Here is a 288,358-nt window from a genome sequence, read left to right on the forward strand (position 1 = left end):
TGACTGAGATGACATACACCGGGAACTGGTGGCCGCAAGTAGTTTAAATTCTGTATAGCTTTAAGCACAAAAACAAAGCTTGCTAGGATTTTGACCAAGTTCAACAAGTGGAAGGAGGAAAAAAAAACTCCACTTTAGGCAAAAGCGTAGCACATTAGCATTGCAGATCTGAAACATGGAAAATCAATCAGAAAACCTAAAAGGTTTAAATTAAACTTGATGTCATGGAAATGTAATGATTAAGCAAACATTATGTAAAATGATTCAATTTATTTTCAGACATGAACAGTAGCAAATTAGAGGACAGTGTCTCAAATACAATGAAATTGTCTTTTCTGTGGACAGCAGCTTGACACTTAGTTGGAAAGTAATTAATGTATGTAACACATGGAATTATTGCTTGAAGCAAAAGACTAAAACGGTTTTAAATAGTCTAGGCCGGGCACAACTATAAAAACAAAATCTTATGTACACTCCTGAAGTCACACCTCACACAAACCCACACTCATGCTAATGACTTTCATTCAAACCGCCACAAAGGGAATTTGTCATAATGGGGTTTTTAAAAAAATACCTTTGTCTTCATAATTGACAGTAAAAATGTCCACCACCAAATTGTTACCAAAAGCATCATTTAGCTGACCTGAGTCAAACATGGTTGTGCCACAATAATACACCACGAGTAATACTCAACCACCGCCCACGTTTTAGGCGCAGCAAACACAGGCGAAGCATCATGACACGCCCTGAAGCTTTATCAGCTTTCCTGTTTGTCTTTGACCAAAAGAACCGTGTGCTGCCCTCCGCTGGACACATTTAGTACTGTGCGGTTTTCCAGTTGCCTGCCAGTCATTTTCACGGGGCTCCATTCGTCGTCCTCTTCGCCCGTGCCCAGTTGCAGGTTGGTGCCCATTCCCCAAGCGTATGCAGATCCTGGATTCGGCAGACAATGTTTAAGTAAATACAAGAACGACTGAAACAGATTGATGGTAGGATGCAGTGGGCTGGATTGGGTTTAAAAATGAGCATAGGGGCCAGATAAAAAAATGGCTGATTGATTGAATTACTTGTATATACACCGAAAATTTTAAATCCCATACCTAGGCAACACACCTGAGGAAAAAAGTTAACATAAGACAACCAATTTTTTCTAGTTTGTATTTAATTTAATTTTCTCTATTGTGATTAGTATTAATGTTGTGAAACGTTGTATGCAAGGGGATTGTACATGGCACTCCAGAGTAAACCTGCAAAAAAATCTTCAAAGAGAAATAAAAATCTATAAAAAATAAATACAATTTTAAAAAGCAAGCAATGTTCTCACTAAGCTCTGGGCATGCTTAATTGCGCACTGCCCAGACTTTCTTAGCACACAAGAAAAATCGATCCAGTGCATAAAAATCAGGGCTCAAAATTGCAAAGATAATTCCCTAGCAAATTCGGCAATAAATAGGGTGCATGCGGGCAATCAACACACGGTTTCCCTGTGTTTTCCTTACGGTGCTGTGACTTCAACGAGATTGAGCAAACAAATTAAGCGCGCATGTGAGCTGGAGAAAGAATGGTGGGAATGGAGGGACTGCAGAGGAGATCGCTTCCGCTGTTGTACTGGAGGATGCAACTTGTACATAACTTTCAGTGAGTTTCTGACTGTGTCGTGTGTTGACCATGTTTCTTTCTGCTTGACTATGGTTATAAAATAATTTAATTTTCTTCTTTTGTCTCGTCAAACTTCACAGGAGTCTGACTGTTCACATTTACATGAAAAATATTATCTTACGATTGCTGAAAAATCTGGTGTTGCATTCAAATATTTTAAAATAGATTAAGTAAATCTTTCTGCCAACAAAGTCTGATTAAATACCGTTCTGGTATTGTACAACTAAATAAATGAATCCATGAAATGTTACTTGTATGTAACAAAAGATACTATTTTAAAAAACAGACGTTTGTGGGCCATGCAACCTTTTCACGGGTACATCAGCCAATTCAATAATTTATTATTGGCAGAAACTCAGTCAAGTTTTCGGCATTTTGATAATGCTTTGTATTTTCATGTTGCTCACCGTTGTTCCAAGCAATGCTCAGAATTTGTGTAAACGCTCAGACTCGTGGAAGATTAGAAGGAACATTGGTCACAAGCTATAGATTTTCAAAGTTTTGTGTTATAACTACTATTGATGTCGCAATCTGTTTTAACCATCTTGTGCGCCTGTTGGGGTGGTAGTGGCCCTAGGGAAGGAGCATTCTTTGAGCCTATTTGTCCTTGTTTTGAGGGACATGTTTTAGTTGTGCAACAAGTTATGTTTAATTGTCTGTTTATGAGGTGACCATTTCATCCAATTGGTTTTAAAACACTCAAAAATACAAATATTTTCATTTCCAAAAACATTAGTTAATAAGAACAAAGTCATAGATCATTGGCATTGAAAAACTCAATGGAATAAAGCGGTCTGAATGTACTTTATATTTTCATGAATAATAAAAAAGTATATACAAAAAAATGTTGTAGCCAGCTATTTGAATCTTGGCAGGGAGCGCAATAAAAATATAGTTTTGATGGGAATAAATGAACGCAGATAGGCCAAGAAATCCAGGTGAGTGCAATCGCAATGCCTTAAACAGCGAGTTACATTTTAAATAAAATTACATTGGGATTGCAGTTTCCACCAATGTTCTCTGGTTGATAGATGGTAGTCAGCATCAACAGCTACAGTAGGTGATTTGGAGTGGTGCGTGGCTTTGGCAACGAAATTAAAACTGCAGGTCATTGTTTAACGAAAACCAGCTCCTTTTTACACTTCTCTCAGTATATCTTGTGAGACGAATTAAATATGTCAGCGGGCCTGATCAGAAGTGCGGGCTGTTATTTGCCGACCCATGGTCTAACACCCCGGAAACATTTTCTACATTTTAAATCCGAAAGTATTGGTCTGGTGCCATTTCCTTCGATTTGTAAATTTAATTAAATAATACTCATATCGGTGATTTGGTAAATTTCAGTATTAAATATCAGTACCGCTGCTTTTGCGATTGCCGCTATAAAGGGACGACGATTCTTCCATGGTTTACTGAGGTTATTTTAAGGGCAACTTATGAGCTACAGTTGGGGCACGTATTCAACAAAGCACTTTCCTGCTCCAAGCAATTTTTTCTAACTGCTTGCAACAGCGGTGCCACTCTTTTTACACCGTTAAAAATGACAGCAGTGCGATGGGGCGCTGGATAGATTCTCTGCGAATTAAAGCAACAACCATTCGTGCAATTGTGAGAAAATTTAAGAAGTAGAACATGACCATCAAAAGACCTCGGTCTGGTGCTCCAAAGAATATTACTACACGTGGGGTGGCAATGATAATGAGCACTGTGAGAAATCGTCCTGCAACCAATCAACAGCAACTGGTGAATGACCTCACGGCAGCTGGGACCAGCCACCAGTAAGACTATTGCCAACACTGCATCACATTAGATTAAAATCCTGCAGTGCCCGAAACTTACCCCATCTTAAAAAGGCACACGTGGCAGCCCGCCATATAGTATGCCAATCATAACTACAAAGATGTGCAAAGTGATTGGGAGAAAGTTCTGTGGTCAGATGAGACCAAAAGTGAACCATATTGTCTAAACTATATCTGTCAAGTGCGGAGGAAGAAAAATGCTGCCTAGGTCCCCAACAACACTGTGCGCACCATCACGCATAGGAGGTGGAAACCTCAGTGTTTAGGAATGTTTATCTGCCAAAGCCAAATGGCTTCACCAATTTAGTGGGAAGATGGATGGAGCCATGTACCTTGCAGTTGTGAGGGACAACCTCCTTCCCTCTGGTGTACCGCTGTTCTTTCATAGAAAGAATTTGTCGCTAAGTATTAAGTGCTTTTGGCTAGTGGGATCAAACCCCTTTTTCCCTCAATGTTAAAAATCTTTAAAAATATATTATTTAAAGCCATTTTTGGGATTTTCTATGTGTCTCTCCATGCTAGAATGCCTCTATTAATAAATTAGTAGAATTATTATGTCTTTAATAGTGGGCAAACCAACAAAATTCGCAAGGAATCAAATACTTTTAACTCACTATATATACCGTACATTTTGGACTACAAGCCGCAACCTTTTCCCCAAACTTTCAACCCAGCGGCTTATGCAATGATGCGGCTAATTTATGCATTTTTTTTCTAACGGCGGCAAAATATTTTAAAAGGTTGGATTTTATGGATTCTCCTAGATGTAACAAAGCAATTTTTTGTGACATTCAAAGAAGTTGAAGACAGCCAGGGGACAAAATGTTGAGTTACGGCGGCTGTATAGCATTAGCGTATCTTTTTTCCGACTGATTGGGATTTGACGTGATGAGTATATTTTGAAATGGTCATCATACAGTATTTTGAATCCAAGAGTAAGTTTAAAAATATTTATAATACAAACTTCATGAGACTCTGGCACAACCAATTGAACACTGGCAACCAGAATCTTCCTATTACCTTCTTTGGTTACGGCAAAGCTGACGGATGCCCCACAGTTCACTCTGCTGGCCGGTGAAACTCCGCTGACAGCTGTGGGCTCACTCTTCTCTTGAACATCTTCGCCCAGGCCGAGGCGTCCATATTCCGCTCTGCCCAGGCTGTATACCTGTCCTGGTTAATAGGAAAAAAAATGAACAGGGGACTTCAGAAAACCACCCCAAAAAAATCAAAACGTCGGGAATAGTCTTCAAGTTACCTTGAGAGTCAAGGCAGACCGTGTGATGCTGGCCTCCAGAAATGTCGACCCAAGTCAAGGTGGAATTTTTGAAAGAGGTCAGTTTTACAGGAACAAAATGCATTTTTGTGCTTTTGGTGCCTGGATGTGGGAATAAAAAAGTGTAGTAGTCAAGTTGCAAATTTTCAGTTAAACAACAGGTGGAGATAGAGCTGGATGATGTGTCCAAAATAAAAATCATGATTGTATGAGGATATAGTAGGCAATATCATCCATATTTAAGCAAGACAAAAAAAATCAATACTCCAAAAAGCATTCAGCCAAGAATTCAAACAACAATGACTTTTTTGAACGGTATTTTAATTTGTAAAATTTAGTGGCAATCCATTTCAAAATTGTCTTGTCAACACCTCAAGCCGCATTCACTACATTTAATAATCAGCTGTCGATTTTGATTACTGTGTTTTCTGCACTATAAGACGTCCTACATTATAACCCACTCCTCCCCAAAAATAGTTTTTGTCATATATTGTCCATACATTAGGCGCTACAGTAGGAACGTTAACATAAAAGTCAGATCGGGGGTTAATTATATTTTACTGACCTAACGTTGACACGAGCAGACAAGGTGTCAGTACGATATGTCACCAGCCAATGAAATATGCCCTGTCACATATCATTGAAAAGCTTAAACTCTTAGGATTTAAGATACGCTGATCATTTAAAAATATACTCATCACAGGAACATCACAATCAGTCTAGAACAAGACACCAAAAAATTTAAAGTTGGTGTAGCTCACCAAACACGTTGTCCTGCAGCCATCACATTCGATGATAATACGCAACCATAGCCCCCTTACCTTCATGTGCATGGTGAACCCAACGTGTACATTTACGTACGCCAAAAAAAGCAATAATGACAATCGTAATGAAAATCGTAGACATTGGTTGTTGCTAGCTGTCTATTTAGCCCCATAAAATTATCTTCTCTAGAGAGTAGACCAACCTTAACATTTGATTCACATATTTTTCGGCCAATTGCAGGCTTTTTTTTGCCCCACTTAAGCCTATACGAACCTGTAAATGCTACAACGGACCCACCTCTTGCAACTATATATTGATCCATGTATAAAGCGCACCGTATCATAAGACACATGGTAAGCTTTTGGAAAAAAAATTAGGTCTTTTAGGAGCGCCTTATACTGCAGAAAGTACGGTATTAAAATGAAACTAACTTCCTAAAAGTCCATCCCTCGATTTCAGAATTAAGCCTATGTATGAATCGCAGTCTTTTTAGATGACGCAAATGTTTTATAGCCTAACCCTATTTGTGACTAGTTTACGTCAAATCCATCAATTAAATGGTTTCTAAAAAAAAAAAAAACTACAACAAAAATCCCGCCAGCAATGAGTAAATATAACTAATTTTTATCTTCGATTTCACAATTCAGAAAATATTTAAACTGATGATTTTTTAAAAAATTACTCAATAAAAGTAGTTCGAATAATTGGCCAGCCCTAGACGCTAACGTTAATCGTTTAATTTGTGTGTAGAATAGTGCACTACAAGAGTAGCACAAACCAAGTTTAAAAGCACCATATTCTTAACATGAGCTCAGAAACATCAGCCCTATGTAGTGATTTATTGTTTTCAGCAATTAAAAAAAAGAAAAAAAACCGTACCATCGTTTTTAAACTAACTTTAAAATATATGGTAGAGTTGTAAGGGTGTAACAAAAAGGGGTTGCAATAGAAAATATATATATATTGTAATATACAAGATGTAGGTGCACGGAATTGAATGAATGAATGAATCATACCGGGATTTACAACTTCAAATATATGAAGCATTCATACAATAAAGTACTGTTTCAAACCCTGAGACAGGATTAATACACCTTGTTTGAAATGTCATTTTTTTGGATTTGCAGACCGAAATATGTCTGTTGATAGTAATCCCAATTTTTGATAAAGCCTTTTTAATTGATAATTTGCATCTCGGAAGAATCGTACCCAGCTGGTGATAGTTGGAGAGGCCGAATCCGTACACGGGTCCGTCTTTGGACACGGCAAAGGTGAAGTACGCCCCGCAGAAGGCATCCACAAAATGAAGTTTGGCTTTGACTTTGACCATTTGGGGAATCAAAAGACGATCTACACATCACAGAAACAGGAAGTGGATCACTACACAAGATGAATGTGACTAACATGAGAAGGAACGTGGAGTTTTAATCCTTACCGAGTCCTTTCCTGCCTCCTCGATTTGAGAATTGCTCAGGGACGCGTCCTAGTTGGCCCTGTTCGGCTGTACCTGAAGTATAAAGATTACCCTCCAAGGTCACCATTACAAGATGGTCGTTACCTGTTATAAAATACGTAAACACACAACCATATAAGACAAGCCTCTCCATGCCACTTACAGTTGAAATGAGGTGATCCATTACTACCTGACACAATTTTGACGACAGTTTCTGTCAGGGGGACTTTCGTCGGGAAATCGGTTGTTTTGAAATGATCCAGGAGACCTATAATGCCATTACTATCCTGTGGGTAAAGTACCAATATTAGTAATGAGCTGAAATAAACTGCACACATTTTACAAGAAGCCAACAAGACACTATTAAGCTGACAAAATCCTCCTTTATAGTATTACAATTGGCCAGGTTTCTGCAAGAAAATATATATTAAGGCCAAACATGGATTCAGTCCACAATTTATTTCCATACATTTACGACATTTGTATCCACCAATTCAAAATAAATGCCGGTTAAACAGCTGTTATGCTGTGTACCACAAGCAGTGAGCTTTCTTTAGGGAAATCTGCGGCAGTCTTAATAGCGCTGAAGGTAGGCCGAGATAATAGAGATGTAATTACCAGCGTGCCACTGAGTACAGTATTAATGAAACTGCAATGACTGCGGGAGCAAAATCAGTGCGAAACAAATGTAAAGTGGGACAAAAACAACCCAGTAAGATTAAGCTCGGGCACATACTAGACTAATTGGATTAACACTCGTATGCTTGGTTTCCGGTGCTTTGCTAGTGATGTGATGAAGACCAAGAGATGATTATTAATTGTGGCAATTGTGTGGGGGGATGGGGAAACGTTTTCATCTAGCAGAAAAAAAGATACAGTCAACGCGGTGATTGCTAAACATGACACCAGTAAATTCAAGAGGACCAAGATTTCTTTTTAAAAAAAGCAGTAAAAAATGAGTTGGGTGTAAGCTCTTGACTTGGAAACTGCTCGCGAGTCGGCCAATATCAGAATTTTTTATTGATGTGATCGACATGGGGGACATGCCACCTGTAAAAAGTTTTTGCGGGACGTCAATGCAGAGGTCTGGTTCATCTTTATGGAGCAGCAGGACGCTTTACACCAAAAGCTACAACACAGAGATAATGAAGGTACTCTATCTGAGTCAGACCAGGGTGCTTCTCCTGGAAATCATATCCATGGAAGCCAGTACTATACATTTAATGAAGGGGGAAAACCCCAACCCAAAAGAACTGGCCTGTAGAGGAATGAGTGCCGCCAGGCTGTACCTGCCCAAGACACAACACAGGAAGTGGTGCCCTGACGAACCAGGCAGTTAAGGGATCCGTGCAATTCATTTTTCCATCGCACGTAATGACAAATCCTTTTCCAAAATGGTGCGCGGATCAAATATTACAAAATTTACCACCGCCAGACAGTAACCCTTAAACCAGAACGCCAAGAGTGCCCTGTACCTGCAAACATAACGCAGTTTTTCAAATTTTTCTAAGTTGTTTGATGTCACGGTTTCAGATCATGGGACCATTCAAGAAAGCGATTACGAGGACGAGCACATATTTACTACTGTGGCGAAAGACAACAAAAAATGGGGGCTGTATCATATTTCTGGCACCAGGGAAACCATAGTACATTTACCATTTACTGTGGAGAATAGTCCCAGATTGCAACACAGACATTAGAAGTGTTTTTCTGTGTTATTGTCATTTGGGGTTGCTGTGGTAACAGATAGATGATATAGAACTTTCGCAGTTTTGATCGATAACTTCCATTGCTGTTCATTTCGGATTTGTAATTGAGGACTGGATTTGTGTGTAAAAAAGTGTAAATATTGTATGTTGAAAATATTGAATCAAGTACTGTCTGCTAATATCTCATCTAGAAGGGCGTCATAAATGTTTACAGACGTCACCAGTGTTTTGTATACACTCGAGAGCTTGCCGTTTTCCCGGGTGCTGCGCACACCTGGGAAATTTGGCAACCCAGTGCCAAAATTATAAAACGTGTATGATACTCGATGTCAAAAGCAAAATGCCCATCGCCAGTGTCGCATATGGTAGGCGCCAGATGTGCCTGGGCTTTACCGCAAGACTCCAAGACAATCACTATTGTGATTCTTGTGCATTCAGGGATCAGAATGGAGATTTTCATTTTCAGCTGAAATAGCCAGGGCTGAAGTCAACAGCATTTATCTTATTTGCTATGTGAAAATTGCACTAGAATGAATTAAATCCAACAAAACAGAAACCATGTATTATATATATATATATATATATATATATATATATATATATATATATATATAAATTAAAAAAATAATAATATATTGACATTAAAAGCATTTGTAATATTGAACATGATCATGATGATACAAAATAATTTATTTTGATCATGTTTATAACAAATTTTAAATTTTGTTTATCCTGTTCTAAATATTGTATAAACACAAAAGATAAAATCATTTCATAAATAAATAGATTTATAAATACCTCAGATTGGGATTTTCTGTCACACAGGGGAACCAGTGGTTGACTGCTGCTAGTATTTGAAGTGGAAGGATTTGAAACGGCCAATAATATTGAACCGGTGGTGTTACTGTTAGTTTCACTGCCGATTTTAAATGCGGATCCGAGTGCATAATTTGATCGCCGGCAAGCTATTTTTGCTTTGTGCTTGTTCATTTTAGCATGATCGATCAGTGCCACACAACCTCGCGTACCATAATTGATCAGATCGACACAGTATAGACACTTTGCTTTCCCTGGAACATCACACTTTGCGATGAACTGGCTCAAAGTTTCTGTAACTTCCTCGATCTTTGCGCCGATTTTAACGTTTACTGTGACAGTCTTCTCTAGCCATGACCACTTAAATTTATTCTCGATTCCTTTATCAATCTCGGAGACAAAAGCCTCGTCTTCTTTTTTTAGTATTTTCATATTTACTTTTTCAAACACTCATTTCACCGTTTGAAAAGACCGGAAGGAGCGCCATGTTTGAGAAAGCCAATGCTCTGAACAAAAGCTCCGCTGATTGGTTATCAGCGAACCTATCGACCAATGGTCTAAATGCTAACTTGGGGTGATGAAACAGTCACGTATCATACCTCACCCCCCCAAAATATTTTCTCATCGAATTTAGACAATTTACGGGAATGACCTTTGGGGTTCAAAAACAGCGGAAATCCGCGGAAAATTCTGATCCCTGTGCATTTAAGTTTTCAAGAAAATATTTTTTTATAAACAAACAACTAATATCTGCCATCATCATATATGAACTGTAACATAATTTCTAAATCATATGTGAGAAGGAAATACCAGCATGACAGATTTGGTCACATGATAAAAGCCACTGATGTTGAACTAAAATCATTAAGTTGGTATCAATAATGGCATCTATTGGCAACATAAAGGGGAAAAAAGGAAGACAACAACTGACCCTGAAGGTTCCCCACACATAGACGCTTCCTTCCTCCGTGAGCGCAGCCGTGTGGCTATCCCCCGCCGACACCTGGACCACCTTATCCTCGATCACGACCTTCCCCGGAGTCATCTCTGAGCCGCATTCTTTTGTGTCTCGACCAAGGGCCCTTTCATCATTGCAGCCAAAAGTGTAAACCTGAGGAATAATATTTTAAAGAATGAAAGTGTTATTTTAGATCAAATCTCTAGTTATATCCTGTCACCCATGTAGTCATTTGTTGTTGCTTGAAAGAATGGGTCACAAACATGGTGCCTGCAGGAAGATATCCCCTGAAAGAACTGCTTAACACATGGAAATGTTTGAAAATAGCTCACCAGTCCTCGGTCATTTTCACTTTCAATTAAATTTGAAAATGTAAGCAATACAAAAAGATTTAGGAAAAAAAAAAGTGTTTTACCATAAATTCAGGACTACAAGCCACTATTTTCTTTTACTGTCAACACTTCAGCTTTAAATATGGCGAGACTTATTCGTGTTTTTTTTGAGGGAGCACTGAGGAAAAGCGCAAGCTGCTTTTTTTCCCCACAATGCTTGCGCTCTAGATACAAAACACTGCAGTGACGCCTTGAAACATTTATGACACCTTCAGGAGAAATGAGTCCATGTTTTTACATTCATTATTCATATCAATACATCACACTAGCCAACCGCGAGGTTTAACAGTACTTTAATCAATATTCACACACACAAATCAAGTCCTCAATTCATACACCCAAATTGAAGTGCAGTGGAAGTTATAAAAAAAAGCTAAACTACTCTTTCTGTATGTTTGCGTCAATGTCAGATCACTGAAGTTTATTTTAAGTCAAGTCAAACCATGTTTATTTGTATAGCCCTTAATCCTCAAGGAACGATTGTAAGCAAATGCAGTTTGGTCTGGTACTGCACCAACCACCAATGGCGACAAAAACAAAACTTCCTCATCTGTATTACAATCTGGCACTATTCTTAGTATGGAAGCCCTGAAACTGTCATCTAGGAATATAACACTCACATTTTACGCGATGCAGCCCTAATTCGCGCTCTCTTTCAACACTGTACATAAGTATGTGCTTGTTTTTGTAATCACCAACTTGAATGCTCAAATGATACGAAAACATGTGAAGTAAACAACTCTGAACACAACTGAAAACAACGCCGCTAGAAAACGGCATCGGCACCGTTGCGGATTTCCAACCAAAGGTGTCAACGCAAAATCCCCCCAACGGTTGGCACCAAGTGTGTGCAGAGGTTATAATGTAAGAAATTAACGGAATTTAGTCTTGTACAAAGATAAAATTGAGTTTTGGTCTTAAATGTAAGCATGCAGGTTTTAAAAAAGCTGCTTCCTCTAGTCAGGAACTTTTGGTTTATTGGTAGTATCAATTGTTCAATGAGGCATGAGATTTCTTTAACAACATGTACTGGCTGCCAAATATTTTTGTTACGTGGTGGGAAATAAACTCCAGAAATCTCAGCAGTAATTACTAACAAAGTACTTTTCGGCTTCACAAAGATTGGTGACCCTTGCTCTTAGAACACACCATACAAAGCAGTACATACCACGCCAGTGTCGCTGAGGCACACAGTATGCATGCCTCCAGCAACCACCTGCACTATTTTCTCAGGTAAGGACAAAAGAGCTGGCTTCTTCCTCTGCAAGATGTCCTCTCCCAAACCCAGCTGTCCAACATCACCCTGGCCCAATACAAGAACATTGCCCGCCTCCTTGCCGTGACTTCTGTGGTAAACTGGTGAAGATACATTACATCAATTAGTTCACAGATACATAAAGTAAAGGTAAAAAATCAAATGTGCTATTAAAAAAAAATAACCCGAGTATTATATACAGTACATACAGTACACATTTTCCCCCAAATGAAACCAATTAACTACACTATGTTAGAATGTTGAGTCATTTTTGGAGTTAAATCTCAATGAACCCAACAATAACACAAACAAATTCCTACTCAAGTAGAAACTTTATGGAGTCTGCAACTAATGCAGTCAAACTAAAGAATGCAAAAAAAAAAAACAAAGTAAAAGGTAAAATTTCAAAATGATCAAATCTTTCAAAATAAAACAGACAATAAGATGCAAACAGAGTGTGCTTTCTAATATGTTGTTTAAAGACATAAAACAACCACTGATCCATGTTTTTCCTGTTGATCATATTAAAATGAATTGTACTAAAGTTTTGAGTAAAATTTGTTAAGCCTCGAGATGAATACAAAGTCTTATTCATTTAAAAAAAAAAAAAACAGGGAAAAGACCATTACCTCTGACTTTCTTAGAGTCCTTTGCCGGTAATACGGAATCTGACTTCCTCTTAGGACCCATCTTATTGATGACCATTAATGCAAGACTTGAACCCTGTGGGTAAGAACGAGAAACAAAAACTGACACATTAGACTGCTAAGAATTTAATGCCTCATCAGTTTTGTGTAGTGATTTGAACAAAAATCATTTTAATGATTAAAACATTTTACAAATCACACAGAGTAACGTGTTAGGAAATGGAGTATATTATATATTATTCCTTTCTTAGCATATAATTTGTTATTTTGTCTTTACGCAATTTTTTTTCTCTGTATTTTGCTACAAATGAAAATAATTTAAATGACATTGTTTTAAAAAAAAGTTAAGATGTGAACCAGCAATAAGAAAAATAGGATGAGAATACTCTTAGTTTTCATTGATAACATAGTGAGCATTGTTTACAAGATTAGACGCGACACTCCGGGATAAACATGTGATAAAGACTGAAAAGGAAAGATGAAATGAAAAGGTAAAAATAATTGCAAAATTATGCCTGGACACTGCCGCAAGTTGCAGGCGCATCAGAAATAAAGATTAAAACGAAAATTTTGTTCTACTAAAATATGAGGTTATAATACGGTAAAATTGGATAAATTGAAGTTAAAATCACATATAATCAAATCTTAAATAAATACTTTTTTAAATAAAAAAAAAAGTCAAAACAATAGGCATAGTTACGTGCGAATGTGAAAAGAGTTATGTGTTGCAGTCTAGGTTGAAGGGAAGTGCTGTAAATATTACTTCTTTTTAGGAATACCATTTTATAATCTCATTTACTCCTACAAAAGGAAATTTTGCATTATTTATTGTGCCTCCTAGACGTTTAGAAAAACTATGGCTTTATGGCTCTACTGAAGTGAGAACACCCAATCTCGGGAAGCCAAGCACGGTCTGGCCTGGTTAATACTCAGGTGGGAGACCACTGTGGAATACCAGGTGCTGTAAATAGGTCCTTTTGTGCACGCTCTGCTAAACAGCGCTGACTGTACCCCCTGGTATATTCTGTAAAAATGAATTTTCCTAAAAAGGTATCAAATTAATGTAATTGATTCATTATAGTAATTAGTAACAATAGTCAAATGAAGTCATGTTTATTTGTATAGCCCTTTATCATAAGACGTCTCAAAAGGCTGCACCACAGACTATTACAGATGACATACCATTAACTTAACTAGGTTGACAGGTAAGCAATATGGAAGTCTCGGAAACGAGTGCTAAAAGGCACAAGGAGGAATACAAACTACCGGGACTCAAAGCAGCCAAAATGCACATTTTCACAACCTTTTGATGTTATTGGTATGCGTAAAAGCAAGATGGCCGACAAATAATTCAGCTCCATTCAGGTGAGGCTGAGGTCACTTACAAAATTTTTTCAACCTATGGGCATTTTCAAAAGTGCAGGTTTGTTTCATAATTCATGTAATTATGCTTATTTCTTAATCAATATTGTGTTATTTTAGAAATTATATTTTTACGACTACTCTGCGCTAAACAATACACTGTCCCTTTATATTTATATATGGAAAACTTTAATATATATATGTAACCGCGGTGTACGTGTCCCACCAAAGATCCACATTTACGCTGGACTGGATGATGAGGTTTTTATTACAGTTACTGCAAATGGATGAGTCACAACATTAGCTTTTCTGTTGGCTTTGATCTCTTTGATCTCATTGCAGTTCTCTCTGGTAAGACTGCCAACAAAGCATATCAAAGAGCTTTCTTTTCACTTTACAGAAAATACATTTTAGAATATCACAATACATTTTTACATCTTTACATTTTAACAAGAGATCGTATAGTGGATTTTTAACGTTTACAATGGATTCAACATATTTTTCTTTCGTCTGAATTTTAACCAACATCATCCTTTTTTAATGTATATGAAAAATAGAAATAAAAACAATGATGAGTATAAAAACGGGTACAAGTTACCTGCAAATGGATGAGTCACAACATTAGCTTTTCTGTTGGCTTTGATCTCTTTGATCTCTACAAGGGGAATTCATAATTTAGTAAAACAGAAACAAAACGAAAATAAACCTAAACAGCTTGACAATATCAATCACATTACTGTGCATGTTGAGAGATTTGTCAGCTGGGGTTATAATGTTTAAAATTAACTTCTTTTGTGGAGCACCAAAAGATGTGTCTTATCATTGCAGTTCTCTCTGATAAGACTGCCAACAAACCCCGCCTCCCGGTCACATGTCAGAAGCCAAAACCAAACCCCACCCCATACCAGCAGATAGCACTGTTGGACTCATCATTGCAGGACATATACCAAAAACTATACACATATTTCAGCAGGAATTTCAATAAAACAAAAGTTATTATTACACCCGTTACATATATATATAACCACTTTTTAGTAAATGATCGTTTTATTTTAAGTATCATGACAATTTTTTTTGATTGAATAAAACTATTTTAGATTTATATATAGTTAACTTAAAATAACAAATTATGTCCGATTTAAAATAAAACATAATTTTATTAAGTAATGTTCATGTTTTAATTTTAGAATACGCTTAATTCATTTGGCACGTCTCTAATACCACGAAATTTTAAGTATTCAGCATCTAACATTAGCCAAAAGGGGGGGTATATCTGAGTTCGGCTCAATAACCCTGCTTAAGTGGGCATGATAACATTGAAGTAAACAGTCAACACAATCAGTCTTTAAAAGGACGCCATAAATTAATTGACGCATCCTAGTGGTAAAAAAATAAAATAATAACAATCATGGTTTGTTAGGAATTGGCACCACCAACTATTAGCAGGACGATTTTAACTCAGGGTCTAACAGTCCTGGACACCATAAGAAAGGAGTATCGCTCAATATAGTTAATACAACATCCTAACAAACATCATAAGCATCATTAATCACATATTCCCATGGTAATTTGATTTCATGGCCCCCGAGACACATCAATTCTTAGTTATACCTTGAAACGGTTCAATGGAGACCCAACATGACGATGTTGATTTGATTAAGGAAAAAAAATAAATGAAAATACACCAACAATCATACACATCAATCCATCATCTGCACTGCTTATCCTGAGTAGGGTCGCGGGGGAGCCGGAGCTCATCCCAGCTGTCCTCGGGCAGTGGGAAGGGGACACCCAGAACTGGTTACCAGCCAGTCGCAGGGCACACAGACAACTCACTCGCACACAGACTACTCACTTGCTCATACACACTTAGCGACAATTTGGACCGGCCAGTTAACCTGAAATGCACGTTTTTGGAATGTGGGAGGAAACTGGAGTGCCCAGAGAAAATAATCGTATACATCTACATTTATTTTACAAAGACTAACCCCCCCACACAAAAATATACATATATTTTGATTTTTTTTTGAGAGCCACACTACATATTTTGAGACAAAATTCAACAAAACAGCCAGAACCTGCTGCCCAGTCAAATGTGTAATCTTCACATTTAGTTACACTGAGTGAAGTTTAATGATTGCTGGCAACCAGTTCAGGGTGTCCCCTGCCCACTTTCCGGAGATGGCTGGGATGGGCTCCAGCACCCCCCGCGACCCTACTGAGGATAAGCGGTGCAGATAATGGATGGACTTATAATACCAGATCCTGTTTCCCTTATCAATAGCGCCCTGTGTATAGCTCCACCCAGTCCTACCACTCACCCAATAAAATTCTTCCAAGAGCTTCGCTAGCCCTTCTGAGTATTTAAAGTATGTTATGTGGATTTTCATCATAGTGTCTTAACAATAAACACATTGTTTCATGAGCTTTTAGATAGATAATTATTTAGCAATTTAAAGTCAACACAGGGTCTGTTAGAGTGATTGTAAAGTAGTGAAATTATCTGCATTTCTATAGCGCTTTTCAAGTCAATGACTTCCCAAAGCGCTTTACAATTTGCTCCACATTTCTCAATAGCGGCCTTGCAGCCATGTAAGTCGCTAACCTGCTTTTTGGGGGTATTAGGGGTTCAGTGTCTTACCCAAGGACACTCCGACATGTAACACGGACGAGCCGGGATTCGAACTGGGATTGATCCCAAGACGAGCGCTCTACCTCCTGAGCTACTGCTGAGAACTGTGTTCTACAAATGCTGGACTGAACATTTTTGTTCAGTCAATAGTCTCGGCTCCGCACGTGCATTATTTCAGCTCCGAGACACTTATACGGCTTTCGAGCTTTAAGTTTCCGACGCTTGCAATACAGCGACATCCAGTGGTCAGGCATTGCACACTGTCCCTTTAAGCAAAACCCGGGCCTCGTCACCAACTAAGCTTCTTTTGTACTCGTCGACAAGTGAATGAAAAGTCGTGTTCGAAATTCGGGCGCAATTTTAGGCAAAACTTAAACTAGTTTAAAACTTGTGGCACGGACAGCGCGGTTGCACAACTTTAATAGATTACACGTTGCCAAAGTGAAGAGCATGAAGTGCCTTTGGCAACTTCCGCGTGTCTGTGGAAGCTAAAGCAGACCAGAATTGGCGCCATTCAATGACTAATCATGTCCTAAAAATCGGTTTAAAAATTGGTGAGTGATTCTTCGTCCTGTAATTCGCATTAAAATTGGCGTACAAGCATAACAATGAAAGGATTTCGGTAAAATGTATTTCGACTTCGATACATTAGGTTACACAAGCATTGCTAGCATGAATGAACCGGCTTTTATGCGACATCGAGTAAAAGCTGAGACTGGAATAGACCTTAGTCATGTTAACAATTCTAATAGTTATTGAAAAAGTTAAGAGTTATATGTGTTAAGTTTACTTACCTGATGATTGGGAAAAGTTTGGGTAATGTGTAGCTGAAAACTAGCATGTGCCACACGTAGACTCCGTTAGCTGTTCTCGCGATACCTTTGGTCGTGATTTGGATGTTGTGTTTCTTTAAAGAGACAGTTACACGTCACTGGTCTGAGATGCCTTTTTGATAATGAGATTGATTATATTTTGTTAAATCTTAATTTTAAGTACTGTGCTATATTATTTTTAAAAACTTAGGTTGAGTATTAATATGTTCTTGAACTGTTTTTTTTAACCCCTCCCCCTTTTAAGTCTAATTACATGTTTACCCTATCGTCACACGTCTAATCTTGTAAACATCGTTCACTACGATAGCAAATAGCATTGACTATTCTAATTTTATTTTTCAAAAACCTGGTTAATGTAGTAAAAATGTTTAAAGAAGTCATTCAAATCAGTTTTATTCATAGAAAAACATGTGAAAATAATATGGAGACAAACCTTTATTTACTGCATGTTCACTACGTCATTAATTACAATTCTAATCTTTTTTTTAATCTACCCTTAAAGGGACAGTGTGTATTAGCGGCCCCTAGCGATGAAAACTTAATTCGCCCAAAACAAAATTCATTTCAATAATAAGCAAACTTACTATCATTATCATATGGACATGGAATTTTTAAAAATACTTGTAAGTCGGGAAATTTGTATTTTTTAAATAAGAGCGGGGTGCAGACAAACACTAAATGCAAATTTAATCTGACATTCCTAGTTTAGTTACGGTGTTCTATACCAAAAAAAAGACACCAGGTGTCACTAAATCCCCCACACGCGACACAGTTGCCCTTTGCACACAACCTGAAACAGGAAATTGAATTCCCAAGCAATATATTGAATAAATCCACAAACGTTTTAAGCTGTAAGATTTTTAATTAGATCAAGATGTAATTATATACAATTTAAACAAAAACTACCGTCAGTCCGTACATCTTCACATTCAATTAAAAATGAACTTGCTTTACAGAGAGGGTCCATGTTCACTCCCATTCTTGTAGCATTTAATTATAACCTAAGATTCTGTGCTTAAAAATAGCAACCTATAATACTTTATTTAAAATGTCTTTTCAAATGAAAGGAAGACAAGATACACACAAGCGTCAGTGAAACCTACAATCCATCTGTACACAGAATAGAGAACCCTGTATGCTACTGGCCAGACAATACTAAAAAAAAAAACGTTGCGGAATAAAAATCTCCAGCCAAAATGATCCCCTGTTGACCGTTCATACATTTTATGATTTTTTTTTTAATAATCCCCTGATCTATCACAGCAATGTACACTGTATTCTTGGTCGACAACATCAGCATCACCTTATACGAAATAGCTACAGAAACGCATTGCATGTGTGATTTAAGGGCAGTACAAAACTCATAGAAAAGTATGAATGAGAAATTTTCCAGATCCAATGACACTGAGATCCTTGTTGGCTCATGCAGTAGATTTCAGAAGTCGTTGATTTGAATACCAGTGTCCTATGTTTTATCTAGGCATTGGGTACATTGGCACACAAATTCCACTACAGCAACGGGACCTGCACCTTCTCTTCTATTTCTTAAGAGTCACACTTAGTAAATGGCCATCTCACAACACAACTTTAAATACAGACAAGCCAAATATATATCTGAAACAAAAGGTCACTACTCGTGTTCAAAATTATGATATAAAATATCTTGTGCATTACGCATTTAGCAATTGGATCTTTCAGAGTTTCATTCTAAGATATGGGTATATCAATCTGTACAGACAATATAAAAACACACAATATCCCAGAGATGTTCAATCATAAAACATTATCCCAGTCTTTATACTCCTGTACATGCACACATTTAGCATGTGTTTCCATTATTATCGTGTCGAGCACTAAAAACTACCTTTTTTTCTTAACTATTATTACTTTAGGTTCTCACATTAAAAAGATGAATGACTTAGCGTTTCCATAGACAGGAAAGAAAAAGGCAACACAGAATGAGGCCGCATTAAAGGTATGAACTAGATCCATGTCCCGAAGGACACCACATTTTAGAGGACGGGGTACAGGCCCTGCAACTGTTAATCTGTTGTTAATGTCCCCATTTGGTTGGCACGTGGTTCCCCCCTGTGGTCTGGGACAAATACTGCATCTTCTCCCACCACCTGTTTGCTGAAAACAATTTCATGAGGGTGATGGAGGGGGAGCGTGCATTCTCATCTCTAGTCGGTTCCAGGCTGTCCCTGATAAAATTGTACAGTACATTCAGTAAATGAGAAAGGGCCGATCTGTCTGCATAGTCAGCAGCAGCTTGCCACAGAACTTGTAAGTGCTTCTTTCACCAACTGAAGTCGGTGGAGGTCAAGGCCGGTGATACCTAAAAAGAATGACATCATGAGAGCAAACAGACACAGAGTGCTAACTTTTGGTGCTAGTACGTTTTATTTGATTGCACCGCACTTCATTTGGTTGCAACTAGGGGTGCAAAAATTAATGCAGTGGAACCTCGGTTTTCGAACGCCTCTCAGTTCGAACAAATCGGAGTCCGACCAAAAATTTCGAGAAATTCTTGCTTCGCTGTTTGGTCAAAAAATCGGAGTTCGAACGCCGGTAATGCGTGAGTGCGTACACTAAGGGTGCGATGCTGAGCGGCGTACGGGTGTAGATCGCTCTTTTCGTGACCAATTGTTATCGCGTGCGGACGTGCTTCGTTTTGCTTTCGCTTTTAATATAGGTGTACGAAGTGTTTTAGCCCCTAATTATGCTTCCGAAGAAAGTCAGTGCAAGCAGCAAAGTTGCTACAGGCGAAAAAAGAAAAGTAGTGCGTACAACTATTGCTGATCTTGCCTGCGCCTTCTGCTGACCACCACAAAGGTAAGAAATCCTATTCATAATTCTTTTCTTTATCCTTTTTTTTTATTTTTACACGTTCATGTTAGCGTAATCTTTCGTACGGAAGATTACGATAACGCGGACGTACGATTAGCCTGGGTTAGCTTTAAGTTTACGTTAAACATTCAAGGTAAACATTCAGGGTGTTGGAACGGATTAAAACGATTTACATTATTTTTAATGGGAAAAATGATTTCGGTGATCGAACAAATCGGTTTTAGAACAGGGTTCTGGAACGGATTATGGTGCTAGAAATAATCGAAAATTAATTCAATTGTGTCTATACGTTTTTGAAACAGGTGAGCAATCTCTACGTGACTATAATCTCTGATGAGAGCTGCTCATGCGCAACAGTGTCTCTGTTTAAGCAGTGCCAGCTTCTAGTATGCGAGTCAAATTTCTAAAGTTTAGCAACATTTTAGCCTGGATACGGTGAATAAAAAGAATACTTGCACTGTCATGCAAGAAGGTCATGCGTATTATCGCAGTAGCTCATTGACGCACAAACATTTGAAGAATATTTCCAACAGTGGAACAAAACAAAGTGTGACTCGCAATGGTAAGATGTACGTCACGTTCAAACCAATACGGATTTGATGACATGCACTTTACATGTTATACGCATATATTTTTGCTATCAAAGAGAGCTTGAGCCTTATGTCAAACTGTGCCTGACAAAGGTATTTAAAATTTATGGCATGCAGTCCAAAGAACAAACATCTGTTGTTAAAACGTTAAAAACGTCAAACGTCGGTTGTTAAGACCATTTGATTTTTAACTATTGAGAAGCGTCACCAAATTTGTTCCAGATTTTGAAGTTGCCGACTGAATGTATTCAACAAAATGCACAAAACATTGGTTTTATTTACCCTTCTACTGCAGATAATGAGCCTGTTTTTGATTTACTGGAATAAAAAAAGTTCACTTGCCTTTAATTTATTAGTTATTTGTCCGTCCCCAAAACATGAAAAGAGGTCTATTGATGGATTTGTGTCAGTACTGCCAGAGCACTGCGTGGAATTGTTGTTGGTTTTTTCTTAAATTTTATCTAATTCTTTTTGCTAAGTATTTTCAAATTTGTATTTTTTATTGTACCCATTTTCTTGAGTTTATTTTATTTTTAAACATTATTATGTCAACTTCATGCTAAATTTAAGGACAATTAATGAACGATACCTTTTTTGACCTTTTGTTTTAATTGTCTGTGACAAGGGCAGCGGCACAGTTCTGAGGTCGTGAGATCGAACCTCCTGTGTGGAGTTTGCATGTTCTCCCCGTGCTTGCGTGGGTTTCCTCCGGGCACTCCGGTTTCTTCCCTCATTCCAAAAACATGCATGTCAGGTTAATTGGCCGGTCCAAATTGTCCCTAGATGTGAATGAGCGAGCGAATTGTCTGTCTGTGTGCCCTGCGATTGGCTGGCAACCAGTTCAGGGTGTCCCCTGCCCACTGCCCGAATTTAGCTGGGATGGGCTCCAGGACCCCCGCGACCCTACTGAGGATAAGCGGTGCAGATAATGGATGGATGGATGTCTGTGACGAGGTGACTGTTAAAATAGTCATCTGTGGCAGCACTAGTCGCATCTGCAATACGGTAAACCAGGAGGGGGCAGCCATCTACCAGACTTTCAAGTATCACGCCCAATAGAAATTCAGTGGCAACTTAATGCACTTTTGTTGTGCAATGTGTCTTTCGATATATATTTTTAGAACTGAAAATGTTGACTCACTTGCAGCTAAATTTGTTGTTGGTTCAAGCGCAAATAGTGATTTTCCTGTACTTTTTACGTTTTTCATTTACAGCAAGTTAAAAAAAACATACCTTGTGTAGATTCTACTCTCTTCGTGAACTTCCATTTCAGTACTCTTATAATCATTTAGCTCTTTCCGGATGGCTGCCTAGAAACATTAAAACAGACATCACGCAAGTTATAGTTGCATAGTACAACAATCTAAAATAGTTGATCTGATCCAACAACTCCATACTTTATCAGCAGGTGTCAGCTTGGTCCATGGTTTTTCTGCCCTGCGGTCATAATCTTGGGCATCTGTGACTTCCACATACTCGTGGAATCTCAAGATTTTTCTGGCCTGGAGTTCTGCAACTGTGGGTCTTTGACTGAGCTACAAGGCACAGGATTTGGGAGAGTTTACTTCAACATACAGCCAAAGTTTTGGCACTGATTATGTCTGTAAAATGAAGAGCACTCACCTTTCTGGTCAGTCTTCGCTTAATCTCTCTCACCTCCGCTTGTCTGTCAGCTTGATTTTTAGCTTCAGCAAAACGGGGAATGGAACAAAAGAGCTTTATTTAGACACTGAATTCAACAAGCTTGATGTGGAGACAAAAGACATGACAAGCGTCTCACAAAATTAGGTCGGCTTCAGTTATTGAGGTTTCACACATCCTATCTTATTGATACTCTCCATGAAATAGTCTGGTTGTTAGTAGTGTTCAAAGGTTTGCCATTGTCTTCAATCCACACAGTTTAGACATCAGATATCATCCAATAAACTTAAAGGTTTTACTTAGAAGCACTATTGAAATGGTAACTAGCATCTATGTTGAACAGGCAAATAGGAATTAATACTTACGTTGAAGGATGTTTCTTTGCTCAAGTTCCTCAGCGGTGGGTCTCTGGCTAAGACGCCTGACAGCAAGAAAAGCAGACGCTTATTTTTAAGCAAATTCAATGCTTTGTAAGACAGAAATAGTACAAAAGGTTTTTGGAATGCCAAAATGCACTTGTCATCTAGAAAGGCTTAAAAGCAGTCAAGTCTCGGTGGTAGCTTTTGTTTTCTACCTTGTTAGCGCAGTACCGATCTGTGTGCGAATGGCTTCCCACTGTTCCCTGCTCTGCCAGGTGAGGCCAGCTTGTCCTGGCGGCAGATCATCTCTGGTGCTCATCTCCTGTGCAAACCTGTCCCGGTCAGGTGCAGAGGGACGGCTGCTCAGCTTTAGAGCCAAAGTGTCTTTCCTCTTCACTTTGCTGGCCAGGGCACCTGGATAAAATAGGCGAGTATGAAGTTGATTACATAAGACAGTTGCCGGCCGCTGTGTAAAATTTGTTTTGCTGTTGCAAAGAGCTGGAAAAAGGCACTTTTAATTGTTTTCAAGTTTTCACACAAGTCCTAAAACCTTCGATATGAAGTTAAATGTACAATCATCTACAAAAGTGATTGCTATAAAGTGTAAACTGTGTGCCAGAAGGAAAAAAACAACAAATTAAACACACTAATGAGTTATAATCTAATTTCACTTGATTTGTCCTAAAAGCATATTAATCGACAACAAATAATCACGCAAACATTTTCGTACACATGACAGAAACGAAAATGACACTTTTTCTTATGTTAGTGGAATAGGAAAAATCTAAGAGACACCACAAAGTGATATTGACTCAGATATTGTGCATTTGAGGTCAAATCGGGCCTAAAGAATATCCAGCCCAACCGATGACCGCAGGTATTAACGCCCGATACAGCCCGAGTCCAACCAATTAACTTGATTTGCAGGATTGAGCCCAAGGCAAACCCGAAATTTCACATTTTATTTGTGAGGATTTGGGAGGAAGAGAGGTGATTTATGATAACAAATTAAAACTCGTCTTTTGTAACTAAATCTAAGTCAAGCAAGACTGTACACAAGTTGACATCTTTTATATTTTTTTCTGCAGACGATACATTAACCAACAATTTTCTTTTATGGTTTACTATCCACACATCGTTTTAGTATAGATTTTTATAAACATGTATTTATTCTTAAAAAAGTAAACAAGAGAGAAACCTGACCCGAACGCAATAATTGACATTTTAAGACTCGCTCGGGCCTAAAATGTCAATCTTTATGATCGTACCTCTGTTGTGCATCCACTTGTTGTCAATCATGATGAAGAAATAGCTTTGTGTTTAAATAAATGTGTCAAGATGTATAGCTGTTTTAATTTTTGTTTTGCGGTTTTCTGTGAGGTATTTGTAATATGTAATAAGGGTGTTGGCCTGTCAAAAATAAATGAAAAAGCTTCTTTTGTCTTCTATTATCTTGAGATGTTATGTTACCATGTCAGCACTTTTAATTTCAATGTGTATATTGTGTTATCGATGGGTATTGGGTTTTTATCTATATTTATTCTGGATTTTTGATGACTGGATGCTCCAAACGAAGTTTCCTTGTTCTTTGACAATGGAAATAAATTTTCCGGAACTTCTGAACTACATCTGCATGCTGGTAACAAACATAAATACAAACAAAATATTATTTTAGTTATTATGAAACAATGCTTACTCAGTGGCTCGTCCTCTTCATCTGATTCTTCCTCTTTAAAAGGCACAGGACCATCTGAGTCACTATCTTCTCGGTGAAGGCCACGCTCTTCTTCCTCATCATAGTCAGACTCCTCCTCGTCCTCCTCCCCATTTTCTCCGCCTGGGAGGCAAACTCCAGCATCAACAACCAAGCCACGGCGACTTCGCGGCTCGAGCTTGGGTTGGGGGATCTCCCCGTCGTATTCCTCCTCTTCCTCGTCATCGTCGTCCTCTTCCTCTTCGGAGTAGTCATCTTCAGATCTAAAGTGGAAAAGTTTCAAAACAACAGTTTTTTTTATCATTTGTTGCCATCAATGACTTCATATTTCATTACTGTTTTTTTTTATTTAAAATGTTTTACTTTAACTCAGGGGGTTGAGAACCTTTTTGATTCAAAAAGCCTATTTAGATTTTTTTTGAGAGCTCCACAATAAACTTTAAGACAAAATTCAACAAAACCACCAAACATTCTCTCCAGACAAAAAAAAATATATATTCTTCACTAGATTTAAATTTACTGTGTGAAATCTATGAAAATAAAAATAATCCCAGAGCATGATTCCCATATCAACAAATCCTGTATACCTGTTTGCCTCTCTCCTGCAGTTAAGAAAGTTGAGACTCATTTTACTGTAATTTCTGTTAAAAATAACTGTTTATATATATATATATATATATATATATATATATATATATATATATATATATTTTATTGATCCCAGGGCAGCACGGCGCTTGTGCGGCACAGTTCATGTCATGGGAACCTGTCGTGAGTTCAAATCCAGCTCCAGACTTCCTGTGCAGAGTTTGTATGTTCTCCCCGTAATCACCAACCTCACTTTGCTTGGGTTGATAAAGAGCCAAATCTGACTGGCAAGCCCTACATTCCTGACCACAGTTTTAACCAGTTGTCGTACAATAAAGACCATTGCACTTAAGAAGGGCTTCTGTAACAAGATACTACTCACAGTTTGAGTGGCTGGATGCTGACAGGAAGGGGGCGACCTCGATCCGCCTGGTAGTCTGGAGGCGTTTCAAAGAGCAATGTGTGAGCACGCTGTGACCCGTCAGGGTTGGGTTGAATGGGGCCAGGACTGGTCAGAGCTCGCTGGATCATGATGTGAAGTGGGATGGGAGTTGGGCGCTGGGGGGACTCACAGACTGGACTCGGGGGGTCAAACAAGATCGGTACAGGCTGGGGCAGTGGGTGCGGATAAGAGTGCTGATGATGGAGGTGGTGGGGGTGCGTTTGTTGTCGCGGCGGAGATGGAGGGATGTGCGACGGAAGCGGCGGGGACGGGGGAGGAGGAGGCAGCTGAAAGCTCACGGAGCTGTGGTCGTCCAGAGAAAGTGGCGAGGGCGTGATGGAATGGCTCGGCGCGGAGGAGTCTTCACTGTTGCGTTTAGTGACGGGCGTGGTCCTCTTTGGAGGCATGGGCGGGGATGGCTTTGCCGGGACAAGACTGGAACCTCCGGAAGCTTGGCTGATGTCTCCTGAGGACCAGAGCACATTTAAAAGTGACTTCAACAGTTAACTCCTATACTAAATACAGTGGTACCTCTTTAAACAAGCTTAGTTTGATCCAAGATCGTGCTTGTAGCTCAAATTTTCCCAATATGAAATCATTATAAAGAAATTGGTCAACTTTGGTCCTTCCAAATGCAACCGTGAACCCTAAAATAGATATAAAACAAACCTTTTTGATCACAAAAAACACATTTAAACAAAAAAATTACTGCAATAAGGTAAATGAGTGGTGAGTTTATTGGGAGCGCCGTCACGAATGTGTGACTGTGGTGTGAACGAAGGGGAGACTGTTGCTAAGAGGCATTGCAAACCTGTCAACTTATACGTTTTTCCCGTTCTAATTGTGTACGCCACAAGCAAATTTTATATGAATATTTTCTTTTTAAAAGGACCATTTTCTTCTTGCCTATCTCGGCTCTAATCCGGATCAACTCAGTCACTGGTTGCAGATGACATCTCACACATGTCATCGTAAATTGCTAATATTATCGCAGTATTCTACATAGTCTGTCTTGCTGTAACTAAAAAGGAGGTGCGTTGTGTATTTAAAGTTTATTATCATCTAATAAGGAGGATTTGCAATCATTAATACCTGGAGCAATTGGCGGAGATCGACAGGTATGAGATTGAGAGAATGTGATAAGTAAGCACTTACTGTACACGTAAAGTTACTGAAACTTCAAATGAACGTAGACACAAAAACATTTACAGCAAAATTTGTAATTTTTTATGCCTTGAGTAGTTTGCACATGCAAACTATACGAGCTGATGCTTGCAGCAAGCAATCAGGATCTGTGAGCGATCTCGAGCGGTCTTTAGTAGTAGCCTCTGGGACTGCTCGTGAACTGGATTTTCCTCCGTACAGCGAAGCAGACTTTTTTTCTTTTTTTTTTTTTTAAAGCTTGTGCATCGAAATTCTTGTATGTAAATGTACTTGTAGAAAAGAGGTACCACAGTATGATAACACCTTTTACGCCAGGAAGTGGGCAACCTGACCTTTATTTTACACTTCTGCTAATGTGGAATGAAAGCGCATGCTCCTTCAGCTGTAAATGTGGGTGACATCCAGTTTGTCGGGATACAAATTAGCAACTGGAATTACATGTCTGACTGAGCATGAATGCATACAGAGAATGACATCACATAACTCTGTCAACATGGATGCACACATTGAGCAAACACGCTAGTGTGCAACATGAGACAGGAGAGACAAAAACAGCCTGCATGCTCAACATTGGCCAATCTTAGTGTATTGCTAGTGAGAGAAACCTTGTGAAAAATCTGCTCAGAAGTGACATGCACAGTTCCGAAAGGTCTTGAATGTTATTCTTAAGAGCCACGGTGAGTATGGGTAGACCAAAAGCATGCGAGAGCTGGATATGATCTCGAGTCAACCATTTTCTACAGTCTTTATTGTCCATTCATATCCATCAGTTGCGAGTTGAGCGGATTACATCCTTAAAATTCCATTGATGCATTGCAGGCAAGCTGCAGTCGTGCTTAAGACTCACTCTCATTCACATGCCAAAGGAGAGTACCAAACTAAATACGCCAAACTGCTACAGCATTTGCCTCTTATATACATGAAGCAAACAGCGCACGGATTGTCTGCTTATTATGGGCATGCAGCTTGTGTAGCCTAAATGACATTAAAGGTGACGCAAAACAAGGTTCATAGGGAAATAAGACATTAGGGAAGAGAATATGTGGACAACTTGAAAAAGATGTCATTTGATATATGATGAAGAGTGCAGAATCTGAAGGGGGAGGGAGATCAAACACGGGCACCCTACTTAAATATACCCGGCCGCATCCTTTTACCTGAGCGCAGGCCTCCGGCCCGCCGGCAAAGGTAGACCGGCAGGGAAAGATAGACATCATACTCGCACTCTCGCTTCCAGCAGGACCAGTACAGTGGAAGCTGTGCATGCTCTCCACCCTGTAGGGCGGAGACTAACAAGGAGGAGATGGGGGGCCTTCAGCTCGACCGTTTCAAAGACGCGAAGGTTGATGTACAAAATGCCAAACACTGTTTAAACACTGACATCGAAGCTAATTTTAAAAAACGGAAAATTTACAATAATACTCAAAAGAGCTAGAAAATATATTCTAAATATGTGGCTTGTTTATTTTAGTTTCTCGTTGCCCTCATATAGGTTTTAGATCAGGGGATGGTGTAATAATAGTCTCTTTTTTGCAATAATCAGTGGCCTGTGCAGCCCTTTGAGACTCCTTGTGATTAATGGCTATATACAAATAAACATGATTTGACTTGACTAATATTAGCAGCCTCACTCCAATGTGAGTTTGATAGCAATCTTACAAGAAAAGTTGTAGAAAAACAACCTCCACTTCACTGCAGCCTTGAACTGAAATTCCAACTAACAAGATTGGTTATCTCGAGAGTCAAGCAACAATAGTCCCGGTGAAGTTAGGCATTGGCTGATGTGAAATTGTGCAAAAGTTTTTATTCATTCAGAGAATCTAGTGTTTCCCAGCTCGTCATAGACAAGAAGTGAGAAAGAATAGATTTCTATTTGCGATTCCCAGTAACATTTTTGACCATCGTCAATTTTTACAGTACAGACATTATTTTAGATTCTATCCAATGCTAGTTTACCATTGTTTTATCCATCCATCCATCTATCATCTCCATCGCTTATCCTCAATAAGGTTGCGGGGGTGCTGGAGCCCATCCCTGCTATCTTTGGGCATTAGGCAGGGGACACCCTGAACCGGTTGCTTGGAGACAGACAACTCACTCGCTCATTCACACCTAGGGTCAATTCGGATCGGCCAATTAACCTGAAATGCATGTTTTTGGAATGTGGGAGGAAACCGGAGTGCCCAGAGGAAACCCGCACAAGCACGAGGAGAACATGAAAACTCCACACAGGAAGGCTAGTAGCTGGATTTGAACCCATGACTTCAGAACTGTGCTGCAGACGTGCTAACCACTCATCTTCCGTGCCGCCTACCATGTTTCTTTTTTTTATTCAATAATTTATTGGCATTTAATGGAATCAACTAAGTGGGAAAAAAGGACTAGAAATGTTATGCATCAACAAGCCAAGTACATTCTGAAATATTTTGAAAGAAAAAAGGCCCCTTAAATATTTTTTTCATTAATAGGCTACAAACTAAAAAGCTATGTTATTTGGGGCGGCAGTAGCTCAGGAGGTAGAACGCTCGTCTTGGGATCAAGGGATCCCAGTTCGGATCCCGGCTCGTCCGTGTTACATGTTGAAGTGTCCTTGGGTAAGACACTGAACCCCTAATACCCCCAATAAGCAGGTTAGCATCTTACATGGCTGCAATACAAGGCCGCTATTGGGAAATGTGGAGCACATTGTAAAGCGCTTTGGGAAGTCATTGACTTGAAAAGCGCTATATAAATGCAGATCATTTCATTTCATTTCATTTGTCTAAATAATATTAGAAAAAATGTATTTATAATTTTTTTTTTGTGTCAGACTTGTCCCTCACCCCTGACATAATCTATTAAAGGAAGCAGGAATCAGGGTTAGCGTCAATAAATTAGCCTTCAACCACAATTCGGCAAGATTTCACCACATATGCATGAATATGACTTGTCTTGCGCACACAAGGTGACCATAGCAAGTTGCCGTCCCACGCAGAAGAGATGCAATTTCCAGAGATGCTTCAAGTTGTGTTTACAATGCAATCATTCAAAATGGCAACATTGAATACATTAATAAAGGTTTTATGCAAACACATCACTTAAAATCCAGGAAAGACTGACGTACTTGAGAAGCTTAAAGAAGACAGTATAATAATGCGAAAGATGCTATGTAAAAGTATTGTCGCAATTGCAACACCGGCACTCTTACTGTTGTCGGTTACCACAGCAACGGACAGACACTCTACTTAAAGAGCAAGACTTTTGTCAATGACGAAGGAATTCCAGCCTTCAGACATTAATGTAAAGGACATGTTTGGAGCGTGACCTGTCTAGTTTTTATAGCTTTTGCTAAATCTGTCAGGCTCTGATAGTACCAATTGAGAACTGTAGGGTATTAGTCTTCCGTCCCATTTTTGCTTGCCATTCTGGTTTGCTGACAAGCTGACATATATTGGCAGATATAATTTAGGCAAATATTGACAAACTTATTCTCCAAAGTGTGTCTGGAACATGCATTGTATTTAGAACGCATGCGTTGTGTAAAAGAGTAGTGTGTTATTGGCTCCAGTGGCCCACACACAAGCAGCTTTTGGCGATTGAGCGCCAAAATTCTCAAACATGTTTGATACTTGATGCCTCTGGCTGACGCCACGCTCTTTAGCTCCAAAAAGTGCACCTGAAACAAGCTGCCAAAAGCCAAATGCACTGATGTGTGTGCGCGGCTTAATTTGAGTGTTTTGAAAACACAATAATAAAGCATTTTTGCACATTATAAAATTTTGCGATTAAAATGACAAAAAAATTTAGTTTTTATTTACTTAGTGACAATAAATCTAAAAATAATTCTAACAATAAAAATATTTTGACAATAATAATGATAATAATAAATGGAATAATAATAATTGCTAGAAGAGTTATATGCATATTTTAAGGCAAAGGATTTTTTCCCCACTTAAAAACATTTTTAAATAACTGAACCATTCAGTGTGATTATTGAAATATGACATATCTTTTATTAGTACTTTTGAAACAGAACATAAGTTGCAGAAGATGCCGTGGTTTATTTTTGTATAATATACTTTTTTTATCCCCCCAAAAACTCAAAGAATGGATGCTCGTGATACAGGTTTTACTGTAGTATTTTACTGTATTTGGCAATGATCAATCAGTTGAAAAATATTGCTGATCACGATTGCAAAACATTGGATGCAACGGGAATAAAACCTGGGTCGTGGGGTGAGGAGTGCGGAATCCCAACCACTAGATCACCAGTGATATAGATGACAATTTATCTCATAATCACACCATTTGTATTCACAGTACTAGAGAGAAATGTTAGAGAATAAGAAAACGGAAAGTCGTCCTGAAAGATATAAATGCAAAAAAGCAGAATGAAGGAAAACAACCCCCTGGTGTATTTGATGATTGAATTTGAGGGGCATGAATAAATACATTGTAAAATTTATGTTGGTATTATATTAATAGTTTATGTTGTCAATAAATTATTTTATTCAACAACGTTTGACACAATTCTTAGTTTGAGCAGAGAAAAACAGAAAATCTGATATTGATTTTTTTATAAAAAATTAGGACTGCGCATTATATACACAAGTGCGCGTTATACAGAAATACATAGAGTACACCATTTTAAAATGATATTTCACCAGGCATCAGATAACAGGAGGAAAAAAATGCAAAGTAAAGATCTTACCTAACATGCCAGGATTTCCCCTATTCAACGGCTTGGGCGGCGGCAGAGGTGGCTGTTTTGTGCTCTGAGCGGTAGAAGAGGATGCTGCAGACGAAGACTGTTGTGTCGTCGCACTGGCAGAGGAAACGTTCCTTGTAGGCTTCGGTGCAACAGTCACAGAAGGAGGGAGGGATTGGTACTGGGCCGGGTTGTGGTTTGATGGCGGGCGAGATGGCACCTCGCTGCCTGGTTCAGGCGTGGAGCTAATCAACCATTTCGGAGGCATGACGGACTGTTTAGGTGGCAGAGGTTCACGAAGGGTGTCCTTTAGTGCTTCAGAGTCAGGAACAAAATGGCTCCCTGAATCTATGGCAACAAGAAAAAATTGAAATTATTCATCATATCAGAAGCTTAATATGAGTAGAGGGAAGCTAGACATGAGCAAAAATGTTGAAGAAAAATGTTTGCTTCAAGTTTAACACTGCAAGCATAAATAGTAAAGAGACTAAAATGAAAAGAATTATATTATCTTAGCCGCAACAATAAACAGTAAAGATGCACCAAAATGGAGAGATTGTTCAATGTAACAGCTACAAGCCATCATTTTTTTTATCATAACCAGCCACATTTAGTCAAAGTAGAATGAACTTGCTTGGTTTTTTTTTAATATTAGATCTCTCAGCAGTTTTACTTTTTCTGCATCACGTGACTGTCAGACAGGATTTTTGAAGAATGTAAATACCTTATTTGTCATGTTATTATCATTTAATTCATGAAACATTGCAGTCACTTTTGTGCATTTATCATTTTTTACTGAATCAAATCAAATTCAACTCAAATTGATTTGTAAAGCACTTCTCAGGCAATAAATTGCCATCCAAGGTTCTGTATAAAAACATTCAGGGCACAATAAAACGATAAAGTAATTAAAAACCCTCCTTATCATCAGCTAACAACCCAAAACACTTAATACACAGACGCACACAAAGGTTAAAATACAATCAAAACAAAATAAATACTAAGAGAAATAAGATAAGATTATGGCAAGATACAGACTAACCAAGTTTTCAATCAAGCATTTTACCTTTTTTAGTTTCGGGCCCAAATTTTCACTTTGTTATCCCTAATTAACAGCATACGTGGCGACAATTACCACCCACTAACACCACTCTCAGCCAGCCCTAGATCATGGTCCTCGTGCAATCTTTTAAAACTCCCATGCCATACTTCAAAGCTGAAACTATAAACTCTTCCACATCAAGCAGCCTCTGCATCTCTCACTGTTTTTCATTTCAGAGTGAGTGTCAACAAGCATTTTCCTTTAAGGGTGTAATTCGCTCAACTGTTATGTCTATATTTGAATGCTACACACAACTAAATGGTAAATGGTCTGCATTTATATAGCGCTTTTCAAGTCAATGAAGACCTCCCAAAGCGCTTTAAAATGTGCTTTGCACTTGCCAATTCACACACACACTCACACACCAATAGTATGTCTTCAAGGCAAGGCGCCGACCTGCTTATTGGGGGCATTAGGGATTCAGTGTCTTGCCCAAGGACACTTCGACATATAACACGGAGGAGCCGGGAATCGAACCTGGAGGAGCGCTTTAGCTCCTGAGCTAATTTATTGCTCATTTATCAAACACGGAAGAATAAGAATACTAATTTAAAGGGCCCCTTTTGGCGACAAATTCTCTCTAGTAAGAGCCCTTACACTGATTACCAGTGTAATGTTGCTTAAACCCAATTAATTGTGTGTCTTTGCCACTTATCACAGTGTTAAACAGCTTTACGTTGTTAGAATTAAAGGGCAACGAACAGTAGACCAATCGTGCCACATTAATTAGGAGAGGAGATGAGAGAACTGGCTATTCCCCAACTGAATAGGAAGATAGAGCAAGACTCTAGAGAGCTGTTAGGAGCCAGTGTCTAACTGAGAAGACAGTACCAGCAAAGCAACTACCTTCAAAACATTTGCATGATGTCATCGTGTGAAACTTCCACATTCCTTTCCAAGATTAACTTGATGACTGGGATTGCACAAGCGACTCACCTCTACGGGCCCTTCCCTCCTCAGCAGATGCGTGTCTGGGAAGCGTAGGCTTCCAGTCGACATCAGTTTGGCGACTCCTCCTACCGTCCTCTGATGGCGCTTTCTGCAGACCAGGCCTCCTCTGTCCATCATCAGCGGGAAACTGACCTCCACTTCTACTTTCATCCATTTGATTGTGAATCTGTCCATGCCATGTCGAATTAGATTTCCACTCTGTCTCGCCATGTCCTCGGGGCCCTGCTATACCACTCCCTCTCTGCCCTTCTTCTGGAGCGCCAGAACCCCTGGAGCTTGAAACTCTTCGCCGCTCTCCATTCGGGGGGGATCGGCCCCTGTGGTCGTCTGATTGAGCCAGCCAAGTAGGGTTTATCCTAAAGTCTGAATCAGAGTGCAATCGGCCTTGGTTGCTCCTTCCAGCAACGCCCCCTCCACTCATTGGCAAAGTGTGGCCATTTTTCACAAAGGGCTGCTTCAGGCTTTGAGCTGCTCCATCTGCATCTGAAAGAGGACAACATTTCAATCGTCCCTTAATGTAATTTACTTGATACTGTTGGAATGACTGATGACATTCATTGATGCTTTGCCTATTAAATTTCATTAACATTTCAGTAATTTACCGGAAAGCTTTCAGGATATCGAAAATTATAGATGGATAAGTTGCTTCTTCAGGAGCAAAAATCAATGATTCCATTTATTTTTCTCATCATAAAAGCTTAACCATGTAGCAGTGTGTGATAGTGAAGGAGCAGCTCTAGGTTTGATAAAATGGGCTTCTGCAGAACAGCAGGGCTGTGCATTGCATGTGGCCCTTTCAAAACCAATTTGCTGCAGGGCACCATTTGTTCCACTTTCTTGGCCCTGTATAGTTGTAACTAAACAGATATTAAACTACATTTAAAAAAAAACAAGGCGGCAAGCAAGGTGAAAGGACTTTTGACATTTTCTAAATATGTCTCAGACACCTGCAGGATGGGAGTACAGCGTTCCTGTTATTATATAACCCTGACTTCACTTTGCCGACTGTGTGGGTGTGATAGCCCCAGCAGTGCTACACTATAGATACAGCTAATACAGACAGTGCTGTGCAAAGATCAGATGAATCAGAGAACTTGTACCGTTGTCTGGAAGTTCTTTCAGCAGTCCTTGATCTATAAGCTCCTGCCGGGTACGCCGTGTCGACATCCTCCTCTCCAATTCTGTCACAGCCGCAAAGATATAAAAGCTCATTACAAACACAACTATGGTATCAATCAGTTGAATGTTCAACAAGGCAAGTTTGGACAAACACAAAAATACATAAGCGTAATCATTATTCAACCTGGTTCTCAGTTTTGCCGAGTGGGACCATACATACGGTGCGGGATTAAAAACGCCAAACAAATTAGGTTTGGGGAAGCAGTGGTAACCTCAGCCAAAAAAAATAAAAAATAAAAAGATTCAAATAATTAACCTTCGGATGCCTCCTTGAATTTCTCGCTGCTTTTCTTCTTGCGCCACTTCCATGGCTTGAAGATCTTCCCAAGACTAGAGAACTTGCCCTTGCGCTTTGGGGGAGGGGTGCCGTCTCCCGTGCTGCTCGACTCTCCCACCGTGCTTTGGTGCTGCTCACTTTCATCATCTGAAACAGAAGCAAGAACATCAACCAAAGAAGTTAATTTTGCCTTTCTGGAAATCCTAAATTTCCTTTGTGTATCAGATGTTGCTATAAATACACCCTAAATTTGTTTTGTCCGCCTTTCAAAAAAAGCTTCATCAACATTTGAATTAAGCTTCTAAGATCAACAGTCTTTTAAGCTGCCCAAGATTCAACATTACCTGTATTTATCCTATATCAACATTGAAAGATATTTCCAATTATATTCTGTATCCATTTGCATCCAAGCATTGGAGAAATTTAATCCAAAAATAAAACCAATTATGAGAAAAGTTGATCATCACACTGGAACTCACACAATGTTTTTGCATTAGTAACAGCAGAATAAAGCAGCATGTATAGATTGAACATGCATAGTAAGAGCTACAGCAAATAAACACAACTGAGAATCCAAAACACCTTGCTTTGATTTCATCTAACAAAAGTAAAGTAAATCTAAAATGTAAAAGTATACAATTCTGCATTTCGGAGATGACTGACTCCAAAGTAAAGTGTATTCAGATAATCCATCTGTTATTGTTTCAAGATGCTGTTGACAAAGGAGATTTTGACTTGGCCACATCCCGAAGATAGGAAAAATAGTAGATTTAAAAATGATTCACTTTTTTAAAATGAAGACTGTAGAATTTTAAATAAGACGCCGGGGTCCCCAACCTGGTGCATGTGGGCACCTGGTAGCCCCCTAAAAGCACCCGAGTAGCCCGTGGACTTTATGTTAGAGTAAATTTGATTTCCAATTGACATGTTTTAGTTGATCACTTAAGTTCTAATAGAAACAACCTGGTAACGATATCGTAAAAACAGTCATAAGATATTTAAGAAATGCGTATTAAATTGAAAGCCTTACTGGCCAATCAGTAACAAAAAGTAGATCTCCGCTTAAAAGGTTGTTGACGCCGGGGTCTATAGGTTGGCGTGTACAAGGCTACCAGAACCAAAGAAACATCAATTTTGTTTTGTTGTTATTACATTTCAAGAAATCCATTGAGGCCTTGAAATTAGAACCATAATCCACATAGCAGTGAAAGAAAATACCATTAAGTGGATATATGTTAAAATAAAGTAGGACTCAGCACTGTGAAAGATACTGAACTCAAGATACTTTATACCCTGCCACAAAAAAAGTTCAAATTAGTTACTGCACAGCACAGCCTTTGTTTTAGTCTTTGATCAAAACTTTCCAAACTGGTATCAAACGTATTAGGAACTAATAACAATCAAACTGTTAGAATACACAAAATCGAAAACAGGGGAACGATAGATTTCCAGAAGAGGCTGCAATAATCAGGAAATTTTACCCAAGGTCAACTGCTGCATTTACAAAGAGAACAAAATGTATTCTTACTAAATACCATTTTTATCTTGAGCTTAGTGGTCTTGAGGACTGAGTGTGCTTTGGCAGGGTGATGCACAGAGCTCATGGACACTCCACATATCCACACTTAATAAGAGAGGTCTGACTCTGACGCTCTGCAAAAGTTCAATAACATTCCTTGGTGTGGCTAGTACCTTATCAGTTTTCCAGCTCTAAGAGCCTCAATAGAGTAAGTACACACATGGATTATGTCAGGGCGAATGACTGTTAATATGGTACAATACAGTATGTTGCATGATTTAGGGATAGTAACTTGCCAACAATAATTACATTTGATGCATATTTGATTGGCAACAAAAACAAACAAAAATAAAAAGACACACTGTAAACGAGTTACTGCTGAATTCGTAAGGCGTGTGTTTAGTGCACTGCTGCCTGTTTCAACATTAAGGCCCATACATATACACAGGACGCTAATGCCTTGCACTCTCGTTCTAATATCTTAAATCTTAAAACGCTGGGGATTTGGATTACAGAACTCTGTAAAATGGACGTTTTGTACAGCCTGCTACATGCTCAGCTCTCTGGCTTTGCTTTAGTTTTCCATATCAAAATACGTATGCTCAACATTGTGAAAAACAATCTACAGAGTAGGAACAAAACGTGCTACCCAACAAAAGCAATGGAGGGGTTTGAGTGTTTCCTGCAGTTACTTCTCAGCAGGTCTGCAACAGTCAGTTTGACGATAAGCGAATACATTGTTATAATATTTCAGCATGGAGGCCAGGACTGAGTCAACATGATCTCATTATCAAATGTTTCATCATATTTGCTCATTCCTACTGAAATACTAAAATTTGGTCTTCTGATATGAACAAGATATGCTCAAAGATATTTTAATTTGTTGACAGATTCTGGCTCTCCGTGGTTGATGATGATGTTTGTGGCGATACCTTGGGGATCGTTGTGGTCATTATTTTTGTTTTTTTCTAGGCATAAGCTACTTAGCCCATGTGACAAACAAAACAGTGCGCAACACCGGCACATTGGACCCATAAGGTTAAGGGATCCGTGAACCACAACCCGAAGTGTTAGCCTGTAAACATTAGCCAGGTCTGCTAGTACCTAGGCTAGTATGAACTTCAGAGAAATTGTCCTGTAGGTAAAGGCTTGGTAGATTCAGTCTCGACAATGGTTTCTTTCTACTTTATTATGTGCAAAATGAAAATTAAGCAACCGCGTTGTGTACAAACTTTCCAACCAGTAAAAGTCAGCTTTGCGAACCTCGCCTTACTTTTGACGCAAGCGCGATGACATCTTCCTTTTTTGCATTATTTGTTTTGTTTTTCTTTCACCTGAAACCAAAAATGCTCTTTTGGTCATTTTCGTTTGAAAAGGTTCCAGTGCCTAAAATTCAATCCACCTGTAGTTTTAAGTAAACTTATCCAAATAGGAAGTAGAGCTGTGGGTTGTCAATAAGGTACCGTACAATAAAAAAAGGTTAGAAAACAAAAAGACAAAAATAGCAGTCTACTATTTCTTTTCACAAAACCAAAAATAGCCCTCCTCTTTTAATTTAAAACACAAAGATATTCTGGTCTTGAGAAGCAGATACTTCTACCTGGAGAGTGGATGTTAAGTGTCCAACTTCCATAGTGGCGCGTTTTACAACAGCATGCCATTGGAAAGTGCTGATCCTGAATTCAAACGACTGGTTGGATCCCAAAAGTTAAATCACTACAAAAAAGGTGGGATAGACGTAGGTAATTTAATCAAATCAGAAGTACTCCAGGTCCTAGGAATGTCTCCAAGCCGAGGAACTCCACTTGAAATTGGCATTGTACAGTCTTGATGATTTAAACCAGCGGGCAATAGATCCGAATAAGTCGCTGCGGTCCGAATATTTGTCACACGGCCGACTGCAGTCACAATGGCTCAGCTGAAGCAAGCCAAGCAGGATAAAAGCGGGCTGTGCCCAGCCAGCACACACTACGCCACTGCAGAGGTGACGATTACACAGCTCCTGTAGAAGGCACTCTAAATTACAGAACGATGACTAAATCCTTTCAAGACAGGCACTCTAGCGCGATTGTTACATCTTTCTAAAATATCCCAAAAACACAAAACCAGGCGCAACTCATCGAAATTTGATTTCCGATTCAAGAACATGGAAAAAGCTTTTAGTTGTAGATAGATGAAAAAAATACATATTTTGCAGCCCTAGTTTGATCAAACAAGGGACTGAAATGAGAGCAATGGGTAAAGTGAACACTGAAGTGGAAGAGTGAAGGGAAACACTGGGAGGAAACGCCACTCCGCCCTGATTCTGTGACAGAACAAAGACAATCTCTTCCCCTGGAAAACCACAGCACAAGCTCCTGCAAAGCTCAGTCACATCAAGTTTAGTGACGCTAACTCACTGACATTGATTACTACTCCATGGTAGCATATTAACGTAAGATGCACACAATTTCTGCACCAAAATTGAATTATCAGGTGTAGGAAATAACAATAAAAAAAGGCTTCTCAAAGAACGAGGTTGTGATGAAGCCGTGTAAAGCTGGCCTTCACTTGGGGGGAGTTTGTGCACAGAGCGGCTGTTTATTTTTCAAAAAGAATATGCAAATTACTCACAAAACAGCACAGCCAAGCTTTTTACCGACAAGATATTTTCTCTAAAGTTCGTGTGTGGCTCAACTTCCATTTTTCTGAAACGGCTAGCAAGACTTTGGCTAATGTTTGCATGATAACACTATAAAGTTATCTGTCTCCAGTTAAGCAGTTTGACATCAATATTGTCAACTATCAATCAACGTTGTATTTGACATTTAATCCGATCATTTCCAAAATCAACTGGCTGGCGCTAAGCTTAATATTTGCCGATGGCGAATACATGAGTGTGACCAAATGCCAAGAAAAAAATCTACATTTGAAAGATAGAAGACTGTTCAGTGCAGCAGCTTCAAGTTAATCTTCATTATAACCACTTTACTCAAAGTACTTCAGACCAATGAAACTTTTCATGTTATTTACATTTTAGCTCTCTCCGCAGTTTTACACCATCTGTTGCAATTCTTCTCATCAAAGATTTTTTTCAAAGACTTTTTAAAACCTTTTTGATTTAATGAGAATTTAATAAAAGTATTTGAAATTAGCATCTTGTAATATGCCAGTCGTTAAATTATTATTACGTATATTCCGGACTATAAGACACACCTAAAACCTCAAATTGGGCAGAAAAATGAATGTGTGCCTTTATCCGGTGCGCTTTACATACGGCTAAAACTGAAAATGCATACTGATAAATGATCATATTTGAGCAATTAATAATCGGTCGAAAAATATCGCTGACCACAATTGCATAACAATGGTGGCAATGGGGACCGAACCCGGATGGCGACAGTGAGACCACTGAATCCTTACCACTGGCCCGTTAGTGACATAGATGGCATATGAAAATGCATTATCACAATATTTTTTGTCACAGTATCAGAAATGAGTGATGGAGAATGGAGAAAAGTAAGTGATTAAAACTCAGCATAAAATATTGTTTCACTTTTTTCAGCTCAAACAAAGCATTGTAAGTGACAGAATGCCTTTTGGTGTGTCATCTGTGTCCCAAAAGGTCTAGTGGGTAGGATACGGCGCCCTCCTTGACCCGATCCGGGTTTAATTCCCACTGCAATAGATATTTTGCAACTGTGATCAGCAATATATTTTCACCAAAAATATCAATGCACAAATACGGTATTTAATTATTTTTGTGCAACCCTGGCCCCTGCTGTAGTTTTATTTTTGTGCTCCTTATAGTCTGGTGTGCTCTTTGCATAATGTATAAAAAAAAAAGACTTTTTTTTTTTGCTTATAATCCGGCACACCTTATAGTGCAGTGAATTGATTTGTTTTGTTTAGCAAGTCAGAGCAAAATAAATGTGTTTTTCTTTTTGTTAGTATTTCTGTGCTGCTGTCTTGGCCAAGTGCATCACAATTCACAATTGGACCCAGATTTTCATTTTGGTGTGTCCCTAACTAACATAACCTGCCAGTGTATAACGTGTCACTCTTAAACTAGACAGCAGTTCTGGTTGTTGTGCTGTGTAATCAGAAGCTGAAGAGATAAGGCGCTGGAAGCAGGAAACACAGAGGCGTGTGAATATCGGAGGCCACACCCAATGGACACATAAACACATGGGAGGAAGGTGGGTTTCCTTCTGACCTCATGGTTTTATGAGTCATGAAAGCTTTAATCAGGTGAGCAAGTGTTTGCTACGGATTCATGCATGGGAACAAAAAAAATAAAAAAACACGCTGGCTTTGAAACAATGTGCTAAGCAATCCTTCAGGATCCCTTGCATAACAACTAAACTGCATAAAGACCAAGCCATTGTGAAAGAAGATTATGATCCTTAAATTAACCTCATTCACTTAACCAATACGATCCCGGAGCACAAAAACATAACTACCGTAGGTTGTGATAAAAATCAAGTAATTCCAATATTAAACAAATTTAAAAAAAAATTAAAAAAAAAAAACCAAATCTTCCGGACGATGAGACGTACCTGGTTATAAAGAGCACCATCAAAAAAATCCCCATGTGAGATATTTAAAATTTTAAAAACGTATTTCATAGAACATACATTTTTAGATAATCTGATTTCACAACTAAATTGACTTAATTCGTTCGTAAACGGCTAACAACTGTAGAAGCATTTTCAAGCATTGCTGATTTTATTTACTGTATTTTCAGTTCACAAGGCAAACTTTCTAACTTCTGGAAATGTTTTGTTTTGTGGGTGCACCTCATAGTCCGAAAAGTAAGGTACAGTACTGTCAAAAGTAACAGTAATGTTGAATTTGAACCTGAGATAAAGCAACGATGTAGTCGGGGCAGAAAATATTATATTAGGACAAGAGTAAGCCCAAAAAAGGTTCTGGTGAAAATATTCATTTTCAGTAAAAGGAAGGTCATCAACATTTTTTCCAATACAAATTCTAACTGGAAACTTTTTGAACAGTCTCAATGTGGATTTTTCTTAAACAACTGGAGCTACACCATATATTTTAAGACAAAACTTAAGACACCGCCAAAACCGCTCTCCAGACAAAAGCTCAAATTTCAGCACATTTCATTTCATGTGAGAGGTTTGATGATTTAATCAAATCTATGAAATGATAATAATGCCAGAGCCTGTGTCCCATATAAATATTTTTTTACACGGCATCAAATTAGTCTCTCTCCCGCAGTTACTTAGGAGTGTTGAAGCTCATTTTGAATGTCATTTTTGTCCTTAATAGTTCTTTCAAAACAAGGTGCAAACAAAGTTTTTTTGTAAAAATGTGACAAAAAACAGCCAAAGAGGATACCAAAATATTTATCTTCAGTGTGCAGAGTGTGCAAGCCCTGTGTATAGCTCCGTCCATTCCTACCGCTACCCTATCAAATTGCTCTAGGTGCTTTATTAGAGCTTCTGGGTATTTAAAGTTTGTTATGTGGCTTTTTATTATAACGTGTCTAACCAATCCACATACATTTCTTAATGAGCCTCCATATAAAGGATTATTTAGCGATTTACAGCTGTTGTTGTGACACCTTGACTGTAAACTGTAGTTAAATTTATGTCCTATATATACTGGACCGAACCTTGAAATCAATTAGTAATGTCTCGTCTTCACACGTGTGATAATCAGCTCTGTTATAAACAAATGATTAAGTAATCATGCAAGTTTAATAATATCATTGAGCCATATCTACTAATGAAAAGAACCATAGGTTCCCGACTCCTGCTATATAGGATCAGTGGGTAAGCTGCACCATCTGTAGATTGAACTTCTGTAAAGAAAAACATTCTTTTCAGCATTCACATTTATAGTAAACATTATGTTAAACATCCAGTCGAAATGAATGTTAAGTGTCCAACACACGCGCAACTACTTGAAAACACAGCTGACATTCCTCCACGTGATCCCAGTGATTTAACATTCCTTGAAGTGGTAACTTGAAGGGGAAACAGAAGAGAGGGAGGGAGGCAACCATGCAGTTCTTGTTGAAAAACGAATAACTAACCAGGACTTCACTCTCTGTAGAAACTTCACAAAAAAACACTTTTTTGTGTCCAAAAATAGCGACGACAAGATGAGTGCAGAAACTCACCGCCTTTGTTACGTTGTATTGGTTCTTGAGCTGGGGTCTCTACACTGGGACCCTGTCCCATGATACCCCCCCTACGGGGCCTCCACCTGTCCTAAGTTCAAATGTGCACAACCTGGCCCGACATAAGGCTGCACCGTGGTCTTGCCTTTTCATAAATGTCCAAGTATCCCGAAGCTCACGTTCTTTCTTTCTCCTTCTCACCGTTCCTCTTGTCTAGCCTTACTCAATTCCTTTCAGTACTTCCCTCCCTCCCTCTTTCAATCTCCTCAAGTCCTTCCCTCCCTGCAGGAGCTGGACTCCCTCTCCACAACTGACCCTCCCTCATTGGCTCATAGCGCAGGTCAGTATTTAGTGAGAGATGCCAACCATTCTTGGGAGAGCTCAGTTATGTTTTAAACAAGGCGAGTGAGCCAGTGTGTAGGGCGATTGAACATATCCAAGATGAAAACACAGATGATGCGGCTTCCTACATAAACAGCACTTTATTCACTTTATTGTTCAGCCTGGAAAAATTGGCCAGGACAAGGGTTTAAAACTAATTGTCGAGGAGTTTCTGGGGGAAGAGTTCTCATTATCAAGCCTGTGAATTTGTAATCTAATTTACAGGGACAGATAGTGTAACTGAGCTCTGTCAATTGAGGTAAATAATATAATCTCACCCGATTCAAAGCGTCAGAGATACTATATGAAACATGATTAGATAAATTACCTAATAATGTTTACAACAAGTCTAGTGTTTACAGTAGAGGTTAACAACATTTTTTAAGCTGAAAAAATACATCTTTGTTACGGATTAGAGTGAAGGGCGACCATTTTGATAAGCAATTCTGAATTAGTTTGGTTATTGTGTCAGTACTATTAATTCCATCATGTTAGTACCATTTGTTACTATGTTATCATGTTATAACTAGGCTTTTTAATTCAGAACAGGGATAAAAAAAGAAGACGTGTGAAACAACCACAGGAGCAACTGACAGCCTAATTCTGAGAGGGTGTGTTCAAAGTTATTTAAAATTGATCATGTTAGTTTCAAACAAGGCGAGTGGTCCAGTATGTAGGGCAATGGATGCATGGAAACCCCGGAAGATGCGCTCTCACGTAAACATTACTTTATTTGTTGCTTGTTCAGTCTAGCAAAACTGGCCAGGATAAGTGTGTGAAACAAAATGTCGAGATGTCACAGGGGGAAAAGTACTCATTAACAAGTCTGTAAATTTGTAATCTCATTTGCATGGACAGATAATGTAACTGAGAACTGTCAATGCACATCAATTATATAATCACACCAGTTTCAGTGTGTCAGATGCACCTAAAAAAAACATATTGGCCAAAATATGAAAGAGTGCCTTGTATACTGGAAAATACCAGTTGAAAATTTATATTTACAATTAAATGAGGGTGCATATGGTAACTATATTGCCTTTGAGAAACATACAGAGTGGTCTTTGAGTGCCCTCTAGTGGTTAACATGTTAATTGTTTGTTGCTGAAAGGAACAAAAGAGAAGAAGAACAGAACTACAATGGCAGCTCAATCGCCAACTTTCGAATGCTCATTGCAAATCTTCTTTTGTTATTGATTTAGGCAATAATTTTACTTAAGTATGAAACATTGTGATTACTTGAATGACGATTTTTTTTCATCGTCATTTTTTGGTACAAAATTACGTACTCCTTTTTGATTTGTTAAATTATTTTGCATACAGTAACTGTTCTGCGTTTGGGGAAAATAAATTGGTCTTTGAGTGCCATCTTGTGGTTAACTTGTTAATTGTTGCTAAAATTAATTTTAGGGGTGAAACAAGATAATCTTAACTTATGGACAAAATATTTTATTTTAAATGCATTAATTTTTTTATGCAACCTTAGCTCTTACTGTAGTTTTTATTCCGTGCATCTTAATATATATAAAAAAAATTAGATCCCAAAATAATATATTTGGGGGTACGCCTAATAATCCTGTGCGCCTTATAATGCAGGAAATGTGGTGCATATGAAATAATGTGGTTTGTTGACATGGCATCCAACCTATTTGCAATTCTAGTGTTTATACTTAAAAAGACGTTTGAAACTGGGAAATACTTTGTATTGATTCGCATTTCTGAAAATATTTTGTTATCATATTAGTACATTTTGTTACCATTTACCATTATCGGATGTATAATTCAGAACAGGGCTAAAATACTCTAAAATAATCACAGACATATATGATAGGCTAATTCTATGAAGATGTATCCAGAGTTAAGAATTGATCATGTATTTAAAGACACTGATTATGTAAATAATATGTTCTGTTCAGTAAGAGAAGACACTACCAATATAAAACACTTTTCTTTCTGTTTTTTCATAGTTTCTAATTTCACATTCCCTGCAAAATCACATTGACCCATCATTGGTGAGCTAATTTTGGAACCGGTCTACGCAAGGACTACCAAAATGTTACTTGGGGGATACCAGCCTGCAGACATTGCACTGTTGTCCGCTGATTTATCAAATGTAGCTCAGCCTACTCATTACAGCCCAACACAGTTTATCGTACGTGTTCAACTGTCACATAATCATTCTTAAGACTTAGCTTAAAGTACTAGTTAAAATACTCTCCCCCAAAACTGCATTAGGATTATTATAGTGCACAGAGGGTAAGAAAACTGGGTGCAGCAGGGGGATATGCACCCCAATAATGCAATTTTATTCCTTGTGTCTTCAAAAAAAAAAAACGTCCAAATTGTCCTCAAAGGACTTTTAAGCACTGAGCTGTGTCATTATGCCTAGATTGGGTTTTCTTAAGAGTTTGGCTGCATCTCATCTGCTTCTAAATGATGGCGAGCTAGTGTGTGCGTGAGTGTGTATGTGCATGTGTAGTCAACAGAGTTCCTCTTTTCTTTTTGTGCCCCACATACAGCCTCCACACTGGGCCAGATTCCAGAAAGAGCTGAGCCAATCCGCATGAGCCCAGAACCTGTTGGCCTGACCTGGATACCAGGCTGGGCCAAACTTCACCGAATGGGCACACTGAAGCAAGTTTTTGCTATAAAGGACGTGCATTTTGCATGCACACCCAGACATTGTCTTGCATTCTTTAAAGCTGAGTCATTTGTTTAAACCATGGTTGCACATAAAAGAATTGTATATCTTTTACAAGAGGTCCATCTTTGTCGCAGGGGTAAGCTTAACTATAGTTGAAAAAACATAAATTATTTTGATAAAGAAATTTGAACAAAAATAGTGTTAAAGGAAAATAAATAAGGTATATTTTAAAAGGAAATGTGTTATTTTCTAAAACACCGGTTGATGACATATGTGAATAATGGTCTAATTTTATGTTTTGATATTAGGCTTCTTCTGCTTAAATCATATGACACAGCATCTATTAGTAGCATTAAGAAAAAAAAATACACGAAAGGTTTCAAATAATAATACAATTTAAAGTAGGACAATTACAAATATCAGCTTTTAATTTATTGAGATGTGATAATTGGCTATAATATAACAACTCATGGCAAGTTTTAATCTAACAAACAATTATAGAAAAGCATATATTAGTAAAGTCATACCTTATTTGTTCTCACAGAAATATCCGACTTTCAAATTTCCTATCCGTGATTTGCAAATTATATGGAATGAAAATTGCTTTACAGAATTTCATTTTCTAAAACCAGCAAACTTTTTTCAAAGAATCACAGATTGTCATACACACCTCAGAGGAGGGAAATTTGTTTTCATGTGACCAAGAATTAAATTTAAGATCTCCCAGTCTCGGAGTAAACAACTTACCACTATGGCACTGAAGAAGCTAAAAAGTATAAGAGAGGCATGTCAAACTCAGTTTGGCTCAGCGGCCGGATCCTGACTATACGTTATCAGGTGGGCCGGATCAGTAAAAAAATGTAAAGTCCAAAAACTTAACTTTGTTTTTCATTTCCATGATTTATCTTTCAGCCTAACATTTGTAGCCTACCTTAGAACCGATAATCACAGATTATGAGGGATCTTTTCTAAGCACAACATATTTATTCATAAATCATGGAAATAAAATGAGTTTCATGTTTGGCATTGAACGTGTAACAATTTGGATGTCAGCTCTTTTACACCTTTACTGCCCTCTAGAGTAGTGGGGGACCATCTGTTTTTTTTTTGTGTTTTTTTTAATCTTAACTATTGATAGAAATGAGCTCACACTTAGAAATTTACGGTGGGCCAAATTAAATCATCCAACGGAACAGATCCGGCATGCAGGCCGTATTTTTGACATACCTGGTATAACAGTAAAGCTTTTCAGAAACAATCGGTTTGAATTAGTATTCACAATATAAGTGTAGTTTTCTGGCATGGATAATGCAAAATCTGTTCTTGCTTTAAAAAAAAAGTTATTCTAGACTTATCGTATGATTTTAATATCTTCATAAAAACTTAATGGTTTCGGTAATCAACCCGGAACAAACTTTCTTTCACACTATAAAACCAAATTCAGCATATATAAATTATGTGGTGTTTTACATGTTTTTACGCTCATAGAAATTCATAGAGCAACAGTTTATGAAAGCCAACCCTTTAAGCAGACAAATCCAAATTCTATCCAAAGACAACAAACTAACAAACTGATGAACTCCACATGACACAGCCTTGCAGCAATGCACTTGACACTTAGGCTAATGTACAGCAAAAGAACAAATGGATCCACACACTGAGGCCCTGAAGATGGGTGGCTCTTTCCCTCACTGGCTCATAAAGAATCCACAAGCTAGACAGACCTTATAAACACTGTGGATATACACCACGAATGGTTCTTCAGCTTTTTCTGCAGCATTAACTATGCACTTAACAAAGCCTCAACATCCATCTTGGTACTCAGTACTCACCGCGATTTTCCATCACAGATTTTGAGGCACAGCAATCAAATGTTCCTGAAGGAAAAGGCAGAAATACTATCAGGTAAACCAGTCGAAACAGAGGAATGCTATATATCCTGCCTTAACACAAATAACAATTTATCAACTTTAGAAATGAAGAAAAAGGTTTATAAGTACACAGAAGAAGGTCATGAGTGTGGGTGGCAGATTTTCTCAGCAGCAATACAGAATTGTTTTCCCTCAGGTTGCCAGCATAGGGAAAATCGCAGCTCCACCCATTTCATCCACCTAGAAAAAGAGAAACAAAAGTAATCAAAAGTATGTCGGCTAGTGAAGCTTAAAAAATAAACTATGCTAGACAGTGAAGAAAATACGAAAATGAAAATATTTTTAAGTTCATATCCCACTACCCAAAAAAGGTAGAAACAAAAGTAGGCTTTTTCATATTCACGATGAGGAACATACTGACGAGGCAAACCATGTGAATTGGTAGGAAACCGAGATTTCTAAACAAATTATCAATTAATCTACAACACTAATGGAAATTGAAAGGACTAATTTTGATTATGTTTTTATAGCGAAAGTGCCAAGAAAACACACATATAGCGTTCTTAATCACCTTAATATTTGTCCGTAAAGGACTTTCTTTAATAGATTTAAAGTCTTGTTTCCATTTGTACACTTCAAATGTTAATGTTCAAATTAAATCAAATTTATTTGTAAAGCACTTTACAGGCAATAAATTGCCACTCAAAGTGCTCTATAAAACATTTAGTGTACAAAAAGACAATAAAATCCGCTCCTTTGTCCCCACTTTAATGATAAAGATGATTCTACATCTTTAATGTTCTAGTGCCAAAAGGAGTTCAAAGACTCCTGAATTTTTCATTGCGCCTTAGTCTTCCCTTTAGAGCATTTTGGGGCAAACGCTCCAGTGTTTTGCAGAGGGAGTGGTAGTATCACAGCTTGACACAATTGCTACATTCAGTTGTATTTTAAACTTCAAACTTCAAACAAGTAGCAGTTATACGATTTAGAAAATTACACCCTCACTGTACAAATGAATATTTCCCGGGCATTGAGTACAATTTCCCCAAAGTTAATATTCAATTTTGATCCGAGTTTTGTCATTACACACGTCAACAGCCAAGTAACGTGAATGAATGTTGAGAGGGCTGGTTTTCAAGAACAAAGCATCCCTTTGAGAATTTTAGTGATTAAATAAATGTGACTTGACTACATCCTGGTGGGAACCACACCCACCCAATTAATCTAGATTAATAATAAATAAAATCGTCATTGCAAAACAATATTTTACTTCCCATTTGTTTATGCTGAAAGAGCTTAAAATCACAGGATATTTTGCCCTCAACAATAAACAATTGGCTGTCAAGGACAAAGTGCAACTTCCCCCTAAGCCTATTACACTGACAGACCATAAAACAAAAATCTTGTTGGTTTATAAAAGAGCAGATCTGAGGGAGTTGGGGCGTTTGAAAGGAATGAGCAAAAACTAGTTATTTCCGCCACTTTAGACGCATGTTGTGTTTGCATGACATGTCGGGGCTAGTGGTGAGCGTGTAGGTTGTGTAAATATGTTACACGTGCAAACAGAAGTCTGCATCACTCCCTGTTCCTGTAACACACACAGATGGCTTTAAAGTGTGTCCGTGAAAATGGGATGTTTGTGGCCTACTTCCCTTGTCAATATCAGTTTAAAAATGGTAAATGGTAATATGATGCAAAGTAAAGTCTCTTCCATGCATGTGGACAGAGCAGTAAGTAACAGATTGGCAACGAGTTTTAGGGTGTAGGACGCGTTTTCATCATGAGGGATAGAGCCTGGCTCTCTGCTACCCCGCTTGGTTTGCAACTAAAGACTATTTTAATAGTCGACTTAGTCACTGACTATTGAAACTATTAGTCGAATAATCGGATGATTATTAATTTCTTTCTTAAATTTAACATGAAGTTATTTCACACATATTTCTGTGTGGTTGTTTTGCATATTTATCACTCACAAAGGTTTGAAATTTATGTGAAAAATAAAAATATAAACCAAAAGATAATTAAAATGAAAAATATTTTACTAAATGCACTGCAATTTGTATACCAATTAAATAAATTATAATAGGTGAAGCGCTCAGTCAGGAGAGACATAAACCCATAAATAAATCTAGGGACAGGCAAATAAATAATTTTAATCAAGAAAACATTCTTTATCCCTGTAAACCAAAAATAGACTTATTAGCAGCAGTAGAACAGTAAATAAAACATAATTTGTGAAGTGCATTTAGTGGTCAAGTGCTCAGTCTGTAACAAAAGAACTTAACGATTCTCAACAGTTTGAAATCGAACGGTTTTGACAACTGGAGTTTGTGGTTTTTAATGTTTTAACACGTGACGTTTGTTTTCCAGACTTGCATGCATTTATTGTCAAATACTTTTCCCAAGCACAATTTGGCATAATGCTCAAACTCTATTTTCTAGCAAAATATATACGCGTATAAAGCCACATTAACTAGAATGTTTGTTAAATTTTACAGAGGCGAGTCAGAATCTGTTTTGTTCAAATGTCCGACGTGTTCTTTAAAAGGTCTGCTTTGAAAGATGTGCAAACAGTCTTTTTATTGATTGTATCTGGGCTAAAATGCTCCCAAGCTTCAGAGGTTTTTGTACACGTACTTGATGTTGCTGCCGCCATTTCTGTGGGTTTGAATTACCGCTCGAGACAGGTACGCTATTGCACACGAGCGTCTCTCAGCGATTATATTCATGTCATACTCTATTGGAAAAACGTTTCAGGATACAATAATTGACAATGGAATTCATTGTCAACTATTTCTATTTTCAGTTTTTGGCAACAACATGAAATAGTAGTTAGACCCGCACAATTAATCACAGAAGAAAAAAGATGGATACAATTTTATTAAAGCACCCAGGTGTATAGCAGAACAAAATGGCCAAAGCCAGGCTGTACTTTCCCAAGACACACACACTACAGGAATTTCTCTCCCCATAACCGGATTGGTTAAGGGAAACCCACCCATAACATGAGGCAAGGAAATGTGAACAAGTAAGTGACTTGGGAAGGATATATTTGCCATAAAACACCCTTAAACAATGAATAACAAATAATTTTGGGGGACATAGATAATCAAATGTAAACATTTCGAGGTAACATCACTTCTTTGCCATTCAGTTCATGAACAATTTTGCCATTCCTACGATTTGTAGTCTGCTACAAGGAAAAGCGCTCGACAGGATTTGATCGAGATTCTTTTTTAAGCTTTTGGACTGGTTTGCTCATTTCTGACCACATTCCTTTCAAGTTAAAGTTCCCCAAAAAAACTGACATTTTAAGTCGACTATGCCTAGAGGACAGGTTTCTATTTAAATAAAATAAACATGCAAAATGGTATCAAATGTGCCTGGAGTTATTAAAAACAAACAAACTAAATGCATGAAAACCCACTATCTTTACTCATGACTAGTATTCTTTTTGTTTGCTCTTACTCAAGTTGCTTCAACAAAGATAGATAGATAGATAGATAGATAGATAGATAGATAGATAGATAGATAGATAGATACTTTATTCATCCCCGAAGGGAAATTCACATTTCCAGCAGCATCCCTGAGCTGAGGCATTTTCATAATTTTATGTTCTCATTATATATTATAAACTATTGTTGTAGAGGACCAAACCACAAATTCGATTGTCCTCTAACACACAAGAAGTCTTTTAGCAATCCCTTCCCTGGGCCGATTTCTGGATTTCCAGATATTGGGAGCAGACAAGAGCTTTGAAAGCGAGTGTGAGTTCACATGCGCGACTTACAAGCAGCTCTGTAAAGCAAAATAACACAAAAAGTACAATGAAACCCCGTATAAGTAAATAATTCATTCAAACTTGCAGTCAATCTACTCTAAAGTTAAAAGGTTGAATATTCATTCACACCAACATTATGGATGACATCAGATAACATTTTCTCTTTGGTTCAGTGCCTGCTGCACAAAGACACACAACAGGCAGATAAAAGCCAATCGAGCATGCATAACTATACATGACAAACCAATCCCTATGGTGGGGACTGTATAACCAGCCATCTGTGGAGTGCAAAAACCCTCACCACTACATGTTACTTGCACTAATTCAATTACGACGGGAGAGGAAACAGCAGCAGCTGGCTAGGCTATGCCATCCTTAAATAGTCAAGTCAAGTGTATTTATATAGCCCTTAATCACAAAAAGTCTCAAAGGGCTGTACAAACGACCAATACAACATCAGCAGTTAGCCTCACACTCCCAAGCTCAGGATTTGGGAACACAGGCCACTAATTTCAGTGAAGGAAAATAATTACAGTGCCGTAAAAAAGTATTTGCCCCTTTCCAGATTTCTGTGTTGTTGTTTTGCATATTTATCACTCACAAAAGTTTGAAATTTGAATATCACACAGACAATCCAGCGAAATACACAATTCGGTTTTGAAATATTAATTCCTTTTATTGAGGCACAAAAAACATCAAAATCTTTCAGGCCCTATGTGAAAAGGATTTGCCCTCTAAACCTATAGCGAGTTGGGCCACTTTGACAGCAATAACAGAAATCAAATGTTCACAATAAATGGTAAGTCTTTCACAACGCTGTGGAGGAATGTTGGCCAACGCTTATTTCCAAAATTGTTTCAAATATGCCATTTTGTAGGGTTTTCTATCATGAACTATCCGTTAAAAGTCACACCACAACATCTTAATGGGATTTAAATCCTGACTTTGACTTGGCGCTCTAAGACAGTCTATTTTTTTGAGCCATTCAGAGGTGAATAAGCTGATGTGTTAAGAATCGTTGGCCTGCTGCATGATCAAAGAACACTTGACTCTGAGGGGAAAAACTCATGGTTCTTGTACAGAATCTCCTGGTAAACACCAGAATCCATTATTCTGTCACCACAGCAAGTTGTCCTGGTCCCAAGGTAGGTAAGCAACTCCAGACCATCACACTGATACCAACATTATGGTTGCCATTACGTTGTTTTTTTTGTCAAACGCTGTGCCATTTTTACACCAGGTGTAACAAGCTGCACACATTCCAAAAAAATTCAAAATTTGACTTACCAGTCCATAGACTGTTTCTATGAAAGTCTTGAGGATAATCAAGATCCTTTTTTGGCAAATGTGAGACGACAGTGTACTTTTGTGACAGCAGGGGTTTTCGCCTGGGAACTCTCCCTTTGATGCCAGTTTTTGCCAGTGCCTTTCTAATAGTGGAGTAATGAACACTGACCATCACTGGGGCCAGACAGGCCTGCAATCATATGACTGTTTTTTGAGGTTTTTGTGTGATCAACCAACTCCTAGGAAAGTTTGCTACTGTCCTCAGTTTTCTCCAATTGAGGATAATGGTTCTGACAGTGGTTTGTCGGAGCACTGCAACCAGCTCAGTAGCCTAGATGGTAGTGTGCCGGCTTTGAGACTGGGAGGTCGCTGGTTCGCGCCTCGACCGAGACATACCTAATTGGTATAATGGCGGCGCCCTCTGGCTGCGGCTGCACCGACTCGCTACAACGGGTCAGGTGTATCGACATTTCGTTCTGTGTACATTGTTACAAAGAATGACAATACAAAGGAAATTATTATTATTATTATTATATTATTAGAAATTGCTTTTTTGGTCTCATTTCTTCTACAATTTCTTTGGATCGCGTTATGTCAATTGTTTTTTGAGATTTTGTAGCCTACTTCACTTTGTCTAACAGATTCAATTTAAGTGATGTCTTGATTTACCACAGTTGGGGGGCAATCAATTCTGGGTCTGGGCGTGGAATTGACCTCAGCTTTCCCAAAACTGCACAAAGACACTTTGTGATTTAACCCAGGAAGGGTGGGGCTTTTTACATAGTTTTTGATTTTTTGTGCCTTAATAAATAGAGTCAACATTTCAAAACTGCATTTTGTATTTCCTTGGGTTGTCCCTGTGTGATATTTAAATGGGTTTAATGATCTGAAACCTTTGTGAATGAAGAAATATGCATAAAAAAAAAAAAATCAGGAAGAGGGCAAATACTTTTTCATGGCACTGTATGTGTACTTTCTGAATTCATGCAAAATGCTGTTTGATCTCCAAACAAATAACTGATTCTGATTGAGAAAGTAAAGGTAATCAGAGAGTCTCATCAGCCGCCCACACAGAAAAGAATGAAGGATGTTTTCTATCAGGGTCAGGTAAAACGTCTTCGCCAAGTCCGTCCCAAAAAAGAAAAGAGCACAGCAGGGACCAGCGGCCCACTTTCATCAAGAGCCCTAAAATTACTCCTCTGTGCTTTGTTCAACTTTCTATTAATGTTTCTACACCTGTAATATATCGTCACACCATCTTCCTATCCCATCCATGACAATAAGTGTGAACTGTTGGCATTTGTAGGCATTTCTACACAAGGCTCAAGAGTTTGAATATAAAAGCTTCTCTTGTCTCTATATTACAAACTTAGGGGGTTAGAAATGTGTTCCCATTTCAAGTTTGATTCATTGAGGTTGTCTTTTCTGATTGATTCTGTTTCGAATTTTAAATGGAATTTCTAAGCACATCTAATAGGGTGTCTGGTTTGACGGCTTCTATATTGGCCCTTTGCCTTTTGCAAATGACATGGTACAATTGGCCTCTTCAAGCTGTGATCTCCATTAGTGTGAGAAAGCATGTGAGATCAATATCGCGCCACCATATCTAAAACCAAGGCCCTAAGTGTGAAAAGGGTGCTGTGCCCTATATAGTGCTCTGCCAAAAGTGGATTTAATCAAGCATCTTGATGTACTATTTACAAGCAGGGGTTATATACAAAGTGCAATCAAAAGGCTTAACATTGCAGTTTAAAAAAAACTACACTAAAAGTTCTCAATTCATTGAACAATTGATGGACCCCTCAAGCTATAAATTGTGACTGAGAGAAACCCAGACGCAATCAAAAATAAAAGGAGTGCTCTGCAATGGTGTGTCAGAATTGGCTCCTACGCTTTAGGAGGTGCCCAGTTGAAGTGGCCAAGGCACCTGATTAGAATGTCCCAAGTGAAGAACTATCCCTGATGGGAGGACTTTAGGATTACACTAAAGACACTATTTCTCGAAAATGGTTTAGGAATGTCTTGCGTGCTTTTGCGGATAACTCGACAAAGTGGCTGGGGAAAGGGACGGGTGGGTTTCCCATATAAAACTGCTGGCATCACAGTTTAACTGCAGAGGATACATTTGCATGCAGGCAAAAGTCAAGGTTATGTAAACATAACAGAACACACAAAGAAATCAGATTATGGCCTTAGTCTGACTTAAAATATTCTGATTGAAAGTGTTCCTTAATTTTTTGAGTACTCCTGAATGTATACCCATTTGACTAACCGGACTACTTGTGTGTATTACTGATCATACACAATTTATTTATCCAAGTTTTTGTTTTTTTCTTCAATGGTATTGCAAACAACTGTGGACTTGTAGAAGAGAGATGAATGATATACGCAAACTCCGGGTCACTCGCTAAACAAGCCCGAGGTGTATGTGGTTTGCAATAATCTGTGGTCTGTGCAGCCCTTTGAGAATCTTTGTGATCAAGGGCTATATAAATAAACATGACTTGACTTGACTTGGTTGATTTCTCAGGGACATTTCCATTATATTGTCTGCCCCCAAGGCGAAAATGCCAAAGTTGTATCTAGACCTGAACGAGCACAATTTGTAAACACACAAGACGCAACAATGAGGCACACTTTTGAAACAAGGAGGAAACATGCTCGGTACTTTGTTGACTGTTTAAGTGACATTAATAAAAATAAAAATAATTTAATGTCTTAAGTTAAATGCAGAACCCTTTTCTATTTGCGTACTTAGATTGCTAATGCTTCGCCTCTTCCAATCGGACTATTAGCAAACACCATGTACAGATCTACAGGGTTGTTTATTTAGACCGAGTCTAGACTTCTAGAATTCTCTAAATAGGCTAGACTTATTCAAAAATCCTGATATGTGTGTGTGTGTGTATACGTATGTAACTCATAAGCCTCCCAAACGGCTGAACCGATTTCGTGAACATCTACAAAGTTGTACTTTAGGCACCAATAAACCTCCAACAAATACCAACAAAATCAATGAACATCTGCTTTTGTGCATATGTGTTTCTAAAGCTGCATGCACCTCTTTAGCACTCACTTGTGCCTCTCAAGCACTTTTTGAACAAACCGTAGCCCCAACAACTTCGCCCAAGTAAAATGCCCGGCACCGCCGAGCCCGGCAACGCCTGGCCATTATGCTAGTTCGTCACTATTTATGAAAATGATTCATCGGATCAATAAAAAAAATCCGAACTCTTGTGCCAGTCTGACTCTTCACTTAAACTAAACGTACCTGGAGAGACATATTGAAATTGGAACAATGAAAATAAAGAACTCAGTTGGAAAAGAAGAATGGGTGCCCTCCTGACCCATTCATGAGGATCGGGCTGGGTCATGTGATAGGACCTGGTGTACTATTTTTTCAGAGGTAAGGTAGGACAACATCTGTAAACAAGCAGATTCTCATACAAACACCAGTGGGCTAAATTGTTGACACAACCAGGGTAATTTGTCAATTGAAACAGATTCAAATAGAATGAGTGTTACAAGTAAGCACATTATGTCAATCGCGATCTACCAGGCGATCGCAGAGGCGGTGCTGGTCGATCACAACATTGTTTATTCACTGTTTCGTTCGGACACGCTGACACCTACAGTAGCGGTAAAATACCTATAAGGCTACCTAGAGGAATTGTCATTGGGATATTTTTCAGTATCTCTTAGCCAACGAGAGGCATCAGAAAACACATGTGAGTGTGACGTCCGTCTTCTACAATTTCTCGGATATTTTTTCAAGCATTTAGTTTTCGCAAGTTATGAGAAAAAGGACAAATGATCAATGATGCGCACGAGGACTTTTAAACGAATAGTTTTCAAATATGTTGAAGATTCGCATCTATAAAACAAAATAGAGGATGATTAAAGACCACTCGATTCACAAGGTAAAAACTCATGACAACGTCACCTAGTGTTTTATGACTTTTTACGAACTCTGCTCGCACCTTGTTTTGAAGTTATTCATTACAAAAATTCGAGTGAAAATGAACTCCAACGATATTAGCGGTTTAAGGCAGACACAGTTTAAGTGGGATATTTTTTTATATGGGACATACACTTTGGCATTTTTATGTTGAATGAATGAATGAAAACTTTATTTCGAACATTCAAATAAAAACAGGACAAAAACAATGACTCAACAACAAAATAATGTTATCATAACATGTTCGAAAAGGGGTAGTCAGAAGCAGACGCTTATTTCCTCGACCCCTTCATCTTCCCCATTCATTACATTCTATAGATAGCTCCTCTTTTGTGTCTAAATACAACACAATCTCAAGGATACACACATTACATAGGTCAGATATCAATAATTATAATAATAACAATAGTAACATATTTCATACACTAATCATCGTAGTACCCTTCTCTCAACGTCATAATGCCACTAGTCACCAAACATCACTGCGACACCAATGATAATAACCACAATAGCAATAATAATAATAATAACAATTATGATATAACAATAGGAACAATAACAACAAAGTTAACCATAGTTGTAAACTCAGTATTTCCAATCTCCCGTATCACTCATACCCCGTTTTCTTCATCTCTGTATTCCGCCAGTAATATTTTTTTGTATTTAAATTTGAACGTGAATAGTTGGACATTGTTTGATCTTGTCTTGTAAATTGTTCCAAAGTTTGACTCCACACACAGACACAAACATACTTTTCCTGGTATTTCTCACCTTTGGGATTTTGAATTTACTACAGCCCCTTACGCTATATATTTCATCAAATCATTACAGGTCACATACTGAAATAAAATGTGCAGAAAAATTAGCTTTTGTCTGGGTCAATGGCTCTGTTTGATTTTGTCTTAAAATATATGGTTTGGCTTTCACTGGGAAAAAAAATTACAATATTTTGCTTTTATGGCTCTTGGAGTGTAATTGGCTGGTCCAAATTGTCCCTAGGTGTGAATGAGTGAGCGAATTGTCTGTCCCTGTGTGCCCTGCGACTGGCTGGCAACCGGTTCAGGGTGTCCCCTGCCCACTGCCCCTGATAGCTGGGATGGGCTACAGCACCCCCGCGACCCTACTGAGGACAAGCAGCGCAGGCTCTTTGAGTCAAAAGGGTTCCCGACCTCTGCTTTGGGGTTTACGATAAAACAAACAACAACAAAACAGTTAGGGGACAGGTTGAAATTTTCAGTCACAGCTTCATGTCCTACCAATCCACACCAGCATTGTCTTTGTGACTTGTATTTATACAATTGGGAATCACTATTCAACCTTGTGCAAATAAATCAAGCCCGGCAGATCGCTTCACCCATCATAGCTGCCTTTTAACGACCCATTACAGGAAAACGTCCAATTGGAGCTGCATAGAAGAAGCTTCAGTCCAATAGACATTTTCTCTAAGGGGAAATTGACTTCGGGAGCCATTAGGCCAGAGCCACAATAAACCAGAGCTGTTGCTATAACACTGGGTGATTAAAAAAAAAGGCTTCGACAACAAGCGTAGCAACACATTCACACCCAATTTATAACGCATGGTACTTACACACCGAAATTCAAATTATATGAAAAGCAACAGTCGACATGATAAAGACGGGAAAATCGATATCTGACGGACAGGGCACTTTTGAAAGACAGGCCCCGACACCTGCTTAGCTCCTAATGGCGTGTGACTTTCCAAAACACAACGACGTGGCCAGTTGACAGACAGTTAAGCGCTTTATTTCCGCGATAAGGTGTAAAATTACCTGGGTTAGATGTTGGGTTTTAAAGCGAGCCGATAACCGAAAGAGCTTTACACTTAGAAATGCCGGCTGTCAAGCGGAGGTGTGCCGATGGGGAACGCTTCCGGTATCGATCAGCGTCTCCCAAGTCGAGAGATCCCCGCGCCGACTGGGCTCAAGATGCCACTACATTATACAGTAGTAAATGGAAGGGACTCGTCAAGTTAGCGGAAGGTGAAAACGACAACATCCGCGTGTCGTTTTCACAATAAAACCTCCGGCGGCGATTCAAAGAACGCGTTTTTGGAACCACAGCGGACTTGACTCAACATGTCTGTCTTTGCAAAGACATTTCGACTCATTTTTATTAGTCTTAACTTTTACTGGGCGAACACACTACTGTAGGAATTTACAACCCTATTCGTTATTTTTGTTTTAGTGGTTAGGTGCATCGTCGACGTGCTCTCGAAACCAACAACCAAAATTAAATAAAAAAATGGCTTAGATCTAACTTTTTGGGGGTTGTTTTGTAGAAATGAACCCCCATACTGAATTATCCTATTATAAGGGGGCGTTATTTCGGATACCCTAACATAATTTGGGGGATTGTTTTAAACAAAAAGCGCCTCCTTTGTTGCTTTTAAAGGGACAGTGTGTTATCTTATTATTTGACCACTAAATCTCATTGTATGGTGTATTAAAACCAAAAACGAGTATTAATGAGCACAAGGAAGAATAGAAACTCAATTTTAACCCCCCAAGCCTTTTTGAGGTTATTGGGTAGCCATAGCAGCAAGATGGCAATTATGTCAAGTTCCCTTCACGAGAGGTTCGAGTTATGTAAAATAAACACTAATTTCCTGACCATCAACTAATTTAAAACGCACGTTTGGATGATAGTTAAGGTATTTTTTGTTCTTATTGTCGAAATCAATCTTGTTTTTCACCACTGGAAGGTGCAAAATAAAAATATACAATGCAAAGTGACGCCCAACTAATAATAAATAAACGATCCCGACTAGGAAACATTAAACCGTTATAAGAAATACAATTATTCGCATTTTCAACTCACAATTAAACAGTTGAATCGCCAAATGATGTCTAAACACCACAGATCAGAGTGCAGCCTTTGTTGCGTGCAGGCGACCTGTGCAGGCAAAAATTGCAACATGCATTTTAAAGTCGAAAAAAAATGCATTTACCTCCGAAAATGCTTTCGTTTTTCATTGAAAAACAAAAGCAAGCGCATACGTAAGGTGTGTTCCTGTGAATGTTTAACCATGACACGGAATCGTCTCGTAACCGATCAGCCAACTTAGATCATTATCCCGCCTCCAAAGCAACCGTGTACACAAAGCACGTAATCGCTATCGACTCACCTTTCTCCGCCCTTTTTCCTTTACTCCAAATTACAGCCGAAGTAAAAACATAATGCAGGAAATTTCACAAAGGGACACTTTCACCCACTTCAAATTGTCCCCAAACCCCAAAGTCCAAACACTTTGCACATACCGGAAGCCATCCCGAGCTGGGCATGGTGGTACCGGTAGTCCTCGACGGAGGTTGCGACTCCTCCTTGGGCGTTGTGAAACACCCTGTCACCGTGGTTGGCAATACTACATTACCCACAATGCATTGCGGAAGTCAGAGCTCCGGGCTGGGAAGAAGGTGGATGAGGGTTAGCCAACTTCCTAGCATGAGATCGTCGAATATCTTACTCGAATTCTCCTTAGACGATAAATAGTATAAGAAATCTCAATTTTAAACAACATACAACGTCACTTTTTAATTTAATTTGGTGGCGTTTTATATATGAAAAATGCAACGAAACGCATTTTAGGTCCATATTATTTTTTTCCAACTGCAGCCATTTTGCTGTATTTTTATACTACGACTATGAAAACTTCTGTTAAATGTCAGCATTTTGATGATTTTCAGAGGAAAACTTGACCGAGATTACGTATTAGACTTCAACGAGACTACTTAATCCTATTTCCCTTTACGTCACAAATCTTCAGGCTCGATGTCGCCATCTTTTGGACAAATATCAGCATATCTCTTTAATTGCCGTTTATTACATTTTATGTGTATGAATACAAGGCACCAAAACATGCTTTAAACAGGGATGTGATTTTTCCGCTAATTCGCGGAATTCCGCTTTTTTTATCTCCAAAAATAAAATTTTAAAATTTCCGGTGTTTTAATTGGTAAAAAAAAACGATTTCGTCTCGACAGCATGCCATTTGAGTGTTTCCGTAACTGAAATGAAACGTACTTGCGATTGGTTGAAGTCTCGTGTTGACCAATAAACGCGCTTGTTATAGGAGTGTGCCATTGTTCATTTCTCACACGTTTTTGCCGGGTGTTTAAAGAAAGATGTCCGTGATCGAACGCAAAGATGCTCCGCGAGCTAAAGAAATTGATAAGATTGTAAAAAACAAGTTTCGATGGGACTGGTTGGAGAAGGAATTATCTACGAATGTTGGAAAGAAGACTGTGACGAATTTGTTCAATGACTTTATTCGGAAGATCGATCGTGCCGGGAAAGCACTTTGCATTTGGTGTCATGATACCATCGACTATGGTGGGAGAGGTTTCAAAGCTCTTGAAAGTCACGCAAAGAGCAAAAAACACGTGAAAGAACTCCAGTCAAGAACGACAAATTATTCCATCGCTGGAAGTTTCGGTGCCCAAACGAAAACTCCAAAACTTTACGGCCTCCATCCCTTATTGACATCACAATCGGAAGCGGTAATAAAGAGACGTGATCCACCCCAACAACCTGTACCAGTTGCTGATAGAGTCGTGAATTTTGAGGTAGGTGGTAAACTTTTCAAATTTATTTGACAGTTTTCCCATTTTTTTCGCAAATATTATAACGTAATAAAAATGGCCATAAATATTTAACCCTACCTGGTTTCCCCCCCCCCAGCTAGCAATCACCCCCCCCCCCCCCGCTAATTTTCAGATAATTTCACTTTGGTCAAATCACATCCCTGTTTAAAGTTTAAACTCTCATGGATCGTTAGCAAAACAAGCAAACCATAATTGAAATGTTCAAGAGGGAATATTTTTATTTAAAATGATTAGATTATATTAAATCTTCTTTATTACATGTATACCCGGAGTGCATTGTCAAATCTCGTCGCATACAATGCTTGCTGTACATTGCTAAGAAATTCTTTATATGGAAGATCATCAAACGATATATGGTCACTTTTGAGACACTTTATGAGCAAAACTCACAGAACAAACTGTAAACACCAGTTGGATATTTGAACAACGTTCAAATCAATGACAATTTAATTCAAACAATCGTCCACACAAATGGGAAATGGAATCCCCCAGATTCACTGTGGACATCCCTTGATAGTAAATTAAGTCATTTTAACCCTCCTCTCGTGGGCTCTCCACCAACCCGTTTTGGATTTTAAATGCATACAAAAAAATACATACATTTGTTTATAGCATCAAGGCTTCTTAAATTTGTCAGGAATGTCCATTTCAACTAAACAAAGTGAGGAAAAAAAAATACTTCATTATAAAATACTCAAATTGAAATTGCCAGATTTGAATTGTGAGGGTTGGTTTGACTCGGCTACAAAAGAAAATATTTTTGTCAGGACCGGAATGGAAACAGGACCCAATTGTGTTACGTTTCTCACAAGTTTTATTGGAGGAAAGAGAAAGGGCTGCGCCCACGATCCGGTGTTCGTTGGACGCGGGCAGCAAGTCGCTCTCATACTGTGCTCCGAACACGGAAGTGGATCTTCCGTAGCGAGCCATGGTGGTGTCAGGGACGGAAATAACGGGTCGGTACCCAGGACTGGGAGAGCAAGGCGTGGACGGATGCGAGTCATAAGCCAGAACGGGAGAGTAGACGTAGTCAGGGACAAAAAGAGGTCGTAAGCCAGGACGGGAGAGCAGACGTCGTCAGGATCAAAACGGGTCGAAGCCGGAGACAGACGGGAGCAAAAAATGGAACAGGGTCGGAAAAGGGCTTGCCTTGTAAATACAGAGGTTGGCAGACGGACTGACAACGGGGGACTGACAGGACAAGGTTCAAATAGTGACAGGGAGCTGATCAGAACCCGCGGCGGTTGGCGCCAAATGAGCGGGCACAAGTGACTCACATCAGTGATGACAATTTTAGACGCTAGCTACAGCAGAATCTGGAATCATACATGGACAGGACGTATTGTGTATAAACTGCAAATAATATCCGCAAAAAATACACAAAAAGTGTAACTTAGTTGTCAAGTCGAATCAAATTTATTTATATAGCCCTTAATCACAAAAATGTCTCAAAGGACTGCACAGGATTACAGTTACAAAATTACACAATTACCTGATCTTACACATGCATCTTAACACGTACTTGATTTTGCTACACATGCAAGTTATTTCACACTGAGACTTTTACTCTAATTGTGTTATTTGTTGTTGAACGAGTCATTATTCTAGGTCCTTCTTGGGTGTTGTTTGTTTGGTCTTGCAAATTCACATTTTCTGTTTCGACCTGTTGTGCTTTTCATTTTATATTTGGAGGCTATTGAAATTCTATTGCTGTATAACACGATTTTAGTCCTGGCCTTGAAGTGTATATGTTAATATATAGATTTAGTTTTACATATTGACATAGTTTTATGTCAGAACCCGAACAGACGGAGGACCCAGACGCGCAATGTTTTCACACAAGCTTTATGTTACGGGAATGGGGCAGTCATGCGCGTGAACACAAACGCCAGAGATGCGGTGATCGCTAGGCGGAATAAGTGAGACAGAGAAGTCAAAGGCAGACGAGATCGAGGACGGACAGAACAGATGGGATCGATACAGGACCCACGGGTAGATACCGGATGGGACAGACAGGATCAATACCGGATACTGGAACAAGATACCAGACAGGACGATACGAACGGGATCGATACCGGATACCGAAGACTGGAGCAAGATACCGGACAGGACAAGACAGGCGGGATCGATATCGGATACTGGAGACTGGAGCAAGATACCTGACAGGCGGGATTCCAAGATGACCAGGCTGGAATGGACGTTGCAGAGACATACAAATAAAACAACACACTGACATAGTCAACATGAAACATGAGTCATCCATAAGCTATATTAGTGAAAAGCAAATTCTAAAAAGATGTATTCATAGTTCTTGCTAAAAATTGCCTGTATATGCAAAGACACTCATTTTGTTATTACTTCTTATGCCAGTTAGTAAAGAACATCCATCCATCTATCCATCCATCCATTATATTCCGCCAATCCTCGGCCCGGTCGCAGGAGCAGCAGCAGCCTTAACAGGGAATTCCAGACCTCCCTATCCCCAGTCACTTCTTCCAGCTCCTCCGACAGGATCCAGAGGCATTCCCAGGCCAGCCTAGGGACATAGTCTCTACAGCATGTCCTGGGTCATCCCCGGGGCCCCCTGCCGGTGGGACATGCCCGTAAAACATCCCGAAGGAGACGTCCAGGAGGTATCCTTGTCAGATGCCCGGCCACCTCAACAGGTTACTTTCGATGCGGAGGAGCAGTGGCTTTACACAGAGTCTCTCTCGGATGACAGAGCTTCTCACCTTATCTCTAAGGGAGAACCCAGACACCCCGTGGAGAACACCCATTTCGGCTACTTGTATCAGGGATCGTGTTCTTTCGGTCATAAACCACAGTTCATGACCATAAGTGTGGGTAGGAACGTAGATCGACCGGTAAATCGAGAGCTTTACCTTCATCTCGACGGACCGGTACAGGGTCCGCATGACGACAGACACTGCACCGACCCGTCTGTCGATCTCCCGTTCCATCTTACCCTCACGCGTGAACAAGACCCCAAGATACTTGAACTCCTCCACTTGGGGCAAGATCTCATCCCGAACCCGGAAGGAGCATGCTACCCTTTTCCGGCTGAGTACCATGGTCTGGGACTTAAAGGTCCTGGTTTTCATCTCGGCCGCTTCACACTCATCTGCGAATCGGTGCTGCGATTCGCCGTTAGTAAACACATACTACTGATATTAAAAATAACTATAAAGGTTTTTCATTGTTGGACATTTTCAAATTTCCTCAAAAATCACAATGACCTATGACGAGAGCTATTTTTGGAAGTAGTGTGCGGGCTACCCAGGTGTTCTTTGTGCCGTTTATTCCCCGAATGCGTGTACGGTATGCACAGTACAAGCAATACCAGGGAAACACAAAGAGACCGGCCGTACGTTGTGTGTCTTCCCGTTCGAGCCCATGAGCAACGCTTCAAAACGCTGCATTCTTTGTTCGGATCCATGCGAAAAAGCTGCCGCCGTGAATGTGAATAGCGTGTGGATTTATTATTGATTTAGTACAGAATTCCGCGATCATTCATCCATCACGGGCCTCCTTTTGAAGTCACAGATGTGTTTGGCAGCTCTTGTATGCAAGCCCAGTGTAAAAATTCCTGAACCTGATTTTTTCTTAACGGAATTAAAATGTACATTAAAATAAACTCCCATTGCTTATAGATGTTATCGATCTTTTTTTTACTAGGCTTAAAGTACACACAACCAAAGTTCCCTCTAATTTTCCACGGGTCTGAGCGTTCACACAAAGTCGGTGAGCAATGCTTGAAACAACAGTGAGCAACCATAATCCCAAGTGTGGCAAGATAATTCATTATCAAACATGTCCAAAACTTGACATTTTGCTGAGTTTCCGGCAATGCGGAATTATTTTTCTCTTTTGAATCTCATGTACAATTGCAAAGGTTGTACGGCCTACAAACGTCGTTTGTTCTTACAATACTTTCACAAGATATCCATTTCTTTTTATTTCCTGACATATTTTGTCGCATAATATTAACATTTTGGGGGGCTTATTTAGTCGGTTGTAAGATACAGAATTGTACTTGATCACATTTTTTAGTGGAAGTACAATATTGGCAACAAGATTCACTTGATATAATTGGAAATTATTTGAATGCAACACAAACTTTTTCTTCTTTTTTCCGTGTTTTTTTTTCTACTTTTTTTTCCTCTAAAAAATGTCATTGTGTTTATTTTTTTCCGAGCTGTTACTTTTTTATTTTGTTCTCTATTTTACTTTTTTTTCCTACATTTCTTGCTTTTCTTTTTTTCTGGCTTTTTTCTAAATGTTTCCTTCTTTTTTTCTCTTCCTTTTGTTTCTTTTTTTCTCAGCTTTTCACTACTTTTACAATTTGGTATTTTTTTCTTTTTTGTTCTATTCTCCCATTCCTTTAAGTCATTTTGTGCATAATTTTACATAATATTTGGTCATGTTGGGATTAAAGAAGCAAAAACAACCTGAAGAGCCGTTTAGGACCCGAAAGAGCCGGTTCCTTTTAGTGAGCCGAGCCGAAGAAGCCGGTTCTCGACAAACTTTACTAATTTTACTCAACTTCGTTCTACTTCGACTCGACTTCAAAATACCGCATTTAGGACACAACGTCAGGTGAACCCGTGTATTTTTACCTTCATGCACTGTAACTTTGACTTAAGTCGCTTCTTAAGTAATTTTGAGCCCTTATTTTTGTGCACTGGCTAGATTTTCATGTGCGCTGAGAATGTGCGAGCAGTGCGCAATTGCGCACGTGCGCAGCTTAGAGGGAACACTGCACACAACCAAAACCTGCATTCTAGAAGGGAGTCATTTTACTGTAGTCGAAAAATAATTCTGCACCAGGGGTCGGGAACCTATGGCTCGCGAGCTTTATAATGGCTCTTTTTATGAGATAAAAGGTTTCCCTGAATTTTTCCAAATGTGAACGGAAAAACGACGACCGTAAACCATGAAAAATCAACACTGATGCGTCATAGGGTTCGGTCCAGTTTATATTCTGTACATAGGGCACGGTTTCAACGACAATTTCCAATCACAGTCTCACACCAAAATACACCTTTTTGGCTGTACATTGCTAAGGAATTCTTTATATGGAATACCATCAAACAATATATGGTCACTTTTGAGACACTTTATGAGCAAAACTCACAGAACAAACTGTAAACACCAGTTGGATATTAGAACTACTGTCACGAGCAGCAGAAAGGGTAGATCCAATCGCGTAACGTTTCTCACAAGTTTATTGAATAGAAAGAGGAAGGGCAGCGCCCGCGTTTAGGTGCTCGCTGGAAGCGGGAGGCAAGTTGCTTTGCAATCGGAAGTGTTCTTCCGTAACGGGAGATGGCGGTGTCAGGGAAAGAAAAAACAGGTCGATAGCCGGGACAGGAGAGCAAAAACGTGGTCGGGATCAAAAACAGGTCGTAGCCGGAGACAAACAGGGAGATCAGGAACGGACACGTGGAAAAACAGGTACATAAACGGGACAGGCGGGAGTCAGGGTCAAAAAGGTTTGGCTTGTAACAACAGAGGTTCGCAAACGGACTGACAGGAGAGTGACAGGACCGAGCTTAAAAAGGAACAGTGAGCCAATTAGATAGCCCGAAGTGGCTCGCGCCAAATGAGCGGGCACAGGTGATTCTAATCGGTTATCATGACAACTACGCCTTCAGCCCCAAACTGAATTAGTGATGTGTGGTTTGTGACATAGGCGCTGCGTCCCAAACGGGGTCCCCTGGGGAGCTCAGACTGAGCGAGAGCGGGAGAGGTTAGGGAAAGTTTGGGGAGTGTTTTCACTCTTAGTGCCCCCTGTACCAGTCTTTTGTTGCAAAAGCTACCAGTAAGTTAAAAAAAGTCTGTGTAAACACAAGAACCATAATGAGTGCGTAGATTAAAAAAGGCGACGAGAAGTTTCATTCTAAATATATCGGAATAGTCTTTTAGTTTTCAGTATTTTGTGACATTTTTACAAAAGAACTTTGCTCGCGCCTTGTTTTGAACCCATAATTAGGAACAAACATGAAGGTCAAATGAGACTTAACACGCTCAAGTTACTGCAGGAGGAAGGGAATTCTTTAGCCTAATAGCAGAGGGCAATAGTGAGACAGAGGACTTTTGTGCACAGCTGAGCCCCTACAATAGAATTAGTGATAGTACTAGCAAATTAACAGCCAGTCATCCAGTAATTTTTTCCCCCAGTTTAATTTACCTATTTATGGATGCTTTTGTGTCATGATTACCGATGAGTATCATCTGTTCCCACTCCTTTGGCGCCAACTGCCTCGGACCCTGATTGCCTCCCTGTCCCTAGTTAAACAAACTCCTATCCGTCCCCTTTTGTCAGTCCGTCTGCGAACCTCAGTTAACACTAGGCAAGCCTTTTCCGACCAAGACTCCCTTTTGCTCCTGTCTGTTCACCGGCTTCGACCGTTTTTGTCCCCGACCATGTCTACTCTTCTTTCCTGGCTTACGACTCGCTTCTGACCCCGACCACCTTTTTGCTCTCCTGCCCCGGCTACTGACCCGTTTTTCCGTTCGCGACACCGCCATCTCTCGCCACCGAAGATCCACTTCCGCGTCCAGAGCGATCTGCTTCCCGCGTCCAGCAATCACCGGATCATAGACGCAACCCTTTCTCTTTCTTCCAATAAAACTTGTGAGAACCGCAACAGAAGTGGGTCCTGTCTCCGTTCCGGTCCTGACATTTTGTTCAAAAGGAGCTTGGCATAGAATTCATTTAAGTTAAGAAAAGGAAGACAAGTTAAAGTAAGACAAACATTTTTTATTCTATACTACATAATATATAGTGCTTTCTTGCTTTGCCAATCAAATGATGCATAAAATGTAGCATCATTTATTTGTAAATCTGACTGCCTCAGCAGACACCAACCTCACAACACATCAGAACATTGTACAATAAATGTATTCAAATGAAATGAACAGCAGGAGTTAATGTAAACGCTTCATTTCCTGTCTTCTTCCACTCTCCATCACTGCTGGTCTTCTCGGACGCTTTGACATTCGGCTGAACCTGACGGTTCTTTATCAAGCGTGGTGTGTTTGCAGACCTCGTTCGTCTCGCACTTTCCAGATGGACATCCTCGGGTGTTTTCATTTCTTCTTGCGGGCTTCACCTGTCAGCTCGTTTCCCACGTTACCGTCTAAGTAGCTTCCTTACTTGAGGGGCTACCTGGAGGAATTTGAACCTCAGAGACCTTTCCATTCCCTTTCAGTCGGATGCAATGTGGACTTTCTTGGACCTTCTCATCATTGAGCTGTGGGAATGTGAAATAGTTCAGTGAAAATAAGTTTTCATCAATACAATAAGAGTGGCAATTTTCAGCCCATTCTCCCATACTTGAAAATAACACATTTGGGTTCAAGAGTGGACTGCTCCTCAACTTTGGTTCATACAACAAAGCTTTATAAGTTTTTGTTTTGTCTGAGAAAAAAAAACGGGCATGCTGTTTAAAACAATACAGTTAATTTGTAATCTCCCTACAAATTGTAAAAAATATAGGGTGTATCAGAAATAAAACAACCACCCTTTAATTGGGTAATATAATTTAAAGACCTTCAAAATTGTGTCATTTGTTTAAGACTATATAAAAATGTGGTATCATATAAGGCAGGGGTGTCAAACTCATTTGAACTCGGGGGCCACACGATAGAACAAACATTCTGTCGGGGGCTGGACGAGTAGATTAAAGAGAAAGAAAAGGAGAGAAAGAAAGAAGAGAAAGAGTGAGGGGAAAGGAGAGAGGGCGGGACAAAGAAAGAAAAAGAGAGAGGGAGAGAGCGTGAGAAACAAAGATAAAAAGTCGTTAGAGAGGGGGAAAAGAAAGGGAGAAGAAGAAAGAAATCCGAAGAGAAATAGAAAGACAGAAGGAGAGAAGAGAGAAAAGAAAGTGCCAAGGGTAGGAAGAGAGAAAGAGAAAAAAGAGAAAAGGAAAAAAGGAAGTTAGAGCAAAAGAAGTTAAAAAGACACAGAGAGAGAAAGAGACAAAGAGGAAAAAGAAGGAGAAAAAGAGAGACATAAAGAGTGAAAGAGACAGAGACAGAAAAAAGGTGTGAAAAAGAAAGAGAGAGAGAGAGAGAGATAAATAAATACAAGTACAGTGTCTTTGTTCGAGGCACCTGGCTTTGGCAACATCATGTTGACATATTTCAACCTGCAGCTTGTTTTTCTCTTGCGCTTCTCTGAGTGTTGTCTTGCGGGCCGAATTCAATCCCTTAGCGGGCCTGATCTGGCCCGCGGGCCACCTGTTTGACACCTGTGATATAAGGGAACCTCCCAAGAACTCGATGATGTTATTTTGAACAATCCTCCATATTGGGTCATTTGGTTTGAAACTGCCACAACATTCCATAGTTTGTTAATAAAATCAAAAAATATTTGCATGGAACTCTATAAAACCAGTTTATGTTTAATTTTTTAATTCCTGCAAAGTCGAGCCATTTTGTTAAAACAACCAAAATATTTGGGTTAAATTACATGAATCCTCCCCAAAAATGGGTTATTTTGTTCCTCCTGAAATTCAATGTCATTTGTTTATAATGTATAATTAATACATTTAGTAGTTATACGAAACATCTCCCAAAATCTAGGTCATTTTGTTTAACGCTGCCTGAAATTGCTCAATTTTTCACAACAGGCAAAAATTGCAAGCATATAGTCTCAAATTGTCATGATTGCCGATGTGAATCACCATTTGGCACCAACCGCTGCGGGTTCTGATTGGCTCCCTGTCCCTATTTAAACCCAGTCCTGTCACTCCCCCTTTGTCAGTCCGTCTGCGAACCTCTGTTGTTACAAGGCAAGCCTTTTTGACCCTGACTCCCGCCTGTCCCATGTTTGAACCCGTTTTTCCACCTGTCCGTTCCTGATCTCCCCGTTTGTCTCCGGCTACGAGCCGTTATGATCCCGACCACGTCTGCTCTCCCGTCCCGGCTATCGACCTGTTTTTCCGTCCCTGACACTGCCATCGGCCGCTACGGAAGATCCACTTCCGTAGTTCCCGTGTCCAGCGAGCATCGGATTGCGGGCGCTGCCCTTCCTCTTCCTATATCTCAATAAAATTGTGAGAAAACTTTACGCGATTGGGTCTACCCTGTGTGCTGGTTGTGACACAAGCAACCATCCAGAACAGTGTAGTAAAGTCTACAACAACCCCACAAATTGGGTCCTTTTATTTTATACATCACAAAATTGAGCAGTTTGTCAATTTAAACATTTGGAGTTGTCGTATTTAACTAAACAGTTTGTTCACAATATCCGATTAATTGGGTACTTTTGTTTCAAAACCACCAAAAATTTGATTTATAATGACCTAGAAATAATTACGTCTTATTGTACAAAGAAAACCCTAAACCTGATCATTTTGTACTAGACAACCCATAAAGTTGGGTAATATTGATCTATATAGTGAACAAGTCCATTTATAGTCAGACTCAATCTGCAGTATGTTACAGAAGAAAAAGGATAATAGATTTTGCTTTATAGAATCCACAATGCTTGTTTTACATTAACTTGGAAGCTTATCTTTACAGGCTCACTAACATGCTTAAAATTAAACCCTGAGAACTCACTACTAAGTTCTTTTGCAGAGAACATGTCATAAGACTTTCCTGTTTCATAACCTCGCTAAATCAAATTTTAAAAACATTGTTTCCAATGAGGACTTTATTTCGACGAGTATAACTTGAAACAAGATGAAACGACAAAAGACTGCATTTCTCAATCACCCCCACAAAGGAAAATACAGTATAACATTTTCAGAACAACTTGGAAATTGGGTAGATGCCTTTAAAGGGGCAGTGTGTATTATTTGACCACTAGACGTCGCTGTATTGTGTAGTGTAACCGAAAAGGAATGCTACAGAGCACAAGGAATATTACAAAATCCGGAAACTCAAAGTGATCAAAATACACCATTTTACTTCACACTGTCAGAACCCACACAGACGGGGGACCCAGTCGCGTAACGTTTTCACACAAGCTTTATTTTATGGGAATGGGGCAGTCATGCGTGTGAACACAAACGCCAGGGATGCGACGATCGCTGGGTGGAAGAAGTGAGACGGAGAAGTCAGAGGCAGACGAGATTGAGGCCGGATGGAACGGATGGAGTCGATACCGGATACTGGGGTAAGATACCGGACAGGATGAGACAAACGGGATCGATACCGGATATTGAAGACTGGAGCAAGATACCGGACAGGACGAGACAGACGGGATCGATACAGGATACTGGAGCAATATACCAGACAGGATGAGACAGGTGGGATCGATACCGAATACTGGAGCAAGGTACCGGACAGGAGGAGACAGACGGGATTAAAACCAAATACTGGAGGCTAGAGCAAGATACCGGACAGGAGACAGACGGGATCGATACCAGATACTGGAACCTGGGGCAAGATACGGGACAGAACGAGACAGGCGGGATCGATATCTCATACTGGAGACTGGAGCAAGATACTGTACAGGACGAGACAGGTAGGATTGATATCGGATACTGGCGCAAGATACTGGACAGTAGGAGACAGACGGGATCAATACCGGATACTGGAGACGGGAGCAAGGTACCGGACAGGAGGAGACAGACGGGATTAAAACCGGACACTGGAGGCTAGAGCAAGATACCGTACAGGAGACAGACGGGATTGATATCAGATACTGGAACCTGGAGCAAGATACGGGACAGGACGAGACAGGCGGGATTGATATCTCATACTGGAGACTGGACAGGACGAGACCGACGGGATCGATACCGGATACTGTAGCAAGATACCGGACAGGACGAGACAGGTGGGATTGATACCGAATACTGGAGCAAGGTACCGGACAGGAGGAGACAGACGCGATTGATACTGGATACTGGCGCAAGATACCGGACGGTAGGAGACAGACGGGATCAATACCACATACTGGAGACGGGAGCAAGTTACCGGACAGGACGAGACAGAAGGGGTCGATACCGGATACTGGAGCAAGATACCGGACAGGACAAGACAGGCAAGATCGATACCGGATACTGGATACACAAGCAGGAAACACAAGACGGACTGGCGAGGAGTGAATGAGAGCACTGAGTTTAAATAGGAAGGAAGCCAATCAGGCAACAAGACGCAGCTGGCGCCAAACGGGCAGGGCCAAGTGAGGGCAATGGGCAACCGTGACACACACATCTTTTTTGAGGTCTTTAGGTTACTGTAGCAGCAAGATGACAATTATCTCAGCTCTCTTTAAAAGAGGCTCGTGTTGTATGAAACAAATTCTAATTAGTCATACGAGTATTTTAAATGGTAGTTTATACATTTTTACTTATTACTTAAATCAATATTGGTTTCATTTAATGAATCCCTTTTTTTCCGATAGTAGGTGTTTAGTGGTACACACTGTCCCTTCAACCCGAACAGGATTCACTCACCTTTGATAACAGAAACGAGTGCAAACGACGTCGTGAAGGTTAGCGCAAGTGCATCTTTGTATTTCGGACCTTCGTTGTCGGCCTTTCCCGCCGCCGAGGCCATAAAGTGTCGTCTTGCTGCACAAACAACGTCAGGATATTACGGAAACAAAGACTTTGCTCTTTAATGATTTGCACGTTCAACCTATTTACTCATATAATGTTGATTTACTTTCAATCACTATGACAGGCATGTCAATCTCACTTTGGCTGTGGGGCCGGATACGGATTTTCTGTTCTCAGGCGGGATGGATCAGTAAAAGATCGTCAACTTCTAATATTTAGCTTTGTTTTTCATTAAAATGACAAGAGTTCTTTTCTAAACCCAACACATTTATTCACAATCAATGACAGATGTTTGGTATTGAATGTGTCAACTCGTTTAATTTAACAGTTGAGTGAATGCAGTTTTCCTGAACCAACTCACCGTGCTATGTAAACTTAAAACTGTCCTTTAGAGGCCATAGAGAGCATTTGGTTTGCATTTTTTGAAAAATCAGAGCTCATGATAGATATGACCGAGAGACTTGCTTCTTTCTATGACATACGCAGAATTTTACAACGGGTGGGACTAAATCACCCAAGGGGCCGTATGTTTAACATTCCTGCACTAGGATCACTTCTTGGTACTCACCTGGGTGTATTGACCCATATTATGTCCAGGTGGCAGAAATAGTAGCACTCGGAGTCGTGCACGCTACTACATGCGCAGCGTTTGCTTCTTGACCTCGCTTCAAACGATTCGTCAGGAAGTGCATTTTGCCCATTCGTTAGTGGTAGACCGGAACCTGGTAGAGAACAAAATAATATATAACGTAACGTAAGGTAATGTAACGTAATGTCATCTAACGTAACGTAACGTACCAGAACGTAATGTAATGTAACGTAACGTACCATAACGTAACACAATGTAACGTAATGTAATATAACGTAGTGTATTGTAACGTAATGTAAAGTAATGTAACATAATGTAACATAACTTGATGTAGTGTAACATAACTTAATGTAGTGTAACGTAATGTATTGTACCGTAACATAACGTAATGTAACGCAACATAATGTAACGCAACATAATGTAATTGTCATGATTGCCAATTGAGCGCAGCTGCGGCGGCTTAATTGGCGCCAACAGCTCGGACAGCTGATTGGCTGTCACTCTCTTTTTAAAGCCGTCAGATCGTTACGCAAACTATTGCCTTCAGCTCAGTAAGCCTTTTCGTCCGACTCCGTCCTGCTTTTTCTGCCTGATCTTTGTTGCCAACCTGTTTACGGACCTGATTACGCCCCGTTCTGCCTGCCTGTTACCTGACCTGTTTTGTCCCGTTACCTGCCTGCCTCCGGCTACCGACCTTGCTTACGAACTCAACATCGCCTTTGATCTCTAGTCCCTGCCAACGACTTGCTATTCCCGCCTGTCTCCGATCCTCCTCGCTCGACACGGAAGTGCCACTTCCGCGTTCCCGCCACCTGCTACCCGTGTTCGTCGATCCGCGGATCGTGGAAGCAAGCCTTTCTCTCCCTCTTTTATCAATAAAAACTGAGAAAACGAGCGCAATTGGGTCCCGTCTCCGTTCCTGGTTTGTGACAGTAATGTAATGTAACGTAATGTACCAGAACGTAACATAATGTAACGTAAAGTACCGTAACATAACGTAACGTAAAGTAATGTAACGTAATATAACGTATCATAATAAGTCTTTTTCCTATAAGGGCCCCATAAGTTTTCCGTTCTATGATAAGGAGCTGGGGTGAGTTGGTAACAGAAAAGGTGTGACGAAAGCAGGATTGCCCGAATGTAAAAATGTATTTTTTACCAAAAATCCAGAATCCAATAACCCCTCTGGTTTCCTCGCAGAATATAAGTCAGGAAATAAATACCATTATTAAGTAAATAAATACTGTAATAATGTCACGGTTGCCATGGCGCCCAATTGGCCCCGCCCGTGTGGCGCCAGCTGCGGCTCGTTAACAGATTAGCTTTCCGTCTATTTTAAGCTCAGCACTGTCACGCTTCCTGTGTCAGCCAATCAACGAACTTCTGCCCCCGCAAGACGTGGGTTTTGACTCCTGTTGGTATTTCCTGTCCGGTATCGTTCCCGTTTATTTTGTCCTGTTTAATTTCTGCTTCCAGTTTTGTTTTCGTCTAATTTGTCCTGTTTATTATTCTCTCCAGTTTCCGTTCCCGTCTAGTTTGTCCTATTTATTTTCGATATCCTGATTCATTATCTATCCTGTCTGTCCTGTCCTGTCCGTTATCGACCCCATCTGTCGGATATCGGCTCAGGCAATTGGTGTCGATCTCGTCATTCTCCGGCCCCATCTGTCCGACATCAACTCGGGCAATTGGAATCGATCTCGTCTGTCTCTGGCTTCCTGTCTTTCCACGTCAGACCGCTGCCTAAGGTGCATGAGTCCCGATCTCCCATAAAATAAAGGGCTTGTGTGAGAACGTCAGGCGTTTGGGTCCTGATCCTGTTCTGGTTTCTGACAAATAACAAAAGAACCTTCTCTGGATTCCTTACAAAACAAAAGTCAGAAAATAAATAATGACACTTCACAGAAAAAAGTCCATGGAACATAAGATGTGATTTTAAGGTTCTGTTGGTATTAGTCAAAATCATGCATGGACTTGCTCCCTCATATCTTTCATTTATAATCTCCCCCTATGTTCCGGTCCGGAGCCTTTGCTCTGAAAACGCTGGTCTACTAGTGATCCCAGGAGCCAAGAAGAGATCCGCAGGTTTGAGAGCATTCTCCATTCGGGCCCCGGTGCTGTGGAATGCTCTTCCCCCTGAGATTTGATCTGAAACCTCAGTGGAACTGTTTAAATCCATCCATCCATCCATTAGCTGCACCGCTTGTCCTCAGTAGGGTCGCGGAATGCTGGAGCCCATCCTAGCTATCTTCGGGCAGTGGGCAGGGGACACCCTGAACTGGTTGCCAGCCAATCGCATGGCACACAGGGACAGACAATTTGCTCGCTGATTCACACCTAGGGACAATTTGGACCGGCCATTTAACCTGACATGTATGTTTTTGGAATGTGGGGGAAAACCGGAGTGCCCGGAGGAAACCCACGCAAGCACGGGGAGAACATACAAACTCCACACAGGAAGGTTCGATCTCATGACCTCAGAACTGTGCAGCACACGGGCTAAGCACTGCGCCGCCGTGCTGCCCCGGAACTGTTTAAATCTAGGCTTAAAACGCACTTCTATGACATAGTTTATGAATGACTTATATTTTATGTCCAAGATATCTGTGTATTGCAACATTCACTGCAGACTGATCACCCTGGAAGGGGGATTACCTTTTTTAACACACAAAAATGCATATATTCGAGAAATCAACTCCTTGCCCTAAAGAATTCTCGTGCGGGCGTGATGAGGGGGCCCTATCGTGGCTGCTGAGCTGGAGCTAAGGTGATGGCTAAGCGGCTAGCGGCAATAGAAGCCTTCGGTACCGTCCGTGATCATGGAAAATGTGAGCTCTCTGCCAAATAAGACCGACCAACTGGCTGTCCTGGTGAAAAACCTTAAAGCGTACAGGGAGTGCAGTTTGCTGTGTTTTACAGAAACGTGGCTCACGTCTAGCATCCCGGACGCTAATGTGGAGCTACCCGGCTTCAGTGCTGTTAGGAGAGACAGAGACACAAAATCCTGCGGGAAGCGGAGAGGAGGCGGACTCGCTATCTACGTGAACACGAGGTGGTGTAACCCTGGGTACAAAGATTTCCATCTGCTGCAAGGACGTCAAACTTTAGGCCTAGCGTGTGACGTCATCCACTCCGCTGTTGCTAAACTACAAACACAGCACCCCGAGGCCATCCTGTTAATCTGTTAATAATCAACACGGGGATACTGCTGGAAGTGTGAATTTCCCTATGGGGATGAATAAAGCATCTATCTATCTATCTATCTATCTATCTATCTATCTATCTATCTATCTATCTATCTATCTATCTATCTATCTATCTATCTATCTATCTATCTATCTATCTATCTATCTATCTATCTATCTATCTATCTATCTATCTATCTATCTATCTATCTATCTATCTATCTATCTATCTATCTATCTATCTATCTATCTATCTATCTACCTCATGTGCGGTCTTCTCAAGGTTTCATCATTTCACTTATGTTGAGGTTTTTGAGTTTTTTCCTTGCCCTCAGTAGGTTTTAGATCAGGGGATGGTGTAATAATCGTCGGTAGTCTGCAATAATCTGTGGTTTTCCAAAGAAAAGTGTTCTTGGGTTCCCTAATATTATTTCTCTACCTCATTTCGGTTTTTCAGTTCATTTTCAGTTCTGAGGTCATTGGATCAAAGCTTCTTGTTTGGAGTTTGCATGTTCTCCCCGTGCTTGCGTGGGTTTTATTCCGTGGTTTGCAATAATCTGTGGTCTGTGCAGCCCTTTGAGACTCCTTGTGATTAAGAGCTATACAAATAAACATGACTTGACTTGGAATTAATTCTAATAATATTTGTGCTGTGAGGTATCTTTGCTATGCTTTTGAATAATAATGGTCCGGCATTAAGAATAAGTATAATAATGTATGCAAAAATTGCAATTTGATAAATGACTTTTGGCTTGTCAAATCTTGCAGGCTGTGCATTTACATGGATTGTGCATACGCTCTAAAACAGGGGTGTCAAACTCATTTTAACTCGGGGGCCACACGATAGAACAAACATTCTGTCGGGGGCCGGACTAGTGGATTAAAGAGAAAGAAAAAAAGGGAAAAATAAATAAGAGAAAGAGGGAGGGAAAAGGAGAGAGGGCAGGACAAAGACAGAGAAAGAGAGAGCGGGAGAGAGCGTGAGAAACAAAAGAGATACAAAGAAAAGTCATGAGAGAGGGGGAAAGAAAGGGAGAGGAAGAAAGAAATCCAAAGAGAAACAGGAAGACAGAAGGAGAGAAAAGAGAAAAGAAAGCGCAAAGGGTAGGAAGATAGAAAGAGAAAAGAGAGAAAAGGAAAAAAAGTTAGAGCAAAAGAAGTTAAAAAGACAGAGAGAGAGAAAGAGACAAAGAACAACAAAGGAAGAGAAAAAGAGAGACACAGAGAGTGAAAGAGACAGAGAGCGGGAGAAAAGGGGTGGAAAAGAGAGAGAGAGAGAGAGAGAGAGAGAGAAATAAATACAAGTACAGTGTCTTTGTGAGAGGCACCTGGTTTTGGCAACATCAAGTTGACATATTTCTACCTGCAGCTCGTTTTTCTCTTGCGCTTCTCTGAGTGTTGTCTCGCGGGCCGGATTCAATCCCATAGCGGGCCTGATCTGGCCCGCGGGCCGCCTGTTTGACACCTGTGCTCTAAAACTAAGTCCTTCTGAAATGAGCGTATCATGCAGTCAATAAGACACTTTCAAAGTTGATACAGTCAACGCTCACCTTAAGAAAAATCGTTATATAATAAAAACGCCGTTAGAAATGGAGGAAATCATATTAAGAATGACAAAAGTGAACTCACCCTGGTGCAGAAAAAAACAAAGAAGGACCAAAATTCGATAGTTGTTGCGAGAAGGCATACTGGTCCAATGTGAGCTCAGCTTTGGAGTCATTTCTGTGTTTTCATTGGGTTGCGGTGACGCTTTTATAATGTACCTCTCCCTCGTTTATGATGTCATAACAACCGTTCCGCCCACTGTTGCCATGGCGCCACAATCAGTTCCACTATACTTCACCCCCATCGAGATTTTGGAAATTTCTACTGAGGAATCACTTTAACATTATGCTTCTCTTGCAAAACCGGTGCTTGTGGCAGTTGGGGTATGTTTTTTGACTAAGGCAGGGGTGTCAAACTCATTTTAACTCGGGGGCCACACGATAGAACAAACATTCTGTCGGGGGCCGGACTAGTGGATTAAAGAGAAAGAAAAAGAGAGATAAAGAAATAAGAGAAAGAGGGAGGGAAAAGGAGAGAGGGCAGGAAAAAGAAAGAAAAAGAGAGAGAGAGGGAGAGAGCGTGAGAAACAAAAGAGATAAAAAGTCTTGAGAGAGGGGAAAAAGAAAGGGAGAGGAAGAAAGAAATCCAAAGAGAAAAAGAAAGACAGAAGAAAGAGAGAAAAGAGAAAAGAAAGTGTGAAGGGTAGGGAGAGAGAAAGAGAAAAGAGAGAAAAGGAAAAAAGGAAGTTAGAGCAAAAGAAGTTAGAAAGACACAGAGAGAGAAAAAAACAAAGAGCAACAAAGCAAGAGAAAAAGAGAGACACAGAGAGTGAAAGAGACAGAGACAGAGAGTGGGAGTAAAGGGGTGGAAAAGAGATAGAGAGACAGAAAGAAAGAAATACAAGTACGGTGTCTTTGTTCGAGGCACCTGGCTTTGGCAACATCAAGTTGACATGTTTCAACCAGCAGCTTGTTTTTCTCTTGTGCCTCTCTGAGTCTTGTCTCGCGGGCCGGATTCAATCCCTGAGCGGGCCTGATCTGGCCCGCGGGCCGCCAGTTTGACACCTGTGGACTAAGGTTTTCGTAGTTGGACAAAATAAGACTGCCGTAATATTAGAAATGTGACATCATGTTGCCTTTCGAGTAATGAGAGCCATGACAGGCGGCAAGAAGCACCCTCGTTATGTCCAAGAAGGATATCCTGACCACGTCTACTCTCCCGTCCCGGCTTTCGACCTCTTTTTGTCCTCCATCACGTCTACTCTCCTTTCCTGGCTTCCGACTCGCTTTCGATCACGTTTTTGCTCTGTCCCGGTTACTGACCTGTTTTTTCCGTTCCCGACACCGCCATCGCTCGCCACGGAAGATCCACTTCCGCGTTCAGAGCGACCTGCTTCCCACGTCCAGCAACCACCAGTGGGCGTAACGCTTTCTCTTTTTTACAATAAAACATGTGCGAAACGCAACGCAAATGGGTCCTGTCTCCGTTCTGGTCCTGACAATTAGTGCATAGTAGTCTTCCTGTCCAATTTCCATAGCGTTTTTTTCTTTTCAGAATGAAAGCAAAAAAAAAAAAAAAATAGGTCCCTGTTTTTAAGCATTAAGTTTGTAGTAAATTTTTAGTATTTTTATGTATCCCTGTAGCAGGGTTGGATAGAGTTGCTTTAACTGGATTACTTTTGGATTACTCCAATACCAAATATGCTAATAAAAGACAAAAGTAACTAAATAAGAATAAAATGATGACTCACAACACGTGGTAAGCTTTCTCTCCTGGCTTTGATCTACGGCAAAACGAACATAAAATGCGACGGAAACAAAATGAAAATAAATCCAAACAGCTTGCCAACATCATTTTTGCCGTTCTATGTATTCCGTTACTCCCCAAGCCTGCACAAAATTGAGTCATTTTATTCATATTTAGTTTCTTTTGTCTTTTATTAGCATATTTGGTATTGGAGTAATCCAAAAGTAATTGAAAGTAATCCAGTTAAAATAACCCTACCCAACCCTGCCCTGTAGTAGTATTTTTGGGGTGAAGGTTGACAACAAAAAACATATTTTTATTAGTTGCACTTTATTTACTATCATACATATTGTTATTATATTTTGATCACTTTTGATAGGTGGGCCGAATGAAATGGCCTGATGGGCTGCATATGGCCCCCAGCCCATAGTTTGCTCACCTCTGACATCCTGCAAGGCATTTGTATGAACATGCACTCAATTGAGAAGTAATGTCAACAGTCTGACACCATGTATGAATCGATTGATGTTGAACTGTCTGTGACACTGTGATTCACCGTTAAATGGTCTCTAGACCAGGGGTGTCAAACTCAATTTACCTCTGGGGCCACAGGATAGAACAAACATTCCCTCGGGGGCCGGACTAGTAGATTAGAGAGAAAGAAAGAGAGAAAGAAATAAGACAAAGCGAAGGAGAGAAAAAGACGGTGGGACAAAGAAAGAGAGAAAGGGAGAGAGAGAGAGAGAGAAAAAAGAGAGAGAGAACGTGAAACGTGAGAATCAAGAGATAAAGACAAATAATGAGAGAGGGGGAAAGAAAGAGAGAGAGAGAAAAATATCCAAAGAGAAATAGAAAGAGAGGAGAGAAAAAAGAAGGAGAGAAAGAGAGAATGGGAGAAGGAGAGAATGGGAAAGCAAGAGAGAGAGAAAGAGAGACAAGAGAGAGAAGGAAAAATGGAAGAGAGAGCAAAATAAGGTAAAAAGACAAAGAGAGAGAGAAAGAGACAAAGAGAAACAAAGAAAGAGACAAAGAGACACACAGAAAGTGAAAGAGAGAGACAGCGAGAGAGAGAAAAAGGGAAGGGAAAAAAAGAGCGAGAGAGAGAGAGAAATACAAGTCCACCGTCTTTGTGAGAGGCACCTGGCTTTGGCAACATCAAGTGGACATATTTCAACCTACAGCTCGTTTTTCTCTTGCGCTTCACTGAGCGTTGTCTCGCGGGCCGGATTCAATCCCTTAGCGGGCCTGATCTGGCCCCCGGGCCGCATTTTTGACACCCCTGCTCTAGACAGACTGGGAAATTTACCTTGAAATGGAGTTTGGTTTTATGGATAGAATAGAATCGATGTTTGCTCACATCAGTATGAAGCTGTGTTGATCATAATGTAAGAAATTACATGTTTCCTTCCGATGCATTCTATTTTTTCCCTCGTAAAATAAGAAAAGCTACAACTAGTAGACTTTCGAATTTTTCTTTTCTCATTCTTTTTTTCCTAGAATAATTCATTTTTTATTTACTTGTCTTTATCATTTTTTTGATCTTGTTCTATTACCTACAAGTAGGCAGCACGGCGGCGCAGTGGTTAGCGCGTGTGCGGCACAGTTCAAAGGTCTTGGGAACCTCCTGTGTGGGTTCAAATGCAGCTACTGGACTTCCTGTGCGGAGTTTGTATGTTCTCCCCGTGCTTGCGTGGGTTTCCTCCCACACTCCAAAAGACATGCATTTCAGGTGGATTGGCCGGTCCAAATTGTCCCTAGGTGTGAATGAGCGAGCGAGTTGTCTGTCCCTGTGTGCCCTGCGATTGGCTGGCAACCAGTTCAGGGTGTTCCCTGCCCACTGCCCGATGATTGCTGGGATGGGCTCCAGCACCCCCGCGACCCTACTGAGGATAAGCGTTGCAGCTAATGAGATGAGATTACCTACAAGTATAATGTCCCAGATGTTGGAAAATCACCAGGGAGCCACTAGGGAGTGTCCAAGAGCTGCATGGCCGCACGCAGCTTTAGAGCCGGTTGTACACCAAAGCAGATGATTATCGATTTTGTTGACATTTATTGGGGGTACCTTGACACTAAACCTAGCTAAAGACACTACCAGAGGTCTAGAGTACTACTGTGTACATTTTCACGAAAATTAGTTTAGTAGTTTTGGAGCCTATAAACCACATACGAACACACACACACAAATCGGGATTTATAAATAAGTTTAAAATTGGATTAGATAGAATTTATTTTATTTTTTCCAGTAAAATAAACTTTTTCTTATATATTTATTAAGCCCTTTTGTAGTAAAATAAAAAAAAATGTAAAATTATCTTAGTTTACCCAAGAATTGATCATGGTAATAAATTATAAAGACCAAAATAATTTAATTAAACAATATCATCAGCCGGCAGCACGGCGGCGCAGTGGTTAGCGCTTGTGCGGCACAGTTCATGTCATAGGAACTTGTCGTGGGTTCAAATCCAGCTCCAGACTTCCTGTGCGGAGTTTGTATGTTCTCCCCGTGCTTGCGTGGGTTTCCTCCGGGTACTCCGGTTTCCTCCCACGTTCCAAAAACATGCATTTCAGGAGAATTGGCCGGTCCAAATTGTCCCTAGGTGTGAATGAGCGAATGAGTTGTCTGTCCCTGTGTGCCCTGCGATTGGCTGGCAACCAGTTCAGGGTGTCCCCTGCCCACTGCCCGGAGATGGCTGGGATGGGCTCCAGCCCCCCCCGTGACCCTAATGAGGATAAGCGGTACGGCTGATGAGATGAATATCATCTGCCATCAAAATAGAACAATTTGACTCAAATGACGATAATTTTATTATTAGTTTATGTTCTAATTTTTTTAAATAAAAACGTTAGTTTAATAAAAAAATACGTATTTTTTCGATTAAGGCAGGCAAAAAAATCGCATGTTATGTGTAAACCGTGTTAAAATCTGAATATTATTATCATATTGAAATATTTTTAATCATTCATATAAAATACGATAAAATCGTATGGGTATGTGTTAAGTTTAAACCAGGGGTGTCAAATAGGTGGCCCGTGGGCCGGATTCAACCCCTTAGCGGGCCTGAGACAGCGCTGAGGGAAGTGCAAGAGAAAAACGAGCTGCAGGTTGCAATATATCCACTTGATGTTGCCAAAACCAGGTGCCTCTCACGAATGCAGCACTTGTATTTCTTTCTCTCTCTCTGTCCCTCTCTCCTTTCCTCCCCTTTTCTCTTACTCTCTCTTTTTCTTTCTTTGTTCCTCTTTGTCTCTTTTGCACTGTGTCATTTTACCTTCTTTTGCTCCCTTTTCCTTTTCTCTCTCTCTATCTTACTTCCCCCTTCTCTCTTTCTATTTATCTTTGGATTTTTCTCTCTCTTTCTCTGTCCCATATTCTCTCTTCTTCTCTCCCTCTCTTATTTCTTTCTCTCTCTTTTTCTTTCTCTCTAATCTACTAGTCCGGCCCCCAAGAGAATGTTTGTTCTATCGTGTGGCCCCAAGTTAAAATGAGTTTGACACCCCTGGTTTAATATGTTCAATCGTCATCTCTGAATGATTAATGACTTAGTCCCCCTAGTGTTCAAACTTCATTTATCAAATAAACCTTAAGAAATGCATTAAGTAAAATAATATGAAAATAATATTGCACCTCACTAAAGATTATACTTCAGATTATTTCAGTTAACTGTGTCAGGGTCTTGTTAACACCCTATCTTTTGCAAAAAATAACCAAAAACGTACTCCATGCTTCCAATAATGGAATCATACTAGATGTATTTTAAGCTCGCAATAAACCCAAATATCTCCATGTGTACCTCAGAAATACGATAAAATAAATTGTCACGACCAGCATACAGGGTAGGCCCAATCGCGTAACGTTTTCTCACAATTTTATTGAAAGAAAGAGGAAGGAAAGAAAGATCCGATGCTCACTGGACGCGGGCAGCAAGTCGTTCTCGCACTCGGATTGTGATCTGAAAACGGAAGTGGATCTTCCGTAGCGAGCGATGGCGGTATCAGGGACGGAAAAACAGGTCGGTAGCCGGGACAGGGAGAACAAAAGCGTGGTCGGGGTCGGAAACGAGCCGTAAGCCAGGACGGGATATCCCGACCACGTATGCTCTCCCGTCCAGGCTTACGACTCGTTTCCGACCCCGACCACGGGATAAAAAATGGGTCGTAAGCCGGACGGGAGAGCAGATGTGGTCGGGATCAAAACAGGTCGTAGCAGGAGACAAACGGGAGCAAAAACGGGACAGACGGGAGTCAGGGTCAAAAAAAAGGCTTGCCTTGTACAAACAGAGGTTTGCAGACGGACTGACAACAGGACTGGGTTCAAATACTGACAGCCAATCAGAACCCGCGGCATTTGGCGCCAAATGAGCAGGCACAGCTGATTCAAATCTCTAACCATGACACAAATAAAACAACTACAGATAAAACACATGCACTGACCAAAAAAGGCAAAACTTGGGAGCGTCTTTGGTGCAATATTTGTATTTTTATTATTTTCCCATGACTGCAAATTTTGTCGCGTGTGAAATCCGCAGGGCACTTATTCCTCCGGTACCAAACTCCGTCCCTCATCTTTGTCCCAAATTGCATGAACATTGTGGAAAAAAGGTAAGAAAAAAAGAAACATTGTTATTTTTTTTTCACATCCCCTTTTAACAGAGTAAAAAACAAAACAACATTGAAACAACGATCATTGTCATCAATAAATAAGGAGCGCTCTTCCCTGTAAAGAGATACGGCATCCAAAGTGTCTTACAATAAAAAATAGAACTTCAGTGCATTTCTTTTGACAGGTTTCTGCTGCTCCTTCGATAGCTCAACGACGTTGATGCTCGCTTACCCTGGAATTAAAGCAACAGTATCGAGAACCAAACGGAACATCCGATAGAAATCTTCCTCTAATGACGCAAAAGTCCCATATAAAATTTCACAGCCTTCTATCTGTACTATACACCTCAAAACACAAACCTGGACAGAAAAGGCACGAGTAACTATAAGTGGAGTAATACTGGAAATTAAATCATTTTGGACTTAAGATTTTGGTCATGAACTCATCTTCGTATTACTCTGACACAGATTCAAACAGACAGTAGCAGGACCGGTATCGATAGCGATACGGGAAGGATATAATAATCATATAGAATTCTTGTATATACATTTACAGAAACGTTATTTTCACAATGGAAAAAAAGTGCATTTTTTTAAATGACGGACCTGAATATTGCCAAAAAATAGACATTTAAGTTAACAATTGTATTGAAAACTATTTCAAAAAAGTACCGTATTTCCCTGACTATAACGTGCACCTAAAAATCCCGATTTGGCCAGAAATTTGAACGTGCGCTTTATAATCCAGTGCGCCTTATATACGGATGAAATTGGAAATGCATACTGGTATATTACCATATTTGGGCAAACAAATATCGCTGCGGTCATGGAAAAGACTGCGGAGTCTCAGAGGCAAAACCAGCAGGCTCAAGGACAGCTGTCAGGACTCTCCCACCCATTTGTGAAACTGCTCCATTTAGGTTCTGGGGTATACTTTTCACATTTTTTTATTCTGAAACTTATATATTTTTGATGCATTCTTTGTTTTTTACCTTTTTATTTGGTATCGGTCTTATTATTTTTATGTTAGCACACGGGAAGGAGGAAGTACCAGTATTCCTTTCTATGCTGTGTGTTGTGCAAAAAGCATATTTGACAATAAATTTAAAAGTGAAATGGTGGCAACTAGAATCAAACCCGGGTAGCGAAGTGAGAGTGCCAAATCCTAACCAACAGGCCACTAGGGACGTACTATAGATGGCATATGAAAAGACAGCAGGTCTTATTTCGTTATCATACTATTTTTCTAGTCATGGTACCAGAGAGAAATGTTGGAAAATTGAGAAAAGTCAAGTCGAGCCTGAAACCTGCATGAAAACAGGAAGTGATTAAAAAAACTCGGTATAAAAGTTTGTTTCACTTTTTCTAAGGTCAAACTAAGCATTGTAAGCTCTGTGTTTTTGTGATTTTTTTTAATTGTCTGCTTCTATCTTCTGTGTTTTTCGTCCCGTTTGACAACTCCACTTTGGATTACTTTCTATCCTATGGACATGGGTTTTAACGCACAAAAATGCGTTTATTCAAGGAATCAACTCCTTGCCCTGAAGATTTCTTGTGCCGGCGTTTTCAGTTCTGAGGTCATTAAATAAAAACTTCCTGTTTGGAGTTTGCATGTTCTCTCCGTGCTTGAATGGGTTTTCTCCGGGCCCTCCAGTTTGCTCCCACATTCCCTAAACATGCATGTCAGGTTGATTGGTCCAAATTGTCCCTAGATGTGAATGAGCAAGTGAATTGTCCCTGTGTGCCCTGCGACTGGCTGGCAACCGGTTCAGGGTGTCCCCTGCCCACTGCCCGAAGATAGCTGGGATGGGCTCCAGCACCCCCGCGACCCTACTGAGGATAAGAGGTGCAGGTAATCGATGAATATTCTACTCTCTCTGCATAGTCTTTTCAGTAGTACATTTTTTTTAAATTATGGAACCACTGGTCTAATGGATAGGATTCAGCGCGCTCCTTACCGTAATCCAGGTTCTATTCCCATTGCATCCAATATAATGCAATTGTGATCAGTGAGATGTTACGACTGATCAATCAATTCACAAATACGCTAACCCATAACCCTAACCCTATTTTTATTCAGGGTTGGGTAGGGTTACTTTAATGTGATTACGTTCAATTACTTTTGGATTACTCCAATACCAAATATGCTAATAAAAGACAAAAGAAACTAAATATGAATAAAATTATGACTCACAACACGTGGTAAGCTTTCTCTCCTGGCTTTGATCTCTTTGATCTCCGGCAAAACTAACATAAAATGCGACAGAAACAAAATGAAAATCAATCCAAACAGCTTGCCAACATCATTTTTGCCGTTCCATCTATTCCGTTACTCCCCAAGCCTGCACAAAATTTAGTCATTTTATTCATATTTACTTTATTTTGTCTTTTATTAGCATATTTGGTATTGGAGTAATCCATAAGTAATTGAAAGTAATCGAGTTAAAGTAACCCTACCCAACCCTGTTTTTATATTACTGTAGTCTTAATTCCATGCGCCTTATATATGAAAGCATTATCTCAAAAGATTTTTCTAGGGAGGTGCGCCTTATAATCCAGTGCACCTTATAGTGCAGGAAATACTGTATTTGAGAAACAAGACAAACGTAAAACTGAAAAAGCAAGTTTAAGAAGCATCGAAATCTCAAATTAGGTGCTCTGGTCCAGCTCAGCAGTCCCCTTCTGGTTTTCGTTCAATCTGACGTTCGCTTGACTCAGTTGTACGGCTGGATGAGTGGGCGGAGCTTTGTGAGCTGCCATATTGCTTTGAGCCCGTGGTCTCCGACTCCAGTTTGTGACTCGTGGCTGACTGGTTGCCTACTGCAGACCGGTCACTCCCAAGAGTCACTTGATTTCCTGGGGTCCCGCCCCAGAATGAGTTAAACCTGGCCGGTGAGAATCCCTCTGCAGTAAGTAAAACCGGGGACAAAGGATTGGACCCTGGCCTGGCTTGTACCATTTGAATCCCTCCGATGGGGATCATCAGATAGGGGACCTTGGCCTGTTGGGAGTGCCTGGGAAGATGGCTGAAGATGTTTTCTGCGGCTCGGTTGCAGGGATTACCCTCGCAAGTGGAAAGACGGAAAGCAGGAGGGAACAAGGAAGCGCTGGCCAAAGGACGCCCATCTGCTGGAGTGCCATTTTGGTCCTGCAGGGGGAGCACAAAAACAAGCACTCAACTTATGTAGTACATGACAGTGGTCAGCAAATAGCAGTAGGCAGAAAGGGCCCATTATCCCTATTAGATCATTTATTTATGCCATGCATGGCAATCCGCAAGATATAATACATAAAATGAACCGGTGCAGCTAACCGTTGCCGTTTTGATAATGAAATACAAGAAACAAGGTAAAGAAATGTACTGATTTAGAGAACTTAACAGTTACCGTAAATTCCGGACAGCGCACCTGATTATAAGCCGCACCCACCACATTTCGGGAGGAAAACCGATTTTGTACATACACAAGCCGCACCTGTATATTAGCCGCATGCGCCCACACTGAAAAAACGCAATTCAAACACAAATTTAACCAACACCCGATAAAGTCTAAAAAACACAGCCGGAAAATTGAACGGAAAATGATACCGGTACTTAAAATTTAATGCAGACCTGCAGAGTCCAGGTGCCCGTTGAAAGTAATCCAAGGAAAAAAGTGTATATTTCCAAAGGTAAGGGTGGGAAAAGTATATATCCACTATTGTCGGCCGCATCCACTAACACGTCTTATCTTTACTCCACTTCCCGTCACCCCGCGTTTGCCCCGCCCCTTCTTTCTCATTTGCTCGTACAAAACATATCAGAATAAGTTTCTAAAATAAATACATTACAAAAATATACAGTTGCAAATACATATTATACATGGTTACACATATTTACAAAGAAAGACGGTACACCGAGAGAGTTTTCAAAGCTTTAACAATAATATTATAACTTTCATCCCAAAACGTGCCTGTGAAGGGTAGCAATACGGTACTAGCAACACGCTCTCAACACAGTAAACAGCTCTGTTAAAAACAGCTCAGGAGGTAGAGTGCTCGTCTTAGGATCAAGGGATCCCAGTTCGAATCCCGGCTCATGTCGAAGTGTCCTTGGGTAAGACACTGAACCCCCAATACCCCCACTAGGCAGGTTAGCGCTTTACATGGCTGCACGGCCGCTATTGGGAAATGTGGAGCACATTGTAAAGCTCTTTGGGAAGTCGTTGACTTGAAAAGCGCTATATTAATGCAGATAATTTCATTTCATTTCATTTTTTTGCGATTAGTCATCTTATTGTGTTTCGAGTTGGAAAAATGGGGTTGGCAACTTTATGGCTGGGCAGGCAACTTTTCGGAGTTGTCTGCCCTGGTGTCCGGTAATCTTTTGTCATGAGTTTCAGACAATGATATATATATCATTTTTTTAATGCAATGGCTAAGAATGAGACAAACATTGTTATATATTGGTGAGGCGGACCAAAGTGCAACACACGAGCTGACTGGCCAAAGTTTTATTTAGGAGTAAATGGAATTTTACAAAAGGGACATGGGAGAAAAAAAAAAAGGCCGGAAAACCCTCACGGCTGGCAAAGTTCAAGAAAGCCAGAATGGATCGATGATAGGCAGATAAGGCACATCAAGGGCCAACGATGATCCCACAGCTTTTGCTGCTGGCACAGTCCTTTAATACTGGGTTTCTGGTTAAAGTCAGGTGCGCGTGATGAGGAACAGGTGTGGGGTCCTCTAGTTCATTTACCTTTTGTCGCCTTCTGAAGGACTGTGGCGTGCTGGATCCAGTTTTTGACACTATTTTGAGTAAATAATATATAATAAATGACTTTTATGTATGATTCTCCCTTTTCTTTTCATTTAACAATAGGTTTATATAAGACAATTTTTTGCAGCTCCAGACATATTTGTTTTATGTTTTCGGATCTGTTATCGTTCTTGAAAAAATGTGGGTTAATGAGCCCTGGATTAAGCCAATAATGTTTCATTTCAAATAAACACGTTGAATAAGTATGGGCATAACATAAATTGTCAGAAACTGTAGGCAAAGTACATTGAACGGACTTACCCCTTTTATATGAGTTTCCTTCGTGCCGTAATATTCCCAAGGAAGGCACCCGGGGGTTATTTGCTGCACTCCGACCGGCAAAGGTGGGGTCCTTGCTCGGGAAGAACTGTAGCAGTCTGGCCAGCCGGGCCGAATGGGGGAGACGGGCCTGACCGGGGACGGTCCCCTTTCAGGAGAGGGGGACACTTGCCGACCGGCTGAGGGTCGCTCTGTTCCCGGGGACAAACCGTGCATGGGCGACGACGGCTCCAGATGTGGGGACAGACTGCGATTGGGGGAGCAGCTCTCACTGCTGTTGGAGAAGGCTCCGGGTGACACCTTCAAGCTCCGTCGGGAGAACAGAGCTCTCCTGCTGCCCGGGGAGACGGCTCGGGGGCTGTGCCAAGCCCCTCTTTGGGAGGTTCCCGGGACTGGACCGGGACTTAGATTTTCCGTCTCGGGAGTACACTGCAGAGGGCGAGCGCTGCGTTTGGAACGAAAATCCATAGACGTCCGGGTGTCCGACAAACAGGAGGCTTGAAGGTCATCGTGAGACTCTTCCTCTTCGTCATCTTCGTCCTCGGATTCCTCCGCATTGGAAAACTGGTGCCCTTCGTGCTCCTCCGAATAATGTTCGTCGCTCTCTGATGAAAAACAGGGAACTACTTTTAATCATTGTATTTTTCTAACTATAAGGCACATCAGATTATATCGCGCACCTTCAAAAAAACAGCCCTTCCAGATATATTTTCAGATAACATATAAAGCGCAGGGGCAGCACGGCGGCGCAGTGGTTAGCACGTATGTGACACAGTTCTGAGGTCATGAGATTGAACCTCCTGTGTGGAGTTTGCATGTTCCCCCCGTGCTTGCGTGGGTTTCCTCGGGGCACTCCAGTTTCCTCCCACGTTCCAAAAACATGCATGTCAGGTTAATTGGCCGGTCCAAATTGTCCCTAGGTATGAATGAGCGTATGAATGGTTGTCTGTCTCTATGCGCCCTGTGACTGGCTGGCAACTAGTTCAGGGTGTCCCCCTGCCCACTGCCCGAGGATAGCTGAGATGGGCTCCAGCAGCCCCGCGACCCTACTGAGGATAAGCGGTGCTGGTAATGGATGGAATGGATGGATATACATCGCAAGAAATTAAAACTACAGTAAGACCTAGGGTTGTATTAAAAAAAGTCCTAAATTAAAAGAAAAAGACATAAAATACTGTTCAAAAGTTTGCGGTTACCCAGACAATTTTGTGTTTTCCAGTGAAAATGTCGCACTTTCATTTATCAACGAGGTGTCCGATGTGCGTGTTCTTCTGCCAGTATTAATTTCTTCCTTCTGTTGACCAGACTCAAACCCACTCTGCCTTAAAGGCCAGCATCCCGAAGTTACCTCTTCACTGTAGGGTACCATTTTAGAAATCTGCGAGTTAAGGACCTGTAAGGAATCTATTTCTCAAACTAGAAAGACGAATGTACTTGTCATCTTGTTCTCTTTGTTCTCTGGTTAAAGGGAGTAGTACACACTGTTGTAGGAGATCTTCAGCTTCTTGGCAAATTTTTGCTTGGATTAGCTTTCATTTCTTACAACAAGAATAGGCTGTCTAGTTTCACATGAAAGTTCGGTTTTTCTGGCCATTCTGAAGGTTTAATCACACCCACCAATGTGACGCTCCAGATATTCGACTACTCAAAGGAAGTTCAGTTTTATAGCTTCTCTAATCAGCTAACATAATTGCACAAGGGTTTTCTAATCAACTATTAGCCGTCTAATGCGATTAGAAAACACAATGTAGTATTGGAATACTGGAGTGCTGGTTTCTGGAAATCGGCCGCCATACACCAGTGTAGATATTGCATGAAAAACAAACATTTGCAGCCAACATATCATCATTTACCACATTGAAATTGTATTACTGATTAGTTTAGAGTACTTTTTCAGTATTTTTAATATTTTTTAGCAGTGACGTACAGTCAGTGGAGGCAGGCTGTGCCTCACCCATCATCATGGAAGTGTAAAATACTGTATAAAAAAGTTTTTGAATAGCTGAATTTTCACATTATAAATATTATCATGACAGTTTTTATGTAATGTATCACTGTGCTAAGCGTCTGCAGATGCAGAGTGAGGCACGCTATTCTCTTGCCTCATTGCAGAAGGCGAAAGTGAGACCAAGGATTCTGATTTGCTGCACAACTCAGCCCCAAACAATAGTTATGAGCGAAAGTGTTAGCAAGCTAACAACAAGTAAAACTATAAGGTATGTAGCGATTGGCATCACTGCGACCACTGTGAGAGACGGGGAAATATTACTGGCTCGCTGCATTTAAAAATTTGGGCAGCAAACAGCGTGAAGCCAAATAAGTTAAGGTTTGTACACCTTTGTCATAGCTAAATTTGAATACTTTTTTTAATGACTATCAAAGCCATTTTTTTAGGTTCTTCAGTAACATTAAACGAAAAAACCTGCTGTGAATCATATTTTTGCAGAGCCTCATACATATCTGCGATGTACATATGTGATTTTTAATCTTTCTTGCGCATCATCAAGACAAATGATTTTTAGATGTTGAGTAATATGCAAATATATTTGTTTTTGAGACTACCGTAAATTCCGGACTATAAGCCGCTACTTTTTCCCCCAAACTTTCAACCCTGCGGCTCATTCAGTGATGCGGCCAATTTATGTAATTTTTCTAACGGCCGCTAGCGGCGCTCGAGTGTTGCTACCATTAACTGCCCTGTCAAAGCTATATTATTATTATTAAAGCTTTGAAAACTCTCTCGGTGTACCGTCTTTCTTTGTAAATATGTGTTACCCATGTATTATATGTATTTGCAACTGAATATTTTTGTAATGTATTTATTTGTATTTATTTTAGACACTTATTCTGATATCGGTGAACGAAGAATGAGGGGCGGAACAAACGCGGGGTGCCGAGTTTAAGTGGGGACCGCTAAAGGCGAGGGACGGACAAGGAAAGAAGAGGGGGTAAAACGTTGGTTAAAGAAAAAGGAGTTGCGTGAGTAAATGTGTTCATCTGATATATTTTTCCCACCCTTACCTTTGGAAATATACACATTTTTCCTTGGATTACTTTCAACGGGACATGGACTCTGCAGGTCTGCATCAAACCTTAAGTACGGTTATCATTTTCCGTTCATTTTGCCGGCTGTGATTTTTAGAGTGTGGACTTTAATGAAGGACATTTAGTTTCAATCGCGGGACTTGAAGTCGGGTTTGGGTTAATTTTGTGTTTGTGTTACATGTTTAAATGTGGGCGCGTGCGGCTTATATACAGGTTCGGCTTGTGTATGTACAAAATCGGTTTTCCTCTTAAAATGTGGTGGGTGCGGCTTATAATCAGGTGCGCTCTATAGTCCGGAATTTACGGTAATATCTCCCCATGGGTAAAATTACAGTAGTATGTAGTTAACATATATTTTCAGTTTTTCCCATTACGAAACGCTACCTTAATTGTTTCCATGGCCCATAAAAAATGTCCATAAAAGATGCGTAGCCTTGCACTAATACACGTTTTATAGTGCCCTGTTTAGGTGGAGCATGCACCTGTCGTCTTGAACTCCACCAAAAGGGGGCGAGGACGCTTCATAGGACAATGCCGTACAAACAAATGCCAGCTGCAGTTAATCATGAGGGAGGAGTAAATAAAATGGCAAAGCAAATCCACCAGAGAGAACCGTGCCTGCATCATTTTTAAGCAGAATTGTTGAGTAATACGACAACAATTTCAAGCATTTACAAGCACTTCAGATTCGGCTCTCGGTTCTTGGAGGGGGCCGCGAGAGGTTTACTACTTCCGAGCGCGCGTGTGTGTCGTTCATGACTGAAAATAATGAAGAAGCACTACAGTACAGTAAGAAACTACCTTACCTACCTTTGCCAACTCCAAGACACATGCAAAGCAACACGCAGCGGGAACAGCGGCAAAGTCACCGCCTTTATCTCCTCGGCCGTGTTATAAATAGACTTTGGGCTGAAAGGCGTCTGGCTTCTATTCACAAACTATGTCGGGAGGGAATGAATGAAATCGTATTCTAAACGCCGCGTCCTTGAAAGTGACGAGTGAGGACTTGACAACTGAAGAGACATGTCGGCAGGAGGCAGAACGCGGGAAGATAATGAGGCATCGCCATTAAGGCAGGCGCGAAAAACAAGAGTGCCTGGGAAAGGGGGAGTCTTTGTTCTTCAACATTTCACTTGTGCTTTTTTCCCCGATATGAGGCCAAAACGTCGGGGGATAACGTACAGTGGAACCTCGGTTCTCGACCATAATCCGTTCCAGAACCCCGTTCGAAAAACGATTTGTTTGATCACCGAAATCATTTTTCCCATTAAAAATAATGTAAATCGTTTTAATCCGTTACAACACCCTGAATGTTTAGCGTAAAGCTAACCCAGGCTAATTGTACGTTATCGTAATCTTCCATAGGAAAGATTACGCTAACATGAACGTGTAAAAATAAAAAATCAGGTCGTTTACAAGTCATTTAGCACCCGTGGTGAGCGGTTCATTCGAAAGGGGGCTCCGTTCCAACACCCTGAATGTTTACCATGAATGTTTAACGTACCGTATTTTCCGCACTATATGGCGCACCGTGTTATAAGGCGCACCTTCAATGAATGATATATTTTAAAACTTTTGCCATACATAAGACGCACCCCATTATAAGGCGCTATAAGTGCATGCTGGTTTAAGATCAGGTAATTGTGCAATTTTGTAATTGTAATCCTGTGCAGTCCTTCGAGACATTTTTGTGATTAAGGGCTATTTACGGTAAATAAATGTGACTTGACTTGACCACAGTAGAGAATGTAGTTGCATTATGAAACCTCTAGATGTTGCCACGCTAAAGGGAATGTCAACAAAACATTCAAAATGGTCAAACTTTATTGTTAACAAACAAGCTTTCCACAACTCCATTCACTCCCAAAATAAATAAACAGCCGTTTTATTATTTTCTCTGAGGTAAAGCATTTTCGTGACACATCTTTAACATCTTTGAACAACATCAAGGCATATCATGTTACTTTTCCTCCATTTAGTCAACACGCAAAAAAAAACCCGTCTGATACTGTTATTTTAAATGAAACGTTAGTGCAATCGCAATAAAGTGACACTCGTAATGTGCAAAAACAACAAGTGCAAAACAATAACAATAAAGCAATAACATAATAACTGTAAAATGTAAAACGTAAACACACAAAAGAAAAACAAAGATCACTCTATAACAGGGGTCGGGAACCTATGGCTCGCGAGCCATATATGGCTCTTTCTATGAGTACCTATGGCTCAGAGACCAATTTGATTGCATGCAAAATTTCTCCATCTTGTCCAAAACCGGGAACGTCTATCCTATTCAGGTACACGTAAAGCCAAACCAAAGCTAAATTCAAAGGAAACACTTCGCAGTATATATAGGGCACGTTTTTCACTACAATTTACAGTCAAGGTGTCACACAAAAAAGGGGGAAAAAAACTCGTTTTGGCTGTACAACGCTAAAGAATCCTTTATTTAAAAGTTCACTATATAATCTGTGTTCAGTGTTCAGATACTTTATGATGAATCCACAGAACTGTAAATACGCCAAAACACCGGAAGAGAACTTAGTCATTTGATTGGGTGAGTGGGAGGGATGGGTGGAGCTATGCAAAAAGTACAAGCATTCCCTCCCATCTCTCGCCAAAGGTAAGCACATAAGGCTCCCTATTCTCAGAATGTTGTGACGTTTTTACAAAATAAATGCTTGCATCTGGTTTTGAAACCAATATGTATGAAAAAAGGGTCAAAAGGAGTTTAACCGATCTTGAGTAATTGCAAGAAAGAGACAAGTTTAAAGTGGTCTGTTTGTTGAATTTGGGACAGGGGCTCTGGCATTATTCTCTTTTCATAATTTTTATCAAATCATCAAAAATAAATGTGCTGAAGACTAAGCTTTTGTCTGGGGCGCGGGTTTAGCAATTTAGTAAATTTGTCTCATAATATATGGTGTGGCTCTTTCCCAAAATAAAATTAATATGTTTTGCTTTTATGGCTCTTTGAGTCAAAAAGGTTCCCGACCCCTGCTCTATAAGCTCCTCATCGACGAATCCCTCGAATTCTTCTTCTGCAGTGTTCGAATTGACCATCTCAGTGAATGGGCCATCCAACACGTCCGGCTCCGTTTCATCAAGGTCGTCATTAATTGAGTCAGTGTCGCTGATGTTGTCTGGCTGTTCGGGGACAATTCCCGTCTTCTTGAAAGCTCGGACCACAGTTGAGACTGATATATCAGCCCATGCATTTACGATCCACTGACAGATGGTGGCGTATGTCGCCCGGCGCTGTCTCCCCGCACGTATGAAAGAAAATCGTTGTTTAATATTTCCCAGTATGCACAGCGCGAAAAATGGAGTCGGCGGCTGTTTCTCGTAGTTGCGAGACCTTGCGAATTTAATATTGAGCCATATATAAGGCGCACTGTGTTATAAGGCGCATGGTCAGCTTTTGAAAAAAATTTAGACTTTTAGGTGCGCCTTATAGTGCGGAAAATACAGTAAACATGAAGCTAACCCAGGCTAATCGTACGTTCGCGTTATCGTAATCTTCCGTACGAAAGATTACGCTAACATGAACGTGTAAAAATAAATAAAAGGATAAAGAAAAGAATTATGAATAGGATTTCTTACCTTTGTGGTGGTCAGCAGAAGGCGCAGGTAGAGAGGGGAGAGTAAAATCATCAAAAGTTTTTCAACCTCTTCCAAAACTTGCGGTCGTTGCTTGCTTATAGCAGTCACTCCCTTAGCCACATCACTAGATTTCACAGCCTCCTTATTCTTTAGTATCGTACTGATCGTAGATTTAGCCATGCTGTATTCCCTAGCAAGATCCGAAACTCGCACACCTCCTTCATATTTTGCTATTATTTCTTTCTTCAATGCAATAGTTGTACGCACTACTTTTCTTTTTTCACCTGTAGCAACTTTGCTCCTTGCACTGACTTTCTTCGGAAGCATAATAAGGGGCTAAAACACCCGTACGCCCCTCAGCATGGCACCCTAGCGTACCCACTCACGCATTACCGGCGTTCGAACTCTGATTTTTTGACCGAACAGCGAAGCAAGAATTTCTCTAAATTTTTGGTCGGACTCCGATTTGTTCGAACCGAGAGGCGTTTGAAAACCGAGGTTCCACTGTATGTCGAAGTGTCCTTGGGCAAGACACTGAATCCCTAATGCCTCCAATAAGCAGGTAGGTGCCTTGCATAGCTGACTCCCTATTGGTGTGTGAGTGTGTGTGTGTGAATGGGTAAGTGTAAAGCGCCTTGGGAGGTCTTCATTGACTTGAAAAGCGCTATATAAATGCGGACCGTTTACCATTTATCATTTAGAACCGGATAGCCCTTCGCACCAACCAGTAACAAAAAGTAACAGCTTTAAAATGGTTGCCGACCCCTGTTTCAGAATGTCACAGGAAAACTCAATCACCGACTGAGAGGCGTTCGAAAACCGATGTTCCACTGTACGACGGTGCCGAGCAGCCTACCTGTTCCCTCGCTCTCCGGCTCCTCGGCTGATGTTTCAAACGCTCCCGTCGCCTGGCACTTTTTCCCGTGAGCTTTTGACTTGGTGTGTTTGGTAAGGTTCCCTGCGAAGGGGACACGGAAAGCACATTAAAAAGAGAGGTGCGCTCCTTTTCCACCGGCGAGGAGAACGGGGGCGTTTATATGATTCCACAACAGGGAAGAAATTGGAGAAGTGGATGGAACAGAGCGGACAGACAGAACAGGACTGACATTTCTGTTTCACCGTCCCCTAACCTTTGGTTTTGAAGGCAAAGTTGCAGTGTTTGCAAATGTACGGACGGACATCAGTGTGTGTTCGGATGTGCTTCTTCAGCATGCTGGGCTTCTTACAGCGGATGCCGCACTCCCCACATATGTACTTTCCTCTGCCACGCCCTCGAACGTAAATATACTCTTCGTTAGACTTATACCTGACAGACAGACGGGATGGGCATGCGTTATTGATACAGAACAAAAAGTCACAGAATGCTAAATTAACCAGTTTGAAGACAAAACGGTTCATCTCTCAGTCTGTGGTGCGAGCAGAATATATGCAGTCAATTTAACAATGCTACTCATCACATTGGCGAAAGTTTTTTTTTAGTCAAATTTGAAGTTGGGTAATTGGACACCAAGCAGACAGAGAGTATCAAAGATGTTCATCGGGGAAGGAAATCAACAAGCAGGAATCAAGGCAAAAATAACAACATAAGGTGTAGACTTTATTAGACCACATGAGGTTCACCTGCACAATGAATTGGGATTTTGGACAGATACTAAGACAAAAACCAGGAGAAAATTCTTGCGTAGATTTATAAAAAAGAAACAACCTCAATTTACGACTATGATTTTTTTTTCTTCGAGATTGGAATTTTTTTTTAAAAAAAGTCAATAATTGACCTGTCCTGGGGCAGCACGGCGGCGCAGTGGGTAGCGCTTGTGCGGCACAGTTCATGTCATGGGCACCTCCTATGTGGGTTCGAATCCAGCTACCGGACTTCCTGTGTGGAGTTTGTATGTTCTCCCCGTGCTTGCGTGGGTTTTTCTCCGGGCACTCCGGTTTCCTCCCACATTCCAAAGACAGGCATTTCAGGTGGATTGGCCGGTCCAAATTGTCCCTAGGTGTGAATGAGCGAGCGAGTTGTCTGTCCCTGTGTGCCCTGCGATTGTCTGGCAACCAGTTTAGGGTGTCCCCTGCCCTCTGCCCGATGATTGCTGGAATGGGCTCCAGCACCCCCGTGACCCTACTGAGGACAAGCTGTGCAGCTAATGAGATAAGATGAGAGAATAAAACCAAAGGTGTTTAATATGTTGTTTTGTCTAGATCTTGGCCTATTTTTGATTCCCTCTATTGAAGGGTCGGCAGGGCCACCCGAGCAGAAAAATATCTCATAATATGTCAGATTGTGTTTGTGTGTCCTTCTTTGTTTGTTTATAGTGGAGAGAGCAAGGGAGATTGAGTGCTGCGAGGTGTTGGGTGGGCATCCCCAATCCGCCTCCTTAAAGACGGGCTGGTTTTTCCCAACAACGCATGTGCGCGGACATGAATAGTGACAGATCGGCTTTCTGTTGTAGCCACAAGCAGGATTTTGCTGCCTCTCATTAGCATGAATTGTTTTCTGGGGGCCACAAATAGCGCCATCATCAGCTGTAACAGCTGTTCCTGCAGCTGTCCCGTAAAGCAGCCTTATTTACTATTTTAACCCTCAAACCGAGGTCTGGTTAATTGCTGTTTGAATGTTGGGTTTTGCGGTTTTTTTCAAGGTATCGTGGAATAAAAACCCACCAGCTACATCATTAAGTACACTTGCACCGTCTGCTATATAAGTTGCTGGGTGCAATACTTTGCCCTGTCGTGTAACTCAAAGAGGTAATCAAAATATTAGGAACACATCAAAGAGTGATTAAATACAGACTTTCCCCTACTTACGAATGGAATACGTTCCGGACAATGTTCCCTGTAATTTTCCACGGGTCTGAGCGTTCACACAAAGTCGGTGAGCAACGCTTGAAACAACAGTGAGCAACCATAATCCCAAGTGTGGCAAGATAATTCATTATCAAACATGTCCAAAACTTGACATCAAGTTAGACTCTGCTGAGTTTCCCGCAATGCAAAATTATTTTTCTCTTATGAATGAATTGACTCATGTACTATTGCAAAGGTTTTACGGCCTACATACGTCGTTTGTTCTTACAATTCTTTCACAAGATATCCATTTCGTTTTATTTCCTGACATATTTTGTCGCATAATATTAACATTTTGGGGGCTTATTTAGTCGGTCGTAAGATACAGAACTGTACTTCATCAAATTTTTTAGTGCAAGTACAATTTTGGCAACAAGATTCACTTGATATAATTGAAAATTATTTGAATGCAACACAAACTTTTTCTTCTTTTTTCCGTGTTTTTTTCTACTTTTTTTTTTAATTCTTTAAAAAAAAAAATCTCATTGTGTTTATTTTTTCCGAGCTGTTACTTTTTTCTTTTTGTTCTCTATTTAATTTTTTCCTACATTTCTTTCTTTTCTTTTTTTCTGGCTTTTTTTTCTAAATTTTTCCTTCTTTTTTCTCTTCCTTTTGTTTCTTTTTTTTCTCAGCTTTTCACTACTTTTTCATTTTGGTATTTTTTTCTTTTTTGTTCTATTCCCCCATTCCTTTAAGTCGTTTTGTGCATAATTTTACATAATATTTGGTCATGTTGGGATTAAAGAAGCAAAAACAACCTGAAGAGCCGTTTAGGACCCGAAAGAGCCGTTTAGGACCCGAAAGAGCCGGTTCCTTTTAGTGAGCCGAGCCGAAGAAGCCGGTTCTCGACAAACTACTAACTTTAATATTCAATTTCGTTTGACATTGACTTCAAAATACCGCATTTAGGACACAACGTGAGGGGAACCCGTGTATTTATACCTTCATGCACTGTAACTTTGACTTAAGTTGCTTCTTAATTAATCATTTTTGTGCGCTGGCTAGATTTTCTTGTGCGCTGAGAATGTGCGAGCAGTGCGCAATTGCGCACGCGCGCAGCATGGAGGGAACACTGGTTCCGGACGATCGTTCTTAAGTTGAATTTGTTTGTAAGTTGCTTCAGTGCTATACTTTGTATGTTTAAGGTCCATATAAGTATGTTTAAGGCTTGTATAAGTAGCCTGTAATATTATGTACTAAAAAATAAACATTTCATAAAACAACGTGCTCTATAAAGATAAATAAAGAGAAGTTTAACTTACTTTTGAAAGATAACCTTCAAGAGTTAGGCGCCTTCCTCCTCCGTGGTAAAAATTGGCCTGAAAAAAAGCATTCTGACCATTTTCTCAACCGCATCAAGCTTTCTTATTCCACTATCTTTTCAAAAGAAACGGCTCGCCTCTTCTTTACACTTTACACCATCCAAATCAAATGGATGCACGAGATATTAAACAATAGAAATGTCAAGGTTCTGAGCGCGCTGGAGATACAGTATAGAATGTTACCACCCGAACTAGGAAGAGGAAGCGGATTTCTTCTTCAGGGTGGTTGCTGGGTGAGCTCTCACAGCGCCACACACCGGTAGTGGCGGAAAGAAGCACTACAGTAGTGTCCTGTACTCCGAAAAAGGTGCACACAATACAAAATCTAACCTACAGCAATGTCCGGATACTTTTTCGACATCCTGAAAAAAATGTTCGTATCTACCTTTTTACGTTAGTCGAATGGTCATAAGTAGGGGAGCGTCTGTACATATACATCTTGAATCTTGCAAGTGCATTAATCAAGATATATTTTTTTCTAGATTTTGAGTGAATCACGAATATTTTTGGGGATATAAACAATACGTCGCGTGTAAGTATTTTTAAGACAAATCTCTCCCCATATAGGTATTGGGTATATAGGTAATAAATACAGGGATCAGAATGGAGATTTTCATTTTCAGCTGAAATAGGCAGGGTCCAGGAATAAAGCAGGGCGGAGCCAACCCCAACAATGCGGCCAATTTTTCTAACGGCCGCCAGGGTGCGCCAGAGCAATAAAGGAAAGAGCGAGACAGTCGGATTTTGAATTTGTTTGCTACGCAAGAGAAAAAGTGAAAAAGTCGGAATGCCTTTGGGCTTCAAAAACAGCGGAAATCCGCGGATCCGCGGAAAATTCTGATCCCTGTAAATAGCATATAATTTCAATTGCATGAAGTTCTTCCCATTACGATTAACCACTGGGAAACACAACCTTAATTTTTTGCATGTCCCATTATATGTATATGTACATAATTGATATGTATTCATTCCATAGTATTCATTCCCGTAGCATGAACCTGTCCTCTTGGCTGCGACCTTTAGGGGGCAATGACGCTTCATACAAACTAATACCAGCTGCCGTTAATCCAGAAGGAAGTATGATGATCTGCATTTATATAGCGCTTTTCAAGTCAATGACTTCCCAAAGCGCTTTACAATGTGCTCCACATTTCCCAATAGCGGCCTTGTATTGCAGCCATGTAAGACGCTAACCTGCTTATTGGGGGTATTAGGGGTTCAGTGTCTTACCCAAGGACACTTCGACATGTAACACGGACGAGCCGGGATTCGAAGTGAGATCCCTTGATCCCAAGACGAGCGCTCTACCTCCTGAGCTACTGCCGCCCCAAGTAGAAAAGCAATGGCAAAGCAAAGTCACCAAGGTGCAGTGTTATCGTCATTTTAAGGAGACTTAAAGAAACATGGCAACGATTTTAAGCATTTACAAGTACTTTTCAATACCTTAAAACAAAACATTCTATATCAAGCATTTCGAGCACCTGTATGAACCATGCTCATAGTCCAGTGCGCCTTATGTATAAGAACATGTGACTATTTTTTGGGGGTTGTACTTTATAGAGCGGAAAATACGGTATATACAGTGGAACCTCGGTTTTCGAACGCCTCTCAGTTCGAACAAATCGGTTCTCGACCAAAAATTTCGAGAAATTCTTGCTTCGCTTTTCGTTCAAGAAATCGGAGTTTGAACGCCGGTACGCTAGGGGCGATGCTGAGCGGCGTACGGGTGTAGATTGCCCCCACCCCTCAAGAAGAACTGTTATGACGTGCGCGCGCACTTCTTTTTGCTTTCGCTTTAGATATCGGTGAACGGAGTGTTTTAGCCCCTAATTATGCCTCGAAAGAAATTCGGTGCAAGCAGCAGAGTTGCTACAGGTGAAAAAAGAAGAGTAGTGCGTACAACTATTGCATTTAAGAAAGAAATAATAGCAAAATATGAAGAAGGTGTGCGAGTTTCCGATCTTGCTATACATACAGCATGGCTTTTGCTGAGCACCACAAAGGTAAGAAATCCTATTCACAATTCTTTTCTTTATCCTTTAACCGCTCACCACTTTTTGTGGAGACCCGGATGCTAAATGACGTGTAAACGGCCTGATTTTTTTAGTTCTACACGTTCATGTTAGCGTAATCTTTCGTACGGAAGATTACGCTAACGCGAACGTACGATTAGCCTGGGTTAGCTTCATGTTTACGTTCATGGTAGGCGTTCAGGGTGTTGGAACGGATTAAAATGATTTTACATTACTTTTAATGGCAAAAACGATTTTCGGTGATCAACCAAATCGGTTTTCGAACAGGGTTCTGGAACGGATTATGGTCGAGAACCGAGGTTCCACTGTACGTGTATACACCATCCAGATGTTTACCAAAAGGTTATCTGCCGTCACGAGAATGAATTGTCGCCTATGAAAATTGCTCAGACACTCAAAAATCCATTCTGATTTGGTAAATAGGGAATGTGTGCTGACTTTGTTTAATGAAAGGGCATGAACCACATTTGCAAGAAGACCGGCTGTCAATGCTTTCTGTTGTGTAGCAAAAGCAGCAAATGATTAAAAAAAGAGGAAAAAGGAGAAAAAAGAAAAGCAGCAGAAGAGTCTCAACGGTGCCATTGTGTTTTAGTGATCCAGGGGCGGGTTACTGTTCACTGGCATGTATTTTCTACCCACAGCTAAAAATATCCACCTGCATCTTCGGGAAAAATCAAGGCAGAAGCTGCAAGTTTTGCGTGAAGGGAATTACGCTCGGAAAAAAAGCAAAGAGGATGGAATTGCGAAATAAACGATACATCCGATTGACACAAAGCGACGCGAAAAATGTCAGCAAAGTCAAAACAATTTGGCTGTGTATACAGCTTACAGCAGGGGGAGTCAAAGTAAAATGGACGGAGGGCCGAATAAAACATGACTACAAGCCGAGGGTCGGAATGATTGGATGTTGAAAACTAAAGAACCTGCTAATGCTAAATCAGCCGTGTCAAACATCCGGCCCGCAGGCGTGATCAGCTCTTCCAAGGGATGTATTCCGGCCCGCGAGACAAAGCTTAGAGAAGCACACGAGAAAAACGAGCTGCAGTTTTAAATATATCCACTTGATGTTGCCACAGCCATTCCAGGCCACTCACCAAACAACTGGAGGTGTATCTGTCTCTTTCTTTCTCCCTCTCTCCTCTTTCTCTCTCCCTCTTTTTTCCTCTCTCCCTGTCATTTTTTCTTCACTCTTTTTCTCTCTTGCTTTCTCTCTTTTTCCTTTCTTTTTTTTATCTCTTTTGCTCTCTCTTTCTCTTTCCTTTTCTTTCTTTTTAGCTCTCTATGTTTCTCTCTTTCTGTCTCTTTTCATGTCTTTCTTTTTAGCTCTCTATGTTTCTCTCTTTCTGTCTCTTTTCATGTCTTTCTTTTTAGCTCTCTCCCTAAGTCTCTCTCTTTCTGTCTCTTTTTCTTTTTATGTCTTCTCTCTCTCTCTCTCTCTCTCTCTCTCTCTCTCTCTCTCTCTCTCTCTCTCTCTCTCTCTCTCTCTCTCTCTCTCTCTCTCTCTCTCTCTCTCTCTCTCTCTCTCTCTCTCTCTCTCTCTCTCTCTCTCTCTCTCTCTCTCTCTCTCTCTCTCTCTCTCTCTCTCTCTCCCCTACCTTCAAAAATTAACCTGCTAACAATATAATAACTAGTACAAAATCAGTTTTTTTAGAAATACATATCATAGTGGTAGCTTGACGCTTGAAAAATGTTAGAGACCCCTGATCTAGAGATGGAGCTGACATGATTGACGCCATCTTGCTGCTAGGGGCACCTCCTCAAAAAAAAAACTTTGTGAGAGGCCAGGCAGATAAAATTGGAAGAAAAATTGTACAGTTTGGTCATTTTTAATCTTCCTCGTGTTTTGTAGCACTAGTTTTTGGTTGCACAACACAATACAGCGAGAAGTAGTGATCAAATATTACAAAGTGTCCCCTTCAAAAAATTAATTTTATCAAAAGCAGGCGAAAAAAATGAGTCACTTAGTTAAATATAATAAACATTCCCAATGTACACATTATATATATGTACATATATATACATAAAAATATATAAGTATACTCAAGGATCTCCCCCTTGTTTTAAATTAATAATAATATAATAATTATAATAATAATAATAATAATTTCCTTTGTATTGTCATTCTGTGTAACAATGTACACAGAACGAAATGTCGATACACCTGACCCGTTGTAGCGAGCCGATGCAGCCGCAGCCAACAGAGGGCGCCGCCATTTTACCAATGTTATAAGTCTTAGGTATGACTCGGCCGAGGCGCGAACCAGCGACCTCCCAGTCTCAAAGCGGGCGCCTTACCATCTAGGCTACTGAGCTGGTATTAAGCAATTAATGATTATTAAAGTTTATTTTTTATTTTTTTTATTCATTTATCTTTTTATTTTTTATGGACTTATTCAGCATTTATTCTTCCCCAGAAAATTGTCACTTTGTTTTGTTGTTTGACTCAATAAAAGTGCAAAAAAAGGGGGAAAAAATGTATTCTTCCCTGTGCTTTGTAGCACTTGTTTTTTTTGTCGCACTACCCAATACAGCGACATCTAGTCATCAAATATTTCACAGTGTCCCTTTAAGTTTAAATGAGTTTAACATTTGCAGGACATGAAATTGCAAAGCTCATAAACTCCCGAGGACCAATAAAAATATCTTAATCCCTGTATTGTCGTTTTCACATGGTTGGTTGGATCCCTTAACCACTAGGGTTGTAGGGGCACCATTTCCTGTGTTGTGTCTTGAGCAAGTACAGCCTGGTGGCACCCATCCCTCTCCAGCTCAACGTGTTTCCAACCAGGTCTCGAACCAGGGACCTTTTGCAGGTTAGGCAAATGTGCTAACCACTGCACTACGGAAGTGATACAAGAATAACACATGGAGAAAAAGTAGTACCAGTAAGACTGGGGGAATTAGTAAGTAATTGTAAAGAAGGGTACTACAAATTGGTTATTTTCTACATGGGGAGGTATGATGAAATACAGAAAAGGGTCAAAAGAATCCAGTGACTTTGTTTATCCAATGACAGGGTACCCAAATGATTAACTTTATGCTATGCAGTAGCAGAGGAAGTTTGAAGTGGCGAGAAGGTATGTGCAAACAGTTGTGGACATGTTTGAAGGTAGCGAAACGGTTGTAAGGTGTGCCTCAGGTGTCACAGAGAGGTTTAAATGGGATTTGGGATCCCTCAGGGATCACTTCCTGGCCTTTTTTGTTAAAACAGTGGTGGATAGTTAGACGGATAAGGTTAGAGGCAGGGTTGGGTAGGGTTACTTTAACTTGATTACTTTCAATTACTTTTGGATTACTCCAATACCAAATATGCTAATAAAAGACAAAAGAAACTAAATATGAATAAAATGACTAAATTTTGTGCAGGCTTGGGGAGTAACGGAATACATGGAACGGCAAAAATGATGTTGGCAAGCTGTTTGGATTTATTTTCATTTTGTTTCTGTCGCATTTTACGTTAGTTTTGCCGAAGATCAAAGAAATCAAAGCCAGGAGAGAAAGCTTACCACGTGTTGTGAGTCATCGTTTTATTCATATTTAGTTTCTTTTGTCTTTTATTAGCATATTTGGTATTGGAGTAATCCAAAAGTAATTGAAAGTACCGTATTTTCCGCACTATAGGGCGCACCGGGTTATAGGGCGCACCCCCAAAAAATAGTTTTTGGTCCTATATCTTCCATAGATAAGGCGCACCGGATTATAAGGCGCTACAATGGGAACGCCGGGAGCTTTTGAAGATCTCGACAAAGACTACAAAGAGTTCAGCTAAGTCAAATGATTCAGCAAAGCTGAAATTTGGTCTGTTAAATATTAGATCGCTTGCTCCAAAAGCTTTACTTGTTGATAACATTATTCGTGATTATAAACTTAACTGTATGGGTCTTTGTGAAACGTGGTTACGCCCGGATGAGCACTTAGCGCTAAATTATGCCTCTCCCCCAGACTACGAGAGTAGTCATATAGCACGCACGCTGAAAAGGGGTGGTGGTGTTGCGCTAATCTCTGAAAAATCGCTCAAATTTAATACACGTACCTCTAATAATTACAAAACGTTTGAGGCTCTTGTGATGCGGTCCCCTCAATTGTCAATTGATGTAATAACTATCTATCGTGCACCTGGGCCATACACAACTTTCTTAGACGAATTTGCTGAACTTTTGTCTGAACTAGTAACCTATGCAGACAAAATTATAATTATGGGAGACTTTAACATTCATATGAACTCCCCACACAGTTCACTTACTATTGCGTTTAGTTCTCTAATTGATGCATTTGGTTTTACTCAACTGGTTGACTTGCCAACCCATAAAAATGGGAACACGCTAGACTTGATTCTGACTCGAGGAGTTTTAACCTCAAACATTATGGTGCTACCGTGTACTACTGTTATCTCTGATCATTATTTAGTGACATTTGAGGTGCTAACTAAATGTAGAGTTAATAAAGATGAGGGATTTAGCGGACGCAATATAAGCACTGGCACAGTTTCTGAGCTCTTTGAACTCCTTCCTGGAGCAGTTGCGTCCTTTCCTAAATACAATGGCTCGATTGACTCACTGATGAATGAGTTCAATACCACCCTGACTAGTGTGCTGGATTCAATAGCGCCCATAAAACTAAAATCACGTCCTAAAAGACGCACACCTTGGTTTACTGATGAAACTAGAACCCTTAAAAAAGAATGCAGGAAATGGGAGAGAAAATGGCGCGCTACCAAGCTTGAGGTTTTCCATCAAACCTGGTGTGACAGCTTGTTAAAGTATAAAGCGGCCCTTGCCTCTGCAAAATCGGCCTACCTTTCGAAGGTGATTGCGTCTCAAAAGAACAACCCCAAAGCCCTTTTTGACACTGTAGCATTGCTTACAAGGCAACAGCCTATCGCAGTCAGTTCGACACACTCTGCTCAGGAGTTAATGGTCTTCTTCACTAAGAAGATTCAATGCATACAGGAAGAAATTGCAAAAGATATTGTTAGTACCACACGTATTAAAGGACTGAAATTTACAGATGCACGACAGGGTGGCTGCCCTGGGAAAATGGCCGGTTTTAGTGAACTGTCACTTGATGATCTCAAACAAGTGGTGAATGCGGCCAAACCGACAACTTGCCAGTTCGACCCGCTCCCAGGTTCACTTATTAAAAGTCTTTTTAGCGTCCTTGGGCCTTCAGTTCTAAATATTATAAATACATCACTCTCCTCAGGTGTAGTTCCAGCAGCTTTTAAGTCCGCCGTTATTAAACCCACACTGAAACGACCCAACCTTGATCCAGAAATGTTAAGTAATTACAGACCTGTGTCAAACCTACCTTTCCTCTCTAAAGTACTCGAAAGAGTAGTGGCACAGCAGCTGAATGCATTCATATCGGAGAATAACCTTTTTGAATCCATGCAATCAGGATTCAGGGCTAACCACTCTACTGAGACAGCTCTGATCAAGGTAACAAATGATCTCCTAATGTCAATGGATTCTGGCGCTTCATCACTTTTGCTGCTGCTGGATCTTAGTGCTGCTTTTGACACAGTGCGCCACAATATCCTACTAGAACGGTTGGAAAAATGGATTGGTCTCTCAGGAGCCGTCCTCTCGTGGTTCAAATCCTACCTCTCAGATAGGACGCACTGTGTTAAATATGGTGAAACGACATCTGAGCCCTTTAATGTTACCTGCGGTGTTCCGCAGGGTTCAGTGCTCGGCCCCCTACTTTTCAACATTTACATGCTTCCATTAGGTGATATTATTCGCAAGTACAATATCAGCTTCCATTGCTACGCAGACGACACTCAACTATATCTTCCGTTGGAGGAATCTTCCACACTAAACTGTGGAAATTTGGAGGCCTGTCTCACTGAGATAAAAGAGTGGATGTCACTCAATTTCTTGCATCTTAACTCTGAAAAGACCGAAATGTTAGTCATTGGTCCTTCTAAATGCCGGGACTTATTCTCAAAAACTGCTGTGAACATTGACAAATGTCACATCACACAGAGTGACTCAGTTAAAAATTTAGGTGTCATATTTGACCCTGATCTATCCTTTGAGATGCATGTAAAGCAAATTACTAGAACTGCCTTCTTCCATCTTCGCAACATTGCTAAAATCCGTTCAATACTGTCTCAGTCTGATGCGGAAACAATAATTCATGCATTTGTTACCTCCCGTCTCGATTACTGCAATGCACTACTCTCCGGTCTCCCGAAGTCCAGAATCAAGTCTCTTCAGCTAGTACAAAATGCCGCAGCGAGGCTTTTAACCAGGACAAAAAAGTACGATCACATAACACCGATTTTGGCTAACCTGCATTGGCTCCCAGTTAGCCAAAGATGTGACTTCAAAGTTCTCTTAGTATTGTACAAAATCATACATGGACTTGCTCCCTCTTATCTTTCAGATCTGATCTGCCACTATGTCCCGGTCCGAAGCCTACGATCTGAGAGTGCTGGTCTTCTGATGATCCCGAGAGCAAAGAAGTCTTCTGCTGGTTCGAGAGCGTTCTCCATCCGGGCACCGGTGCTGTGGAATGCTCTTCCCCCTGAGATTCGATCTGCAACCTCAGTGGAAATGTTTAAATCTAAACTTAAAACTCACTTCTACTCCATTGCATACGAATAACCTACTCCTCTTGTCGGTTGAAAATAGTTTGTGTAATATAGTGTAACAATCTGTGAAGCCCTTTGAGACTCTTCGTGATTTAGGGCTATACAAATAAAAATGACTTGACTTGACTTGACTTGAACGTCGACAAAACAGTCAGATGATTCAGTCCAACTGATTACCCCCTTAACATTCCCAAAGCTTGCAAAGAAGCAAATATGTGTCGTAGACACGTGCGGATGCGGTGTCCGTACGATGTCACTTAAATGCGTCATTTCAAATATCATTCGGAAGGTTAAAGTCTTGGGATTCAAGAAATGCCAACCATTTCTATGTCTCTATTTTCTTTTTCGCTCACAACTTTACTGTGCATATGACAATAAACACTTGGAATTGAGTTTAATTCACTCAACTCATCACAGCAACATCAAGATCGTTCTAAAAAAAGATACCGGGAAAATATAAAGCCGCATAACTCACCTAAGTTCTCACGTTCAATAATGATACGCAATCATGGTCTTCTTACAACCGTGAGTGAAGTAAATCCAGGAGAGTAGAATATTTACAAATACAGACTAATGAAACATGTTTCTTTATGGCGTACTTTAGCAAGCTTGCTACGCCATTGCTAAACTCGGCCGATTGCAGGGATTGTTTTGGCCATCTAGCCAATCCGAGGCTCCGAATAACTTCAGCCAATAGTGATCGATTCAAATGATGATTGACACATTGGTTAGCCAATGAAACGCCGGTATATAAATCCCAGCATACACCGCGGACTTGCTACGCCATTGCTAAACTCGGCCGATTGCAGGGTTTGTTTTGGCCATCTAGCCAATCCGAGGCTCCGAATAACTTCAGCCAATAGTGATCGATTCAAATGATGATTGACACATTGGTTAGCCAATGAAACGCCGGTATTTAAATCCCAGCATACACCGCGGACTACTCCACGTTCGGGGTAAAATCGAGTCGGCGGCTGTTGAGTAAGTTGCGAGACCTTGCGAATTTAATATTGAGCCATATATAAGGCGCACTGTGTTATAAGGCGCATGGTCAGCTTTTGAAAAAAATTAAGACTTTTAGGTGCGCCTTATAGTGCGGAAAATACGGTAATCAAGTTAAAGTAACCCTACTCAAACCTGGTTAGAGGTGACATTTCTACAACATGTTCTCGTCTTTTGGCAGCTAAGTAATCAATCAACAGCGCTCTGTTTATGACAAAAAGGATATGCAAACTACTTATATTTAATTTCATTGAACCACGTTTAAATAAAAATTAAACTTGTGTAGAGTATTCAACGTTTGGTCAGAATCTCGTTTTGCAGAATATGATCAAACAATATCAAAAGATGTGAGGTGAATACTGTGTTTGAAGTCAATCACGTAGAATGTGAGTTTGGTGAGGGGGACGTTATCTTGGATTTGCGCATCAAAGGTGGCCGTGACAACCCCACCACAGGGGGTCCGTCCCTCCCAGGAGACCGGAACTAAGAGCTGGTACACGTCTCACCTCGCAAGGGCAGTCTGAATTTGGCCAGCCACAAGGTAGGAATGCATGTCCTGACAGGAGGAGCTGGACCAAGGCCCTGGTCGGTCCTGGCCAGGTCTCAGCTCAACGGGCGGCAGGAGAGCCTTGCCAGGTCGGCAGCCAAGTTTGATCAAGCTAGCGGCCAAACCGGTGGGACAAAGCCAGCGACCTCAGAGAAGCCTCAAGCCACCATCAGTCAACCTCTCCTTCAACACTCTGCATCCAGTGGTCCTCGTCCCAACCGGCTCTCAAGCCTACCAGGATTCCTCATCGCTCTACAGCCGAGGCCATAAAGACTGGGTCGTCATCTTCATCGAAGCAGAACTTCGCAGAACATGTCGTTGTTGCTAGGTATCGTATTGGTGTGACGTTAAAGGGGGAACTCTATCAAAATACAATAACGTAATAATCAAGCCAACGTTGTCTATCCAAATGGGATACTGTAGTTCTCAACTTCTAGTCGTCTTTGTTTTATTTTCTTATTATTGTTTTGTGTTCTATTCAAGCTTCTTCAGTAGATGCTTGGTAAAAAAAAAAGCCCATAAATCAAAGAGTGTGTGTGTCTTAATTACAGTACCGTATTTTCCGCACTATAAGGCGCACCTAAAAGTCTTATTTTTTTTCAAAAGCTGACCATGCGCCTTATAATACAGTGCGCCTTATATATGGCTCAATATTAAATCGCAAGGTCTCGCAACTTACGCAACAGCCGCCGACTCGATTTTCCCCCGAACGTGGAGTAGTCCGCGGTGTATGCTGGGATTTATATACCGGCGTTTCATTGGCTAACCAATGTGTCAATCATCATTTGAATCGATCGCTATTGGCTGAAGTTATTCGGAGCCTCGGATTGGCTAGAGGGCCAAAACAAACCCTGCAATTGGCCGAAAAAGATGTGTCAGTCATCCGTTAAATCGATCGCTATTGGCTGAAGTTATTCGGAGCCTCGGATAGGCTAGACTTCGCTAGAGGGCCAAAACAAACCCTGCAATTGGCCGAAAAAGATGACTGAATAGCAAGCTTGCTAAAGTACGCCATAAAGAAACATGTTTCATTAGTCTGTATTTGTAAACATTTTACTCTCCTGGATTTACTCCACTCACGGTTGTAAGAAGACCATGATTGCGTATCATTATTGAACGTGAAAACTTAGGTGAGCTATGCGGCTTTATATTTTCTCGGTATCTTGTTTTAGAACGATCTTGATGTTGCTGTGATGAGTTGAGTGAATTAAACTCAATTCCAAGTGTTTATTGTCATATGCACAGTAAAGTTGCGAGCGAAAAAGAAAATAGAAAGTAAGGAATGGTTGGCATTTCTTGAATCCCAAGACTTTAACTTTCCGAATGATATTTAAAATGATGCATTTGAGTGACATCGTACGGACACCGCATCCGCACGTGTCTTTGAGACGAATTTGCTTCTTTGCAAGCTTTGGGAATGTTAAAGGGGTAATAAGTTGGACTGAATCATCTGACTGTTTTGTCGACGTTCTCATTGTAGCGCCTTATAATCCGGTGCGCCTTATCTATGGAAGATATAGGACCAAAAACTATTTTTTGGGGGTGCGCCCTATAACCCAGTGCGCCCTATAGTGCGGAAAATACGGTATATAAAAACGGCAAAAATAATTCAACTTATGTGTATTTGACCACCTTTCAGAATAACTAAACAAGTTTTTTCCTCCGTTTTCCTGACATAATGATCTAAAACCGTATGTGGGGCTCCAAAAAGGAGAAATGAGTTTTGAAAAGAATAAACTCGGCTCTTTAATCCAATTGATCAATAAATTGTTTGTTAGAATAATTGATCTACCACCCATATTCGCTACATTCTTGTTACTGCAGAAAATGTTAGGAAACAGTTCTACTTTTCTCATGACTTGCATGACCATTTCCATCTGTTCTTTCTTTTGAAGCTCGTCTATTTCAGGAACTGCTTTGTTGGAACGAGATCGACACCTTCTGGGCAAACCTCTGAGCCAAAACCAGAGCAAAAAGGTGGTAGAGAAGACAGGCTCAACTGGAAAAAGATCACGAGGGCTTTCATGAAAGTACACAGACTATGTGAACACAGAACAGGGTGTTGAGCAAACATTTGAAGGTTTGAATGAAACACACATAGGCAAACTTGACATGACATTTATGTGTATTATATAAAAAGTGAATTCAGGGAATCATGAGATTGTCAAAGTAAAGGCGACATGCGCGTGCATCGGCATGCTGTTGTCTCAACAAATGAACCTCTCCAAAGCTCAGTGCAGAAGAAAGCAGGTAAAACTTGGCCGCAGCTACAATTACATCTATTTCCATTCCCTACGCTTCATTCTGCACTTTTGAAGCAGACCTAAATATTTGCTTTGCTTGTCACTGTGAATGCGTTTGCTGCAATCGGGGAACGAGAACAATAGCTCTTACCCGCCTTCAAAGATGCGAACTCGAGATGTTTCGCACTGTTTCGAGGTGGAAGGTCCTTCTTCCTCCCTCGTCTCTTTATTTTCTTTTTCAAGCTGGTGATCTGTTACATCAGTGGCGGAACACGCTGTGATCGGATGTATCTGCATTTAAATGACACAAAAGAGAAGTTGGACAATGATAACCAATTTTCAGGGAATTACAGTCCTGGTGTTATACTGTTTCTGTAGTTTAGCCAGTATTCTAATCTGTCGTTTCAGTCACACGTGAAAAATATTACTAGAGTAGATTTCTACCACCTATGTAATATTGCAAAGATTCGCTCGATGCTGTTCCAATCAGATGCAGAGGTTTTAATTCATGTGTTTATTACTTCTCGGCTTGATTACTGTAATGTATTGCTCTCTGGTCTACCGATGTCTAGCATCAAAAGTTTGCAGCTGGTTCAGAATGCGGCAGCTAGACTTTTGACTAAAACCAAAAAGTTTGAGCATATCACTCCTGTATTGGCCGACTTGTACTGGCTCCCAGTCCACTTAAGATGTGACTTTAAGGTTCTCTTATTAACATACAAATGTTTGCATGGACTTGCACCCTCTTATCTCTCCGATTTGATTTCCCCCTATGTTCCTGTACGGAGTCTGCGCTCAGAAAATGCCGGTCTACTTGTGACTCCGAGAGCCAAGAAGTCTGCAGGCTTGAGAGCGTTCTCCATCCGGGCCCAGGTGCTATGGAATGCCCTGTCTCCGGAGATAAGATCTACAACCTCAATGGAAGTTTTTAAATCAAGGCTTAAGACACACTTCTATTCCAAAGCTTATGATTGATGTCCACCTCATATTCTGTATTGTCCTGTCTTTTTCCGACTGCCTGCCTGGTGGTGATACGAAGGAGAAGGACGATTTGAGATGAGTCAACGAACCAGCGTTTGACCTGAAGCATGTCAACGCCTGCATTGACCAGTTGGGTACTACTGGATTGTCCATTCGTTCCTTGCTGAAAATTGACTGTTATTTTGATAATGAATTAAAAAATGGATAACAGAAGTGGGAAATCCTCGCACATTGGATCACTTGTTCAGAGACTTTTCAGTCAGTCACTGACTAATTCATATTTTGTTGATGACATAAAAACTGACAGAATGCTTAAATCTTCCTGTTCTAAAACAGTTCTGAAGATTATAGTTCGATTCGACTTTTGAACAATTACTGACAGTGACAATAGGTTGCCAAAGGTGTGATTAAATCGTCACTATCTGAAAGTTGCTGCTTAGTTTCTATTCCATTACATTCTGAACTGCTACCCAAATGAGAATATGCTTTGGGATAAATTATTACAGGATTTTGCCTGAAGATGTAGCAAGATCAAACAAAGCAGCAACCAAACATAACAGATAACTCTTCTTTCTTGCCATATTTGAAGCATCAAGAAATATGGAAAATGATAAATGTAAAACTTGTATGTATGGTGTATGTAGGCCAGATTCAGACATAAACATTCTCAGGAAGAATAATATACTAATATTCTTGATTATTTATTTAGTTTTACCTCTGACATTCGTGGGGTGCTGCTACTTGCTGGGGTATTCTCAGTCTCTGCTGGATTCGGAGCAGTGGCAGTGGTATAAGTCTCTGAACTATGCTTTTGTTTGGAGCACAGCAGAGACAAAGCCACCTTGGTGCTGACACCTGGCAGATTTGGGTTGTATCTGCTGACACTCCAGGAAGAATAAACGGAGTTGTGAGGATCCTGCTGTGCATTTGGATTAGGTTTGACATAGTTCAGATAGCACCAGTTGACAGAAGTTGATGTGTGGAGGCCCTGGTACAAACGGGTGCCCGTTATATCGGTCCCCATCGCCTTAACTTGATGTTCCTCTTCCTTATGACTTGTCGCAGTTGACCCTTCCTCATGTTTTACCTTTTGGTCAAGTTCTTTTACCCTTGGATTTGTCTCTTTCTCTTGCTTAACAGGTGTTTCCTCGTTCATCTCTTTTTTCTTGTCGACTTCTTGCAGTTGGCCTGCTACAATTTTACTTTCGTCCCTTCTATCTAACTTGTTTTCTACTTCTTCCACCTGTACTTCAGTCTTGCATTGCTCTCCTTTCGCTTCCTCTTTTACTCTTTTCTGGTGACGCTGGGCTTCTGTACTGAGCTCAAGACTGGCTGCAGGTGAGAGCATACGCTTACTCCCTCCTGCTCCAAGTGGACCATATTCTTCTACGTCAGGTGACTGCAGTTCCTCTGGAAGGTGAATTTTAATATCTGGTGTGGGGACTTTCAAATAAGACCTCTGTAATTTGCGCCTTTCCACTCTGTTCATGATTGTCATGGTCGTGCAAAAAATTGGGTCCTGGGGACAAGCAGAGGTGAGGATCTGTGACAGGGTGGTGTACATGGCACGTGTATACGTTGGCATGTGGGTTTGTAGGCGCACTGGCACCACCAGAGAAGCAGATGGTGTAAGTTGTGCCATACAAGTGGCAATAAGGGGGCAAGGAAAGAGATGAGAGGCACTTCGCTCGGTGGTTGGAGGAGATAAAACCCGTGTGGAACGTACAGGTGTGGCTGGCATGTACAGAGACTGACTCACACTGAATGGAAGCTGGACGGGAACTAAAGCAGGAAGTGGGTGAGGGGGTATACCAATTTGTTCCGCAATGCGGAGCTGCATCGGGTGTAGAGGTTGTACAGTTTGTGAATGTAAAAAAGTTCTGTTTATGAACGGGGACGCCGCGGTGATATGGAGTGGCTGGGTTAAGGTCTGTTGGCTATTTTCATGTAGTGTAAGCATATCTTGAGGAAGAATCTGTGGCTGTAACAACTGCAAGACACTCTGTGTGTCCTCCCGGTTGAAGTGGGAGCTGGAATATGAAAGAAGATGGCTTGAATGGGAAGTGCCAGGCTTTGGGCTCTCTGCTCTGGATATCTGACCCATGTTTGGCCCGTCCTCTGGCTCGTGTTCGCCTAAAGTAGCATGCCTCACCAGGAGACACTTTCGCCGTTCTTTCCAGGAGGATGCTGACTGCTGAGAGGACAAGGATCCAAGGTCAAAAGACTTGCTTCTGATTTCTGCAGCAACCTCCGTTTTCTGTGGAGCCTGCTCTGAAGCTGAACGTCTCATCTCCTTGTGGCTTTGGTTGTGTTGTTGGGAAGTAGATGGCACAGTCAACATTTGGGTGCTTTGGCTAGTAGTGCCCCAGATGCCAGTCTCTAATCTTGTTGAATCCTCAAAAGAAGCGGAAAGACTTGACGTGTGGGACATGCTGCTCTCTTGACTTGGGCTGCGAGGCAGGGACACAGACTCAAAGCTTGACTCCCCAGAAGATTGCGCTGCCTCAGCTAAGCGGAGTCTTTTCTTCTTTGGGGGCAGTTTTTCTGCAGGGAGTTGGGATAGAGTCTGGCTACGTTGTGGCCACTGAAACTCCTCCACCCTGTTCGTCTCCTAAAAGAAATGAATAGTCGAAGCAAAGGATTGATTTAAACAAGATACACAACACTTCAATCATGTCACGTGTCCTTTTTATACCTTGGATGAAGATGCAGTCACTGGAGGTGACATAGATGGCATGTCAGCATCAGGCTCCACCGTAACAAGAATTTCTGGCACTTGGATATTGGGTTGGCGAATGAGGCGAGATGAGGAAGGGGGTGGTTTTGGATGAGGTTTTTGTGCTTGGTGAACCTGTTTGACGTCTGAGACTTCACTTTCCATGCAAAGAGGTTCCTGCTTTTCAAACGAGCTTGTGTGCTGGATCACGGAAAAACCCTTCCTATCTTGATGTTGACCGGGCTCCGTCTGTACCGTCACACCTGCACAGTCAAGAAAAATCCGTCTTTAAATGACATGAAGTCGTACAATCCATCCCATTATCCAACTTTTTAATATAGTGTCTTCCATAAACTCGTTATAATGAGAATTCTATTTTTTTCCTCAGTGCCATATAAGCCCAGTGGCCTATCCAACTTTTTCTGCACCCATCCAATCAAAGAAAAGTAAAGGTATCGCACACCGAAACTGCCTTTCCCCATACACATGTTATTTGTTCATTCATCTACAAAGCCCCCATAAACTCCATTTTGTTTCTAGCCTGTCGATGACTACCAGCCCTACTAAGTGTTCCAGAAAAAGCCATTTAATTCATCAAAAGAATGCCACTGTAGGTAATTTTCACTTTTTGTTCAGAGCAGACCTTTCTGGTTTCTACGATATTACAGTTAATGATTTAAGACTGGTCCAACAGAATAACTTTTATACAAAGCAATATGTGGACAAACCTGTAAGTGCTTGCATCTGCCCTGGTGGACCTGCGACTGGGATGATGCCTGTCGAACTCTCTGACATAGTGCCAGACCGAGGACTTGGAAGATCCTCTTCTATGCTTTCCTCTTTCCTCCTCTTTCTTACAGCCATAGCCAGCGCTCTGAACTTGTAGTGAATCATCATCTGAGGGCGATCTTCACTGCAAATTTTGCTTGCATCCACACTGTCTTGTTCCAGTTTTTTCTGCACTGTGCAAGCAACTTTGTGGGTACTGTAGATTTCAGCATTTTGAAAGCATCTTCCACATTCTTTGCATTCAAACATATTCAACACAATTTGCGGTGGTTGTTGTTCTGGTTTGCTGACTGTATCAGTGCCAGTGGCCGAAGAAATGTCCTCCAGCATAAGTTCAGCTCCCAAGGGAACCTCTATGGCAGGTTGTCGCCTCAACATACGGTGGGCATGACCAACATTAGTCTCTGTTGTCATGGCCTTCTGCTCATCAAATGACTGGCAGAGACGGTAGCCTCTTTTGGACCTTGTTCCCGAAGAAGACTCTAATTGGCTGCATGATGATGGCATTGAACGGCTTCTGAGAAGGGGCACTGCTGATATTGACTGAGTGGCAGGCAGTTCAGTCTCCACACTTAAGCCACTGGGACCAGGGGCTTCTCCTTGGGGATCGAAAACATAGGGGTCTTTAGTGGTTGTCAATTTAGGTGACTCCAGGCTGCTCTTCCTTGACAGAGAAGAACGCCTAGGCTTAACACTATCAATCTCACTAGTGTCCACTACCGCTTCATTGATGGTTATCAGCTTTGTAATGTGTTCTATTACTTGTGTTTTGGGAACAGCAAAGGGGATATTCTTTTCCTCTTTTCCAGACAACGATGAAAGGTGAGAATGTGGATGCTGTGAATGTGGACCACGCTGCTGCCCTCCCAACCTTCCGTATTTCCCGAGAATGATTTCAGCGTATGTTTTGGCACTAGCACTGGGAGGGCTGACATGGGACAGGTCAGTGCTGCCTGATCCCGAAAAGTAACCAGACTCTGTGCTTCCTTTACTGCTAGGGCCAAGGGAGGAAGATGAGGTTGAGAGGGAGGAAGGAGGATCATCAGGTGAAAACTTCGGACCACGTTTTCTTTCACTAAGCCTCAGTGCGAGCCTTTGCTTGACAGCCTGAGTGTCTTCAGGCCTCTGACATTCCTCTGTTCCACCTAGGATATCCTTACCACCTTTCATACGTCGGAGTAACATATCTTTTGTAGATTTTTTGTGTTGACCGGTCTCATCTTCAGACTCTGTGCTTTCTCCCTCCGTATGCTCTTCAACATCTTCTCCAACACCGCTACCATCTGGCCCACTAAAACTGGGCTCGTCACGACTGGATGCAACGCCTGCCTTAATGCGGTGGGCGTGGGACTTACGGTGTTTGTATAGGTTACTCTTGGTCTTGAAAGAAAAGCCACATGGAGCACATGGATACGGTCTTTCTCCTGTGTGAGAGCGAATATGTTTCTGAAGAACACTTGGCTTGGCACATGGACGACCGCAGTAAGTGCACACATATTTCCCTGGTTTTTGAGGTTTCTTCTCTCCTTTCCTAGGAGAGCTAACCCCCTCTTTTGTTTCTTGGCTTGACTGATATGAGACCTTATGGCCATGTTCAACCTGGGTGGAGGACGGAGAATGCTGAGATGAAGTCGATGCAGAACCTGGAGGGAAAAAGCTCCCCCCTGATGCACCCGGGTTTTCTGTATGCTGCCATGCTACTGCTTGCTGTTGTAACCGAAGAAGATCAGCACGTTTGGGTTGGCGGTTTTGGAGTCGATCTAATGCTCTGTGTACAGGACGGGGATTGGACTGCTGCTGGAGGTGCGGACCAGACTCCAAAGATGATTCGGGTGCCTCATGTTGCTGCTGCTCTTGTCTTCCAGAGCGATCCCTGTCACCCGGACGGCTGGGCTCAGCCGCCATAGAGTGAGGAGGAAGCCTCACAGAAACACACGCAGTGGCTCTCTGAGCCTCATGGGGATAACCACATGGTAGCAGCAAGGTCAGAGAAAAGAAGTTGTGGACGGTGATTGTAAATCATAGCAAAGCGTCTCTTTCAGCATTGGCCTGAAGTCATTCGAGAGGATCAAGTGAGGCATTGTTAAAATGTGCCCTGGAGTAGCAGCCATGTTGGTAAACATAGATCTTTTCTTGATCTACAGCAACTCTTCTTCTGTCCATTCGAAGCCATTTCAGCCAAATTCAATATCTTCTCTGCATCTTCAGAGTGCTCGCTCTTAATAGTGTAGAAGATCTAGAGCAAAGAAACAGAAAGAAATAAGCATAAAAATAAATCTTTAATAAATCTTTTAAAGTGTACTTCCATGTAGAAAGTGTACATTATTTCATATTAAAACATGTACGTATTGTACTGTATGTACAGAATTTTAAAGAAAATAAATCCAAACATGTTAAACTGGCCAATAAGTGACATAGCCAAAGCAGACAGAGTCTACCAGGGAGACTTCGACAGCAAATAACCAAAGAAAGGTAACCACCGTTTTTAGGGCATATAGTCAAAAACATGTTGGAAAGGCAGATTACACATATTTGAGGAAAATGTCTTGATGTGTAAGACACAGAATGCCTTACACAACAAAAAGGGATAAGGAGCAAAAGAAGAGAAGCACAGCTGTTTTGGGGAAATAGGTGTATCATAATATAAAGGTATAGGTTGTTGATGGAGAAATTTTAACTGGATGATTTCACAGTTTTTAAGGTAAGGGAAGGCATCGTTTTTATCATTCATGAAAGTCTGATCTGCTGGCTCTAAGCAGAGGGAAACACACTAAGGGATTTGCCACAGAGATGAGAGGAAGGAATGCCTGAGTGTAGCCTCCACGTCAAGGCAAAATACCCAATTGCACACACTCTCATGTGGCCTGTCTACATTGAACAGCAAAACCCCCACAACACCAGTTTCTACATCCAGACTGCAGTTCCTGAATGGACTGCGACGGCCAAGCAGCTTCAGTGTCCTGAGGTGACCTTCGGCTGCTGTTTGTAATTTGTCCTCATATTTGGAGAAGAAAAATCACCAATTATCAATGTTGCGTATTGCACTTGGCACTCAATGAAAAGGCTTACATTTCAATTACAAATCTAGCTTGCAGACACCAAAACACATTTCATCCATTCATGCAATACATTTAAACTTAAATTGCCTCCCCCTGAGGCATGCCTGATGTGAATGAATCTACTCATAAGAAAACACTGGCATAAGATTTTTCTCAGACACTGATCACATTGTCTTTGAAACATGTCAGAAGGCAATAGATCAGGCTAATGTTAAATCGGATAACAGTATAATCCCTGGATAAAATATAACTCCCTTTAGCCATTAAGTCAAGATCAGGATTGTAGGTTATCCCTAATCGATTTGCAATAAAACAAAAACTGATTTAATTCAAGGCCTAAAGTACACGACTCTGTTACAAGCAGAAGTAGCAGCTCTGTTGATTAAATGGTCTCAAAGTGGGGCATCGGAAGAAGAACAACTGCAGTGACCTGAGTTGCTCTCCATTCATACTTCCCAACATCACCACTTTACGTTAGGATGCACTATTTTTTTGTTTTTATCATTGTTATATCCTAGTCTGGTCTCTGATTGCTATGTTGTAAATTTTTACCTATTTATCCTGACAGTCTTTTCTCTTTTTTCCCCCACAACCTTACGTCCATGTCTAATCTCGTTGTATACAATGTTCACAACATTAATATCAGTGACATGGAATACAACTATCCATCCATCATCTGCACCGCTTATCCTCAGTAGGGTCACAGGGGTGCTGGAGCCCATCCCAGCTATCTTCAGGGACAGTGGGCAGGGGACACCCTGAACTGGTTGCCAGCCAATCGCAGGGCACACAGAGTCAGACAACACACTCGCTCATTCACACCTAGGGACATTTCTTTTTGGGATGTGGGAGGAAACCGCAGTGCCCGGAGGAAACCCACGCAAGCATGGGGAGAACATGCAAACTCCACACAGGAGGTTTGATCTCATGACCTCAGAACTGTACCGCAGACGCGCTAACCACTGCGCCGCTGTGCTGCCCTGAATACAACTAATTCAATTAAATTTATGCATAAGACTACTGCTTTTCTCCCTTTAAACTCAACACTAAAAATTCAACAAAGGCATACATAACTTCAAGAGGGCAAGCAGAGACCCAGCCCTACTCATCATCAATGGAGAGTAGGGCTGCAACAACTAATCAATAAAACCGATTATCAAAAGCGTTGACAATTAATTATATCATGGATTTACTGTATCACGTGATTTATGAGCCATTAAGTACGTTACATCAATGCAAATAAAGGTACACACAGTTGTGACACAGAGACTTGTAATACCACTTTGGCAGAAGGTACCAAGACCGTTTTTATAAAAAAGTTATCTTACATTTTTTAAAATCTGTTTTTATTAAACATTGCATTATTACAAACAAAATTGGCATTACCATTTCAACTTCGTAATAATTGACTGTAATAAACCTTCAAAGGAGTAGAAAGTGCTGCAGAGGTACAGAAAAAAACGGAAAATAGGTAAACAAAATAAATAAGGTAAAAAGATAAATAATAATAATGGCATGTTTAATACAAGGGGGAGATTCTTAAGCAAATTTTATATAATTTTCTCATTTATAATGTTTAACATTTTCAAAGATTTAACCCCCCCAAAAAAAAACAAATTTATTGACAAAACTTTGAAAGTGGGTTTGTATTTTTTATAAACATACAATTTTGCTTAACATAAAATGAAATGTATTGCTCTTTTTTTCTTTTTTATGATAAGTCAAAAAGTAATATTATCCACGCATAAGGTGGTAGGAAAAGAGTATCTTACATATTTGCAGGTGTATAGCATTTATTTTTATGTATTTTTGTTTATTGTCAAGGTTTTTAATTGTTTTATATCATAGGATATTATATTGATTTGTGCACTATTTTTTGTCTGTCCAAACTTCAATATTTGAATAGAAAGAAGCAATTTAAAAATATATTAAAAAAAATCTGATTTATCGATTAATCGCAAAGAAAATCGTCCGATTCATTAATTATGAAAATATTTGTTAGTTGCAGCCCTTGTGGAGACAGTCCACTCCTTCAAACTCCTGGGCGTGCACATCTCTGACCAGACAATGATAATAGGACTTGGTCATCTTTTTGGATAGAAACAAGCTCTGTTGAGGAGTTAACTGCCTATTTGTTCTAACCACACTGCTTCAGTATGCCTGATCGCCATTTGGGGCCACCTACACACTCATTTGCCGGAAAGAGGAGGCAACACTAGGAAGTGGGTGCTTCTTCGATGTGTGGACAAAGATCTGATCAAAGCCACTCCTGCCATCTAATGGTGATTCATCATCCTCAAATCATTCCCATGGGCTTGATACTAGTTGATGAGCAGTGCCAAACCCTTTCAAATCGTTTTTTTTTTTTAAGAAAACAAGAAAAATGTATTTTTTAGCTTCGGCACTCAGACGCAATTCTTCTGAAAACATATTCATTTGATATGGCATTGAATGAGTTTTCAAAACACCTACCAATTTACAGCATTCAAATACTCACCTTTGGTCATTGGAACAGACAAAAAGAATATCTCCCTTTTTAAAAGCAAATCAACCCCATTTTCGAATTCAAACAGTAGAACAAAAACCTGGCCTTGAGACGAGTATTTTAGTCTCTGACTGCTTTATTTCCATTTTAGTAAAAGTTTGCCAGTTCCGGTTTCAAACAAGCACGTGTTAAAAAAAGATTATAGTAATATATTCTTCTTCTCGATATAACAATGGATTTAGATTACCGTAAATTCCGGACTATAAGCCGCTACTTTTTTCCCAAACGTTCAACCCTGCGGCTTATACAGTGATGCGGCCAATTTATGTAATTTTCCTAACGGCGGTAAGGTAAAATTTAGACTGCAACTTCTTAGCTTGTGCACAAATTAAATTAGCGTAGACATATTCTCATCATGCAAATTGCAAAAAGAAAGCTAAACGCAATCGAGCAGTCCGATATAGAAGGAAGCAGAGCTACCGCACGTAAACTTTACTTAGCGAGCGTGATGCTAGCGTGCTTTTGAAAAAGGGAGCGAGGGACGACGTCTATATGACAAAGTCTCTTTCCCATACTGTAGGAAGAGGACTTTGATGACGTCAGTTATAAGGAGGAGGATGAGGATGGTTTACCGTGCTTACTACAAGCACGGTATGTGTTTTTAACAGAGCTGTCTACTGTGTTGCGAGCGTGTTGCTAGTAGCGTTTTGCTACCCTTCACAGGCCCGGTTTGGGATGTAAGTTATAATATTATTATTAAAGCTTTGAAAACTCTCTCGGTGTACCGTCTTTCTTTGTAAATATGTGTAACCATGTATAATATGTATTTGCAACTGTATATTTTTGTTATGTATTTATTTTAGAAACTTATTCTGATGTTTTGCACGAGCAAATGAGAAAGAAGGGGCGGGGCAAACGCGGGCTGACGGGAAGTGGAGTAAACGTGAGACGTGTTTGTGGACCCGGTCAACAATAGTGGATTTATATTCTTCCCACCCTTACCTTTGGAAATCTACACTTTTTTCCTTGGATTACTTTCAACGAGCACCCGGACTCTGCAGGTCTGCATTCAATCTTAAGTACCGGTATCATTTACCGTTCATTTTGCCGGCTGTGTTTTTTGGACTGTATCGGGTATGGGTTAATTTCGTGTTTGTATTGCGTTTTTTCAATGTGGGCGCATGCGGCTAATATGCAGGTGCGGCTTGTGTACGTACAAAATCGGTTTTCCTCCCGAAATGTGGCGGGTGCGGCTTATAATCAGGTGCGCTCTATAGTCCGGAATTTACGGTAATAGTTCAAAGCACCCACCCCTTTCTCTCATTTAACTGAATAATATTGTTCCAAATAGGTGGAGAGCGAATAAGTGAGCCGTTACCGGTACTGTTTGTAGTATTCCTGTTTTCAAGGGGATCCCTGCCACACTGGAGTGCTCTTCCACGTCCATGCTTTGTACTTTCAGTCAAATAAAACACTTAGCTCGGCGCATGATATCCCTTACCAATACCCATAAATATGCACGCAGCTGGTAATGATGTTTTCAATAAAATGCATTGTACCCTCAGGACAGATGAACTATTTTAAGTGCTTTTTAAAAAGCTTTCGTCACCCTTTGCCTCCCTAAACACAGTGAAATTCACACACTCATACCACCTTCTCCCTATTCTCTCCTACTGGTGGTAGCCTGGTGCTGGTTCCCATGGAAACAAACCTACTCTGAGCAATGGCAGATGGAGAGGGAGCTGGAGGTCTAAATTTATCTCCCAGCATCCTCTCTGACTACTAACATACACTGGCAGCAGGAAGTGTTGGGGGGGGGGGGGGGGGGGGGGAGACTCACTCTCTGCTTTGACGGCAAACTGGCATGACCTTTGACATTCACCCCTTCTTTAAAGGTATTCCTACATTCCTAAACATGCAAAATGTGAGGAGATAGTACATGTTTTTGCATCAAATCTGCAGTGTTCTCGTTAGCCCGCGTCCCTGCGTCCCAGACGCATGATTTTTGCTGGGGACGCATTGTGTCAAATCAACGTGCGTCCCCGGGCCGCAACTTTTTTGACACAAAATTGTCGTTATTTCCCGATTACTTTTCTTTTTAACAAAGATTTACCGCACTCCAAACTTTTCGTCAGGCAGATACGCCATTGTTGTTTCGGTCTCGCGGTTCGAGTTTTTCGTCTGCACGCCGATCTCGGCAAACGAGTTCTCGTTGCTTTGAGATTACGTCATTGTTTTGGTGGTTGTTGTCGAGGGAATGTGAAGGTTAAGTATACCTCCGAAAAAACAGTTAGTACTAGGTGAAAATCAACACAAAATTGGTAATTATTTCGGTGTCAATAATAAGTCTAAACGTAGTGCAGAAAGTGATAACAACGGCAATAATTCAGGCACGAAAAAACGGCAAAGAAAACACGAAAGAAAATAAACAAAAGAATACTCCTAGCAAGACAAGGACTTTTCTGCCAAAATGGACTAAATCATATTCCTGGTTACGCTATGAGGAGGATGATAATGGATTGGACATTGAAGGCAGCAAACCACGAAGAATATATGAACTGAAAAATCTGAAGTCATAACTGCTTTGTATTTCCAATTCACTGTGATGATTAAAACTGCATAAATACATAGACTAATATTTCAGCAATATTATTTTGTATAATGTACAATATTTTTGTGAACGGAAAAATCTGAAGTGATAACTGCTTTGTATTACCAATTAACTGTGATGATTAAAACTGAATGAGAATATAGATTAATATAATTATTTCAGCAATTTTATTTTGTATAAAGTACAATATTGTTGTGAACTGAAAAATCTTGAAGTGATAACTGATTTGTATTACCAATAAACTATGATTAAAACTGAAAAAACTGAAACTGAATATGTAGATTTATATTATATATTTGTCGCCGATTTAAGATTTCAACCTTGATAACACTACATTTTGGGGACCCATAGATCTCTGTTGGGACCCATAGATTTTTGAGCATGCAAGTCCCCGGGACCCAATGTTGTAGAAATTGGAGGTCCGATAATCGAGAGAAAGTCTTCTCATAAGTGGATAAAAGAAATAGACAGGAGCCCGCTTCGTTATGGAGGGAGATGTCACTTTATTGATGCGTCAATAAAGATCTCACAGAGCAGGGAAAATGACAATGTATTTAAAGCTGGTAGTGACGATTAGGCTTCGATTGAGTACACCCCAAAAGGCGGTCCTGTATCACGTATCAAGTACAGAGCGTCCCGTCCCTTGCACGCTATCTTCAAGGAAACTTAATGTCTGCCAAGAGTATCTTCAAGGATGTCTACCCGACCTTTTCCCACAAACGTAAGCAAGTCTTTCTAAATTTCCACATGTATGCAAATCCATTCTACATTTGCAAGTGTATTTGCCACAACACCATCACTTTTCAGAGGTAAAATGAACACTGCATTTGTATACAGTAGTTTTCTTTGGTGAACCCCAATTTTTTTCATAAGATAATTAATTTTGAAGAGAGCATGTCTCGTCTTTGTCATTCTGAGCTGTGACGTCATCAGAGGACCACCAGCACCCAGTTGAAGAGGTTACGAGAGTTTGAAGCAAAGATTTGGTAGTTTTTGTGGAGAATGCCGAGGCATTGTGTCCCAGGTGGATGCAGTAGTGCTACAACAAATAGTGAGAAGGCACTAACTGGCAAAAGAAGCATACAGAGAGCCACCAAGTGAAGTGAAGTGATCGATGACAGCCTGACTAGAAAACACAGTGAGCAGCCTTGCTAACTGGGAACGTACGACGAAAAGTGGAAAGGGCTATGTCGACAATCACGAAGCCAGCTAGGAATAAACAAACACTGGCTCACAGCAAAACCAGAGCTCACGCCAGGCTAGCCAGCTAAACAACACACAACTAGCAGCCAACAAGTGCCAACCAGGAGCAGACAGAAAACGAAAGCCCTCGGCAGTCCTGACGGTAACAGGAAGCTAGCCAGACAAAATTACACCAACAGCGACACACGAGGCGAAAAAAACAAACAGAAACACAAACGCTTGAGGTAAAAGGCGCCCAAGGCAAATAAGGAACGCACCCTGTGTCTTACCCCAACACAGCTTTTGGCGGAACTCCGATAAAACCGCCCCCCAGCCACAGGTTGAGCAAGGTTCCGATTTTTCTGAGGAAAAATGAGCGTCCTGTCTCGTCTTTGACTACCAGAGCTGTGATTTGATGTAAATAACACCGGTAACCTGGCGGACCAGTCACCATATTGCTTTAGGTGTTAATTAGTCAAAGAGGTTACAAAGGTTTTAAAGGGATTGTGTAACAGTTAGTGCGTCCTAGTGGTAAAAAAAAAACTTTAATTCGATAAAAAAAACACAACATTGATTTGAAATACATAAATTATCCTACCAATGTTACCAATTTTCATTAAAAAAAACATGTCGAGAAATTTGTGTTTTTTATAGTGGAATCCCTACTTAGGTCGCCGCCATGTTTGCTGCCGTCTTGTTACTCGGCACTTTAGCACTGTTTTTTGTTTACATTAGACAACAGTGCCATCTGTAGCCAGGTTTTGGTAGCTTATGTGAAAAGTGGCTAGGTGTTGTGACACAGGTGGATACAGAAATGGAACAAAAAAGGGCGGACATCCAAAAAGGGACAAAAATAACACATGGAAAGCTAACGGGGGCAAACCGGGAGCGATCAACGAAGGTGGCCACAGCCTCTGCGGAAAAACGCAAGGATGGCCGACCAAAAACACGCAAAGACCAGCCAGGCTAGCCAGGAACCAACGATAAAAAAAAGGCACGATGACAAACCAAAACCAGACCAGGAATAAACCAAACGACACAGCAAGATAGTTGGCTATCCAGCTGCCAACAATGCTAACCAGCAACAAACAGAACAGGAAGCCTTCAGCAGGCCTGACGCTAACCGGGAGCTATCCATACAATATAATAACAACTGCGACACACACAGCAAATGAAAAGCCACAATCGTCTATATAAAAAGAGTCAAAGACAAGCAAGTAACACACACCGCAAGGACAGCAGGTAAACGTACCGCATGGAGCTTTTGGCTGTAGAAGCAGGCAAATCTGACAAAAATAAGTCATAGGCCCCCCCAGCGACAAGGTATGCAAGGTTCCCATTTTTCCGAGCAGAAATGAGCGGTATTCAAAGTTCAGGACAATACCTGTCTGTTTCGGAGCTGCCTCATATGTTGTGTTAATGGGATTTGCCTTTTTGTAAGTGTTGTGTTCCTTCATTGAAGTCACAGCTCCAGGGGAAACAAGCCAAATTGGTCAACCTGAGACTAAATTTTATAGGGCCCCGTGGAACAAGGAATATTTTTCCACAAACTGACATAATTGTGGGAAGAAAACTAAACGTTCATTGTCTAATTAAAAAAAAAAAAATCTGTTTGGGAATACCTTTAACCCATAACATTCCTGTAAAATATGCCTAAAATCACAATCCAAGACAAACCTTAAGTAAATTGAATGCTGTCCTTTAACTGTTTGGAGAATATGGACTGTTATGGTGTCTTTTGAAGTTTTGTCCCAAACTTAAATAATCACTGCAAGTGCTACTAAAATTAAGTAATCTGAGTTGGAATAACCAGAAATAGAAGGTTTGTATTCTTGCCTGAATTCTTTTGTTGCAATCAAATGCCTGCAGATGAGTGGAGCATGGACGTCTTAGCTGGAAAAAAAGTGAGAAAATAGCTTTAGGCCTAACCTGGTACCTTTACAAATGTAATCACAATCTGAAAAACTCAAAATTGTATTGTACATGTTTTTCTAAGGGTAGGTCTAAAGCATTTCCAAAGGTGGCCATTTAGAGACGACCAGTATACAGCTATAAAACCTTTGAAGATCTATATTTTACTTTTCTATTTATACATATTAGACATTTTGAAAGAGTTGTAAATGTTTGACTTCTCTTTCCAGAAGTCATCAATGATTGTTCACACTTAGTGTAATAATGGTGCATAAAAATAAATCACGCGTGGCACGTTTATTTTAAGGACTCACTTGAATATACAGTGCGTATCATTTCTTTCAGGATTTCATTGGCTGACCAATGTTTCAATCACCATTTGAATCGGTTAATATTGGATAAAGATATTCGGAGCTCAACAGTTTTATCAATACAGGCCCTTATAGGCTAATGCGGGCATGGGCCGTGAAAAGAGGCCTGCTCTTGGTTGAGAGTGGTGTTCATCAAAAGGTCAGGGGCTAACAGGGATATTGGAAATACATTTCAGAGTTGTTTTTTTTTTTTTATAAACAGGAATTATGTGGTGAAACAGACAGATTGCAACAAGGAACATCCAATGATGCAGAAATACTTGTATAGGGATTTTGCTTTATCTGCCGGCATTTTTGCGGGGTTTGGAGTAAATATTTTACACGCTTGGATTCACTGGAGGGTCCTGGATGTAACGACTCCATGTTTGCAAAAAATGATCTCTGAGCTGACTACCAGGTGACTTATTGATGAACTTTATAGATTTCAGGTATCTTTTCAGACTGATCGTGGAGTTTCTGTGATGAGTACATTTTGAAGGTCAACATGTCTTGAGTCCCAAAAGTTTAAGCTTTCCAATGACGTAGTCTCTCCAGCGTCTCCTGGGCCTCCTGCCGGTGAGCCATTCCCGGAACATGTCTTGAAGAAGGCGTCCAGGAGGCATCCTTATAAGATACCTGAGCCACCTCAGCTAACTCCTCTCAACCCAGAGAGTCCCTTCCGGATGACTGAGATTCTCTAGGGCAGGGGTCGGGAACCTATGGCTCGCGAGCCAGATATGGCTCTTTTGATGATAACATATGGCTCGCAAATCTGGCTCGCAGATTTGGGTTTAAAAAAATTATCGTTTACTTAAATGCATCCATCGATTTTCTATTGATCATGTCTTGTGCAGAGTTGCAGTTGCACGAGCGATTGTCTATTTTAATTGGATGATAATACCCGATGTTGGCCGTTACTGGGGGGCACAGGTACACGCCCCCTTTTGCGTCCATTGGCACTTGGCCGTTGGTCATTAGCTCAAAGCTAACTCTTCGACGGAGAAGATGGCGAAACGAAAAAAAGATGATGAATATCGTACATTTCAGGACGAACAGCCCGAAGAATTTGCCTTTGTGAAGAGGTATGCCTAATTTGCTATGACAAAATTGCATCGATGAAACAGTCGAATGTTAAGCGGCACTTCGACACACGCCATGCCCCTTTGCACGGTCTGCTTTTGCAGAGCAATGTGCGCTGGTTGTCAAGAGGAAAGGTGCTCAGCCGTTTTACGGCTTGCCTCAACGAAATACGGATTTTTCTTGAAACGAAAGGCAACGAGCATCCTGAGGTAGCGAAAACTGAGTGGCTCCTCAAGTTTCATTATCTCGTCGATATTACCGAACATCTAAACCAGCTCAACGTTAAAGTGCAAGGCGTTGGAAATACAGTGTTATTCCTTCAACACGTTGTGTTTGCTTTTGAAAACAAGCTGGAGCTCTTGATCAAGGATTTTGAAACAGGTCGCTTACTACATTTCGAAAAACAGAGTTTACAGAGGCATACACAACAAGTGAGCCCACTCAAAACATCTCCACCAGCTAGCTGGCTTCACATCCGGTCTCCTCCAGTCGTTCAAAGCGCACTTTGGAGAATTTCGTGAGCACTGTGGTCTTATTAAGTTCACCACCCATCCAAACGAGTGTTCACTGAACACAGCCGACCTGAGTTGCATTCCTGATGTCTCCCTGGTAGATTTTGAAGCAGAAGTGGCTGACCTGAAGGCCTCAGAGATGAGGATGAGCAAGTTCAAATCACTGAATGAAGAATTGGAAAGAATTGCACGACAGAAAGCGGAGTTGGCGAGCAAGCACATGAGGACAGAACTGGACAAACTTCAATCCAAAGACGAGCTGATTCTCAAAGCTTGGAACACGCTTCCAGTCACATACCACACACTGAGGCGTGTGAGTATTGGTGTATTGACAATGTTTGGATCGACGTATTCATGTGAGCAGTCATTTTCACATCTCAAAAACATCAAGTCCAACCTACGATCACATTTAACGGATGAAGGCGTCAATGCCTGCATGAAGCTTTAACTCACCAAGTACCAACCAGACTACAAAACCATCAGCAAATCCATGCAGCACCAGAAGACGCATTAATGGTGAGTATTATAACATCATTATTTAAAATAATAAATTAAGACGCTTGTTATGCTCACATTTAATTGAATTCAGTCTTAAAATATATTATATGGCTCTCACTGAAACACATTTCCAAAAATTGTGCTTTTATGGCTCTCTGAGTCAAAAAGGTTCCCGACCCCTGCTCTAGGGGAAAGCCAAGCCACCCTGTGAAGAAAACTAATTTCTGCCGCTTGTGTCCCAGATTTTGTTCTTTCGGTGACTGTCGACATCATGCGGTACACGTAGATGTTTATCAACAGTCCGACAATCCACCGGTGAGCCGTAGGAACATTAAGGGGTTAAGTGACAGCTAGTAGGGTATGAATACAAGCAGTCCCGTTTGGAGGATGTAAGGATGCAGTGTTCCTGAAGCATTCAACCTAAGGTGCATTTCCATACCTAGAAATACACGTACAGAGAAACTCCTAAAGACTGACGCAGATGTCAGACACAAGCGTGAAAACTCTTGCTCGGGATGACACTAAAGTCAAAGGGTCTCGGCGGAAGCCAGCTAAGGAAACACAACATACCTGAGCTCTCAGTCATTCCCTATGCGCCCATTTCCAGATCACAGTAGCATACAAAAAAGGATTTCCCTGAGGCGGTTGATCAGAGAGGATGTTTGACTTTTCAACACTGGTCACCTTGTTAGTTTTAGTGAAAATCCCCAACACAGATAAAAGAAAAATACTACTTTGGTCATGTTTTAAAAGGTCAACCCAAGGATTGATACCTCGTTTTGATCAGATACGAGCACTCGCATAAAAATGTAGATACGTTTCTTCCTAAATTGACCTTCCTCTTAAAAGTATAGATAATTTAAATGACAGTTCCACATTTTCCAATATATCATTTTCCTTAAAATAACATGAAACTAATGACAATGGTCTATTCAATTATTTAAATTGGAGGATTTCCCTAAGGCGTTGATCATAGAGGACTGACATGTAGACTTGATAGATTTTCGTAAAAATCTAAAACACAGAAAAAAAAATGCTACTAATGTTGTGAAAGTTCAAATTAAGGATGTCCGATACCACGTTTAGTTCCTATTGATAACAGTTTGTGGATTAGCATTCAAATGTCAATAGGATTCTCCTTTCCTTGAAACAGACATAATTTCAAAGACAGATCCGCATAACCCAATTTATCATTTTCCTTAGAATAACGAGAAGTTATGAAAAAAATTCTATTCAATTAAGCAAATATGAGTTACTCATGACAATAAGAGGTATGGATACAACTACCTTGAAATATGCTCTGATATTGATACAGAGTATCATTACCTGCTCATTGCTGGTTAAAATACCAGGATTTTTTTGTAGTGAGTGAAAATGACTCAATGTTTACCGGCATTAATGATATTTTAATGTCAACCCTCGCCAAAAGGATGATTTATTTGTCTCTGCAGAAACGGAATTCCATCTGGTGAAAAAAAAACAGAACAAACTCTCAATGAGGCTCTTTAACTCCACCCGGGGGAGTAAAAGCCCACATTAAAGCCCACATTTGCATATTACCTTATTTTTATTACAGTGTGTATTTTCTGTAGCACTATTTAAATACTCTATATCAACACGTTATATTCAGGGATCAGAATGGAGATTTTCATTTTCAGCTGAAATAGCCAGGGTCCAGGGGCCGCAGGCCCCGGCCAGGTCCAGGGCGGAGCATTTATCTTGTGAAAATTGCACTAGAATGAATTAAATCCAACAAAACAGAAACCATGTATTTTTTTCAGTTTTAAGATGTTTAAAACAATTGGGGGATTACAATGTTACAACCATCACCATTGTTGTTGTGTTTTGATGATGAAGATGGACCTTGTATTTAGCTACTAATCAACAATATATATGAAAATATATACATTAATAACCATTCATCATTAATTTGAAAATAGAATGCACAAACTGAACATGCTTAAAGAAAATACATGTCATAAATGTTGTTTATCCTGTTCTAAATATTGTATAAACACAAAAGATAAAATCATTTCATAAATAAATAGATTTATAAATACCTCAGATTGGGAATTTCTGTCACACAGGGGAACCAGTGGTTGACTGCTGCTAGTATTTGAAGTGGAAGGATTTGGAACGGCCAATAATGTTGAACCGGTGGTGTTACTGGTAGTTTCACTTCCGATTTTAAATGCGGATCCGAGTGCATAATTTGATCCCCGGCAAGCTATTTTTGCTTTGTGCTTGTTCATTTTAGCATGATCGATGAGTGCCACACAACCTCGCGTACCATAATTGATCAGATCGACACAGTATAGACACTTTGCTTTCCCTGGAACATCACACTTTGCGATGAACTGGCTCAAAGTTTCTGTAACTTCCTCGATCTTTGCGCCGATTTTAACGTTTACTGTGACAATCTTCTCCAGCCATGACCACTTAAATTTATTCTCGATTCCTTTATCAATCTCGGAGACAAAAGCCTCGTCTTCTTTTCTTAGAATTTTCATATTTACTTTTTCAAACACTCATTTCACCGTTTGAAAAGACCGGAAGGAGCGCCATGTTTGAGAAAGCCAATGCTCTGAACAAAAGCTCCGCTGATTGGTTATCAGCGAACCTATCGACCAATGGTAGGAGTCGATCTATTTGTTAGCTAAACCACGTTGTGTGTTATAGATCTCATGCGCTGCGCTTCTTTTTGCTGATTTTTCTCGCGATCTCTAACTGCTAACTTTGGGTGATGAAACAGTCACGTATCATACCTCACCCCCCCAAAATATTTTCTCATCGAATTTAGACGATTTACGGGAATGACCTTTGGGGTTCAAAAACAGCGGAAATCCGCGGAACCGCGGAAAATTCTGATCCCTGTATATTGGATATTTTTGTATTCTATATCTTTTATTTTATTATTTTATTTTTCAACACAAGGATACTGCTGGAAGTGTGAATTTCCCTACAGGGATGAATAAAGTATCTATCTATCTATCTATCTATCTATCTATCTAACACTACCCAAGACAACCCTACTAAATAGTGGTAGTTTTCTATGCTTATTTAGAGCATTTTTTCCCAAATATTTTTCACACAAATAAAGATGTATATGTATGAAGAACACTTGAGATATACGTAATAGGCATGATAAAAACTCAACGTTTGAGTAATTAACCTGGTATAGCCGTAGGAAAAAAGGGTTTTAAAGGTCTGTGATAATATTTGTCACGCAACAATTCTAAATAGTGGTAGTTTCCCATGATAGCTTGGTATGTTTTTTTTACCAACAGTTTCTCACACAGATAAAAGAAACTAAAGTATGAAGAACACAGTTGGTATTTGTAATTGGTATTGATGAAAACTCCAGTTTTGAGTAATTATCCTGGTATCTGTGTCTATAAGAAGGTTTTGAAGACCGGTGATAATATTTGTCACGCTTGTTTCTTTTTTTTAAAATGAAAGTGGAATAGCTGTGCGGTGTAGCTGATGAGATGATGAGGTGGAATAAGAAAGCTTGATGCGGTTGAGAAAATAGTTGGATCCACTTTTTACCACGGAAGAGGAAGTCGCCTATCTCTTCCAAAAGTAAATTAAACTTAACTTTATTTATCTTTATAGTCAAGTCAGGTTTATTTTTTAAGGAGTCTCAAAGGGCTTCACAGACCACAGCATGTCATCGCCTAATGTGTAGCTTTGTTTTTCAGTACCATGCTTTATCATTTAGCCTGCTTTGCAACGTTACAGTGCATATTATTTTATTAAATGTTTATTTTTTTAGTTTAAAACAATACAGTTGAGTAACTTTTGACATTTTCCTGGTAATCTCTGAAGCAACAACAACACTATTTGGACAAAGAGAGCAGAAATTAGAATATTTTTTTTCTGCAATTGCCAATTTTAGTCTCGAACCTACTCTGCCTATCACTGGTCAAAGCAAAAACATTAAAAAGAAACAGCACAAAAAAATACGAATGCCCTCTGTGAAAAATTACATGAAATCAAAAAATGTAACATGTGCATTAAAATTTACGGTTGCTCATTCAGTCAATATATCACCCCTCTGCGAGGTTTCACAAAATTGGACCAAGTAGTGTTTTTCTGTAATCTAACACGGTTGTTGGCAACCTTTTCTGTACCACGGACCAGATTAATGTCTGACAATATTTATGCGAGCCACTCGTAACTTTATTAATGACAACAATAACAACAATAAAAATGACATTCAAAATAAGCCTAAATCCTCTGTGTCATTACGAGACCACTATGTATCTGGATGACTTGGGAAAAGGCAATAGATTTTATCTTAACATCACACCATTTTTACTCACAGTACCAGGCTGTCTTGCCTTTTTGGTCTTAAAGGTGCACTTGATCCGTCAATTATTGTGATTTATTGTGTTTTGGCTGAAGTTGGCATGTTGTAAAATTGTTATCATGGAGCATTATGGGAACGATCCATCCATCCATTATTTACCGCCTATCCGAGGTCAGGTCGTGGGGACAGCAGTCTAAGCAGGAAAGTCGAGACCTCCCTATTCCCAGCCACTGCGTCCAGCTTGTCTGGCAGGATCTTGAGACATTCCCAGACCAGCCTAGAAACGTAGTGTCTCCAGCAGGTGAGACATGCCCAGAACATCTCTTTGGGAAGGGTTCCAGGAGGCATCCTTATCGGACGCTTGACCACCTCAGCTGCAGCTCCTCTTAACACTGAGTCCTTCCTGGATGACTGAGCTTCCAAATCTATCTCTAGGGAAGAGCCCTGCCACCAGTGTTCCCTCTAAGCTGCGCGCGTGCGCAATTGCGCACTGCTCGCACATTCTCGGCGCACAAGAAAATCTAGCCAGCGCACAAAAATGAGGGCTCAAAATTACTTATTAGGATGCGACTTAAGTCAAAGTTACAGTGCATGAAGGTAAAAATACACGGGTTCCCCTGACGTTGTGTCCTAAATGCGGTATTTTGAAGTTGAGTCGAAGTAGAACGAAGTTGAGTAAAGTTAGTAGAGTATGTCGAGAACCGGCTTCTTCAGCTCAGCTCACTAAAAAGGGTCCTAAACGGCTCTTCAGCTTGTTTTTGCTTCTTTAATCCCAACATGACCAAATATGAAGTAAAATTATGCACAAAATGACTTAAAGGAAGGGGGGAATAGAACAAAAAAGAAAAAAATACCATAATGAAAAAGTAGTGAAAAGCTGAGAAAAAAAGAAACAAGAGGAAGAGAAAAAAGAAGGAAAGATTTAGAAAAAAGCCAGAAAAAAAGAAAAGCAAGAAATGTAGGAAAAAAGTAAATAGAGAACAAAAAGAAAAAAGTAACAGCTAGGAAAAAATAAACACAATAAGATTTTTTTTTTAAAGGAATTTAAAAAAAAAAGTAGAAAAAAACAGAAAAAAGAATAAAAAGTTTGTGGTGCATTCAAATAATTTCCAATTATATCAAGTGAATCTTGTTGCCAACATTGTACTTCCACTAAAAATGTGATTAAGTACAGATCTGTATCTCACAACCGACTAAACAAGCCCCCAAAAATGTTAATATAATGCGACAAAATATATCAGGAAATAAAAAGAAATGGATATCTTGTGAAAGAATTGTAAGAACAAACGACGTATGTAGGCCGTACAACCTTTGCAATAGTACATGAGTCAATTCATTTAAAAGAGAAAAATAATTATGCATTGCCGGAAACTCGGCAAAATGTAACTTGATGTCAAGTTTTGGACATGTTTGATAATTACTTATCTTGCCACACTAGGGATTATGGTGGCTCACTGTTGTTTCAAGCGCTGCTCACCGACTTTGTGTGAACGCTCAGACCCGTGGAAAATTAGAGGGAACATTGCCTGCCACCCTGCGAAAGAAACTCATTTTAGCCGCTTGTATCCAAGACCTTGTTCTTCCGGTCATGACCCACAGTTCGTGACCGTAGGTGAGAGTAGGAACGTAGATTGACCAGAAAATGGAGATGGTCCCTTTCGGCTATGAAAATGAGTTCAGCCAAAACAACATTGTACAACAATTGATCAATTGTGCGTCTTAGGGATAAAAAAACGTGAGACAACGTGGTACCCTGAGTAAAAAATAGTGTGATGATTAGATAAAAACAAATACCTTCTGTTATGTCATTGACAGCACGCTCACTGCCACAGTCCGGGTTCGATGCCCGTTGCATCCAAAAGTGGTCGCCAATATTTGTTGAGTGATCAACCGTTGCTCAAATATGGTTACCGACGTAAAACCCCGGCAACTTTAAGATTGGTTTTAGGTAGAAATAAATAAATTATGCGTGCATACGTGGATAAATATGGTAAAAGCACAAAACGCGGGAAACTTTTTTTTCTTTCTGTGCGGCCCGATACCGAACAACCCATGGCCCAGTAGCGGTCCGAGACCTGGTGGTTGCCGACCACAGATCTAAAACACACAATTTCCTTAGCTGAGATTTGACTTATCTGACAAGTAGTGACGACACACAAAAACGACTGACACCGCTCCAAAAGGAAGAGGAAGATCGATTTCCACAAGACCAAATAAACAAAGGGAAGTGGAGAGGGTCTCTGAGACGGACAGACATAAGTTGAGATTACCTGACAGAGCAGTCTGGTCTTCCCCCTCAGAGACGCCTCACAAGCTCTGTGCGACAAGCGAGGAGAGCCGGAGAGTCAAAGCGGATATGACTGCTTGAGTGGGTGTGTTGCCGAGAGAGGCGGAGAGGGTGGGGGTGAGGTAAAAACACAGTGATGGAGAAGGGGACACACACACACACACACCAAATGAATGTTTCCACTGTACTGTATAAACGTTGGGAAGGGGGGGCAAAGACACAGTAGGAAATGGAGAGGAATTGATATTCTTAAGAGTCAGAATCCTCCTCATCGTCATTATCGCTTCCAAACACATTTTGGAGGCGGCGCACCAGGAAAGTGAAACAAAAAGCACACGTAACCACAAAGAGGGGATGTCTGTCCTTGTTTCTTTAACTTCCGCAAACATTCAGAGGTTACCAAACGTAGCATTTCTCTGTTGTACAGTACTTTTGAACCAAACGTTATCCCATGGAATTCATTTTTTCCGGGATGTTGAAAAATTTCCGGACATTGCTGTAAGTCAGATTTTGTATTGTGTGCACCTTTTTCCGAGTACAAGACATTACTGTAGTGCTTCTTTCCGCCGCTACCGGCATGTGGCGCTGTGAAAGGTCACCCAGCATCCACCCCAAAGAAGAAATCCGCTTTCTCTTCCTAGCTCGTGTGTAAACATTCTATACTGTATCTCCAGCGCACTAATAACTTTGACATTTGTATTGTTTAATATCTCGTGCATCCATTTAATATGGTTGGTGTAAAGTGTAAAGAAGAGGCAAGTTGCTTCATTTGAAATGAAAGAGGAATAAGAAACTGTGATGCGGTTGAGAAAAAGGTTGGATTGCTTTTTCTTTCATCCAATCTCCACCACAGAGGAGGACCTCTTGAAGCCCATATTCCAAAAGTAAGTTAAACACAACTTTACTTATCTTTATTTTTTGTCTTTTATGTTGCCTATTTTGCATTACTGCATATTGCACTATACGATCCCAAAACTGCAAGTAAACACCCAATGTAAATATCTCTACATGCCAACACTTTCTTGAGTAAATATTGTGTAAATTATCTTTTTATCTATTTTAATTTTTTTTTTATCCTTACATTCAAATGTGCAACCGGAGTGCCACGTCCAATTTCGTTGTCATAATATGCTCACCCGTTTTGTAACAATGATAATAAAGGTATATTCTATTCTATTCTAGTCTTTATAGAGCATATTATTTTATGAAATGTTTATTTTTTTGTACAAAACAAAATAGGTTACTTAGATAGATAGATAGATAGATAGATACTTTATTCACTTTTTTTTCCACAATTGCTGAATTTTAACGTAATATTTCCTCCATTTTATTTATTGAATTCTTTCAGGCAATTACATTTGTTGTGTACACATGCAAATACACATTTTATTAAAAGCTTTGAATAAGATTATCTATCTATCTACCCTGGTCATATCCCTCAAGAGGGGTGACCGACAGCAAGACAAACACATACAAAAACAAAGAAAATAAAAAAGGGGAAAAGTAGCAAAAAACACTAACAAATTTTTTTGGACCATAATCAACCCAAATGCCCAAACAGCCAAAGTTAAGCACCTCGGCAGCCAAGTCGGTCATGCTTTCGTCCCTCCAGATGAAACGGGACACGAGAAAGCGGCCGTGTCACTCGGTTCAGGGTGATACAACACTCCTCTGTTCAACAGACAATATAGGTGACTCCATCACCCGTAACATAAAGCTTAGCACCCCAGCCACGGTTATGTGTATTTCTGGGGCCAGAGCACCCGACATTGAGGCTAATTTGAGGGAGCTGACGAGCAAACCTAGACACCAGGACAGGGCTAGCTACACCGATATAGTCATTCACGTCGGCTCCAATGATACTAGAATGAGACAATCTGAGATTACAAAGAAAAATATTGCTAGGACCTGTAATCTCGCCAGAAAGATGAGTCGGCATCGAGTAATTGTCTCTGGCCCCTTGCCTGCGAGAGGCAATGATGAGAGGTTTAGCAGACTAGTCTCGCTTAACCGATGGCTGGCAAGTTTTTGCAATCAGAAGGGATTTAGGTTTGTGGATAACTGGCCTGCTTTCTGGGGCCGACCTGACCTGCTGAGGAGAGACGGCCTTCACCCTAACCGGGAAGGTGCTCTCACTCTTTCTAAAAATATAGATTACTGTTTAAGCCTTCCATGACAGGATACACTAGTGCAGGCCAGGTCACAGGTGATTAGTGAACCTGTTACCATGGGTGTGGAGTCTGTAACGCTAGAGCTAACTAGCGCTATGCTAGATTCATGCAATTCACATAGTTTTTGTAGTTTAGAGTGTTCTACTGACTGCACCATACACCCTGATTTATACTATTCTATAGCATCTTCTTCTGTGCCTCTTACCTCTGTTTCTCCCTTGTTAGGTGAGGAGGGAGAAGAAATAACATTATTTTCTACCAATAGTCATCCTGCTACTCCACCGGTCAACAATATTCCTGTGGTGTGGAATTCGGGCCGCATCTGCCGTCATGCAAGGCACAAGACCCGGGACCGGCAGTCGAATCCTGTGGTGGTTACCACTAAGGTGCAAAACTCGCGAAGGGTTTCAGCTCAGTCCACAGTGCTGAAGCTTGGCCTTCTTAATATTAGATCACTAGCCTCCAAAGCTTTACTTGTTAATGACCTTATTAATGAACACAATCTTAACCTTATTGGCCTTTGTGAGACCTGGTTGAAGCCAAATGAGTTTGTAGTGTTAAATGAGGCTTCTCCCCCTAACTTTGTGAGTGCGCACTTGGCACGACCATGCAAAAAAGGTGGAGGTGTTGCTCTTATATCGGAAAATAGGTTGAAATTTACTTCTAATACCCCTACTAGTTTTAAAACGTTTGAAGCACTTGTTATGAGGTCCTTAATGTCAACACCAATTTATGTAGTTGTTGTGTATCGCCCACCTGGACCATACTCAAATTTTTTGGAAGAATTCTCTGATTTGTTAACAGACTTAGTTACGTATGCGGATAATGTTGTAATTATTGGTGATTTTAATGTTCACATAAACTCCCCATCAAATTCACTTGCAATTGCATTTAAGTCACTGATGGATACATTTGGTTTCAATCAAATAGTTGATGTGCCAACTCATAAAGATGGGAACACTCTAGATCTTGTCCTGACCCGTGGCGTAGTAGCCTCAAATGTTACAGTGTTACCGTATCCTAATGCCATCTCTGATCACTATTTTGTTAAATGTGAGGTGCTGTTTAATGTTTACTGTGATAAGGAAAATATAGGCTTTAGCAGTCGCAATATCCGCCCTAAAACGGTGTTAGCCTTAAAAGAATTATTACCTACGGTAACTGCAGCCTTCCCTTCGTACACTGGGTCTGTTGACTCACTTACAAACAACTTCAATACTGCTTTGGTAAATGTTCTTGATTCTGTGGCGCCCCTAAAGTATAAATTCCGACCCAAGAAGAATACACCTTGGTTTACTGAAGAAACTAGGTTACTCAAACAAAGTTGCAGAAAAATTGAACGAAAATGGCGCACTACTAAGCTGGAGGTTTTTCGACTGGCCTGGTGTGACAGTTTGCTGAAATATAAAGTAGCTCTTGCCTCAGCTAAAGCTTCGTATTTCTCTAAGATTATTGTTGAACATAAGAATAATCCAAAATTTTTATTTGACACAGTGGCGAAACTTACCAGACAACAACTTAACCCAAATGGTTGCACTCATTCTGCTAATGACATTATGGAATTTTTTAATAAAAAGATTCAACTAATCAGGAATGAAATTTTAAAAGAACGCTCTGTTTCCTCCTCCTATATCAAAGATGTGGAGGTGCTAGGTATGGACTGTGTCAGCGGTTGTTTAGAAACATTCTCCAGTTTCAATGAATTGTCCCTTGATAATCTAACACAGATGGTCAGTAGGGCCAAACAAACTACGTGCCTGCTTGATCCGTTTCCAGCTTCACTGGTGAAGGATCTGTTTGAGATCTTAGGACCATCAGTTTTAAATATTATTAATATATCGCTATCCTCGGGTATTGTTCCTGTAGCCTTCAAGTCTGCCGTCATTAAACCCACGCTTAAGCGACCTAACCTTGACCCAGAAAGCCTAGGTAATTATAGGCCAGTGTCAAATCTGCCATTTCTTGCGAAATTACTTGAAAAGGTCGTTGCACAGCAGCTAAATGACTTCATGTCAGAAAATAACCTTTTTGAAACTGTCCAGTCAGCATTTAGAGCAAATCATTCTACTGAGACAGCCCTTGCAAAAGTAACCAATGATCTCCTTTTAACAATAGATTCTGGTGCCTCATCAATGTTACTGCTGCTGGATCTCAGCGCTGCTTTTGATACGGTCGACCACAACATATTATTGATTCGTCTAGAACGCATTGGTATCTCAGGAACTGTACTCTCGTGGTTTAGGTCCTACCTGTCAGACAGGATGCAATGTGTTAACTATGGCAATATGACCTCTAAACAATCTAATGTCCCTTGTGGTGTTCCTCAAGGCTCTGTACTTGGCCCCCTTCTTTTTAGTATTTATATGATCCCGCTTGGTGACATTATCCGCAAGTATAATATTAGTTTCCATTGCTATGCAGATGACACTCAACTGTATGTGCCACTGGAAAAAACTGGACATTTAAGTTTTAGAAATCTGGAGGATTGCCTTACTGAGATTCAAAGATGGATGTCAAATAATTTTTTACGCCTTAACCCAGAAAAAACTGAAATGTTGATTATTGGTCCAGCTCACTGTCGTCATTTGTTTTCAAACATTACCCTGAACCTAGACAAATGTAATATCACCCATAGTGACTCGGTCAAAAATCTAGGTGTTATATTTGATCCTAATCTGTCGTTTCAGTTACATGTGAAAAATATTACTAGAATAGCTTTCTACCACCTCCGTAATATTGCGAAGATTCGTTCAATGCTGTCCCAATCAGATGCAGAGATTTTAATTCATGCGTTTATTACTTCTCGGCTTGATTACTGTAATGTATTGCTTTCTGGTCTCCCGATGTCTAGCATTAAAAGTTTGCAGCTGGTTCAGAATGCGGCAGCTAGACTTTTGACTAAGACTAAAAAGTTTGAGCATATTACACCTGTATTGGCCAACTTGCACTGGCTCCCAGTCCACTTAAGATGTGACTTTAAGGTTCTCTTATTAACATATAAATGTTTGCATGGGCTTGCACCCTCTTATCTCTCTGATTTGATTTCCCCCTATGTTCCTGCACGGAGTCTGCGCTCGGAAAATGCCGGTCTACTTGTGATTCCGAGAGCCAAGAAGTCTGCGGGCTCGAGAGCGTTCTCCATCCGGGCCCCGGTGTTGTGGAATTCCCTGCCTCTGGAGATTAGATCTGCAACCTCAACGGAAGTTTTTAAATTGAGGCTTAAGACACACTTCTATTCCAAAGCATATGATTGATGCCCACCTCGTATTCTGTTTTGTCCTGTCTTTTTCTGAGGCCTGCCTGGCTGATACGAAGGAGAAGGATGATTTGGGATGGGTCAGCGGACCGGGGTCTGACCTGCAGCATGTCAACCCCTGCATTTACCAGCTGGCGTCGTCGTTGATGTCATGCTCTTTCCGGACATTTTCAACATCTTACCTAGTGTTTACTATTCTGTGTACAGTAATGCTAATTGTAATTCACCCTGTTCAATCCTGGAAGGGGGATTACCACATGTGAGGTCCTTTCTCAAGGTTTCTCTTTTCTCCTCACACTGAGGTTTTTGAGTTTTTCCTTGCCCGCATGCTGGTTTGCTAGTTTAAGATCAGGTAATTGTGTAATTTTGTAACTGTAATCCTGTGCAGTCCTTTGAGACATTTTTGTGATTAAGGGCTATATAAATAAATTTGACTTGACTTGACTTAACAGCAGGGCCGGACAGCTTTCACTGGTTTACCCCTGCCGCATCATACAGGTGCCCTGCCCATCCCATAGAATGCTTCCTAACATCCAACTATTCTTTTACAACACCTCTCTACTCATTCCTATCACCAACGAGAATAAGATGATAGCTGTATTATATTATAAAGTTATAGCTGTACAGTGGAACCTCGGTTTTCGAACGCCTCTCAGTTCGGACAAATCGGTGTTCGACCCAAAATTTCGAGAATTTCATGCTTCGCTGTTCGGTCAAAAAATCGGAGTTCGAACGCCGGTAAGTTAGGGTGCGATGCTGAGCGGCGTACGGGTGTTTTAGCCCCTAATTATGCCTCCGAAGAAGGTCGGTGCAAGCAGGACAGGTGAAAAAAGACAAGTTGTTCGTACAACTATTGCCTTTAAGAAAGACATAATAGCTAAATATGAAAGAGGCGTACGAATTTCCAATCTTGCTAGTGTATACAGCATGGCTAAGTCTACTATCAGTACGATAGTAAATAATAAGGAGGCTGTGAAATCGAGTGATGCGGCTAAGGAAGTTAGCGCTATAAGCGAGCAACTGCCGCAAGTTTTGGAAGAGGTTGAAAAACTTTTGATGATTTTTCTCTCCCCACCGTCCACCACAAAGGTAAGAAATCCTATTCATTATCCTTTCTTTTATTTTTACACCTTCATGTTAGCGTAATCTTTTGTACGGAAGATTACAATAACGCGAACGTACGATTAGCCTGGGTTAGCTTTGTTTACGTAAAACATTCAGGGTGTTGGAACGGAGCTCCCGTTCCAATGAAGCGCTAGCCACTTTTTGTGGAGACCCGGGTGCTAAATGACGTGTAAACGACCTGATTTTTTTATTTTTACACGTTCATGTTAGCGTAATCTTTTGTACGGAAGATTACGATAACGCGAACGTACGATTAGCCTGGGTTAGCTTTGTTTACGTAAAACATTCAGGGTGTTGGAACGGAGCTCCCTTTCTAATGAAGCGCTAGCCACTTTTTGTGGAGACCCGGGTGCTAAATGACGTGTAAACGACCTGATTTTTTTATTTTTACACGTTCATGTTAGCGTAATCTTTCGTACGGAAGATTCCGCTAACGCGGACGTACGATTAGCCTGGGTTAGCTTCATGTTTACGTTCATGGTAAACATTCAGGGTGTTGGAACGGATTACAACGATTTTACATTACTTTTAATGGGAAAAACGATTTCGGTGATTGAACAAATCGGTTTTCGAACAGGGTTCTAGAACGGATTATGGTCGAGAACAGAGGTTCCACTGTATTATATTTGACAGCAGAAACAGCTCAAATGGAAAATCCAGATACCCAGCCTTGTGAAAAACACGCACACACAGTGCTCGTTTTTGTACTATAAGCAACAGTGCCACTGTATTTTGATGAGTGTTTCCCCACAATTCCCCACAATATGTCAAGTATGATGGCTGGGATGGGCTCCAGCCCCCCGCGACCCTAATAAGGAAAAGCGGTACAGCTAATGAGATGAGATGAGATGTCAAGTATGGAAGGATCAAGGTAGAGTACAAAGTACGGAGGGTATCCTTATCAAAGAATAGCTCTACCTTGTTCAAAACGGCAAGGCTTTATTCTAAATATTATCAATACTGTACAATCAGTATGTAGTGTATTACTGCGTCTCCAGATGCAGAGTGAGGCATGCAATTCTCCTGCCTCTTGGCAGAGGTCACCCTAGTTATACCAAGGATTATGATCTGGCGCACACCTCATCCCCAAAGAATAGAGCGAGTATTAGCAAGCTAACAGCAACTCATGCCATCCATGTATATTTGTCTCGTTGAATGGACTTTAAAAAAAAATGGAGGATGACCTATCTATTGATGCTTTTATTCAAAAGGAGCAGTGCATACAATTCTCTTTTAATTTAAGATAGGACATTAAAATACATATTTTCAAGTTTACAAATTGCTTTCTTGCTATGCCTATCAAAAAATGAATGAAATGTAGGTTCATTTATTTGTAAATCTGACTGCCTCACCAGACAGAAACCTCACATTACTGTAGCTCTCACATGCTGATGTCACGCTATTTACATGTCCCGCAAATGTCTAATCAGGGTTTCCCGTTCCGACTGCTGGACCTGCGGCAACTATGTAGGGCCTCTTTTTGCTATCTTCTCACGATAAAGGTCGTCAGAGGAAAAAACAGGAATAAAAACTTTGCATGAGCGATGAACCCTGTGCCTACATATGTCATGTACATCTATCTTCCAGTTCCTGCCGGATCGGCGCATCCGTAAATGAATTCTAGAGTGTCATTCATTCAAGCGAGCCCCCGCATTACGCAGCAGCGAGGCCGGGCAGAACGACTCCCGAAAACGAGAGAAAGCGAGAGGGGAGACAGAAAGGGAGAGAGAAACGCCGGCGAAGCAAGCAAGAATCGAGAATGAGCGCCTCTCCTGCTGTTCCGTAGAGCGTCGCCTCACTTGTAGAGTACAGGAAGTGTGAGTCACAGGTTTGAAAATAAACACGCTTAGTGGGGCGACGAGTCTCCACATAGAACGGGGGCTGACCAGAAAGGAGGTGGTAGGGAACTCAGAGGTGAACTACACAGGTGAACAAAACATGGTGGGCGGGTAGGACGGCGGGATGAGTCACAAGGTGATGCTTATAGGTATTCCCGAATTCTTAAACATGCAAAATGAGAGGAAATACAGTGGAACCTCGGTTCTCGACCATAATCCGTTCCAGAACCCTGTTCGAGAACCGATTTGTTCAATCACCGAAACCGATTTTCCCATTAAAAATAATGTAAATCGTTTCAATCCGTTCCAACACCCTGAATGTTTACCATGAATGTTTAACGTAAACATAAAGCTAACCCAGGCTAATCGTACGTTCGCGTTAGCTAACATGAACGTGTAAAAATAAAAAATCAGGTCGTTTACAAGTCATTTAGCACCACAAGTGGCTAGCGCTTCATTGGCAAGGGGGCTCCGTTCCAACACCCTGAATTTTGGGCTCAGTTCCAACACCCTGAATGTTTACTTTACCCAAGTGCTCACGTGATAACAGTTGGTCACGAGGGGTGGGGGCGATCTACACGATCTCCACCCGTACGCCGCTCAGCATCGCACTCTAGCGTACGCACTCACGCATTACCGGCGTTCGAACTTGACCGAACAGCGAAGCAAGAATTTCTCGAAATTTTTGGTCGAACACACAGGGACAGACAATTTACTCCCTCATTTACACCTAGGGACAATTTGGACCGGCCAATTAAGCTGACATGCATGATTTTGGAATGTGGGAGGAAACCAGAGTGCCCAGAGGAAACCCACGCAAGCACGGGGGAGAACATGCAAACTTCACACAGGAGGTTCGATCTCATGACCTCAGAACTGTGCCGCACACGCGCTAACCACTGCGCCGTTTTCTGAGATAATGCATTCTCAAGACAGCATGTCTTGTCTTTGAGATCCTGAGCTGTGACGTCATTGGAGAAACACCAGCACCCTTGCAAACCAGTCCCCATATTGTTTTACTACAAATGGCAAGCAGCCAAAAAGGGGCCAACTGGCAAAAATACACACAGACACCGACCAATCAGAAGCCAACCGGGACTGATCAACAAAAGGCCTTGGCGAAAAAATGCGAGGCTGGCCGACCCAAGAACACACAGTGGACAGCTAGGCTAACCAGAAACCAACACAGGGCTACGGTGATAATCGCAAAGCTGTCCGGTAATAAACCAAGGGACAGGGCAAAATCGGTACTGAAGCCAGGCTAGCCAGCCAAACAACACACTGTGTGCAGCCAACGAGCGCCAACCGAGAGCCCAAAAAATAAGAAGCCCCCAGCAGCGCTGACGCTAATGGGTAGCTTGCTGCACAATATTATACCAACATGCGACGGCAAACAAGTAACACATGCTGTAACACTGGCAGGGGAACTTACCCTATGCAGGTCAAAAGCACGCAACTCCCAAAAACTGTCACAAAGTAAATCTACCCCCCATCGACAGTCCAAAATTCTACAAGCAGTATACAATCGCTGTTCATTACACTGGTCTGCCGTTTCGGAGCTGCCTAACATGTTCTGTTAATGGTATTCACCATTTTGAAAGTGTTGTGTTCCTTCAATGACTTCACAGCTCCAGAGGAAACAAGCCAGATCACACAAAGTTTCTCAAGTCCTCCGCGGAATATTTTGCAACATATTTGCATGCTTGCTTGGGGTTGTCCATCGATACGATGATGACCATCTTCTTTTAATTGTGAGTCTGCTGATGTTTGAAGAGTCCGATCCTGGATCCACAGATGCGGTTACAGACAGAGCATGTGAAGGGGGTGCTGGGGGGAGCAGGGGTGGCCTGGCGAGCATGTCTCTTTGCACGCTTTGCTGCACGGTGTTGCATGCGCTGTTCCTCCATGTAATCCACTCCATGTGAGCAGTGGGAGCGCCAGAGGTCTCGGCAGGAAGCAAGTTCCTCCAGTGAGGAGGGGTTTATCCGACATCTCTTCAGGATGTTCTTCATTTGGTCTTTGAACCGCTTCTTCTGCCCACCAGCACTGCGTTGGCCTAGATGTAACTGACCATAGAGGATACGGCGTGGCAGTCTGTGGCTGGGCATTCGAACAACATGCCCCAGCCACCTAAGTTGGCGTTGGGCCATAATGGATTCCACGCTGCAGCTGCCTGCCCTCTCCAACACCTCTGTGTGCGGCACTCTGTCCCTCCATGTGATGCCAAGGATCTTCTGAAGACATCTTACATGGAAGGTCTCGAGGCTCTTCAGATGGCGGCTGTAGATAGTCCATGCCTCACATCCATACAGTAATGTCGTGATACATACAGCTCTGTAGACCAGCATTTTGGTGTGGAGTCTAAGGTTGTTGTTTTGAAAGACCCTTATCCTTAGTCGACCGAAAGATGCTGATGCTTGCTTGAGGCGGCTCTGGATCTCATCATCCAATGAGCAGGTGTTAGACACTATGCTCCCCAGATATTTAAAGATGGGCACCATGAGCAGGTGTTGCCCTGCTGCTGTGAGGGTTATTGGGTTTGGTAAGAGGTCAGCACTGGACTGACAGAGTACCTCTGTCTTCTGGGTGTTGATCGTCAGTCCCATTCTGGTGTATGCAGTTACAGCTGCCGAGAGAATGTTTTGCAGAGCCTCCGGTGTATGGGCAACCAGGGCACAGTCATCAGCATACTGTAGCTCAATGATGGTCTCTGAAGTCAGTTTGGTAGTTGCCTGTAGCCTCCTGATGTTAAACAGGTTACCATCAGCCCTGAAGTTGATGGTAACTCCAGCCTGCTCCTCCATCCTTCTACGTAGCAGTGTTGTAACACAGACGAGGAAGATGTTGAAGAGAACTGGAGCCAGCACACAGCCTTGCCTCACTCCAGTTTCGACGCCAAAGGGCTCTGAGCTGTGTCTTCCAACTACCACTCTGGCCGTCATCCCTGAATGGAACTGTGCAAGAATGGTGAGAAACTTGGGTGGACACCCAAATCTCTTCAGGACTTGCCACAGTAGGTCCCCGTTCACTGTGTCAAATGCCTTTGAAAGATCGACAAAGGCGATGAACAAGTCCTTGTGCTGCTCCCGGCATTTCTCTTGGAGCTGACGTGTCACAAAGATCATGTCGACTGTTCCCCTGTCCTTTCGAAAACCACACTGTGACTCTGGGATGACGCGTTCCGATATTTTGGAGATGAGTCTGCGGAGCATGACCTTGGCAAGGACCTTTCCAGCAGTGGCCAACAAAGAGATACCCCTACTGTTGGAGCAGATGGATTTATCTCCTTTATTCTTAAAGATGGTCACAATGTTCGCATCTTTCCACAGTTGCGGGACACACTCTCGTCTCCACACCTCTGAAATATATTGAAACAGTGTCCGTGTACAGAGGTAGCCTCCTACCTTGAGAAGTTCAGCTGGGATGTTGTCAGGTCCAGGGGATTTATTGTTTTTCAGGGTTTTGACTGCATGCAGGATTTCATTGAAAGTTGGCGGGAGGTCGAGGTCTGGCAATGTAGGATGTTCAGGGAGCTCTGAAAGGACAGTTGGGTCCACTGGGGTGGGCTGGTTGAGCAGGGTGTTGAAATGCTCAGCCCACCGCTCCACTATCATAGCCTGATCCTTGATTAGAGATGTTCCATCAGCAGATCTAACAGGTGCCAGTGAGCAGTGTCTGGGGCCATAGATGGTTTTTACTGCATCATAGAAACTGTGCATATCGCTTCTATCAGCGTGAGACTGGATTTCATTGGCTTTTGAGATCCACCACTCATTTTGCAGTTTTCTGAGAGTTCTCTGGGCCTCGGAACGAAGGGCTTGCCATAGCTTTTTATGGAATTGAGATTGTGGGTTGTTCAGGGTGGCTCTGTGTGCCTTGTGCATTCTGTCCAGGAGGGTTGAGATCTCTCCGGCATTCTGGTCAAACCAGTCCTGGTGTTTTTTAGTTTTAAAACCAACGGTTTGGGCTGCAGTGTCAAAGAGGGTGGTAGATATATAGGTCCACTTCTCATCCATCCCAGCCTCTGACATGACCAGCTGCTCAATGTTTGCCAGCCTCTCAGCTAGAGAGCAACGGAAGTTGTCAAGGGTGTCGCTACTGGAGAGTTTGGCACAGTTGAGTGTCTTCCTCTTTGAACCACCATGACGTGCTAGGGGCCGGACATGCATTCTGACCTTTGTCAGAATCATGCGGTGGTCGGTCCAACAGTCTGCCCCACGCATAGCTCTTGTAATGAGCACGTCCTTCAGGTCAGCCCTCCTCACGATCGCGTAGTCAATCAGATGCCAGTGTTTGGACCTGGGATGCATCCAGGATGCCTTATATTTATTCTTTTGTTGGAAGATGGTGTTTGTGATGGTAAGGTTATGTTCCGCGCACAGACTAAGAAGTCTCATGCCATTGGAATTAACTTTTCCAATGCCATGGGCACCAATCACACCATCCCAGTTTTGCAAGTTCTTTCCGACTCTTGCATTGAAATCACCAAGCAGCATGATTTTGTCATTCCTCGGGATGTGACTGAGTATGTCATCGAGTGCCTGGTAGAAGCGATCCTTCTCTTCATCATTCGATGGCAGTGTTGGTGCATAGGCACTAACTAATGTGACATGTCTGCATTTTGCAAGTGGGATGCGAAGAGTCATTAGTCTTTCACTGACACCCACTGGTGACTCTGTGAGCTTCAGCAGTAGAGTGTTCTTAATTGCAAAACCAACTCCGTGAAGATGGTGTCCGCCCATGGGGTATCCCTTCCAAAAGAATGTATAACCCTCCCCCTCTTCATTGAGTGAGCCTTCCTCAAGGAGTCTGGTCTCGCTGAGCGCTGCCACATCCACATTATATCGCTTCAGCTCGTTGGCAATGAGTGCTGTTCTGCGCTGTGGTCTGTCCAGACTGGTATCCAGGAGTGTCCTTATGTTCCATGCTGCAATTCTAAATGCTATTGTTTTTCGACCGCATAGTGGAATGTCCCGACAGGCGCGGTTTCCTGTCCGGGTAACTGTGCTGAGTGGGCAATTTTTAGGCCACCTTTTCTAGGCCTTTCCCCAATTGGGGTGAGCAGTGCGGCCACTAAATAGTGCTGCTCAGACGCACAGGGGTCTGCCGGAAACAGCTGCCACTCAATCCCAGCTGCTAACGACCCTTGCCCTGTGCCGCTGACGTGCAGAGGTCCAGCTAAGAGCTTCCAGCTCATTCAAACCTGCTCCCGTCACTGGTTACTCCATCGCCGCCAGACTTTTGTGGTCGGGGACTCAGGTAAAAGAAGATACCTGCGCAATGATGGTTTTTAAAGTGGCGTAAGGGGTGCGCTTTCCCCAACGCCACTATCTTGATTGTAGAGAAGATGGATCCAGTGGCAAGGGAGACCCTAGACGACCGGCATCTTCCCACAACTGCAGGCGGCTGCCGGAATCCAGGTCTGTGGGAAACCGCCTCAAAGCGTGCCGCCACCAGCTTTTGGGATCACTCTTAGTCTGGACTCTACCCTTCGACCTGTTCGGCTTGGGTAACCCTGCCAGGAGTACGAGACTCCCGCCGACATAGCTCTAGGGGTCATTGAGACGCACAAAGTGCCCCACCACGATAAGGTGGTGATCCGTCGGGGCACATATTTGCATAATTGTGGGGAGGAGTACTACACATTCTGGCTTAATTGAAAATATATATACAGTGGAACCTCGGTTTTCGAACGCCTCTCAGTTCGAACAAATCGGAGTCCGACCAAAAGTTTCGAGAAATTCTTGCTTCGCTGTTCGGTCAAAAAATCGGCGTTCCAACGCCGGTAATGCGTGAGTGTGTACGCTAGGGTGCGATGCTGAGCGGGGTACGGGTGTAGATCGCTCTTTTCGTGACCAACTGTTATCGCGTGCGGACGTGCTTTGTTTGTTTCGCTTTTAATATAGGTGTACGAAGTGTTTTAGCCCTTTTTTTAAATTTTACACGTTCATGTTAGCGTAATCTTTCGTACGGAAGATTACGATAACGCGAGCGTACGATTAGCCTGGGTTAGCTTTATGTTTACGTTAAACATTCAAGGTAAACATTCAGGGTGTTGGAACGGAGCCCAACATTCAGGGTGTTGGAACGGAGCCCCCTTTCCAATGAACCGCTCACCACTTGTTGTGGAGACGCGGGTGCTAAATGACTTGTAAACGACCCGATTTTTTTATTTTTACACGTTCATGTTAGCGTAATCTTTCGTACGGAAGATTATGATAACGCGGACGTACGATTAGCCTGGGTTAGCTTCATGTTTACGTTAAACATTCAAGGTAAACATTCAGGGTGTTGGAACGGATTAAAACGATTTACATTATTTTTAATCGGAAAAATGATTTCGGTGATCGAACAAATCGGTTTTCGAACAGGGTTCTGGAACGGATTATGGTCTAGAACCGAGGTTCCACTCTATATAGGAAGAAGTCCTTGTATGACATTTAAGGTATCACAATCCCTTACTATCTTGTTTGATCGTCCCTTTCGCATCCTCTTGCTTGTTCCGGGCGGACTCAAAAGGAGCATTGTTTGGGGTCCTCGTGCCGCCCTGATGCCATACTTGGCTTCGTATTGTGTCTGGGTGAATGCGCTCGTTGTGGTCCTTTGCAGCGCCACACCTTCGATACAGTACGCCACAGTCTGGGATTTCTACCCATCCGTCCTTTTTGTACTGCTGCCGATGACGGCAACAACAAGGGGGCATTCAATACCGTTTTGGAGTAACCGCAACTTCCGCAGAGTGCCGTTTTGGCCAAAATGAGACGTTAACGCATTTATCAGCGGTCACACGCGTGATCTATTTGGAGACGTTTATGCCTTAAATTGCAGTTGGCAAAATGTGCAAATATGGGAGGACTCATAGAGGGGTGTCTCTGTTGGGCGCTGAGGTCAGATTATTTCGGATGCACGGTATTCCGGTAAATTGATGTGCTGTGTCTACATGCATGCAGACTTGTGACAGAAACACGATCTATTTAAAAAGGGAGGCCCACCTAGGTCACAAAAGCCACCGTGACCACCGATTACTCAAACTGCACACATTTTGAAAATAACGGGAAGAGAAAGCCACTTGCAAATAAAGAAGTCTGAGAGGTCTTCAGGCATCCTCTTTTTTTTGATATACAGAGTTCATGATGACACTCGTGACTTTATCCATGTCTTTAATGACTTTGTTCATTTTGTTTTATTGCAATTGTAATGGCTCTCCGAATAACTTAAAATGGATAAAGCAGTGTCTGAAATAACACCAAGGGCGTGCATCTTTTACGTCGGGCGTACAACTTAGAAAATGTCTCTGCCCGGGTGGCCGACAACTTTTTCAAGAAAAAAAAAAAAAAAAAGAAAGATTTTTTTTCAAATCAAACGTTTGCTTTATTCCGATTTCAAAATTTCGTTCAGTTTGGTAATTTCGGAATTTCGGTTCGTTTGGCAATTTGCATACTCGGTAGCCAATCAGAAGCCTGCATCGAAATAACTTCGTGCTTCCGGACTTTCCCGAGCATTATGTCGTGCATTTGTATATCGTTTTCCAAAGTAGACGCACAGAGAACACAAGAAAAATGGATAAGTGGTTAGGAATCGAGCCAAAACCTAAGCCCCAGAACAAAGATTCAAAAGAAGATAACAACATTTATGACGCAAAAAAACGTAAACGTACATTAAAATCATCGTGGAAAGAGGAGTTCACGTGGCTCGTAGTTCACATTGCATGATTAAATACAGGGACATACTGATGGCAGATGGAAAACAGCGATGTCCTATCCATGCAAAGAATGTTATAAGTAAATCTATAATAAACTTAATTTTAAAGTGTTCTGTTATATATTCCAATTATCAATCCTTAATACTTTGCAACAATGTTTTTGTTTTTTTGCGATTAGTCGTATTATTGTGTTTCAAGTTGTGAAAAAATAGGGCAGGCAACTTTGTGGCTGGGCAGGAAACTTTTCAGAGTTGTCTGCCCTGGTGTCCCGTAACCTTTTGTCATGAGTTTCAGAAACTGGATAGAGCGAAAACATTAGAACCTGAATCATGCCACTATTGTGCATCTTCTACCCTGCCTGTCCTCCTTTTTCATTAGGAAAAATACACATTTTTAAATCTGATCCAACAACGAATCAAAACTATAACTGATAAACTGACCCAATCTCTGGGTTCTTTTTGGTGTATTCGCTAAGTTTAGAGGGGAAAAAAAACCTTTAAGTCAGTATCTTTTGGCAGCTAGATGTCGCTGTACAATGCCGTGCAATTAATAACAAGCGCAAGAGACAGGGACTGAAATTAACCAAACCACAAAAAATTTTCACAAGCTTTTTGTCCATTTCAGGTACCCGTAGCGGCAAGATAGCGAACAAGTATGTCAGCTCCTTCTGGGTGAGGCTTAAATTATGTAAAATAAAAACATATTTCTGGACCTACAAATCTAAAAACAAATGCATGTTTATTTTGATAGTTCATGTATTGCTGCTCATTATAAAAATCGGTATTGATTATTTAAAAATAATGAAAGTTGTTGGTTTACCTACAACTAGGGGGCGCTAAATAATACACAACGCCCCCTTTTAGGCGTAATATCCTCAAAATCTTTGCATATTATCTTCCATTAGAAACTTATATTATAATATAATGAAAACCTGCTACGTTACTACTTCTTTTATGGTTCAAATAAATAAAATTGGTGGAAATTGTGTGTTGAAACCACTAGTTGGAGGTGGACACCAATTAATGATTTTGAATTTAATAATAGCAATTTTTTGTGGCTGGATTTATCAAATATTGCAAATTTCCTGCTTGCACACACACACACACACACACACACACATACATACGGACATATTACAATTTAAATTATAATGTGTTGATATACAGTTACTTTTATTCATTGTACAAGATTGCTTTTATGTATTAAAGGACTTAAAGGGACAATGTGTAATATTTAGTGCCTCCTAGTGGTACCAAAAATCTTTCATTCAGTAAAAAACAACAACATTGATTTGAATAATAAGGGAAAAATACCAGAAATATTATCTATCTATCTATCTATCTACCTTGGTCATATCCCTCAAGAGGGCCCGACAGCTTTCACTGGTTTACCCCTGCCGCATCATACAGGTGCCCTGCCCATCCCTTAGAACGCGTCCAAACATCCCAGTTTCCTTTTACAACACCTCTCTACTCATTCGTATCACCAACAAGAGATTTAGCTTCCACTAGATTTAGACCTCAGAAATATTATACCAAAGTTAATTTTTATAAAGAATCATAGGTCAATAAATTTGTTTTTCTTTTACAGAGGAATCCCTACTGAAGGTCCCCGCCATGTTTGTCTGGCAACTGCTGCTTCGCTGAGCTCTGTGGCACTGGTTTTCGTTCGTAGACAGTAGAGAGCCATCTAGTGGTCAAATATTACGCACTGAGGCTTTAGAATACAAATGAAAACACTATAGTGATAGGCCTGATGTTGCTGAAGCTTATCTCGAAAATATACTAAGAACTGACTTATTAATTACATTTCACAACAGAGTCCTTTTTGGGTGAGAATATCAACAAGCAAATAAAAAAAACATATTTATTGTCTTATTTGGAAATGTTGTCGCTGTTAAATGTTATTGCACTTATTTTTCATTGCACTATTATCCCATTTACAAGGCAAGGCCTTATCTCCAAGCACTAATGTGTAAATATTTCTGCCTGTTTATTCTGATATTCGTTTTATCTTATTTTTCTTTATTAAGTCTTTATTTAAGAATTAAATATTTAATTCAAGATTTAAGAAGGAAGTTGAATGTTTTTGAGATGAAGTGTTTGAGGACTATGTTAGGAGTGACAAGATTGGATAGAATGAGAAATGAAATTGTGAGAGACAGAACTGGAGTAGTCGTGGAACTGAGCAAGCGTGTTGATGAGAGAGTACTCGGTTGGTTTAGACACATGGAGAGGATGGATGAGGAGCGAATGATGAAGAGGATCTGCAGAGCAGGAGTCAATGGAAGGAGACCAAGAGGAAGGCCGCGATTGACGTGGAAGGATGGTGTTGTGAGTGCTCTGCAGGAAAGAGGCCTAAATATAATGCAAGCTAGAGCTCTTGTTGGTGATAGAAAGGAGTGGAGAGGTGTTGTGAAAGGATAGTGGGATTGTGGACACGTTCTTAAGGATGGGCTGGGCACCCGTATGATGCGGCAGGGGTAAACCAGTGAAAGCTGTCGGGCCCTGCTGTTGAACAAAAGAGTGTGTTGTGTCACCCTGACCCGAGTGACATGGCCGCTTTCTGGTGTCCCGTTTCATCTGGAGGGACGAAAGCATGACCAACTTGAGTGCCGAGGTGCCTAACTTGTTTGGGTGTTTGGGCAATTGGGTTGGGCATGGTCCAAAAAAAATTTGTGTGGCTTTTTTTTTGTCATTTATTTCCCTTTTATTTTCTTTGTTATTGTATGTGTCTTGCTGCCGGTCACCCCTCTTGAGGGATTTGACCAAGGAAGGAAGGAAGGAAGGAAGGAAGGAAGGAAGGAAGGAAGGAAGGAAGGAAGGAAGGAAGGAAGGAAGGAAGGAAGGAAGGAAGGAAGGAAGGAAGGAAGGAAGGAAGGAAGGAAGGAAGGAAGGAAGGAAGGAAGGAAGGAAGGAAGGAAGGAAGGAAGGAAGGAAGGAAGGAAGGAAGGAAGGAAGGAAGGAAGGAAGGAAGGAAGGAAGGAAGGAAGGAAGGAAGGAAGGAAGGAAGGAAGGAAGGAAGGAAGGAAGGAAGGAAGGAAGGAAGGAAGGAAGGAAGGTAGGTAGGTAGGTAGGTAGGTAGGTAGGTAGGTAGGTAGGTAGGTAGAAGTCTTTATTAAGAATTAATTCTGTCTAATTTCATTGTAAACCCAATTTTGACCAAATCTGAAGGCAGACTGGCAACCAAAAAACTGCGATCTAAGAATGGAAACCCTCAAACGACATACTGCAGCTCGGCAGGGAGCGAGGGAAGAAGCCTTGCGCATGCAACCAAGCTGCCAGCTAATGGAGTGGAGCCGGGACCTCTTTTGTTAATGCAGATCGATTTATGTCCTGAGCAGATGTGATATCTGATCTTGCCAAACACTGAGAGAGTGACCACCCTCTGTTTCACTTGCCTTGCTTCTTTTTTTTTAAACCAGGCTGCTTTTGATTATTTTAGCCTGCTGAGGTCCATTTACGGTACATAGCAAAAGGAAAACAAGTTGTCCTTCAATACAGTCCTTCGTTGCAATATTGAGACGGTTGAAGTGGCGAGTTGCATCTTGAATTGAAGATGAGACTCTAGATTAGACGTTCGAAACGACTTACTGCACGAAGCAAATCAATGGGCGTGTATCGGAAGCCCATATGGCGACCAACGGTCGTCAGTTTTAAAGGCATTCTCTCAGTCATGGTTTTCTTCCATGTTGGTGACAATGACTGCTTTCATTAAATATGAGGTAGGAGATAAAATAAGGTCTATTTCATATACCGTAAATTCCGGACTATAGAGCGCACCTGATTATAAGCCGCACCCACCACATTTCGGGAGGAAAACTGATTTTGTACATACACAAGCCGCACCTGTATATTAGCCGCATGCGCCCACATTGAAAAAACGCAATAGAAACACGATATTAACCCGTACCCGATACAGTCCAAAAAACACAGCCGGCAAAATGAACGGAAAATGATACCGGTACTTAAGATTTAATGCAGACCTGCAGATTCCGGGTGCCGGTTGAAAGTATTCCAAGAAAAAAAGTGTATATTTCCAAAGGTAAGGGTGGGAAAAATATATATCCACTATTGTCGGCCGCATCCACAAACACGTCTCACCTTTACTCCACTTCCTGTCAGCCCGCGTTTGCCCCGCCCCTTCTTTCTCATTTGCTCGTACAAAACATATCAGAATAAGTTTGTAAAATAAATACATTACAAAAATATACAGTTGCAAATACATATTATACATCGGTTACACATATTTACAAAGAAAGACGGTACACCGAGAGAGTTTTCAAAGCTTTAATAATAATATTATAACTTTCATCCCAAATCGTGCCTGTGAAGGGTAGCAAAACGCTACTACCAACACGCTCGCAACACAGAAAACAACTCTGTTAAAAAAATATATCGTACTTGTATTAAGCACGGTAAACCGTCCTCATCTTCCTCCTTATAACTGACGTCATCAAAGTCGTCTTCCTTCAGTATGGGAAAGAGACTTTGTCATATAGACGTCGACCCACACTCCGTTATTCAAAAACACGCTAGCATCCCGCTCGCAAAGTAAAGTTTACGTGCGGTAGCTCTGTTTCCTTCTATATCGGACTGCTCGATTGCGTTTAGCTTGAAAGTTGCGTCATGTGCCTATGCTAATTTAATTTGTGCACAAGCTATGAAGTTGCAGTCTAAATCTTACCTTTTGTACTCGAGCGCAGCTGACAGCCGTTAGAAAAATTGCATAAATTGGCCGCATCACTGAATAAGCCGCAGGGTTGAAAGTTTGGGAAAAAAGTAGCGGCTTTTAGTCCGGATTTTACGGTAGTTGAGGGTATGCTGAATATTTCTGCTGGAAGCTGTTGATTTTGAGTGTATTTTAGGTGCATACACGATTAACCGAAATCCAATCGATTTTGCCATGTGTTGTAGTGCGATTGTGTAATCGCAAGACACAGCATATTTTCCAAGGCTTAATAGTTTGTTATATAAGTGATGGAGTGTTTTGCCAACCAGAGTTGTCACAGTTAGGGTTTTAATGGTGCCGGTCAATCAGAGGTAAGTATTTATAGGGTGTGTGCGCGACAGCGAGGACCTGGTGTTGGTTTAAGATAAGGTAATGGTGTAATTGTAATCCTGTGCGATCCTTTGAGAAATGTTTGTGATTAAGCTATATAAATAAATGTGACTTGACTTGTGTATGCTGTCAGTCAAACAGCGGCGCACAACTGGCCAACAAAACAAACAGGAAAGCTTGTAACTTTAATGGCTTGTAAATTGGTCAATTAATCTGATTCTGAGAAAAATCAGAAGAGCGCAAGAAATGGTAATCACCATTGGGTGCTACATGGATTGTTATTGTGACTGAGGCGGAGTCGTAATAGAAAGCAAAAGCAAAGCCTTAAGTCCGGCCTACTGCTATGGCTAGAATAAAAACTTTCACGAGCAAGCCTTGCTCGGTTAGGCTAGCCACCAACACCAGATCCATCAACCATGAAACGGATGACCTGGAACTACAACTTGTGGGAAACCAGTACATTTGTGACTTTAATCATCGCGGAGACCTTGCTGAAGTGTTTTTATTTGAAGACCTATAGCTGTTGTTTTTGTTACAGTTGTATGTTTGTTCTATCGTGTGGCCCCCGAGTTAAAATGAGTTTGACACCCCTGCCCTAGATTAACAGATGGAGTCGACTGCAGAATGTCTACTGGATCTACACCTCTCTCACCCAGGGTAGGCGGGCCTTTCTTCTGATTTTCTCAACACCGAGTAAGTCCGCATGCCTTCTGTGACAAAACGCTCCATTCAGCCTCCATGTCAGTTTACAGTTTACTCACATGTCGCCTACGTGTTCCCCCTTGGGCCTTTTCGTGGATGCCAGGCTGCACCAGATTCTCACAGGCCAATGCACAGTCAGCGTCTTTTCAACCTCCACATTAGATATGTACCCACACTCGCTTGTCTGTGGGTGCTCATAAAATGCGGAGGTGTGTGTGAATATCTGAGAGTTGCAAAAGATGGCATGAGATCAGAAAACTGGGAAAGGTGTAAGTGTTTTTTTTGTGACATTCTGGGAAAAATAACATAACATAAAATAAAATGTATTGAAAAGACAAATACCGTAAATTCCGGACTATAGAGCGCACCTGATTATAAGCCGCACCCACCACATTTTGAGAGGAAAACCGATTTTGTACATACACAAGCCGCACCTGTATATAAGCCGCATGCGCCCACGTTTAAACATGTAACACAAACACAAAATTAGCCCAAACCCGACTTCAAGTCCCGCGTTTGAAACTAAATGTCCTTCATCAAAGTCCACAGTCCAAAAAATACAGCCAGCAAAATGAATGGAAAATTATACCAGTTCTTAAGGTTTGATGCAGACCTGCAGAGTCCAGGTCACGTTAAAAGTATTCCAAGGAAAAAAGTGTATATTTCCAAAGGTAAGGGTGGGAAAAATATATCAGATGAACACATTTTCTCACGCAACTCCTTTTTCTTTAACCAACTTATTACCCCCTCTTCTTTCCTTGTCTGTCCCTCACCTTAAGCGGTCCCCACTTAAACTCGGCACCCCGCGTTTGTTCCGCCCCTCATTTTTCGTTCACCCGTGCAAAACATATCAGAATAAGTGTCTAAAATAAATACAAATAAATACATTACAAAAATATACAGTTGCAAATACATATTATACATGGGTTACACATATTTACAAAGAAAGACGGTACACCGAGAGAGTTTTGAAAGCTTTAATAATAATAATATAGCTTTGACAGGGCAGTTAATGGTAGCGACACTTGAGCGCCGCTAACGGCCGTTAGAAAAATTACATAAATTGGCCGCATCACTGAATAAGCCGCAGGGTTGAAAGTTAGGGAAAAAAGTAGCGGCTTATAGTCCGGAATTTACGGTAAAATGGAGTTTGTATGGACAAGCATAACGTGAACAAAATGTAAAATGATCTATACCAAAGATTACCAAACTACAGCCCGCAGGTTGCATGCGGCCCCGGCAGGCTTTTTAATCTGGCCCTCTAAAGAAAACTAGTCAAAATATCATGACGATAGTAAATAAATTACTAAAGACGCTCCCCTACTTACGGCCATTTGACTTGCATGAAACGGTAGATACGAAAACATTTTCGGGATGTCGAAAAATAAGTATAATGTAAGTTAGATTTTGTATTGTGTGCTCCTTTTTCCGAGTAGAGGACATTACTGTAGTGCTTCTTTCCGCCGCTACAGGCGTGTGGTGGCGCTGTGAGAGGTCACCCAGCATCCACCCCGAAGGAATCGGCTTCCTCTTCCCAGTTCGTGTGTAAACATTCTATACTGTATCTCCAGCGCGCTAAGAACTTTGATGTTTTTATTGTTTAATATCTAGTGCATCCATTCGATATGGTTAGTGTAAAGTGTAAAGAAGAGGCGAGCGGTTTCTTTTGAAATGAAAGTGGAATAAGAAAGCTTGATGCGGTTGAGAAAATGGTTGGATCGCTTTTTTTGGTCCACTTTTTGGTAGGAGGAAGTCGCCTAAGTCTTCCAAAAGTAGGTTAAGTTTAACTTTATTTATCTTTATAGTCAAGTCATGTTTATTTGTAACGCCCTTCATCACAAGGAGTCTCAAACGGCTTCACAGACCCCAGAATGTCAACGCCTAAAGTGTACCTTTGTTTTTCAGTACTATGCTTTATCATTCAGCCTGCTTTGTAACGTTATAGCACATACTATTTTATCATACAGGTTACTTATACAAGCCTTAAACATACTTATATAAACCTTCAACATACAAAATATAGCACCGGAGCAACTTACGAACAAATTCAATTTACGAACGATCGTCCGGAACCTCGTTCGTGAGTAGGGAAGCATCTGTACAACAAAGTAAAAAACTGAATCGGTATTCCGAAATACTGCAGAGATCAACGATAAATCCACAGAAATATGGACAAGACCAATCATGTCAATGCATCCCACGAAACTTGACAGTAGCAACAGAATACCAAAGAAGCCAGACTGTAAAAACAAAATGCAGCTGGATTGCGATCATGATCACTATCTGCTGCTTGGTAACAACGGTAAACAAAACAAAATCTGTTCGGTTGGGCACTCGGCCAACATATATTTTTTAAAACTTTATAGGCACCAATAAAATAATGGCACCAATTAATTGACGTTTGCTTCCATTTGGAAGTTGACCCACTCCAGCGCGAACCGACTGCCTTTCTCTTTTGGTTACTAAAAATAAAAACATTGGCTGTGCTTATTGGTGAAATTTGCAGGCTTTGCCGTCTAGGAATGACGCGCCACGACAATGAACGACAATAACCGGCCGTTGTCGGAATCTCCCCAGACAGTTATCGAGCCAGAGGGCCCCGAGGGCCACATGACCCCGGTTAGGGGAATTAACAGCACATTCCTGCAGTTGCCGTCACCACATAAAAACCTGAGCGAGGAGAAACCCGACCAGCTGTCCCCGCAGGCATGACACCTCCGAACAGCAGCATCATCGAGCTAGTGCCACCCGATGGCGCTCAGAAAACTCAAGTGCATGAATTTACTGAAAAAATAAACGTTTGATAAAATAGTATGTGCTATAAGCAATGTTCCCTGTAATTTTCCACGGGTCTGAGCGTTCACACAAAGTCGGTGAGCAACGCTTGAAACAACAGTGAGCAACCATAATCCCAAGTGTGGCAAAATAATTCATTATCAAACATGTCCAAAACTTGACATCAAGTTACATTTTGAAATTGATTTTCTGTTTTGAATGAATTGACTCATGTACGATTGCAAAGGTTGTACGGCCTACAAACGTCGTTTGTTCTAACAATTCTTTCACAAGATATCCATTTCGTTTTATTTCCTGATATATTTTGTCGCATAATATTAACATTTTGGGGGGCTTATTTAGTCGGTTGTAAGATACAGAACTGTACTTAATCACATTTTTAGTGGAAGTACAATGTTGGCAACACGATTCACTTGATATAATTGGAAATTATTTGAATCCAACACCAACTTTTTCTTCTTTTTTCTGTGGTTTTTTTTTTCTACTTTTTTTTAAATTCCTTTAAAAAAAATCTCATTGTGTTTATTTTTTCCGGGCTCTTTCTTTTTGTTCTCTATTTACTTCTTTCCAACACCTCTTTCTTTTATTATTTTCTGGGTTTTTTCTAAATTTTTCCTTCATTTTTTCCTCTTCCTTTTGTTTCTTTTTTCTCAGCTTTTCAATACTTTTTCATTTTGGTATTTTTTTCTTTTTTGTTCTATTCCCCCCTTCCTTTAAGTCATTTCGTGCATAATTTTACATACATAATATTTGGTCATGTTGGCATTAAAGAAGCAAAAACAACCCGAAGAGTCGTTTAGGACCCGAAAGAGCCGGTTCCTTTTAGTGAGCCGAGCCAAAGAAGCCGGTTCCCCGACAAACTCTACTAACTTTACTCAACTTCGTTCTCCTTCGACTCGACTTTAAATTACCGCATTTAGGACACAACGTCAGGGGAACCCGTGTATTTTTACCTTCATGCACTGTAACTTTGACTTGAGTCGCTTCTTAATTAGTCATTTTGAGCCCTCATTTTTGTGCGCTGCCTAGATTTTCTTGTGCGCTGAGAATGTGCGAGCTGTGCGCAATTGCGCATGCGCGCAGCTTAGAAGGAACACTGCTGAGGACAATATAAAATTTTGAGACGTGATGGAGTATCTGCGGTCAGGGCCTTTGATTTCTTGTTACATATTCTGTGGGTCTACATGCCTTGTTTTCTGTGAAGTGCAGTCACAAAAGGTCAAATCTGGTTTGAAGAAATCCAGCCCGAATATTCCCAAATTTTTAAATGTGCGTAATGTGAAAAAACAGTACAGTGGAACCTCGGTTCTCGACCATAATCCGTTGCAGAACCCTGTTCGAAAACCGATTTGTTCAATCACCGAAATCGTTTTTCCCATTAAAAGTAATGTAAAATCGTTTTAATCCGTTCCAACACCCTGAATGTTTACCATGAACGTAAACATGAAGCTAACCCAGGCTAATCGTACGTTCACGTTAGCGTAATCTTCCGTACGAAAGATTACGCTAACATGAACGTGTACATTTTTTTAAAAAGTATTACGAATAGGATTTCTTACCTTTGTGGTGGACGGTGGGGAAAGAAAAATCATCAAAAGTTTTTCAACCTCTTCCAAAACTTGCGGCAGTTGCTCGCTTATAGCGCTAACTTCCTTAGCCGCATCACTCGAATTCACAGCCTTCTTATTCTTTACTATCGTACTGATAGTAGATTTAGCCATGCTGTATTCACTAGCAAGATCGGAAATTCGTACACCTCTTTCATATTAGTTGGACGAACAACTTGTTTTTTTTTTCACCTGTCCTGCTTGCACCGACCTTCTTCGGAGGCATAATTAGGGGCTAAAACACCCGTACGCCGCTCAGCATCGCACCGTAGCGTACCGGCGTTCGAACTCCGATTTTTTGACCGAACAGCGTAGCAAATATTTATCGAAATTTTTCGTCGAACACTGATTTGTCCGAACTGAGAGGCGTTCGAAAACCGAGGTTCCATTGTACATGGTTTTTGCATAAAATCTTTATAGATTGAATCCGTATATTGCAATTATCTTACGAGATAATGCATTTTGAAGACAGCATGTCTCACCTTAGACTAAGCCAGTCACCATATTAGTTTAATGATAATTAGTCAAAGAGTTTACGAGTGTCTGAAGCCAAATATTGGTCGTTTTTGTTGAGAATTCCTTGTCGTTGCAACGCAGGTAGATGCAGTACTGGCAAAAATAACACACGGAGAGCTAAAGGGGGCTAACCGGGAGCGATCAACAAAAGCCGGCCGCAGACTAGTGGAAAAACACCAGGCTGGCCAGCAATGTTGCCTCTAAGCGGCGTGCGTGTGCGATTGCGCAATGCCCAGGCCTTCTCCGCGCACAAGAAAAGCTACCCTGTGCATAAAAATCAAGAATTGAAATTGCAAAAAGAAATCACTAGCAGTTTCGGCCAGAAATACAGTAACAGTAACTGCAGTGTTTTAAGCGCTGTATTTTAAGGTCAATGTCAGCACGAGATTGAGTAAATTAAAGCAAACGTGCAGCTCGAGTTATTGCGAGAGAAGCGGCTTTTTGGGGTGTGGCGGGTGGTGGAATAGTTTTGCTTTTATAAAAAATATTCCTATTGTATTTTGATCACTAAGACATTAAAATATAGAGAAACAAGTGTGGTTTGCTTTAATTATCGCCAGGACAGTAAAACTATGTAGCATTGACCTTTCTTACCCTCGTCTTTTTTTAGAGAAGTGGCTCTTTTGGCTCGGCTTACTATAGAGCTCTTTTGGCACCAAATTGGCTCTTCATATTGTTGTTTTGTTGCTTTAACAGCTCAAGATCTGACACACTGTCATTGCATCTGAGCATTTAGTAATGTCATATAGCAGTCGTATTGTTCACTCCAGGAGGCAACTTACTTCGAAAGACATTCTAAGATGAGGAAAATTGAACTCCTAACAGCCGAGACCACAAAGGACAACAACACTCTCTTGTGAAACACGATCCGGGCATTTCTACAGAGTTAATCTGACCACTCAATGTCAGGTAAAGAGCTAAATTGCCATTAAGGCCCGTCCACCAAGATACAGGCGCTGTTTTACGATTTGTGGGTTAGCTTAAAAGTTAGCATGGCTTTTCCATTTTTCTCATCATCCCATCGTGAAAACTTTCTTTCCCTGTTCACCATCGTAAAAGTGACACAAAAATAACTCCTCGAGAAAATAAATTCAGAGTAATCAACGCAGCCCAAAAAAACATAGGCTGCTCCCTGCCCAGTCTGGAGGACATTTCCGGCTTGCGATACTGCAGCAGAGCTATCAACATTACAAAAGGAATCCTACACCACCTTTTTGTCGAACAGCCCTCTGATAAGTGCTAAAGGTCCTTTAAAACAAGGACTAACAGGCTCAGAGACAGTTTTTGTTCACCAGAGCCATCACCACCCTAAACAAGCACGCGAGCCTGTGAAAAATATAAATCTTGCCAATTGTATTGAAAAATTGGTATTTAATAGAAGATTGTACTCAGTTTTTGACTTATTCTTGAATTTTGTTGCTGCTAAAAATTTACAGTTCACGGATCCCATAACCGTATGGGTCGTCAGGGCACCCATGAGGTCACAACTCCGGACAGCCTTCTCCTCAGTTGCCGGTGCCTGGCCTGTTCTTGGGGTATGTGAAAAATGGCACCAGTCCATTCCTTAATATTGTCGGCCTAGTTATTTTTAGTCTTTCCTCCTTCTGCCTCCTTGGACTGTGCCCTGAAGAAATGTCTTGGTCAATCCTGATGATCTTGTGACATGACCATACCACTGAAGTTTCTGTCCGTGCACAGTTGACAACAGTTCTTTGTAGGGTCCAACGTGCCCTCTCATGGTGTTGTGCACCGTTTTGTTTGTCACATGGGCCAAGTAGCCAATGCCTAGAAATTTCCTGTAGCATCGCATCTAAAGGCCGGGATTTTTTTTTCCAGGTCTGCTGCGAGAGTCCGTGTCTCCCATGCGTAGAGGAAGATGGAAGTTACCAGTGCTGGCATAAGTCTGATCTTTGATTTCACTGATATGTTCTTGTCCCTCTAGATAGGTTTAAGTCTGGGAAGTGCTTCTGTGGTTTGAGCCATCCTGGCCATGATTTCTGGTTCCGAACCCTCTTCTGATACGACAGCTCCAAGACATTTAAATTTGTTGACAGGTTCTAGCTCTCCGTGGTTGATGGTGATGTTTGTAGTGATACCTTGGGATTGTTGGTAATAACTGTTTTTTCCCGTGCTGATTTCAACCCTGTACTGGGTTGATGCTTTTTCCAGGCGATTGACCAGATCTCTGAGTTCCTGTTCGTGTCCTGCCGATTTGGCAATATCGTCCGCAAAACGGAGGTTAGTGATGTTGTGTCCCCCAAAACTGACTGTACCTTCATCTTGCTCCAGAGTTTCGGACATGATCCATTCCTAGAAGATGTTGAATATAATTGGGGGGAGAATGCAGCCTAGTCTCACACCGACTGTGGTTTGAAACCACACTCCAGTGGTAGGTACCGCACCGTAGGCATTGGAATACAGATGTTCAATGGTCTGAACGAGTTTTTGCCCCAAGTTGTACTTCCACGTGGTGGCCCATAAAGCGGCTTGCCATACTCTGTCCAACGCCTTCTTGAAATCAACAAAAACGCGATAGAGGTTTTTCTGGTCTTGTTGAAACTTCTCACAAAGGATGCGGAGATTACAAATCTATTCTGTGTTGCTCCTTCCCTCCCTAAAACCTGCTTGTTCTTTGGCTGCGGTTTCTGTCTGTTCAGTAGGACTTTTGGCATAACTTAATTGCATGACTGATGAGACTGATGGTTCCTGTAGTTGGAGCATAGTTGAAGGTTGATCGTACTGTTTTTAATTGCACTTTCATGACAATTTAGGCCGATCTCCAAGCACCGCCTAATAAGAAATTTTGCCTATTTATCCTGACATTCTTTTAATCTAGATTTTCGCTTTTAAATATTTATTTCGTGTTTGACCTAAAGTGCCATGTCTAATCTCATTGTAAACAATGTTCACTGCATTATTATCAATGACAAGAAAGACAATTGTAATGCTAAAGCCAGCCAAACTAGCTGCGAGCAAGTTAATTAGTAGCTTTTGTGGCATGATTAATGAACAGGCTTCCTACCATAAATTCCGGACTATAGAGCGCACCTGATTATAAGCCGCACCCACCACATTTCGGGAGGAGAACCGATTTTGTACATACACAAGCCGCACCTGTATATTAGCCACATGCGCCCACATTGCAAAAAATGCAACACAAACACAAAATAAACCCAAACCTGACACAGTTCAAAAATCACAGCCGGCAAAATGAACGGAAAATGATACCGGTACTTAAGGTTTGATGCAGACCTGCAGAGTCCGGGTGCCCCTTGAAAGTAATCCAAGGAAAAAAGTGTATATTTCCAAAGGTAAGGGTGGGGAAAAATATATATCAACTATTGTCGGCAGCGTCCACAAACAGGTCTCACCTTTACTCCACTTCCCGTCAGCCCGCGTTTGCCCCGCCCCTTCTTTCTCATTTGCTCGTGCAAAACATATCAGAATAAGTTTCTAAAATAAATACATTACAAAAATATACAGTTGCAAATACATATTATACATGGTTACACATATTTACAAAGAAAGACGGTACAGAGAGTTTTCAAAGCTTTAATAATAATATTATAACTTTCATCCCAAACCGTGCCTGTGAAGGGTAGCAAAACGCTACTAGCAACATGCTCGCTACACAGTATACGGCTGTGTTAAAAAAACATACCGTACTTGTAATAATCACGGTAAACCGTCCTCATCTTCCTCCTTATAACTGACGTCATCTAAATCGTCTACCCTAGTATGGGAAAGAGACTATGCCATATAGACGACGTTCCACGCTCCCTTATTTAAAAACACGCTAGCAACACGCTCGCAAAGTAAAGTTTACGTGCAGTAGCTCTGTTTCCTTCTTTATCAGACTGCTCGTTTGCATTTGGCATGAAAGCTGCGTCATGTGCCTTTCTTTTTCAATTTGCATGCATTCTACGCTAATTGAATTTGTGCACAAGCTAAGAAGTTGCAGTCTTCCTCGGCGCATATATTCCACCGGTCTAAATCTTACCTTTTGTACTCGAGCGGCGCTGGCGGCCGTTAGAAAAATTGCATAAATTGGCCGCATCACTGAATAAGCCGCGGGGTTGGAAGTTTGGGGAAAAGGTACGAGTTATAGTCCGGAATTTACGGTACTTTTTGGCATATGCTGCATCAAACTCTGATTTTACAATTGTTGCTATTTGATTTTAATGAGAAAAAACAATGTGAAACTGCTTACTTTTAAATATCTACAAGAGCCGGGTAACCTGACAAATGGTGCAAGCTAGCAAATCCACGCACATAAACGAACACATTTTTGGAGGTTCCATTCACATACAGTAAGTCTTGCATACATATTAAACATATAAACACATACACTGACACCTAGCTAAAACACAAACAGTCTAATGAACAGTAAAAGCAAATAAACCCACGTTTCCCTTGCCAGCAGTTTTTAACTCGGCTCATTGTGGTCTGGCAAATGTCAACGGGTTGCCATTAAATCGCATCAAGACATTTGTCGTCTATGGAAAAACATGTCTCGCAAGTGTCAATGAAGCCTGAATCTGAAACCAGACGTGCAAGAAAGACAATTTCCTGCTGGCTCATTACCAAAATGTAAATTGGAATGTGGCCACACAGATATAAGATTTGTCAGATGCAGAACACTAGGGCTTGGATCAAGATTCATTTCATTGGATTTTTTTGTCTACAATGACTAAAACCAAAAAATCATGTGAAGCCCTTTTGTTAAAATCATGACAAGAGACCAAAATATTACCTGACGAGGACCTGCAAGGACCCCTAAGCTGGCCACGCCTGCCTGCATTGATTTGCTAAGTATCCACTAGACCCAAATTGTTTCTTTGCAGACCAACATAAAATTCAATAAATGCTTAGATTAAAAGAAAATATATAGAGAGACCCCTTGCTAAGTCGTGCATCGGTTATTGCTGGTTCACTGATTTGCGCATTTCGAATACAATTGTCTTTATTGTCATTGATATCAGGGTATTGAGCATTGCGTTCAGCCGACAGCAAATCACAGGGTCTGGTTAGGGAGGGCTTTGGTACTTTGGTAGACCAGACTACCTATGCTAGGCCTGGTATAAACAGCGGGGCAGGTGCACAGGAGGCTACTGGGGAGAATGGGGTCAGTTAGCTTGTTACATTGATTATCGATTATTTCGGACCCTGAGAAAAGTCAGACGAAGTGCAAAGAAATGGTGATCACCAGTAAGTGCTCCGTGGATTATTATCAGGTTCGGGAAGCAACTGAGGCGGCATCGGGAGAGAAGGCTGAAGGTCCAGCCTACTGCTACGGCTAGGAAAACATCTCTCTTATGCTAGCCCTGCCGAGCCTGTAAATTACCAATAACCTGGAGCTACACTTTGGGAAACCTGCTACATTCGGGATGGTTGTATTTTAATCATCGCTGAGACCTGGCTCAATTTCTTGCCCAATGTTAGCGTTCAGCTAGTGTAAAGCCAGCCAGCCGCTCTCCAAATCGCTTTGTTGTACTGAATAGATAAGCCTCCCAATTTTGTTTTAATGACAATAAAGACCATTCATTCAACTGCAATTCTGTGTTCAGAGTTTCTATTTGTGGATTTATCAGTGTTCCTACAGCTTAAGGCAAGTTGAATTTAAGACTTTATAAGACTTTTTTAATACCGTTTGAAATCAAGATCATTTCAGTTAAATCATCTTAAGCAGTGTTTAATTGTGCTTTACAAAAACAAAAACCTCAACTTTCACACAATGTAAGCATTGAGTTTTAATTTTTTGGCAAAGTTGAGTGATTAAGTGAGGAGATGTAACATTCGTCTAATAGCAAGCTTTATGCCAACGTTTGCTTTTTAGTTGATTAATGACTGCATGTGGATGAGTGGATGTGAATGGGACTTTTTATTTCAGTTAAATGAATGAATGAAGTTTATTTGGGCACAGCACACACACAAAACCACTAACTAACATAGGGGAAAAAACAAATAAGTTGCACCAAACAAAAAAAAAACAACAACAGCTAAACAATACCATATTAACATAAACATGTGCCCAAACATAGTAAGCCAAAGTGGAGGCTTTTTACCCTTATCATCTTAAGCAGTATTTAATTGTGCTTTTAAAAAACTCAACCTGCACACACGTGTGGTGATAAGTTTAAGATTAAGCATCAAGTTAGATTTTTTTTGCTAAGTCTGGGTGATTCTTGTGTCCTTATAAGTTTTGCCATAATACATAAACATACTATAATTTGTCATCTCATTAGAGAACAGCAAACAATGACATGTTTAATGATGAGGAAAAAGACATCATGAACGCCACAGCAAGCAGCTGTCATCACTGAGAGCATCCTCAACATGATTATAATTTATGCGTTTGTTACCTCCTGTCTTGATTACTGTAATATACTACTCTCCGGTCTCCCGAAGTCCAAAATCAAGAACTGGTACAAAATGCTGCAGCGAGGCTTTTAACCAAGACAAGAAAGTTAGATTACATTGCACCGATTTTAGCTAACCTGCATTGGCTCCCTGTTAGCTTAAGAAGTGATTTCAAGGTTGAAATGATCTGCATTTATATAGCGCTTTTCAAGTCAATGACTTCCCAAAGCGCTTTACAATGTGCTCCACATTTCCCAATAGCAGCCTTGCAGCCATGTAAGGCGCTAACCTGCTTATTGGGGGTATTAGGGGTTCAGTGTCTTACCCAAGGACACTTCGACATGTAACACGGACGAGCCGGGATTCGAACTGGGATCTTTTGATCCCAAGACGAGCGCTCCTGAGCTACTGCCGCCCCGGTTCTGTTGGTATTATACAAAATCATGCATGGACTTGCTCCCTCATATCTTTCAGATTTAATTTCCCCCTATGATCTGGTCCAGAGCCTTCGCTCTGAAAATGCTGGTCTACTAGTGATCCCAAGAGCCAAAAAGAGATCCGCAGGTTCGAGAGCGTTCTCCATTCGGGTCCCAGGGCTGTGGAATGCTCTGCCCACTGAGAATCAGTCTGCAACCTCAGTGGAACTGTTTAAATCTAGGCTTAAAACACACTTCTATTCTATAGCTTATGAATGACATATATTTCACGCTGAGAATATCTGTGTATTAATTGTTATTACAACATCCATTGCAGCCTGGTCATCCTGGATGGGGGTTGATCTCATGTGCGGTCCCTTCTCAAGGTTTCTTCATTATCCTCATGTTGAGGTTTTTAAGTTTTTCCTTGCCCTCACGTAGGTTTTAGATCAGGGGATGGTGTAGTAATAATTCCGTGTGATTAAGGGAATCACAAATAAACATGACTTGACTTGACATGCTCACATTTTTTAATTGCAATGCCAAGTTCTCAAAGAAGGAAAAGTGAGTTAGTGAGCAAGAGGGATAATGGTTACTTTTTGTTTCGTAACGCTGAAAATCATGTTACTTGGTTTCCAGATTTACATTTATTTCTTGTTCCTAGAGCTCAAGTCCCTTAAACAACAAAGATACCTCTTTTTTAGCACTTTACAACAAAAGTGTATGATTGCAGGTGTATATATCACATTTGAATGTATTTTTGTTGTTATTTGATAAATACTTTGACGTGTTATTGTTTAATATTATAGAATATTCTGTTTTGTGCACTATTTTCTTAATTGTCCAAAACTGTAATACTTGAATAAATAAAATGAAATTGATGTGTTTTTTTTTTTATCCGATTCATCAAAAAAAATAATCAGATTCATCAATTACTAAAATAATCATTTGTTGCAGCCCCTAGACGTGACAAACAATCTTCTTTTTGTCCTCACCAATATTATGCGATCATTGAAAAATAAACATTGATCTGCAGATGGAGGGGGGGGGGGTGACAGGGTATAATTAAGAAACACTGGAATAACGTATCTCCTGGCAAAGTTGTTCGAGGTTTTGCAAAAAACAGCATTATTTCTGAGGAGCTGCAGAGCACAGAAAGTGACTGTGGAAGTGAATCTGGCACGTTTGATGGACATTTGGTGCAGCCTTACAATTTAGAAACAGAGGATGAGAACGTCGATGGGTTTGATAGACGATGATAACCGGTCAAAAATAAATTTGTTCCCTCTTTATTTTTGTGCTATTTTTATCTGTGTGTTTTACCATACCGACGCCTATTGATAATTAATGTCTAAAGAAATGTTAGTACCGTATTTTCCGCACTATAAGGCGCACCGGGTTATTGGGCGCACCCCCAAAAAATAGTTTTTTGGTCCTATATTTTCCATACATAAGGCGCACCGGATTATAAGGCGCTACAATGGAAGACAGTTCAGTCCAACTGATTACCCCCTTAACATTCCGAAAGCTTGCAAAGAAGCAAATGCGTGTCGTAGACACGAGCGGTTGCGGTGTCCGTACGATGTCACCAAACAAACATTTCTTAGTTTCCATTTTGTTTTTTGCCGGCAACTGTGTGGACAGCAAAGTAAGAATTTGATTGTGCAGGGAAACGGGGTTCTTTACTGTGCATATGACAATAAACACTTTGAATTGAATTTAGTTTAAAAATAGACTCATCACAGAAACATCAAGACCGTTCTAAAACAAGATACCGGGAAAATATAAATCCGCATATCTCACCTAAGTTCTCTTGCAGCCTTCACGTTCATTTATGGTACGTAACCATGGTCTTCTTACAACCGTGAGTGTAGTAAATCCAGGAGAGTCAAATATTTCAAATACAGAATATTAAAAAATGTTTTCTCTATGCCGTAGTGCAACCCAACCAACGTGTGATTCACATTCATCTTTTTCGGCCAATTGCAGGCTTTGTTTCGCCCCTTTAGCCTATGCGAGCCTGTATATGATTAAAAAGGATCCGCCCCCTTTACCTCCGAATAACTTTAGCCAATAGTGACTGATTCAAATGATGATTGACACATTGGTTAGGAAATGAAACGCCGGTATATAAATCCCAGCATACGCCGCGGACGACTTCACGTTCGGGGGAAAATCTAGTCGGCGGCTGCTTGCTTTAGTTGCAAGACTTTGCGACTTACTATTGATCCATTTATAAGGCGCACTGTATTATAAGGCGCATGGTCAGCTTTTGAAAAAAAATAAAGGCTTTTAGGTGCGCCTTATAGTGCGAAAAATAGGGTACTTTGTCATCAATACTTTCTTACTATATTTTGTACTTTCTACCAGTTATCCGTTTGGATGAGTTGGAGTCTCCCACATGGTACATTCAGAGGTAAAATATTAAGTCTAAGCCCGATTTGGAGCCCAACCCGAATTTCAGCCCAGGTCAGGTCTGAAATGTCATTCATAATGTTCGGGTTCGGCTGGGCTTCTCTCTGTCTGACATTTTTTTTTTTTTTAATTACCGTATTTTCCGGACTATAAGTCCCTATTTTTTTCAGTTTGTTCTGGGGCGTAACTTATACCCTGTTGAGACTTATATGTGACATTAATAACACATTTTTAAATCATTGACTTTTAAATTGTTACTACCGGTACTGTATATCATTTAACATGTTATTTTCAAACTAAACCACAAGAGGGCGTTCTAGGCCTTATCGTCAACTTCCTCAATTGGAGGAGTTGTTTGCCGGTAATTTTTAGTGATTTGGAGTAAAGCTGATAGTTTGATAAGCATGTTCTTCATGCTAGAGTAATCTGTATAACTCTTAATATTTCACGTTGTTACTGACGTATACAAGCGTGTCTAAGACATGCATGTACGTTTTGTATACCGAAGACTTATTATGTTGTTCTCAAATTTTATTTTAATTTTAAATTGGCTTTCAAGATGACGTGTATACTTTTGGTGTTGGATCTTATAAATGAAAAAATATATATCAAAAAAATGTAACTTAAACTCTAGGTGTTTGTTTCCTTCTTAATTATGTATTTTTGGCTGGTGTGGTTTACATTCCGGGGCAACTAATAGTCCGGAAAACATGGTACCGTATTATCCGCCCGTCATTGTTCTTTTTTGTCTCTCTGTCTCTTAATCTTCAAGTGCTGAGCTAAATTATTATGGACATACTGCTGCTGTGGTTTAAAGGACAATTTTCAATTTGTCAAAATGACAAGAGAGCCTAAAAATTTTCCGGTCAACTCTTAAAAAGATCCGTCAATGCTGGAAATTTGTTGGCTAAGGTAAGCTCAGTAGACAGAGAAATATAAAATATGTGAATGTTTAAATAGTCTTATTTAACTTAGATTTCATTACAAAAGACAGACCTTTGTTTGTTATCATAAATCACCTCTCCTCCTCCCGAGTCTTCACAAATAAGTTGGGAAATTTCGGGTTTGCTTCAGGCTCGGTCAAACAAATCAAGTTAATGTATCAGGTTTGGGCTAGGTCGGGCTTTAATAGCTGCTGGCCTGGGTTGAGTCGGGCTGCATTTTTTTCTTTTGGGTCCGATCTTACCTCTTTCGAACATTGCACTGTCCGGCATTGATTTGTCAAACCTTTTAGGGTCATCTAAGCCATTATTGCAAGACAACTTCACTAAATTGCCTCGCTCTAATATTGTGAGTGTTTCATTTTAAAATTCCAATGACACAGTGGGAACGAATGCAAAGCTGGCTTTTACTTATATGAAATGCTAAACCTGGCAATCCAACTCATCTCTGCGTTAGGAAAACCTAACAAAATAATTGCAAAATATTTCCTTTGACGTCACCCCGCACACTGAACGAATTTGAAGGCAGCCACAGCCAAAAATTAGCGACAGTCAACGTGGGAATACTTAAAAGACGACTGGTTTCAGATACATAAATAGCCGCTAGTTGAATCTCAATGATGCTTTTGAGAAGAAACACATTTGTGAGTAGTCATAAAAGCATGTTTGAAAACACATCCTCCACTGTGGAGCTGACAGCGCATAAAGCAAAGCCACACAATGCACGCTGTGGGGGGGGAAGTCACCGAGGATAATCTCATCACACTTTTGTTGCACGGAAAAGCAATAAAGTGTGAATTAGAAAGGCTAGCGGGAGGGAACATTAGCGCAAGATATTTCCAGCATAGAAAATTGCGGCTACAGAAAAATGTGTCCTCACACAAACAGAACAGAATATTCAGGAAGAACCTCCCTTCTTACTTGTCTCATAAATTTCCACAGAGAATGGCACTGACTTCTAAAGCCAGTGAAGGAAATGCGACAATGTGACGGCATTTAGAGGATTACGCCAAACCAGGGCTCGTTATTAACAATAGCCAACTCGACAAATGTAGGTGCTAAAACTGTAGCTTATACAGTTCGCGGATCCACTTTTGTGGGTTCAGAGCTTCGCGGGTCTAAAAAATCTACTTTACCTTCTCAATAAAAGCATTTATTGACTTGAGCAAGCGCGAGCTTATGTCAACTGAGGACACGGTGTGGACACTCTTATTGTGAAGGGGAGGGGGAGGCCCTGACACAATACTGTATACATATATACTGTATACCTGTATACGTTTTATTAAGCATTTTTGAAGGGGCGCCGCTACTTCGCCGATTTTCAGTTTTCGCGGGTGGTCTCGGTCCCCATTAACTGCGATAACTGAGGGATTACTGTACTACGACCTTTTGTGGATCCAAGGGATCATCTTTGCTGTGACGAACAAAAATGTGATTTTTCACGAACACTTGAATGCATGATCAGAAACAAACAACAACAAAAAGCAAACAAATGCATAAAGCGTGTTTAATTTAAACTTTAGTAGAGACTCAAAATGAGGCGAGAAGACATCAATGATTTTTTTTACTTATAAGGAGGGCCACGAGAAGGGCTCTCAGATAAGAAAATTCCATTCCTTCCTAAAGCCCTCTTCTGAGCCCCCATCTTTCTATTCAAGGTTACAAAAACAATCAGCACTAAAGGCAACATGATTGGCCAATGGAGACAATGATGCAATAGTCGAGACGACGAACAACAGTACGTCCAAATAAAGAACTGGAATCCCGATAAATCTTCAGTGCACTTGTCCAATTGGAACAAACTTATCAATGCCCTCCGAAACAAACAAACAAACCAAAAAAATATCGAAACTAAACTAGATCAGTCCTACACAGAAAAATTGTAAGGTGCATTCACAACTCAATTGCAAATTACCGGGCGCCAAAAATTAAAAACAAATCCAGAAGGTTAGTTTCAGTTATTTAAATCAGTAATCTGTAATAAAATGATAAATAATCAGGGTTGGGTAGGGTTACTTTAACTTGATTACTTTCAATTACTTTTGGATTACTCCAATACCAAATATGCTAATAAAAGACAAAAGAAAGTAAATATGAATAAAATGATGACTCACAACACGTGGTAAGCTTTCTCTCCTGGCTTTGATCTCTTTGATCCCCGGCAAAACTAACATAAAATGCGACGGAAACAAAATGAAAATCAATCCAAACAGCTTGCCAACATCAAGCAGTTACATGTCAAAAACAGAAGAATCTTGAATTGTTGTTTTGAAGTGTCTTTCCCTAAGACCAAGGGTGTCAAACTCATTTTAACTCGGGGGCCACACGATAGAACAAACATTCTGTCGGGGGCCGGACTAGTAGATCAAAGAGAAAGAAAAAGGGAGATAAAGAAATAAGAGAAAGAGGGAGGGAAAAGGAGAGAGGGCGAGACAAAGAAAGAAAAAGAGGGAGAGAGCGTGAGAAACAAAAGATAAAAAGTTGTGAGAGAGGGGGAAATAAAGGGAGAGGAAGAAAGAAAACCAAAGAGAAAGGATCTGCATTTTATATAGCGCTTTTCAAGTCAATGACTTTCCAAAGCGCTTTACAATGTGCTCCACATTTCCTAATAGCGGCCTTGCAGCCATGTAAGGCGCTAACCTGCTTATTGGGGGTATATTAGGGGTTCAGTGTCTTACCCAAGGACACTTCGACATGTAACACGGACGAGCCGGGATTTGAACTGGGATCCCTTGATCCCAATACGAGCGCTCTACCTCCTGAGCTACTGCCGCCCCAAGATAAATAGAAAGACAGAAGGAGAGAAAAGGGTATGAAGAGAGAAAGAAAAAAGAGAAAAAGGAAAAAGGAAGTTAAAGGAAAAGAGGTAAAAAGATACAGAGAGAGAGAGAGAGACAAAGAGCAACAAAGGAAGAGAAAAAAGAGACAGAGACAGAGTGGTAGAAAAGGGGTGGAACAGAAAGAGAGAGAGAGAGAGAGAGAGAGAGAGAGAGAAATAAATACTAGTACAGTGTCTTTGTCCGAGGCACCTGGCTTTGGCAACATCAAGTTGACATATTTCAACCTGCAGCTTGTTTTTCTCTTGCGCTTCTTGTCTGGCGGGCCGGATTCAATCCCTTAGCGGGCCTGATCTGGCCCGCGGGCCGCCTGTTTGACACCTGTGCCTAAGACCCATCCCGAAGCGACGGAGGAAGTGGAAAACCAACTGCCCTAAACCAAGAGGACAGCTCACAGAGACAACTCATTCATTCAATGAATTTACAATCGTGTTTGTGCAGTGGAAAGAGTAAACATCAACTAACACCACGTGGAAAGGCTTGGGGTAACACTGACGGCGGAGGAAAGAGTCTAAACACTGGGCCAACATTTTTTTTAATAAACTCCAAGTACCATCTAAAAATTCTAACGTCAAACTCGGAAGGTTGATTGATTTAGAACTCCAAGCCCACAAACTTAACTTCACTAAATATCTTTTGTCACGACCAGAACGGAATCAGGACCCAATTGCGTAAAGTTTACCACAAGCTTCATTGAAAGAAAGAGGAAGGGTTGCGCCCACTATCCAGTGCTCGCTGGACGCGGGAAGCAAGTCGCTCTCGCACTCGGATTGTGTTCCGAATACGGGGGTGGATCTTCCGTAGCGGGCGATGGCGGTGTCAGGGACGGAAAAAAACAGGTCGATAGCCGGGACAGGAGAGCAAAAACGTGGTCGGAGTCAGAAACGGGTAGTAACCCAGGACGGGAGAGCAGACGTGGCCGGGATCAAAAAACAGGTCGTAGCCGGAGACAGACGGGGAGAACAGGAACGGACAAGTGGAAAAACGGGAGCAAAAACTGGACAGGCGGGAGTCTGTGTCAAAAAGTCTTGCCTTGTATCAACAGAAGTTCGCAGACGGACTGATAACCGGAGAGGGACAGGACTGGGTTTAAAAAGGGACAGGGAGCCAATCAGAGCCCGCAGCGGATGGCGCCAAATCATCGGTAATCATGACATCTTTCCCTTGTTGGTCAATTTCTATTCATCTTCCTTATTTGAGTACCGTATTTTCCGCACTACAAGGCGCACCGGATGATAAGGCGCACCCCCAAGAAAACAATATTTAGTGATATTTTTATTTTCAAGGGATGCATGAAAATAAAATGAACTGTATTTGTGCAATGACTGATCAATCGGAATACATCATTGATCACAATAGCATAACAATGGATGCTATGGAAATCGAACCTATAGCGCAGTGAGGAGTGCATAAGATCCTATCCATTAGACGACAATACAGATGACAGACACTTTATAGGCAGTAGGTTTGACCTCATTATCACAGTCTTTTTAGTCATGTGACCAAATTGTTGATGTTATTATTGGGCCAGGCCACGAAACGGGGACCACAGAAATACAGTATTGACTCCTAAAGTCTTAACTAAGCATTTTCATTTCTTTGATACAGCTGGTAACGTGACTAAAATGTTGTGATAATGAGATAAGATTCCTTTTCAAGAGTGTTATGGCTCCCCTAGTGGACGACTGGATAGGATCCAGCCCTCTTCCCGCCGTTATCCGGGTTTGATTCCTGTTGCATCCAATCGTATGCAATTGTGAACAAACATCCATGTCTGCAAACGACCTGATGGTTAGGACTCCGTGTTTTCATCATTGCTATCTGAAATGTCTGAAATGAAATGATCTGCATTTATATAGCGCTTTTCAAGTCAATGACTTCTCAAAGCGCTTTACAATGTGCTCCACATTTCCCAATAGCGGCCTTGCAGCCATGTAAGGCGCTAACCTGCTTAATGGGAGTATTAGGGGTTCAGTGTCTTACCCAAGGACACTTCGACATGTAACACGGACGAGCAGGGATTCGAACTGGGATCCCTTGATCCCAAGACGAGCGCTCTACCTCCTGAGCTACTGCTGCCCCAATCGAAATAACGTCTGCCCAGAGCGTGCATCTTTTAGGTCGGGCGTACAACTTCCAAAATGTCTCCGCCCGGGCGGCCAACAACTTTTTCAAGAAAAAAATAAAAGAAAGAAACCCCGAAAGATTTATTTTCAAATCAAACGTTTGCTTTATTCCTATTACGAAATCTTCGGTTTGGAAATTTCGGTTCGTTTGGCAATTTGCATACTCGGGAGCCAATCAGAAGACTGCATCGAATAACACTCTTGCGTTCTCAGGTCGTGCATTTGCATATCATTTTGCAAAGTAGACGCACAGAGAACACAAGAAAAATGGAGCAGTGGTTAGGAATCAAGCCAAAACCTCAGCCCCAGAAGAAATATTCAAAAGAAGCTATCAAAATGTATGACGCTACAGAACGTAAACGTACATTAAAAGCATCGTGGAAAGAGGAGTTCACGTGGCTTGTAGCAGACGACGCAACGCAAACATTGCATGAATGAAGATGAGTAAATACAGGTACATACTGATGGCAGATGGAAAACAGCGATGTCATAATCCATGCAATAAATGTTATAAGTAGAACTTAATTTTAAAGCAATCTTTTTTGACAAATCAATAATTGCACAACTATGGTAATGCATTTCCAATTTTGTCCGCATATAAGGCGCACCAGATTATAGGTTGCACGTTCAAATTTCTGGCCAGTTTGGGTTTTTTGGTGGACCTTGTAGTCTGGAGTTTAGACACTCGCACAGTAATGGACACCTACTCAGTATTGGTGAGAGGAAAAACAGCCTTGCTGCTATGTTCTCCAGAAATATCTGCAGCACATTTAGCGGGCTCTTGGATAGAATAGAATAGAATAGAATAGAATAGAATAGAATAGAATAGAATAGAATATACCTTTATTGTCATTGTTACAACATGGGATATATTGTGACAACAATATTGGACGTGGCACTCCAGTTCCTCATTTTACAGTGAAGATAAGGAAAACAAAGAGATAAAGGAACAAAGAAGATGTTTTAACTGTCTTTGTTGTATAGGCTTTGTTTTCCCCCAGAGAGGGGTTGTATGAGGGGGTGAGGGACAGACAGAGATGGGCGGATCCAACTAGATGTTTGATCTTACTGTACACACGGTCCAGTGTTTTTTCCCTAATTGCTCAGTCCACGTGTTGAATGGATTTGGGAAGTACAGTCCTTAAACATGTCCGATTAAAGTCGCCGGCGACGATAAAAGCTCCGTCGGGGTGTGCAAGCTGCTATTTATTGATAGCAGCGAGCAGGAGATTTTGCGCTATGCTAACGTTAGCATCCGGTGGAACGTAAACAGCAAGCACAAAGACCACAGTTAGCTCTCTCGGAAAACCAAATATGAGAGGCAGGAGAAGACGAGTCAAAGGAACTGAGCTCTCTAATGCTGGCCACATGCTAACATTCAAAGAGATTCCCCGAGGAAACTCTTGATCCGAGTCAAATTCATACAAAGATGGAACCAGAACGCTTTCACATCTTATCCCTGGAGAACATTTCCACACAGTAGCACAAGGACAGTTGATGAATATTCAATCCATGCGGTGACCTAGCTGGGGTTGCTCCTTCTTGTTGCTGACATTGCAAAACTAGGGGACTACCTGCATACAAACAAAAGGACTGCTGACTACGGGTTGTTAAGGACAGCAGGCTTACATAATTGAAAACACCTTGGATCGAAGTAAAGCTGAGTTTTCTTCTTTGGCTTTTTCCTCGAGAAGTAATTGCGGTGCGCAGGCATTTTAATGTTTTTACAATAATGAAGTCATCTTTGTCGCACAAGTACATATTTTCCATGTTTTATCACCCTCAGGATCAATGCAAAATTGGATTTGATTCCAGGTGAATTAGGGCAGACTCTGGACTGCTTACACTGAAATTAAGAAAAAAGGATCATTTGGAGTCATCTCATCTCACTAGCCGTACCGCTTATCCTCATTAGGGTCGCGGGGGGGGCTGGACAAATCCCAGCCATCTCCGGGCAGTGGGCAGGGGACACCCTGAACTGGTTGCCAGCCGATCGCAGGGCACACGGGGACAGACAACTCACTCGCTCATTCACACCTAGGGACAATTTGGACCGGCCAATCCACCTGAAATGCATGTCTTTGGAATGTGGGAGGAAACCGGAGTGCCCGGAGGAAACCCACGCAAGCACGGGGAGAACATACAAACTCCGCACAGGAAGTCTGGAGCTGGATTTGAACCCACGCAGGAGGTTCCCAAGACATGAACTGTGCCGCACATGCGCTAACCACTGCGCCGCCGTGCTGCCCCATTTGGAGTCATATTTAAGGAAAATAACCAGATATAGAAGATGGTGGACTATTTGCTCACTTTAAGAATTATTTTCACGGAAGAAAAACAAATACAACAGAAACAATTTATTACAATTTTGCTCATTTTGAATGGAGACAGTAATATTTGATCAATAGATGTCCCTGTATTGTGTACCGGGTTGGGTAGGAATACTTTAACTTGATTACTTTCAATTACTTTTGGATTACTCCAATACCAAATATGCTAATAAAAGACAAAAGAAACTAAATCAATGAATAAAATGACTAAATTTTGTGCAGGCTTGGGGAGTAACGGAATACACGGAACGGCAAAAATGATGTCGGCAAGCTGTTTGGATTTATTTTCATTTTGTTTCTGTCGCATTTTATGTTAGTTTTGCCGGAGATCAAAGAGATCAAAGCCAGGAGAGAAAGCTTACCACGTGTTGTGAGTCATCATTTTATTCATATTTAGTTTCTTTTGTCTTTTATTAGCATATTTGGTATTGGAGTAATCGAACAGTAATTGGAAGTAATCAAGTTAAAGTAACCCTACCCAAGCCTGATTGTGAAGTGCAATTGAAAATGAGAACGACAAAGCTCAAGAAGAATACTAACTACAGACAGTCTAAGTGACCAAACAGCACCATATTACTTCTCATTTATTTGCCCTGTCTACCACAAGGTTTTTGTTTTTGGGGTACCCTTAGCAGCAACATGGCGGATAATCAGTTCCCATCAGGTGATCCACATGTTATGTCAAATAAATACAAATTTCTTGACCTATGAGTATTTAAGAACATTCATGTTTATATGATAGTTAATGTATTTTTCCAATTTATTCAAATCAATATTGTTTATTTAATGAATGAAGGTTTTTATATCAATAGGAGGCGCTGAATGATGCACAATGTCCCTTTAAGTATTATTTTCCCTTTTTACTGTAATAAGCACTTAAAAATATAATTTTTAAAACAGTCTACTATTAAAAAATAAGCAAGTTTTGGTGGACAAAATTCTCAATAAAGCTGTGATAAAGGAGTACTTAACTGTCAAGAACTGAAACAGGAGGAGGACCCAGATGCGTGACGTTTCTCACACAAGCTTTATTTTACGGGAAATGGGGCAGTCCTGCACGTTAACCCAAACGCCAGTGATTCGGCGTTCGTTAGGCAGAAGACATAAGGCAGCAGTCTGGCGCGGAATGACAGGAAGCCAGAGGCTGACAAGATCGATACCAATTGCACGAGCAGATATCGGACAGATGGGATCGATACCGGACAGGACGGGACAGAAAGGATAGATATCAGGCACTAGAGACTGGAGTCCGATAACAAGCAGGACGAGATGGACGGAAACGATACCAGCCACTGGAGATCGAAATTAAACAGGACAAACTAGACGGGAACACTACCAGACACTAGAGATCGATATCAAACAGAAAAAAATAGCCGGCAACGAAACTGGAAATCGATATTAAACAGGACAAAATAGACGGGAATGATACCGGACAGGAAACACAAGCAAGAAACCGGACAGAGTAAAAACCCACGTCTTGCGGGCGCAGAGGTTTGTTGACAGACTGACAAAGGGTGAGAGCGCTGAGCTTAAATAGGAGGAAAGCCAATCAGTCAACGAGCCGCAGCTAGCGCCAAACGGGCGGGGCCAATTGGGCGCCATGGGCAACCGTGACACTTAACAAAACATTTTTAATGGGGTTATGTAAATATGAAAAGATTGAATAACACGAGGTGACATCTTTTGCTGGCTGTCTCTAAAATAAATAAATTCAAGTAATAGAGCATGACTTTCAGTTTATTTGATCAAATTCCATCAACAGTGATTCATTTCACCTAACCCCAAATTCAGTTTCGCCATGTCAAGTCACATCATTTTATATAGTCCCTAATCATAGAGAGTCTCAAAGGGCTATAAAAAAACATCATTACAACTTTCCCTGACCTGAGAATTAGAAAAAGCAATGAAAAACTCAACAGGAGGAAAATTAAAAAACTTTGAGAAGGGGTCGCACATGAGATAATCCCCATTCCAGGAGGACCAGGCTGCAATGGATGTTACATGGGCACCAATGTTTCCTCTAATTTTCTACGGTTCTGAGCGTTCAAACAAAGTCGGTGAGCAGCGCTTGAAACAACAGTGAGCAACAGCAATCCCAAGTGTGGCAAGATAATTAATGATCAAACATGTCCAAAACTTGACATCACGTTACATTTTGCTGAGTTTCCGGCAATGCAAAATGATTTTTCTCTTTTGAATGAATTGACTCATATACTATTGCAAAGGTTGTATTTTTGGGGGCTTATTTAGTCGGTTGTAAGATACAGAACTGTACTTAATCACATTTTTTAGTGGAAGTACAATGTTGGCAACAAGATTCACTTGATATAATTGGAAATTATTTGAATGCAACACAAACTTTTTCTTCTTTTTTCCGTGGTTTTTTTTTCTACTTTTTTTTTTTTTAATTCCCTTAAAAAAAATCTTAGTGTGTTTATTTTTTCCGAGCTGTTACTTTTTTCCTTTTTGTTCTCTATTTACTTTTTTCCTACATTTCTTTCTTTTCTTTTTTTCTGGCTTTTTTCTAAATTTTTCCTTCTTTTTTCTCTTCCTTTTGTTTCTCAGCTTTTCATTACTTTTTCATTTTGGTATTTTTTTCTTTTTTGTTCTATCCCCCCTTCTTTTAAGTCATTTTGTGCATAATTTTACATAATATTTGGTCATGTTGGGATTAAAGAAGCAAAAACAACCCGAAGAGCCGTTTAGGACCCGAAAGAGCCGGTTCATTATAGTGAGCCAAGCCGAAGAAGCTGGTTCTCGACAATCTCTATTAACTTTACTCAACTTCGTTCTACTTCGACTCGACTTCAAAATACCGCATTTAGAACACAACGTCAGGGGAACCCGTGTATTTTTACCTTCATGCACTGTAACTTTGACTTGAGTCGCTTCTTAATTAGTAATTTTGAGCCCTCATTTTTGTGCGCTGGCTAGATTTTCTTGTGCGCCGAGAATGTGCGAGCAGTACGCAATTGCGCACGCGCTCAGCTTCGAGGGAACACAGATGGGCACCCGTAGACAAAACACAATCAACATTAAACAGAAGCAGTAACTGAAACTTTGCAATCGGGAGAGTAAAATACATGTTGGCCTCAACGATTTGCCCACCTGCTCACCTACAATTTCACCAGCTTTATCGACCTCGCATGCCAAACGATGTTAAAATCTGACGTTGATGTCCCACTGCCAAGGAAAACCACATAGTCAGTCCTATGACGGGCACCACATGCTTTCTCCTCGGATCATCTGTTTATTTTCTTCATCATACAATGGCTGAGTCTGTGTCAGCAACTTTGCAGTTTTGCTCTGGCAAAATACAGGAGGAGGATTGTGGGGGGGGGACGATCTTGTGTCACTGAGAAGCAACTCAGTAATCACTCCTGGCAGACTAGGCGAAAGTAAGGCCAACTGTCTGTCTACTCATAAAAACACTTGTGATCTGTACCTGAACCTGATTCATCTACAGAGGTTATTCCACCAGGAGAGTGTGATTGACGTGATAGAGGATTACTCACTGTCTCGGTGATTCACTGCTCCGTGATGTTGATGAACTCCGAGTACCAGTAGGAACTTGTGACATTAAGGCAGAGGAAAAGGCCCTTTGTTCATCTGTTGAATGAGCAATTTGCAGGCCTTTGTCTGACAACTGGTATAAAATTTCACTCATTTATTTGGAAATAGCTTCAAATGCCAAAAAAGGAAACACAAAACCACAGGTGCCCTTAGAAATACATGGTGGTTCTTACATATGGAAGCAACATTGAAAGGAATTGAGAGGAATGGGCCTAGCCAGGCTGTACTTGCCCAAGACACACCACAGGAAGTAGTGCCCTGATGACTCTGGGGTTAAGGGATCCGTGAACCATGAAATACAAAAATACTGAGCATGGAATTGGCGATACCCTCCCATCCCGTTCAAGTCCACTACATTTAAAGAAATGGTGAAAATTACTCTTGGACCTACCTGTCCCTGTTCAGAATGACTACCACTTTCAAAGTATGAGTAAAGAATGTAACATATTTATTCGTGTAGAATGCACTTTTTTTACCTTAAAAGGAACTCAAAGGTTTTACACTACTTTATATTGTAGATATAAGTGGAAAAATATTGCTTACCACAATCACAAAACATTGTCATGATTACCGATGTGATTCACCTGTGCCCGAATCTTTGGCGCAAACTGACTCGGACTCTGATTGGCTCCCTGTCCTTATTTAAACCCACTCCTATCTATCCCCTATTTTCAGTCCGCCTGTGAATCTCTGTTTTTACACGGCAAGCCCTTTTACGACCCTGACTCACGCCTGTCCTGTTTTTTTGCTCCTGTTTGTCTCCCGCTACGACCTGTTTTGATCTCGACCACGTCTGCTCTCCCATCCCAAATTACGATCCGTTTTTTTATTCCGATCACGTCTGCTCTCCTGTGCCGGCTTACGACTCGTTTCCGCCCCCGACCACGTCTTGCTCTCCCAGTCCTGGCTACCGACCAGATGTCCACCCCTGACACCGCCATCGCTCGCTACGGAAGATCCACTTCTGAGTTAGGATCACAAGCAGAGTACGAGAGCGAACACCAGATCAATGGCGCACCCCTTCCTCGTTCCTTCAAAAAAACTTGTGGTAAACACTACGCGAGTGGGTCCTGTTTCCGTTCTGGTCTTGACAAACATTCGATGTAAAGGGTATCGAACCCGGGTTGTGGCGGTGAGCATCCTTGCTGCTACACCACAAGTGATACAGAATAAAAGGCAGTAGATTTACTCTCATTATCACACTGTTTTTATTCAGTATACCAGAGACAAATGTTAGAGGATGGAAAAAAGAGAAAGTCGCCCTGAAAGATACATAAGGGCAAAAAAGCACAATGTGTCATGATTACTGAAGTGAAGCAACGGCCTCGGACTCTGATTGGCTCCCTTTCACTGGTCAAACCCACTCCTTTCTGTCACCTGGTGTCAGTCCATCTGCGAACCTTGTTTCAGTCTAGGCAAGCTCTGACCCTGACTCACTCCTGTTTTTGCTCCCGTCTGTTTCCCGGCTTCGACCCCTTTTTAGGGGCGGCAGTAGCTCAGGAGGTAGAGCGATCGTTTTAGGATTAAGGGATCCCAGTTCGAATCCCGGCTTGTCCGTGTTACATGTCGAAGTGTCCTTGGGTAAGACATTGAACCCCCAATTACCCCCAATAAGCAGGTTAGCGCCTTACATGGCTGCACAGATCACGGCCGCTATTGGGAAATGTGAAGCACAATGTTAAGCGCTTTGGGAAGTCATTGACTTGAAAACAAACAAATCGGAGTCCGAACAAAAATTTCGAGAAATTCTTGCTCCGTTGTTCGAACAAAAGTCGGAGTTCTAACGCCGGGGTGGATGTTTCACATCACATTTTTTCACTCCTTTTAATTTTCTCAGGTGCAATTGCACCTCCCATACACTAGGGGACGTCCGAGATTAAACAAATGTGTAGCAAATGGGCCGAGTTACAGAATTTCACCACACCGATGAAGCTGCAGCCACCAGAGTCATAATGACTTTAATGACAGTCATGAACCACTTCCGAAAAGTGCTAAAAAGAAGGCAGAAGCAAGTGTCATTGGATAGATATTTTAAGAGAAAAGATCACCCTGTAGCCAGTCATCCGTAGCAAAGAGATTTGAACGTGTGAGCACCCCTCAGACAGAAGAGCTCCCCGAAGTTTTTATGGAAGGGGACTCTCCTTCCAAACAAGAATTTTCCTTCCTCCTCCATCCCTCTCGCTGTCCATCTGCGCCTTCTGCTGACCACCACAAAGGTAAAAAAATCCTATTCATAATTCTTTACTTTATCCTTTTTTTTATTTTTACACGTTCATTTTAGCGTAATCTTTGGGTTACACGTATGTTATTTGTGTCTTAAAGGTAAACAAAGGTAAACATTCCGGGTGTTGGAACGGATTAAAACGATTTACATTATTTGTAATGGGAAAAATGATTTCTGTGTTCGAACAAATCGCTTTTCGAACAGGGTTCTAGAACGGATTATGGTCGAGAACCGAGGTTCCACTGTATACCGGAGCCATATCCCCCTAGTGGGAGGTGGCAAGAGTCAAGAACACATTCACATTTCTGACTCTTTCTGGGAGATTGATACAGAGGAGGGGGTTCCCAGCCTCCTCGCTCAACCCAACTGATGTGTTGGGAGTCATTAGGTGACCAAACCCTCCAATTCCAACCCGTAATGCCGAGCGCCAAGCAGGGACGCAATGAGTACCAATGTCCTGTACAATGTTAAGGTATGAGGCTTGAACCAGCAACCTCCCAGTCTCGAAGCGGGCGCCCTACCCCCAAGGCCACCGAGCTGGCGTTATATACGAATAAATGATATGAGTTATGTAGGTAATAATTTGAATGGATAATATAACATGCATTCATAAGAGACCTTATAAAACTTATCAACATTCTGCTTTCATTCGAAAACAAAACAATATCTAAGTCAAGTCACATCAGCTATTGATTACAGTCTCAAATGGTCATACAGACCATCATTACAACATCCCCTGATCTGAAACCTACATAAGGGCAAGGAAAAACTCAAAACTCAGCATGAGGAAATTAATAAACCTTGAGAAGGGATCTCCAGCTTATTTCTCAAGAGACTCGCATATATGTAGAGTTACTTACTAGGGCAGCCTTCAGTCTCCAGAACCTCTCATCTCATCTCATCTCATCTCATCAGCTGCACCGCTTATCCTCAGTAGGGTCGCGGGGGTGCTGGAGCCCATCCCAGCAATCATCAGGCAGTGGGCAGAGGACACCCTGAACTGGTTGCCAGCCAATCGCAGGGCACACAAGGACAGACAACTCGCTTGCTCATTCACACCTAGGGACAATTTGGACCAATCCACCTGAAATGCATGTCTTTGGAATGTGGGAGGAAACCGGAGTGCCCGGAGAAAACCCACGCAAGCACGGGGAGAACATACAAACTCCGCACAGGAAGTCCGGTAGCTGGATTTGAACCAACACAGGAGGTTCCCGAGACTGTAGAACTGTGCCGCACACACGCTAACCACTACCCCGCCGTGCTGCCCCTCTCCAGAACCTATTTGGCTATAATCAATCTAAGCCCTAAATCCACGGAATAAAAATATGTGATGAACAGTCTCAAAACAAAATACATGACGTATGAAGTAATCGACACAATTGGATAAAAGACCAACTATATGGGCTAAGAACAGAGTCCTTGCGTCTTTTTAGTGGCACTTTTAAAGACTTTCGAAGCCGATTTTCTAATTTTCCCACAACCATTAAAAGAAAAAATCCAGTGTGAATCAGGTATCTTGCAGAGCCACAAATATATCTGAGATTTACATATGCGATTCTTTTATAGGTGTGACCCATAGGGGGAGATGACGCTTCATAGTACAATACCATTATAATTCATGCGTTTGTTACCTCCAGTCTCGATTACTGTAATGCACTACTCTCCGGTCTCCCGAAGTCCAAAATCAAGAGCCTTTAGCTAGTACAAAATACTGCAGCGAGGCTTTTAACTCAGACAAGAAAGTTTGATCACATTACCCCGATTTTAACTAACCTGCATTGGCTCCCTGTTAGCTTAAGATGTGATTTTAAGGTTCTGTTGGTAGTATACAAAATCATGCATGCTCCCTCATATATTTCAGATTTAATTTCGCCCTATGTTCCAGTCCGGAGCCTTCATCCTGAAGATGCTGGTCGACTAGTGATCCCAAGAGCCAAGAAGAAATCCGCAGGTTCGAGAGCGTTCTCCATTCGGGCCCCGGTGCTGTGGAATGCTCATCCCCCCTGAGATTCGATCTGCAACCTCAGTGGAAATGTTTAAATCTTATCTTAAAACACACTTCTATTCTATCGCATATGAATAACCTATATTTTATGTTGACAATATCAGGGGATGGTGTCATAATAGTCTGTAATAATAGTTTTCTATAGTCTTTGATCGGTGCAGCCCTTTGAGGCTCTTTGTGATTAAGGGCTATACAAATAAACATGACTTGACATACGAACTAATGCCAGCTTCCGTTAATCATGAGGGAAGATGAAATGCAATGGCAAAGCGAAGCCACAAGAGAGCAGTCTTGGGTCATTTTAAAGCAGACTTTTTGAGAAACATGGAGACAATTTCAAGTATTTACAAGCACTTCACCCAAGATTCAAACACTTTTCAATCATTGCAAACACAACGTTAAAATTCAGGCATTTTCAATCATTTTATGAACCCTGTAAGAAATAAATGACTGACTTTAGTCATTTGTTATATCTGCAGCGATTAGTCACCTGATGATACGGAGACACCGCATTGCCGGCTGGATTTAATTACCGTAATTTCACGACTATAAGGCGCACCTAAAAGGTTTCCTTTTTTTTCAAAAGCTGACCATGCGCCTTATAATACAGTGCGCCTTATATAAGGTTAAATATTGAGTCGCAAGGTCTCGCAACTAAGGCAAGCTGCCGCCGACTAGATTTCCCCCTGTAGGCGAAGTGGTCCACGGTGTATGCAGGGATATATATCCCCGCGTTTCATTCCCTAACCAATGTGTCAATCATCATTTGAATCAGTCACTATTGGCTGAAGTTATTCGGAGGTAAAGGGGGCGGATCCTTTTTATCATTTACAGGCTCGCATAGGCTAAAGGGGCGAAACAAAGCCTGCAATTGGCCGAAAAAGATGAATGTGAATCACACGTTGGGTTGCACAACGGCATAGAGAAATCATTTTTTACTAGTCTGTATTTGTAAATATTTGACTCTCCTGGATTTACTACACTCACGGTTGTAAGAAGACCATGGTTACGTATCATTATTGAACGTGATGGCTGCAAGAGAACAATGCGGCTTTATATTTTCCCGGTATCTTGTTTTAGAACGATCTTGATGTTTCTGTGATGAGTCTATTTTTAAACTAAATTCAATTCAAAGTGTTTATTGTCATATGCACAGTAAAGTACCCTGTTTCCCTGCACAATAAAATTCTTACTTTGCTGTCCACACAGTTGCCAGCAAAAAATAAAATGGAAACTAAGAAATGTTTGGCATTTCTTGAATCCCAAGACTTTAACCTTCCGAATGATATTTGGAACGATGCATTTGAGTGATTGGTGACACTGTTTCCGTACATGTCTGAGACACGTATTTGCTTCTTTACAAGCTTTCGGAATGTTAAGGGGGCAATAAGTTTGACTGAACTATCTGACTGTTTTGTCGACGTTCCCATTATAGCGCCTTATAATCCGGTGCGCCTTATGTATGGAAAATATAGGGCCAAAAACAATTTTTTGGGGGTGCGCCCTATAACCCGGTGCGCCTTATAGAGCGGAAAATACGGTAGTTTTGTGTATTGGCTGTGATGCTTTTTGTTAATCTTAATGCCTTCGGTGACTCTGACCCCGTAAAAGGGAGTTTCCAGTTTTCCTATCTCTATTTTTTGCTACGTGTGAACTTGGGGAAGTAGTCTGAGAGCGAGGCTATGACAGCTCCTCGGATTTTACTCAAACACAGAGAAAGCCTGTGTCCCGCCAAGGCCGAGCCAGGAAAGTCGTCTGCGGCAACGATCGGGCAAATATTGACTTTCAATTACTTAAAACGGCCGCCCCCGCTTAGGCCCCCAAATATGGATACATCAGCAAAAAAACATCTTTTGCATTTAATGTATATAAACATGTTGGGGCATACCTGTGCAGTGTACATAAACACAGGTAGTACAGTAAATATACCCCAAGGTGGGAAGTGACATCAAATGGAAAAGAGCACTTTGTTTCTTAAAGGGACTTACTGTACTAGGTTTTGACAACAATCAGTCCAGTGTGGCGAAAATCAACAGAAGGCGAGAAAAAGGAAAAACCTGACGGGGTTTTGACCTTTAATAGGGCGAAGAGTAAACAACCTTCCTAAGTGACGGTCAACCGCACTTGTGCATAATTAACAGCTTCTAAAGTGAGGTGCTCTTTAAATGACCTTACCTAACAAAGTAAGGAACCGTTTGCCAACAGGAGAGGTCACACATGCATGCGTGCCACCCACATTTCGCCGGCTAGTTTGGATAGTTTCACATATGGTTGTGTAACAAAAACGTGTCGGTGGACCTGTGACCTGAGATTTCAAGTGGGAGTGAAAGACTGGTGGTGACAAGTGAGTGGATTGGTTGAGAATGACTTATACCAGATTCAAGCACTTTTTAAGTCAAGTCAAGTTTATTTGTACAGCCCTTAATCGCAAAGAGTCTCAAAGGGCTCCACAGACCACAGATCATTGCAAACCACAGACTATTATGACAACATCCCCTGATCTAAAACCTACATGAGGGCAAATAATACACAGATATTGTCCACATAAAATATAGGTTATTCATATGCTATAGAATAGAAGTGTGTTTTAAGCTTAAATTTAAACATTTCCACTGAGGTTGCAGATCAAATCTCAGGGGAAAGAGCATTCCACAGCACCGGGGCCCGTACGGAGAACCCTCTCGAAACTGCGGATCTCTTCTTGGCTCTTGGGATCACTAGTAGACCAGCGTTTTCAGAGAAAAGGCTACGGACCAGAACACAGGGGGAAATTAAATCTGAAAGATATGAGGGTCCATGCATGATTTTGTATACTACCAAGAGAACCTTAAAATCACATCTTAAGCTAACAGGGAGCCAATGCCAGTTAGCTAAAATTGGGGTAATGTGATCAAACTTTCTCGTTTTAGTTAAAAGCCTCGCTGCAGCATTTTGTACCAGGTGGAGGCTCTTGATTTTGGACTTCGGGAGACCAGGGAGTAGTGCATTATAGTCATCGAGACGGGAGGTAACAAACACATGAATTATGATCTCCGCATCCGACGGAGACAGCATAGGACGAATTTTAGCAATGTTGCGAAGATGGAAGAAAGCTGTTCTAGTAATATTCTTAACGTGTGTTTGAAAGGACAGATCGGGGTCAAATATGACACCTACATTTTTGACTGAGTCACTCTGGGTGATATTACATTTTTCCATGTTCAGAGCAGTTTTTGAGAACAAGTCACGGCATTTAGATGGACCAATAACTAGCATTTCGGTCTTATCAGAGTTATGGCGCAAGAAGTTGAGTGACATCCATTTTTCTGTCTCAGTAAGACAGGCCTCCAAATGTCCACAGTTTAGTGTGGCAGATTCCTCCATTGGAAGATATAGTTGAGTGTCATCTGCGTGGCAATGGAAACTGATATTATACTTGCGAGTAATATCACCTAATGGAAGCATGGAAATGCTGAAAAGAAGGGGGCCAAGTACTGATCCCTGCGGAACACCACAGGTAACACTAAAGGGCTCAGATGTCATTTAACTATATTTAACACAATGTGTCCTATCTGAGAGGTAGGATCTGAACCATAAGAGGACAGTTCCTGAGAGACCAATCAATTTTTCCAATCATTAAGGACTTTCAAAGCCCATTTTTTAGTTTTTCCGGGACCAATAAAAGAAGAAGTCCAGTGTAAATCATGTATTTTGCAGATCCACCAATTATCTGCATTTTACATAAGCCATTTTTAATCCCGCGTGTGCATTTATCTACATACAATTTTTAAATCTTAAATAAATCGAGAAATATATTTGTGGGCCTGAACCCATCAATTATCTGCACTGCTTATCCTCAGTAGGGTTGCAGGGGGTGCTGGATCCCATCCCAGTCAGTGAAGGGCACACAGAGACCGACAACTCACTCGCTCATTCACACCTAGGCACAATTTGGACCGGCCAATTAACCTGACGTGCATGTTTTTTGGAACAAGGGAAGAAACCGGAGGAAACACACGCAAGCACGGGGAGAACATGCAAACTCCACACAGGACGGTTTGATCTCAGGACCTTAGATCTGAACAAGACATGTGTTAATATTTTTGGGACAAATCTCTCACTAAACGTGGTAAAATAACGGTATTATGTAGCTTAAATTTTCAGTTGCAGGAAGTTCTTCCCATTACAATTTACCACCTGGAAAAGCTACCATAATGTTTTGCTGGTCCCATAATAAATGTCCATAATTGATTCGTAAACATTGCACGTATTCATAGTGCCCTGTGCTCTTGGGACAGGGATGAAGATGCTTTCAAGGACAATACCGTATAAACCAATGCCAGCTTCCGTAAATTAAGAGAAAAGAAAAACAATGGCAAAGCAAAGCCTTCAGAGAGGAGTGTCAGCATCATTACAACAAATTCACCCAAGATTCACTCTACAATCCTTGAAAAACAAAATTAAAATGCAAGCATTTTCAAGGATTTCGAGCACCCATACGAACCCCATTTCTGACATCAACTGTACTCAGTCCCAAACAGATTTTTAAGAGGGCCATAAGGAAGATGTGTTGATGGGAATCACAACCAGCCTAAAAGGACTTTCCCAAAAGCCCCCTCTTAGACTCCCGCATGGAAGAAATCCCCTCGCAGTCCTTGGTCCTGCGGGGGACGCCTTCGAGTAAATGCTGAGACAAAGGAAACGTGAGGGAGGAAAGAAGGGGAGGGAGAAACCTCTCCCACGCTCACTCGTGCCTATGCGTGGTCAGAGGATTCACTGTTGCGGGCCGCAATTAGTCAAAGTGTGGCTGCAAAGCTCGTGTAAAAAAGCAGAGAAAATGATGGGTATCAGGGAAAAATCCATCAAGCTGGTCGATGCATCACTGGTCAATACACATTCACACAAATAAACACGCACAAAAACACTAACACGTAGAATTGTGTATCTCCATTTTTCATTGCAGACCACATGTTTTACTTTAGAACAGGGTTCTCGAATGGAGGCACCAGGTAGCCCACTGAGAACACTTGAGTAGCCCACGAAAGGTTCTAAAAATAGCTCAACAGTGATGGTTCGATGTAATTTCATAGTAAATTTGATGTTTTAGTGGTTGACTTGACTGCGAAAATTGCAACATGGTAATAACATAGTAACAACATAGTAATAACAGAGGTTATTGGAGGTTCGATTCCCGGCTCCTCCGTGTTATATGTCGTAGTCAGGGTTGGGTAGGGTTACTTTAACTTGATTACTTTCAATTACTTTTGGATTACTCCAAAACCAAATATGCTAATAAAGGACAAAAGAAACTAAATATTAATGAAATTACTAAATTTTGTCCAGGCTTGGGGAGTAACGGAATACACGGAGCAGCAAAAATGATGTTGGCAAGCTGTTTGGATTTATTTTCATTTCGTTTCTGTCGCATTTTATGTTAGTTTTGCCGGAGATCAAAGAGATCAAAGCCAGGAGAGAAAGCTTACCACGTGTTGTGAGTCATAATTTTATTTATATTTAGTTTGGAGTAATCCAAAAGTAATTGAAAGTAATCAAGTTAAAGTAACCTTACCCAACTCTGGTCGTAGTGTCTTTGGGCAAGATACTGAATCCCTAATGCCCCCGATAAGCAGGTAGACGCCTTGCATAGCTGACTCCCTATTGGTGTGTGAGTGTGTGTGTGAATGGGTGTGAAGCACATTGTAAAGCGCTTTGGGAGGTCTTCATTGACTTGAAAAAAGATATATAAATGCGGACCATTTACCATTTAGAACTGAATATCAAAACAGTAGCCCTTTGCACCAATCAATAACAAAACAAACTCTCAGCTTCAAAATGGCTGCCGACCCCTGTTTCAGAATGTCATCACAGGAAAACACAATTACCGAATGTATTAACAAAAAAATAACCTTTAAGTTTTGGTGCGCGTTATACACAATGTTATTCGTAGCTTCAAAAATTAACGACGTCCATAATCGCAAAACATCGAATGCAACAAGAATCGAACCTGGATCCCGGGGTGAGTGTGCTGAATACTAACCACTGGACCACCGGTGATATGGACTGGTATTTTTCAACATTTTTTGAACCAAGGTACACTTTTATTTATAAAAAAGTTCCGACACACACCGTCTGTCGAAAATGTTTGAAAATGAAGTTATGTCAAATCTTTCACTGTACTACCTCATAAGTAGATAATTAGTATATAAAAAAAAGAAAATTAAACTTAAAATAAAAAAGAATGATGTGCTTTATGTTTTCATTTTTTACAGTGCAATCTTAAACCGCTTTGTTGAACAAATTAACTTTTCATGAGCAGATAATTAGTATATAAAAAGTATATAAAAATCTACTGCCACCTACTGATATGGATGACTATTAAAGTTCCTCGTACGAAGATAGCAAAAATACAGAATAATGGCCTGATGTTTTGGAAAGATAAAATTGTGAAAATTCCAGCGGCGCACTAGACAAGGTCTCACGGCACACTAGCGTGCCCCGGCACACTGGTTGAAAAACACTGATATAGATGACATTAAAAAAAAAAGCATACGATTTGATCTCAACATCAAACTATTTTTACAGAACCAGAGACAAATGTTAGAGAATGGGGAAAACAAAAAAGTTAGCCTGAAAGATATAAATAAACGCAAAAAAGCACGATGGGGTAAACAACTCTGGTGGAACCGATGACACATTGGACTTTAAAAGACATTTTATAAATATATTGTCTATTTTAAATGAATTAATTTAATCATAGCTACATGTGGAGGATGAGGAGAGCCCACCTGCCCCCACCCTCCCTCATCAGATTCTACAGGGGCACCATAGAGAGTATCCTGACCAGCTGTATCTCTGTGTGGTGTGGAGGCTGCAGCGCTTCCGACTGGGGTAGTGTGAGGAGGGTGACGAGGACAGCAGAGAAAATCATCGGGACTTCTCTGCCCTCCATTCAGGACATTGGCCAGAAGCGCTGCCTATCCCAAGCCAAGAACATTATCAGGGACCCCTCTCACCCCCATCATGGACTGTTCACTATGCCAGCCTCTGGGAAGAAGTACTGCAGTGTGCGGTGCAGGACCACCAGGTTCCACAATAGTCTTGTCCCCCTGGCCATTAGACTGTTAAATGGTCAATCAAACACATAGTAAGTCTAAACTGCTGCTAATCTGTACATCTGTTGGTTTTGTTTGACTTTTTTGCACTACTGGCAGTTCTTTATAGCTAGCCACCACTTGCACATCTGTTCTCCTCTGCACTGTCGTACTACAGTGTTATTGTTACTGTACAGTGACTTGTTTACCTGACTGCCCATTTTGCACATCTGGTTAGCTGCTCCTCTTGCACTCTTTGCACGACTGTATAATACTATACATAGCTATAATTATTTAGCATATTATTAGTACTTCAACACTCCAACTCAATACAACATTTTATTTATATCTGTACATTCAAGAAACTGTGCGGGTCAGATGTATCGACATTTCGTTCTGTATACACGTGTACTAGAATGACAATAAAGTAGATCTGAATCTGAATGTGTTCAATATGTTTGTCTGAAAAAGTGAAATAATTATTTTTACCGATTTTGGAATTTGGGGTAAAAATATTACATATTATAAATACAGGAAAGGACACATTAATAATAATAATAATAATTTCCTTTGTATTGTCATTCTTTGTAACAATGTACACAGAACGAAATGTCGATACACCTGACCCGTTGTAGCGAGCCGATGCAGCCGCAGCCAACAGAGGGCGCCGCCATTTTACCAATGTTATAAGTCTTAGGTATGACTCGGCCGAGGCGCGAACCAGCGACCTCCCAGTCTCAAATGTCATCACAGGAAATCTCAATTAGGAATATATTAGATATATACAACAGATTCTTAATACATTGATTAAAGAAAATGCACATTTTACTCTGTAATTAGCAACCGCTTGGATGTCATTTTTAGGTAAGAAATATTTTGCTTAAGTGGCACTAAAGGGACAGTGCGTATCATTAACCACTAGATGTCGTTGTATTGTGTCGTGCAACTGAAAACAAGTGCTAAAAAGCACAGAGGGGAATACAAACTAAGGAGACTGAAAGTGAACAAACCACACCATTATTCAATCTTGTTTTTTTGCCGGGCCTTTTTTAGGTTTTCGGGTACCTGTAGCAGCAAGATGATGGATAATTATGTCGGGGCTCTCTAGGTGAGGCTCATGTTACGTAAAATAAATGAAAATGTCTCGACCAATGACGATGCACATTTATATGATAGTTATTTCTGTTTTTGCTGAATACTTAATTCAGTATTGGGTTGTTGTTTTTTTAAATAATTAAGGTATTTACCATTAGGAGGCGCTAAATGATAAGAACAGCCTTTTCAGTGCTAGCATTGCTAGGCTGCAATAATAAATTGAAATAAGTTCAATAAGACAGAGGTTTTATAAGCGTAAAATAATAGTTTGAAAGTCTCGTTAAAGGGCCAGTGTATATTATTTAGAGCAAGGATGTCAAACAGGCGGCCCGCCGGCCGGATCAAGCCCGTTAAGGGATTGAATCCGGCCCGCAGGACAACGTGCAGAGTAGGCCAAGAGAAAAACAAGCTGCCGATTGGGGCAAGCAGTAGATTGTGTAATATTTCACCACTAGATGACACTGTTTTGTCAAATGCGAACGAAAAGTAGTGCCAAATCGCAGCAAATCGCAACTGAATGAAGGTTTTTTTTTGTACCACTAAGAGACACAAAAATATTACACGCCGTCCCTTTAGAAGCTGTACTTTAAACAATCCATCTTTTTTTAAACCTTGTCCTCGAAATAACGTTTCCCGACCATATATCCAAATACTGTTGTCCGGTGTAGCACGATAACAAGCGTCGCCGTTCTGACCAAGCCCTTCTCTTACATGCCTGCGGTGAACGAATACAAAAGCTTACAATCACACAATTACACAACACTCGCCACTGTGGAAAGTCAACACGCGTTTAAAATAAGCCCGATTTTGATACACAAGGGAGATTCTCATTTCAAGACAGGGTTGAATCTGGCCCGTGAGACAACGCTCAGAGTAGCGCAAGAGAGAAACGAGCTGCAGGTTGAAATATGTCCACTTGTTGTTGCCAAAGAAAGGTGCCTTTCACAAAGACGCTGTACTTGTATATCTCTCCCTCTCTCTCAATTTCTGTCTCTCTGTCTTTCCTCCCTTTTTCTCTCTCTCTCACTCTGTCTCTCTCCTTCCTCCCTTTCTCCCTCTCTCTCTCTCTTTCCCTATTTTCTCTCACTGTTTCTCTCTCTTTCCTCCCTTTTTCTCTCACTCTCTCTGTCTCTCTTTCTCTCTCTTCCTCCATTTTCTCTCACTCTCTCTTTCATTTTTCCTCTTTGTATCTTTTTCCATGTGTGTCATTTTACCTTCTTTTGCTCTCTCTTCCTATTTTCCCTCTCTCTCTTATCTCCCTTTTCTCTCACTCTCTCTCTCTCTCTCTCTCTCTCAATTTCCGTCTCTCTCTCTTTCCTCCCTTTTTCTGTCATTCTCACTCTCTGTCTCTCTCTTTCCTCCCTTTCTCTCTCCATTTTCTCTCACTCTGTTTCTCGTTCCTCCCTTTCTCTCACTCTCTCTGTCTCTCTCTCTCTCTTCCTCCATTTTCTCTCACTCTCTCTTTCTTTGTTCCTCTTTGTATCATTCTCTCTGTGGGTCATTTTACCTTCTTTTGCTCTCTCTTCCTATTTTCCCTCTCTCCTCCCTTTTCTCTCACTCTCTCTCTCTTTACTCCCTTTTTCTCTCATTCTCACTCTGTCTCTCTCTTTCCTCCCTTTCTCTCTCTCCATTTTCTCTCACTCTGTTTCTCTCTCGTTCCTCCCTTTTCTCTCACTCTCTCTGTCTCTCTCTCTCTTCCTCCATTTTCTCTCACTCTCTCTCTCTCTCTTTCTTTGTTCCTCTTTGTATCTTTCTCTCTGTGGGTCATTTTACCTTCTTTTGCTCTCTCTTCCTATTTTACCTCTCTCTTTCCTCCCTTTTCTCTCACTCTCTCTCTCTTTCCTCCCTTTTCTCTCATTCTCACTCTCTGTCACTCTTTCCTCCCTTTTTCTCTCATTCTCACTCTCTGTCTCTCTCTTTCCTCCCTTTCTCTCTCTCCATTTTCTCTCACTCTGTTTCTCTCTCGTTCCTCCCTTTTCTCTCACTCTCTCTGTCTCTCTCTCTCTTCCTCCATTTTCTCTCACTCTCTCTCTCTCTCTTTCTTTGTTCCTCTTTGTATCTTTCTCTCTGTGGGTCATTTTACCTTCTTTTGCTCTCTCTTCCTATTTTCCCTCTCTCTCTTTCCTCCCTTGTTCACTCACTCTTTCTCTCTCTCTCTTTCCTCCCTTTCTCTCTCGCTCTCTCCGTTTTCTCTCACTCTCTGTCTCTCTCTCTCTTACTTCCCTTTTTCTCTCACTCTCTCTCTCTCAATTTCTGTCTCTCTCTTTCCTCCCTTTCTCTCTCTCTCTCTCTCTCTCTCTCCATTTTCTGTCACTCTGTTTCTCTCTCGTTCCTCCTTTTTTCTCTCACTCTCTGTCTCTCTTTCTTTCTTCATCTTTGTCTCTTTCGCTCTGTCTTTTTACCTCCTTTTGCTCTTTCTTCCTTTTTTCCCTTTCTCTTTTCGCTCTGTCTCTCTCTTACTTTCCCGTTCTCTCTTTCTCCCCCTCTCTCTTTCTCTCCATCTCAACACTCCCCACTGCGTTTGAAATAAGCCCGCTTTTGATACATAAGGGAGATTCTAATTTCAAGACAGACATATTGTGTGCTGGTGAAAATACCGCAAAGCAACAATTTCCCTGGCTGATCGACTTATACGGAGCACCGGACAAAAGCCAACTTTCCCATTTTGCAAAAGCGCGCATACAGGTAATGATTAACCTTCAGGAAGGGACGGAATCTATGAGTCACTGTTTTCGGGCAGAACCCGCATTGCCCGTCTGCTTGTCCAGCCGACATTACGTAACCGAGTCGGGCAAATTTGAGGAAGCGCCCTGCAGACTTACGAGCGCAAATAGTGTTTACGCAGCCTGCCCCTGTTTCGCTCGAGGTCAGGACCGGCGCACGCTGACCCCAATCATGCAAATGTGAATGTAATGTAGGTCAAATTTAGGAAAACAGTTGGAATAGGAACACACAGGACTGGCGTTAATTCACATGTGTCAAACTCCCGGCCCGCAGGCCACGTCCGGCCCGCCGTGTATTCAAATCCGGCCCGCGAGACCATTTTACATTACTGTTATTAATGGCCCGTCAATATGAACAACGCCGTCTCATCCCTGGACATCCTATTCTGATGTTTTAGTCACAGTACCTATTACTTCATATATGACGTATACTATACTATATACCAGGGGTCTGGAACCTATGGCTCGCGAGCCAGATATGGCTCTTTCTATGAGTACTTAGGGCTCAGAGACAAATTTAATTGCATGCAAATTTTCTCCATCTCGTTCAAAACTTGATCAAAGCTGAATTGCAAAATCGTACTTTTCAGAATATATAGGGCACGTTTTCACAACAATTTACAGTCAAGGTGTCACACAAAAAAAACTCGTTTTGGCTGTACAACGCTGAAGAATCCTTTATATAAAAGCTCACTATATAATCTGTGTTCAGATACTTTTTGATGAATCCACGGAACAAATTATAAATACGCCAAAACACCGGAAGAGAACTTAAAGTTATTTGATTGGGTGAATGGGAGGGATGGGTGGAGCTATGCAAAAAGTGCAAGCACTCCCTCCCAACCCTCGCCCTACTCCGTCTGCGCCAAAGGTAAGCACATCAGGCTCCCTGTTCTCAGAATGTTGTGACGTTTTTACAAAATAATTTGTGTAGCATTTTCTTATTTCTACTTTTGACAGGAGTTATATTAAGGAGAGCAAAATCTTTTGGGATATTTAAGGTTTTTAATATATACATTGACATAGGAGCAAAATAATTTGAATGTTATTTTAATGTTAAGTTGTTTAAGTTAAATTCTAAGTTGTATCATTTTAACAAGATATTTTTATTTACAGCAAAATAATAAATACTTTATAAGTGATTTAAGGTTTAAATTTAATATTCTTATCTGTTTTTATTCATATTTATGTTCCAAAAAAATTTAGTTTAAGTGTGTTCAATAAATGTTTATCCTGGTTGGCCCGCAACCTTAAGTGTGTTATGAAATTTGGCCCCTTGTGCAATTGAGTTTGACATCCCTTCTTTAATTGAATCTTAAGTGTACAAGCAGGTTTTAATTAGTCACGGAAAACGGATAGTACGCAATGGCTAATTGGGTTTCTCAAAATAGATTGCACATTGCACAAAGAAACACACACGCCATCAAAAAGACAATTGTGCAGGATTGTATTTTGCTCTCTCTTTTTGGTCTCTCAGGAACCGTCCTCTTATGGTTCAGATCCTACCTCTCAGATAGGACGCACAGTGTTAAATTTGGTGAAATGACATCTGAGCCCTTTAGTGTTACCTGTGGTGTTCCACAGGGATCAGTACTTGGCCCCCTTCTTTTCAGCATTTACATGCTTCCATTAGGTGATATTATTCGCAAGTATAATATCAGTTTCCATTGCTACGCAGATGACACTCAACTATATCTTCCGATGGAGGAATCTGCCACACTAAACTAGGGAAATTTGGAGGCCTGCCTCACTGAGATAAAAGAAGGGATGTCACTCTACCTCTTGCGCCTTAACTCTAAAAAGACCGAAATATTAGTCATTGGTTCAGCTAAATGCCGTGACTCTTTCTCAAAAACTGCTGTGAACATTGATAAATGTCACATCACACAGTAACTCAGTTAAAAATTTAGGTGTCATATTTGACCCCGATCTGTCCCTTCAAACACACGTGAAGAATATTACTAGAACAGCTTTTTTCCATCTACGCAATATTGCTAAAATTCGTCCTATGCTGTCTCGGTCAAATGCGGAGATCATAATTCACGCGTTTGTTACTTCCCGTCTAGATTACTGTAATGCACTACTCTCCGGTCTCCCGAAGTCCAAAAATAACAAAGTATTCTTATTTTGGTGATTTGGTGTTTTTTATTTTGATTGATGTCAAAAAATATAAGCTATAAAACCAAAGTGTGTTCTAAGCAGAGCATTCCACAGCTCTGGGGTCCGAATGGAGAATGCTCTTGAACCTGCGGATCTCTTCTTGGCTCTTGGGATCACTAGTAGACCAGCATTTACCGAGCGAAGGCTCCAAGCAAGAGCATAGGGGGAAATTATATCTGAAAGATGTGAGGGGGCAAGTGGACACCCTCACTACTGCGATTTAGGCTCAATTCCCAATGCAAACATTGTTATGCGATTTTAGTCAGCCATATTTATTAACTGATTAATCATTGCATTTTTATAAACATGTTATCTCTAACTGTAGTCTCATTTGAATGCGCCTTATAGTCCGGTACCCCTTTTGAAAAAAATGCAAATGACTACTTTTTTTTTTGGGGGGGGGGGTCACTTTATAATCCCAGTGGGCCTAATAGCGTGGAAGATACTATAATTCCTGTGATTTTAAGCAGTTTCACACTAAACTTTAGGCATTAATCCAATTCTATTTTAGAGGTGGGGTACGTAGTCTGAGGTGTCCTTAAAGAGTTTAAAATTAAATGTTTTCTTCTATTAAGTATGTGTTAACAATGCCTAACTGAGTTCAAAAGCCTTTATATTTACCGTAAATTCTGGACTATAAGCCGCTACTTTTTCCCCAAACTTTAAACCCTGCGGCTTATTCAGTGATGCGGCCCATTTATGTAATTTTTCTAACGGCTGCCAGTGGCGCTCGAGTACAAAAGCTAAGATTTAGACCGGTGGAATATATGCGCCGAGGAAGACTGCAACTTCTTGGCTTGACTAGCGGCGAGAAATCTTTCACTAAAACTGGCTGCATACGAAAGGCAACTTTTTCGCAAGTCTGCCAGTGGATCCTGACAGCGTGGGGCAGCATCAAAAAATCCACCATCACCAACGGGTTCCGAAAAGCCGGTCTGCTGCGAGTGAGGCTGCGGGAGCGTGGGACGACGACTGTTTCTTTCCGACACTGAGGAAGACGACTTTGATGGCTTCAGTTCTAAGGAGGAAGATGAGGACGGTTTACCGTGATTTTTACAAGTACGGTATGGTTTTTTTAACAGACCCGTTTACTGTGTTGCGAGCGGGTGTTGCTAGCGTGTTGCTACCATTAACTGCCCGGATGAAAGCTATATTATTATTAATAAAGCTTTGAAAACTCTCTCGGTGTACCATCTTTCTTTGTAAATATGTGTAACCATGTATAATATGTATTTGCAACTGTATATTTTTGTAATGAATTTATTTGTATTAATTTTGGACACTTATTTGATATGTTTTGGAAGGGCGAATTAAAAAGAAGGGGCGTAACAAACGCGGGCTGACGGGAAGTGGGGACCGGTAAAGGTGAGTGTTTGTGGACACGGTGGACAATAGTGGATATATATTTTTCCCACCCTTACCTTTGGAAATATACACTTTTTTCTTTGGATTACTTTCAACGGGACCCGGACTCTGCCGGTATGCATCAAACCTTAAGTACCGGAATCATTTTCCGTTAATTTTGCCGGCTGTGATTTTTGGACTGTGAATTTCAATGAAGGATATTCAGTTACTATCGCGAGACTTAAAAGTCGGGTCTGGGTTAATTTTGTGTTAGTGTTATGTGGGCGCATGCGGCTTATATACAGGTGCGGCTTGTGTAAGTACAAAATCGGTTTTCCACTTAAAATGTGCTAGGTGCGGCTTATAATCAGGTCGCCCTATAGTCCGGGATTTACGGTAGTTTTTACAACAAGCACCAAAGCGGGAATGGGGAGGATTCTGGTTTTATATTGGATTATTCGGAATAAAAATGCCCGTTTTCAAAAAATATATAATGCCAATGTGAAGAAAATAGAAACATTGCAGAGAACATTAAAACGTCATCCCCCCCAAAAACATTTCTGCAGTAAAAATATGAAAAGCTGTTATTTATAGGTCCCCCCGTATACGGATATTCCAAAAACATATATTTTGTCCACCCCAAGGTTGAAAAAACCCGCCATTTACGCACCAATGGCAATTTAAACAAACGTCTGGACCGCATGTAAACATACATCTATTCTCGAATGCTCTTTAAGCCTGTCGCGAGACGGTTCTTCCTGGAGGACAACCGCGCTTCAAAAGTCAAATAGCTGAAACAATTTTACGGACAGTGCCACATATTGTTTCTGTGCACCCCCCACAAGTCAAACGCCTTTGAGATGGCAGCATTTTTTGCACAACACATCAGGTTACCTCGTGTGAACTCGCTGCTGCAGGCATCACAGGGACACCACTGTACACGACTGCTTTTCCTTTTTTTGGAATGTCCTTGCATAAGAAGGAGAAGCCTTACAAACAATCCAGAAATATGGTTACCCTTATAGCAGTGTCCGAAATAATGTCTGCCCGGACGCCCGGGGCGCCATCTTTTACGTCGGGCGTAAGACTTACAAAACGTCTCTACCAATAAAACGCTTTATTCCGATTTCGAAATCTTCTTTCGTTTTGGAAATTTCGGAATTTCGGTTCGTTTGGCAATTTGCATACTCGGCAGCCAATCAGAAGCCTGCATCGAATAACTCCGTGCTTCCGGACTCACCCGGGGTTTCCAAGGTCGTGCATTTGTACAGTGGGACCTCGCTACTTCGCGGTTCCTCGTTCGCGGGTTCAGAGCGTTGCGGGTCTAAAAAAAATAATAATAATAAAATAAAATAATGAAAAAAATAATAATAATTATTATTATTTCGGGCAGCACGGCAGCGCAGTGGTTAGCGCGTGTGCGTCACAGTTCTGAGGTCGTGGAAACCTCCTGCGTGGGTTCAAATCCAGCTACCGGCCTTACTGTGTGGAGTTTGTATGTTCTCCCCGTGCTTGCGTGGGTTTCCTCCGGGCACTCCGGTTTCCTCCCATATTCCAAAAACATGCATTTCAGGTGAATTGGCCGGTCCAAATTGTCCCTAGGTGTGACTGAGCCAGTGAGTTGTCTGTCCCCGTGTGCCCTGCGATTGGCTGGCAACCAGTTCAGGGTGTCCCCTGCCCACTGCCCGGAGATGGCTGGGATGGGCTCCAGCCCCCCCGCGACCCTAATAAGGATAAACGGTACGGCTGATGAGATGAGATAATTATTTCTTTCTGTATTTATTTTTTTAAGCATTTTTGAAGGAGCGTCACTACTTCGTGGTTCCACGTTCGCGGGTTCAGAGCTTCGCAGGTCCAAAAATAATAATAATTTTAAAAAAAAGAAAATATATATATATTTTTTTTTTTAAAGCATTTTTGAAGGGGCGTCGCTACTTCGCGGGTATTCACTTTTGGCGGCTGGTTTTGGTCCCCATTAACTGCGATAATCGAGGGATTACTGTATATCATTTTCCAAAGTAGACGCACAGAAAACACAAGAAAAATGGAGAAGTGGTTAGGAAATGTTAAGATTTGTCAATTTAATAGCGCTCTTACTCGTGGTATTGCGGTAAGACGTTTTTCATTGTGTGACGTCATTACACACGCACCATTTTTCGTTTTGCTAATTGTTGATTGCCATGTTGTATTAAATGGAGCTGTGTTCTTGTTTGCTTGCTTTTGAGGAATAAATATGCTTAAAAGCTAAACCACAATGTCCTGCTTATCTTCTCACGCATGAGGAAACTGCTCACTCTTACATATCCTTACCAGGAATCGAGCCAAAACCTCAGCCCCAGAAGAAATATTCAAAAGAAGCTAACAAAATTACTGACGCTACGAAACGTAAACGTACATTTAAAGCATCGTGGAAAGAGGAGTTCACGTGGCTTGTAGCAGACGACACAACGCAAACCTTGCATGAATGAAAATGAGTAAATACAGGTACATACTGATGCCAGATGGAAAACAGCGTCATATCCATGCAATGAATGTTATAAGTAGATTTATAATAAACTTAATTTTAAAGTATTGTTCTATTATATTCTGAATATCAATCCTTAATACTTTGCAACAATGGTTTTTTTTACAACTAGTCGTCTTATTGCGTTTCAAGTTGTGAAAAATGGGGCAGGCAACTTTCTGACTGGGCAGGCAACTTTTCAGAGTTTTCTGCCCTGGTATCCGCTAACTTTTTGGCATGAGTTTTAGACACTGCTAATAACCAACCTGGCATTGCTTGAATTCTAACTGGATATAATACTATAGCTTAATGATGTTCATTTTTTTTCAATGACTTTAGTCGTACACCTCGGCCAGCGCACAGCAGCAAATTCCCAAGAGGACGTTTCCACTCAGAGTTACCCAGCTCCACTTTATAGTGATTACAGAGGCGATTATTTTGGTCCATTTTTAATTTAAGGCAACCCATTTCCCTGACCTGAGTGTATAACAAATGTCCACCTGCAGTATACTATAAACACAAATTGGTACTATGATAGGCTAGGGGGCTGTAACGGAAGAATCACGGAGAAAAGATAAGGAAAATAACCCCCTGTCCACTGCTTCTTATCAACAGACATTTTCAGCCCTAAATTGAAGAAAAACCTAAGCCAGAAATACAACAGGACAGGCTTGACTTTCAGCAAGAGCGTCAATGGCGATAGAAAAGAACTTCTTGATGGAGCTGAAGCGCACAGATATATCTGTACGACAGAAAACTTACCGTAAATTCCGGACTATAGAGCGCACCTGATTATAAGCCGCACCCACCACATTTCGGGAGGAAAACCGATTTTGTACATACACAAGCCGCACCTGTATATTAGCCGCATGCGCCCACATTGAGAAAATGCAACACAAACACAAAATTAACCCATACCTGACAAAGTCCAAAAATCACAGCCGGCAAAATGAACGGAAAATGATACCGGTACTTAAGGTTTAATGCAGACCTGCAGAGTCCGGGTGCCCGTTGAAAGTAATCCAAGGAAAAAAGTGTATATTTCCAAAGCTAAGGGTGGGAAAAATATATATCCACTATTGTCGGCCCTGCCACAAACACGTCTCACCTTTACTCCACTTCCCGTCAGCCCGCGTTTGCCCCGACCCTTCTTTCTCATTTGCTCGTGCAAAACATATCGGAATAAGTTTCTAAAATAAATACATTACAAAAATATACAGTTGCAAATACATATTATACATGGTTACACATATTTACAAAGAAAGACGGTACACCGAGAGAGTTTTCAAAGCTATAATAATAATATTGTAACTTTCATCCCAAACCGTGCCTGTGAAGGGTAGCAAAACGCTACTAGAAACACGCTCGTGACACAGTAAACGGGCCTGTTAAAATAAAAACATATCGTACATGTTTAAACCACGGTAAACCGTCCTCATCTTCCTCCTTATAGCGGACGTCATCAAAGTCGTCTTCAGTATGGGAAAGAGACTTTGTCATATAGACGTTGTCCCACGCTCCCTTATTCAAAAACACCCTAGCAACACGCTCGCAAAGTAAAGTTTACGTGCAGTAGCTCTGTTTTCTTCTTTATCGGACTGCTCGATTGCGTTTAGCTTGAAAGTTGCGTCATGTGCCTTTCTTTTTGCAATTTGCATGATGAGGATATGTCTACGCTAATTTCATTTGTGCACAAGCTAAGATGTTGCAGTCTTCCTCGGCGCATATATTCCACCGGTCTAAATCTTATCTTTTGTACTCGAGCGCCGCTGGCAGCCGTTAGAAAAATTACATAAATTGGCCGCATCACTAAATAAGCCGCAGGGTTGAAAGTTTGGGGGAAAGTAGCGGCTTATAGTCCGGAATTTACGGTAATATCTTCTTGAGGAAAGTAGCTCAGGAGGTAGAGCGATCGTTTTAGGATTAAGGATCCCAGTTCGAATCCCGGCTTGTCCGTGTTACATGTCGAAGTGTCCTTGGGTAAGACACTGAACCCCCAATACCCCCAATAAGCAGGTTAGCGCCTTACATGGCTGCACAGATCACGGCCGCTATTGGGAAATGTGAAGCACATTGTAAAGCGCTTTGGGAAGTCATTGACTTGAAAAGCGCTATATAAATGCAGATCATTTCAGATCATTTCAAAAGAGGATGGATTATGAGCACATATACAAAGGATTTTTGGTGAGTAAACGGTAGCTATATTTCTAAATAATGTTGCAATTTGATGAGGTTATTATTGATGCTTTTTATATGTGTCACAAAATAGTTATTGACGATTGAATTGATTGAGGAGTAGCACTACTGAAGGCCGAGGTGAGAAATGTACGGGCTGCCACCACTGTTAAATAATTTGTGGACAAAAGGCCAAAATTTGGAAGTAGAATCGTAAAGTACCGTAAATTCCGGACTATAAGCCGCTACTTTTTTCCCTAACTTTCAACCCTGCGGCTTATAGAGTGATGCGGCCAATTTATGTAACTTTTTTAACGGCCGCTCGCGGCGCTCGAGTGTTGCTACCATTAACTGCCCTGTCAAAGCTATATTATTATTATTATTAAAGCTTTGAAAACTCTCTCGGTGTACCGTCTTTCTTTGTAAATATGTGTAACCCATGTATAATATGTATTTGCAAGTGTATATTTTTGTAATGTATTTATTTGTATTTATTTTAGACACTTATTCTGATGTGTTTTGCACGGATGAACGAAAAATGAGGGGCGGAACAAACGCGGGGACCGCTAAAGTTGAGGGACAGACAAGGAAAGAAGAGGGGGTAACAAGTTAGTTAAAGAAAAAGGAGTTGCGAGGGTAAATGTGTTCATCTGATATATTTTTCCCACCCTTACCTTTGGAAATATACACTTTTTCCCTTGGATTACTTTCAACGGGACCCGGACTCTGCAGGTCTGCATCAAACCTTAAGTACCGGTATCATTTTCCGTTCATTTTGCCGGCTGTGATTTTTGGACTGTGGACTTAAATGAAGGACATTTAGTCTCAATCGCGGGACTCGAAGTCAGGTTTGGGCTAATTTTGTGTTTGTGTTACATGTTTAAATGTGGGCGCATGCGGCTTAAATACAGGTGCGGCTTGTGTATGTACAAAATCGGTTTTCCTCTTAAAAAGTGGTGGGTGCGGCTTATAATCAGGTGCGCTCTATAGTCCGGTATTTACGGTTCTTATGGACAGTATTCATAATCGACAATAATCTCGGGTGTTTCAGTTATCTGCTCGATTACGCTGTCAAAAATTATCCTCCCTCCGCTAAAAAAAAACCTCACTGAGCCTCCTTGGGCCCCTGCTGCGTTAGCGCCTTTCCTGAGCCGACACCACAAGTGGTCTCCATCCAGACGAGAGCGACGCACCGTGAGCTTGCTGCTTTGTGCTGATTCAATAAGAAATAATTGCATATTGGCCTTTCGCCACTCATCCCCCCCTTCACCACTGTGGCCTGATACTGTACTGTATTTTCTTGCAGACGTTTACAGAGCCGAGCTGGGGTTGTGTACGCCACATCAGTGCCCCCAAGACAGGCTTTAACACAAAAATGCTTCCAACTGCAAGCTGCTGCCTTTCGAGAAATACAAAAACCTGGGATGATCACTGAAATTACAGACCAAAGTAGCCATGACTATAAATTGACTAATAAGACCAACAAAATCGTTTTACCCCCCAAAAAAGGATATATGATAGTATGAGTGGAGTCCCTACCTTGAAAGGTTGTTAAGTACCGTAAATTCCGGACTATAAGCCGCTACTTTTTCCCAAACGTTCAACCCTGCGGCTTATTCAGTGATGCGGCCAATTTATGTAATTTTCCTAACGGCCGCCAGCGGCGCTCGAGTACAAAAGGTAAGATTTAGACCGGTGGAATATATGCGCCGAGGAAGACTGCAACTTCTTAGCTTGAGCACAAATTGAATTAGCGTAGACATATCCTCATCATGCAAAAAGCAAAAAGAAAGGCACATGACGCAACTTTCAAGCTAAACGCAATCGAGCAGTCCGATAAAGAAGGAAACAGAGCTACTGCACGTAAACTTTACTTTGCGAGCATGTTGCCTGCGTGTTTTTGAATAAGAGAGCGTGGGACGACGTCTAAATGACAAAGTCTCTTTCCCATACTGAAAAAAGACGACTCTGATGACGTCAGTTATAAGGAGGAAGATGAGGACGGTTTACCGTGGCTTCTACATGTACGGTGTGTTTTTTTTTAACATACCTATTCACTATGTTGCGAGCGTGTTGCTAGTAGCGTTTTGCTACCCTTCACAGGCACAGTTTGGGGTGAAAGTTATAAAATTATTATTAAAGCTTTGAAAACTCTCTCGGTGTACCGTCTTTCTTTTACAAAGAATAATAATAATAATATGACTTTCATCCCAAACCGTGCCTTTGAAAGGCACCAACACGCTAGTAGGATCACGCTCGCAGTGCATCAAACGTGCCTGTCAAAAAAAAAGCATCCCGTAATTGTGAAATTCACGGTAGATTGTCTTCAACTTCCTCCTCATAACTATCGCCATCAAGGGCGTCTTCCTCATTATCGGAACGTACCTTTACTTAAAATACAATGTATGCATAAACTTAGAGGTTGCAGTCTTTCATGGCGCACATATTCTACTGGTCTTAATCTTACCTTTTATACTCCCGCGCCGCTGGTGGCCGTTAGAAAAATGACATAAATTGGCCGCTTCACTGAATAAGCCGCAGGGCTGAACATTTGGGAAAAAAGTAGCAGCTTATAGTTCGGAAGCTACGGTAGACTGAATGATAAAGCAGAACACTGAAAAACAAAGCTAAGAATTTGGAGAGGACATTCTTTTACTTTTACATTATTTCGCCTTATAAAAGAAAGTCTGAAACCGGCCCCAGAGCCAAACTGAGTTTGATGTCCCTGCAGTAGTCGTTAGCAAAAACTCGCAGGAGCTAAGCAGAGGGAAACAAGCTGTGGGAGCCCAAATTAAAGAACTGAGCGGTAAGCGGAAATCAACCCATTGATTCCAAACTGCCACAGAAGGCCAACTACGAAGTACTTTTTTAGGCATGAAAATGGGTCGGTGGTTAAAAAGGTGTGGAGGACTGTAAAACCTAGCAAATTATGAGTACGTTTATTATCTTGGCTGAATTTAGCTTCAAGTCGCTTGCATGAAAGCAGGTTAAATTTGACTTGGCTCAGTTACTGTGGTGAATATTCTCTACAGCCAGGGTTGGGTAGGGTTACTTTAACTTGATTACTTTCAATTACTTTTGGATTACTCCAATACCAAATATGCTAATAAAAGACAAAAGAAACTAAATATGAATAAAATGACATTTTGTGCAGGCTTGGGGAGTAACGAAATACACGGAACGGCAAAAATGATGTTGGCAAGCTGTTGGGATTTATTTTCATTTTGTTTCTGTCGCATTTTATGTTCGTTTTGCCGGAGATCAAAGAGATCAAAGTCAGGAGAGGAAGCTTACCACGTGTTGTGAGTCATAATTGTATTCATATTTTGTTTCTTTTGTCTTTTTTAGCATATTTGGTATTGGAGTAATCCAAAAGTAATTGAAAGTAATCAAGTTAAAGTAACCCTACCCAACCCCGTCTACAGCTAACTTGCTCCTAATCGGGCTATAACAACTAGGCTAAGATTATCCCTAGAGATACATCTGACACTTCTACTGTCTCATGTGTGAAAAATTACTACAAGTATTTAAAATATTTCACATTTATGTGAGAGTTCCTTAATTTGTGCTGATTATTAAAATCAATAGAAGTTTATTTTAATGTGTTTTTTACCACTCTGGCGGCACTTAATAATACATGAACAAAAGCATGAAATTTAGATTTAAAAAAATCCATATACTGAATACAACGTATAACAATTATGTGCAAATGTGGGTATTGGTGAACAATATAACCTGATATAAATATCATATATTTATATATTTCTGAAATAAATAATGAATTAAAACACCATAAAATGATAATACATAAGGGTCAATTCAACGTTAAGAAATGGTGTTGTTCAATTTTTCTTGCCCAGGACCATGTGTACACTTAGGCACAGGGTTGGGTAGGGTTACTTTAACTTGATTACTTTCAACTACTTTTGGATTACTCCAATACCAAATATGCTAATAAAAGACAAAAGAAACTAAATATGAATAAAATGATGACTCACAACACGTGGTAAGCTTCCTCTCCTGGCTTTGATCTCTCTGATCTCCGGCAAAACTAACATAAAATGCGACAGAAACAAAATGAAAATCAATCCTAACAGCTTGCCAACATCATTTTTGCCGTTCCATGTATTCCGTTACTCCCCAAGCCTGCACAAAATTTAGTCATTTTATTCATATTAAGTTTATTTTGTCTTTTATTAGCTTATTTGGTATTGGAGTAATCCAAAAGTAATTGAAAGTAATCAAGTTAAAGTAACCCTACCCAACCCTGCTTAGGCAGGTGTAAAGCGGATATTAAAATTCTATATAATATAGTACAGACTCTGCCCTACTTACGAGCGAGGGGTCCCGGACGATCGTTCTTAAGTTGAATTTGTCCACAAGTTGCTTCAGCTCTATATTTGTATGTTTAAGGTTTATATAAGTATGTTTAGGGCTTGTATAAGTAACCTGTATTGTTTTGTACTAAAAACTAAACATTTCATAGAATAATATGCTCTATAAAAGGTAATAATAAGTTGAGTTTAACTTACTTTTGGAAGATGCACTTCAAGAGTTAGGCTACTTCCTCCTCCGTGGTAAAAAGTGGCAGAAATAATCGTTCTGACCATTTTCTCAACCGCATCAAGCTTTCTTATTCCACTTAGATTTCAAAAGAAACCGCTCGCCTCTTCTTTACACTTTACACCAAACATATTGAATAGATGCACAAGATATTAAACAATAAAAATGTCAAAGTTCTTAGCGCCCTAAAGATACAGTATACGTAGTACTGTATGTTTACATAGAAACTAGGAAGTAGAAGTTGGATTTCTTCTTCGGGGTGGGTGCTGGGTGACCTCCCACCCGCGCCGGTAGCAGCGAAAAGAAGCACGACAGTACTGTCCTGTACTTGGAAAAAGGTGCACACAATACAAAATCTAACTTATAACAATGTCCGGATATTTTTCGACATCCCGAAAAAAATGATCGTAACTACCATTTTACGTAGGTCGAATAGTCGTAAGTGAACTTCGAAAGCCTCTGAAAGAACTCTGAAACATATATCCGGTACAACCCTACTGAATTCCTACAAATGTTTAAGAGAGGATGGGAAAGTTGAAAACAAAACTGAAAAAGTGTGGACACCCTCAGATACATTTAGGTCCTTACACTCAAATGTTATCAATCAAATTATATTTCCAGATTCTGCATTAATCACATTAGTAGCTCAGAAGGTAGAGCGCTCGTCTTGGGATCAAGGGATCCCAGTTCGAATCCCGGCTCGTCCGTGTTACATGTCGAAGTGTCCTTGGGTAAGACACTGAACCCCTAATACCCCCAATAAGCAGGTTAGCGTCTTACATAGCTGCACGGCCGCTATTGGGAAATGTGAAGCACACTGTAAAGCGCTTTGGGAAGTCATTGACTTGAAAAACGCTTTATAAATTCAGATCATTTCATTTCATTCTAAGTGCAATTTATATCATATATAAAGGAGGAACTAAAGCACCTTAAAAACATGCGTCCCCTAGAGATTCAAGATACTCGCAGACAGCACCAAACAGCAAAATATCGCCAGATCATGACAAGGCCTCCAACACAATTCAGAGTAGGAACACTTTTCTTATCTTTGCACGCTTCATTCTTGCGTCTGCAGGCATAGAGATGATGTGACTTGCCAAAATGTTCCGGTCTCACCTTATCTGTCCAAAGGACATTCTCCCTCGACTTTTGTGGTTAGTCAATTTCTTGAGGAGCAAGAATATTACATGAAATCTGCTTCTGTTTAACTCATTATTAATTTTTTTACCCATTTTCTTCATTTGTGAATAAATATACATGTAGACATCTACAGTCCAAATTGTCCCAAGGTGTGACAGAGCGACTGAATTGTCTGTCCCAGTGTGGCCTGCGACTGGCTGGCAACCAGTTCAGGGTGTCCCCTGCCCACTGCCCGAAGATAGCTGGCATGGGCTCCAGCAACCCCCGTGACCCTACTGAGGATAAGTGGTGCAGATAATGAATGGATGGGGAGTCATCCATGCTAGGCAGCGGTCTGGCGTGGAAAAACAGGAAGCCAGAGACCGACGAGATCGATTCCAATTGCCCGAGTTGATATCTTACATATAGGGTTGGACAGACAGGGATTGATAATGAAACAGGATCTCGAAAATAAACGGGACAAACAAAACGGGAACCAAAGCCGGAGAGAGTAATAAACAGGACAAAAATAGACGGGAACGAAACTGGAAATCGATATTAAACAAGACAAAAATGAACGGGAACAATACCGGACTGGAAATGCCAACAGGAAAACGGGACCGAGTCAGAACCCACGTATTGCGGGGCAGAGTTTCGTTGACGGACTGACAGAGAGAGAGCGCACTGAGCTGAAGAAGACTGAAAGCCAATCTGTTAACGAGCCGCACGGGCGGGGCCAATTGGGCGCCATGGCAACCGTGACAAAAAAATCTTGAGGGAGTACCCTCAAACCTGCCTTTTTGTTATACCTTCTGCTTGGTACTGCTAGTAAGACACTGGCTTGTGTCCAGTTGAGGCAGCATTATTATTATTATTTATTTTTAATCTATCTACCTATACCTACCTACCTATCCATCTGCCTATCTGCCCATCATCATATCTATCATGTTTTTGTCTGTCTGTCTCTTGCATTATATCTGTGATATATGTGTCTGTGTCTGCCTATGTCTGACACTTGAATGAAAGGTCTGGGTTATAACAGTTGATCCGGGAGATCTACCCATTTTCTTCATTTGTGAATAAATATACATGAAAACATCTACATGTATTTCTTTATATTTCTTTTAAATAAATTCATCAAATTGGTTTTGAAACATTCACAGTTACAGCCAAAACAATATTAGGTCCCTGTTTTATTCTCTAAATTTAATTTGGTTTTATTGTATTACTGTAGTTTTAATTTAGTAGTATTTTTTGCAGTAGTATTGTGGCAGTGTTTTTATAGTAGTCTTTCTGCAGCAGTATTTCAGTAGTAGTATTTCTGTAAATCTGTAGTATTTTTTTAGTATTTCTTTCATAATATTTCTGTTGTAGTATCTATGTATTTTAGTATTACTGTAGTGGTGTTTTTGTAATATTCCTGTGGAGCCTGTGGAGGTTTTTTTCGACTATTTCTGTGTAGTATTTTTTTGTATTTCAGGTAGGCAACAAAACAAACAAATTAATAAACAAATAAATAACTGAAAATTATGAGTTCGTAGTACAGTATATAACAGTGACATGCAGTCAGAGGAGGCAGGTGAGGAAGTGCCTCACCTGTCATAATGGATATGGAAAGTTAAAACAATATTCAAAAGGTTATATTTATTCAATTTTAATGTTGTCATTTAACTAATTAGTTGTCGGATTATCTTTACAAAATGATGATTTTTTTTTTACATTCTGAGCATTGTTTTGACAATTACTAAGGAGGAGGAACAGAAATATGTTAAAAAAAAAATGGAAAAATTAACTGTGTAACTTGGTTTACATAGAATCCAAATGCCAAATATCATTATATACATATAAATATATATATATATATATATATATATATAGTAAAAAAAAGCCAAAATAGTAAAAAAAAAAAAAAAAAAAAAGAAAATGTTAGCTCGATAGCATGCAAAAACATGTAAAAAGCTAGGTAGATAGCTTGCTAAATAACTAAAAATGTACGAAGATAGCTAGCTAAAAAAATACACATTTTTTGCCTATTCGCTAAGTTTTTTGTACCACTAGGAGGCAGTAAATATTACACTAGGTATTTTGTTGTAGTTGTTGTGCACTGTATAGCCCTTTGAGACTTTTTGTGATAAAGGGCTATCAAATAAATCTGACTCGACTTGACTTAAAATATTTCTGTGCTGAGTATCTACAGAAGCAGAGTGAGGCACGCAATTCTCTTGCCTCATGGCAGAGGGCGAGAGTGAGAACAAGAATTCTGATACGGAGCACACCTTAGCCCCAAATAATAGAATTAGTGATAGTATTAGCAAGCTAACAGCAATTCAAGCCATCCAATTTTTTTCTCGTTGCATGGACTTTTTTTCAAAATGGAAGATTATCTATCAATTGATTACAACCTATAACAAGCTGCAGAGTGAGGCACGCAATTCTCTTGCCTCATGCCTTGATATTGAGACCAAGGATTCTGATTTGGCGCACACCCCATCTCCAAACAATAGAAATTGTGATAGTATTAGCAATCTAACAGCAACTCAAGCCATGCCGTCATTTTTTCCACGGTGTATTTACATTTTAGGAATGAGTAGAGAGGTGTTTGTTGGTGATGGGAATGAATGGAGAGGTGTTGTAAAAGGATAGTGGGGTTGTTTGGACATGTTCTAAGGGATGGGCAGGGCACCCGTATGATGCGGCAGGGGTAAACCAGCGAAAGCTGTAGGGCCCTGCTGTTGAACAGAAGAGTGTGTTGTGTAGATAGATAGTATTTACGTTTTCTTCATTATGAATCTATTGATGATTATATTCAAACGGAGCAGCATTTACAAGGTGAGGTAAGACAATAAAACGTTTTTTATCCAAGCTGCAGTGTAAATATTGCATTATTTGCAAGCAAATGGTAAATCTGACTGTGCCTCGACATACCTCACTGTTTTATGATTCCATTTAACAAGCAGAAGATCCATCCATCCATCATCTGCACCGCTTATCCTCAGTAGGGTCACGGGGGTGCTGGAGCCCATCCCAGCTATATTCGTGTAGTGGGCAGGGGACAGCCTGAACTGGTTGCCAGCCAGTCGCAGGGCACACAGGGACAGACAATTTGCTCGCTCATTCACACCTAGGGACATGCATGTTTTTGGAATGTGGGAGGAAACCCACGCAAGCACGGAGAGAACATGCAAACTCCACACAGGAGGTTCGATCTCATGACCTCAGAACTGTGCCGCACAAGCGCTAACCACTGCCCCACCGTGCTGCCAAGCAGAACATAGTAAACAATAAAAGTTGACCTGACTATCAGGAATCCACCTGTTCTGTGGACAAATGTTCCTCCTCAGAAAGAAACTCGTGTATAGGACGCACATCTCTCTTAAATCAATAAAAATAATCCAGAGAGAATCCAAGTGAAACAATAGGGGGAAAACCTAACACTCGGTGACTTGTAAAGCAAAAGTATGATGTCATCAACTGAATATGTGCCATGTGTAACAACAAACAAGTTCGCCATCAAACAAATTAAAGCCACTGTTGCTTTCTCGTCCATTTGAGATGATTTCATTTCAAAATGGTGCCAAGATAGAGGTGGAATCAGTTTAGCTCATGAAAACAACTGCGGTGCCCGTCTTGCCTCTTCTTCACAATATCCCCATTTCTTTTCTTTTTTGACATCGCCTTCCGTGTAAAACAACGAGCGAGGCAACTTCACGTCACGTTGCCCGCGTGTGGGAAGCGTCAACTCGCCACCTCAACCAGCTGTCACGACCGCCACAAAAGCCGCACACTCTTACACAAAAGCCGCGTTAAAGACGTTGATATTTACCAGCTTGCTACTGTACGCGCGCTGCGGCCATTTATCCGGTGGCGAGCGGGCTAGCGCCCCGCATTTCCTGGATTGTGATGCACCGGATGGAGCCGCTCTCCGAGCCCGCGGGGTCCTCGGAAGGGAGGGAGGTTTCCAGGGGGAGTCAGGGGGGCTTCCCGCTACGGTGTCAGAGCGGACGGCGGGTCCACGTTGAGCTGACGGCCACAACAAAAGCGCATCGGGCAGGGCAACCACTGCGCGGCTACGAGGCTCCGCACCACCCCGCACGGCAGGTCCGCTCAGCACCGCCCCCCTCGCGGTCTCCTCCAGTGGGTTTGCCCGTTCCCGCCCACCTCATGCATATTCATTAGGAGGAGCTGCCAGTGGCGGGAGGAACCCTTTCCGATTTTACTGTAGGGTTTTCTCTATGTACTGTACAGTTTTTTATATCTGTGTACAGTATCTAACTGTATGTGTATATATGTGACTGTCTATGTGCCTATTTATTAACGTGTCTATCTGTCTGTCTGTCTGTCTATGTATACATGTGACTATTTGCCTATTTATTAACGTGTCTATCTATCTGTCTGTCTGTCTATGTATACATGTGACTGTTTGTGTCTATTTATCAACGTGTCTATCTATCTGTCTGTCTGTCTATGTATATATGTGACTGTCTATGTGCCTATTTATTAACGTATCTATCTGTCTATGTATACATGTGACTGTCTATGTGCCCATTTATTAACGTGTCTATCTACCTGTCTGTCTGTCTATGTATGCATATATGTGACTGTCTATGTGTCGATTTATCAACGTGTCTGTCTGTCTGTGTATATATGTGACTGTCTATGTGTCCATCTATTTATCAACGTGTCTATTTGTCTGTCTGTCTATGTATACATGTGACTGTCTATCTGTCTATTTATCAACATGTCTATCTATCTGTCTGTCTGTCTATGTATACATGTGACTGTCTATCTGTCTATTTATCAATGTGTCTATCTGTCTGTCTGTCTGTGTTTGTCAATGTAAATATGTGACTGTCTATGTGTCAATTTATCAACGTGTCTGTCTGTCTGTGTATATATGTGACTGTCTATGTGTCCATCTATTTATCAACGTGTCTATCTATCTGTCTTTCTGTATGTCTATGTACATATGTGACTGTCTATGTGTCCATCTATTTATCAACGTGTCTATTTGTCTGTCTGTCTGTCTATGTATACATGTGACTGTCTATCTGTCTATTTATCAATGTGTCTATCTATCTGTCTGTCTGTCTGTGTTTGTCAATGTATATATGTGACTGTCTATGTGTCGATTTATCAACGTGTCTGTCTGTCTGTATATATGTGACTGTCTATGTGTCCATCTAATTATCAACGTGTCTATCTGTCTGTCTATGTATACATGTGACTGTCTATGTGTCGATTTATCAACGTGTCTATCTATCTGTCTTTCTGTATACATATGTGACTGTCTATGTGTCCATCTATTTATCAACTTGTCTATCTGTTTGTCTATGTATATATGTGACTGTCTATGTGTTGATTTATCAACGTGTCTGTCTATCTATCTGTGTATATATGTGACTGTCTATGGCCCAATCCCATTTCTCTCACTCGGCCCCGAGAACCCTCCAGTGAGGTCCCTCGATAGAGGAGTGCCCTCATCGAGTGGAGTGCAAAGTGGAAAAGGTTTGGACAAGACTTGCAAGGTTCCACCCCTGTCCAGGAGATGGCGGTAATATTAATTGGCTGTAGACCTTAGTGACGTATAGGCCTACGTCACATGTAAACAACTCGGGTCTCAACGTAGTGTGTCAGTTGGAGAGTTCGTGCAACGTTAAAAATGCCCGCTACAGCTGTGTTATTACCGATTGCCTGAAAGCTCATCATCTTTTCCGTGTCTCCAATCAACGGAGGAGAAATGTGCTATACTGAAGACAGCTTTGGCGCTATGTAGTGCTGATTCATCTTTACAAGGTACGTACACTCATTAAAAAAAATGACCCGTTCGGTCAAATACAGTAAGAGTTAACATACAATGCACGTTCACATAATACCCTATGTTTGTGTAGACATAAATGGCAATCTACTTATTAGTATCTTAATGCCATTTTATGACATATAGTAGGGGTTTTGAATGTGTGACATGACGAAAAGTAAACAAACACAAGAACAGTCCACCTGACCCTTAAGCTGACATAATATCGTCACCAAACTTCCCTGTACGACCCAAAAACCTTAGTTCATAAGGAATTTAATTCAAAAGAGTTGTCATTGGATATAAAAAAGGTCATTTCAAAATTTTTTCATGATGCTTACATCACAGTTAAAGCGGTCTTTTTCTTTTCTATGCCCACTTTTATGTCTAAATTGTTATCTATTGTGTTCCAGAGTGGCTGTCCCATAAGCGTGGACAGGTTGGACAGGAATGTTCCCATCCTGTGCTTATGGTTGGATGTGGAGTCAGAACTCATTCAGGACTTAAGGTTGAGCAAGAAGGTTATGTGGGCCCTGCATGAGCTGCTAAAGAGGGAACAGGGCCGTGGCTGGAGGTCCTGATCTACGTGTACTGGCTGGCCCACGCTCTGTCCTACCGTGTGGTGTCACGGGTCTTCAGGGTTCCCAGGTCCACCGTACAAAGAATTGTCCACAGTTAATATGGAATAAATTGCCCAAAAGCCATATTTAGGCTCTTTAAGTCAGACCCACATTTGCATTATGTGCTTTTCTGCATTACTATTCAATAAACATCTTCATTTTGAGTAACACCTTGGTGGTTTATTTCATAATGATGTGAGATACTGTGTGTGAACTATGTGACTGTTGGACAGAAAACAACTACAAATCACTCCAGCTTAAATAATAGTTTACTTTCAGAAAAACAAACTCACATTGGGCCAAAATACATAATAGTAAATAATGTGTCACAAATTTTAACAAAAATATACCAATACTTCCATGAAGCTGGAAAACACAAACTGGAACTTCATTGAGTTCTTAATAAAAAAACAATATTATCCTTTTATAAAACAAAGGGAAACATTGCAGAGATGTCACTGTTCTGGAAATTTGTCCACGAGCTTCCCAAAAAGGACGGGAACCGCTCAGTTTTGGCCACAGTTTCTTCGAGCCTTTTCCTCACTCCGGCAGACTCCGCTTTCAAAAAGTCAAGGAGTGTATCGTGCTTCCTTTTTTTTCTGGGTGATTTGGGGTTTGGCGCCGGATTAGAAGGTGCCAACGACGTGCCCGGTGGTGTGGATGGCGTGGTAGCTGTGATGGTGACCAGCTCTTCCACGGGACGTTCTACAGTGGCCTTTAGGTTGGGTGGAAAAAACAAGAATTACTTAATGCTGATGTATTGTACAAAAACAACTGAGTATAGGATGCTCAGCAAGTTGATGTGAGACAGGAAATTATAGGATGTGTTCTGGATAATTATTTGATAGTGAATAGATACACAAAATTGACATGTTATTCTTATGGCTGTATGAGCCTTCTATTGGCCAGCATCACATATGCTTTAGAATTGTCTCCACATTTGGACAACATTTTGAGAAGGTAATTAGTTTACTTAATATGTGTTTACAGAGAAGGCAGTGGACTATGTGATAGTAGTTTGTTTCAACTGTATTTCCACGTGAAATTCGGAGACATTACTCATAATGCATGATGAAAACTAATGCATTCTGATCTCACATGAAAGAATCATATTGTAAATAAAACACGACACCCGAAATTGTGTGCAGTAAACAAGCGCTTATGTCCAGAACGGTATTCTGACTATGCTCCTTTAGCGACTGGCCATGTACAGTAGATGTAAAAGGACGACTCGTTTAAGATAAAAACAGGGATGGGCTGAACCGTGATTTTCTGCCCAGTTATCCTACTTTAAAGTTTGTAGCGTGAAGATTTTTTTTTTGCCAGCTCCCTTGGTAGATTAGTGCACTTCGTAAAGTAGCGATTTTGCAATGTTCGTGTTTTAACGCGAAAATACGATTTTCTATTGCATTTACGTCTAACTAAGATATCTCAATACATTTTGTTGCAAATACATGCGTGGTTGTGGAAAACTACTTACATTTGTGCGGTTCCTTTCCGGGCATGTTTGTTGATATTGAGAATTCGCAAAGCCTTCTGGGTAGTCACTTCGCCGCCAAGTGAGGTCGAGAGCCCCCTCGGTCTTGAAGTGGCTACGACATGGTTTGAGGGCACTTCTGCCTCGGTCTTGAGAGTATCGGGACACACCCCATTTTCACGTGAACGCGCAAACCGAGTGACTAGGGCACATAGCGAGTGAAAGTGCGAAGAATGGGACTCAGCCATATGTGTCCATTTATCAATGTGTCTGTCTGTCTGTCTGTCTGTCTTCTAGACTAGTATATAAATCCCAATTTTATTAAATAAATCTTGATTTATAGACTATCCATCCATCTATTTATCTGTCTGACTTTTACTCATGTCCGTCTGCGGCAATCTGTCTTTCTGTATGTCTACGTATACGTGACTGTGTATGTGTCTATTTATCAACGTGTCTGTTTGTCTGTCTGTCTTCTAGACTAATATATAAATCCCGATTTTATTAAATAAATATTGATTTATAGACTATCTATCTGACTGACTTTTACTCATGTCCGTCCGTCCGTCTAAGACAATCTGTCTGTCTGTCTTTCTGTATGTCTATGTATACATGTGACCGTCTATATGTCCATCTATTTATCAACGTGTCTGTTTGTCTGTCTGTCCTCTAGACTATCATATAAATCCCGATTCATAGACTATCCATCTGACCTTTACTCACATCATCCGTCCATCTGTCCGTCTGGCTGTCTGTGACAATTTATCTCTCTATCTATTTATCTATCTACCTATCTATTTTCTTGACTATTATATAAATCCCGATTTTATTATAAAACCCACAATTTATAGACTATCGATCTATCTGACTTTTACTCACGTCCATAGATTGTCCGTGACAATCTATTTATGTATCTACCTTCTTATCTATCTATGATATAATCCCAATTTTATTACAAAAACTCCAATTTATAGACTATATATCTATCTATCTGACTTTCAATCACGTCTGTCTGTCTGTCCATTTAGCTATACTATTGTATAAATCCCGATCTTATTATAAAACCCCCGATTTATAGACTATCTAACTGCCTTTTACTCACGTCTATCGTCTGTCAGTCTCTGTGACAATCTATCTATCTATCTATCAATCTGACGTTTATTCCCGTCCGTCCTTCATTCCGTCTGTCTAGCTTTCTTGCTAGCTTACTTTCTTGCTACCTATTAGGCAGGATATTTGATGGCTGTTTAGCCAAGAGGTCTCCAAACCAAACAGACCCCCAAGACAACCTGAGTAGCCTGCAGACAGGTTCAGAAAAAAAATACACCCCCGGTCACTGTGATTTTCTAGGGAAATTTGATTTCTAACAGGAATGTTTAGCAGTTGACTGCGCCTATCCTAACTTCTAATAATTATAACCTGATAATAACAGTCATAGCAGAAAAAAAACATTTTTTGAAAATAATATCAACCCACTAGACCTTTGCTCTAATTAGTAGCAAAAAATTGCTCTCAGCTTCAAAAAGATTGGAGACCCCTAGTCTTGCCAGTTAGCTAGATATAAGTAAAACCCCCCCAAAAAATTTAGATTTACCTAATGGGACAGTGATTACTTAGTGCCTCCTATATGTTAAAGGAATCTATTTCTAAAAGAAAAATGTATATTGATTTGAATAACACGAGGCTTATCTAGGAGATGACATAAATGTCTGCCATCTTGCTGTTAAATGTACCTCAAACGACTCACAACACGTGGTAAGCTTTCTCTACTGGCTTTGATCTCCGGCAAAACTAACATAAAATGCGACAGAAACAAAATGAAAATCAATCCAAACAGCTTGCCAACATCATTTTTGCTGTTCCGTGGATTCCGTTACTCCCCACCCTGCACAAAATTTAGTCATTTTATTCATATTTAGTTTCTTTTGTCTTTTATTAGCATAGTAATCCAAAAGTAATTGAAAGTAATCATGTTAAAGTAACCCTACCCAACCCTGATAATGACTTTGTTTGTAATTTTCTTGGAAAATTTAATGGAACAATAAAGCACAGTGCATTAGCACTATGTATAGAAATCCTTTTAAAGCAAGTTGAAAATATTTACTATGGCAAAATGCGTTATTTTCTGAACGTTAGTTTCCCGACTGGGAAGAAAAGATGGTGTGTCATGATTACCGATGAGATCCAACTGCCTCGGATTCTGATTGGCTCCCTGTCCCTATTTAAACCCACTCCTATCAGTCCCCTTTTGTCAGTCCGTCTGCGAACCTCAGTGTATACTAGGCAAGCCTTTTTCGACCCTGACCCCCACCTGTCCCGTTTTTGCTCCCGTCTGTCTCGGGCAACGACCAGTTTTTGATCCCGACCACATCTGCTGTACCGTCCCGGCTAACGCCCTTTTTTGACCCCGACCACGTTTTTGCTCTCCTGTCCCTGCTATCGACCTGTTTTTCCTTGCTCGCTACAGAAGATCCACTTACGTGTTCGGATCACAGACTGAGTACGAGAGCGACTTGCTTTCCGCTCCTAGCAAACGCCGGATCGTGGGCGCAGCCCTTCCTCTTTCCTATAATAAAACTTGTTAGAAACGTAACGCAATTGTGTCCCATTTCCGTCCTGCACAAAATTTTGTAATTTTATTCATATTACGTTTCTTTTGTCTTTTATTAGCATATTTGGTATTGGAGTAATCTAAAAGTCATTGAAAGTAATCCAGTTAAAGTAACCCTACCCAACCCTGCACACATGTATACATCAAAGAAAATTACGAATATTAAAATGATAAAAATACCCAAGATGAGTTAAGGCACAGGGCAGCACGGCGGAGCAGTTAGCGCTTGTGCGGCACAGTTCATGTCATGGGAACCTGTCGTGGGTTCAAATCCAGCTCCAGACTTCCTGTGCGGAGTTTGTATGTTCTCCCCGTGCTTGCGTGGGTTTCCTCCGGGCACTCCGGTTTCCTCCCACGTTCCAAAAACATGCATTTCAGGTGAATTGGCCGGTCCAAATTGTCCCTAGGTGTGAATGAGCGAATAAGTTGTCTGTCCCTGTGTGCCCTGCGATTGGCTGGCAACCAGTTCAGGGTGTCCCCTGCCCACTGCCCGGAGATGGCTGGGATGGGCTCCAGCCCCCCCGCGACCCTAATGAGGATAAACGGTGTAGCTGATGCGATGAGATAAGTTAAGGCACTAAGATAAAAAATAAAATGGGTCTAAAACAACACTTTAGTTTAAGAAAATGAATATGCAATGGAAAAAACTAAAAACCGATTCCTGTTATAAAAAAAAAACAATTATGAATCAAAATCATCTCAGGGGCTGTAGAAAATATTTCATGACTTCACTCCTCAGTGAAGAGGAGTGCGAGATTGATTTGGAGTGCTTTTCCGAATATGTTTTGTCTTTTTGTGGAGCCCCCCAGTTCGATTTTTAGGAACTGCAGTTTACCTTAGATGAACCCTGAACATGTTTGGAATTTTAAGCCCAGATGACTTCTGAACACCACTTTCTGAGTGTTTATTGCCCCCAAAAATGACATTTCACTTAAGTATAATTCATGTGTTCATATTGGCAACGACAACTATGTCCCCATTGTCCCTTTGTCTGTTTACAACCAGAATTATTTATTAAAATTTAGTGTTTAAAAACAGATACCTGATATACTATCATTCGGAAAAAAAGAAAAATACAATAGAAATACTACAAATATATTACTACAATAATACTATAATACAAAAATACTACTTCAGAAATGTTACAACAAATATACTACAAAAATAAAACTACAGCGATGTTACAAAAACACTATATAAATATTACAAAAATTCTACTATGAAAACACTACAAAAATAGCACTTCAGTAATACTATCAACCCAACTACTACTATGGAAATACTTCAAAAATACCTCTAAAGAAATACTGCAAAAATAACAGTAGAGTAATACTATAATACCTGTACGGAAATATTACAAAAATACTAGAAAACGACAACAGTAATACTATTATATAAACTACCACTACAGAAATATTTCAACAAAAAGAAAACTAGAGTGATGTTACAAAAACACGAAACGAATATTACAAAAATACTACATAAATACTTGGAAAATTCTACTATGGAAATACTACAAAAATACTACACAGATATACTCGAAAAATACCTCCACAGGAATACTAAAAAATACCACTACAGTAATACTATGATACCAAAATACTACTACAGAAATACTTCAACAAAAAGAAAACTAGAGTGATGTTACAAAAACACAAAATAAATATTACAAAAATACTACTATGGAAATACAAAAAAAATACTACACAGAAATAGTCGAAAAAAACCTCCACAGGAATATTACAAAAACACCACTAAAGTAATACTAAAATACATAGATACTACAACAGAAATATGAAAGAAAGACTACAAAAATACTACAGATTTACAGAAATACTACTACTGAAATACTGCAAAAATACTGCTACAGAAAGACTACAGAATTCAAGAAATAATACAGAAAGACTACTATAAAAACACTGCCACAATACTACTGCAAAAAATACCACTAAATTAAAACTACAGTAATACAATAAAACCAAATGAAATTTAGAGAATAAAACAGGGACCTAATATTGTTTTTGCTGTAACTGAGTGTTTCAAAACCAATTTGATGAATTTATTTAAAAGAAATATAAAGAAATAGATATCGATGTCTTCATGTATATTTATTCACAAATGAAATAAATGGGTAGATCTCCCGGATCAAATGTTATAACCCAGACCTTTCATTCAGGTTACAGACATAGGCAGACACAGACACATATATCACAGATATAATGCCAGAGACAGACAGACAATAACATGATAGATATGATGATGGGCAGATAGGCAGATGGATAGGTAGGTAGGTATAGGTAGATAGATTAAAAATAAATAATAATAATAATGCTGCTGCTGCTGCCTCAACTGAACACAAGCCAGTGTCTTACTAGCGGTACCAAGCAGAAGGTATAACAAAAAGGCAGGTTTAAGGGTACTCCCTCAAGATTTTTTTTGTCACGGTTGCCATGGCGCCCAATTGGCCCCGCCTGTGCGGCTCGTTAACAGATTGGCTTTCAGTCTTCTTCAGGTCAGTGCGCTCTCTCTCTGTCAGTCCGTCAACAAACCTCTGCCCCGTAATACGGGGGTTCTGACTCGGTCCCGTTTTCCTGTTGGCATTTCCAGTCCGGTATTGTTCCCGTTTATTTTTGTCTTGTTTAATATCGATTTCCAGTTTCGTTCCCGTCTATTTTTGTCCTGTTTATTATTCTCTCCGGTTTTCGTTCCCGTTTTGTTTGTCCCGTTTATTTTCGAGATCCTGTTTCATTATCAATCCCTGTCTGTCCAACCCCATATGTCGGATATCAACTCGGGCAATTGAAATCGATCTCGTCGGTCTCTAGCTTCCTGTCTTTCCGCGCCAGACCGCTGCCTAGCATGGATGACTCCCCATCCATTCATTATCTGCACCACTTATTCTCAGTAGGGTCACGGGGGTTGCTGGAGCCCATCCCAGCTATCTTCGGGCAGTGGGCAGGGGACACCCTGAACTGGTTGCCAGCCAGTCGCAGGCCACACAGGGACAGACAATTCGGTCGCTCTGTCACACCTTGGGACAATTTGGACTGGCCAATTAACTTAAAATGCATATTTTTGGAATGTGGGAGGAAACCGGAGTGCCCGGAGGAAACCCACGCAAGCACAGGTAGAACATGCAAACTCCGCACAGCAGGTTCGATCTCACAACCTCAGAACTGTGGCGCATACGCGCTAACCACTGCGCCGCTGTGCTGCGCATGACTCCCCATTTCCTGTAAAGGGCCTGTGTGATAACGTCACGCGTTTGGGTCCTGATCCAGTTCTGGTTCCTGACATTTTTAGTGCCCACCTTCAGATATTTAATATGTATTTGTTCCTCCACACTAGCAACTAATGTGGTAACCCAATATTACAAAATCTGCACGATTCCCGTTACCAGGAAAGTCCCATCTCTTCCTTCCAGGAGCTAAGTGTGAAATTTGGATCAGAGCAAAAAAGGATAGACGCATGGGAGGAAAAGAGAAACTGCGTGGTAAGACGCATCAGCCTTCCTCCTGGCTTGCATGTTACAATATGACTCTGAAGGGGAATTACGTAACCAGACTGGCCCGCCATTTGGCTCAGAGCAGACGTACGCCCGCCCGCCTGCCGAATGCACTGACTTATATAACCGCATCAGCTGGAAGTCTGAGCTGGGCAGGGTGGGGTCCCTTCTAAGAGGGGGGCATGCATGAATGCATGAGACACACAGAGTGCTTCAAACACAGTCAAGGGATTGCCAAGTTGAAGTCAAAGTCAGAACACTCAAAATGGAGAGGAGGTTCCTTAGGAGGGTTTTTCACTCTTTGCTCAGTGAGGGATCACCTCCCATGGACGTTTCTTGGTTTCTAGCGCCATGTAAAAAGAAGAGCCGTATTCACAGCCGTTATTAAGGGTATTCTCAAATGATTAAGCATCCAAAATAGGATTTTTTTTAATAATATCTACATACAGTATATGGTAAATGCTCTGCATTTATATAGCGCAGGGGTGTCAAACTCATTTTAACTCGGGGGCCACAAGATAGAACAAACATTCTGTCGAGGGCCGGACTAGTATATTAGAGAGAAAGAAGATAGATAGAGAGAGAGAGAGAGAAAAAAGATAAAAAGTCGTGAGAGAGGGGGAAAAGAAAGGGAGAGGAAGAAAGAAATCCAAAGAGAAATAGAAATACAGAAGGAGAGAAAAGGAAAAAAGGAAGTTAGAGCAAAAGACAGAGAGAGAAAGAGAAAAAGAGCAACAAAGGAAGAGAAAAAGAGAGACACAGAGAGTGAAAGAGACAGAGACAGAGTGGGAGAAAAGGGGTGGAAGAGAGAGAGAGAGAGAGAGAGAAATAAATACAAGTACAGTGTCTTTGTGAGAGGCACCTGGATTTGGCAACATCAAATGGACATATTTCAACCTGCTGCTTGTTTTTCTCTTGCGCTTCTCTGAGTGTTGTCTCGCGGGCCGGATTCAATCCCTAAGCGGGCCTGATCTGGCCCGCGGGCCGCCTCTTTGACACCTGTGATATAGCGCTTTTCAAGTCAATGAAGACCTCTCAAAGCGCTTGGGCAAGTTGACGACCGCAGGACCGAGCTGGTCATACACTAATCATTAGTTAAATTTCAGACTTTTTACCAGACAACAGATCTTCTGTTTGGAATAATCACTTCACATTCAGAAAGGAAAATAATTTAAGACCACTGCAGAAAAGCTTCATTAATCAGGCCTAATAGGAACAGTGTGGATTATTTGACCACTAGATGTCGCTGTATTGTGTCGTGCAACTGAAAACAAGTGCTTCAAAGCTCAAAGACTACAAAATACAGAGACTTGAAGTGATTGAACCACGCTATTTTTCCTGTCCTAACTTTTCACAAGGTTTTTGGAGGTATTATTAGAAGCAAGATAGCGGACAATTATATCAGCTCCCTCTAGGTGAGGCGCATGTTATGTGAAACAAATTCAAATTTATCGACCTTTAAATTCACCTTTAAATACCGTAAATTCCGCCACATTGTAAGAGGAAAACCGATTTTGTACTTACACAAGCCGCACCTGTATATAACCCGCATGCGCCCACATTAAAAAACGTAACACAAACACAAAATTAACCCAAACCCGACTAAGTCCCGCGATTGAAACTGAATGTCCTTTATAAAAGTACACAGTCCAAAAATCACAGCCGGCAAATTGAACGGAAAATGATACCGGTACTTAAGGTTTGATGCAGACCTGCAGAGTCCGGGTCCCGTTGAAAGTAATCCAAGGAAAAAAAGTATATTTCCAAAGGTAAGGGTGGGAAGAATATATATCCACTATTGTCTGCCGCATCCACAAACACTCACCTTTACCGGTCCCCACTTCCCGTCGGCCCGCGTTTTTTTCACCCCTTCTTTTTTATTTGCCCGTGGGAAACATATCAGAATAAGTGTCTGAAATAAAGACATTACAAAAATATACAGTTGCTAATACATATTATACATGGTTACACATATTTACAAAGACGGACGGTACACCGAGAGTTTTCAAAGCTTTAATAATAATAACTTTCATCCAAACGGTGCCTGTGACAGGTAGCAACACGCTCGCAACACGGTAAACGGGTCTGTTAAAAAAACATATCGTACTTGTAAAAATCACGGTAAACCGTCCTCATCTTCCTCCTTAGAACTGAAGCATCGAAAAGCAACTTTGTCATTTAGACGTCGTCCCACGCTCCCTTATTCCAAAACACGCTCGCAACACAGTAAACGGGTCTGGTTAAAAAAACATACCGTACTTGTAAAAATCACGGTAAACCGTCCTCATCTTCCTCCCTAGAACTGAAGCCATCAAAGTCGTCTTCCTCAGTGTCGGAAAGAAACTTCGTCATATAGACGTCGTCCCACGCTCCCTTATTCCAAAACACGCTGGCAACACGCTCGCTCCTTCTTTATCGGACTGCTCGATTGCTTTTAGCTTGAATGTGCCTTTCTTTTTTAATTTGCATGATGAGGGTATGTTTACGCCGATTTAATTTACTGTATGCACAAGCCAAGGAGTGCACTCTTCCTCGGCGCATATATTCCACCGGTCTAAATCTTACCTTTTGTACTCGAGCGCCGCTGGCGGCCGTTAAAAAAAATGACATAAATTGGCCACATCACTGAATAAGCCGCAGGGTTGAACGTTTGGGAACAAAGTAGCTGCTCATAGTCCGGAATTTACGGTATGATAGTTCACGTATTTTTTCCAGACATGGGACCAAGTCACACATGTGCAAGTCTCAAGTAAGTCTCAAGTCTTCACCTTCAAGTCCCAAGTAAGTCCCAAGTATTTTTTTCTTGGGCAAGTCAAGTCACAAGTCAAGTCCCGAGTCTTAGATTGCCAAGTCCAAGTCAAGTCACAAGTCATAAAAACAGCGACTCGAGTCGACTCGAGTCCAAGTCACTAAGTCTCAAGTCCCCATGTCTGATTTTTTCGTTTTGTTTAAAACAGTATTTAATTAATGAGAGAAGTATTTACCACTAGGAGGCGCTAAATAATACACACTGTGCCTTAAATACCCAAGGGTCGGAGCTGTGCTGGATTATTTTATGTACTATCTTACCTCTACTCGTACTCATCAGGGAAGCCTGACGCTTCGTATGAAATTTGGAATTCGAAATCAGAAACGGTGCGGGCGGACACTTTCGTGGCAAAATGACGAGCCAAGATTGAGGTCAGGGTAAACCCCTGCGTAAAGTCGATGAGCGAGTAAAAATCCCAGGATGCTCCAGCGAGCGCGTCTGCGATGCTACACTAAGTGGTTGCTAATCGTCACATTGCGGCTTCTGATCTCACATTACGGCGACAAATTGTATCAGAAGATAACAGGAAAGGAAGGCAAGATTTATGACGGCGGAAATGACTTCAATCTTTCCTGGGAGGACTACTGCGCTCGCATTCGTTGATGTGGCGATAACGGTAGGAATAAAAGTGGAATTTATGACGTCGAGCTCCTTTGGTTTCAATACTCGTGGCTGTGCATGCGCGGGACGTTTGAAGCCATGCATGCACTTGTATCGATATTCAAAAATAACACATTGGGAAATTATCTGCACCGCTTATCCTCAGTAGGGTTGCGGGGGTGCTGGAGTCCATCGCAGCTATCTTCGGGCAGTGGGTAGCGGACACCCTGATGGGTGCCAGCCAGTCGCAGGGCACACAGAGAGAGACACCTCACTCGCTCATTCACACCAAATAACAATTCTCACCGGCCAATTAATCTGACATGCATCTTTTTGGAATGTGGGAGGAAACCGAAGTGCCCGGAGGAACCAACCCCACGCACAGGGAGAACATGCAAACTCCACCCGTGGAGGTTGCGGTAGCTGGACTTGAACCCTGAACCTCTGCACCGTGGGGCTTTGGCTAAACACCAAGCTGCCGTGCCGCCTATATTCAAAACAATTCCAAGCAAAAGGTAACATTATCGATCGGACCCTGAATTTACATGGAACGGATCAATACCAATATAACCCGCATCACCCACCTTTAATAGTAATACTGATCTTGAAATTTGAGTGGACAACACTCTTTTCAACAATAAACGAAGATTTGTTATGAAAAAGTTTAATTAGAAGAGCACTTTCAGCGACATACTGCTGTCACTGTCTACTACGGACAGACTGAAGAGATCTTTTCTTCCTCATGCCATGAGGCTCTTTAACTCTACCCGGCAGAGTAAAAGCCCACATTAAACCACACCACCTAAATTGCATATTACCGAATTTTATTGCAATATGTATTCTGTGTAGCACTATTTAGATATTCTATATAACACACTACAGTGGGCATTTGCACGTCACACTGGGTATTTGTATATTGTATTCTTTTCGCTTTTTTATTGTATTGTTCTCAGCGAAGGGATTCTGCTGGAAATGTGAATTTCCCTTCGGGGATGAATAAAGTATCTATCTATCTTATGAGAAACATAAGTCACACCTCACCCATATGTGCACCGAACTTTGCACATGACCTCAATTTAGATCTACTTGTAAACACATTTGCATCGGCTTGCCAGCACAGATAAGGAAACTTGCAGCACAATCAGTTCTACCCACGGATGAATCACTGAACAACCCGAAGATGTCAACAAAAGCTACACATCTCAAAATTGTTTTTGTGAAATGAATGCTATGCCATCGAGGCAGAGTGTGAGTTAACAGTTTATTTTGTAATCAAAATCAACACACTTAAAATTTGCGATATATGTAATAGCCAACCACATATACGCACCCACAAGCGAGAAACAGCATCTGCGATTCTTGATGAAATGCGAAGGCACTTAAGGGTTTGACATTTTCAATCTTACATATTTATACATAAAAAAAGATAATCCCGCATGCACAGGCTAACCAGTTTTTGTAATAATTGTAAAGACTACTTTTTTGGCAGGGTAGGGCAGATGCATCTTGGTTCAAATTGAATTGTGGCTAACAACAATATAACTACCGTATTTGCCAGACTATAAGACGCACCTAAAACCCCAATATTGGCCAGAATTTATAACAGGGTGCACCTTATATGTGGATAATGCAGAATGTTTATTCGTGTGCAACACTACCCGACGTTTTACGGTACACCACCGTGTTCATGCAATGAGTGATCAATCGAAAAAACATCGCTGACCAAAAATCACAAAACATTGTTTGCAACGGGACCCGGGATATCAGCAGTGAGCTGGCTCAAACCAAACCACCAGACCACCAGTAAAACAGGCAAGATACGAAAAGGCATTCGATTGTATCATACTATTTTTACTAACAGTGCCCGAAACAAATGTTAGAGAATCAAAAAAACAAAGTCGTCCTGAAAGATGAATAAACACAAAGTCTCATTCGTCATCAGATTCACAAAAGAGGGTTTTCCCTTTATTTATATTTTTCAGAATGATTTTCTGTATTCCCCATTCTCTAACATTCGTCTCTGGTACTGTGAGAAAAAATAGTGTGATACTGAGATAAACTGTTAAGGCTTGTAGTGTATTACTCTCTCACTGCCGCAACCCGGGTTCAATTTCCATTACATTCAATGTTTTGTGATCTTGATCGGTGACACATTTTGACAGATCAATCATTACACCAATATATACCATAAGTATAGGAATAACAATGGGAGCACTTTCTGTAGTTTTAAATATAGTCCCGTGCGCCTTTTATTTTAAAAATGTATGACAATAGAATATTTATTTTGGGGTGGGCCTTACAGTGCAGAACATACAACTGGTTGGTTTTGCATGTTGCACGGCGAATCCAGAATTATCTGCAAATGACGACATATGCGAGAACACGGGGAGTCCTGCGCACGTCACGTGAGGGTGACATGCTGCCAAAAAGTGATCTCATTTCCCTGCATGCTGCTTTACAGGTACAGATGGACAAATGTGGGGAAGGTGTTGCGTTAGGAACACATGACCTTGACTCCACTGAAAAGATCAGAGATTGAAGCGCTCGGTAGTTTTCTGGCTTTGCAACTATGTGATTGTATTTACAGTTAAGGGAAACCCTCGTCACCATCTACGGGGTGTGCCATTTTCTTCTTATCTCCCTTCTGCACTCCCCCCATGCGGGGCTCCGAAAGAGGTTTCCCCGCATTTCTCTTCGCACTGACGAAGCCCTAGAAATAATCAAAAGGGAGGGGAATCCGGATGTGCTTGAACGGGAAGTCTGGTGTTTCTAGTCTAAAGCATGAAATCCAGAAAGGAAACTTTTGAGGTATTGCGACAGTCTTTGAGCTTGTGCGATAGCGCGGTAACTAAAGTTCAGCAGATACATAACACCAAATGGAGTCCGGCCTATCACGTGGCAGTAACAAGCTTATCTGGGTGACTCTTGGCAAAATAATAAAATACCTTCTTGTGACTCAAGCGCCCATTTACCTGGCCAATTATTATCTTCATTTGATTATCGCAGTCTTTAAACAAGTAGAAAGTCAAAGGCGAGATTTTTTTTTTTTTTAAAAAAGCAATTCTGCAGATTTCATGTACTATTTCCACCTCATTTGTAGTTCGTAGCAAGACAATCCGACCTTAAAATAGAAAAGACCTGCTTCTCAGTTGAAGTCTCTGTCGGGGAAGATGAGAGGGGCGACGAGGGTCCACAGGTACAGGCTGAGACCCAACCAGCTGGAGCAAATTTTCACCCATACGGCCGGCATGGTGCTCCGCATGATTTGGGTGTTGGTGTCAGGTCTGCGAGAGGTAAAAACAACAAGTTCCATAATTCATGCGTAAACATCCCCATTACATAAGAACCTTGTCTAAAGAGGAGGCCTACAGCTAAGGTTTTTTGAACCAACAAGCTCGGGCGCCCTCTGCGGGTCAAACTGAGACATTGCCTGGTAGCATTTTACACAATTTGAGGGTTTTGCAGTTTTTGAAATGATGTATTGTTCTGGAATTCTAGTTTGTGGTATACTGACACATTATTACATTTTTGTCAACTCTTCAAATGATGTACCGCCGTTGTAATATATTTTAGCCAACCCACACATAATCTTTGACCTTGTAGGTTGTTTTCATGCATACATAACAACTGAGAATATTTGTATGGATGTCTCAGTGGCAGATATTTTCATCATTACAAGTACTATTTCCCTATTTATTTCGGAAAAATAAATAAAAAAATATGCCAATATTACAGCTCGTCGAAATGACAGTTTTGTATGACAGTTGTCAATGTATGACAGTTTTTCTATATGTATTATGGATGATTTGAAAAATAACTACAGTATATCCAAAGTATAATTTACTGTATGCCAAAAAGAATTTAATATTATCCCAGAGAAAAATTCATTATTGGAAATGTTCAGAGAAAAATCATTATTTTAAATTTCTGATTTCAATTTTACTTAAAGCGACAGTGTGTATTAAGGGCCTCCCAGTGGATAAAACCCCCTCTGCATTCATCAAAAAAATAATATTATTTTAAAAACATGATTACATAAACACGCACTTTTTATTTTGCATTACATAAGGTTCACCTAGAGGGAGCACACATAATTGTATGCCATCTTGCTGCTACGGATACCCCAAACAAACAAAAACCTTGCAAAAGATTGGGATAAAATGTGAAGGGGAAAAAAAAAGTTTTTATCTTTCCATGTGCTTTTTACCAATTTTTATGGTTGGACTTCACTATGCAGCAACATGTAGTCGTCGAATAACAAACACTGTCTTTTTAATGCATTTAAAGGAGGGAATAAAAAATGTGTGTAAGAGGGGAAAATAACAAACGCAAAAAAAAAAAAAAAAAAAACAGGATTGTTTTTAGGCAACATCATGAAGCCAGACATTAACACATGGATTCAAGGTAAAATCTTAAGCCCACAATAGAAATTCGGGTCGGTCCAGGCCTAAAATGTCAATCATTACGTTTGGTCGGGATGGCCGGGCTTCTGTAGCTGCATTTTTAAAATTAATTATCTACCCGACGTTGTTCTTTCTCTCTGCCCCTCTGTCAAAGTGCTGCACTAGACTCATAAAAGTGCTGTCTGGAATTTGAGAATGTACTACTTTCTGACGCCAACTTCTGGCTTAAATCATCATTGCAGCCTCTGTCAAGCTGCTGGTGTGGCGCATGCTAGTACGTGCACTTCTTAGATACGCTCGGATAAACTCTTTATTTAGTCTTTTTCAGGGTTTGAGTTGACGTCTGCTCTGTATTTATAACAGTCCTCTTGGCCAGAACAAACTAGGTAAAAGAAAGATAAAATCAGATGGGGCCCAGTGGGGAAAAACGTTATAAAGGCTCCTAGAACTCAGTTGGGCATTGTTAACACCTACTTAATCGGGAAAATATTTTACCTTTAACTTTTTAAAGACAACATAAAAGACGCACCCCACCTTTAGAGGTGTACTGTTGCCATGGCCCAATCTTCAAACTGTCAAAGTGACGTACGGCCCTGGAATATTTTTTATCAGTTCTTGGAGAAAAAAAAAAAAATCAATCATGATGAAAAATGGTTGATTAATGTAACCTCTGCAGAAAAAATAAATACCAAAGCTGTAAATGTTTATACAGTCTTGGATTTTGTAGCATAACACAGGCCTAAATTTGTTATCATGAATCACCTCTCTTCCTCCCGAGTCCGCACAATTAAAATGTAAAATTCAGTCCCACAAATCAAGTTAATTGATCGGGCTCGAGCTGGGCCTGGCATGAATACTCGCGAGCCTGTGTCAGGTGAGTGAATTTTTCAGGCCTGATCTAAACTCTACTTCTTCATTTAAGTCTGAATTATTAGTCACGTTTTCCCGCTCTATAGCCCCTACAGGTGGCCACCTTGTGGAGACTCCTACTTACAGGTACCAGTTGGTGAGCGTCATCATGATGTAGAGCGAGGCCAGCGCCAGGTGAAAGTGGAAAGCCGAATAGTTGTACGTAACACCGTCCTCTTCATTGTCCACGGCCCGGCGCACACCGTTTTCTTCCATGACGTTACCTCCACCATCGCCGCCACTCTCCTCCGTTTGAAGCAATTTGTTGACCTGAGTGTTGCTGGATGAACGAATGCTTGGAGACAACGGGAGAAACGGTAAGTTCAGATGTGACAAAATTTTGCGTAACAGGACAAGTGAGGAAGGCTGACTCACCTGGCATAGAGGGTGCAAAAGAAAAAGAGGAGCAGGCCAACGATGCTTTGAGCATCCCACCATTGCAGGTGGCCTGTCGTGCTCTCATCGGGTGTGACTGTGCTGACATTTGAGATGATACTCAACAGGCTTGGATTACACTTGCGGTCTAAGATATCAGCACACATATACACGATAAATGAAATTATTGCAACAACCTTAGAGGGCAACAAATTTACAAAATTGTTTTTATGGCTTATATGGATGCCTTCCCTTGTGTAAACATGGAAAGAACAAGTGCTTTCAATGTTTCTCCCTTGTAACCTACGAAGGAATGTGATATTCTACGCTGCACTGCCACCTGCTGTCAATTTAGAAAGGAAACTATTAAGGCTTGCAAACGCCAAGTGACCATTTGAGGTGGGATATATAGAAATTTCAACAAAAGCTCAGATGATTATAGATTTTTTTTTAAACTTATAACAGACGCTCCCCTACTTACGACCATTCAACTTACAAAAGACAGTAGATACAAACATTTATGGGGATGTTGAAAAATATCCCGACATTGCTGTAAGATTGAGTTTGTATTGTATTTTCCGAGGACATGACATTACTGTGGTGCTTCTTTCCGCTGCTACCGGCGTGTGGTGGCGCTGTGAGAGGTCACCCAGCATCCACCCTGAAGAAGAAATCCGCTTCCTCTTTCTAGTTTGTGTGTAAACATTCTATACGGTCTTTACTATGTCTATACTATCTCCAGCATGCTAAGAACTTTGGCATTTTTATTGTTTAATATCTCGTGCATCCTTTCAATCTGGTTGGTGTAAAATGTAAAGAAGAGGCGAGCCGTTTCTTTTGAAATAAAAGTGGAATAAGAAAGCTTGATGTGGTTGAGAAAATGGTTGGATCGCTTTTTTTTGGCCACTCTCCAACACTGAGGAGGACCTCTTGAATCATATCTTCTAAAAGTATGCTACGCTTAACTTTATCTTTAAAAAGCTTATTCTTTCATTAAAAGATTAACTTTTTAGTACAAAACAATACAGGTTACTTATACAAGCCTTAAACATACAAAATATATCACTGAAACAACTCACAAATTTAACTTACGCACAATCTCGTTTGTAAGTAGGCAGGGTTGGGTAGGGTTACTTTAACTTGATTACTTTCAATTACTTTTAAATTACTCCAATACCAAATATGCTAATAAAAGACAAAAGAAACTAAATATGAATAGAATTACTAAATTTTGTGCAGGCTTGGAAAGTAACGGAATACATGGAACGGCAAAAATTATGTTGGCAAGCTGTTTGGATTTATTTTCTTTTTGTTTCTGTCGCATTTTATGTTAGTTTTGCCGGAGATCAAAAGAGATCAAAGCCAGGAGAGAAAGCTTACCACGTGTTGTGAGTCAAAATTCTATTCATAGTTTCTTTTGTCTTTTATTAGCATATTTGGTATTGGAGTAATCCAAAAGTAATTGAAAGTAATCAAGTTAAAGTAACCCTACCCAACCCTGTAAGTAGGGCAGCGTCTGCATATTGACCTAAGTAAAAGAAGCCGTTTGTCCTTGTTGTTGCACCCTTCTCTCCTAAATATTCGTTATTAAAAATATTCTCTAATGTAACTGACACACTCACTCGGATTGTTGGTCATTGCGGCCCACGTGACGTACATGGTGTAGAGAGAGATGAGAGAAGCTTGCAGCAGACCAGAATAAGGTTGGGCTTCCTGCAGGCAACACAATACACATTCATTAATACTTGACTACATAACAACAACAGGTTTTTTTAAAAGCTTCGTACGGCGAGAGGAAAACAATTGTGCTTCTTACAAACATATTGATTAATAGCAAGACACACTTGTTACATTCACTTTTGGAGCAGAAATGACGGTCTTCTTTTAAATGCTTATTCACCTGAACTTTAGGGAGGATGGAGACAATAGAGACGATGATGCAGAAGATAAGGTTGAGGCTGATGACGACTTTGTGCGTGGTGCAGTCATCCGGTTGCGTGTAGTAAACGTAGAACAGGACAACGGCCGTGAAAGCCAAAGCGTAGTTCAAGAAGGTGAAAGACAGCAGACCTGGGAATCACATGTGAATGAGAGTCATTGAGCCATTTATAGCACTTGATTCAAGTTCAGGAAGTAAACACAAATTAAAATACATTACCTGCATACCAACACTTGTTGTCATTGTTTTCCGCATTCTCTACCCAGGATTTGTTCCAGGAGTGGGCAAAGTCAATAAGGAGAATGAGTTGAATGATAATGAATAGGAATGAGCCCACTAATCCAAAATAGTACCACACTGCCAAGAAAGAAAAAACAGACCATATTAGATGTTTGGAAAAAGTACAAGTAGTAAATAAACTGTAGTTTGTCTGCACCGGTATTGAATGTAGGATCAGATATGAAAAAGGCTCCCACTGTAATTCCAACGAGGATGAGAAATTTAAAGAACCAGAAGCTGTAAAAGAACACAATCAATACACAAGCTTTAGAAATAAAGCAAAAGGCACTGTTTCCGCAAAGCTAGTCTATTTTACAAACGGATCTAAAATTTGTGATATGTAGTTTAATAAAAATGCCAACTTTCATAGAAGTACAGACATTCATTGGAAAAAAAATCCAAACTTCAGTTGTCTTTTGTGTGTGTAAGTGAGCCAACGTGCCATAAATGTTTTAGATTCAAAATGACTTGACAATAATCGACACATTTCCAAACGGGAGCATGCTCATGTAATTGAGACGTTAGTGTGTCATAATGGAATCAAAGTACAGCAGCGATCTCAGGAATGAGGACACCATGACGAGTTAGTCACATGAGTAGCAACTGACTGATAACCTGCATTTCTCATGAGGGGGGACTGCAGCACGTTTGTATAACTAGAAAAATGCAATATAATGTGGAAACAAATGCCATTTCTTAAGATTGTTTTAACTGACACAGTTGAGTTATTGGATACATCAAAATCAAAAGACTATTTAAATTTGCAGTACTGTTTGAAAGTTTTTTTGATGTAAATGGTAAATCAAAGTTTCAGTGCATTTATTAAATACCGTATTTTCCGCACTAAAAGGCGCACCTAAAAGCCTTTATTTTTTTCAAAAGCTGACCATGCGCCTTATAATGCAGTGCGCCTTATTTATGGATCAATATTAAGTCGCAAAGTCTTGCAACTAATGCAGCAGCCGCCGACTAGATTTTCCCCGGAACGCCAAGTAGACCGTGGTGTATGCTGGGATATATATAAACACATACCGGCGTCTCATTTCCCAACCAATGTGTTAATCATCATTTGAATCGATCACTATTGGCTAAATGTATTTGGAGGTAAAGAAGGTGGGTCCTTCTTAGCATTTACAGGCTCGCATAGGCTAAAGCGGGACAAAACAAAGCCTGGAATTGGCCGAAAAAGATGTGAATCACACGTTAGGTTGCTTTACAGCATGGAGAAAACATTTTTTACTAGTCTGTATTTGTGAACAGGAATTATGGGGCTAAACAGACATTTAGCAACAAGCAACGTCCAACGATGCTTCTCGGCGGATTTATTCTATTATTCTTCGGCATTAATTCTTGTTTTGGAGTACGTAATTATTTTACACGGTTGGATTTACTACACTCACAGATGTAAGAGGACTGTGGTTGCGTATTATTATCGAATGTGACGGCTGCAAGACGACTTTGGTAAACTACCCCGCCTTTATATTTTCCCAGTATCTTGTTTCAGACTGATCTTGATGTTTCTGTGATGAGTCTATTTTTAGATTAAATTCAATTCAAAGTGTTTATTATCGTATGCAGAGTAAAGAATGTTTCACTGCACAATGAAATTCTTACTTTGCTGTCCACAAAGTTGCCAACGAAAAAGAAAATAGAAACTAAGGAATGGTTGGCATTTCTTGAATCCCAAGAGTTTAACCTTCCTTATATGTGTAAAGACGCATTTGAGTGATTGGTGACATTGTACAGACACCGTGTCCGTACGTGTCTGAGACACGCATTTGCTTCTATGAGAGCCGTCAGAATGTTAAGGGTTAATAAGTTTGACTGAACTTTCTGACTGTTTTGTTGGCATTCCCACTGTAGCGCCTTATAGTTTGGTGCACCTTATGTATGGAAAATATATGACAACATCTATTTTTGGGGGGCCTGCCTTATAACCTGGTGCGCCATATAGTGCAGAAAATACAATAATCATATGTAGACCACAATATTTAATGATTTTTTTGGAAAGGAAAATAGTCAAATAGCTTTAAATTTGCACTAGAATAATTTAAAGAATAACAATAACCACTAGAGTATAATCCCTAAAACATTTACCCGTTTTGAATCGAAGCACGAGGGTCTTTGCTACTCTTGACACGGATCATGATGATGAAGAAGAGAAAGAAGAAGCAAGTCATGGCAAAGCAAATGCGATAGACAGATTTGTAGCCCACGATGACATCACAGTCGAACTGGTTTTCAATACCAGGTATACTGCTTCCACCCACACAAAATCCCGGGATCTGTAAAACACAAAATATTCAATCAACCCTCTGAGCCTAGAAGCAAAAATTGTGTTACTATGATGCAGATTTTACTTAAAAGCACACAACAATCTTCTACCAACAACTGCTCTCACTTTGCGCAGCTGCGTTTCCATTCCGGGGAGAATCATGATGGCTGACACGAAGGTCCCCAACAGCAAGAAGAAGCTGAAAACTAGCCGAGTGACCGTGGAGTTATTGGAGGAAGGGCAGCAGCCACACAGCAGACATGGAGCTGAGCCACATAGACAGGAAGCCTGTAGGGGTGCACAAAATATCATGTGAGAAACAGCTTTGTGTTTCTTATTTTTTACACTTCTAATCAATTATCAAAACAAAATAAAGTGAATCTTGCATAAGAACAATTCAGCTGGTGCAGATCATGCTCTGTGGAACCATGGCCAACCTGGACAGCCTATTTGTTCAATTTACATTATTGTAATTGACTCGTTTCATAAAACTATGGCAAGTAGGTCAGTTTTTAAGATCGAGATTGCTTTTCGCTTATCAGAAGGGCATTTCACAAATTGATTTTTTTATACCAGTCAATTCATACGTTTTCCCCTTATTTTATCCCATTTTGGATCATTTTAAATTGTGTACGCCAAGTAACAATTTAGTACGGGAAAAAAATGTATAACCTTTTATAATGAAAATTGTGTTAGATCCATCTCGTCTCGCCCTTTTCAGCTCTAATCCGGATCGTTTCAGTCACTGGTAGCAGACGACAACGTCATTGTAGATGGCTAACAGTGTCGCAGTACACTAGCAAATGTTATCCTCGATCGGGCATTTAATTATTTGGTATGTATTGCTTTGCCTTACTCTAATGCAGACTGTGAGAGTTTTCAGCCATGTGTACACAAAGAATATAGGAATGCCATGGGCACTGATACTTTGACATCTTTGTTGCAAATTACACTAAATTGTGAAAAGTATTTGTCCATCTGTAGGTACAAAGTCTTCGAAATCCTGCACTGCTACATATAATAAGCAACACGAATTTTACTGCAAGTGGGTAAAGAAATAAAAAACAAGCTGAAATAATGGTGTTGCTTATTTGGTAAAGCAATTTGTTTACTCAATTTATCTTAGATTTTATTTTACATATTGTGTCTCAGTGTGTGAAAACAGGTGCCAGCTTGGGTTTGTAAGGTGTATTATCACCTAACAATTGGAATTGCAATCGTTAATAAGGGGATCACTTGGATGTGGTTGACAGGTATGTTTTCATTTAGAAGGGCGTTTCACAAATGTATTTGAGTAGTTTCGTCTTTCAAGGAAACAATAAGATTTGGGAACTATACAACAGAACAATGGCACAATATTTCAAATTAATCATGAATTAGTCTTATCAAATATATACTCAACAGACCTCAAAACGGATCAACTAGCTAGCTTGTTAAGCTAACTTCCTTAAAAAAGAGAAGAAACAATCGTGTTTTGTTTGATTGGGAACATATTTCAGTAGGTATTTCAAATAAACCATCTTGGGGATATTAGAGTTAAATGGCGTTTTGTTTACACCACTAACGATCGTTGAGTTGCTTAACAGCTCCTGTTTTTTTCCGAACCCCCGACTGAGTTTGGTCAAACAAAAATTTGAGAAACATTTCACAATTCAAAGAGATGGAAAATACTTACGCAGCTGGCCAAAGAACAAAGTGCCATACAGGCTCCCATCTTGTCGTGGAATTTTTGATGTTATTTGAGGAAAAAAACTCTCCGTCTTCCTTGTACAGCTGTTTTGAGACAAATAGGGTGGAGAATGTCGGTTTCATTTCCGGATGAAGGCAAAGAAATGCTCGGCAAGGTGTCGCCATCTGCCGGCTTAAAGATGAATGACTGGAATTTTGCCACAAAAATCAGGACAACATTCTGTATTATTTAGCGCCTTCTAGTGGTAAGAACGTCTTTAAAAACAATGTTGATTTTAATATAGTGGAACCTCGGTTCTCGACCATAATCCGTTCCAGAACCGTGTTCGAAAACCGATTTGTTCGATCACCGAAAATCGTTTTTCCCATTAAAAGTAATGTAAAATCGTTTTAATCCGTTCCAACACCCTGAATGCTTACCATGAATGTAAACATGAAGCTAACCCAGTGTTGTGTATGTAGTAGGGTTGTAGTAGATTCAAGACAGGCACGGACGGTATATTCATAGAGTGTTTACTTAACTTCTTCCTCGGTAGTTTCAAGCACAAGTACAAGGCTGCACATTAGTATACAGTGACACCGCAGGAAGGGGAGTGTATTACACGACACCACACCCAGGCTAATCGTACGTTCGCGTTAGCGTAATCTTCCGTATGAAAGATTACGCTAACATGAACGTGTACAACTAAAAAAATCAGGTCGTTTACACGTCATTTAGCACCCGGGTCTCCACAAAAAGTGGTGAGCGGTTAAAGGATAAAGAAAATAATTATGAATAGGATTTCTTACCTTTGTGAAGGTCTGCAGAAGCCATGCTCTATTCCCTCGAAAGAAGGGAAACTCGCACACCTTCTTCATATTTTGCTATTATTTCTTTCTTAAATGCAATAGTTGTACGCACTACCCTTCTTTTTTCACCTGTAGCAACTTTGCTGCTTGCACCGCGACCTTCTTCGGAGGCATAATTAGGGGCTAAAACACTCCGTTCACCAATATCTAAAGCGAAAGCAAAAAGAAGTGCGCGCGCACATCATAACAGTTCTTCACGAGGGGTGGGGGCAATCTACAACCGTACGCCGCTCAGCATCGCACCCTAGCGTACCAGCGTTCGAATTCCGATTTTTTGAACGAAAAGCGAAGCAAGAATTTCTCGAAATTTTGGGTCGAGAACCGATTTGATCGAACTGAGAGGCGTTCGAAAACTGAGGTTCCACTGTAATATGCAGAATTGTACGGTAAATATTAATGTAAATGGTCTCAATTTATACAGCGCTTTTCAAGTCAATGAATACCTCCCAAAGCGCTTTACAACGTGCTTCACACTTTTCCCTTTTACACATTTACAACAACAATTTTTTAAGTGCCCAAAAACTTAAATACAAACTTAGTTACGTCTCTAGGATTCCTGTCTGATATAGGTCGATGATGAATACATAAAATGCCGGTCTGCGATTGCCGTCAAGGCATCATAAAACTACAGATAAGCTGTTGACTGAACTACCTCCTATCATGCCCTTCTCTTCCATCAGTTCAGAATCTTCTTTGCTTCTTAAAGACTTTGCGAGTCAGGTATCAATACTGTATAATTATTACTGTATTTCTTCGCTATGGTTGCACAGCTTGCAGAGGTGCTAAAGGAAGAAGCAAAACCGATTAACAACTGGGACTGTTAAAAGTTAGAGAATAGATGAAGAAAATCCTCTAAGGTCATGAAAGTATTTGTAGGTGGAAGACTGAAAATCAGTATACAAAAACTATTTATTTTCTAATGTTTGAAATAACGTTTTCATTCATTCATTCGTTCAAAAACAAAACAAAACAACAACAAAAACCTATCAAATGAATATGCGTTTTTAAGGGTGGCGTGCATTGTTTCGGGTGTCTTTGAAAAGTTGAAGTAGAATACTTTCTCTATTTGGTATATTTTAACAATGCCCAAATTAGTTCAAATAGCCTTTATGTATTTTTTTTCCTACCCGGTCTATCTGCTTATATCTTACTTTTAGCACTGCTGTTCCGGGACTTGCAACACATTAGAAAGCAATTAGGGGGGATAAGGGGGAAAGGGGATTTCATACTCGTTCTTCAGTTTTTTGTTGGTTTAGCCTGAACATGGTAAAGAAAAAAATCCTATTCAAAAGATAGTCCAAATGCCAACCCAAACCCCAAAAAGATGGAAAAAAAATAGTTTACTAGTGCTAGAGGAATCAGCTGACTGAGGCTGCAATCACGACTTGTGACCATGAGATGGCAGCAGAGAGTGGCAAAATTTCAAGTTGCGGACACTAGCTTTAAATACTCGTGGTTCAAGAAATGTTTATCTATTTTGCAAAGCGTCAGACTCACCTACGGGGAACTGACATGATAGTCCACCATCTTGCTCCTAAAGATACCTCCTTAGAACCAAAAATCTTGTAAAAGTCTGGACAAAAAAAAGATGGTGCGGTTTGGTCACTTGACATGTGGTCATTTGCATTCTTCCTTAGGATTTGTTGCACTTGTTTTCGGTTGCAAGAGCCATAATAGACTCGAAAAAAAATAAAAGCCTTCCATAAGCCTTTTTTAATAAAAAAGGGGATTCATACATAGAAGATACTTATTTTATATTAATTCTAATCATTTTACAGCATTAAAAATGTTACGAATGTGCAGATTAAGAAATATATATTGCCCTCCTACTAGGTCAGACATATCCAAAATCCAGCCTGAGGGCCAGTTACGGCACGTCGCACAAATTTTACTGGCACACAGCCTCTAGCATGAAATTAATAAGAATTGGCACGCCAGTAATGTTGACCCAGTATAAAATACATTTGTAGCAAAAAAATAAAATCAAAATCACCATTGCACAAGATGATGGCAGTGGCCCTTTGGCCACCTTGTCCATGGCTTTCAATGAGAATTTTAGCCCACCCCATTTCCGACATGGCGACTGTAAATAAAAAAAGGGGAGATGACTGTGAGGGCCGCCACTTCCAGGACAGTGGAAATTGGAGAATTATTCATCAAAATCTGAAACAACTGCATCTGCCTATTTTGCCAAGTGTCTGTGGTCGGTTTTCAAAAAATATAATATCAAGAAGCACTGCCAGATGAAACATGCTGACTAGAGAAAGCTAGCTGAAAACAAACGCTGTGAAAATGCAAAGCAACTGGAAGCTGTTTAAACAGCACTGCAGCACTTTTTAATGAGACCCTCCGAATCAAATAAAAATGCTATAAAGGTGAGCTACAAGAATTGCCTACTCCAGGTCCTTTAAAAAAATTAGCATATTGTTATAAAGTTTATCGTTTTCCAAAGTGTAATGATGAAAATGAAACCTTCGTATATTTTAGAGTCATTGCACACCAACTGAAACATTTGTGCTCTTTTATTGTTTTAATATTTATGATTTGGCCAAATGGCACATGAAAACCCGAAATTTCTCAAAAAATTAGCATATCATAAAAAGGTCCTATAAGCAAGCTACTGACCTAAATACCTGAGTTGCAAGTTAACTCTACACAAATGCAAATGAATCCCGAGGCTGTTAAAAGCTCCCAGCCTGGTTCATTACTCAAATCGCAATCATGGGTTAGACTTCTGTCACGGTTGCCCATTGCCCTCACCTGGCCCCGCCCGTTTGGCGCCAGCTGCGGCTGGTTGCCTGTTTGGATTCCCTCCAATTTAAAATCAGTGCTCTCATTCACTCCTTGTCAGTCCGTCAACGAACCTCTGCACTTGCAAGACTTGTGTTTTGACTCTGTCCGGTATCCTGCTCATGTATCCAGTATCCATTATCGATCTCGTCTGTTTCCTCCTGCCCGGTATATTGCTCCCGTCTCCCGTATCCGGTATCGATCCCGTCTGTCTCCTTCTGTCCGGTATCTTGCTCCAGTTTCCGGTATCTGATATTGCTCTCGTCTGTCTCCTCCTGCCCGGTATCTTGCTCCAGTATCGGATATCGATCCCGCCTGTCTCGTCCTGTCCGGTATCATGATCCCGTTTGTCTCCTCCTGTCAAGTATCTAGCTCCAGTGTCAGATATCTATCCCGCCTGTCTCGTCTTGTCCGGTATCTTGCTCCCGTCTCCAGTATCCGGTATCGATCCTGTCTGTATCCTCCTGTCCGGTATCTTGCTCCAGTCTCCATTATCCTATATCGATCTCGTCAGTCTCCTTCTGTCAGCTATCTTGCTCCACTCTCCAGTATCTGATATCCAATCTTGTCCTGTCAGGTATCCGGTATTGATCCCGTCGGTCTCGTCCTGTCCAGTATCTTGGGGTAAGACACAAAAATAAATCTCTAAGCAAATGGGCTGTTCCCAGAGTGCTGTATCAAGGCACCTCAGTTGTAAGTCTGTGGGAAGAAAAGTGAGGAAGAAAACGCTGCACACCCAAAAGAGGTGACCGGATCCGGAGGAAAATTGTGGAAAACAGACGATTCTAGACTTTGGGGTCCCGGAGAAGCAGTGGAATGGGTCTGGAGTGGAAGCATCCATAGCCTCAGTGGACAGTTGTGTGTAGGAAATGGGCTACAGGTGCTGCATTGCCCTGGTCAAGCTCCTTTTGAACTAGGACCAGAAGAACCTGAAACGGCTGACCTGGGCGACAGAGAAGCAACACTGGACTGTTGCTCAGTAGAGCAAATTATGTTTTGGGGATGTAAACAAATTTTGAATGTCCTTCGGTAATCAAGGTGGCAGAGTCTGGAGTAAGACTGGGAAGAAGGAAATGCCAAAATGCCTGAAGCCCAGTGTCAAGTACCCACAGTCAGTGATGGTCAAAGCTTTATGGAGATGATTTTTATTTTTTAGCATGACCTGGTACCTGCTCACAGTGCTAAAACCACTGGTAAATGGTTTACTGACCAAGGTGTTACTTTGCTCAATTGGCCTGCCAACTCTCCTGATCTGAACCCCATAGAGAATCTGTGGAATAGTGCGAGGAGGAAGTTGAGAGACACCAGACCCAACAACAGTGGAACAACAGGAAGCCAGAGGCCGACGAGATTGATACCAGTTACACGAGCAGATACCGGACAGATCGGGTCGATACCGGACAGGACGGGACAGACAGGATTAATATCAGATACAGGAGACTGGAGACGGATATCAGACAGGATGAGACAGACGGCATTGATACCAGACACTGGAGATTGATAAACAGGACGAAATAGACTGGGACGATACCCGAGACTGGAGACTGAGGTCAGATGTAAAACAGGGCGAGATAGACGGGATCGATACCGGACAGGATAAAAAAGCAGGATACCGGACAGAGTCAAAACACACGTCTTGCGGGTGCAGAGGTTTGTTGGCAGACTGACAAAGGGCGAGTAAGAGCACTGAGCTTAAATAAGAGGGGGAACCAATCAGGTAACCAGCAGCAGCTGTCGCCAAACGAGCGGGCACAGGTGAGTGTAATGAATAATCATGACAAAAGTAAAAATATTGTAAAAAATTTGTCGGATTTTTATCATAATTCTTGAAAAGATATTTAAAAAATAATTACAAGATGGTAAAAAAAATCTCCCATTGGCAGATCAATTTTACTTATTCTAAATGCATGCAATTTCACAGAAAAACAAGGGCGAAAACATATGGTAGAGTCTACCAGGTAGACCTTTTCCTATTATACCCTCTGAGCCACCGTGACTAAAATTGATAAGAAAAACTTTATACAGATAATCCAGACCACATGATAATTCAAGCTTTTAAAAAAAGACATGAAATCTCAGTGGAAGTAGAAAACCTTCTCATAGGCCCGCAATCTTAACTTTGACATGTGAATTCTAATTATGATTACTTACTAAATTAGATTTTAAACGCTATTATTCACTCATCTTTATGTCTTTAAAAACGTGAACCAACCATAAAGCTCAATTACAGACCTGTTCCTCTAGTCAAGCGTGCCTTGCTTTGGAAATGGTGTCCTCAGGGCAGTCATCTGAAAGAAATTGAGAAAGGATTGGATCGGGAAACAATTAAGACATTCAAATAAATTACTAGTATGTTACAATCAAACATAATGGCGTGGGAGTGGACACACTAAAATGGGATTAGACACAAGCAAATTAAAAATAAAACACGAGTTTTTAAAATGGACTTCAATTCACATCGTTCAATTTAGTTCGATTTGATTCAGGCCGCGTGTCGATCCATGCCAAAGCCAATTGGATTTTCTCCTATTCGCTCTGAAAATGCTGGTCTACTAGTGATCCCAAGAGCCAAGAAGAAATCCGCAGGTTCAAGAGCGTTCTCCATTCGGGCCCCGGTGATCTGCAAACTTAGTGGAACTGTTTAAATCTAGGCTTAAAACATACTTCTATTCTATAGCTTATGAATTACCTATAATTCATCTTGACATTATTTGTTATCGCAACTTCCATTGCAGCCTGGTCATCTTGGAAGGGGATTACCTCCGGTCCCTTCTCAAGGTATCTTCATTTTCCTCATGTTGAGGTTTTTGAGTTTTTCCTTGCCCTCATGTAGGTTTTAGATCAGGGGATGGTGTGATAATAATCTGTAGTTTGCAATAATCTGTGGTATGTGCAGCCCTTTGAGACTCCTTGTGATTAAGGGCGTCACAAATAAACATGACTAGACTTGACTATTGAAAACTACAGTCCTCCAAAAATCATTAGATAGTTTTCTGAATCTACCAGTAAATCAAGTAATGAAAAGGAAAATAATTATTCTGAATGTATCAATCGAGCCCTAAGACACAGCAGGAAGCAGCAAAGGCAAGAAAAACTGTTGAGAAGAACAAAATCGGATTTTACATTTTGAAGGAGGACCGCTTTTTCCTCCTCCTCCTGTTGAAATCAACATCCGGGTTGCGGGACCAGACCGGTAAAAACAAGCGCTGGAGTGAAAAGTGTGAGGTTTTCACTATGATAAAGCAAATAAAATACATAAAACAAAATATATGAAACAAAATATTATGGACTAGTGAATACAGAATAGGGCTGTAATGGTTTCACAAGTGAGCTTTCAAAATGGCTGACAATTGTTTGTACACTAAAGGGGAAGATATGAGAAAAACTAAACAACTCAGTGGAAAATTCCCAACATTCCAGCTTCACACCAATCCTTTGTCCAGACTGAATTGTACTGGTGGTTTGAGAAGACTGAAGGCCTCCCTCTCAATAGTAAATCAAAACACCACTTAAAATAATGTAGAGACTGTAGACAGGGGTCTCCAACGTGGTCCTCGCGGGCACCAGGGTGTCCCCTTAGGACGGTTTAGGTGCCCAAGGACCTGTTCTGAAAATAGCTCATTGGTGCTGGGTCATTAAGATTTTCTAGTAAAATGATTTTTTATTTGTCTATTTAAACCAATTTTTAACAGATTACCTGGTAATATCATAACAACATAACAAGCTGTTGTTTTAGAAATCAAATAACTAAATTGTAGTTCACGGGCTTCAAGGAAAAAAACATTCATAATCTATTCGTATATCAAACAAATGTATTCATTCATCTTTTTATTGATATATTTTTATAAGGTATAGAACAATCTAAATTTCCAATGTATGGGTTTTGTAAAGAGCAAGAAATGTGTAGTTTTTTTAAACTAGCTATTTGGCTAACTTTGTAGCTCTCTAGCAAGCTATCTTGCTACCTTTTTAGCTATTTAGCAATCTAGCTAGCTAGCATTTTACCTTTTTGTGCATGCTATCTAGTTTTCACTTTACCCTTTTTGCTAGTTATCAACCTAAGTCTTGGACTCCTTTCTTGCTAGCTATTTTGCTTTATATCCGTCTATTTAAATGGCTTTTTACTCTTACAGCTAGCCATCTAGCTACCTTTTAGTTTTTTTTAAAATACCTGTTTACCTTTCAGCTAACTACCAAGCTACCCTTTTAGCTATTTAGCAAGCCATCAAGCTAAGTTGCCATTTTAGTAATTCATATTAACCTTTGTGCCCTTTGCGATAATTAGTCACAAAAAGTAGCTTCACGCTTGAAAAAAGGTGGGAGACCCTGATGTATAACAATAACAAAGCCAACCCTTTTAACTTGAGAGCTACTTTTTTGTTACTAATTAGCAAGAAGGGCTACCAATTTAAAATAGCAACTTATGTTATTACTATGTTGTTACAATGTTATTACCGGGTTGTAGTTGTTAGATGTAGTTTTAAAATGAGCTCAGTCAACCACCAAAACATTGTTTTTAAGGACACTGATCAAGTCACTTATGCTAGTTAGAAATAATATGTCCTAGAAAATCACTATGACCAACCATTGGTGAGCTTTATTCAGAACCAGTCCGCAGGCTACTGAGGTGCTCTTAGGGGGTGACCTCCTGCCCGCAGGTACCACATTGGAGACCCCTGAACCCGATAAATGGATATATTGTGGTGACAAGTTATTAAAACAAGAATCAAATAAGTATGTTTGATTATATGGATGGGCAGCACGGCAGGACAGTGGTTAGCGCGTGTGCGGCACAGTTCTGAGGTCATGAGATCGAACCTTCCTGTTTGGAGTTTGCATGTTCTGCCCGCGCTTACGTGGGTTTCCACCGGGCACTCTGGTTTCTTCCCACATTCCAAAAATATGCATGTCAGGTTAAATGGCCGGTCCAATTTGTCCCTAGGTGTAAATTAACAAGTGAGTTGTCTGTCTGTGTGCCCTGCAAATGGCTAGCAAACGGTTGAGGGTGTCCCCTGCCCACTGCCCGAAGATAGCTGGGATAGGCTCCAGCACCCCCGCGACCCTACTGAGGATAAGCAGTGCCAATAATGGATGGATTATATGGGTAATGAAAATCTGCATTGATTACCACTAAATTATTACTTTGATTCAAATATTAATGTGATATATTGTAACCAGGGTTGGGTAGGGTTACTTTAACTTGATTACTTTGTGCAGGCTTAGGGAGTAACAAAATACATGGAACGGCAAAAATGGTGTTGGCAAGCTGTTTGGATTTATTTTCATTTTGTTTCTGTCGCATTTTATGTTAGTTTTGCCGGAGATCAAAGCCAGGAGAGAAAGCTTACCACGTGTTGTGAGTTATAATTGTATTCATATGTTTCTTGTCTTTTATTAGCATATTTGGTATTGGAGTAATCCAAAAGTAATTGAAAGTAATCAAGTTAAAGTAACCCTACCCAACCCTGATTGTAACTAGAAAACTAGAATATATTTATGACTATATGCAGTGACACGGTTCGGTATTGTAATAGTTCATAAATGAGAGTTTAACTGTAATTATTTAATGAAATTGTCACCTTGTCGGCTCTTATCTCTCTTCGTGGACTATATACACTCAAATAAAGAAGGCTCTAGTCAGAAATAGTTGATTAAATAAACGCAAAGGCTAAAAAGAAGACAACGCTGTGCGCCCGATTGTATGTGGGTTCTATTTCCTGTTTAATGCTTTTTTGTGTTTTCCCTGTGACGTCACAACTCGATCTGATTGGATGATTTGGACCAATCAGTGGTAAATACCGCGATGACGTAACGCGTGTGATTCTAAGCGCGGGGTTGCCCATTTTGCTCATTTGGCGGTTCGAACAAAGACAAACAATAACTTTGAGTTAAGCCTCCTTCGAAGTTGAAGCACTTGAAACGCGACAGGGTGCGTATAATACTTGACGTTCTACTTTAGAAAGACGTTTATTGACCACCGTCACGCTTTGTGAATAATTTTCGAAAGCACACTCTAAAAGTTTGTGACTTTAACGTCGAAGTCAACTTCAGGTAACGGACCTCGTTGACATGGCTGCCGTGTACACGATGGAGACAATGGAACGTTACACCTGGACCAAATTACGACCCGTTTCCATTTTTCTAGCTTACATACCAAGTCAAACTTGAAGTTATGTTACTTTTGGAAGAAACTACAAGAAATATGGATTGATTTAAAAGTATACTTTTTTTATGTCGTTTAGACGTTGATAGTGAACTGTGTTCCAAACAGGGTCGGGTAGGGTTACTTTAACTTGATTACTTTCAATTACTTTTGGATTACTCCAATACCAAATATGCTAATAAAAGACAAAATAAACTAAATATGAATACAATTATGACTCACAACACGTGGTATGCTTTCTCTCCTGGCTTTGATCTCCGGCAAAACTAACATAAAATGCGACAGAAACAAAATGAAAATAAATCCAAACAGCTTGCCAACATCATTTTTGCCGTTCCATGTATTCCGTTACTCCCCAAGCCTGCACAAAGTTTAGTCATTTTATTCATATTTAGGTTTTTTTTTGTCTTCTATTGGCATATTTGGTATTGGAGTAATCCAAAAGTAATTGAAAGTAATCAAGTTAAAGTAACTCTACCCAACCCTGATTTCAAATGATATTGCACTACCACTTGTGTGTTTGTTGTTTTTTGTTCGGCACTGCCTATTTTGTAGCACCATGTGAAAAAACAATGAAATTGACTTTCTATTTTAATGTGTTTGTTATTTTAACTATTTTTGATCCCATCCAGGCAATCTCGTCTGAAATGGCACAAGTTGAAGGTGAGTGCGAAATGATTGTTTAAAATAATCATTTTGAAAACTGCAAAATAATTGTAATGAATGGCCTCTTATTCTGGGTTTGTATGGGTGATTGAAACCCTTAAACACCTCAAATTTAACGATGTGTTTTCAAGGATTAAAAGGAGCTTGAATTTTGGGTGAAGTGCTAGAAAATTGAAGATATTGTTGCCATGGTTCTCCACAATTCATCTTAAAAATGAGTAGGACACTGCCATCTAGTGGCTTCGCTTTACCGTTGTTTTTTCTTCCCTCTAACAGTAGCTGGCATTAGTTTGTATGGCATTGTCCAATGAAGCATCCTCCCCCTATGGGTCATGCCCAAGAGGACAGGTGCATGCTACACCTAAACAGGGCACTATAAAATGTGTATAGTACAAGGACTACTTATCATATATAGATATCCATTATGGGCCAAGAAAAAAATTAAGGTAACGTTTCCCATTGGTAAATTGTAATTGGAATTACTAGAATTTTTACAAAACATGTATATAGAGAAAGATTTGTGTCAAAAACTGATGTATACTCGATTTGCTCTGGATCTAAAAGCATATGTCTTGATAAATGCACATGCAAAATGAAAAATATGTAAATTAAAGATATATTTGTGACCGCAAAAAACATGATTATGATTTCTTTAAATGGTATATGATAAATTGAAAATGAATGAATGGTGAATGAAAACTTTATTCAAACATTAAAATAAAAACAGTCTTAAAAGGTGCTTACATTTGGCCATCTATAAGGTGTACAAACCCTGTTTTAAGTACCATTGTTCAATTTTTAGCCATAAAGGTTCAAATAAAATGTAATCTTTCAATACATATTTGGGAGATGCCATGTTCAGACCAATATATGGTAAAAGTTCTAATCCTATTCAGGTGGTTACACAAATTTGAATCTGAAGAGTTATAATTCAATTTTTCGGCGGACGTATTTGGTTTCTTAAGTTTTGTTTGCTGTAGTGCTATAATTTTATTTGTCTGTTATTGGATAATTTTATGAATTTTTAATGGTTTTTACATTTTATTTTATTTGAGACATAAAACGCAGCAATCTGAAATAGTGGGATATTTTGATCAGAGCTTTTCTTGTGGAAAAAAAGACGCAGCTCAACCTCACCATGGCCCGGTGCCCCTCGAGTAGATTTAGTTTGAAACGATGTGTACTATTTGAACACTAGATGTCGCTGTTTTGTGTAGTCAAACCGAAAACTAGTGTTAAGAAGCAGAAGGAAAAATACGAAGACTCAAAATGACTGCTCTATTTTTCTTTTTAATTCTTTTTGTTTTATTTATTTTGCCCAGCCTTTCTCGTTTTTTGTTTTTGTTGTTTTTTTCCTTCCCTTTTGACCATTGGCAGCAAAATGGTAGACAATCATGTATGCTCCCTCTTGGTGAGCTTCATGTCGTTTAAAATACTTATAAAACAAGTTTTAAAAAGGAAAGTTCATATGATGGTTTATGTATTTTTTTTTTCATTTTAATCAGTATTTTTAATGACTTTTTACCATTAAGAGGCGCCAAATAATACACAATTTCAAGGCTGTCATTAAACTTAAAATTACACGTCTAATCTAGTGAACCCAATTAAACGGAAAACCTGACAAAAATATTCCAATACAATCGGATGAATAAAGGAATATTTCTTTGTCGGAAATCCTTAAATTTTCTTAAACGAACGGCACAAAAGACATTTATTTTTATTTAAAATTCCCATACTATGAAGATTAAAAAAAAAAGAAGCTGGTATTATTCAGGAACAGTAGCCTATAGTTTTTATCTTAAGAGAAGTTGGCTAAATTTCCTTTTTTTTAAATGCACTGTAGCGATTTTCTGCCATTCATTTGCCTGGAATTTTTTTTTTTTTTAAAACATGGCTTGAATTAAAATAAAATCTATTAACCAAAAACAAAATCTACTTTAAGCAGAAGTGACAGTCATTAAAAATAGATTTCATTGCCTTTGTAAAACATCAAATGCACAACAAAATCAAAAAGTGGCTTCCATGTGGCGCTGGAAGATTTACAAAATGAGATGCCTGATATACACATAACAGCATAAAAAAAATCAAGATCACGAGGGCTGTAGAAAATCTCGTGACTGATTTTAATCGCGAGACATGACTTTGACACTTGTGCCTTTTAAATTGTGATTTGGAGAACGCAGCACAATGCTAAGCACATTTAGGAAAAACTGGGCTTTGTGTTCATTTTTATCACAAAAAAACATGGCTTTGCCACAGCTTAGCAGATTTTCTTCCAGCCTTTCTTGCAAAGCAGTGACCCTGAATGTTAGCCCAAAGCCACGTTAACCGGTTAATTACGGCCAGTTGGTCAGTGAGAATAAATGGCTGCCCCGTCCTCGCTGGCAGCTTAAGAGCAGTGCGCTTCATTTAACCGGTCAGTCGAGGGAAGCTTAAATTGAATTCAGCCGGTCGTTTAGCTAGTAAAAGTTGAGGCGTCCAGTTAAATGTGCTGAAATATTACAAGAAATCAACCAGTTTATCGACATTACAGTAACTCAAGCACTTAGCATGTCGTTTTTCCAGATATCCAAGTCAAGGAGCTGAGCCACCGTGCATCAGGTCACGCATTTGAGCTCATCCTGAGACCGACCTCTCCTGACGCCAAAGTGCAATTTCCACTCTCACCCGTCAGTAAGAAGGAAATCTCATTGGATGAGATCATGAAGAAGATGGAAGCGGCCGATGAAAGGCGCAAGGTATCGTCAACATGACTGTTGCAAAGAATTGCATTGACAGCTATGGGGAAATATGCTGATTTATCATGTGAGGGGCAAAATAGTGTGTATATAAATAAATGAACACTTCCTTCTTATTCATTATCTATCTCATGTATATATCTCTATCGATCCATCTATACATCTATCTCTATCTGTGACATAGTGAATTTCCCTGCGGGGATTAATAAAGTATCTAATGTATGTATCCATCTATACATCTATCTAGCTATACATCTAACTAACTACTTGCCCAAGACACACCTAAGACTCTAGTGGTTAAGGGATACTATCGACCCACCCACTTTTTTTGTATAAATGAACTTCTTATTCTCTCTATGAAGTCTTCATTTATGCAAAAAGTGGGTGGATCAATAGTATCCCTTAACCACTAGGGTCTTAGGTGTGTCATGGGCAAGTACGGCCTGGCGGCGCCCATCTCTCTCCAGGCCAATGTACTGTGAAATATTTAGTTAATGCTACGATTAGAAGTGTCTCAGAATGGTCAGAATTTGGATACTTGCTATTAGTATTGCTTTTAAGTAAACGAGAAGGTGAGCATAAGCTATCTTAAGTGTTGACAACAAACCTTATCCTTGTGCTGCTGCCCAAAATAACCTACAGTGGCTACAAGTTGCGCTGCTTCAGCATTGGCATCACATGCTAGGCACATTTGCAAAGTTCTCTTTTTAATTTCTATAGTGGAAACACGGCAAGGCAAAGAATAGGGTGCAGACGCACATGAGCAGTCATGTAAATTTTCCGACGACTGCCTATTGGACCACCACTAGATGGCAATATAGGAAAGCAATTGTAATGCCATTTTAAAAAATAATTTAAAAAAATATATCAAAACAGCATTATGACGTACAATACTTGGTGTTCTGTTAACTTGTAAATATTGGACATGTCAAGTTGTTTATTTGTATAGCCCTTAATCACAGAGTCATAAAGGGCTGCACAAATCAAAGACTGATATGACACCATCCCCTCATCTAAAACCTACATGAGGGCAAATAATACACATATTATCAACACAAAATCTGGGTTTTTCATATGCTATAGATTAGAAGTGTGTTTTAAGCTTAGATTTAAACATCTGTCTTAGTATTTTTATTTTCTTAAAAGACTTGTCGTATGTTCATCCTGGAGTGTCACATCTAATATTGTAAACAATGTCCACAACGGTATGATAAATGCCAATAAAGACAGTTCCATTTCAGTAAAAGAAAAAATGATGATCCAAACGTCTTGCTTGAAATGCAGGTGCACATGCAGAGGCTATATTTACTAGCTGCATGCTAACTGGCAACCCCATGTTGTCAACGCCCTTTGCCAAAGTCTCATTTTTTCCTCCTGTTTAAATAAATAAAGAAAGGAAAAGTAATACCTGTGAGAGAGTCCCGTGGGTTATGTCGTACTTTCTTTCATCAAAGAACCAGGAGGCTGAATTGCTGAAGAACCTGGCAGAGAAACGAGAGCATGAGAAGGAAGTGATCCAGAGAGCCATAAATGAATGCTACAAATTCAGCATGAACACGCAGGAGAAGTTGACTCAAAAAATGGTGGCGGCACAAGAGAGACACAAGGTATCATTAGTTGATAAAATAACTCAATTCTGGACAAAAGTAATCCAATGTTGTTTTACTCCCAAGATCCACGAGGCCGAAGTGATGAAAAATCTTGCTGAGAAAAGAGAACGTGAGAAGGAAGTGCTCCAGAGGGCCATGAATGAAGCCTGCAACTTCAGCAAGACCACTCAGGAGAAGCTAACCCAGAAGATGCTGGCTGCGGAGGAGAGATACAAGGTTTGCTCACAAGCACGATTTGATCCGAATGAAAAAAAATAACCGCGTTCATACACTAAATTTGTCAGCGCCACGAGGCTGAAGTGCTGAAACAGTTGGCTGAGAAACGAGAGCGTGAGAGAGAGGTGCTCCAGAGGGCCTTGGACGACTGTGGCAACTTTAGCAAGACCACCAAGGAGAAACTCATCCAGAAGATGGAGACCAACAAAGACAACCGTGAAGCTCGATTGGCTGCCCTGGACAAGAAGCTCAAGGATAAGGTACGCGGTTGCTAGGGCATGAAACGAGGTATGAAAAATAACAATGTTTGTGAGCAGGACAAGAAGATTGAAGAACTGAAGAAGACGAGGGAGTGACTGAAGATGAAAAGCTGTATTTGGAGTTACAAGGCTGTTCTTTGCGTTACATTTATTGTAATAGTTCCATCTTAATATTGAGTGGCTTTCTTTTGTGCGGCTAGTTCCTTTTGGCAGCTAATTACACTGAACTGTTTTTTTCCTATTGATGGGCATTTAGATTTGTCTACTGGTCACTATATTCAGCACTTGTGATACGTTTTCTATTTAACTCTCCGGGTACTGATCATTTCAATGTTTTATACCTTAGTATCTTGTTCTCTCCTGCACTAATAAACTTAAGATGACTTCATTAAATGTGGTACATTTTTAAGCGAATACTCCTTTGACCAAATAGTGACATCTAGTGGCTGAAACTGTGAGGATTTGAGGAGAATACAGTACAGTGGGACTTCGCGGTTCGACGATTCAGAGCTTCGCGGTCTGTAATTTTTTTTTTCTTTTTTTTTTTTGAAGGGGCATCGCTACTTTGCAGATTTTCACTTTTTGCGGGAATCCCCCTCAGCCGACGACCCTAGCGCGCGGTTTTGGTGCGGCTTCCGCTTCACCGCCCCCCTAAACACACAGGTCCCCCCTACCCCTTTCCCCCGCGGACGCCCGTCCTTCGGCCGGAGCCATCGAGGGCCGTGTAGAGCCATCGCGGCCCGAGCGGGAGGCGCCAGTGTTGTGCCCAAATCCGACTCCCGTACAAAATCCTCCCCCCCCTCGCGTGAACGCGCATTCTGTTGCGCTTCCGACAGGCCGGCCTCCGCGCGGAGCGCCCAACCTGCTCGCGTATCGCGCCGCGGGCTAGGGGCTCGCTCGCGACCCTAATAAGGATAAGCGATGCAGATAATGAGATGAATTTTTTTGAAGGGGCGTCGCTACTTCGCAGATTTTCACTTATCGCGGGTGGTTTTGGTCCCCATTAACCGCGATAACCGAGGTCTTACCGTACTATGTAATGCTTGGTTAAATGTGATGAGCGTGTTATAGATATTTACAGTATTTCTATGATGTTAAAAATTGACTACTAAACATCTGCATTGTGTTCTTGGATTGAAGAGAGAAGACGAGTGACTAGGCCATGAAGATGGATTTAAATATACCCAAATTTTACTTTGTCTTAGTTGATTAGATTGAATTGTGGACATGTTTAAGCAGCTGCACTGAATTTAGAATTTTTTTTTTTAACCCGCTGCTGCCTCCTCCTGGCTTGTCATTATTGCAGCTTCTAGAGCTCATGATGCGCGTGCATTTCTTACAACCGCTAGAATAAATTATTTTGATTTTGGACTTTATAGTACTTTAAGCGGGCATTTCACAATTGTCATGCTACTCTAAAGAATATAAACAAACAAACGCGGGGTCGAACATCAAGTTACTCTCCACCGGCCCTTATTCCGCTTACTTAATGTGTTCCGATCCGCTTTGCTAAAAGTAGGGGGGGCATAAAGGCTCCTTGGACTCATTTGGGCATTGTCAACATACTTAATGCAGAAAATATTCCACTTTCAACTTGTTTAAGGACAAATCATCCACCCCAACTTTTAACCTTTTAAACTCAATCTGAGCGCAACGTTTCTGTATAGAAGGTATTCTGTAAAAAAAACGGAAAACTCAATCTTTCAAAACAGAGTAGAGTACTCCTTGACAAGCCCTCACAAGTTTTCTCAGTGTAAAATTGTTATTTAAATGCCTTGGCAACGTACAGCGTGTCAAGTCAATTATCTCTCTGACATCTGATCTGAACGTTTTTTAAAAACAATCCAGTCACTTCATTGTGACGAGTGAAAGCAATTTACTTAAGTTATGTACATGAACAAAACTTGTTTTATCAAATAAAATGAAGAGGATAAGTCCCAGTAAATGTGTTTAAGTCAATTACAGTATACAGTCACTTTTTGTACACATGTGGCACATGCCAAAAAATTTTAAGCGGCCCACTAGTCTTATCTTCCGGGCATTATCATACTTGTCTACTTCAGGCAAGTTCTCTCCTTATATGAAAAAAATACCTTTCAATAACGACACGGTACCTATTTACAGCCCCCCAAAAAATTCTACATGCTATAACAATATTAATAATAAAAATTAATGAGACAATCCGGATTAGAACCACAATGAGCAAGACCAGATCTTTGTAACAAAAAAATCAGGCTTTTAAGAATAATGCATATAGGTTTTTTTTAACAATGTAAATAAATGACCTAAAACCATACTAATATGGGGAAATCGCATAAGTTGGGAGTTGTGCGTTTATACCTCCGTACCACTTGCCTATAGCGTACCCAATCTCGCTTTATGCATCGCTTTCTATGTCGAAGTCGCAGTGAAATTCTCGGAGATCCACAATGCCAACAGTTTTCCTGGAATGAGCGAGAAGACAATGGAGAGCTCTGACTGAGGACATACAACGGATATATTGTCACTAAAAACCAGATGGATTTGATGACAAACACTGCTCTTGTCACCAATGTCAACAAGAAGGCAGACCGTTCCAAGTGTCGTGAAAAATGATTTGCTCGCTTTCCTGAATTCTGTGTTTCTTGCATGTTTATCACTCACAAAGGTTTCAGATCGTCAAAAATTTCTAATAACACACAGAGACAACCAAATAAATATAAAATGCAATTTTGAAATGTTAATTCCATTTATTAAGGCACAAAACATCTAGGCTCATGTGGAAAAAGTAACCCCCTCCCTCATTAAATCACAAAGTAGCTGTGACTAACCACAGTTTTGGAAAAGCTGAGTTCAATTCCACAGGCAATGCCCAAATTGCCACAATCAAAATAAATTCCAGAAGATATTAGAAAAAAAAGTGAAATCCAGCAGTCTGGAAAAGGTCATATAAAGCCCTTTCCAAGGCTGTTATATTGCTCACAACTGGATTTTGAAGTTTGTATGATAAGATAAGTTTGGAAGCCCATTGCTTGGAAAGTACTGATACGAAAGGATACAGCAAGTAAATCTATCTACCTTGGTCATAGCCCTCAAGAAGGGTGACGGACAGCAAGACAAACACAATAACTAAGAAATTAAAAAGGGAAGACAAATAGCAAAAAAAACACACACAAACATTTTTGGACCATGGCCAACCCAAATGCCAAAAACCCCAAAAAGTTGGGCACCTAAGTTGGTCAAGCTTTCGTCCCTCCAGATAAAACGGGACCCAAGAAAGCGGCCCTGTCACTTGAATCAGGGGGACACAACACACTCTTCTGTTCAACAGCAGGGCTTTCACTGGTTTACCCCTGCCGCATCATACAGGTGCCCTGCCCATCCCTTAGAACACGTCCAAACATCCCACTATCCTTATATAACAAGCAAGTAAATACCTCACTCAAATATGTGCTCCAGGGAACCACTGTCAGAGACATTACCCACAAATGGAAAAAACTCAAAAATGCAAGAATGCAACGAAGGCTCAGGAGGTTACACAAGAACCTTGAAAAACATCCAAGGAACTGCAGGCCTTGAGGCCTCAGTTAAAGTCAGTGTTCATGACTCCACTATAAGAAAGACACTGGCCAAAAATGGCATCCATGGGAGAGGTACCAGGTAAAAACTGCTGTTACAAAAGAACACAAAAATTCGTCTCACATTAGCTAAAAATAATCTTGATTATCCTCAAGACTTTTGGAGAAACATTCTGTCAACTGATGACAGCTGATTCGTGAAAAATGTGAGCCCTATATTTGATAGCACCCCAACTCGTGTCATTCGCGAACGAAACGTCTCTGTGAGCCGACTCTTGGAAGTGAACGAAGGGAGACTGCTCCCCACCAATCAAAAGCTGATTCCCTCCGAAATACTTTTTTCTCTCGTGATCGGTCAATATGCATTTCTGAGTGGATTCCGTGTTGACTTAAATTTGTTGGACAGAAAAATGGTTAGAATTGTTTTGTATTTTATCTTATATTGTAGATTTATAAATATTTAAATTATATTTCCTTTGTTTTTCAGTGCCAATGTGTTTCTATAGAAATGTAAAGTGTATTTTTTTAATTTGATCTCTATCCATCCATCCATTATCTGCACCGCTTATCCTCAGTAGGGTCGCGGGGGTGCTGGAGCCCATTTCAGCTATCTCCGGGCAGTGGGCAGGGGACACCCTGAACTGGTTGCCAGGCAGTCGCAGGGCACACAGAGACAGACAAGTCACTCGCTCATCCACACCTAGGGACAAATTGGACCCGCCAATTAACCTGAAACGCATGTTTTTGGGATGTGGGAGGAAACCGGAGAGCCCGGAGGAAACCCACACGAGCACAGGGAGAACATGCAAACTCCACACAGGAGGTTGGATCTCATGACCTCAGAACTGTGCCGCACACGCGCTAACCACTGCGTGCTGCCAAAAATCTCTTTTTTTCTTTGATTTTTTTCTTTAAGTAACTCTCCCTGGTATCTAGTTACTTTTACTCTAGAATAATTCAGTCACTCACTCAGTTAGATTTTTAGAAGTACTAACTGTAACTGTAAGTAATTACTTTTTTAAAGTAACGTGCCCAACACTGTTAACACCTCAAACGATGCACTAAACAAAACAAAATAAAATCGCTTTACATAAAAATAACTCAATCAACATAAATCCCGACTGATTTGGAATAAGTCATCCCTTATCAAGTGTAATGTAGTTGGTTGATTGGTTGTGCTAGATTATTAAGATAGGTCACTGAGTATGTTGTCACCATAAGAGTTTTCCAGCAACATTAATTTTATTATTTGTTCATCACAGTATTCATTTTAGTTGTTATAAATGCACTTATATTTATACACGTATTTGAGTGAAGTATTTACTTGCTGTATCCTTTCGTATCAGTACTTTCCCAGCAATGGTCTTCCATCCTTATCTTATCATAGAACCTTCAAAATCCAGTTGTGAGCAATCTTAACAGAAGTCTCATTGAGATTGTGTTTTTTGTTTAGGACCCTTTTTAGTGAGCCGAGCTGAAGAAGCCGGTTCTCGACATACTCTACTTACTTTACTCAACTTCGTTCTACTTCGACTCGACTTCAAAATAACGCATTTAGGACACAACGTCAGGGGAACCCGTGTATTTTGACCTTCATGCACTGTAATTTTGACTTAAGTCGCTTCTTAATTAGTAATTTTGAGCCCTCATTTTTGTGCGCTGGCTAGATTTTCTTGTGCAATTGCGCACACGCGCAGCTTAGAGGGAACACTGCCTGACACGCATGTTTTTGGAATGTGGGAGGAAACCAGAGCGCCCGGAGGAAACACACACAGGCACGGGGAGAACATGCAAACTCCTGCTGTAGCACCATAAAACATTAGTCCTTAGGGCACCCAAATGGCTAGCAACAGCCCAGGGGCACCATTTCCTGTGGTGTGTCTTGGGCTGATACAGCCTGGTGGTGCCCAACACCCATGTTTCCACCCGGTCTCGAACCAGGGACCTTTCACGTGTTCAGTACTGTGAATGTGCTATGGAGTGCTCAATGCATCAGTTAGGAGCAGGATGAGGCCAGTCTACCAACAGGAAACCTACGCAAGCAGGTTCCGCTCCCCAAATAGCGACTGAAGACAGTAAAGAATATCCGGCCAATGTGACGTAACCACTTACTTACCCTCAAATAATTTGATGCAAATGTTATTGCATTTTGAATACAATATCGGCGGATAGATTTAATGACTTCTCATTATGTGAATAACTCAATAAATAAAAAAAAGCCACAAATGGCGAAACCTCTAGTGGGGTGGGTTGAACACAACAGCTTTCATTGGCTGCAATTATAAATTCAGTGAAAGGAGGCGTAACCTTGCCTTCTAATTGGTCACTTGAGCCGTCCATCACTAGACCTTGACACCCTCTTAGAGTCTGCGCCCTATAGTGATTGAATTTCGGCTCTTTTTAGTGAAGCGGCTTTTTCGGCTAGGCTCTTTTGGCTTTCAAACGGATCTTGGGTTATTTTTGTTGCTTTGATCCATAAATGATCTATCACTACACACAAACTTATTTCAAAAAGGGGAAAATTGAGAAAAGAAAGAAAGGAAAAAGAGAAAGAAGAAAAAAAGCCCCCCCCAAATAAGTTAAAAGCAAGGGGGTATGGGAACAAGGAGAAAAAAAGGAAAGGAAAAAGCAAGAAAAACAGAACAATATCAGAAAATAAAAATGGAAAAAAGAGAAAACAAGCAAGAAAAAAGTAAAGAGTTTGGAAAAAAAAGAAACAAGATTAAAAAGAGAAAAAAGGAATAAAGAAAAAACAAACATATAATAATTAATAATTAACCAATTCTTGGTCCATTGTTGTTCCTTTTTCGGGGTTATTTTTGGGTCGTTTCTTGACGTATTTTCGTCAGGCTTCTTTTCGGTCAGTTTTTGTTTGCTTTTAGGACAATTTTGGTCGTTTCTTGTTAAGTATTGGTTGTTTTCTGGACATTTTTGTTCATTTTTGTGTGTTTATGGTCTGTTTTTAAAAAAATCATTTTGGGCCATTTTTGGTTGTTTCTTTTCGTGTTTTGATCACTCTTGATCACTTTTTTCCATTTTTTGTTTCATTTTTGTTGGTTTATGATCAGTTTTGTGCGTTTTGATACTTTTTTTTGCTAATTTCTTCTTGTATTTGGATAGTTTCTTGGTCAATATTTGGTCTTTTTGGGAGAATGTTGGGTTTGTTTTTTTGGTCGTGTTTTTTTGGTTTTTGTTGTTTGATTCTCTAGTCGTTTCTTGACATATTTTGGTAGTTTCTGCTTGATTGTATTTTTTATTTAGTTTTTTTTTTAAGATGTTTGTTTGTTTTTAGGACAATTTGTGTTTTTTTTTTGCTGTTTTTTGTCAAATATACAATATTTTCTGGACATTTTCGTTTATTTTTGGTAAGTTTTGTGTTTTTGGTATGGTTATCCGGGTAATTTTTTTGGTCCTTTCAAGTCGTATTTTGGTAGTTTCCTACTCAATTTTTTTATTTGTTTTTTGTCAATTTTGTTTATTTGTTGGACAATTTTTGTTTGCTTTCTGTTCGTTACTTGTCGTATTTTGGTTGTTTTCTGGTCATTTTTTGGGTCATTTTTTTTGTCCTTTCTAGTCGTATTTTGTTATTTTCCTACTCAAGGTTGTACTTGTTTTTGGAAAATTTGTGTTTGCTTTTTGGTCGTTTTTGTCATATTTTAGTTGTTTTCTGGTAATTTTTGTTTATTTTTGGTCAGTTTAGTACGTTTTTGGTATGTTTTTTTGGGTCATTTTTTTGTCCTTTCTAGTTGTATTTTGGTAGTTTCATACTCAATTTTGTATTTATTTTTGGTGATTTTTTTTTGTTTTTTGGACACTTTTTGTTTGCTTTCTGTTCGTTTCTTGTCGTCTTTTGGTTGTTTTCTGGTCATTTTTGTTCGTTTTTGGTATGGTTTTTTGATTCATTTTTTTGTCCTTTCTAGTCATATTTTGGTAGTTTCCTACTGAATTTTTTATTTATTTTTGGTCAATTTTGTTTGCTTTTTGGACATTTTTGTTTGCTGTCTGGTCATTTCTTGTCGTATTTTGGTTGTTTTCTGGTCATTTTTGTTTATTTTTTGTTCGTTTTTGGTAAGGGTTTTTTTGTCATTTTTTTTGGTCCTTTCCAGTCGTATTTTGGTAGTCCCTACTCAATTTTTTATTTGTTTTGGTCATTTTTTTGTTTGCTTTTTGGTCGTTTTGTCATATTTGGTTGTTTACTGGGATTTTTTTTTTTTTTTTCATTTTTTGGACAAGTTTTGTGTGTTTTTGGTATTGGGTTTGGGGGTCATTTTTTTGGGTTGTTTTTGTCATATTTTATTCGTTTTCCAAGTCAACAACCCAGAATCCCTGAAAAAAATCAATATCGATCTCTCTCAAGGGAAGTAAAACGACTCGGAACCGACTCCAGTCGTTCACTTCCAAGAGTCGGCATATAAATCCACTTCGTTCGCGAACGACACATCACTACCGCCAAGCACTGTTCCAGCCACTGTCGTCCTCCATCCGTCTAAACTCGTCGCACAATGCTTTTAATAATTTATCCGCCAGTCAACCCTTTGTCACCGTCGAATTCTAAGACCTTGGATTGATAGCACCGCCTCACAGGTACGTGGTTTTTTTGTGAGTTTATTGAACGTAGTCGTGTGATTAAAAAAGGAGATTTCAGCCTCGAGGCTAAACCTCACGAGTGGAATGTTATCTTCGAAATTCCACACCGAACGCCCTCATGCTGCTGTGTGATGCGCGGTGAGGTTGGATAAAACCTTCCCAATCACATAAAAAAAATCGATTAAAGGAATGTATTTGGTATTTCCAGGCGCTATCAGGTGCACGATAGAATGGACTATGGGTGCAACAGGGCCGACTCTTTGCACAGTTCAACACCAACGATCTAATCATTCTTATTTATTGAAAAAAACACATCTCCTGTTGTTATAAATCAAAAAAGACCTGCACGCTACCAATACAGAGAAGAGGGAAAGGGCGTGGACCATGGATGCTTATTCTTACGTAATCTTCTGTTCACTAGTGTGCGCGCTTCCCACTCAAACGGACACACGTGAAATCCATCAATCCATCCATTATCTGCACCGCTTTTCCTCATTAGGGTCGCGGGGGGTGCTGGAGCCTATCCCAGCCAGTCGCAGGGCACACAGAGACAGACACCTACTAGCTAATTCACACCTTTGGACAATATGGACCGGCCAATTCACCTGACATGCATGTTTTTGGAATGTGGGAGGAAACTGAATTTCCCTGGAATAAACCACGGGGAGAACATTCAAACTCCACACGGGAAGGTTCGATCTCATGAGCTCAGAACTGTGCCGCAGAGGTGCTAACACGTATATCCATCCACTATCTGCACCGCTTATCCTCAGCAGGGTCGCGGGGGTCCTGGAGCCCATCCCAGCTAACTCCGGGCAGTGGGCAGGGGACACCCTGAACTGGTTGCCAGCCAATCGCAGGGCACACGGGGACAGACAATTCGCTCGCTCATTCACACCTAGGGACAATTTGGACCGGCCAATTAACCTAACTTGCATGTTTTTTTTGGAATGTGGGAGGAAACCGGAGTGCCCGGAGGAAACTCACGCAAGCACGGGGAGAACATGCAAACTCCACACCGGAGGTTTGATCTCATGACCTGCCCTCGTGAAATCCACGGTTCATAAATCTACTGCTAATAAACACCTATCTATCCCAATTTGCACGCTGTTAAATGAAAGTGGGTGATCTGATCAGTCTCTACTAATACTGCACCTTTTCGTTCCACCAGATGTGAATAATTGAATTTTGTCATGGATCTCTTCCACACACATTTGAATTGACTGACAGCGTTCGTACGGGTGCTTAAAATCCTCAAAAATGCTTGAACTTTGAAAAGTGTTTGGGTTTCGGGTGGTGTGCTTGTAAATGCTTGACATTGTTGTTTTCTCAACAAGTCTGCTTTTAAAAAATGACGCCAACACTGCAATCTGGTGGCTTCGTTTTGCCATTGCTTTTCTTCTTCCCACATGATATAGCAGCAACAGGCATTAGTTTGTACGGCATTGTCCCATGAAGAGTCATTGCCCCCTAGGGGCCGTGTCCAAGAGGACAGGTGCATGCTCGACCTAAACAGGGTACTATGAAATGTGTAGTGCAAGGATTATGTATCAATAAATGGAAATTTATTATGGGTCATGCAAAAAATGAAGGAAGCGTTTCCCAGCGGTAAATAGTAATGGGAAGAACTTCCTGCAACTTAAAATGTAAGGTTGCACTTATAAATTGCAGATATATTTGTGGCTCTGCAAAATATATGGTTCAAAACAGATTTCTTCTTTTAACGGTACTGGAGAAATGGAAAAATTGGCTTTGAAAGTCCTTAAAAAGTGCTTGAATTTGGCCATGAAAGCAGCGTTAGAACCCTGGAGTGAGCTATGTAGTAAACCTGCAATAAACGGTTGTACCCTTATTAAATTTTAATTAATCTCACATTAAGACTGACTGTGTAAATAATGTGTGTTAACAAGTTTATACTAGGAATCCATCAAGACGTTGTCGTTTGCTTGTCACGGTTGCCCATTGCTCTCACTTGGCCCCGCCCATTTGGCGTTAGCTGCGGCTCGTTGCCTTCTATTTAAGCTCCTTGCTCTCACTCACCCCTGGTCAGTCCGTCAACGAACCTCTGCACCCGCAAGACGTGTGTTTTGACTCTGTCCGGTATCCTGCTTGGGAATCCTGTCCGGTATCGATTCCGTCTATCTGGTCTTGTTTGATATCTGACTCCAGTCTCCCGTGTCTGATATCGATCCCGTCTGTCTCGTCCTGTTTGATATCTGTCTCCAGTGTCCGGTATCGATCCAGTCTGTCTCGTCCTGTTTGATATCTGACTCCAGTCTCCAGTGTCTGGTATCGATCCTGTCTGTCTCGTCCTGTCTGTTATCTGTCTCCAGTATCTGGTAATGATTCTCTCTGTCCTGTCCTGTCCGGTGTCGATCCCGTCTATCTCGTCCTGTTTGATATCTGACTCCAGTCTCCTGTCTCTGGTATCGATCCCGTCTGTCTTGTCCTGTCTTACATCTTGCTATAGTCTCCAGTATCTGGTAACGATCCTCTCTGTCCCGTCCTGTCCGGTATCGATCCCGTCTATCTCGTCCTGTTTGATATCTGACTCCAGTCTCCCGTGTCCGGTATCGATCCAGTCTGTCTCGTCCTGTTTGATATCTGACTCCAGTCTCCAGTGTCTGGTATCGATCCCGTCTGTCTCGTCCTGTCTGTCATCTGTCTCCAGCATCTGGTAACGATTCTCTCTGTCCTGTCCTGTCCGGTGTCGATCCCGTCTATCTCGTCCTGTTTGATATCTGACTCCAGTCTCCCGTGTCTGGTATCGATCCCTGATATCTTGCTACAGTCTGCCGTATCGGGTATTGATTCCGTCTATCTCGTCCTGTCTGATATCTGACTCCTGTCTCCAGTATCTGGTATCGATCCTGTCCGGTATCGACCCCGTCTGTCTGGTATCTGGTATCGATCTTGTCGGCCTCTGGCTTCCTGTATTTCCACGCCGGACTTCAGTCTTACTACTTCCGCCCAGCAATCGCCGAAACACTGGCGTTTGTGTTCACGTGCATGACTTCCCCATTCCCGTGAAATAAAGCTTGTGTGAAAACGTTACGCATCTGGGTCCTCCTCCTGTTCTGGTTCTGACACGGCTACCAGTAACCGAGACAATCCGGATTAGAGCCGAAATTGGAAGGACAAGATCGGTCTACCAAAAAAACGTTTAAAACAAAAATGGTATTCTTCTTCTCGTACAAAAATTGTTATCCGGCGCACACAATTTGAAATGATAAATTTATAAAAATGGGAGGAAAACTTATGAATCTACAGGTGTGGGTTCATAAATCTGCTAGTGTAAAACAATAATTGATCTCATTCTACACAATGTTAAAGCCCCTGAGTGTAATATTGGATAACTAGAGGGCACTGTTGTCAAATGCGAATAATTAATAATAATAATAATTTCCTTTGTATTGTCATTCTTTGTAACAATGTACACAGAACGAAATGTCGATACACCTGACCCGTTGTAGCGAGCCGATGCAGCCGCAGCCAACAGAGGGCGCCGCCATTTTACCAATGTTATAAGTCTTAGATATGACTCGGCCGAGGCGCGAACCACCGACCTCCCAGTCTCAAAGCGGGCGCCCTACCATCTAGGCTACCGAGCTGGTTATAAAACTGATACCAAAAACACGACGGCGATCTAATTAGGGATTCCACTATGTAAAAGAAATACACATTCCTTAACCTATGTTTTTTTGTAGATGAAATTTAAAATTGATATGATAGTTCAAGTATGTTTTTGCCTAATAATTTAGTTTTTTTGACTGAATTCCATTTTTTTTCTTACCACTAGGAGGCACTAAATATAACACACTGTCCCTTTAAAGGAAAATAAAAGTCAGTGTTCTGATGAGTCATAAATACTGCACCCATATTCCCACCTCATGCGGAAAAACTGGATTTTGTCACACATTTGCTTCCAAAGACGCTATTTAGTAAACCTGCAAGAAACGTTTATACCCACATTAAATTCATATTTCATCTGAAAACTATTTTGTTGATAGTGACTAAAAAATGTGAGCCGTGTATTCAAAAACAGTATGTAATGCAACAGTATTGCGTTATAACGAACAGTCTTGGGAAATATCCCCAAACCGTTGCAGTAAAACTAAATATTGCAAGAAATGCTGTAGTATGGCAATCAAGCATCCTACTATTGCCAGGGTTCCCGCGGATCCTTGAAAAGTCTTAAAAGGCATTGAATTCATTACTTCAAAATCAAGGCCTGAATTGGCATTAAAATGTCTGAAATCCGATTTTTGAAAGTCTTAAATCTGAACACGATGAGATTTATAATTGTTTTGACAAATGATAAAAATGCTTCATGATTGTAGCAGAAGAGTTTTTTTTGGCATTAGTAGTTGTCTGCTAGTTTTGATTGAGGGTTGGGTAGGGTTACTTTAACCTGATTACTTTCGATTACTTTTGGATTACACCAATATCAAATATGCTAAGAAAAGACAAAAGAAACTAAATATGAATAAAATGGCTAAATTTTGTGCAGGCTTGGGGAGTAACGGAATACATGGAACGGCAAAAATGATGTTGGCAAGCTGTTTGGATTTATTTTCATTTTATTTCTGTCGCATTTTATGTTCGTTTTGCCGGAGATCAAAGAGATCAAAGCCAGGAGAGAAAGCTTACCACGTGTTGTGAGTCATCATTTGATTCAGATTTAGTTTCTTTTGTCTTTTATTAGCATATTTGCTATTGGAGTAATCCAAAAGTCATTGAAAGTAATCCAGTTAAAGTAACCCTACCCAACCCTGTCCATGAGGTACTGTAAACTTCCTTTTTATTTATTGTTTTTCATGTCTAAAACTTTGGAGAGTGCTATGTAATAATAATAATTTCCTTGTATTGTCATTCTGTGTAACAATGTACACAGAACGAAATGTCGATTGCACCTGACCCGTTGTAGCGAGCCGAGGCAGCCGCAGCCAACAGAGGGCGCTGCCGACCACTTTTTAAGTCTTAGGAATGACTCGGCCGGGGCGCGAACCACCGACCTCCCAGTCTCAAAGCGGGCGCCTTACCATCTAGGCTACTGAGCTGGATGAAAAGTTTTCAACTGGACCAAAATGTAATTTAAAATAAATTAAAAAAGAATAAACATTTGTTTAAGATTGTCTCTACAGACAGTCCCCTACTTACGAGCATTCGACTTATGCAAAACGGTAGATATGAAAATTTTTTGGGGGGGATGTCGAAAAATATCCGGACATTGCTGTAAGTTAGATTTTGAATATTGTGCACCTTTTACCAAGTTGAGGACATTACTCTAGTGCTTCTTTCCTCCGTGTGGCACTGTCAGATGTCACCCAGCATCCACCCGAAGAAGAAACCCAGCTTCTACTTCCTGGTTTGTGTGTATACACACTGCACTGTATCTCTAGCACGCTGAGAACTTTGACGTCTTTATTGTTTAATATCTCGTGCATCCATTCAATATGGTTGGTGTAAAGAAGAGGCGAGCCGTTTCCTTTGAAATGAAAGCAGAATAAGAAAGCTTGATGCGGTTGAGAAAATGGTTGGATGGCTTTTTTTTTCGTCCACTTTTTACCACGGGGGAGGAAATTGCCTAACTTTTGAAGCTCATCTTCTAAAAGTAAGTTAAACTTAACTTTATTTATCTTTTTAGAGCTTATTATTTGATGAAATGTTTAAATTTTAGTACAAAAAATACAGGCTACTTATACAAGCCTTAAACATACTTAAAAAAACCTTAAACATACAAAAAAATAGCACGGAAGCAACTTACGAACAAATTCAACTTGCGAACGATCGTTCGGAAGTAGGGCAGGGTTTGTCATTCATGTTGTTTTTTTTTTGTTTTGTGGGTTTTTTTGTCATCTAGGTTTCAAATTTGATTTCTAAAGGCGTTAAAAAGTCTTGGATTTAACTTTCCTTAAGCTGTAGCAATCCTGTATTCTGTTCCAATGATCAAAATACTATTCAATTACTAGATTTGTTCCAATGATGTGCAAAAATGTTGAACAATATTTTCCGAAATAAAACCAATTTGCTGATATCTCTGAAGCTACCAAAGACTCAGTTCTCGGAAGACTCTAAAAATGATATGTTTAAGTGTTTACATTGAAATTTCACAATTTTGATTGGTTAGTTGGCTTCATTTGTAAAAGTAACATCCACAAGTGCAGGAAATAGATTAAATTTGGGGGGGAAAAGTTCTGAAAATTCAATTTTGTGAGGTTTCGATCTGCAAAGAGCCACAGTACATCTATTCTTTTTATTCAACAGAATTGTTTCTTTGTCAGCCTGAACAATGAATCCACTGTAAAACATTCATCTAAGTTGGATGCATTACAATCATCCTTATAATCATTATTATTGTTGTATCTTGGAATTACTTGTGCAACCCTTAATTTTCTAAATCCCTCGATGCAGCAATATTTTGTGAAGGGTTGTCTTCCTTTGAATTTCTTAGTGACTCTTTGAGAGGACCGTTCTATCACTAAGATACTACAATCTGAGAATACCGCCAATCCTGTATTTCCAGTTCATACCATTTCCCAAGATCCATTGTTGTAAAGTGTTTGTGACAAAATACTTGCATGTACTGAATGGAGAGGTTACAGACCAGGGTTCTCCAACCTTTTTTAAGCCGGGAGCTACTTTTTTTCACTAAATAGCGCAGAAGGAACCAAGTTTGAGATGCATCTCTAAAAAAAAATGTTATTACTATGTTGTTACTATGTTATAACTATGTTATTACCAGGTTCATTATTGAAAGTAGGGTTAAATGGGCTCAGCCAAACACAAAAAATATATACCGACAAGCAAGTATTTTTAAGGCTTGTACAAGTTGTTTTGTCTAAAAAAATAAACATTTCATAAAATAATATGTTTAACTTACTATTGGAAGATGAGCTTCAAGAGGTCCTCCTTCGTGTTAGAGATTGGCCGAAAAAAAGCGTTCCGACCATTTTCTCAACCGCATCAAGTTTTCTTATTCCACTTTTATTTCAAAAGAAACGGCTCGCCTCTTCTTTACACTTTACACCAACCATATTGAATAGATGTACGAGATATTGAACAATAAAAATGTCAACATTCTTTGCATGTTGGAGATAGTATAGACTGTATTGAATGTTTACACACGAACTAGGAAGAGGAAGCAGATTTTTTTTTTCTTCGGGTGGATGCTGGGTGAGCTCTCACAGCGCCACATGCCGGTAGCGGCGGAAAGAAGCACTACAGCACTGTCCTGTACTCTGAAAAAGGTCCACACAATACAAAATCTAACTTACAGGAAGGTCCGGATCAATGTTCCCACTAAGCAATTGCGCACTGCCTGCACAATTGCGCACTGCCTGCACGTTCTCAGCGCACAAAAAAATCTATCCAGCGCAATATTTCCTCTAAGCTGCATGTATGCGCAATTGAGCACTACCCAGAGCTTTTCTGCGCACAAGAAAATCTAGCCAGCTCACAAAAATGAGGGCTCAAAATTGCTAATTAAGAAGCGAATAAAGTCAAAGTTACGTGCATGACGTTGTGTTCTAAATGCGGTATTTGGAAGTCAAGGTCGAAGTAGAACGAAGTTGAGTAAAGTCAGTAGAGTTTTTCAAGAACCGGCTTCTTCGGCTCGCTAAAAGCGTCTTTCAGGTCCTAAACAGCTCTTCGGGTCCTAAACAGCTCTTCAGGTTGTTTTTGCTTCTTTCATCCCTATATGACCAAATATTATGTAAAATTATGCACAAACTGACTTAAAGGAAGGGGGAATAGAACAAAACAGAAAAAAATACCAAAAGCTGAGAAAAAAAAACAAAAGGAAGAGAAAAAAGAAGGAAAAATTCAGAAAAAAGCCAGAAATAAAGAAAAGAAACAAACAAAGGTATAAAGTAAATAGAGAACAAAAATAAAAAAAAGTAACAGCTAGGAAAAAATAAACACAATGGGATTTTTTTAAGGGAATTAAAAAAATTAGAAAAAAACAGGGAAAATGAGGAAAAAGTTTGTGTTGCATTCAAATAATTTCGAATAATACCAAGTCAATCTTGTTGCCAACATTGTACTTCCACTAAAAAATGTAATTAAATACAGTTGTGTATCGTGCAACTGACTAAATAAGCCCCCAAAAATGTTAGTATTATGTGACAAAAGATACCAGGAATAAAAGAAATGGAAATCTTGTGAAAGAATTGTAAAAACAAATGACGTTTGTAGGCCGTACAACCTATGCAATAATACATTAGTCAATTCATTCAAAAGTGAAAAAATGTTTTGCATTGCCGGAAACTCGGCAAAATGTAACGTGATGTCAAGTTTTGGACATGTTTGATAATTCATTATCTTGCCACACTTGGGATTATGGTTGCTCACTGTAGTTTCAAGCGTTGCTCACTGACTTTGTGTGAACGCTCAGACCCATGGAAAATTACAGGGAACATTGGCCTGGATATTTTTCCACATGTTCGTATCTACTGTTTTTCGTAAGTCGAATGGTTGTAAGTGGGGGAGTGTCTGTACTCAGGAGTGAATGGGGGGCCGGATGAAATCTTGCAACAGAATAGGTCCGGCCCGCGGGCTGTATGTTCGATATACCCGCTTTAGAGTGTTATGTCTGTAGGTTGTGAGAAGAGCTTGACATAACAGGTTCTTAGACAGGTTTGGTTTCCAGGAATGGCAATAGCACATCTGATAGTCATAGTGAAGCTTTGACTTTGCATGCTGAAACTCGCCTAGATGCTCCTCACTGATCAAAAGGAACCTTTTTCAGGGTTTGTATAACTTTTTCGTGGACCAATTCACGCACTTTGTAAAGGACTTTCAAAGCCAATTTTCCGATTTACTCCATCACCATTAACAAAAATCTGGTGGGAATCCTGTATTTTGCGGAGCCACAAATATGTTTTCAATTTATAAATACGATTTTTAGATCTTGAGTAAATTTGATTGGCTCCCGATCAGTATTTGAACCCAGTCCTGTCTGTCCCCTGTTGTCAGTCCGTCTGCAAACCTCAGTGAATACTAGGCAAGCCTTTTTCGACCCTGACTCCCACCTGTCCCGTTTTCTGCTCCCGTTTGTCTCTGGCTTCGACCCGTTTTTGATCCTGACCACGTCTGCTCTCCCGTCCAGGCTTCCGACCTCTTTTTGTCCCCCGACTAAGTCTTCTCTCCCGATCCCTACCACGTTTTTGCTCTCCTGTCCCGGCTACCGACCCACTTTTCCGTCCCTGACACCGCCGTCGCTCGCCACGGAAGAGCCACTTCCGCGTTCTGAGCACAATCCAATTACCAGAGCGACTTGCTTCCCGCCCTTTCTCTTCCCTCCAATAAAAACTTGTGAGAAACGCAACGCAACGCAAGTGGGTCCTGTCTCCATTCTGGTCTTGACAAATATTTAGCTTAGATTTTCAATTGTAGGAAGTTCTTTCCATTACAATTTACCACTTCCTTATTTTTTCAATGGCCCATAAGTACATGTCGATAATCTATTACGTAGTCCTTGGACTAATACACATATTTCATAGTGCTCTGTTTAGGTTTACCATTGCACCACTCCTCTTGGGTGCAACCCGTATGGGGCGATGACTCTTCATAGGACAATGCAGTACAAACTGATGCCAGCTGCAGTTGGTCACAAGGGTAGAAGAAACAAAATGGCAAAGCGAAGCCACCAGAGAGCATTGTCAGCGTCATTTTTAGGCAGACTTGTTAAGAAACATGGGAACAATTTCAAGCGTTTGAGAAATTCACCCGAAATTCAAGCATCCTTTAATTCCTGAAAACACAATATTGAAATTCAAGCATTTTTAAGGATTTCAACCACCCGTACGAACCCTGCTTGTAAGATGAAAGTTTGGGTCTTGAACTTCCTTTGACTTTTACCATTTCTGACCCATCCTGGATCTCTGTACTTGTAGATCCATGACTCTTCCAAATAAAAACTGTCTAATCGGTGTCATTGTCACTAGGGCTGCACATTTAACAGAAATCTAATCGATATTGCGATGTGCTGTAGTGCGATAGTGTAATCGCAAGACACTGCTTTTTTTCAAATATTTATAGTTTCATGTCTGTGAGTGATTGAGTGTTTGACCAACCAGAATTGTCACAGTTCGTATTTTAACGGCTCCGACCAATCAGAGGCAAGTTTTAACCGCACAAGCCAATAACGGCGAGGCAAAGTTTGCTAGCACAAAATATGCCACACATCGTTGTGTGAGCAGACAGCAACCATAACAAGGTTCCCAGAAGAGGGCACTGTTTTTTAAGGGTTAAAGCATGTCAATTTGATTATCCATCAGGTCTTATTTTTAGGACCATTTTTGTATTTGTTTTTAATACAACTTGCATGGAAATGTAAATGACCAGCTCGGTGGCCTTGGAGGTAGGGCGCCCGCCCCGAGACTGGGAGGTTGCTGGTTCAAGCCTCGACCGAGTCATACTCTTACAACATTGGTACTCATTGCCTCCCTGTTTGGCGCTCGGCATTAGGGGTTGGAATTGGGGGGGGTTTGGTCACCTAATGACTCCCAACACAGCAGTTGGGTTGAGCGAGGGGGCTGGGAATCCCCTCCTCTGTATCAACCTCCCAGAAAGAGTCAGAAATATGAATGTGTTCTTGACTCTAGCCACCTCCCACTAGGGGGATATGGCTCTGATATATACGTATATATGTGTGTGTGTGTGTGTGTGTGTGTGTATTATGTATGTATGTATGTATGTATTTATGTGTATAATGTATGTATGAACATGGAAATGTGAATTAAAAAAAAAAATCGTTTTTCTCCTATTGGGACCAAGCTACAAAAAGTCCTAGCATCTCATCTCATCTCATCTCATCTCATTAGCCGTACCGCTTATCCTCATTAGGGTTGCTGGGGGGCTGGAGCCCATCCCAGCCATCTCCGGGCAGTGGGCAGGGGACACCCTGAACTGGTTGCCAGCCAATCGCAGGGCACACAGGGACAGACAACTCATTCGCTCATTCACACCTAGGGACAATTTGGACCGGCCAATTCACCTGAAATGCATGTTTTTGGAATGTGGGAGGAAACCCACGCAAGCACGGGGAGAACATACAAACTCCGCACAGGAAGTCTGGAGCTGGATTTGAACCCACAACAGGTTCCCATGACATGAACTGTGCCGCACAAGCGCTAACCACTGCGCCGCCGTGCTGCCTAAGTCCTAACATTTAATGTTAAATAAAATATAATTCAAGGGGATATTTCTGTTTTTTTCTTTTTTTTTAACAACACAGTGGCGTGTCATTTTGACCTGACGACAACAGGAGGGTTGAGTACACACAAAAAAATACGGGCAGAGAAAATGATCTTTTCTCATAAAATCAAAAACTGCATCAAAATTGCAATACTGGTCTAGAAAAATCGTTTAGTTTTTTTTCCCAAAATCGTGCAGCCCTAACTGTCACACCCTTTCTTAAGAGCTCAAAGACCAGACGCGAATTACACATGTCAATAAAAGCAAGTTGGAACGCATTTTGTACTCCTAGAAGATGAAAACACGTAGTCTGAAATGTATCTTGTGAAAAATTTCCTGGAACAGTTTCGAAGTAGTACATAGAGTTCCAAACGCCATCTCTGAAAGAATGTAAAAAAAGAACTGCATTCTTAAAAAAGAACAAGATTCTGTTGCTTAAACCTACGCTATTAAACCATCACAACCGTATTATTTCCTTGTTTTTGGAGCTAACACTTTGGTAGATTACTTCCCCCTCGCCATTAAGCCACTCGAAGTTCGTGAAACCGGTGACGTTGCTCAGCGCCATTCAGCTTCCCTTCAGATGCCAACTTGAAATCTAATTGGCTACACCAACTGCTCTCTCCAAGACTGATTGTATTGGCCAGAGCCTGCAAATCTCAATTTGAAGGCCTCAAAGTAGATTGCTGAGCCTAGCGACAAGTAATGACGGACATTTGAATCTGGAAGCAGAACAACCAGGTAGTAGCAATAAAAGGAAGCTGATGGATAATTTTGAATTATTTTGTAAGGACAAAATATAACTAACATCACATCACTAGTTTGGGGGCCAGCAAAGAAGCCCCACCACTGCCGTAATTGAACAATGATTGATTAGTGGGAAAATATCGCTGACCACATTTACACAACATTAGATGCAACAAGAATCAAACTCGGATCAAACCGTGAATCCTAACCACTAGACTAATGGTCTACAACACGGTGCCTGCGGGCACCAGGGTTCCCCCTAAGGTTTATTTTTGAAATATATACCAAATTTGGTGCCCTTTTGCGCTAATTTGTAACAAAAGTAGCTCTCACCTGGAAAAAGGTTGGAGATGCCTGCACTAGGCCAGTATTTATGTAGATGACATAGGAAAAGGCATTCGATTAAATTTTTTTTTATATTTTATGTGGGCACCAGGGTTCCCCCTAAGGACAGCTGAGGTACCCACGGACCTGTTCTGAAAATAGCTCACCAGTGCTAGGTCATTGTTAATATCAAGAAAAATATATTTTTTAGTGTATTTCTTTAGGGGTTTTAGGGTTTTTAAACCCACTTCCAATAATTAACTTAAATAGTAACAACTAAGTAATAACATGTTTATTTTTGAAATGTATACCAAATTTGGTGCCCTTTAGTGCTAATTAGTAACAAAAAGTAGCTCTCGGATGGAAAAAGGTTGGAGAACTGGGCTGTTAGGATGAAGATGACATAGGAAAAGGCATTCGATTTAAAATAATAAATAAATTAAAAATAAACAAATATATATATAATATTTTATGTGGGCCCATGATTAAAACCAATATTAAAAATGGTAACTATAAGCACAACATCCACAAATTTTGCAATGTATTTCTTTAATGTTTTTGAAAGTTTTATTCATCAGGTAAGCGAAAGAGTTGTTTCAGTTGTCGTAGTTTTTTGTGTTTATTTGTATTTTTGGAATATCTTCACTACGTTGTTACCAAGGACAATAAAGACAATTCTAATTTAAATTTCTTAATGTAAATTCCAAGTACAATAATACATTTTGTTTTTAAACTTGTTTTACTACTAGAGCCGTTAGCACCCTGAACTATGATCTACCACATTCATGAGCATAATGCATATGTATGACTGCTACTGTGAATATACACAAACCGTGGTACCTCTTTATATGAGTACTTCTACACATGAGAATTTTGATGCACAAGTTTTCTACTTCACTTTATGAAGGGAAATCCAATTCACGAGCAGTCCCCAGGCTACCAGTAGAGATTGCTCACCGCCAATAGCTTGGCCCAGTTTGTGCATGTGCCATTAGGCACCTGATTCCATGCCCTTGGTTGTACCTGTAGAGTACACCTGTATTCCGTAGCGAGGTAGTTTTATAGATTCAGATTCAGATCTACTTTGTCATTCTAGTACACGTGTATACAGAACGAAATGTCGATACATCTGACCCGCACAGTTTCCTTCAATGTACAGATATAAATAAAATGTTGTATTGAGTTGGAGTATTGAGTACTAATAATATACTAAATAATTATGGCTATGTATAGTATTTTACAGTAGTGCAAATAGTGCAAGAGGAGCAGCTAACCAGATGTGCAAAATGGGCAGTCAGGTAAACGGTAACAATAACACTGTAACAATAAAACTGTAAGTACAATAGTGCAGAGAAACAGATGTGCAAGGAGTGGCTAGCTATAAAGAACTGCCAGTAGTGCAAAAAAGTCAAACAAAACCAACAGATGTACAGATTAGCAGCAGTTTAGATTTACTATGTGTTTGATTGACCATTTAACAGTCTAATGGCCAGGGGGACAAGACTATTGTGGAACCTGGTGGTCCTGCACCGCACACTGCAGTACCTCTTCCCAGAGGCTAGCAGAGTGAACAGTCCATGATGGGGGTGAGAGGGGTCCCTGATATAGCATCTCCTTTTTGTGATTTTAGCCATGAGTTCAGGAAAGTTGTCTGAGAAATAATAGAAAAACACCAGCCTGGTGTTCCTGTGAGTGACCAAACCAAGGAATATGATCAGGAAGCTGTGAGTGCCGATCACAAAGCCGCAAATATAAATTGATCCTAATCAGTAATGAAACTTTCTCTCCTTTTGGCAACATTTTTCGTTTTGATGGAGGTCAGTGGGTTATAGCAAAAGCAAGCACATATTGCCACATAGACATACGCCGGACCTTTGCCTGTTTGCCAGAACTGGCGGGCCCTGTATGTCGGAACGGACATCCAATGTGCTGGATGGTGGTCTCAAATCCTGTGCCTTATACGGAAATTAGGCAGCAATGACGTACGTCTGTGCTGCAATATGTGCTAGCTCTTACTGGCGGTGTGAATCAGACGTTTGAGGCAGTGCATTTGAATTAAAATCAGTGTAGTTTGCGCGGGTAGGACTAGTTGGCTGTTGGGCCGCTCATTGTTAAAAGCAAGGATCATTACCCATTGAAGATGCAATGATAAATCAAAACCAAACCTCTTGTGTTTCTAGCCAATCAGAGGGGAGAATGGCCAACTGTAGCCCATACGTCTTTAGAGTTACTGTATCAGGAAGTAAACCCATCTCGAAGGATGCTAATTGGTTTATTTGGTGGGTTACATGAGAAATTTGACGTACGAGCATAATTCAAATTGAAAGTGTTTATTGTCATATGCACAGTAAAGAACCACATTTCTCTGAGTGATGGAATTCTTACTTTGCTGTCCACACACAGGTGCCAGTGTAAAAACAGAAACTAAGAAACGTTATACATGAATGCATTAAAGAATCTTCTGTATATTAAAAGATAAAAACACAAGCTTACTTAAAATGAGTTAAGAGAATAAGATAAAACACAAGATTAACTCAAGTCTGGATGATGCTGGAATGACCTAAGCTTGTATGTAGAAACACCACTGTATTTATATTTAGCATTCTTTTCTTTTTTTTACATTTTTTTATCTTTTTTTCTTCCAACTCTGTATTTACTCATCTTCATTCATGTAATGTTTGCGTTGCGTCGTCTGCTACAAGCCACGCGAACTCCTCTTTCCACGATGCTTTTAATGTACGTTCACGTTTTGTAGCGTCATAAATTTTGTTAGCTTCCTTTGAATATTTCTTCTGGGGCTGAGGTTTTGGCTTGATTCCTAACCATTTCTCCATTTTTTTTTTGTTGTCTGTGCGTCTACTTTGAAAAAGATATGCAAATGCATGACCTTATAAGGCTCGGGAAAGTCCGGAAGCAGGAAGCTTCTGATTGGCTGCCGAGTATGGAAATTGCCAAACGAAACCGAAATTCCGAAATTTCCAAACAGAACGAAGATTTCGAAAACTGAATAAAGCAAACATTTGATTTGGAAAAAACAAACAAAAAAAAACGAAAGACGTAGGACCTGCATGCCCCTGGCGTCCGGGCAGACGTTATTTCAGACACTGAATGAAAACAAAGGCCATTCCCTCATTCATTCGATTCCAAATTTACCAAAAGAACATTTCACTCGCTTCTCGATCGCCATATCAACCCGAGTGTGTAAACCTTCCGTTGCTCTTGCAGTTCCCAATGGCGACGGTGGTGATGGAGCAGATCGGCCAGCTCTTCATCAATGCCCAGCAGCTCCGGCAGATCCCCCAGCTGCTGGAGTCGGCCTTCCCCACGCTCCCCTGCACCGTCAAAGTGTCGGACGTACCCTGGGTCTTCCAGGAGCGCCACATCCTTAGCGGCTACAGGCAGCCCGACCACAGCTGGCGTTACTACTTCCTCACCCTCTTTCAAAGGCACAACGAGAGCATCAACGTGTGGAGCCACCTACTGGCCGCCCTCATCATCCTGGTCAAGTGGCAGGAGATTTCACAGACGGTAGACTTTTTGCGGGACCCTCATGCCCAGCCCCTCTTCATCATCCTACTCACCGCCTTCACCTACCTCTCCTTTAGCGCCCTCGCCCACCTCTTGTCCGCCAAATCCGAGCTTTCCCACTACAGCTTCTACTTCCTGGATTATGTAGGCGTGGCCGTCTACCAATACGGAAGCGCGTTAACACACTACTACTACGCTATAGAGGAAGCCTGGCACGCTCGGGTTCGAGGTTTCTTTCTACCCGCCGCCGCTTTCCTGGCGTGGCTCACCTGCTTGGGTTGCTGCTACGGCAAATACGCTAGCCCCAGGCTGCCCAAGCTCACCCACAAGCTCTTTCAAGTGGTGCCCTCAGCCCTGGCGTACTGTCTGGACATCAGCCCCGTGATCCACCGCGTCTACACCAGCTACCAGGACGGAAGCTCCGACCCGGTGGTGGTCTACCACCTCTACCAAGTGCTCTTCTTCCTGGTGGGCGCTTACTTTTTCTCCTGCCCTCACCCGGAGAGGTGGTTCCCAGGCAAGTGCGACTTCATCGGGCAGGGCCACCAGATCTTCCACGTCTTTGTCACGCTCAGCACCTTGGCGCAAATCGAGGCGCTTCGAATAGACTTTGGTGAGCGGCGGCCATTATACGAGCGTCTCCACGGCGATCTGGCCCACGACGCCGTGGCACTTTTCATTTTTACCGCGTGCTGCAGTGCGCTCACCGCGTTATGCGTACGCAAACGCGTGCATGCTTCTCTCCACGAGAAATACTCTTAAATGAAAATTTGCTTCGTATTAATGTTCAGTAAATTCCGGACTACAAGCCGCCAAATTCTTGCTAATTTTTTGCTACTTTTTAAACACTGCGGCTTTAAATACGGTGCGGCTTATTCCTTTTTTTTTTTTTTTTTTTTTTTTGTGGCATCGAGGAAAACGGTGAGCTGCTCTTTTCCACAATGCATGCGCTCAATGTACAAAACACCGCGATTTATGACCCCTATTGAAGGTGAAATCGGTTGATGTTTTTGCCACTATTATTCATATAACAAGCAATGTTTTAAGCCCCGACGTACCACTCGTCCAAAAAAGGACCCTGCTTAACTAACTCGTATCCGTCCGTGGCCCGGTAACCGCTTGCCGCAGAACAGCTTCCCAAAGAAGCTTCCGGGCATTCTACTTGAGCGAGGTTGTTGGGCCCATGGTTTGTTGAAAAAGCGCCAGGGAGCCACTAGGGAGTGCCAAAGAGCAGTATCATTGCATACAGCTCCATGGCCACTTGTACACAAAAGCAGATTTTTATCTATTTTGTTGGTATTTATTAGGAGTACCTTGACGCCAAACGTAGCTAAAGATATTCACGGAGGCCTAATGTACAAGTCTAGGAATTTGCACGAAAATCGGTTATACGGTTCAGAGCCTATAAGTTGCATACAAACACACACACTCACACACAAATTGGGATTTATAAAGTGTAAGCATATTAGCCTGGCGTTTCTGAGGTTGGTGTTGCCGGCGTTGGCAACACTTGAATGAGGTTGCTTGGGCCATGGTTTGTTGAAAAAGTGCCAGGGAGCCACTAGGGAGTGCCAAAGAGCAGTATGATCGCATACAGCTCCAAGGCCACTTGTACAGAAAATCGGATGTTTATTTATTTTGTTGGTACTTATTGGGGATGCCTTAATACAAAACCTAGCTAAAGACACTCCCAGAGGCCTAAAGTACTATTGTATAAATTTCCACGGAAATCGGTTCAGCAGTTTCGGAGTCTATATATAGCCTATACGCCACATACTAACACACGCATAATCAGAATTTATGTAATAGTTAAGCTAGATAAATCATATTCTAGATATTTTGGATACATAACAGGAGCAAAACAGGAAGTTTAACTGTACTTGATGAAATATTTACAAAGTAGTCACGATATTTCAAGTTTTTCACCCATAAATCAACTCCTCAATTTATGCATCCGGATTGAACAGCAGTGGAAGTTATCAAAAACGCTACACTTCTTTCTTTCCGTTACATTGGTGTCAATGTTAGGTCACTGAGGAACGATAACAAGCAAATGCCATCTAGGCTATTAAAGCGGAACCCACCAGACAACAACATAAAAAGACGCATCTGTGTTGCAATCTGGCACTATTATCCTAAGTATGGTTGCCCAGGCGCTGTTGTCTGGAAATATAGGGTTCAAACTTACGCCACGCGTCCCTCACTTGCATTTTCTTTTGGCACAGTAGTAAAAAGGTGCTCGTCTTAGTAATCGCCATCTTGAATAGTCTCATCATCCAAAAACAAGTGATGTAAACAACTCTGAGCAGAACTAAAAAACAACACAGGTGTTCCGGGACACTGCGCAATTGGCGCTCGGCAGTAAAAGGGATAGAAATCGCTCATACTATAGACATTAATTAGTTCATTTTAATGGTTGTTTAAGCCTGTGCCTTCAAATCTGGTGCGGCTTATACAAAGACAAAATTGAGTTCTGTTCTTAAATTTAAGCATGATACTTTTTATCAGGTGCACTCTGTAGTCCGGAATTCACCGTAATTTTTTTTTGTAACCGTGACATCTTTTTTGTCTCTTTTGCCAAATGGTCAAGGTCAGTTAAGAAGCTTTTTATGAGTTAGTGAAAAAAAAATAGCATTTTTCTTTTGCGTTTGTGTCATCTATTTGCTCATATATCACTCAATTGACAATCTTATAAACGAGCCATCTGAGATTGATTAGTTATGTCTCCATGGACCCTACGGGCCCGAGCGGAAGAAATTCTTAATACAGTAAATGTATATTAAGGAAACATCATCATATTCAGTATTGTAATTATTTCTGCTTGTTTTAAAGGGACGTTGTGTATTATTTAGAGCCTTCCAAGAGTAAAAAAAAACTTTATTTATTAAAAAAAAAATCTAGTTAGCTTTCTAGCTAGCTTGGTTTCTTTCCTGCTACCTAGTAAGCTGGGTATTTGGTGCTTGTCTAGCCAGTTAGCTAGCGGAAGATGTAAGTAAATCCCCACCAAAAGTGTTTTGAATTGTTTAATTGGATACTGTGTCTTACTTTTGCGCCTCCTAGTGGTAAAAATAATTTTAAAAAAACCTAGTTTTGAAATAATCAGAAAATGATGCAGTTTGGTCACTTTGAGTCTCCGTAATTTGTATTCTTCCTTGTGCTTTGTAGCACCCGTTTTGGGTTGCGTTACACAATACAGTGGCATCTAGTGGTCAAAAATTGCACGAGTTTTCATATCTCATCTAAAAAAAAATAAAATGTACTGAATAATAACATACGGGTACTTTTTACATCCTAAAATCGCTGAACTGAGCTGTGAAGAATTTCAGCTCTGGCCGTTTGTCAGCGAATTTGTTTCATTTTTTGGGGTTAAATCTTTCGGTTTGATAAACTATCCAAATGTCCAGAAAATATATAATACAGACGCTGCCTTACTTATGAACGAACATTTGTTCGTAAGTTGCTTCGGTGCTATATTTTGTATGGTTAAGGTTTATATAAGTATGTTTTGTACTAAATAAATAAACATTTCATAAAATAATATGCTCTATAAAGATAAGTTTAACTTAGTTTTGGAAGATAAGCTTCAAGAAGTCCTCCTCCGTGTTAGAGAGTGGCTGAAAAAAAGCGATCCTGTCACGTCCAGAACAAAGGGTAGACCCAATCGCGTCACGTTTCTCACAAGTTTATTGAGATAAAGAGGAAAGGCGGCGCTCGACATCCGGTGCTCGCTGGACGCGGGGAGCAAGCCGCTCACAGAATCGGAACGTGTTCCGAATGCGGAAGTGGATCTTCCGGAGCGGGAGATCGTGGTGTGGAAGACGGAAAAAACAGGTCGATAGCCGGGACAGGAGAGCCAAAACGTGGTCGGGATCAAAAACGGGTCGTAAGCCGGGACGGGAGAGCAAAACGTGGTTGGGGGTCAAAAACAAGTCGTAGCCGGGGACAAATGGGGAAATCTGGAATGGACGGGTGGAAAATGGGTGCAAAACGCGGGACCAACGGGAGTCAGAGTCAAAGTGCTTGCCATGTAGGAAAAGAAGTTCGCTGACGGACTGACCCCCGGCTAGTGAAAGGACTGAGCTTAAATAGGACGGGGAACCAATCAGTTAGCCAGGACCAGCTGGTGCCAAACGAGCGGGCACAGGTGAAAGTCATGAGTCACCAACCATTTTCTCAACCGCATCAAGCTTTCTTATTCAAAAGAAACTGCTCGCCTCTTCTTTACACTTTACACAAACCATATTGAATGGATGCACGAAATATCAAACAATAAAATTGTCAAAGTTCGTAGCGCGCTGGTGATAGTATAGACGGTATAGTATGTTTACACACGAACTGGGAAGAGTAAGCGGATTTCTTCTCAGGGTGGATGCTGGGTGAGCTCTCACAGCGCCACATGCTGGTAGTGGCAGAAAGAAGCACTACAGTAATGTCTTCTACTTGGAAAAAGGTGCACACACCACAAAATCTAACAGCAATGTCCGGATATTTTTCGACATCCCGAAAAAAATGTTCGTATCTACCGTTTTGCATAAGTCGTAAGTAGGGGAGCGTCTGACTACTTAATAATCTCTCCCTTGTATCGAATAAACATATCATATTTTCTATTAGTATTATTTATTTTATTCATTTACTTTATTTTTCCCTCTCTCTTTCTATAGCCCTTTCTATTTCCTTGAACTCGATACCTTTGTATTATTGTTTGGCTCTATTATGCCGATTTTGTTTGGAATGATACATTGTTTAATTTAAAAAAATAAAAATGTTGCTTGTAGACTTAAGTAATCACTAATTTTTCGATCACGAAGAGATTGAAAATATTCACTTGTGTGATATTTGAGGGAATGCTTGGATACCCTAAAAATAATTTGGGCATTACAAAGTGTTACACTCGATAATGGGCGGTTGATTTCTACACTGGCTTGGATCATGGTGATTTTTACCTTGTGCTGTTAACAGTTCATTATATGATGCATTTATTATTTTTTTTTTTAGATTTGGTCTCTATTGAAAGACTAATTGTTTTGCTAACTGGTCTCCATGCATTTTTTTCGCTTATATTTCCAAAAGTATTGGAACAGAAAAGTTAATGTATTTGTTTTTCTTGTATTCCGAAAAAACATTTGTTTTTCGGATCAAGACACAAAAACACAAATGAGGTTGATTTCACAGTATTTACTTCTAGATGCGTTAAAAACACCACCCACTTTTGAGATTTGAAGAACTGAAATATCAGATTAGCATGCTTCATTTAAAATGCTTTGCCTTATTTGCTGCTGAATATTTTTTCCGTTAAGTCCCGCCCTTTTTAGCTAGTAAAAAGCATGCTCCATTGATAATTTACTCCACCTTGTTGAATTCCTTTGATACATGAGGTAATCGACTCACTTTTCTATTAATAGCCAGAAAAGGATGAAAAGCGTACATAATTCATTCTGCTGAGACGATTACGAGTTACACATCTAAATGTAAGTACCACTATAGTAAAAAGTGGAATTTTGAACCTGAGAACCAAACTCA

General features: G+C 40.7%; 6 protein-coding genes and 2 long non-coding RNA genes across 18 annotated transcripts; 3 read left to right on the forward strand and 5 right to left on the reverse strand.

Moving 5' to 3' along the window:
* Nucleotides 1–250: 250 nt before the first annotated feature.
* rcc1 (regulator of chromosome condensation 1) lies at nucleotides 251–17,574 on the reverse strand. 2 transcript variants are annotated; one of them, XM_088327330.1, is made up of 10 exons: nucleotides 17,518–17,574; nucleotides 12,712–12,805; nucleotides 11,996–12,183; nucleotides 10,409–10,588; nucleotides 7,143–7,239; nucleotides 6,935–7,057; nucleotides 6,709–6,849; nucleotides 4,717–4,836; nucleotides 4,479–4,631; nucleotides 251–933 (listed from the first exon to the last, which is right to left on the reverse strand). In XM_088327330.1, exons 2-10 carry the CDS (start codon nucleotides 12,785–12,787, stop codon nucleotides 758–760), a joined length of 1,254 nt encoding a protein of 417 aa, XP_088183456.1. In that variant the 5' UTR covers nucleotides 12,788–12,805; nucleotides 17,518–17,574; the 3' UTR covers nucleotides 251–757. The 2 variants fall into 2 exon arrangements, with proteins under 2 accessions (XP_088183456.1, XP_088183457.1); XM_088327331.1 differs by lacking the exon at nucleotides 17,518–17,574 and adding an exon at nucleotides 14,690–14,709.
* An 824-nt stretch (nucleotides 17,575–18,398) lies between these two features.
* On the reverse strand, nucleotides 18,399–60,051 carry phactr4b (phosphatase and actin regulator 4b). Of its 7 annotated transcripts, XM_088327357.1 has the most exons (17): nucleotides 59,817–59,952; nucleotides 59,510–59,584; nucleotides 47,775–47,885; nucleotides 47,607–47,651; nucleotides 35,080–35,247; nucleotides 34,745–34,825; nucleotides 33,630–34,127; nucleotides 31,595–31,939; nucleotides 28,062–28,193; nucleotides 25,681–26,206; nucleotides 24,693–24,973; nucleotides 23,212–23,410; nucleotides 23,003–23,058; nucleotides 22,620–22,681; nucleotides 22,394–22,531; nucleotides 22,230–22,306; nucleotides 18,399–19,894 (listed from the first exon to the last, which is right to left on the reverse strand). In XM_088327357.1, exons 4-17 carry the CDS (start codon nucleotides 47,617–47,619, stop codon nucleotides 19,879–19,881), a joined length of 2,592 nt encoding a protein of 863 aa, XP_088183483.1. In that variant the 5' UTR covers nucleotides 47,620–47,651; nucleotides 47,775–47,885; nucleotides 59,510–59,584; nucleotides 59,817–59,952; the 3' UTR covers nucleotides 18,399–19,878. The 7 variants fall into 7 exon arrangements, with proteins under 7 accessions (XP_088183483.1, XP_088183484.1, XP_088183481.1 ...); XM_088327358.1 differs by lacking the exon at nucleotides 59,510–59,584 and having other exon boundaries at nucleotides 59,950–60,051; XM_088327355.1 differs by lacking the exon at nucleotides 59,510–59,584 and having other exon boundaries at nucleotides 59,817–59,962.
* A 24,286-nt stretch (nucleotides 60,052–84,337) lies between these two features.
* On the reverse strand, nucleotides 84,338–218,389 carry hivep3b (HIVEP zinc finger 3b). 2 transcript variants are annotated; one of them, XM_088327332.1, is made up of 9 exons: nucleotides 218,143–218,389; nucleotides 117,216–119,512; nucleotides 116,467–116,750; nucleotides 114,487–116,382; nucleotides 112,942–113,081; nucleotides 97,332–97,507; nucleotides 97,058–97,159; nucleotides 89,536–90,158; nucleotides 84,338–87,627 (listed from the first exon to the last, which is right to left on the reverse strand). In XM_088327332.1, the coding sequence occupies exons 2-9, from the start codon at nucleotides 119,179–119,181 to the stop codon at nucleotides 87,148–87,150; spliced, it is 5,667 nt and encodes a 1,888-aa protein (XP_088183458.1). In that variant the 5' UTR covers nucleotides 119,182–119,512; nucleotides 218,143–218,389; the 3' UTR covers nucleotides 84,338–87,147. The 2 variants fall into 2 exon arrangements, with proteins under 2 accessions (XP_088183458.1, XP_088183459.1); XM_088327333.1 differs by lacking the exon at nucleotides 218,143–218,389 and adding an exon at nucleotides 137,547–137,566.
* Nucleotides 218,390–219,939: 1,550 nt separating this feature from the next.
* On the forward strand, nucleotides 219,940–220,901 carry LOC148372761 (uncharacterized). The gene is made up of 2 exons (XR_015849561.1): nucleotides 219,940–220,112; nucleotides 220,527–220,901. It is a non-coding gene; the product is annotated as an uncharacterized LOC148372761 (long non-coding RNA).
* Nucleotides 220,902–220,984: 83 nt separating this feature from the next.
* LOC148372762 (uncharacterized) lies at nucleotides 220,985–222,455 on the reverse strand. Its single transcript, XR_015849562.1, has 2 exons — nucleotides 222,214–222,455; nucleotides 220,985–221,448 (listed from the first exon to the last, which is right to left on the reverse strand). It is a non-coding gene; the product is annotated as an uncharacterized LOC148372762 (long non-coding RNA).
* An 11,874-nt stretch (nucleotides 222,456–234,329) lies between these two features.
* Nucleotides 234,330–252,974, reverse strand: serinc2l (serine incorporator 2, like). The gene is made up of 13 exons (XM_088327336.1): nucleotides 252,823–252,974; nucleotides 249,476–249,531; nucleotides 245,951–246,026; nucleotides 243,591–243,688; nucleotides 242,042–242,203; nucleotides 241,738–241,925; nucleotides 239,798–239,877; nucleotides 239,581–239,718; nucleotides 239,323–239,492; nucleotides 239,045–239,135; nucleotides 237,423–237,570; nucleotides 237,133–237,342; nucleotides 234,330–235,019 (listed from the first exon to the last, which is right to left on the reverse strand). The coding sequence occupies exons 4-13, from the start codon at nucleotides 243,627–243,629 to the stop codon at nucleotides 234,881–234,883; spliced, it is 1,365 nt and encodes a 454-aa protein (XP_088183462.1). The 5' UTR covers nucleotides 243,630–243,688; nucleotides 245,951–246,026; nucleotides 249,476–249,531; nucleotides 252,823–252,974; the 3' UTR covers nucleotides 234,330–234,880.
* A 52-nt stretch (nucleotides 252,975–253,026) lies between these two features.
* LOC148372764 (uncharacterized) lies at nucleotides 253,027–259,289 on the forward strand. Of its 3 annotated transcripts, none has more exons than XM_088327337.1 (7): nucleotides 253,027–253,172; nucleotides 254,039–254,069; nucleotides 256,638–256,810; nucleotides 258,265–258,417; nucleotides 258,484–258,636; nucleotides 258,705–258,896; nucleotides 258,954–259,289. In XM_088327337.1, exons 2-7 carry the CDS (start codon nucleotides 254,054–254,056, stop codon nucleotides 258,990–258,992), a joined length of 726 nt encoding a protein of 241 aa, XP_088183463.1. In that variant the 5' UTR covers nucleotides 253,027–253,172; nucleotides 254,039–254,053; the 3' UTR covers nucleotides 258,993–259,289. The 3 variants fall into 3 exon arrangements, with proteins under 3 accessions (XP_088183463.1, XP_088183465.1, XP_088183464.1); XM_088327339.1 differs by having other exon boundaries at nucleotides 253,165–253,294; XM_088327338.1 differs by lacking the exon at nucleotides 253,027–253,172 and adding an exon at nucleotides 253,301–253,461.
* Nucleotides 259,290–266,906: 7,617 nt separating this feature from the next.
* paqr7b (progestin and adipoQ receptor family member VII, b) lies at nucleotides 266,907–286,996 on the forward strand. The gene is made up of 2 exons (XM_088327343.1): nucleotides 266,907–267,037; nucleotides 282,536–286,996. The coding sequence occupies exon 2, from the start codon at nucleotides 282,542–282,544 to the stop codon at nucleotides 283,598–283,600; it is 1,059 nt and encodes a 352-aa protein (XP_088183469.1). The 5' UTR covers nucleotides 266,907–267,037; nucleotides 282,536–282,541; the 3' UTR covers nucleotides 283,601–286,996.
* Nucleotides 286,997–288,358: the final 1,362 nt, after the last annotated feature.

Source organism: Urocampus carinirostris, chromosome 2, assembly GCF_059441175.1.
Source record: "Urocampus carinirostris isolate Australia breed hairy pipefish chromosome 2, RoL_Ucar_1.0, whole genome shotgun sequence".
NCBI lineage: Eukaryota > Metazoa > Chordata > Actinopteri > Syngnathiformes > Syngnathidae > Urocampus > Urocampus carinirostris.

Excerpts from the sequence above, each read along its gene's own strand:
- rcc1 (XM_088327330.1), bottom strand. The coding sequence starts at position 12,787 with ATGGTCATCAATAAGATGGGTCCTAAGAGGAAGTCAGATTCCGTATTA. Across the intron at positions 12,184-12,711 it reads GGACTCTAAGAAAGTCAGAG|TTTACCACAGAAGTCACGGC; the intron begins GTAATGGTCTTT and ends TATCTTCACCAG. Across the intron at positions 10,589-11,995 it reads GCCTCAGCGACACTGGCGTG|GTTTACACTTTTGGCTGCAA; the intron begins GTATGTACTGCT and ends ATTATTCCTCAG.
- phactr4b (XM_088327353.1), bottom strand. The coding sequence starts at position 42,810 with ATGGGACAGGGTCCCAGTGTAGAGACCCCAGCTCAAGAACCAATACAA. Across the intron at positions 34,128-34,744 it reads GAAAGAACTTCCAGACAACG|ATGCAGATGGAGCAGCTCAA; the intron begins GTACAAGTTCTC and ends GTCCTCTTTCAG. Across the intron at positions 22,682-23,002 it reads GCAAAGAAACATCCTTCAAC|CTAAAAATCAAGCTGACAGA; the intron begins GTAAGTATTAAT and ends GTTTTGCTGAAG.
- hivep3b (XM_088327332.1), bottom strand. The coding sequence starts at position 119,181 with ATGGCGGCTGAGCCCAGCCGTCCGGGTGACAGGGATCGCTCTGGAAGA. Across the intron at positions 116,383-116,466 it reads TGACTGCATCTTCATCCAAG|GAGACGAACAGGGTGGAGGA; the intron begins GTATAAAAAGGA and ends CATTTCTTTTAG. Across the intron at positions 87,628-89,535 it reads AGGAAACTCATATAAAAGGG|GACCAAAATGGCACTCCAGC; the intron begins GTAAGTCCGTTC and ends CTCCCCCTGCAG.
- serinc2l (XM_088327336.1), bottom strand. The coding sequence starts at position 243,629 with ATGGGAGCCTGTATGGCACTTTGTTCTTTGGCCAGCTGC. Across the intron at positions 242,204-243,590 it reads TTTGTTCTTTGGCCAGCTGC|GCTTCCTGTCTATGTGGCTC; the intron begins GTAAGTATTTTC and ends GCACCCCTACAG. Across the intron at positions 239,878-241,737 it reads CGTGCTTCGATTCAAAACGG|CTTCTGGTTCTTTAAATTTC; the intron begins GTAAATGTTTTA and ends GTTCTTTTACAG.
- LOC148372764 (XM_088327337.1), top strand. Across the intron at positions 256,811-258,264 it reads CGGCCGATGAAAGGCGCAAG|AACCAGGAGGCTGAATTGCT; the intron begins GTATCGTCAACA and ends CTTTCATCAAAG. Across the intron at positions 258,637-258,704 it reads CTGCGGAGGAGAGATACAAG|CGCCACGAGGCTGAAGTGCT; the intron begins GTTTGCTCACAA and ends TAAATTTGTCAG.
- paqr7b (XM_088327343.1), top strand. The coding sequence starts at position 282,542 with ATGGCGACGGTGGTGATGGAGCAGATCGGCCAGCTCTTCATCAATGCC.